General features: G+C 48.7%; 2 protein-coding genes and 2 long non-coding RNA genes across 4 annotated transcripts in view; 2 read left to right on the forward strand and 2 right to left on the reverse strand.

The window, feature by feature from the left end:
• LOC119374795 (N-terminal kinase-like protein) overlaps positions 1–4,218 on the reverse strand; it is a 24,252-nt gene extending 20,034 nt beyond the window's left edge. Inside the window, 8 exon segments of the mRNA XM_037644978.2 lie at positions 874–1,029; positions 1,415–1,505; positions 2,680–2,900; positions 3,004–3,123; positions 3,407–3,487; positions 3,598–3,635; positions 3,638–3,656; positions 3,829–4,218. Coding sequence (XP_037500906.2) covers positions 874–1,029; positions 1,415–1,505; positions 2,680–2,900; positions 3,004–3,123; positions 3,407–3,487; positions 3,598–3,635; positions 3,638–3,656; positions 3,829–3,942 — 840 coding nt within the window. The 5' untranslated portion in view covers positions 3,943–4,218.
• Positions 4,219–25,550: 21,332 nt separating this feature from the next.
• Positions 25,551–29,069, reverse strand: LOC125756326 (uncharacterized). The gene is made up of 3 exons (XR_007414375.1): positions 28,181–29,069; positions 26,905–26,982; positions 25,551–25,986 (listed from the first exon to the last, which is right to left on the reverse strand). It is a non-coding gene; the product is annotated as an uncharacterized LOC125756326 (long non-coding RNA).
• A 68,924-nt stretch (positions 29,070–97,993) lies between these two features.
• LOC125756327 (uncharacterized) lies at positions 97,994–100,698 on the forward strand. The gene is made up of 5 exons (XR_007414376.1): positions 97,994–98,029; positions 98,108–98,155; positions 98,249–98,368; positions 99,447–99,524; positions 100,669–100,698. It is a non-coding gene; the product is annotated as an uncharacterized LOC125756327 (long non-coding RNA).
• Positions 100,699–103,678: 2,980 nt separating this feature from the next.
• Positions 103,679–243,456, forward strand: LOC119374804 (uncharacterized). Its single transcript, XM_037644987.2, has 2 exons — positions 103,679–103,767; positions 242,793–243,456. The coding sequence occupies exons 1-2, from the start codon at positions 103,759–103,761 to the stop codon at positions 243,105–243,107; spliced, it is 324 nt and encodes a 107-aa protein (XP_037500915.1). The 5' UTR covers positions 103,679–103,758; the 3' UTR covers positions 243,108–243,456.
• The last annotated feature ends 23,996 nt before the right edge of the window (positions 243,457–267,452 follow it).

Here is a 267,452-nt window from a genome sequence, read left to right on the forward strand (position 1 = left end):
AATGCATAGGCAGATGAAAAGTCAAATTATTTTTAACAGATCGCTCGTGTTCCCGTGCTCGATCGTTGAGCAACGACCAGTTTGTCCGATATAAACCTTGCCACAAGTGAGTGGGATTTCGTACACGGCGCCTACGGCGCATGTGACGTAGGGCTGAACGTGCTTTTTTCCGCACGTCGGTTTTTTAAGTGGTCCCGAAATGCGAGGGCATAGCCCAGCCAGTTTATGCGGCGCTGAAAAAACTATAGGTACATTGTACCTATTTGCCACATTTTTTAATTGTGTGCCCCTTTGTGCACATATGGCAGCACTTCCGGCCTTTTTCTGCACGAGCAGAGCCAGGCCTCTTCTTCCCCCCTTCAGTTTCTGAAGGAAAGTTTCGGACACAGCAGTCAAGTTCGAGCAGGGGAACCCAGCCGCCTGTAGGCGCTCAATCTGGCTATTAAAACTATCCTGAGCCAAGTGAACGCAGGACTTTGCCAGCACCGATTCAAGGCATTGTGAGGCAATGGCTCATTTTACAACCTTACTATGAGCAGAATCAAAGGGTAAAAGCTCTTTTTGGGCTCGCGGAGAGGAAAGGAAGGACTGTTCTTAGATACTTGGTCATGATGCGGATATGTTTTGATATCCCGATCCTGATTAGCATTGTCGACTGTCATGTGCATTGCGCCTGCACGCGCCACTCGGCTGTGTATATATGTAGGAAGACGTTTCTGAATAAAGCTTAGTTGCGAGTAGCGCCTGTCCTGTACATCAGTGTTCCTTCTTAGTCCTTGTCGATTTTCGCGCTAGCCAATTTTGAAGATGCATGATATATTTTTGTGCGCCAGAGTCCCTGCAAGAATAGATGAAAATGCAGTTTAGACGCACCTGAATCTCTTCAATGAAGAGCATGGTGTCAACGAAGCTATTCTTGAAGAACCCACCGGTTGATCGACACCTCGTGAGGACATCTGCTGGACTGGGGCGGGAACTAGGGTTTGAATTTGATAACTGGTTGAAGGCAGGCGTGAGTGCTTTTGGGATCTGTTTGTAAAAGAAAAAAAGGAATCCATGCAGTTAAAGGGACTGAAAACCAGTTTTTATGGTACCTGTTTTCTTTAATGTAACGGAAACATTATCGATCAGAGTGTCTAATCACGGAATGGTAACGCAGAAAATGCCCTGAAACATTTATAATAAAAATTCTTTGAGCTGCAAGGACTATGAAGTCATATACACACAACAAATGCTGCAAACAGTGGGAGGTGAGCGCAAGAGCAGTTTGTGTTTGCTATGCATGCATGCATGCACTCTGCAGGCATGCATCATGTTAGTCTGAATAAGCTCCAAAGTTAGTGCAAGATAAAGTTCATTTAAACGTTGAGCACTCATTCGTGAAGGTAAACCACATAAGAAAAATGACACAAACCTTTCCAGAAGATTCGAGAGAAGCAGCCTTCAGCAAGGGTCCGTTGAAAACTTCCCACATCAGGCAGCCAAGGCCCCAGCTATCTCTTGACCTTTCAATTTGGTAAAATGACAAGAGAAAAGTATAAAGTTCTGTAGCGACACACCCACACTGTCCTAATGACTGATCACTGCCAGTGACGCTCCTACATTGAGGCACGCTAAGCTTTTATCTGCAATTTTTACATTTTATACGTCATATGTCACCTGCCAGAGAAAAGGGCACTGTCATCGTGTTATGAGAAAAGTCAAAGTTTCAACTCTGGTTTACAGTCAATCGCATCTCTTGTTTTCAAGTTGATCTGCAAAAAGTGTAGAAGGCAGCCTCACAAACAACTTTCTTTTTCAATGATTCTCCTATAATGTTGCCAGCTATTGCAAGAAACAGTTGTGTGTGTACAGCAGTACCTACTATTGATGTTAGCAGTGTGAAACTGCAAGAATGAAACCATTCTGGAAGCAATCCCTGAAGGTGTCTTAACATTACCAAAAGCCCCTGACGCTACATGGACTACAGTTTAAATGCAGGTTATATCAATGCAGAAAAGCCTGCATTGATATAACCTGCCAACAGGGTTGTGTTTAGTGCATGGTGCCCTGAAACAGTGTCACATTAGAGAGAAGGGAAAATGACTGTTTACTCAATTTCACATAGCCGGTGATTACTGAACTATGAATAACAGTGCTTATTACATGTTTCATATCCATTGGTTTATGTTATCATGTGTGTTACCTTTTCCACGTACTGTGCAGTTCCAAGCACTTGGTTTGGCACATTATGCTAAAGAACAAATATACTTAAATGGACAAAGTTAATGCTCACAGCTCCTAACTGAGAGCTTTAATAACAACCACAGGACAACCTGAAAGTTATCGCCCAATGATACTTCGGCCACTTACCAACACGTTGCCTACAAATCTTGATTCAAGCCTACCGGTATGTTTTAACTGCGTTGTTTTTAGCCATGCATTTGCTCCAACCTGTAATCTGCGCGTTGTTAACCAGAGCATCTACGTTTCCTTGCAGACAGCATCCAAATGTACGAAGTCAGTCCTTTCCTTGTGTTTCAGACTGTCTTACTTTGAGATTCTGCATGTGTTTTCCTATGAACTTATTACACAGCTCCGAGATTTCACATTTCTTTGCACTGTCTAGACACTGCAACAAGTACAGCTTTTGTAATGATATCACTTAACATTCGTTATGAAAATACACAGCAGCCTTACCACTTCGGCCCTTGCCTTCTGTGGGACGATGAATCTCTGAGGTCAGGCGGTGTGTAGACATTTAAGGCAGGAAGGCTTTTTCTTGGCGGAGACTCCGTCACAGGACACATGTATTCTACGCCTCCGATCTTCCACTCTCCAGCACGATTGACGAAGACGGCTGACATGCAAATGTTGTTATGACTGAGGCCACAGTCTCCTGTCAAGAAGCCGAGTCCTTTCTAAATGTTGGAAAACAAAGTTACGTGCTTGTCAAAGCTTTGCACTCAACACAACCATCACATCATGTTGAGTAAGGCATGCATATGGAGTCATTAAACTTACCGTAACCTGGTAAAGACCCCACGAGGCACCTAGTCTTTTTTCTTCATCTTTCTTTTGCCCTTCCAAATGCGTAACGAGGGGCTCCACATATTCGGTTACTAGGTACACAACTTTCTCAGTCTGAAAAGAAGTTCCGTAATTTTTAGTGGTTACAGTTACTATTGCTATCTCAACGGGGAGAACAGAGGTACAGTCGGCGCCAAAACTTTAGGCTGAGTATTCCCGCTGCTTCGGCAGGTGGCGTGGAATTTAGGTTTTCGGCCTGTTCTAAAACGTGCTGACATGTACTGCGCAGTTCGACAGCATACAGTCACGAATCGCTGGGAAACTCTAAACTTTCTCTAAACTTTCGCCGCCGACTGTACAAGGATGATTCACGCAACACTGCAGGAGAGGCGTTTACCTCGAGACTGTCAACGTACTGTAGAACGTTCGGATGCCTCAAAGTCTTGAGCCTTTTGACAGAAGCCTTGGCGGTGTCCAGCTACGGAAATAAATCGCAGGCAAGTCACGCGCGAGGCTAGAAAATCTCCGGCAGTAGCGCCTTACGCAACGTTAGCACGTCAACCTGCAAATATGAAAGAAACCACTCACCAAGCTTTCACTGCCTGTTCTCGCTTCGAATACAAAACGGACACATCTTGATCGCCTCCCTGAAAAGCAATGCGTCAGTTGTAAGTAACAATATTCTAAAAGAAAGGGAAGCGACGCAGAGGTTTACTTAAAACTCGTAAAGTTATAAACAGGCGCTCTCACGTCAGAGATGACTGGCTTTTAACAAGTGCCACGAAGCAGCCTATGGAAGGCTTTATAACAGGCAGTTACCTTTTTCTTTCCCTTGTGCAGCTGCCAGATCGATTTGTCTTCTAGTCCGGGCACAATCTCGCCAATTTCGTATCCGAAGTCCTTGGCGGGGTCTCTCGCAAAGAAAGACCACATTGTGAGTCGTGGGTGACAAACAGTACCGCCTCTTTCGACGAGGCGATCAGTCGCTCGCCGCTGTACAGTCGGTGGCTTCGGATTGTTGCGACGGGGTGTCAGCGTCGGAACGTAATCACAACCGCTAGAACAGAGCAGGGCCTCTTATCTGAGTCTGTCGACCGTACAGCTCCCGCATCCTATTTGCTAAACCACCTAATCAGGAGCACGTTGTAGGGACGGACCCAACGGGCCGATCAAAACCCTGTGATCGGGTGCTTGAGCCGAGCTTGGCCGAGCTGATGCCGCTGATGCTTCCTTACACGGAGGAAGGAAAGAGAGGAGAGGGCATGCCCAGCCGGCGCGCTGCGGGAAAAGTGTGGAGGAAATGACGTCATGGCGGCCATATTCACTGGGCACAATGGCGGCGGTTCAGCGGCGGTGTGCGCGTTTTCGTGGGCCTCGCACCTAACCGTGGCGTGCTGCAGTTGTACGGCAGCATCCATTCTTTGTGCCGCATTGTTAGCTACGCGGTGTTCTCCCGGTGGTGGCTGTGACCAGAATTCTGAACTAGAAAGCGTGGAACGAGCGCGCGTATACGTACTTACTTTGGATTTGCAGTGTCCAGCAAAATCATGCTGAAGAGCCATCATAGAAGATAGCAACTGTGCTCCAGAATCTGTTCAATGAATGCCTTGCAGGTCAGTGACAGTTATGCGGTGTTGGTAATTATGACAGCGGACGATGCATTTGCGGCCCGCAGGTCCTTATTCAAGACTGTAATTGAATCTTGTTTTTCATGTTCCTTTACAGTTACAGCATGCTTGTGCGTATTAAATTACCTGTTCTGCTTCGCTTAAGATGCTCGCTTTTCGCAGTATTGTCTGTATTAGAGCAAAACTCGTTAAAATGTCTACTCACACCTGCACAAGGTCACCAGGTGCACCTCGTTGAATGCGCGTCGGACAAAGCCGTTCGAACGATGGTGACCAAATTATTTTAGAACTCAAGACAGAAGGAGCAAAACACATTTTAATGACACTTATGACAAGTACAAGTACGGAGGAAAATTGTGAAGTACACATCGAGCAGTACATCTACAATTCAGTGACGTGCAAAAATATTTCACCACAAATATTTGTGACTATAGCAATCCGAAAAATCTGTCACGTTGTTAGTCTTTAAAAACGTTGTTAGTCTTCTATCCACTTTGTCCGACGAACGGCATCTTTGGGAAACCTGATAATGGATGGTTACACAACATATGTATTGCACAGTAATGTATACACGCAGCATAACATGTTATATTATAAATCTACAGAACGATTGCCACTATGCGAATTCGCTTGGCCTCTACTCTAACGCGTCCACCGAATAAGTAAATTTACTTACAAATGGTAGGAGGTGGCTGGTACTCCTTGTGAGCCGCGCGACTTGCATCCTGGCACACAACAGCTGGGCATTGCGGCTGTGACCGCGCACACAGCGACGTGCTCGCAGTGGAGCTTCGAGGGATAGTGCCAACGCAGTAAGACGTGCCGCTCGTACTATTCGAAATCCTCAGGTGTACACAATCATATCCTGCTTTCGTTAAGAAAGGAGGAATGCTGTGTTTGTTTACGGGCGCTGTTTGAACCGGGCGGGCATCCTTGAAGGCTGTGTCCGCGCGTGAACCACCCCTTCCCCACCACGCAAGGCGCTTAGCTGGGTCCCCGATAAGGGAAACAGAAACAAGCGCCTTCTCTTTTCTCTAATAAACAGGCAATTATCCCGGAGACCTTTTTCCCTCGCCTTCCGTCGGCTGGCTTTCTCTGCCATCCTTGGCGGCTGTGTCCGCGCGTGAACCACCACTTCACCACCAAGCAAGGCGCTTAGCTATGTTCCCGATAAGGGAGACAGAAAGAAGCGCCCTTCTCTCTCCTGTTCTCAAATAACTAGCCACTTATCCCGGAGACATCTTCCCTCGCATTCGGCTGGCTTTCCCCGCCGTCCTTGGCGGCTGTGTCCGCGCGTGATCCATCCGGGAGACCTTTTCCCACGCATTCCTTCGGCTGGCTTTCCAGCTTTCGTCCTAACGCGATCCTCGCCTTTAAGTTCTCCGTAGGTACCAGTGCGCGTGATCCACACCAGAGACATCTTCTCACGCACCTTCAGTTGGTGTTCGCTGCTTCGTCCTAATGAAATCCTGGCCTTTGGGATATCCGTTGAAAACAGTACGCTTCGGACATAAGGGAAGCGAAAACAAGGAGGCCGCCGCAACCTCAACGGGCTGTCACGTATACATGCTCCACCGACGCCGATTTTAGTGGCATAACTACGGGCCTCCGGGTATATTGCAGAGAAGACATGTTTTTGTATCGCCGTGCCTAGCTCACAGCCTGGCCGAAAGTTCCATAAAGCCCAAAGAGAAGCGTAAAAGAAAAGCGATCTGAAAGAAGCCGTACAAATTTCGGCGCCTGGTTCGTTGCGCGGCAATGAATTGGCTGGTCCGACATAACATCTTTATTTTCACAAGAAACTGTTCAAATAAAAAAAAACTTAACGTGCAACTAGCGGAGTTTATTGTAAACGGCGGCAGTGCAAGAGTACAATACCCAGACGGAGAGATTTCGTCAGCCGTATCGCGGCAGAACAGCGCGTTAAAATCCGTTCAATTGGTTTCGGATAGCACCGGCGCGCGCGCCGCGCAGCCCACGTGCTTTTCGAGCCGGAGAGAGAGTCGCGCCTTTCGCTTCACATTCGGATGTAAACAAGAGAGGAGAATTTGCCCAGTCAATAAGGCCGACTTCCGGCTTCACCACGGCTTCACAACGAGTGACGTCAGGGCCTCTCCTCAGTATATTCCTTCCTCCATGTTGCCCATCCTACAGATCTACGTCACTGTTGGCGCGCTAGCGATGGGTTTCGATCGGGAGAATGGGCATTTAGGTACACTTTGGAAGTGAATTAAAATATATTCTAAACGTTTGCTGTGTCCGACCCTTCGTGTGGAATGTCCTTGCATACATAGGAAACCCACAACAGGTTTGTTATAGCCTCGAAATTTGATGACTCCACCCCTTTAAACTAACACGTAACTGCATAACTAACACTTAAGGGGGGACGTGGCTTTCGGTACCAACTTTCTTATTTCTTCATGGATTTTGATGAAAATTGGCACACCTATTTGAAATGTTGTTTTAATGCTACTGTAGAAATTTCATGAATATATCTTTACAACTTTTTGATTTACAATATATTTCACCTTCTGCTCTTGTTCCGAGTCTGACTCGCTTAAAAAATGCGATGGGAAACTCGTTCAAAGTGCTATGCATTCTAAGATGTCTGATTGCGGGCGTGACATTCTTAGATTTTTTTATTTGCAACAAATTTTTTTTTAGTTTTCCTTTTTCATGAGGTGACTGCGCAACAGGCATCGAGGCTTTGTGCAACTCGTCAAATAGCTAATTATCAAAACGCCATACTGAAAAAGCAAGAATGTCACGCCCTGAACTGTGCTTCAAGGAATATAGAACAAAAAACGGAACTGAAATAGACCCAGCGGTCAGTGAGAAATCAGCGGAACAAGCGAAGCAGGAAGCAAGAAAAGTCGTTTTGAGAAAACGGCTTTTAAAGTTGTACCAACGATATTACTTCATCAAAAGGCACTGGGGTCGTAATCTTTTGAGTCCTTCGTAATGTGCACTTTCTTGAGTGCCCTGTCTTTAGTTTGAGGTGCCTTGCTTCTCTAAAACACAAGAAGATTGTGATCTTTAAGGTGTTTTATAAGGTTGGACCTCCTGCATATGTGGCATTTCATCGGTTGTGCCTTTGTTTTCTTTCTTTTTTCTTAAAATCCTTTTCTGATATACAAAGAACATGTAGCATGAATTTTAAACGAAGTTATGAAGTGGCGTAATAGACATGACAAAAAACAAGATATTGTAATTCAAGTAGGTCATGTACTATGATGATTTGCCAGCTTTCTTGTATTCATGCTCTGATTAACATAATTAACAGTCTTGATTGCAATTGATCATTGAATCATTTTTATAGGATACTAAAAGCGGCTCTCATCATGGCAACCTATCACTTCCTCCTAAATAACAGGCAGTTATGGCCAAGACATTGGTGGAATAGGAATTCCTTAGCAGTTTATTCAAGACGCGAACTGGGCAGATATGAATTCATCTCCCTGTTTCACTCGTCAAGCTAATTTGTAAACCTCGCCTGCGATGCGTTTCATCATTCACCCGGTCGCGGACACGGTTTTCTGCAAGGCTTTTATTTTTTCAGATGATTCATGAGCGCTTACGGCGATACCACGCACGGCTCCAAGCGCGCCTAAATTGCATCAACAGTGCTTTATTTCACTTCTAAGTGCTCGGCCGCATAGTCCGGGAAGTCAGCACGCGATGTGCTGGGTGGCGGCATTCGGTGACGATGCGCAATATGCCTAGGTGCGGCGACGAAAAATAGGCGCGCAACGTGTTTGGCCTCGCATTGCGGGACGCCGACGCGCGCCCGCTGCGCGACGAGCTTGGCCGTGGGGTCCGCTGCCGATGCGTAAGATGACCATCCGCTGTACCGAGAAGCCGGCGGGGGAAGCGCTTCGTTCCTTGCGAAGAAGCACACTGCCGCGAGTCCGCTAACGCGTTGCTCTTGCCCGCAAAGTTCGAGGTTCGTCTCGCGTGCCGACGCCGTGAGCGGAGTTAGGCCTAGTGACGACTCCGAGCAGTAGACGCGCCGGCCGCGGTGCCCGATGTTTCAAAGTTCGTAAGGCGTGGTCGCGAGTACAAAGAGTCGTCCTGCGATCATCTTCGTCACGACGTCCGAAGTGCGCATAAGCGGAACCTCCAACCACGGATCCGACGAGTCAACGCTAGAAAGTCGGTCCGAGACGCGCGTTTGCGATGTTCGCTACGAGTGCGGCGCGCCATCGTAATCCCACCGAGCTTCCGCTAGTAGCTCCAAACTAAAACGTAGTTCTTGTTCAAAGTTATCGTCGAGCCGTGAACACAGAGCGCTTGCGAACACGCAACGAAGTAGCGCGACTTTCGACAGCCGTGAGCTCGAGACGCACGAGCTGCAGACGACGATCTCCCGGAGCGAGCATCGGACCAATGGCGAGGCGCGCTGGGGCAACATGGCGGACGCGGCCAATCGGAGGGCTCGAAACGACCTTCGAACATTTGCTTTTTGTGCGCTTGTTTGCGAAGGGAGGAGCCAGCTGCGGCGCGGAATTTGAAGACGGAGAAATGCGCTTTTCGATGAGCCCAAGATATCGGCGCCCGGTGGCGTCGTTGCGGAGCTACGATTTTTTGAAAATCAGTGTTTTTTTTGCGATTTCCCCAATAATTTTCGCCACCTCGGTAGGCGCAACAATTTTTTTATAGCACTTCTACGCGGTTTTCGGTGAAGATATTTTGGAATCGGATATAAAAAGGGCTACAGAAACTGAAAATGTGATTTTCAAAAAATCGATTTTTTTTGCCATTTTTCGCGATACGAAAGCCGCGTCCCCCCTTAACTGCGTAACTGAGTGCGACAGATACGGAATGCGCAAGTTGGAAGCGACGGGATCTGAACAGGCGTTCACCCGACGTTAGACTTGTCTCTGAGATTTCTTATCATGGGAACAACGCGGTGCCAGCGATGTGGAAACACGCAAGAATAATGATGATCCCCAAACCAGGCAAGAAGTTGGCAATCGAAAAGCTCAGACCCATTTCGCTGACATCCTGCCTCGGCAAGGTGTACGAAAGGCCCCGCCACGGTGGTCTAGTGGTTATGGCGCTCGACTGCTGGCCCGAAGGTCGCGGGATCGAATCCCGGCCGCGGCGGCTGCATTTTCGATGGAGGCGAAAATGTTTGAGGCCCGTGTACTTAGCTTTAGGTGCACGTTAAAGAACCCCAGGTGGTCGAAATTTCCGGAGCCCTCCACTACGGCGTCTCTCATAATCATATCGTGGTTTTGGGACGTTAAACCCCAGATATTATTATTATTAAGGTGTATGAAAGAATCATAAACACAAGACTGCAGAAGCACTTGGAAGATAATAAGCACCTGCCCAACACCATGTTCGGTTTCCGTGCTGGCCTGTCGTCGCAGGACGTACTACTACAACTCAAGGAAGAGGTTCTCAGCAACGTTCCCCGCAACGGTGAATACGTCCTCTTAGCCATCGACATTAAAGGGGCTTTCGACAGCATCAGCCACCAAGGAATACTGGAGGGGCTCGTAAACACCAACTGTGGTGAAAGAACATACAAGTACATTCAGAGCTTCTTAAGCCAACGCACAGCGGAGTTGAAGATCGGAGAGCTCCAGACTCCTGCATACCAACCTCCCAACAAGGGCACGCCGCAAGGAGCAGTAATATCACCCACACTCTTTAACGTAGCCATGGTCGGCCTTGCCAGAAAACTGCAGGAGGTAGAAGGGCTCCGACACGCCTTCTATGCAGACGACATGACACTCTGGACCACAAAAGGATCACTCGCTGAAAATGAAAAGCAAGAGCGCCTGCAAACTGCAGCTCACATCATCCAAGAATATGTCAGCCAGCAGGGTCTACAGTGCTCCCCAGAGAAATCTGAAATCTTACGTGTATGGCGAAGCAGACGTAACCACGCAGCCTCCACAGACCCATCACAAAAACTTGAGGTATACCTCAATGGAAACCTCATACCAGAGAAACCATTGATCAGGATCCTGGGCATGTGGCTGCAGAGTAACCAACGAGCCACCCACACCCTTATGCTCCTCCAAACCAGCGTCAAGGCTATATCACGCATGATGTCTAGGGTGACATCTAAGAAAAGAGGGATGAAGGAAGGAGACACCCTTTGACTTGTTCGAAGCCTGGTGGTAAGCCGAATAACATATAGCCTACCTTATAATCTCACACAATCTGAGACCAGACGGGCCGACACCCTCTTGAGAATGGCATTCAAGACTGCTCTCCGTCTGCCGATGAGTACATCCACTGAGAAATTGATGGCACTGGGGCTTCATAACACCCTCGGCGAACTTGTTGAAGCCCTTCACGTCTCACAACAACAGAGACTGGAGCCTACTCGCACGGGCCAGCAGGTCCTAAAAACCCTAGGATTCCAAGCCTCGACAACGAGAGCCCAGGAAACCTGCGAGATACCTCGTCATGTCCGGGAGGGCTATCACGTTGCCCCAATTCCACGCAACATGGACCCCAACCTACACAGCGACAGAAGGAGAGCAAGGGCCCAATACTTCCAGAAAACCTATCGATTCCAAACTACAGCCCGTTTTACGGACGCTGCCATGAATGGGACAACGACTAAAGGAGCAGTGGCAGTGGTATGCGACCGCCGAGGCCACATAACCTCTGGAGCATCTGTCCGCCCTTGCAAGATCACAGAAGCCGAAGAGCTGGCCACCGCACTTGCCATCCGCGAAGGCCTGCATGCAAACAAGCCGCTGACAATACTTACAGACTCCCAGCAGGCCTGCAGGAACTTCCTGCAGGGCAGAATTGGTGTGCCTGCGGCACATGTCCTTGCACAAATACCAAGGGAAGGCAAGGACGACTCCTACATACAGACCGTCATATGGATACCAGGCCACTCTGGCATCACGGGTAACCTGCACGCCGACCGGGCAGCTCGAGGCTTCGTACACAACCGAGCGCTCCTTACGTCGACTGCAGCGGACCCGGAGCCAGTTGACCTCTAGAATGCCACAATACTGAATTACCACAGAAGGCGACGCCTACGGTATCCACCACCTCATCAAAAGCTTGCGACGAAGGAGGCCACTGCATGGCGTAGACTCCAAACCGGAACCTACAAAAACCTACACACACTACACCGCATGCACCCCACATCTTACAGGGATGAATGCCCATGGTGCGGGGCCACACCAACCCTGTACCACATTACGTGGGAGTGCACACTACACGACCTCGAACACCACAACATGAACACCTCATGTGAGCAATGGGAGGCACTGCTGTCCAGCCCGGCCCTCGACGACCAGATCAGGCTCGTTCAGAGAGCAGAGCAGATGGCAAGAGCCAGCGGAGCCCTGGACTAAGGGCCCCGACCATCAGCAAGGCCCCTACGGGGCAATCCACAGGAGCTCTGCCTGTACATAAATAAAGTTTGTCATCATCCTCATCAACCCGACGTTATTGCCCGAGTAGCTTAATTATGCTGTCGCCGATGATGACAATCAGTTTTCTAAGCAGTGTCTGCTTAGGTAGGTGCATACAAATGAAAAAGAAAATAAAATAGAAATTTTACTGCTAGGAGCATTGTCTAGATTAAATTCCCGACACCTAAATGTCTTTCTAAAAGTCAACATTGCCGCAACACAGTTGTGTCATGCGGTGAAGTGCATGGAGTGTATTGCGATAAAGCATGCATAGTACGCGCGCGCGTGTGTGTGCCTTAATTATACACGCGCCGTCCCCTGTCTCATTAGTGGTGATGCGGCGGACAGCATCGCCACCAACTTCAGCCTCTGTAACGAGCCCATATCAACTTACTCTGTAAAAAAAGAATGTGGCAAGCAATTCGCGTGGCAATAAGCTTGTAGTTTATTGCAGCATTAATTCAATATTGTTGCATGGCACCTCTAATGAAGTGCAATATGCCTGTGACAGATTCCAGTGGTACTCCAGATTCGTGTCATCACATATATATGCTCCAAATGAAAATGGTTATTAAGGAAATATGTACTCAGGCTAGGTATAGAAGATGATCATCCATACTTCAATAATTACTTTAAAATGTATAAGCTTATGGTTCACATTATCGAGTTCTTTCGCGTAATCAAGAAAAAATGCTATTGAAGAATGGTCTAAAATTATAGGTGCAGTTTGTCAAGGAAGCAAGTTCAGCTTTCCAAGAAAATGATTTATGAAAACCATGCTGTGCCAGAACTAACAGCAAGGTGGTTTCAGGAAACTTATGGTAACCCGCAATGATAGCATGTGTTGTAGCATCTTACAGGGGCTGCTTGTTGGAAAGATGGGGTGGTAATTAGGCAAGTGCCTGTCGTCAGATGGGGAGATGCATCATCAAGTCTTTAAAAAATGGCTATGAAGGGGATGCTAAAAATTTCTTGAAGGAATGTACACACCGCAGTACTTATTAAAGCCTCCAATTTAATGAAGTTAGCACTGGGCCTAGCAGGTATCTTAAATGAGCTGGTCACTTTAGTAATACCCTTCGTAGGTCAATAATTAGTAGATTCACAGCATGGTATGGATGAGATAGGATTATGCAAATGGGGCAATTAGAAGCAATGAAATTATTTAGTATACTTTGTTAATAATTCCTGGACAGTCTTAATGCAGAATGAGGTTTTTATCAGGGTGAATTTACTTTTGCTGATGCTTCTGGTGGCATCATTGCAGTTTATATTCACTGCCTTCATGCACTGCATATCAAGCACCACTGGTGACATTCTGGTTTTTGCAAGGTTAATTTACTGATTAAAAAAAATAACATCAAGAAACTACATGCTTTCTTACAGCTTAATCAAGCATATAATTTGGGACTCTTTAGTGAACTGTATAGGAGAAATCTGTGTACAGAATATCATGGTAATCTTTTAATGCTCTATCTTTGTTTGCGTATTGCTTGAACCCTCTTTTTCATTAAGAATTGCTATGGAGCAAGAAAAATCCAACACCAGGATTGGCGCTTGGGTAAAGCAGGTAGTAAGAGCAAGCTCCCACTGAAGGAGCACCCACTGCAGGAACTAATACCTATAGGGCAAAACGTCCACTGCACCAAGAAGGGAATGAGAGGAGGGTGCAGGTTAACAATTCAAGAGGGCATCCCCTGACCATCATCTTTCTCTACAGCCATGAACTTCTACTGCCAACATTTATCAGACTCCTACTAACACAAGACAGACTAGGATAAAAGTTGCTCCTTTTATGGCAAGATGACACATCAGTCCTTTTCAGAATTTCCTCACCGCAAACCGTTCAGTTTGCCTAAAAGCCTTTCCTTGTGCGGTGTCCCTTTTTGTTCCCACACAGTTGTTGCAAGCAGAAGTATACAGCTTGTCACAGTCTAGCTGGTGCCATACAGGGATTGCTCCAGCCATCCTGATGTGTACTCCACTGGAGCTGTGAGACACTGTAGAATCGTGGTTTGGTGTGCATGCTTAGGACTGTAATGTAATAGTATGGAGAGCTGGGCGAGATGGTTTGAAGACATTGTTTGAAACATTTCGGTGTGCACACAATAGACGAAAACAAAAGGCTAGTGTGTGCGTGCTGGAATATTTCCAATAATGCTTAGGACCTTAAAGATGAAAACAGTGACCACTTCTGCTTCCCCTGCACACTTGCACAAGATTCTGACAGAGACGTTAGTTCTGGCATTGCTGCCACAGTGGTGAGAAGGTGTACATCCACGGGAACACCATGGCAAAGCAAGCTGAAATTCAATATTATTCCACTTGAAATACAATGGTAATTAGGTACTCTTGCATTCATTTGTAGTGTCAGGCATCACATCATTCTGCCTAACCCTGATCTCTTTTACTTGTCTACATAGTTTTCCAGGTTGGTGACAGTACAGAAAGAAAACATTCTTTGTGGGAGCACCACATCTCAATCTCACGAGACTCCACTGAAGTGCTTACAAAATATGCCAACAGTGACATTTTAAATGTCAGCGCTTTTTGTCCTAACAAAGGTAAACTGGTTGTTATCGTCTGCCTGTGGTATATGAGCTTTAGCATATGCCCTGTTGTCATCTTGTGTCAACGATGCCACATGCAATGAATAATTAACAAAGCTTATAACTCGGCAAGATCTACATGCATAGCTTCAGGGAGGTAATAGAATGCAGAAGTGACACTCACATAAGACAAGAAACACAGGACATGTGTTAACTTTTATCTTTGTTTGTGGCTTTACCAACAAATATGTAAGGAAACAGACACATGTGCAGTATGGCAAGGTGAAACGTCACAGTCATTTAACATTAAGAAACATTACAAAACAATGCTCAAGAAACTTTTCTGCCTTTCCAAGTTTCAACAGATGGGTCACTAATACACGCATCACTCCTTCCCCATCATGAAATGCTTCCAACAGTTCACATGCCATTCTGTCACAATCCCTGCCTGGAATCTGTCGTGTTGCGGCCTAGCGAAAGGCCATGCGCATCCTGGCCGGCCGCAGGAGCAGAGAAAGGGACTGAGCCGCTTCCGATGCAGGCGAGATAACGTCAACCTTTATTCCATGCAACCAGCATACATATTGTCACGTGGTCGTGACTTCGACGAAGACAGCAGTCGGCCTTTGCAGGGTGCAACTGTTTATTTGGCCGAACTTGTGGCCGGAAAATGAGAACGAGAACTACAGCAATACACGCTGTACAATGATAGCGGCGAACAGGGCGTCGTCCGTCGATCTACTGACAAGCGGTCAAGCACGTCGGCTTTTATACAGGCGCTATCGAACTTTCCAGCGATATCGCTGGTGGTTGCGCAATCTCTAGAATGAGCTCGAGCGTTCGCGTCTTGCGCGCAATCTTAACAAAATCATCTACAACAATCGTGAAGCTTCTTGAAGAATGAGGCGCGGTTTGCGCTGAGCGTTGCCGACAGCCTTTGTGGGCGAATGCAGCAAAAGTGATAAGAAACGTACGTGGCAATGCCCCCCTCTGAAAAAGCATCGTCCCGATGCTTAAAAACAGAACATGAATACATGCAATACTAAAGAAAACTAAGCACACAAACATCAGAGTCCTCAGGTGCGTTAACGAGCATAGGACGGTTTAAGGCGCACCACATGCACGACCTCGGGTCGAGCTCGGCGCCTCTGAGAGTTCGTGATGCCGTCGGGGACAACCTCGTAGTCGAGTGCGCCGAGACGTCGAAGTACCCTGTACGGTCCGAAGTATCGTCGAAGAAGCTTCTCGCTCAGTCCGCGTCGTCGTATTGGCGTCCAGACCCAGACACGGTCGCCGGGCTGGTACTCCACGAAGCGTCGTCGAAGATTGTAGCGACGGCTGTCTGTCTGCTGCTGGGTCTTGATGCGCAGGCGGGCGAGCTGTCAAGCTTCTTCGGCACGTTGTAAGTAAGCGGCGGCGTCGAGGTTTTCTTCGTCGGTGACGTTCGGTAGCATGGCGTCGAGTGTCGTCGCCGGGCTCCTGACCAACTTGTACGGCGTCATCTGTGTCGTTTCTTGGACGGCCGTGTTGTAAGCGAAGGTCACGTACGGAAGGACGGCATCCCACGTCTTGTGCTCAACGTCGACGTACATGGCCAGCATGTCGGCGATTGTCTTATTTAGACGCTCGGTGAGGCCATTGGTCTGCGGGTGGTAGGCGGTGGTGCGGCGGTGGCTCGTCTCGCTGTATTTGAAAATCGCCTGAGATAGGTCCGCAGTAAAGGCGGTACCTCTGTCTGTGATGAGGACCTCTGGGGCGCCATGTCGCAAGACGATGTTCTCCACGAAGAATTTGGCTACCTCGGCGGCGCTGCCTTTGGGCAAGGCCTTTGTCTCGGCGTAGCGGGTGAGGTAGTCAGTTGCTACGACGATCCACTTATTGCCGGGATTCGACGTCGGGAACGGCCCCAGTAGGTCCATCCCGATTTGCTGGAACGGCCGGTGAGGTGGTTCGATTGGCTGCAGAAGTCCCGCTGGCCTAGTCGGCGGTGTCTTCCGTCGCTGGCAGTCTCGGCAAGTCTTAACGTAGTGGGCGACGTCGGCAGCAAGGCGTGGCCAGTAGTATTTTTCCTGTATTCTGGCGAGCGTGCGGGAAACACCAAGGTGTCCAGCCGTCGGGTCGTCGTGTAGGGCCTGGAGGACTTCTGGTCGCAATGATGAGGGCACGACAAGAAGGTAGTCGGTTCGAAGTGGCGAGAAGTTCTTCTTCAGGAGAACGCCGTTCCGTAAAAAAAACGACGGCAGTCCTCGCTTGGATACCTTCGGAACAACGGCGGTCTTGCACTCGAGGTACTCCATAAGGCCTCCCAGTTCCGCGTCGGCTCGTTGCCTTTCGGCGAAGTCATCGGTACTTATAGTTCCGAGGAAGCAGTCATCGTCGTCGTCTTGCGGCGGCGCGTCGACGGGGGCACGAGACAGGCAGTCGGCGTCGGAGTGTTTTCGTCCGGACTTGTACACGACGGTAATGTCGAATTCTTGAAGCCTCAAACTCCATCGTGCGAGACGACCTGAAGGGTCCTTCAAGTTAGCTAGCCAACATAAGGCGTGATGGTCACTGACAACTTTGAAGGGCCTGCCATAGAGGTAGGGGCGAAACTTTGACATAGCCCAGATGATGGCAAGGCATTCCTTTTCTGTTGTGGAATAGTTGGCTTCTGCCTTGGATAGTGACCGGCTAGCATAACTGATGACCCTTTCCTGCCCGTCAGTCTTCTGCACAAGGACGGCGCCGAGTCCTACGCTGCTTGCGTCGGTGTGGATTTCCGTATCGGCGCAATCGTCGAAATGCGCAAGTATGGGTGGCGTCTGCAGGCGTCGTTTAAGTTCTTGAAAGGCTTGCACTTGCGCCGTTTCCCACCTGAATTCCACGTTAGTCTTCGTGAGAAGCGTCAGTGGTTCGGCGATTCGTGAAAAGTTTTTGACGAAGCGTCTGTAATAGGCGCATAAGCCGAGAAATCGGCGCACGGCCTTCTTGTCGGTGGGTGGCGCGAAGTCGGCGATGGCAGCTGTTTTCCGCGGGTCTGGGCGCACTCCAGACTTGCCGATCACATGACCCAGAAACAAGAGCTCGTCATACGCGAATCGGCACTTTTCTGGCTTCAAGGTCAGTCCCGAGGTCTTGATTGCTTGAAGTACTGCCTCAAGCCGCCAGAGATGCTCGTCGAAGGTCGAGGAAAACACGACGACGTCGTCCAAATACACAAGGCACGACTGCCACTTCAATCCGGCCAGTACGGTGTCCATGACGCGCTGGAACGTCGCAGGTGCCGAGCGAAGACCGAAAGGCATGACCTTGAACTCAAAGAGGCCGTCGGGTGTTATAAAAGCGGTCTTTTCTCGGTCTCTTTCGTCTACTTCGATCTGCCAGTAGCCGGTCTTGAGGTCCATCGACGAAAAGTACGTCGCGTTGTGAAGTCGATCCAGGGTGTCGTCTATCCGTGGGAGGGGGTACACGTCCTTCTTCGTGATCTTGTTCAGGCGTCGGTAATCAACGGAGAAGCGCAGTGTCCCGTCCTTCTTCTTCACTAACACCACGGGTGACGCCCAGGGGCTCTTGGACGGCTGGATGATGTCGCGTAACATCTCGTCGACTTGTCTCTTTATCGCGTAGCGCTCTCGAGTCGAAACTCTGTAGGGGCTCTGACGGAGTGGTCGAGAATTTTCTTCTGTTATAATGCGATGCTTAGCAAGGGGCGTTTGTCGGACCCGCGATGACGACGAGAAACAGTCCTTGTATTGCAGGAGCAGCGTTTTGAGCTGGTCTTGCTTGACCTTCGGAAGGCTCGGGTTAACGTCGAAATATGGTTCGGGACCTCGACTCGTCGAAGCAGGTTCGGCAGCATCGAAGAGGGCGAAAGCATTGCTGGCGGCCACACATTCGTCGATGTAGGCAACCGTCGTACCAATGTTGAGGTGCCTATATTCGTGGCTAAAGTTCGTCAACACTACCTTTGCTTTGCCATCACGCAGCTCGGCTATGTCTCTTGCGACGCAAACCTGACGGTTCAGGAGTAAGTGCTGATCGCCCTCGATGACACCTTCAAGGTCTGCGGGTTCTTTGGTGCCGACGGAAATAATGACGCTGGAGCGCGGCGGAACGGTCACCTGCTCTTCTATCACATTCAGTGCATGGTTCCGTGGCGTCGCGTGGGGCGGTAGCGCTTTGTCTGAGGTTAGTGTTATCGACTCAGACCTCAGGTCGATGACGGCGCCGTGGTCACTTAGGAAGTCTATTCCAAGTATCACATCTCTGGAGCAGTTTTTTAGGATTACAAAGCTCGCAGGATAAGTCTGGTTATTGATGGTGACTCTCGCTGTGCAGACACCAATCGGCGTTATCAGATGACCTCCAGCGGTCCGGATCTCGGGGCCTTCCCAAGCAGTCTTAACTTTCTTCAACTTTGCTGCGAACGGCCCACTGATGACGGAATAGTCGGCTCCAGTATCGACGAGAGCGGTGACGTTGTGGCCGTCGATCAGAATGTCGAGGTCGCTAGTCCGCCGTCTTGCGTTGCGGTTATGTCGCGGCGTCGGGTCACGGCTACGTCGGTTTGCACCGCTGCTTCCGCGTTGCGTCGTCAGGTCTGCTTCCGGTCGGAAAGTTTCGTCTTCAGGACGTGGTTCGGCGTGCGGCGGGGGCTCAGAACATCGTCGTGGCGTCGTCGTCGACGGCGGAGGATCTTCAGCATTTCGTCGTTCAGCAACCGCACCTCCATCGGTTGCTGCCCTTAGTTTTCCGGATGCGGGCTAGGCGATCGGCTCCGGTTTGGGCCAGTGTACTGCCGGCGGTGCGGTGACATGTAATGGCCGGGCGACGGGGAGCGGGAAGGTCGTCGTTCTTGCCACTGTGTTCCGTTGAGGTAGTCGTCGATGTCGCGAGGCCGTTCGCCTGGCTGCGGGCGCGGCGCGTTGACGGCGAAACCGCGTAGCCCCATCTGTCGGTACTGGCAGCGGCGGTACGTGTGGCCGGCCTCCCCGCAGTGGTAGCAGAGCGGTCGGTTGTCAGGGGCACGCCAAACGTCGGTCTTTCGGGGTGTGTAGCGTTGGCCTGTAGGCGGGCGGGATGGCATCGGAGGTGGCGGCGGTGTCTGGCGGCGGAACTGCGGCGGCACGGGGCGTTGGTGATTGCGCGGATTGGCGACAGCATGGCGTGCAGCGGCAGCATAGCTCATCGCTTCCGGCTCAGGTGGCGACGGTGGAGCAACTCCTAGCGAATGCTGAAGTTCCTCGCGAACGACGTCGGCTATGGAATGGACCTGGGGTTGCGATGCAGGAAACATCCTTCGCAGCTCTTCGCGTACGACCGCCCTGATCGTCTCACGTAGGTCGTCGGAGCCCAGCGCATGTGCTTCCCCGTAGTTCGTCGTCGGCATGCGGCGGTTGTACTGCCTAGTGCGGATTGCTAGTGCCTTTTCGATTGTGGTGGCCTCCGAAACGAATTCCGAGACCGTCTTCGGTGGGTTGCGCACAAGTCCGGCGAAAAGTTCTTCCTTCACTCCCCGCATCAGGAATCGAACTTTCTTTTCTTCGGACATGGCGGGGTCGGCATGGCGAAAGAGGCGAGTCATTTCTTCGGTGTACAGTCCGATGTTCTCATTGGGGAGCTGTACACGGGTCTCGAGAAGGGTTTCAGCCCTTTCTTTCCGGATGACGCTCGTGAAGGTGTCGAGAAATCCGGTGCGAAAGAGGTCCCATGATGTTAGCGTGGACTCTCGATTCTCGAACCAGGTCCTTGCGCCATCTTCAAGGGCGAAGTAGACATGGCGTAGCTTCTCGTCGCAGTCCCAGTTGTTGAACGTGGAGACCCGGTCGTATGCCTCCAGCCAGCTTTCTGGATCCTCGCATGGTGATCCGCGGAATGTCGGCGGCTCCCTCGGTTGGTGCATGACGACCGTTGTAGGCGCCCCAGCGGTTGTCATTGTGGCTGTTGTCTTCTTCGCTGTGATCCATGGTCTTGTCCGGTAGGGGTTCGTATTCGGGGGGTAGTCCTTTCTGCCGGCGGCTGGTTCGAGGATCCGGGTTGTCCTTAGAGTCGTCTTCTTCGCGGCTTGGGCTTGGGTCAGCGCTCCGCCGTGGCGTCCGGATCATGAAGCAGCACCTCCACCAGATGTCACGTGGTCGTGACTTCGACGAAGACAGCAGTCGGCCTTTGCAGGGTGCAACTGTTTATTTGGCCGAACTTGTGGCCGGAAAATGAGAACGAGAACTACAGCAATACACGCTGTACAATGATAGCGGCGGACAGGGCGTCGTCCGTCGATCTACTGACAAGCGGTCAAGCGCGTCGGCTTTTATACAGGCGCTATCGAACTTTCCAGCGATATCGCTGGTGGTTGCGCAATCTCTAGAATGAGCTCGAGCGTTCGCGTCTTGCGCGCAATCTTAAAATCATCTACAACAATCGTGAAGCTTCTCGAAGAATGAGGCGCGGTTTGCGCTGAGCGTTGCCGACAGCCTTTGTGGGCGAATGCAGCAAAAGTGATAAGAAACGTACGTGGCAATATGTAGCAGACACTCATGTGACCAATGACGTCACGTACAAGCAACACTTTACAATTGTGGGCGACAGCGCCAGATAACGCGGACACTTGACGCGCATAGGCGCTATCACCACATCTCCCCTTCTTTAATAATACGCTGACAGTTGCAACCAACTTAGCAGCACTGCCAGCGAAAGAACATTTTGCAGAAACAAACAATGCGCAAGAAACAATACAGTCATTTGCTGTACCCGTAGCGGTCCGGCTGTCGAACAAGACGACCAGATCGCGTTCGGTATTCAGGAAGGTCAGTTCCCGGCAAGGAAGGGCTAGATAGATCGTCAGGTGCCATGCTGTCTGTAACGCGATTAAATTTCTGTTCCGTTTCTACCCGACTATCATTTGCCTGAGGAAAATCATAGCTACCTCCGTCATCCTCGCCTTCTTTTGGCTGTGAAACAAAGCGAACCAAGGATTTCCTGTTTCTTTCTAGAACTACACCAGTGGAAGTTCTAACCACATACGACCTCGGCCGCTCAGCAAGTCGCAAGACTCGCGCTTTTTCTTTGCAGTCCGTCACCCAGACTTCCGCGCCCGGTTCGAGTGCTCGCAACGAAGTAGCCCTATGACGACGGTTGAAGTTCCTACGCTGCCGCTGTCGGGCGGTCGTATGATGGCTTCTGAACTTCCTCAGGTTCACCGTCTGAGGCAGAAGGCTGGTGGGACGGACAGGCACCGTTGTGCGTAGCCGCCTGCCCATTAGAAGTTCTGCAGGGCTTTTCCCAAGTAGCCCCGGAGTGTCCCTGTACGCTAGGAGAGAAATATATGGGTCCTTCGCTTTTGCAATGAGACATTTAATTGTCTGGACCATCCTCTCTACTTCACCATTTGCCTGGGGGTACCTGGGGCTAGACGTCACAGCGCGAAAACCGTAGTTGCGAGCTAACAACTTGTATTCCTGCGACACAAATTGCGCTCCGTTATCAGACATAACAACTTCTGGTATGCCATGTCTTGCAGAGAAACTTTTAAGGTGCGTAATGACAGTGGCACACGTTGTAGATGATAACAAAGCAATCTCTGGGTACCTAGAAAAATAATCCACGACTACCAAATACCATTTTCCTTGAATATGGCAGAGATCAGCACCTAGTTTTTGCCAAGGACGCTGTGGAGTGGTTGTCGGGATCATTGGTTCTGACTTTTGGTGTCTGTGCTCGGCGCATACACGGCAATCGGTAACCAAAGCTTTCAGCTGACAACTCAACCCTGGCCACCATACCGACTCTTTGGCTCGAGCTCTGCATTTTTCGATTCCCAGGTGACTCTCGTGCAAGCGTATCAAGACCTCTGAGCGCAGTTTTTGAGGAATGACCAACCTCACACCTTTAAGTAGCACGCCTTCAGCAACTGTAAGCGTGGCTCTTTCCTGCCAATATGGACGCAAGACCATCGGAAGAGATGAGAATTTTGGCCACCCTTTCCGAATGAATTTTACGAGTGCTTGACAAACTTCGTCAGCGGCTTGTTCTGCTTTCACTCTCTCGAAGAGGCTGGCCTCGACCGCGTTTGACAAGCATCCTGAAACGTGCTTGCTGACGTCATTAACAGACAGTGCATTATCACTTTCTTTTCCCCGAATCGGGGCCCTCGACAACACATCTGCAGTAACTAGGCCAGGGGAGTGAAACTTCCTATACCCTCCATGGAACGCGATATTCGCTCGCAGCGCCGGACGAACGTCTGGTGTTTGGGGGCGGTACGAAAACATGGCGGCGCATTGCAGACATGCACTGGGGGACGCCATCTTGATGAGGACTGAGGATCCGAGTGGCGAGGGGGGGGGGGGATTTGGCGCCAAATTCAATTGGGATGCACCAGCAAGCCAAATTGAGCGAGTGGAAGGTATTCAGATGGCGAGCACGCGACCTTCTTCCTGTTGCGCAACCCGCCACATGATGAAAACGGCCATCATTGCGTTCTGATTGATGGTCTGCCCATCCACCTATTTGTGCACTACTTATTCTAAGTAAGACGTTGTTTTTGTTTACGTGTACACAAAAATTAGACAAAAATAAAGAGCAGAGTTTGTTTGAATGTTTTATTGCCTAAACGTACGGTTTATGCAGTAAAAATACAACTTGAATGTTTTACGTTTTTGGTCGCATACAAAAGTGGACCGCACATGCCAGCATGCTAATAACCTAGTATCAATCCAGTGCACATTGCCGCACATACGTCTATACAAAGACAAAAGAAAAACAGTAATAACTATACACAAGTTCACAGCACGTATCCCGATATAAAATCATCCCATGAGTGGGACAAGATAATACGGCACACCGCACACTTAGGATGCAAGAAGAAATGATACAAAAACCATAAGGTACCGGAGTTAGACATTGCTACATTTTCTATTCAGCATCAGGTTTCTTTATAAAAGCTTAAGCAAAAATTTCCAAAATGCTGAAGTCACTATAGAGTGTTCTGATAAAATAACACGAAGGGTTTATGCTTTCTTCAGCGTAACATACCTATATTGCTTAATGAAAAAAACAAAAACAAAATACAAGCAGATCAATAGTACACACACATGTCCGCTTCAGAGGCAGAAAATGGTGACCTCAGCTATAGAAGTAGCGGTGACACAAAAATATGGAAGTAGCGCCTACTTTTGCGCATATGTGTGTCTTTTTGTCGTCCGTGTTTTCTGAGCGCTCAGTTTTTTCAAGACCTCAAATATGCAAACAGAATCCTAAAAGTTACAAAAACTTCCGCATTTTTCGTGCTGCAGCAGATTTTCTGGTGCGTTGTTTAGCCAAGGAGATGTTCACGAAGCGAATATGCCACAACAGGCGAATCCTTGCAAAGAGGTGCACAAAGGCTTTCTCGCATTCTTCAGAGCAGAATTTTTGCCTTCCCATACAACTGTACAAAATGCCTGCCAAAACTCCACTCACATTAGGCAGGTGCGCCACAACACCGATATATTCCAAAAAGCAAGCTTCCATGGCCTTAATATCCTGAAAGCAATCGTCAGAAGGCATTGTTACATTGCCAAATAAATCTGAGGAGATGTTGCTTGCCTTAAACATAGCAAAATACTGGTGTGATGCACAAAGCTGGCGGTCGGCATTCTTCAAAAGGGTGTTGCACACACAGTGTGGAGGCCTGTGCAACAAAAATTGCCTTACGAGATATCCCCCAACATAGTAGAGAACGTTATCCTCTACTATATCATGGCTGGCGGGCTGTTCCTCATCAGGAAGCATATCGACTGTTGGTGCTGCATCACAAGTAGTAGGAAGCGAATGAGGTGGCTCTGACATTTGTGCCAACACAGTGCTGCGACCCTGTTCACAGTTTCCTTCTGAAAAAAGGTCAACCAGTTTGCCAACAGAAATGTGTTTCAGACCTGATGTGAACTGAAGCACATTTGGGTTGTTATTGCAGCCATGCTTTAACCTAAGCAGCCCGAAAAGGTTCTCCAGGGGGTCCTGCTGTAGCCAGCGAGTCAAGAGAACACGAAAATCAAAATCTTGGAAGAGGTCGTCCCAGAGGAGAAGGATAGCCTTTAAGGTGACCTTCCATGCCTTAACTGTGTGTGGTTGCCGAGGCCCGTCAAATTTCCAGCTTTCAACCCACGACAGGCACTCCCGCAAAAAGGCTAGGTGTTCGGTCCCATTGACTTTTTTTGACTGGGGGACCCTTCCGAAATTGCATAACGTAACTTGTCACTGGCTTTTTTTACAGAAGAGCTATTCAGACAGTCGAATAACTTATCTATCTTCTCGAGAAAATCAGCTGTTGGTTTGGCGGATGCCGGCAACACGCCAAGAGCAATGAATACATCAATGGCCACTGAGACCGATTCGCTCATCACCTGGCTGCCATATTTAACTTTCATGTTATTGAAAGGCTTCCGGTAAATGTGGTTGTCGGTTAGTTTCTTCGCCAATTTGAGTATGAGAGGATGCGAGCTTTCGTATAGTTGCGTAATGAAAGACCAATCCACAATTTCTTGCCCGATATGGAGCTTGTGAGGTGCGCGGAGATTATTCCTTGTGCATTTAAGTAAGTGTGGTGTGTCATATAGGAAATAAATCTTGCGGCCTTCAAGCACAAAAAACGGCTCTTCAGGCGTCACACGTAGCTTATTTGCCAAAGTGATGTTGCTTCCCCCCTGGTCGCAGATGAGCGCCTTCACAAACAACCGGGCTCCCTGCAGCTGCTTGATTAATGTTATGATCAGATGATGAAGAGTATCTGCGGCCGTTTTGGTCCTTGATACTGTGTAAGCAACAGGCTGAATCCACGTTTTTGAAATGCCTGCCACAAGTATCAGGAGCGCTGATTTGCCACGGCTGGTGTTCTTTGCCTACCGTCATCGGAGAATCCCATCACAATGTCATGCTTTGCATCATACTGCAGATGTTCCTTCAAGGACATTTCGTCAAATATTAATGTGCACGCACGATCTGTTAAATGCCAATTTCGGGTAGCTTTTTCGAGGGCTTCAATAGCGGTTGGAATAACTCCGGGAGTCATCGGAATATTTGATAACCACTGCTTTAGCGACCTCACAGTTGGCATGTCAAGCAGTCTTGACAGATGTCTGTACGCTTTCGGACCATGAAAGTATAAGTTTAAAGCGAACTGGCGGTGCTCGGGCGACCACCTCCGTCCTCCACGTTTCACACCATTAATTTTAACTTGAGTCTCAAGCAATCTAAAGAATGTCTTGCGGACGTAGGGCCTGATAGCATTCAACGCCTCGGACTGGGAAAGCTTTTTAACCTTTCTCTTGCCAGTTCTTGACAGTGCCTTCCGAAGCCTTGAATTTATCTTCTCCAGGGTCTTCATTTTTCTGGCTGTCCGGGGCGAGCACCTAGAAGGCTTGTGTTGTCGACCCGCTGGATTGGAACCTGAAAGATTTAGAAAAAAAGCTCATTTATACTGTGTTTTTGTGAAAGCTGACCATGATCTTTAAACCTAGTAAAAGTTCTAGCGGCTTTTAGAATTGAAGTGATTACTTCCATGAGTAATCAGTTGTTCATATTTAGTTCTCGATCATTCACTTATTCAAACTTGGCGCATTGGAAACAGGCCTCTGATAAGCACACTGCTGGGCATTGAGCCTACTAATGGCATGTATAAGCATCGTGGGAAACATGAAGCGTCAACTAATTTTTACTAATCATTAGCATACTCCTTGTTAACAAACATTATTGGTTATACGTTTAAAAGGGTATGTTTAGGAAAAAAACAACGAATTCATAGTTTTTTCTTTAAAAAACACTAATCCCTCTTATAATAATAATAATAATAATAATAATAATAATAATAATAATAATAATAATAATAATAATATCTGGGGTTTAACGTCCCAAAACCACGATATGATTATGAGGGACGCTGTAGTGGAGGGCTCCGGAAATTTCGACCACCTGGGGTTCTTTAACGTGCACCTAAATCTGAGCACACGGGCCTCAAACATTTTCGCCTCCATCGAAAATGCAGCCGCTGCGGCCGGGATTCGATCCCGAGACCTGCGGGTCAGCAGTCGAGCGCCATAACCACTAGATCACCGCGGCGGGGCACTAATCCCTCTTAGGAGGCAACAAACAAGCAAGAAAGGGATCGGACAAGCACTCGTCTCGTCCTGCCTTTCGGTATACATCGCTCTGGTTCTCGTCCCCTAGCAATGAACTAGCTCGCCCAGCTGACACCCTAGTGCACTTTAGGATCTGTTAAATGGTACGTGACATTAAAACGATAGCTGCAGGGCAATAATTTATCTGGAATAGTTTTAAAGAGCTTAGAGAGCAATACAATTTGCGTACATGAGGGCTCAGTCTGCTGAACTTCTTCATCGGCGCTGTGAGCGGGCATTGCAGTGGTATTCGCGGGCCGAGGAGAGCCTGTGAAGAGAGATTAACGTAGCACAGATTTCAGCGCGACATACATGCAGCTGGTATTAGGTGTCACATTAAATATTTACAATTACGGCATGAATTTATGTGGAATAGCTTAAAGAGCTTAGAAAGTAAAACAATTTGCGTACATGGGGGCTCATCCTGTTGAACTCCTTCATCGGCGCTGTGAGCGGGCATCGTAGTGGTATTCGCGGGCCGAGGAGAGCCTGTGAAGAGAAATTGACGTAGCACAGATTTCAGCGTGACATACATACAGCTGGTATTAGGCGTCACATTAAATATTTACAATTACAATCACTCAGGGCGTTTTCTCACTATTAATTGGTCTCCTCACGTATTATGTCTCAGTACGAGTAATAAAAAAAGTGTAAACACACAAAAAGAGAACGCTACGTGTCACTCACTAAATATATGGGTGTCCAACTATCCAAAACGAATATTTTAAAAATCTTAATGCGATGTACCTAGAACAGGTTAACATCGTGGTGCCCGTGATGACATAGCGCGTAACCGAATTCTTGCCAATTACACTTATTTGGCCCATTGAAAATAAAAGTAATTTTGTAATAATAAAGCTAATAAAAAATAAAGTACCTTTTGGATTCTTAATTTTAAAAGCGACTTTGAACTAGTGTGTCGTAGAATATATATATATATATATATATATATATATATTTCTAAAAGGCCAGTTCTGTTGCTCCCACTGTCAGAGCTATCGCGCAATTGTTTTAACAGCGACACCAAGTTGGCCGCTACTCACTCGCCATGTGCGAAATAGCTGATAACGCGCCACATGGAGTACTCTCTCCAGTTATGAGGTCATTTTCGCCTTGCTGTAAAACGCTACGCCACGGGTAAAATAGCAGAGACAACTGAATCAGAATCGAGGAGGTTACATGTAGAGCGTTCTGAGTGAGACGTTTGCTCTAAATTTAACGATTGTGAAGCCGGCAAATTTTTTACTTAGCTAGTCATATCTACCAGCAAAATCATGCCGGCGAATTCATGGATGCTGTGTACACCATGCGTTGGTATTGTTGGTGTAATCTGCGCGAGAATCTTAAAAATACTGAGTCATGATAACTCGGACAGGTACACATATTGAGTATTAAGACATTTCTGTAAATAGATGTAGAGGCATGAAAGTTTGTGCTGTTGTATGATCACTTTACAGTATTCCCACCTGGACTTTCGACGTGTGTCTGCCCATCGCCAAAGATGGAAACTGTTGGCACAGCACATCTTAGCAGCCTTGTCTGTCCAGGGTCTGCGTAGTCTCTGCTGGTGAAATGGGCAGAGCACAGGCGGTAGCTGCTGTAGATCTGACGAGGTGGTAAATGAGCCAGGTCCTGCCGTCTCGCATACTGAAGCCAAGCGCGAGATCTGGAAAATCAATGTGTGCGTGTGTAGTATTTGGGTTAGAATGGATTTATTTCTGTTTTCAGGCGTAGATGGATAGCTTTGAGTGAAAACCGTCATCTTTATTCGAAGTAAGCGTTATTTGATACATTTCTCATCTTCCTTTCTTAATTGAATTTTTGTAACCAAGACGACTTGTGATAGCAATCCTGAAAGCAAACTTTAAAATAAAATCTGTCTTTATTATTAAGAGACGCGGATACATGCTTCTACTTGCGCGATAGTAATGTTTGGTGGCAACGACCCCAGCTTTCCTCCTAATTCAAAATATATTTTTGCAGACAATAGCAATCATCCCACACCAAAATCTCTAAACAACTATTCGTACATATATACCCTCGCGCACTGTGTATTCCTCGGGTATTTCTCGCGCCCTGCTGCAAATCTTTCATAAAAACCTTATTAAAACCGGTAATAAATTAGTAGAACACGTAAGTTTACATTGCCCAATTATTTATGGGCTTTTAGCTGCAACTGCATTCTTGTAAATATATCGTAATTGTACTTAAGGCTGAAGCTGAAAACATGAAATTGAAGTATACATTATAAATTATTAGTTTATAAATTTATTGCTAAATTCCTCTGCAATATGCCGTGGATTTACGTGAGGCCAAAATGAAAACACACAATTGAAACGCAATAATGTAATAACACCCGTCTCAACTCGCAAGTGCAATAATTTATGTACTCAGTACTTAATTAACATAGTACTAACAACACATGCTATGAACGTATATGGACCCTCCCTTATAGCCAAAAGACTATGGGAATCGCCTTCCTCCAGCTATGGACATAAATAGGCTGATAATATTACTAATCGTATTATAATAATAACAACAATAATAATAACGCATGCAACGAGAACAGACTGAACGCAGGCAACCAAAAGGTAATAAAAAGAGTGCGGATAAGCTTACACTGTTCTATTAGTTACTGTATATGCTGCTACAAATACATTTGTGACATGCCTTGCATTGCCTTGAGCCAAAGTGCAACATCGAAATGCAATGCACGATCGAAACGCATTAAATTAAAAACGCAAGTATAAACAATCGTGTGTAGCAAATGTATTCGCTGGAATAATTTCCAGATGCTCTGCCGTGCATGTCATAATTGAAGCCGAAAAGCAGACAATCAGAATGTAATGAATAAATCATGTACGTGTATACTCAATCAAATTACACAGCTACTGCAGCAACCGCATCCTGATATGCCGTGCAAGCGTAGAAAGACAAAACGAGCAGCATCCCAAGCAACGCTGGCCGACTGCCGACGTTTGGCTGATCACTGGCAAATAGCCGGCAGCCGACTTCACTGGCCACCAGACATCCGAAAAGGGTCGGCCGGAGGTGCGCTGCCAGCTACGTCGGCACTAGATCGGCTGCACGATTCGCGCCACCGTCGGTGGGCGAGTGAACGCCGAGCGCGCCAAACGCTTGTCGGCACTTGGTCGGCTGCACGATTCGCACCACCGTTGGTGGCCGAGTGAACGCCGAGCGCGCCAAACGCTTGTCGGGGCGACAAGTCGGCAACACGTCGTGCCGGCCTTGGTTGCCGGCAGAGGATTCGAACAGCGTGTATTATTTTAGGGTAGCATAAAATACACTGCAGGAAGTGTAAACAACTCCTACAGTGTGATTTTTTAAACATTACAAAAATCACCTGTGACACACAACATACTTGTGGTCCTTGAGCTGATTACACCAAGTGGTAGAGATTATCTGTGCGAACAATCCAAATACATTATTGACTAAACAAAAATAATAGCGAGCCATTACATTCGTGCATGGTTTCTCCAGGCGTGCATATCTACTTTTAAAGATTTTTTCGAGACCATCATTCGCCAAGTGTGCGACAGTATTTATATACATGGGCGTTAAACTAGGCTTTTGTCGTTGTTCGATGCTTAAAACTGATTCTTACAAAAATAAACGTGACTGAAGCAACAGTGAACTTCTGCCTAAATTTTGATGGCATAAATATTAAATCGTAAGATTTCATTCCAATTATTGCAAACTCAGTGGCTACAGTTAGTCAGTTGCAGTAGGTAAGTCAGTGTAATTTTAAGGTCATTAATGAACTTTATTTAGATAGGCGATTATTTATTTTGCTTTTTCATGCAAGTAATTTCACCCGCTTGCATTAAACCGAGCTCACATAATACATTTATGTTATTTCTGAACTAAAACGGCCATTAAAAACCATTCTGTATAATCTAAAAGAAGCATAGACAACATGAAGCATGAAAATTTTTGCGTGCTGCCCGAGCAGCGCTGCACACCCAAACAGTCTGTGGATAGAGAGACGCAGTGTTTAGTTCTAACAGCTAGTCCTTTATTATGTAATTTGCGCAATGTAATGAGTAAAAGTTCTTATCTTTCGCTGACGGATAAGTCAGGCAAGCGGAAATACCATATATGCTATGTGAAAAAAACTCATCAAAAGGCGTGGCCGCAATGTAAGATTTTAGTACCAATACACGAACAAGAAATATTCTTTCAAGTTTGTTAGAACGAACACATAGCAATGGCAATCCACTGAAGACTCGTGCTGTGAAAAATAAAACGCAGGAGGCGGAAAAGTGCGGGAAAGAAGAGGGTCAGAAGGGACCGCGCTGCTCTACAGTATAGAGCGTGGAGTGAAAAGCACATTTAAAAAAAGAAGCAAAAAAACATGCGCTACGGCGGCCTGCGCCCCGGCAGGTCCCGGTGGGGAGAGGGAAACTTCTTTTTTTCCGCTGTTCTGCGGTTTTCTTTCTCAGCGTGGAGCCGCCTCCTCTTTCGAAGAAGCCGCACATCTGCAGGCCCGCCGTCAGTGCCCAGCAGTGCTTTTTGCCGCCAAGATAAGAAAATGGGACACGTCCGAAACAGCACCGCTAAAGACTTGCGTTTGTCAAAATTTACGCGTGTACGTCTAGGTAGCAACAAATTTTCAATTAAGTTAAAGCGAATTTATCTTTTTTTTTTTATTGTGCAATGTAGTTACACCTTTACCTCCCACAGATAATAAGCTCTGGCTGAAACCAGGGAACTATACAGTTACGATGGGTATATTCCCCGATATGCCTATTTGAAAAGTTTCTGTTATCCCATCACTTTGTCAGAGGTCGCCTTGTATATGTTTGTGACATTCATCTTTTTAGCACAGCATTTCAAATAAAAATGAACCCTTGTTTTTAAAGGGGCCCTGCGACACTTTTGCGACTGCCCTATTTAGCACCGCAAATGCGTGTAGTTATGAATGCCGAGACGAACGCAAAAAGAATTATGCAAATTGGTGCACGAAAAGTGAAGTTATTAGTCCTCAAAGTTCAAAACTCAAGCAGACGACGACGAGAAACGTTTTTTTCGGATTTCACTCTCCCGCTGACGTCAAAGACCGGCTCCAATCACCGCGCGCGTCTTATGAAGACATACCGGAAATGTCACCTCATGGTGGCCTTCACACAGTACATTGCTACACCTCTTTTTGACGGCGTTGTTACCATGCTTACGACAAACCACGTCCGTCAGCTAGCAGACGCTCCAATGATTTGTCGTGTAGGGCACAAAATGAGTCTGTAAGACCTAACAGACCTCGAGCGCGAGCTCTTGCGACGCAGTGATTGATTCCATGTCGTGCACGCCATTGCAAATTGAAAGCGCCGCAAATGCGCAGCTGTCAGTAGCGGGCCCGTCGCTGACGGCCCACAGTGAAGCGGCTACGCCATGTTACGCGTCCGCCCCTCGCTTTCAGGGGTCAATAGCTAACGGTTAAAAAAACTCAGTTTCGCTTAAGGGCGAAGCAATGAATGCGATATCAACAAATTGTATTGTTAAACGAAGTAAGGCTAGCAACTAACTCTTTTGGATCAGAACTCAACAAAACGCTGGTTTAAGGGAATATGGCCGCTCCAGGAACCGAAGCGTTTTCTTGCTCTGAGTTCTCTAAACGCGAAGTAAGCGTTGAGAGCACAGCAAGTTTACGAGCCGTCTCCTGATGCCTCGAGATGGCGCGCGCGCAAGCGACTGCGCCCTTCGAACGATGCGGTCCCCCCCTCCCCCCCCTCCGCTCCCCTGGCGTCCCTTCGTGCTCCTTACGAAAGACGGGCGGGGCGTTTCCTCTCTGTTTGATAAGCAATCGATGGCAGGCCCGCAAGCGGGAAGATGTTATCTCATGCGCTGTCCGTGCGACGGGGACAGAATCTCCGCTTCAGCCGCGTTCGTCGCCAGCGCTCGCGAGCTTTTACCAGCAGCTCGAATGCGCGTGGTGATGTTAATAATTTAGACTTTATACGGAAAATTACGGCAACGGCGACCGCAGAAGTCCACCGAGAGTGTCCATATAATTTCTATCACAATAAAAATTTTGAAAAAGTTGAGGAGCCATTTCACTCTGTGAAGTGGATGATAAGCGAAGCTGTTTCGCGCATGGCACAGAGGTGACATGGTGGAGGACAGTTTGGTATGTAAGGCCAGGCTGTTAAAGGGGCCCTGCAACACTTTTTGAGCAGGGTCAAAAAGCGCTGCCAATCGGTAGTCGAGGCTCCCGAGAACACACGAGCCAAATATTATAGCGAAGCGAGCGGCCTGGAATTTACAATAAATTCTCAAAGTCAGCTGAAAATCGCTCCCTCTTCTCTCGACAAATGATGTATTAGTCCGCAATATATGACGCGATTGTCGGCAGTTCCACCATTGGCTGATGTTATAATCACGGTAACACCCTGATTATTACCTAGCTTCGTTGTTGATTTTGAGTTCAATAAGTAGATAATATCTATGTTTATATTGTGTTATGCCGTTAAAAACAATGCTGGCGCGCCGGCTAGTTTAGGATACCTGTGTTCGCTGTATGGCGAGAGTCACGTTCGCTGTCTGTTCAGTATGTCATCGAGCCGTACCTCGGCGTATCCTCCCCGTAGTGTCACGTTCCCGAGAAACCGCGACACAGCAACCAAGCAGACTCGCATTTTCACGGTAGCTGCAGACAGCCGGGGGATGGGTCCGCGCCGGCCCGATGCCCCACGATCCAGTAGCGCACCCAGGATTTCTGTCAGAGGGGGGGGGGGGTTCAAATTTTGACGAAAGTCATGTGATTGCATATTTGGTGTGTATGTGGAGGGGAGGGGGGACCTTGCGTAACATGCCGTTTCCTTGCTTCCGCTGGAAAAATCGTAGAGCAAATAAAATGCCAAATAATAATAACAACAATGATGACGATAATTATTATTATTACTTGTTCGGCGTTTTCCAGACACATCCTAACTGTTAACTTGCAAGAGCCTGACAGGGCCATGAATCCATTAAGCGAAGCAGTTCACGGAGAAAAAAAACGGCAAATTTATTAAACCAACGCATAACAGTTCCCAACAAAAGTAGAGAAATGACGCCACACAGATTCAGACACCGAGAAACTTTTTATTCGGGTCTATCACAAAATTAGTTTTGCCGCTCCGTGCAGTGAGAAGGGGGGCGATATGTCGGCCGGTTGGCGGTCGCGCAATGCTGTTAAGAAAAACTCTGCAGGTCAGCATGTTCTAAATTATAAGAGCCGAACATCATATATTATGTTTCCTTTGAGCCTCGTGAAACTATATCTCAAAGTAAATTGTCAGCCTTAACTAGCTGCATTTGTACGAAAGGCATAGTCTGAATAAATACACTGACTCCATGACAACAGTTCATAAAGAGCTCATATAATATCAAGGGAATAAATCATTGCATAGAAACAATGTGACTGGGGTTAAAAAAGTAGAGAAATGACGCCACACAGATTCAGACACCGAGAAACTTTTTATTCGGGTCTACAAGAGGTCTATAAATTTAATTCTGTCAAGGTCGTCTCGTATGTTTGAAATGTGAAAGATTAACCTGACATCATGAAAAATACTTCCGAAATTCGTTTGGCTAGGGTAGGAAAATCAGTTGGCCGTTGACGCGTATTATCATAGCATCGTTGGCAAAATTAAAGTCGAATCAGGTAAGTGCCTCAGTCGTGTTTGCCAACATTGCGACAGAAGGATTTGCGTCTGTCAAGGCAGCTTCGTCATCACAGGCGTGTTTGGTGCAGTTGTGTGCTCGTTCTCTTGTCTTGCTGCTGATGTTGGCCACCCGAGGAACAAAACTCAGAGAGAAGTAAGCATTATACACTATTTCAGTCACCAGCATGGGCACAAGAAAAGCGCCTCGCTTCTGATGGTAGAAAGGGGGTTAGGATTAGGGAGAAAGTCTGATGAAAATTCATACTCAGGGAAAGCACGCAAGTCGCGCTGGCGACAGACACGATAGCGGCGTCGATGGTTACGTCACAGAAGACGGCAAGTTGTAGAGATATGGTCATCCGTTTAAGCTCTTACCTAGACAGCCGTGGCAGCGGTGAGTTTTGTAAGCATTTTAGAAAGTTATTAATGACTGGTGGAGTGGACTAACTCTAGAAATGCGCAAGCTATATCAGTTGGAACAACGAAGAGAATGTGCGAGCCAGACAGGTTGACCTATACAGTCCTATACTAACATTAGGAATGCGTTAATAATGAACTGGCGAAGTGAGTGAAGAGCAAGATAATATATAATGTGGACAGAGCCCGAAAGTTGTAATCTGTATGATTAAGCACAAGTGAAATAGCTAAACCAAGCGAAGAAAAATTTTAAACAAACAGTTACAGGCATACGCATGTTGTGGAAGCTAGTTTAAAACCACTCAATTCAGTAGGCAGCGTACATAGGTCTGTTCTCAAGCAGGCGTTTGTAGCAGTGGCGCGTTTGCGGATGAGACACTCTACAGCTTAAAGTCCAGCCGTCGTGGCTTCGTTGCCAATTCGTCCAAAATCTCCTCAGGTGATAGAGGAACTTCTCGGTGAATATTTAGCAAAGCTAGACCATTTAACCTTAGTGCTCCAGTCGTGTTACGAAGATAGGTTTTAAGACGTCTCAGAGTTGAGAAGGACCTCTCACTTGTAGAAGTCGTTACTGGGAGAGTAGCCATATTTTGAAGAAGTTTTAGGGGCGAAGCTCCTTATAGCGGCACCCGTTCGTCCCTCGTAGCGTAGTATGTAACCAGTCTTACGCTTTGACCTGCAAGGTGGTGCCGGTGGGAGATTTTTCCTGTGCGTTGTTGAACAATAAAAAATTCGCAGCGTTAGCTAAAAGCCGACTTCTGTCTCTCATTCCCATTAGCAGCCATTCTTTACCTCCAAGGTAGTGCCTGGTGAGATTTCTCCTGTGCGTGATTAAACAATAAAAATTTTGTTCAAAACGCCGTTGATTGATGAAATAAACCAACAAAAGACGCCAGATGTTTTGTAAAAGCAAAACGAAAGAACGCCAGATGTTTCTAAAGCAAAACGAAAAGACGCCAGCTGCTTAACGAAAGACGCCAGATGTTTTCTAAGCAATGGTTTTCTAAACAATGAAAATTCACAGCGTACATGTAAAATTAAAGTGCGCTGCAAGTCGTCATAACTCATCGAACCTTTAGTATAAACGCGCCCGATCTCACGTCGGTGATGATGTACTGGGCAGAATTCACGGAAGATTCACGGTTTACCGATGAACCTCCGCAGCTTCGCCCACTCATCATCATTCACTCCGTGGATATGCTGTGATTTTTTCGGATCACAGGAAAGATACCAGGCGGGCAGGACTGCAGGGCTTCCAAAGGACCCATTGGGCGTTTTTCAAGCCGCTGAAGCTCTCTGTACCAGAGATGTAGCTCCCCCACGGCAGACGACACGGAGTCCCCGACATCAGAATGGTAGCTCTCACAGAGAATGCGCATTGCATTCTCGTCGTCCTTGCTCGGTAACAGGTTTAATGAAGAAGGAAGAACTTTAAATTGAGTAAGAATGCTCTTGTGGTAAACTCGACTTGCTGCGCAACCAGCAGGAATGAAGGAGGGAGACAGGAAAGAGCGCAGTTTCCTGTCTGCGCTCTTTCCTGTCTCCCTCCTTCATTCCTGCTGGTTGCGCAGCAAGTCGAGTTTACAAGTACGAACCAACTAGTCTGCAAAGAAGTTTTGCTGCAACAATGCTCTTGTGCTTCACGAATCTCTCATCGATTTGTTCTGTGAAAGCTTCGAGAAATGGAAGGAACACACAACGACGGAAATACTTCTCCGGTGTCGACGAAGGCACATTTGAGCGCATCCTTTGCTGACCAACGATCCTTGGCATTTCAATAACCAAGCCAATCTCTTCACAAACTGACGTAATATGTTCAAAAAGTTCATGAAATACCTCGTGAGCTCGGGATCTAAGGTTACGTGCAGTAAACAAAACGTCATCAGCCAATGTGAGAGCGGATGAAAGATCCATGTTTACAGTTTGCAAGTATTTGCTTAAGGGCAAGCTTATGGAGAAAACTTTTTCCGCCACAAAGAGACAGACAAGAAACTCGCTTCTCTGCAAAGCGCACAGTAGGATTTGAGCGTTCGACGAAGGTTCCCGATTACTCCAGCTGTCGCTAATGTTTTGGAGAGTAGACAGAACGGGATGGAGAATATTTACAAATACATTGAGAGCATTGTGTCTCTGAACCCATCGTGTTGGACAGAGCGACTTCAAGCGCGTCACGCGAGCTGTTGGTACTAACTTTTCAATTTGGTCACCTAGAGCAGCTTGGCGTTTTGGACTCGCATGAAAAAACTCACAAACTTTCGCCACGGTTCCCATGCAATTTCTAATCTGAGGCACAGAGCACGCACTTGACAGACTTAAATTGAGGCTGTGAGAGGCACAGTGAACATAAATGGCGTTAGCACACTGCTGTCGGACGTGTGCTTGAACGCCGTTGTAAGCACCACTCATTGAGGCTGCACCGTCATACCCTTGAGCTCTGATATACTCGGTTGCAATGCCTATATCATGTAAGCTTTTTAAAATTGTATCGGCCAGGCCCCTTCCCGTTAGGTCAGTAACAGGAACAAACTGCAGAAATTCCTCCCGAATTTCGATTTTTTCCATATCCACGTAGCGTGCGCAAAGCGAAAGCTGCTCAACGCCGGCTATATCGGTTGTCTCATCAGCCAATACTGCAAAGCATTTAGCAGCATTCACTTTATAAACTAGCTCTCGCAGAATAATGCTATTACATGCTGAAATAATCTCATTTTGGGTTCTCCAACTCGTGTAAGTTGCATTAGCGCCGCATTCTTCTAGGTGACTCTTTAGAGAATCATCGCCGTTGCAGGCGCGCAACCTAAGCAGGGCCTTGAAATTTCCTTCGTTCTCTACAGGCTCACGCGACAAATATATTCGCCCACCATCACTATGACCTCGAAGAGCAACCCCCTGCCTTCCGCACCAGATTACCGTTGTATTAACAGGTGTCAGGTTTTTTCTGTTTTTGGCTATTTGCTCTCTTAGCCCGCGGTCAAGGTCCTGGTCAATAGGGTTCTTCTTGCCTTCTAAAATTTCTAGAAAATTGTCCGCACCAAGGACGCTGTTTCTGTGAAACGACTTTTTCTCATGCTCGTTAAAAGCCTCAATCGCATTTTTCCAGTTGTCGAACTTTGACATCACAAGTTTGCCAGAGGGAAAGCCTCGCGCACCGACCCCAGGTGGAGCGAAAAGGACGCAATACTTACAAAAGGCGCCGTTCTCCTTTTTTGAATAGACGAGCCAGTTCCATCGCTGCAGCCACCGGTACTGAAATTTCAAATTCCTTGTTCCCGTTGGCCTGAATGGAAAGGTTGCGGCAGGTGTCCATGCGCTCGTCAGTAGCTCCCTTTTCTTGACATCGGTGACCTACAAAAGATTTGTGTAATTAATGTACAGGGGCTAACCAGAAATGCTTGCAATGGCAGCGTCAAGGGTTGAATCCCTTATTCTGTGTTATCTTAGCAAAATATGTTTTTTAAAAAGAGGCTACGAAAAAAGATTGCTTTTATACATGCAGTTTTTGTCGCTTAGATTAGGAAGCAACAAGCACCACTATGATACGTGTACACATAAACATTAATTATTAGACAGAAATTATGCATATTGAAGGTTCTACTAAACTTTGTTCATTCCCTTCTAAACTAATAGTCTGAGAGCACTGGGGGGGGGGGGGTGCTCGGTCGGAAATAAAAAATCGACGCCTTCAGTTTGATCTCGAAAATTTAATAAACTCTGGGGTTTTACGTGCTAAACCACGATGTGATCATGAGGCACACCGTAGAGGAGGGCTCCAGAAATTTCGACCAGATATATGTGGCTCTAGTTTGTGTGTTTTTTGAACATTGCGCATGAATTATTTATTTATTTCGTGGGCGCTCCACAACATAAAAAAGCAGCTGCAGTCTTAAACTGCGTAGAAATGTGCAATCCTTCTTCTGTAACTTTTCTTTTCGATGTTCTTTAAGCGCTAGAAATGCACGAAAAGTCAGTTTACAACTAGCCGAGCCTTTAAGTAATGCCCCTTCAGCTACACTCATAAACAGTGAAATCCACTTGAGAATTTATAAGAGCATAAAACGGTACGGGCGTCACGAACATCCTCCGAATTTGCCAAGGTCTACAAGGGCTGCGAGGCAAATCTGACAACCCTCAGACTCCGCAGGAGTGGCTACAGCCATGCACATGTGACATAAGCAGAATAGGTCTTATGGCTTTCCCCGTTTCACTCGCCATTCTAGACTGTAGTTAACATATAGTTTAATGATTGATTCGATTTCAATTTGTACCTGGCGCGTTAGAAAGACGAAAGGAACAAAATACATGGCTGAACCCACGACACATTTCCTTGTATGGGAAGTGAGGAACAGAACGTGCTCACAACTGGGAAACATTCCAATTTCATAAACCCATTTTGAACAGAAACCAAGCAATGGCATCGGATCGAATAAAACAAGTGGCATTATGCAAAGAGCTAAAATCTAGCAACTAGAGTCAGCCTAATTTTTCAAATAGGCCCTCAGTGTAATTTGAACATATTGCGATAATAAAAAAATCCTGAACCTCACGAATTTATTTTTACGAGTTGGTAATTCGAACAAAAATATAGATTTCGGAATTGATGAGATTATTCTGCGTAAATCCACTAAATAAAGAGAAGTAATCAAGGAATGGAAAATGAGACAGCTGCCCAATCATTAGAGTGCCCCAAACAACTTGCGTACGCAAGCTGCTGCTTTCTCTTGTGCTCGCCTTGGGGGCAGCTGCAGGAGAACAGAAAAAAACGGGCAGAGTACAAAACAGTACATACCATATAGATTGCTTCGATGTCTCATTTTCCAATCTTTAATATTGGAAGCCGGGAGATTGCGCGTAATCAACCACCTGCCAAAGGGAAATTTTGTATTTCCGTTTAGCAGGTTGCTTTGTCATTAGGTACATACTGTAAGTTTTGCCATGTCGCAAATACCGAACTGTCTACATATTTTGCAGGATAAACTCAATACATACGAGTTACGCACGTAAAAGACTAATATTTAGCTGTTAAAGATTGCCGATAGCTATGATTGTTGTCGAGTTGTGCCGCTGTAAGAATGAATTTTCGAGATATCAAAACGGCGGTTGTTGCCATATACAGAAAAACCCGCAATAGTAATTAAGTGACCTATAGTAGATAGAACCATCTGTCTCATTGCACTTGAATGAATGCATATCGGGTACTACTGCGCCAGTTTGTACACTCTGTAAATATTGATTATATACAAACATTATGTACAGTGCTCGTCAAATGAAACCCGAACAGCGGCAAGCCCCATTGACAGGCGCGCGCATCCGATTTGACCGCACTGCGCATATGCGCGCCTGCCCTTGGTGATATAAGGCTTGCCGCTGTTCGGGTTTCATTTGACGAGCACTGTACAGTTCAATGCAGCACACGTACAATTCTCACATCTTGGGTAAACTGCATTATAGCCACACTTACCGACTTGCCGGCGTAGATCCCCAGGTCATTTGGGTGCGCAGGTTTGTCGAATGAAGCATCGTCGGTGAGGACTTGCTGACCGATGGACTCATCTGACGACGATATCTGATCAGTGCACCGGTTCCTCTACGACTGGAATTTGGCATTGCGGCGTTGTTGCTCCATCTCTTGAATCCGCACACGGACTCTTTTTGGGGAAGTAAGTGAGTAGCGTGTTCGGCTGGCGCTTCAGCGAGGAGGCTTTGGCTAAGTAGCTCATTGTCGACGCTGATTCGCGCAGCAGACACAAAAAGAAGTTCCAGCAAGCGAACTAAACGTAGGTATGGGTGCACACCAAACTTTATAGCTTCCGTCGGCTATAAAAAAAGAAATGGTAAAGAGAGAGAGAGATGTTTATTGAAAAAGGGAAACGTGGCGCCCGAAATACCTTTCGCACTTGCCCGAAATCCTTCCCTTTCCTTGCTAAACGTACCCAAAAACATTGACTCATTGTGCCACGGCTTCTTGCTCCGCCCACACACAGACGCGGTGCAAAAAAGCGCTCTGGGTAGGTGGGATGCTGACAGCGCGCACGCTACGGTTTTCCTAACTCTGAAGATACCGCACCGTCCGTGCTTTGACAGACGAAAAATGACACTCGTGCACTGAACCAGCGTACTAAAAGCAAGGCTTGCTCAGAAATGCAGGAACCAATATGAATGTGCTTAAAGTAATTTCGTCGTGTGGCCGTGCTATGCAGCCTCGGTGGGGTCGCAGTAGCTTCGACGAACGAGCCGTGTTTGAGGTCGCCTTTCTTCTCGCCGCACTAACGCGCCACGTTCAGAAAAAATGCACGATCACTCCGCTGCAGCCATTAAGGAACAGACGACACGACTCGTCTGCCTGCGCCACAGCAGCTGTACTATAACAGGCACACACAAGGGATGCCCTTGAAGCAGTGGCTCATTGTTTCCCTGGTGTACGAGCGGCGCAAGGCTGGTCTGTGGCAACACCCCCCCCCCCCTCCTCTTTGTCTTGCGTTTCTTCAGTGGCTGCAATGTCCGAATCGTGGTGGGTGGTTCCAGACGATGAGCTGGCAGTAAACAAGCTCCTAAGAAAATACAAAACATGTGTGTCGTCGGGTCGAAACTTGCTTCAAAATTGAAAACATGTGTCTAAAAGATCGGCGGATGGATCGGACGCCGCCGCCGGCGCGTACGCCGTCGACGCCTTATCTTTGGAAGTTTGGGTGGGCATTGTGCAGACGTTTGGGAAACGCTCCTTCTTCAAATTTTGAGGAAAGGAGACGCATGAATAGGGCTTTTTTTCTTGTTCGGCGTGCATGAAAGGGTGCGTCAGGCGGCGGTGGTGCACGTCCACAAGAACACAGCCGTGCGCCGAGTGCCCCTCATCGTACATCGGCGAGACCATAAACTCTCCCGAACGAATTAAGGGCGAGACAGACGGTACGATTTTTCATGCGATTCGACGTCCGACATGGCGGAGGGGAAACCGGTATGGTGACCTTTCATAGCATCGTACAGCCACCATTCCCTCTCCCCCACCGCCGCGTTTAAGGCCGAGACAGACGGTATGGTTTTCCATCCGATCCGGCGTCCGGCGCGGCGATGCGGCAGCCGGAATGATGACGTTTCATCGCATCGGATCGCCGCATCGCATGTCCGGCGTGTATCCAACCGGGCAGATATTTTCGCCGCCGCATCGGACCGCCGGAAGGCCGCAGCCAATGACAGCTCGGTAGACGTGTGTCGTCACGCCACTGGTGGCGCCCTCTCCATGTCGCCGGGAGAGCTGCGAGGGTTCTGCTAGAGGACGGACGTGTTTTTCGTGGGCTCCGGAATTACAGCGTCAGATAAGTTTTTTTTTTTTTGCATGATTCGAGCTTGTTTTTTTAGTTATATGAGTACATAAGCCACTAGATTGAAGCTTTGAAGCATAATAGGCCTTACAATTTTGTACTGTTTCCTGTGTGACAGTCGCCTGGGTTTTTTTTTTCCGTTCGGTCACCACGTGTCTGAAAGGCACACATGTGCTTTGGAGTATAGCATACTTGCTGAGATTTGTGATACCATTTGACTTTAAGTGTATCTAATCCGCCGTGTGAACGATCTAGCCATGGTCAAAAAGACCGTAAAGTGTTCAGGGTGCGGAATGGGATGGAAAATAGAGGTTTGTACGGATGAGAAGACAGAGGGAGCTGACGCCAAGTGTAAGCAATGCGAGTTAGAGGCGAAAATGGAAATAATGATGGCTGCCCAGAATAAGCTCATGGTAAGAATCGCCGAGCTGGAGATCGCGTTGGCGACAGAGCGGGAAAAAACGATGGCTATGGGGGAAAGGCTTAAGTCAGCCGAGGAGGGGTTAGCAAAGGTAGTCATGGTGAACAAAGAAGCAAGCGGCAGCGGGAACAGCGGGGCATCGACCCCCACAGTGGTAGACTCGAAGGGGGAAACAGGTTTGGAAAAGACAGGTAGCAAGACCACTAGCAAGGGCCACTAGCAAGGGTCACAGGACCCAGCTTCCGCGAAGTAGTTTTGGGAAGGGGAAGGGACAAAGCAGCAGTGGCACGCGCTAGTAACCGAGGCAGTGGCCAGGTGCGGGACGGTCCAGCAGAAGAGTCGGAGCACGTGATAACCGCCGGGGACTCGAATTTAGTTAGATGCGAAGAAGCAGTCAAGGAAAGGGTGACAGGCGACAAACGAGTTTTAATAGGGAAGTTCCTGGGACATAGGCTGGGATCAGTGATGAGACGAGCTAGCGCAAAACTCGCAACTAAGGCTAATGGACGTAACCTCGTGATAATCGCGGGAGGTCTACACGACGTCTTGAATGAAGAATCAGCCGAACTAGCGACCACATTGGCGAAAGGGGTCGAGGACATGCGCGCCATTTCCTCTCAGGTGCAGAGAGTGGTATGCACAATACCGGAAGTACCAGTGAGAGATATCAACTTGCAAAGAGCTGTTGTCGACGCAAACAAAGAGATATGGCGAATTAGTCGAGAGAAGGGCTTCGAGGTAGTGGATATAAACAGGGAGGTGCACAGGTGGGGCGGTTTCCAAAGAGACAGAATTCACTTCGATAAGAGGCTTGGTCATGAGGTGGGCTGGCGACTGGCAGGACGCGCAGTAGCTTTTTGGGGGGGCACGCGGGCCCTTCGGTGCCCACGGTAGCTTGTAATGAGGAAAACAACCAGGGGGACTCTTTGACAGGCAGTATAGCGAAAAACCAGAGAAAAGGTAAAATAAGGGAGAAGGCGCGTGTTGCAATTAGTTACATAAACATGCAGGGTGGCAGAAAAAAGGCAAAATGGTTAGAGATTGAGGAGCAGTTAAGCAAGGAACAGATAGGTATTTATGCGGTTACAGAAACACACCTTAGAGACTTGGAAGAGCCACCACATATTGACAATTATATTTGGGAAGGATGTAACAGGATCACCTCAGAAAGGAGAGGTGGGGGTGTTGGAATGCTAATTCATAGCAGAACAAAATTGGATAGAGTGAAACAAACGTGTTCAGAGCACATGTGGGTTTCGGGCACAGTAGGTGGAAAGAAAACGTGGCTAGGTGTAGCTTACTTGTGGACAGGCAATAACTGCAGAGAAAAGAATCTGGAGATAGTGAAATGCATAAGCACCGATATTAAAGAATTTGGTCATGATGCCGAAATAATCCTTCTAGGGGACATGAACGCTCACATTCATGACCTTGACGGATATTCAGACACCAATGGCAAGTTATTGCTAGATCTCTGCGAGCAACGTAGTCTTGGATAGTTAACGTGGGGCCTAAGTGTGAGGGGCAGATCACGTGGGAAGTCGGAAACCGGCAATCGAGCATTGATTATTGTCTCATGACAGAAGGAATATATGACAAACTTAGAGAGATGAGAATAGACGAGGAAGGCATTAACAGCTTGGGTAGTGATCATAAACGCATAATATTACAAATGGGATATAAAACTGAAACTAAGAACATAGAATCAGTTTGGCAGCTTGTATCTAAATGACAAACAAATAACAAATATAGCCGCAAGAGTCGAGGAAAAAGTAGACGAACTACCAGGCAAAGACTGGAAGTATAGTGAGCTGCTACATGTAATCACGAAAGAAATGGAAAAAGAGAAGAAAACTATTTGTTGGAAAGGAAAGAGAAAGCCAAAAAGTTGGTGGAACAAAGAAATCCGGGAGGCGATCGAGAAGCGACGTGAGGCATCACGGGAGCACAGACAAGCAAAAAAGGAGAAGCGGCCACAGGACGAAGTCAACCAAATATGGGAAATATATTTAGAGCAAAAATCCATTGTGCACAAATTAGTCGAGACAAAAATTAAAGGTGAAAGTGAACGCTGAATGACAGAGATTCGCGAAAAGAAGAAAGCCGCGCCTAGGATATTTTGGAGCCACCTAAAAGCGCGGGGTAGGAAGTCTGTCACAATGCAACTACATATGGTAGATGAAGGAGGAAATCAATTGGAAGGGTATGAAGCGCTAGGTTACATCCGAAAGATAACAGCTGATTCGTTTAAAAAGGTCGCCCCGGGGATTTCCCCAGTGAGTAAAAGTACGCAAAGGAGTGCAACCGACGAAGATGTAGTACTAGAGAATTTCAATTGGAAGAAGGCCGAAGGAAAAATTCCTAAGCGCACTACTCCGGGCTTAGATGGGGTTCCCGTCAGCCTCATTAACGAACTCGGACATAAAACTAAAGAAGCACTGCTGAAAGCCGTAGAAAAGTGCTTACAGAAGAGGGAAATACCAGACAGTTGGCGAAAAAGTAGAATGAACTTAATCTATAAAGGCAAGGGAGAAAAGGATAACATTCGCTCGTATAGACCGCTAACCATTACATCGGTGCTATACAGGTTGGCGATGCAGGCAGTAAAATTAAAAATAGAAGCGTGGGTAGAACAAAATGACATTTTGGGAGAACTTCAGAATGGATTTCGAATTGACAGGCGGTTAGACGATAATCTGTTTGTTCTTACCCAGTGTATAGAAATATCGAAGATAGAAAACAGGCCCTTATACGTAGCTTATCTAGATATTACCGGGGCGTATGACAACGTTAATCAGGAAATTTTGTGGGATATACTGAAAGAAGTGGGCATAGGTGACGACTGTATACAGCTTTTGAGGGAAATATACCGAGAAAATACAGTTTGTGTAGAATGGGAAGGAATAAGTAGCAAGGACAGCGTTGAAATTAGCAAGGGGCTGAGACAGGGATGTCCTTTGTCCCCGCTGTTATTCATGCTGTACATGGTGAGGATGGAAAAAGCGCTAGAAGGTAGCAACATTGGATTTCATTTGTCACACAAGCAGGTCGGCACGATGGTTGAGCAGAAGCTTCCAGGTCTATTTTATGCTGATGATATTGTCTTATTTGCGGACGGTCAAGATGATATGCAGCGACTGGCAGATATATGCGGAAGGGAATGTGAGGCTGTAGGACTAGGATTTAGTGCAACAAAATGTGGATTGATGGTATTCAATGATCACGAAGACCATGTGGTCTTTATACAGGGCCAAAAAATACCGAGGGTAAGCGAGCACAAGTACCTCGGAGTATGGGTAAATGAGGGGGATAGATATATGGAGGTACAAGAGAAAGCATCGGTAGGAAAGGGAAAGAGGAATGCTGCAATTATGAAGCACAGAGCTTTATGGGGATACAATAGGTACGAGGTGCTTCGAGGGCTGTGGAAGGGTGTGATGGTCCCGGGGCTTACATTTGGGAGCTCAGTAGTGTGCATGAAGTCAGAGGTACAATCAGGAATGGATGTAAATCAAAGGACGGTGGGCCGCCTCGCGTTGGGCGCTCACGGGAAGACGACTAATGAGGCTGTAAAGGGTGATATGGGATGGACAGGCTTTGAAGTGAGGGAAGCTCAGAGCAAAATGAGATTCGAAGAGAGGCTGAGGAAAATGAAGAACAGTAGATGGGCAGAGAAGGTTTTCAGGTATTTGTATAGAAAAAGCGTTGACACGCAGTGGAGAAAAAGAACTAGGAGGCTCACCAGTAAATATACGGCTAGCAGTGCGGGCGATATGGCAACAAGGAGCATTAAGCGGAAGGTCAGAGAGGCGGAGAGGACTTATTGGATGACAGCGATGGAAAAGAAGCCGGCTCTGAGTAACTACCGAAAGGGAAAAAAACGAAATAAGGAGGGAAAGGTTTTATGATAATTCAAGGGGAAGCGCTTTACTGTTTGAAGCAAGGTCGGGCTGCCTTAGAACGCGTGGTTATAAAGCGAGATTCAGTAACGAAGAAGAACAATGTACATGCTGCGGGGGAACTAAGGAAACGATGGAACATGTACTGATTGAATGTGGCGATATTCACCCAGGTATACGTGTGGTCACGAGTCTACATGAAGCCTTGGGTTTTAGGGACAACAATGGAAAGCTGCACACGTCCGCGATAGAAATAAGTAAGAGACGGTTAGAGTATTGGTGGCAGAAAAGTAGAGATAAAGAACAAAAATAAATAATGGGGGAAAAATAAGGTCATTCTGCCTTAAGAGGCATGGACCGTGAATTTATATTTTTTGGTATAATAACATAGATTTAATCAATGTAGATAAGGTATTAGGCCAACATGAAACAAGAAAGCTTTTTTTTTTCTTCGAGCCTGGTGGCAGACATGTCACCGCCCCGTTTTAAAGGGGACGCTCATAGCATCCATCCATCCATCCGCTCCGGTCGGCGCCAAGGCGCGTCGGTGGAGTCGAGTCTCGGAGCAGTTGCCGCGATCGCCGCTCGCGGCGGCGTGATAAACATCGGGTACATTTTGTTTGTGACGTGAAATAATTCCTGATTAATAAAGTGATGTTTGAAGTGTGCCATTTCTGCAAGCCAGTGCCCATTTCCAAACCACTAGCGAGATCGCGAGCAGCGATGCAAGGCCATTTCGCAGGTAAACACAGCGACACCGTCGTCTCGGCGAGCCGGCTCGCTTCGCTTCCACCTTTGCTCTTCACATCGATGACATCGAGAAAGTTAATAGCGTATGCTAACGCGTTACATGCGAGTACAAAGCTTAATCGTGTTGGCAAAAACAAGAGCTCTATAACGAGCTCGCGAACGGCGTAGGCGACGGCCGGCGCCCGCCATACTAGGCCTACCTCTCGGTGTCGTGAGTCACGGCGAGCTCTTGCGATGTGCTTGCCGTTCGCGTAGTTTTAGTGATTATTTTCAAATAGAACGAAGCGTGGCTGTGCAAAGTTGTTTGTTTTGTGCTTCATTACGAGGATACGAAGTCCTCCGAGTGTGCATGACGACACACCGTATGCGGGCGGAGCGTACGGCCGATCGCTCGTTCGCCCCGTGTGTGCTGAATCGTCCTACGCCGCATGCCGGACATCCGACGCCGCACGCCGGATCGGATGCAAAATCGTACCGTCTGTTTCGCGCTTTAGACAACACGTAAACGACGTCCGGAAATTCAACAAAGAGCGCAGCGCCGTCGCCGAACACGCCGAGACGTTTGACCACAAAAGAGACTTCAACAGAACGGCCGTCCTTGAAAGTGAAACCAAATGGAGGAGGAGATTAGTCGTGGCACATTCAGCGAACCACTCAAAACATCAACCGTTCCCTCGGAACCCTCTCCCCGGTGTATTCGCATGGGCTACGCTCCGGGCTAATGCGTGGGGTCATTGACCGCACCGAGAGTGCCTTCAAAACGCCGCTGCAAAGTCCCCCCCCCCCCCCCTGAGGATGGAACCAAGCCGGTTCCGAAACGTCGGGTTCTTCGGTGTTTATGCAAATTTTTTGGAGATTAAATAATATTTTTCTCAGTTTACTTACCCAACCAGACAGACTTCAGTCTAATGTTTACCTTCAAGAACACAGGAGTTTGAGGGCTTGACGGGTGTTGAAGTTGTAGAGGTGTATGTCTGTGTGCCTGTGTCGGTGAGATGGGGGCAGAGAAAGGGGATACTTGGAGTGCCGGGCTGTGCGAGGCTGCACGCCCACGTCTTTCTTTTTCTTATTTTTTTTTTGCACTGCGCAGAGAGGAGCGAAGGCCCAACGTGTACATAAGAGGCAGGTCGCCTTCAGTGAGGTTAGCGTTGTTTGAGGCCCTTTGGATATGCCAGGATTAATTTCAGGTAATTGGTTGCGAGGTCTCCAGTTTCAGTAAGATTAACTCAGTGGTATACGTCTTGGGATGTTCGGCTAGGGGGTTGCGATCTCTTGTAAAACTGGGGACGTCGTTTCCGTTTTTCTTTGAGGTTCTCGGTTTCGCTTATGCAGCTGGCGTCGCAGCCATATCAAGCAATTTTTTAGACAATGCCTTGGGTTCTCTCTTTCGGCGGCCAGTCTTTGGAAGCAGGCAGAGAACGCGCATAGCTGAAAGTGACGTATTTCTGTGGTGGTGTTGATTGGGAGGGCCTGTTGCTGGATTTCTCTGCTTCCGTGGCTGTGTTTGTGGAAGTGAATTGCTTTCTGAATAAAATATTTTAAGTAGCCGTTTTTGGTGATTGTCCTGAATATCGTGCCTTTTTCCTTTTTTTCTTTCTTTCAATTTGTGTGCAGTGGTATGTTTCTGCTCCTTGCGTTAATGTCTTTACGGCTGACGTATTGTAAATTTTTAAATGGCTAGAAGTGAACTGAACATATCGACTAGTGTAGGTGTGTTTCCATAGTTTTATTTTCAGGTTACGAGAACTTGCGAAAACGGCAGGGAGTCTGATATTTCAAGGGTGAACGAAATTCTAATCCGATGGAATTCAGATGAGAGAGGAAATTCATGACTTAGCATCTCTTGACGATCAAAAAACAGTCGTTGAGAGTATCTGAGAAAGATTTTCGGCTGCGGCTGGAATGAGTTGAGAGCTTGTTCCTCGGTGTGTTCCATAGTTATATTTGCATGATGACAGAGATAGACACATAATTCCAAATAGTCAAACATTTGTGTGGAAGCTTTTATATTTAGCAAACTTAATGTGATGCGATAAGCACGGAAAAGGAAGGTTCGCACTACATGTACCTGGAACGTCGCAAGTGCTTCAAATGATCTTTTTTTTCGTGGATCGATAGTTACTTTGATTTGGTCCTGCCAAATAGAACAATATTGTGCCTCGTTCGCACATTGAAAGCGGCGCTAATTGCTAAGACCTTTAATATAAAGCGGTGGCACGTGACTATAGAATTTAGGGCTTGATAACATGCATTTACAGCCAGATAAGCTCCCTCAACTCAAGTTGGCCGTCGGATGAGTGCCCTCGTCCTCAGTTCGTGTTTTGCAGAGCTGTGATGCAAAAAGAATGTATGTTGGCAAGGAGATCGCTTATCATTGACTATTTAAAAGAAAACAAGGATGCTGCTTGACGGACACAATTTACGTTCCCTATAATATCAAGGATTTTAAACGAAGTGCCGAAAATGCCGCTGGCAGCGACACCGGAAATGTGCATCACTAAGCGTGTTTCGTTTCCAGAGCGAGTAAAGCCATTGAATGCACATGACAACGCTAGTGACTGCTCTATAAAATGCGCTTTATGATGTCGAATTTGAAGAAACATGCACATTAAAGGCAAAACGACCATAGCATGTTTATTGCGCAACTATCGCTCTCGCGCCTTTATAGCCATTAAATCTTGCCGTGCGGCAATTTGATGGCATTTATTAGGTACCCGAGACCTTAAACACGTTAGGACCGTCCCAGTGAACCAGGTATTATTTGAATGCATGCAAGTCAGTGCATTAGATTTCTTCGTGTGAAACGGATTATATGTGATTCTGCGTACACAGCTGCGTGAGCGGCTACATCTAATATATTTTCATGTCACATACATTGTGCACCCAAGCCTGTGGCTAGGCAACGCATTACCATTGTACACCAACAATACTTTGTTTCAAATGTTCCGGGATATCTCCGTGCGCTGCGGCAGTAATCAAAAAGGGGCAAGAAAAGAAAAGGGGTCCGACTGACAGCCCGTGAAAGCATCTTTTTCGTCCAAAGCTGCGTCACTAGGATTCAACGTAGAGCCACAAACCATGCGGCTTGCACTCATTCAGTTTGTAAGCAGGTCAGTGAATACAGCGCATTTCTGGAGTCAATCAGGAAAAATCGACCTCAAGCCACATTCTGAATTAAAATTACAACGTCAGCGGGGCCCTTGAAGGTGTACGTTGGGCCCTCGGCGACGAGGACATTGGGCAGTTACGAAGGGGGGGGGGGGAGGGTTAGGTCGGCCTCAGGGGGGGGTTACAACCCCCTAAACCCCCCCCCCCCGTCGGTGCGCCACTGCCACGATCCTTTCTTCTAGTCTTTAGTTCTTTGTTGGCAGCCCGCACTCGCTGTGCGCCCGCATTCGAAGAGCAAACAGCATCGAAGTACCGCCACTGGGAGAAGGGTGCACGCAGCTTTGCCGTGTTGAACACGATTCAAGCGCGAGCAGCGCGACAAGGCAGTGTATCGGTGTGTGGGTCGAAACCCATCTCAACTGTCATTCGTTCCAAACGCGCACACAGGTTTGCGTCCATGGTTGGCAGAGCGATGAAAACACTACGGCAGTTCGAGGTGCACACCCAACATTACCAAACCGACTCGCAGTTTTCAAGCACGCGCGATACACGGTGCGATGGGCTTCGCTCGACGACATCGACGACGGCCACACAAGAAGACCGGAAGTGGCGCCACAGACCACGTGGTTACGCCGAGACCCCAGAGAGAAAAAAATGAAGAGAAAAAATGCCGCCGGCGCTGACGTAACTCTTCGGCGCCTCCTCGCGCCTCCGCCCTCCCTCCCTTCACGCCCCGCGCAGCTTTCCGCGCGCTCGCGGCGTTGAGTTGAGGGAGAAAGCTGCGGAACGTGATCTCTATAATTTGGTAACACCAACTAGACGGATTCGAAAAATTTTTGCGGCATATGACTCGTGAAGAGTCATACGTCAATAATGAGACTATTTCAATATAACTAAGAAAGGTGTTGCAGGGCCCTTTTAACGTTCAATACGCAATATTAATGCGAAAGCCTTAGATGCTTTATAAAACATGAAAATTGACCGTCGGCGGCGTCAATCGATTGATGCTAAAAATAATCATCATGTGATGGCGTCATCATCACGTCATAGATCGTCAAAACTTGTCACGTCATCATGGCGTCATATGTCGTGACGTCACGTGATGACGCCATCACATGAGATCGTCACTTTACACTGCTTCCGTGATCGGTGCGCCGATCATGGAGCTAGCGCAAAACCAGTTGAGGTGCAGAAAGCTTGCAGAGAGAGAGGGGGAGGATCTACCCGTCGATCGAGAAGAAAAAGAACCTGGCTTTCGCCTTGGGGTTGTCTTAGGGGAATGCATCAGGGACAGTGTGGCTCTTTGGCATTGAGGCACTGCTGTACATCACGGCGTTTGTCTACCATGTCTGCTGATAACCACATAGGTGTACTTAGAGTGTTATTTCATAAAGTAGAATTTTCTTGACCCGGTATTCTGTTTATTTGCTAGTGTCGAAAATAATCGCCGAAGAGGTTAATCCAGAACACTCAACTGCATGAACCCTTATTTTTTCATTAGCGAGTGAAATATGGAGTTCTCCTGAGCATAGGCGTGCGCAGGGTTCCCCATCAAGGGGGAGTGAAGGTTCATCGCAACGCCCCCCCCCCACCCTACTAAGTCAATGTATGGGGCAGATTTCGTGCCCCCCCCCCCTCTTAGGTGACTAGAAGGTTCAATGTACGGGACAGATTTTGCGCCCCCCCTCTTAGGTGTATGGGGGGGGCGCCCCCCCCCCCCCCTGTGCGCACGCCTATGCTCCTGAGATGATTTTTCCATGAGGTTTGCAATGAATCGAAGTATTTCTAGCCTTCATAAGAGCCCCATAATAATATTCGGGTGCTTGAATGTTAATGCAATATGCTTCTGTAGTGCACTCCAGGATGTAAAATTCGCTGCTCCAAAGTGCTCCAAGATGAAAATTTTGCTGCTCCAAAGTGCTCCAAAACGGAAATTTTGCTGCTCCAAAAATTGCTCCAAATCAGAAGTCCTCGGTAGCATCACTGCGTGGCAATTAAGTCATTATCAATAAATGTTAATTAACACGAACGCTAATTAGGATCGTGCTCATTAAGAGTATGCTAATTGCCTCTGTACTGTTCGGGACCTTGCGAAATAAGCCTGAGTAATTAATGGCGCGGTAATTAAAAGAATAATAATTAATGCTCATTAACACGACGCTAACTAGGAGAATAATTAAAGCATGATAATGAAGACCTTACTCACCGAGGTTGTGTTAATTAGGTCGTGCTAATTAGCATTATGGTAATTACCTCTGTGCTATTCATGACCTTGCAAATTAAACCTGGGTAATTAATGTGGTGGTAATTAAAACATTAACAATTAAGAAAGGGCCATTCATCATCATGTTAAGACCTTCCTAATTAATAGCACCAATATTGAGACCGAACTGACACGGTCATTACTCCGAAGCAGACCAAGCATACTGAGCAGACGAACCACGTAAAGGTATGAACACACTGGCGGCGCGGCACTCTCCTGCGCGCTAAAGTCCCTCAATAAATTCAAAAGTATCGAAAAGCTTTCATGAAGCCGACGGCGCCCGCGATAGGCTGATCTGTGACACGTGACCTTGCCCCGCCATGAAGGTTCCCGCGCCCCGGGAGGAGAGCGCTCGCTTCGCCTGTTCCGCTATGCACGTTGTGCGGTGATTTCGTTCTGGAAAGTCCGATATGCCTTGTTGCTGCGCGTTTGGGTGCCGAAACCGGACGGAAGACGGCAAGAAGTTATTTTGCATCCCGCGGGGCAAACAGAACCTAACCAGAAGAAAAGTGTGGTTGCACAGAATTGGACGGAAAGACTTCGAACCGTCGGCCACTGCACGACTATGCGAGGTAAGTAACGCGACACAAAGGCGCAAGAAAAAGCATACGCGTGCATGTGCCGAGCTGCAATAGCATTTTATTCGTGCGCGCTGGTTTTGATGGCCCACATTTGTCGAGATTATTCATTCTAGTGCTTTATGAACCCGCTGACGTAGGTCATGCAGTACGAACCTAGCATGCAAGTAAATAAAGCGAGGGAAGCGCACTAACTCGCCGACAGATATCCGCATTGTGTTGCACGCGATCAAAATTTGTCCGCCGCCGTGGTATGACAGTTACTGCGGTTACGGTGCTCGGCTGCTGACCGGAAAGACGCGGTTCGATCCCGGCCTCGGCGGTCGCATTTTCGATGGAGGCGAAAATGCTAGAGGCTCGTGTACGGCGCGTATTCAGTGCACGTAATAGAATCCCAGGTAGTCGCGAAATTACAGGAGCAGTCCACTACGGCGTGCCTCTTACTCATATCGTGGTTTTGGCACGTAAAACCCCAGCAATTATTATTATTGTTATAGCGATAAAAGTTCATAAATTTCGGCAGTGAGTTCTACTGTTAGACTTTTCTATCTCTGCGCGCGTTGTTAACTTCGTTTTACAACATGTTGAGAAAGTCGTTTCCAAATGCAATGTAATACGAGCGCGAATAAACGAGATGTAAACATGCCAAATGTAGGCGATGAAACATTTTTTCCGCTCTCTTTTTCAATGTTTATTTGAAATAAAGGCACAGCTTTAGCATTTTGGGGCCTTATTTCGGCCTTCATCACAGTCAGGCGTCAGTAGCTTTTATTTCCTAGCATGTGCAGATATTTTTCCACCAGCTGAATGCCGTGCTTTAACCTGGGCGTCGTCTGCTACAGGAACTTTCTAGGTGGCGCGCGCGGCAGATGTCGCTACCTTAAAAATTATGGAGGGACCTTACTGCGCGCCGCTCACCGCTCGCGAGACGCCGCTTTTCTCTCTTTCTCCCGCGGAGCGTCAACGCTTTTCTGCCGCCGACCCAATCGCTCTGGGACCTATTTTTGCCGCTGCCGACGGCTGCCGCGCAAGCAAACCACCAATCAGCGCCTGCTTTTTCTCCTCTTCCTTCTCACACAGGCTGTCGTCATAGCAACCAGACATCGTTCTCCTCACCCGCGCCGCCCCTCTCCGTCTTTCTGGGCGAAATCGCGAGCCGGCGGGCGCGCGCTCCTCGACATGTCCACTCTTGTCTCGTGACTTTCGTGCCTGCAATGTGGACAGCGTGCCGCCGCTTGCCACGCGGAAGTTCGGACAGGCGGGACGCCGCCGCGGCATGCTTTCCGCCAGTGTGTACGTACCTTAAAAAGCTGGTAGAAGCTAGGTAATCACAAGCACCTCCGATGGCACCAGTCTTGCACAAGTAGTGCAAGCTGAACAAATTATTTTATGTGCAAAGAAACTGCTGAGTAGCGTCCACCGCATGAAACACTTCAAAGGCACACCGGCACTATGGCAGTCACGAGTTGAACTGGGGCCTTTTCAGAATCAGCGAGTTTGTGCCCGAGTTCGCGCGTCAATCAATTTGATCGATTGACGCCCGCGGCGAAGATCGGGTCCACCTAAAGCCCCTTGATCTAGGAAAGTAACGACACTCTCCTCCGCGCGCGAGTTTCCTCCTCGATTCTCCTCGCACGCCGCCGGCGCGCGCTGCGCACGGCACCATTTTTCGCCGGCGCTCCCGCGGGCGCGCCGTAGAAATCAACGGAGGCGCGTAATGTCGGGCCACTTTCGCGCACCGGTGCTGTAGAAAACTTTGAAAAATGGTGATAAGAAGATCGAGAACACTGAAATGAACGTTCAATAAAATAATAGTTTCTTTCGAAAGCCGTGTAAATGGGCCATGCCAATTTAAAAAGAGCTTTATGCAGCGTTCCATCATGCAGACGTTTTTTTCTGCCACATGATAACATGCTTTACACTTACATCTGAAATAACTTAGCTTGCGTGATGTCCGCCTGTGTCTGGATTTTTTGTCTCTTTTCTGTGCGCGCATGTGCAACTCAGGTACTTACAGCGTCGCATCTTGAAATGACATCGTGGATAATACATTGTCCATCCATGTGTTATGTGACGTGAAATTAGACTTGCGCGGTGGTCTCCAAACTGAACAAGACGCTTGCGCAGTGTCAGCACGATCAAGCGGCGCCAACAGCAACTCATCTACCGCAGTACCAGAAGCGCCGGAGAAACATTTTTCAGAATAGTATTTTGGCGTTCGTGTCAAAGAAACTAGCACTCGGTTTAGCTGTGAGCGGAGACATTCCGCACGAATGTTAAAACACATCGGTGCGATGATTTTAGCTCGTGTTACATGAACAGAAAGAAGCTCTCCGAAAAACAGCAGAAGGGTGATTTTAAAGCATTTGCTATCAGAGCGAGAATTTTCGGCCTCTGCCTCGAAGCCGATATCGACAGCAAGCGAGCGCGATCACTAGAACACCCCCTGCACGTCGTCTCCGCGAGAAAACCAAATTATGATCGTCTCCCGGTTATGCGTGCGTGGCATCCAAATTCAAAAGCAAACTAACGAACTGAAAAAAAAAAGCAGTGTTAGCTAGCTGGCGCTGCTCATGTATACAATACCGTGGGCCTACATTCTCTCATTTCATTCTGTTATTCATTTCATTCTTTCAGGGCCTGCATTCGTTGCATTTGTGCGGCTGAAGCGCATATCAAAGTAAGCTGGAAGAATAACGCCTTTACAAAGCCGCTGTTCCAATTTTCAGTAAAACAGACAACGTATCCTGCAAGAACGTTACAGCGCGGAAAAAGAAACGAGCGCGCGAGTAGAGGCCACACGGATAAGCTCTGAATTGTACCTGAGGTTTATTTGGGAAAACACGCATATTAGTAATGTCACAAATGCAAATCCGAGCAAGGAAAATAGGAAAGCAGAAACACGGCTCGGAAAAAAGAAAACTGATCACTAAAGTGAGTCGTCATGTAGAAGACAACAAAGCGATACCGGTGTTACAGGGGCCCTTTTGATCGCGATCTGCTCATCGATATCTGGCTCCCAGATTGCAATTTGACTGACGTTTGCGCCAAACTTGATCCGGATAAGTTTGGACCGAATAGCAGCGATGATTGTTGATCGCGATCAAGAAATCCGATCCGGACTGATTCTGATCGCGATCAAAACTACCCGTGTGACACCGGTATAAGAGATAATCTCGTTTTTTATTAGTGAACGGAAGACGTGATAATGCAGGCGTGACCAAGACGAGCCATTTCGGTCGCCTGCTGCTAGATAACGGCTTACTTTCGCTATCAGAATGTTATTTGTTGTGCGTTGTGCTTGTGTGTTTCTTTTGTTCTTGTGACTGATCGCATTTGTGTCACAATTTCTGTGAGTGAATCCCCCCCCCCCCAAAAAAAAAACCTCATTTGGGAACCAGCGCCAGTAAGTGTCATCTCTATTCGTCCATTCGTTTGTGTTTTTACACCAAACATTCACAATAAACGGAATCTAACAATCACAACAAGCGCGATCGAGAAGCTGTATCATCGCGCGTAATCGTTCACAACGGAAAGCACATCCTATAGCTGTGCACTTTAGACTGAATGAGAGTTGCCGCCGTGAGAGGTGATGGACTCAGCTGAATATTCAGCATATTGAGGACAACCCCATTTTTAAACAACGCGCAAATAGCCTACGAAAAAAGGACGTTGATGAGCAGGCCGGAACGATATTTAAAATGTAGCATTCGGCGATGCTTTGATACGAGCAATAGGACAGGCGCCTTACCTCGCAAAGAACGCTGTTTTGTCGGAACAAAGTTTCTTTGGTCGATGTTTTGCAGCCACTGCTTCTTGCGCCAGCCATCACGCTTACCATGGGGAATGGTAAAAAGTGCATAATCGTTTGCACTCTCATTGTGGCAGTTATAGGCGCAACAGCACGGCATAGCGCCCACAGAAAGCACAGAAAACACAGCGCGCGCAACGTTTGCTACGCAGAGCCCCGGCGTAAAATGGCGCGAGCGAAAAAGAAAAATACCAGCAAAACGCAAGATCCACACGTCTCCAAGGGCAACGGCGAAGGAGACCAATCGTCGGCGCGGAAAAGCGGCGGAGAACGGGAGGACGCGAAAGGGGCGAGGAGGGAGAGAGGAGGACGAGCGCGCGGCGGCGAGTACACTGAATGGCGGTACTTTCCCAAGATCAAGGGACTTTAGTCCACACCTAAAGTCCCTTGATCTTGGGAAAGTACCGCCATTCAGTGTACTCGCCGCCGCGCGCTCGTCCTCCTCTCTCCCTCCTCGCCCCTTTCGCGTCCTCCCGTTCTCCGCCGCTTTTCCGCGCCGACGATTGGTCTCCTTCGCCGTTGCCCTTGGAGACGTGTGGATCTTGCGTTTTGCTGGTATTTTTCTTTTTCGCTCGCGCCATTTTACGCCGGGGCTCCGCGTAGCAAACGTTGCGCGCGCTTTGTTTTGTGTGCTTTGTGTGGGCGCTATGCCGTGCTGTTGTGCCTATAACTGCCACAATGAGAGTGCAAATGGTTATGCACTTTTTACGATTCCCCATGGTAAGCGTGATGGCTGGCGCAAGAAGCAGTTGCTGCATAACATCGGGCAAAGAAACTTTGTTCCGACAAAGAACAGCGTTCTTTGCGAGGTAAGGCGCCTGTCCTATTGCTCGTATCAAAGCATCGCCGAATGCTACATTTTAAATATCGATCCGGCCTGCTCATCAACGTCTTTTTTTCGCAAGCTATCTGCGCGTTGCTTAAAAATGGGGTTGTCCTCAATATGATGAATATTCAGCTGAGAGTCCATCGCCTCTCACGGCGGCAACTCTCATTCAGTCTAAAGTGCACTGCTATAGGACCTGCTTTCCGCTGCGAACGATTACGCGCGATCATACAGCTTCTCGACCGCACTTGTCATGATTGTTAGATTCCGTTTATTGTGAATGTTTGGTGTAAAAAAACAAACGAATGGACGAATAGAGATGACACTTACTGGCGCTGGTTCCCAAATGAGGGTTTTTTTTTTTTTGGGGGGGGGGGGGAGGTGGAGAATTCACGCATAAAAATTGTGACACAAATGCGATCAGTCGCAAGAACAAAAGAAGCACACAAGCACAACGCACAACAAATAACATTCTGATAGCGAAAGTAAGCCGTTATCTAGCAGGCCGCGACCGAAATGGCTCGTCTTGTCCACGCCTGCATTATCATGTCTTCCGTTCACTAATGAAAAACTGGATTATATCTTATACCGGTGTCACACGGGTAGTTTTGATCGCGATCAGAATCAGTCCGGATCGGATTTCTTGATCGCGATCAACAACCATCGCTGCTATTCGGTCCAAACTAATCCGGATCGAGTTTGGCGCAAACATCAGTCAAATTGCAATCTGGGAGCCAGATATCGATGAGCAGATCGCGTTGATCTTGATCCCGATCGGGCCTGATCGCGATTATAAGTGACAGCGTAGCAGCACCTGATCTGGAACGCCCCTGATCGCGATCAAAAGGGCCCCGTTACACCGGTATTGCTTTGTTGTCTTCTACATGCCGACTCACTTTAGTGATCAGTTTTGTTTCCGTGCCGTGTTTCAGCTTTCCTTTTTTTTTTTGCTCAGATTTGCATTTGTGACTCTACTAATATGCATGTTTTCCCAAATAAACCTCAGGTACAATTCAGCGCTTATCCGTGTGGCCTCTATATATACTCGCCCGTTCGTTTCTTTTTCCGCGCTGTAACGTTCTTGCAGGATACGTTGTCTGTTTTACTGAAAATTGGAACAGCGGCTTGTAAAGGCGTTATTCTTCCAGCTTACTCTGATATGCACTTCAGCCACACAAATGCAACGAATGCAGGCCCTGAAAGAATGAAATGAATGAAAGAATGAAATGAGAGAACGCAGGCCCGGTATTGTATCATGAGCAGCGCCAGCTAGCTAACATTGCTTTTTTTTTTTCAGTTCGTCAGTTTGCTTTTGAATTTGGATGCCACGCACGCATAACTGGGGGACGATCATAATTTGGTTTTCTCGCGGAGACGACGTGCAGGGGTGTTCTACTGATCGCGCTCGCTTGCTGTCGATATCGGCTTCGAGGCAGAGGCCGAAAATCCTCGCTCTGATAGCAAATGCTTTAAAATCACCCTTCTGCTGTTTTTCGGAGAGCTTCTTTCTGTTGATGTAACACGCGCTAAAATCATCGCACCGAAGTGTTTTGACATTCGTGCGGAATGTCTCCGCTCACAGGTAAACCGAGTGCTAGTTTCTTTGACACGAACGACGAAATATACTATTCTGAAAAATCTTTCTCCGGCGCTTCTGTTATTGCGGTAGATGAGTTGCTGCTGGCGCCGCTTGATCGTACTGACACTGCGCAGGCGTCTTGTTCAGTTTGGAGACCACCGCGCAAGTCTACTTTCACGTCAGATAACACATGGATGAACAATGTATTATCCACGATGTCATTTCAAGATGCGACGCTGTAAGTACCTGAGTTGCACATGCGCGCACAGGAAAGAGACAAAAAAACCAGACACAAGCGGACATGACGCAAGCTAAATTATTTCAGATGTAAGTGTAAAGCATGTTATCATGTGGCAGAAAAAAACGTCTGCATGATGGAACGCTGCATAAAGCTCTTTTTAAATTAGCATGCCCCATTTACACGGCTTTCGAAAGAAACTAATATTTTATTGAACGTTCATTTCAGTGTTCTCGATCTTGTTATCACCATTTTTCAAAGTTTTCTACAGCACCGGGGCGCGAAAGTGGCCCGACATCACGCGCCTCTGTTTATTTCTACGGCGCGCCCGCGGGAGCGCCGGCGAAAAATGGTGCCGTGCGCAGCGCGCGCCGGCGGCTTGCGAGGAGAATCGAGGAGGAAACTCGCGCGCGGAGGAGAGTGTCGTTACTTTCCTAGATCAAGGGGCTTTAGGTCCACCCACCGCGTTTCCTCTTGCCGAGGAGCAGTGCTCAGGCCGCAACGCCAGCGAGCGGCACAATTAATCTATGAGCTTAATCGCACAGACTATAGACACACGCACGAAGAACTAAAGGTTATATCATCACGTGGCTACGATGTCTCGCATTCAATTTCACCGCTCTCACGACGTACCACACACAGCTATGAAGCAAGCGCCCCTGGTGGGATTTGCGGCGAGAAATGTTACCATTTACTCGTTTGTGGAGACATTGTTTCTACCGATTCGCTACTACAGAAAAATCTTCAGACTTGTAATGTAAGTATAGCAGTAACCTGTCCATTTATTTATCTGTAATATTCCAGAGAAGGGAAACGAGCTGCACCAGAGTGCTGCGTGTGCACCCTTGTTGCCTTCGAGAGTGAAAATTTCCATGCTGCAGGTGGAATGAAAGAATTTTCCGAAAGAGGACAAATGCCCACGAACACGCCCGTGGGAGGCGCGATGATCAGTGGGCAAAAAGATAGCGCGACAATCACGCTGACGTCGCTGCACTGTCAAAATGTTGACTAAGTGGCGGCGCTGACGTGTTTGCACGCGGTGTTCCTTTGAAAACCGCCGCAAATACAACATGTGTTTGTGACGCCATTCTCGTTCTTGTAGCAGTTTTTATCAACGCTGCTATCGCGTGCTCCGCACTGTCCTCCTGTCATGACCGCCGTAACGCAAGTTCGGAGCAAACTCGTGTGCCCGAGAAGCTCGTGCCATCCTGCATAGCACCCCTGGGCTCAGAACAGTGCCAGCACAATCTGTGTCGCGAATCCACTCTCTCTCCCTCCTCCAGGGGCCGCAAATCTTGTGCAGCATGTCGACGGTCAAAATCTTGGCGCTGGCGACGTGGTTGGGCAGTGTCACGCCGGTAGGAGTCAGCAGCGTTAGGCGGTTCTGGAAGCAACGCGACCGTTGGGACCGGAAGGCGAGTCCTGAGGCTGCGCCCCATGAGCATCTGAGCAGGGCTATACCCGGTCACGCCAGGTGGATTGCGGTATGCCAAGAGGGCCAAAGGCCAGTCCGGAGACTTCTTGAAGAGTTCCTTAACCGTCTGCACCATACTGCCACGTGCGTTTCTTATTATCACTTTTGCTGTATTCGGTTTTCGCCCACAAAGTCTGTCAGCAACGCGCAGCGCAAAGCGCGCCTCATTGTTCGAGAAGCTTCGCGATTACTGTAGATCACTTTGTTAAGATTGCGCGCAAGACGCGAACACTCGAGCTTATTCTAGAGATTGCGCAACAACCAGCGATATCGCTGGAAAGTTCGACAGCGCCTGTATAAAAGGCGACGCGCTTGACCGCTTGTCAGTTGATCGACGGTCGACGCTCTGTTCGCCGCTATCAGTGTATTGCTGTAGTTGACTTTCAGTTTCCCGGCCACAAGTTCGGCCAAATAAAGAGTTTCATCCTGGACGTGCTGACTGCTGCTTTTGTCGACGTCACGACCACGTGGCATCTGGTGGAGGCGCTGCTTCTTTCATGTACCGCGTGAAAAAGTTTTTACTTCCAGCTGGATTATGGAACCGGAAATTTTGCCCAGCTCGACCTTTTTCTAGCTGGGAAAGGAGCTGGTAAAAAATCCAGCTGGATTACATTTCCAGTTCCATAATCTAGCTGGAAAGCGGAAAGGCTCTAGCTGGGAAATAATCTAGCTGGAAAAATTTCCAGGTTCCATCACCCAGCTGGGAATGGAAATATTTCCAGCAAATATTTCCCAACAGGAAATGGCAAAATTTCCAGTTGCAGTTCTTCATTCCCAGCTGGAAATGGAAGAATTTCCAGATTTCACCTCGCTGCTATCGCATGCGTCTTAGCATGGTTCCTACAGGACCTGTTCGTCCAGTGAACTGCACACAGTCAAAGAACATGGTGGTGAAATTTAACAGCATTTATTTAAACGCTTGTAGCAAGTGTTGGAACATATCTCGAGATGTGGAATGAGTCCTTGTACACCACCTGAAAATAATATGTATACATAGTGAGGGAACATCAAAACCACAATGACCCATAAAACGCAATTCTAGGAAAAGTATAGTTTTACCAAATCACATGAACAGCATCAATACCGCTTTCAAAAACAGTACCACAACACACAATCAATGCAGTGTAAAAAGAACAAGATCTGATGAGCACTGCGGTTTATACTCTAAGTGCTATGTAACGATTATTTATATTGACCTTCAACTACTCCGAATAGACGTCCAATGAATTCACTCGAACATATGTAATTATTGGCGTTTGTTGCATAGACGCATGCGCACCATTAGATACAAGCATTGCACGGCGCAGAGCCATTGGAGACAAAGGCTGCTTACGCAAACCGGCCTGTAGTGTACTTCGCGCATATATAAACATTACACACAGCCAGGTAACATGACACTGTGATAACGAAGCCCACAAACATTCGGGACAAATGTTCACTTACACATGAAATATATAAGGGCAACTTACCTCCAAATGGAACAATCAGAGCTGAGAAAATCGCTGTCCCTTGATCAACGCTGGTGTATCCAAGACATCGCACACAGTACGGCAATAAAAACCGCTCGAACATGCTGGTCATCACTCGTAACACTCTCCAGAAATAAACCTGACCAAAAATAACTATTCCATGTAACTGTCACAGAGATATTAATCAAGGAAACACCCTAGACTAGCGAACACCGAGCACACACACGTACAGTTATCACCACGACTGGCCGCCATGTGCTGTTCAAAACTGTGGCTGACTGCGGCGACATAATAATTTATGCGGTCTATTGGACCGCTGTCTTTAATGGTATTAACCTTAAAAAAGGAATACAATTTTTGTATGCCGTATTTATAATACAGAATAGGTTATTGTTTAGCATTAACCAGGGGCGTAGCCAGGGGGGGGGGTTGGGGAGTTCAACCCCCCCCCCCCCCGAAAATTTTCAGTTTTGCTTGCGTATATATACACGCGCACATACAAACGCACGCCCGAACATACATAGAGTATGGTTGAACCCCCCCCCCCCCCCGAAAAAAGTTTCTGGCTATGCCCCTGGCATTAACGTCATAAGTCACCGAGAAATGATACGAAAATAGAGCTACTGAGATGCCAACAAACATCGCGGCAATGCGGCGTTTTTCATGGGGTAGAGTTACTGTATAGCTACCTTTAGGTTAGCATATACAGTAACTCTATCATGGGGCAGTGTCTCCTGCCACCGGGTGGCAGGAGACGTTAGGTGGGCAAAGCGTTCGGTTCACCCATATAGCCGCTTAAAACCGGCTTGACTTGGCTTGAAGTGTATAAGTAGGTGGCGGCAGAGTAGCATTCAGGCCCGTTTGTGTGGCTTGCGTGGTGAGCGTGAACTGTGCATGTGCATTAACGAGAACTGTGTGTGTTGTAGAAGTCGTAGCAAGTCGTTGCCGCTTTTGTTGCGATGTCCTCCGGTTCAGTGGACCACTGCCAAATCTGTAAGCAATGATAACGAGCTGTACGAGCATGAGATAAAGGCCATGTGTTACGTGATTTGTGAAATGTGTCTGTTTGACGCACAGATTGTACTGTGGCGTACGTGTATGTGTGGTAAGTGCGTGCTCTGCGTGGCCCGTTTGTGTGGCTTGCGTGGTGGGTGCTGGCAGGGGAGGCACGGCACTACGCACTACTGTACTGGTGTTGATATTTAGCGTGAACTGTGCGCATTAACGAGAACCGCCTTTGACCGTACGTGATCGCGTTGTGTATGTTGTAGAAGTCGTAGCAAGTCGTTGCCGCTTTCGTTCCTGCGATGTCCCCCTGTTCAGTGGACCATTGCCAAATCTATAAGATATGAAACGAGCTGTACGAGCATGAGATAAAGGCCATGAATTACGTGATTTGTGAATGTCTGTCTGACGCACAGCTTGTACTGTGGCGGACGTGTATGTGTGGTAAGTGCGTGCTTTGCGTGGATCGATCGCTTACAGTTGGAAAGTCATTTGGGCGAAGTGTACTTGAACCATCACTTTTATTTAACGGTGCGGCTAGGGTTACGTCCAGACGTAACTGTAGCCGTCGCTATCGTTACGCTCAGACGTAACTATAGCCACCGCTAGCGTTACGTCCACGGGGTCCACGGTGCAATTCTTCCTCCGTGGTTACGCGTCCTATGCGCAGACTAAAACAACTCCAATTGCTGTTTGCAATCTACTGTCCCTGAGAATATTTGACGTAAGTTAGGGGTGGTCACCTTGTGGTCAGTGTTAAAGGTTAAACGTTTACCCTAGCCACTGTAACTGTAACGTTCAGCACGGCCGCTCGCTGAATTAAGCGGCCATACATTTGGTATCACTGTCGTATCACCGATTTACCAGCATCACTTGTGTATTGAGACGTGCGTGGTTTGTTTTGCCGGACTGTTTCGCGTATCAGCAGCTCTGTTGTCGCGACAGACCAGCTGACGCACTTTAGGAAGACGTTAATTTCGGCCTTCGCCGGAGCCACGCTGCCTTCAGCCATCGTCTCGGGTGCTGCCTTTTCCTTAGCTTCGTTGAGGCGGTCAACCTCAGTTTGGGGCAATCACGGTTAGTGAAATAACTGCAGGTCTCCATCGAACTTTATGTAAGTACAGTTTGCGTGCCCGTGTTGATGTATCACACGTCCACTAGGGTTACGTCCATACAATAACAATCGGTACAGCTACCCCGCGTGTGTACACATAAATGTCGTCTTTAGAAAGCCTCCTTCCGTCCAGTTATGTTGGTGCAACCTACTTGGCCTACTCGCAACACATTGTTGCGAGATTGGGCTCACCGTCGCGGCGTTACCAGTGTAGTATGGATGGGCGGTCGGCGGCACATATCCAATTAACTGTTGCACATATCCAAGAAAGCGCGTTGACTGCAGCCCAATGGTGGTATATACGCCCTCCATTGCCACATTAATGCACGAAGCCGTCCTAACGTTCCTATTACGTGTGTGAGAAGTGCAATCCGCCAATCAATGGGGTACTGGCCTTCGGCGACAGTCGTGTTTTCCACTGTGCTCGATGTTTTTTTTTGTCTTGCTTTATTTGTACGTGCTTAGGTTGTGTTCTGCCCATACTACAATATAAATGGCGTTGTGCGACTGAACCAATATACTTCTTGCTGTAGCGGCTACAAAAAAAAAGCCTGTATTTCTGTGTAATTATAGTTGAAGTGGAACTCTGTGCACTCTGCTTTTCTGTTTGCATGAATCCGTGTACCTCTCTAGAAGTGCGTGACTTGAGGTCGTTTTTACTGCTAACCGGCCTTTGCAGACTATAGTTCATGCTTGGTATCACAAGGATTTCTAAATCGCCAACACGTCACGAGATTGCGAACAGTCATTTACGAAAAGTCCTTAAAACACAGTTCTCTCCCGACTGATATTGAAAATGGCATCGGTTGCTCCTATACATAAATCTGGCCCGCGCAACGTTATCAATAACTACCGCCCCATTTCACTCACTTCTGTGTGCTGCAAAATTCTTGAACACGTTTTATATACCGCCATTGTTAAGCATATAGATAGTAATTCTTTATTGAACTCAAACCAGCACGGATTTAGACATGAACTATCGTACGTCACACAACTGGTAGAGTTCACACATGTTTTAGCAGCAGCACTGGACGATAACTCTTCGGTTGATTGTATTTTCCTCGACTTTCAGAAAGCGTTCGACACCGTTTCGCACTACTTATTACTGCAAAAACTGTCCAGCTTTGACATTAATCCCCAAGTTATTGCATGGGTTGTTGAATATTTACGTGAGAGGCGACAATGCGTAGTTGTAAACGGCGAACAGTCTGCAATAAATGATGTTACGTCAGGGGTGCCTCAGGGATCAGTTCTGGGACCCCTTCTTTTCTTACTTTATATCAATGAGATTAACGAAAACGTACAGTATCATATTAGGCTATTCGCAGACGACTGCATATTATACCGCAAAATTACCTCTGAAACTGACTGATCTGTGGTCCAAAACGACTTATGTGCGATACACGCATGGTATGAGCGATGGGAAATGAAACTGAAGCTTAAGAAAACGGTGTGCATGAGGTTCACCAGAAAAAAAAAAAGTCCAGGTGAATTTGAATACACAATAAACTGCTCACCGGTAAAAATGGTGTGCGAATACAAATACCTAGGCGTTTACTTTTGCCCCTCTTTATCATGGAGTCGGCATGTGGATTATATAGGTAAAGCTTGTCGGAGTTTGGGATTTTTGCGACGAAATACACGTGCATTTCCACAGCAAACCCGGGAGTTATTATATAAAACATACGTAAGATCAGTGCTGGAATACGCGTGCTGCGTGTGGGACCCTTCAACAGCATCAAACAAAGGAAGATTAGAAAAAGTTCAGTCCATGGCGGCAAGATATGTGCTTAATATACCCATGTATGACAGACAGTTTAGTGCAACGGAATCTAAGGCGATATTAAAATGGAAGTCTCTGCAGCATGCGAAGAGCGTCATTTCGACTGAAGCTATTACACAGCATATATTATTTTCATACTCGAATTCCCCGTGACGTATACATTAACCGGCCTCACTACACATCAGCACGCAAAGATCACGAACACAAGATAAGAGAATATAAATGCAATACATGCATGGTCCTTCAGCAACTCTTTTTTTCCCAGAACTATCAGTCAGTGGAATCGATTTTCTTCCACACATGTAGAAATTTCGTCTAATGACGCATTCTTTTCTGCAATAAAAATGATTGAATCGTTTGACCACTGAGCCTTAAAAGAAATCATGCGCACGCCTGGTAATCACCATGATCTATACTGTATCCCATTTGTAAACTGTGTTGTTTTCTTTTAATGCTTCCTTTGCATCTTGTGCTGCCGCGCTTTGTTGTAATTACTGTTCGCATTGCCATTAACTATTATCACTGTGCTTTCTGTTTATTGTAGATTGTTTTCCCAATGTATACGACATTTTTGATGTAGCAGTGTTCGACGCAGCTGTGTACGTTTGTGTCGGCGTAGAATAATCTACATTTTCATTTGCACCTGCAACTTTCATGTTTGTTCTTAATTCTTCTGTACAACCCCCCCCCCCCCCCCCCCACTGTAATGCCTGTATGGGCGCTATGGGTACTAAATAAATAAAATAAAATAATAATGGTGTCTCAAAAATTCTGCATTCACACCTCCATACCGACACGTGCATGCACTCAATTAAAAATATAAAACAGCGCTTTTTTAAACACAAGACGAAGGAAAGAAGAGACGTATGTGTCCCTCCATTCCTTCGTCTTGTGTTTAAAAAAGCGCTGCTTTATATTTTTACCGTGGAACCTCACCAACTCGCCCAATTTGCGTGTCTTCCTCACTTATTAGTCTGCATACAAGCCTTGGAAATTGAAATGCTTGTTTATATCGTGCAGACATACGTACAAGCATTTGAGGACGCGCGCAGGACGTTCGCACACTAGCGAACACGGTGTGGCTATCAGACGACGCAGGGAGCCGTAATCAGCTGCTAAAGTTACGTCCACCGTGTGATTCACAATGCGCACTTAAGTTTAATAATTATCTTGCCAGTCTCAGTGGTTGGCTCGTGTCACTGGGACGCTGTCGCTTCGCGGTGCGCCGTCGTCGCTCCACTATTTTGCACGAGTGGCTCGTGTCACTACAACAAGAGTACGGAGCGCCAACGACGTGGGCTGGGGCGTCCACCGCTGCCACCAAGGCGATTTCCTTAAACAAAAAATATTACGGCGCCCGTGGAGCACTTAATAAAAAAAAAGAGAGAAGGCCAACAGCGAGGTTCGAACCAACGTCCTTGCAGATCCGAGCACGACACGTACTAGCCCGCTGCGCCACTAGAGCCGATCGGTTCAGTGCGTCTAATCTCACGCTGGACGTAACTTTAAGACTTGTTATTCTTACGTCCAGACGTAACTGCAACGGCTCCTATAGTTACGTCTAGACGTAACGCTAGACACTCTGTTCTTCCTTTTCATCAAGAACCAATTATTACAGACATTCACAAATCGCATAACACATGGCCTTTATCTCACGCTCGTTATCGTTGCTTATAGATTTGGCGGCGGTCCACTGAACACGGGGACATCGCAGAAACAAAAGCGGCAACGACTTGCACATGAATAACTTTCTACAACACTCCACACAACGCGACCACGTCCCCACTATGTCCATATCCCCACGGTTACACCACGGCCAGAGGCGGTTCTGGCGCACACAAATTATATATATAAGTGGCTATTTATTAGACGTAGAAGAAATGAGGAAATAGAAGACGCTTCTTTCTGTCTCCCGTATCGGGGTCACGGCTAAGCGCCTTGCGGGGAGGGGGAGTGGGCTTAAAAGGGATAGAGAGAGAGAGATAGTGAGAGAGATAGTGAGAAGGAGAGTAGCTATAGGGTATTAGGAGAGGAGGTCTTCCACCCTGGCACGGGAGGGAGGCCAGCGCATCTCGATTAAATATCATGGAGATTAGCGGGTCCCGCAAACTCCAGGAAAGCCCGCAGGGCTGGCAGTGGTGACCGCGCAGGGAAGAGAATGTCCTCCACGGATGTCGCTGGTAGCCCAAGATGTTGGTAGCGGCTCACCAGTCTGCGTCGCTCGGCGGATAACGCTGGGCAGGAGCAGATGATGTGCTCGAGTGTTTCGGTCTCGCCGCATCTGCTGCATGCAGCTGATGTGCAGCGTCCCGTGAAATGCATTCGTGCCGCGGGCCAGGCACTACCAGTCCGCAGACGTAGAAGGAGCACCCGCTCGTTCCTCTCCAGGCCAGACTCCGGGAGAGGTGGTGGTGGCTTGCCGCTGGCCACTCGCTTGTCCGGGTGGATGGTGAGGAGCAGCTGCCGTAGGCGCTGTCGAGAGAAGTCTGCTGCCGCTACTGCCGAGGTGACCGGGGTGTCGCCGTGGTGTGCTGCCCTGGCGGCGGCATCTGCCTCCTCATTTCCAGCTATCCCAACGTGGGATGAAAGCCAGTGGAGGGACAGATGCACGCCGCTGGCTCGTAGGGCAGTGAGCTTAGCGTGCAGCAAAGCCACGGTGACCCCGGCTTGATCAGGCTGCAGCAGGGCTTGTAGGGCAGGCCGGGAGTCGATGATGATCGCCACGGGCAGCTCAGGCAGATTGGCAGCCAGGTGGTCGGCAGCCAGATGGAGACCAGCCAGTTCCGCAGCAGTGGAGCTAGAATGAAAGGGCAGCCGGCACCGGATGGTTGTTCCAGTCTCTGGGATCACGCAGGCAGCTGCAGCCGAGCGGGCGCTGTTCAGGACCGACCCATCCGTGAACAGCAGGAGATGGCCCCGCAGACTCTCGTGGATTTTCTCCATGGCTGCCTGCTGGAGTTCACACGCCGGAGTTCGCCTTTTGCTGAGCTTGTCCAGCTCTAAGTGCACGTCAAGGGGCTGTTGGAGAGGTGGAAGGGGCTGCACTCTGATAGGGGGCTGAGGTACCATCTCCTCGTAGAGCGCGCAGATTCTTCCCATGCGTGAGGCAGGCCGGTTCCGGAGTCTTTGAAGGAGGGCGGAACCCCCAGGGGCTCGATGGAGACGGTCTACATGATTGAGGGACTGTCGCAGCATAGTGAGTAACAGTGGCCAGCTACCAGCCTCAGCCAGTGACGCAGCCACCGGTGACTGGCGTGGGAGTCCGAGAAAGTGCCGGATTGCCTGGCGGTGCTGTAGCTCCAGCTGCTCTCTTCGACATGGCGCCAGCTGAACCAGGGGCAGTGCATATGTTTGCACCGCCGTTGCCGCTCCGTGGTACAGTCGCAGGGCCAGTCGTGGTGTGCAGCCTCGGCCACAGCACAGCAACTTTCCAACAGCCTTCTGCACTCTCACGGCCTTGGTGATAGCAGCTCTGGTAGCCAGCAGCCATGTGAGGCGGTGATCATTCTTCAGCCCCAGATATGTCACCTCCTTGTTCCATGGTATCAACCGTCCCTCGAGCACCAGCCTCTTGACGCGTTGCCTGGCTGCAGTCCTTGGGTGTACCAGCAGAGCCTCCGTCTTTGTTGGCGACAGGGTGAGCCCGATCGTCTTGAAGAAGGAGGCCACCGCGTTCAGGGAGCGTTGAAGAGATCAAAACCAATACCAGTAGTGCCTTCTCTGCCAACACCCACCACACCACGCAGAAATAAGCGGCGGCCTGAACGCTACACTGCCGCCACCTACTTATACACTTCAAGCCAAGTCAAGCCGGTTTTAAGCGGCTATATGGGTGAACCGAACGAGAGTATTTCGGCCGCGCGTTAAAAAAGTTACGTGGTACACAGAGCTGCTCCGCGCGGCGGTCGCGGTTGCCTAGGCGACAAAGACGCGGCTGCGGCGGCACTCCGACCGTCGTTGGGTTCTGTGGCAGTGCCATGTTTCCTTTGGTATTACAACGTATTCAGTGGGCATTGCGATGACGCAGTAACTGCATGAGCTGCACGTCACAGCGCACAAATGCAACATTCAAGGGTAAAATTTAGCACAGCTTCACTGACTTGGCGTCGCGAAGACTGATGAAACTGCGGAGCTGGTGCCTTTTCCTTGGCTTCGGGGTGCGTTTTTTACTAAGTACTATTTTAGCTGTCGATAGAGCGATGATAATATGACGCCGCTAAACGGTCCGTGAGCTCCTGCTTTGGCCACTCGCAAGCCAGGATCGGATTCCCTTCGTTGCTGGGCGGCCGACGTCTCTCTTCCCGATGAGTTTTGTCGTGCAGTTGCCGCGACACGCCTCTCTCACTCGAAACTCGGGGTCGGCCCGTCACGTTGGGCCCATGCTCTAGCAAATTCCCATCATATTTCCCGCCGCGCCGCTTCTCCCGAAAACAGAACCTTGTTCGTACTCGCCATAGTCGTCGCCGAACGTCGTAATGCTAGCTCTGCGCCGACAGTGCACGCTTTTGTACTGCTTTGTTCACGCAGAATTTATTCTTGCAGCAACAACGAAATGAATCAATGTTAGTGCTGTTAAATCAAGGTGTGCGGCCTAGAGGTAGGGGGCACTCTTGTAAGCTCAGTGCGAGCAGTCCGGCCGCATTAGAATACACAACACAATAAAAGCCCAGCTTTTTACTCTGCCGAAATAACATAACACTACCGCAGAAGGGGAGCGCATACTATCGATACGATGGCCGGAGCCACCGCGTCCACGCGTCTCGCCGGTCTCGCTCGCCTTGCAACGGCCAGAGCCCCGCCAACTCCGCGCGCGCAGGCAGAGGGCAGCACAGCCGACGTGTACCACGTGACTTTTTTAACGCGTGGCCGAAATACTCTCCCGAACCGAACGCTTTACCCCGCCTACCGTCTCCTGCCACCCGCGCGCAGGAGACGCGGCCCCATGGCCGCGGCGTCGGACAGAGCAAGTTAGCAAAGTTCACTGCTATTCGATCGTGACAGTCCATGGCGAATGTTGAAAATAAGGCTCCTTTTCACAAGGAAGTAACTATACTATTGTTTAAACACTAGCTATTGGCGCAACGGCTCAATGAGCAACTGAACAAGCACCTGGTTGTAATGCCGTGTCGACCGGGCGCACGACTACTGAAAAGTTCAAATAAAAGTTTATTTTTTAATTATTTTGCAACCCAGCCGTACGGGGCACGGAAGATCACGGTTGCAAAATGAGTCAGTGGGAGAGGGGGGGGGGGTTATACGCAATATGCAGCGTGTGAAATAGGTGCCTTTTATTTCTACGTGGCAAAGAATGTTTCAATAAGTTGTTTAGCCTGCAGCCACATTCAACCTCTTCATCGCGATGTTTGCTTTTCAAATATGCAAGCCTGGAAAAATCATGCTCGCATATGTCGCAGAAAACTGCAACAGGAACTTTACAGCCACTTTATGAGGAAGAATCATAAGTCAGCTACGTCGCAATGCAAACGTGTTATGCGGTGAAGCATACCAAAAACCAGAAGGGGCCGCTGTCACGGGACATAGTGTGCCCTCAAAAAACTTTTTTTTTTTGCAAGCTTGGGTTTTGCAGACCCCCATAATGACCTCGCGGACCCCCATTTGAGAACCACTGTTCTAAGTCATGTCTAAATGCACGGTCTGCATTATACATTTAATCTGCTGTCACTTGTATGAAGATCAATCTTTCGGCAGCTGGAATTCCTTTTGTCAACTATACCACTTCCTCGCTCAAACAGGAAAATTTCATGCTGAGCAAATTATTTCCCAACTGAAGCTGGAAAAATTTCCAGCTTGAAATATAACTTCCCAACTGGAACTGGAAACTTCAAGCTGGAAATGGCTTTCCAGTCGGGAATTATTTCCATATCCATGCTGGAAATACCATTTCCAGCCTGGAATGGGTTTCATTCCCTGCTGGAAATACCATTTCCAGCTGGGAATGGAAAATTCCCAGCCTGATGAGCCGTTTCCAGCTGAAAACCAGGCTGGAAACCCGATTTCCAGCTGGGAATTCACATCCCATTTTCATGTGGGGGACGCCCCCGTCAAACCGTGAACCCAGCCCAAGTCGCGAGGAGAGATCGACGGCAACCCTGAGCAGCGAGCAAGCCGAAGACAACAAGGTCTACGGCCAGAGTACGGGCCTTTACCTGAAAAGACCCGGCGGACCAAGACCCCGACCTCGACCGCATCGACGATGACAGCACCTGTGCAGCCTACACCACTCCTGCTTCAGCAGCCCATGAGGTCGCCGAAATTCCGTGGCTCATCGTGCGAGGACCCTGAAAGGGGTCATGAAGCACCCCTTGGGCTGATTGAAAAAACACATCCTGCGGAAAGCTGACACGGCTATGAACTGCTCTGCCAAATATTACAGTCGTGCGCGCCGCGTAATGGCCACAAGCGGAGCGCGAAGTTGCCGTTTCCCCAGGCACCCTCTTTTCAAACAGAGGCCGGTTCTCACTCTCGTCGGTGGGCGGGGCGTCTGCCCGCTGTACGTCGCAAGAGACATAGCATGCTTATTGGCCGATAGCCGACGTAAATCGAGAGCGGCGTTCGGATCAGATGCGCTTCTTGCCGCGGGGTGCCGCCACTTGCCGGCGCCGCACTCCTCAGTACACGGTAGCCGCACTCGCGCAAGCGAATCACAGCGGGAGAGCGATCGCGTTTCATGACGCGCGCTGGCGTAACTTCTTTCCCCCATGCCATCCCTCCCTGTCTAGCTTCCAGTGCGCTCGTCGGCACGAGAAAAGAGAGAAAGCGCTGGGAGCGTGCGCCAAACCCCCGTAACTCCGCTGATTCTTGACGGATTCGAGTAATTTTTGCGGCAATCGATTCGGGAGGCAGTACGCTCCGATACTGAGGCCATTAGATCATTGCTTGGAAAAGTGGTTCATGACCCCTTGAAAGCTGGCTGGAAACATGCGACCGGGTCGCAATCTTAAACCATTGGAGCAATGAAGACAAGCTGCGCCATGCCTACTTCGCCTTAGAAGACGCCACTAGGACGTGGTTCGAGAACCAAGAGGGCACTCTAACATCATGGGACATTTTCCGAACCAAGTTCTTGACTACATTCACTGACGTTGTCCGGAAAGAGAGGGCCGAAGCTCTGCTTGAAACTCGCGTCCAGCTCCCCAACGAAAACGTCACGCTCTTCACGGAAGAAATGACCCGTATTTTCCGTCACGCAGACCCCAGCATGTCTGAGGAGAAGAAAGTGCACTTCCTCGTGCGAGGAGTAAAGCAGGAGCTCTTTGCTGGGCTGATGAGAAACCCACCGAAGACCGTTCAGGAATTCCTCTCGGAAGCAACGACAATTCAAAAGACGCTGGAAATGCGCACACGGCAATTCAATCGCCGCTCGACGCCAGGCTACGCAGATATTAAATCACTCTGCTCCGAAGATATGCCCGAGACCATAAGGGCCGTAGTGCGCGAAGAAATTCGTCGAATGTTCCCGTCGTGCCAGCCTCAAGCTACCTCGATCACAGACATCGTCCCAGAGGAAATCCAGCAGTCGCTGGGCATCCCCGAGTCAGCGCAGCCGCAGCTGCAAGCAATGAGCTACGGTGCTGCAGCCCGATCGACGCAACGCCCCCGGTCCTCGTCCACGTCAAGACGCCGCGCCGCCGCAGCAGTTCCGCCGTCAGGCACCACCGCCGCCACCACCGACGTCATACCGCCCGCCAGCCGGCCAGCAATACACGCCGAAGAAAACCGACGTTTGGCGCGCCCCAGACAACCGCCCGCTCTGCTACCACTGCGGGGAAGCCGGCCACACGTACCTCCGCTGCCTGTACCGACAAATGGGGCTACGCTGATTCGCCGTCAACGCGCCGCGCCCGCAGCCAGGTGAACGGCCTCGCGACATCGACGACTACCTCACCGGAACACAGTGGCAAGAACGACGACCTTCCCGATCGCCGTCGCCCGGCCGCTACATGTTACCGCACCGCCGGCAGTACACTGGTCCAAACCGGGGCCAGTCGCCTAGCCCTTATCCGGAAAACTAAGGGCAGCAACCGATGGATGTGCGGTTGCTGTACGACGAACTACCGAAGATCCTCCGCCGCCGACGACGACGCCACGACGAAACCTCAAGAACACGACGCAAACTAGACGGAGAACTGACGACAAAACCGCGCTGCCGGAAGGAGACCTGACGACGCAACGGGGAAGCAGTGGAACAAACCGACGTAGCCGTGACCCGACGCCACGACCTAACTGCAACGCAAGACGACTCACTAGCGACCTCGACGTTGTTATACGACGGCCACAGCGTCACAGCTCTCGTCGACACCGGAGCCGACTATTCTGTTATCAGTGGACCGTTCGCCACGAAGTTGAAAGTCAAGACCGCCAGGGAAGCCCCGAAATTCGGACTGCTGGAGGACACCTGGCGACGCCGGCGGGAATCTGCACAGCGAGAGTCACCATAAACAACCGGATTTATCCGGCGAGCTTCGTTGTGTTACAGCTTTGCTCGAGAGACGTCATCCTTGGTATGGACTTCTTAAGCTTACATAATGCAGTCATCGACCCGAGATCCGAATCGATAAAGCTATCCACAGAAAAAGCATTACCACCGCACACACCTCCAGGAAAGCACGCCTTGAATGTGCTGGAAGACCATGTCACCCTCCCCCTTCGCATCAGCGTCATCATTTCCGTCGGCACTCAAAAATCAGCAAACCTGGGAGGCGTCATTTGAAGGAGACCAGCATTTGTTGATCAACCGCGAGATTTGCGTCGCAAGAGGAAGCGCCTGTGTACGTGTTCTCCCTTCTTGTCCCCTCTTGATAATTCTGCGCTAAACACTTCAAATAGCCGAGCTGCGTGGAGGGAAAGCAACAGTGGTGCTCACGATTTTCAGCAACGAGTACAAGCACGTGAGCAAAGACACGACGGTCGCCTACCTCGAAGAAATTGTGGAAGCCACGAATGTGTTCGCCCGCGCCGATTCTTCCGAGCTTACTCCGTCGAACCAAGCTCCCCAGCCAGCTTTCGACGTAAACCCGAGCCTTCCGAAGCATAAGCAAGAACAGCTCAATACTGCTCCTGCAATACCAGGACTGCTTTTCGTCGTCGTCAAGAATTCGGCAGACTCCAGTCGCAAAGCGCCGCATCATAACAGAGGAAAGTGCCAGGCCACTCCGCCAGAGCCCGCGTACAGAGTTTCGACGCGGGAACGTGAGGCCATAAAGAAACAAGTCGACGAAATGCTACGCTACGACATCATCCAGCCTTCCAAGAGTCCGTGGGTGTCACCAGTGGTGTTAGTGAAGAAGGACGGGACTCTACGCTTCTTCGTCGATTATCGCCGCCTGAACAAAATCACGAAGAAGGACGTCTACCCTCTCCCACGGATAGACATCCTTGATCGACTTTACAACGCGAGGTACTTTTCTTGAAGGACCTCAAGAACGGCTACTGGCAAATCGAAGTCGACGAGAGAGACCGAGAGAAGACCGCCTTTATAACACCAGACGCCCTCTTCGAGTTAAAGGTCATGCCCTTTGGCCTTTGCTCGGCACCTGCGACGTTCCAGTGTGTTATGGACACCGTCCTCGCAGGATTGAAGTGGCAGACGTGCCTTTTGTATACTTGAATGACGTTGTCGTGTTTGCCTATTGTACTTCAAGCAATCAAGACCTCCGGACTCACCCTGAAGCCAGAAAAGTGTCGCTTCGCGTACGACCAACTCTTGTTCTTGGTCCATATCATTAGTAGGTCTGGAGTTCGCCCGGACCCGTGGAAAACAGCTGCCATTGCTGCCCTCCCGCCGCCCACCGACAAGAAGGCCGTACGCCAATTTCTGGGCTTGTGCGCCTATTACAGACGTTTTGTCAACGAATTTTGTCAACGAACTCATTTCTTCCCCTCGATATCAGTTACGCCACCAAATGACAATGCCATCACTCATGCGAACTACGGGCGTCAGGACCTAGAATATCAAGTACCCCGGCTATTAAACATTGTTGAGAATCACATAGATTTTCATGCCCCTCGCTTTAAACAATTTGTAAAAAACTTCCTGTCACATTGCACGATAACTTATCAATGAAATATATCTCACTAATATTTTTTATCTACACCGCATACACGTGTTTTTTCCGGTTTGAATTGAAATTTGAAAGTTCACAATTTAATGCGTATATGTATATGTTCTTGAAGTGTTTGTATGATATGTTTGTTTTTCATGAAGTATCATGAAGTGTGTTCATGTATGATGTCTACCTGTATTGCTTTATTTGCAGTGATAATTATGCACATGCATTTTTGATTTCTCTGGTTGCTCCATTGTTTGTACTCGCTTTGAAAACGAGTACATGCATGCCGAATGCGCATAGGAGTAAGAACCTCTGTCAGGCAATATGGCCTTTAGCTCTTACTCCTCTTTCTGTATCAGAAAAAACGAAAATAAACTTGAGACTTCAAACTAAATTTTCACGGATCGCCGAGCCACTGACGCAACGTACGAAGACCGACGTCGAATTCAGGTGGGAAACGGCGCAAGTTGAAGCATTTCAAGAAATGAAACGACGCCTGCAGACGCCTCCGATACTTGCGCATTTCGACGAATACGCTGATACGGAAATCCACACCGACGCAAGCAGCGTAGGACACGGCGCCGTCCTTGTGCCAAGGACTGACGGACTGGAAAGGGTTATCAGTTATGCTAGCCGGTCGCTATCTAAGGCGGAAGCCAACTATTCCACGACAGAAAAGGAGTGCCTTGCCATCATCTGGGCTACATCCAAGTTTCGCCCCTACCTGTACGGAAGGCCCTTCAAAGTTGTGAGCCACCATCACGCCTTGGGTTGACTAGCTAACTTGAAGGACCCTTCAGGTCGCTTCGCACGGTGGAGCCTAAGACTTGAAGAATTCGACATTACCGTCGTTTACAAGTCCGAAAGAAAACACTCTGACGCCGACTGCCTATTTCGTGCCCCCGTGGACCCGCCACCGCAAGACGACCAGGATGATGACTGCTTCTTGGGAACCAAAGTGCCGATGACTTCGCTGAACGACAGCGATCCGACCCGGAACTCAGAGGCCTCATGGAATACCTCGAGGGCAAGACCGCCGTCGTTGCGAAAGTATTCAAGCGAGCACAGACGTCGGTGTTCTTACGCAACGGCGTTCTCCAAAAGAAGAACTTCTCACCACTTCGAGCCAAGTATCTTCTCGTGGTGCCTTCAGAATTGCGACTAGAAGTCGTCCAGGCCCTACACGACGACCCGACGGTTGGACACCTCGGTGTTTCCCGCACACTCGCGAGAATACAAGAAAAGTACTACTGGCCTCGCCTGACTGCAGACGTCATCCACTACGTAAAGACTTGCCGAGACTGTCAGCGACGGAAGCCGCCGCCGACGAGGCGAGCCGGACTTCTTCAGCCGATCGAGCCACCTCGGCGACCGTTCCAGCAGATCAGGATGGGGCCGTTCCCAACGTCGACTTGCGGTCGGGTGAAGCGTCATAGCTACCGACTACCTGACCCGCTACGCTGAAACATGTGCCCTGCCCAAAGGCAGTGCCGCCGAGGTAGCCAAGTTCTTCGTTGAGAACATCGTCCTACGTCATGGCGCCGCAGAGGTACCGTTTTTACTGCGCACCTAACTCAGGCAATCCTGAGATACAGCCAGACAAGTCACCGCCGCACAACCACCTAACTCCCACAGACAAATGGCCTCACTGAGCGTCTAAACAAGACAATCGCTGACATGCTGGCCATGTATGTACGTCGACGTAGAACACAAGACCTGGGATGCCATCCTTCTGTACGTGACCTTCGCATACAACACGGCCGTGCAAGCAAGGACTCAGATGACGCCCTACAAGCTGGTCTACGGAAGGAACCCCGCATCGACGCTCGACGCCATGTTACCCAACATCCCCGACGAGGGAAATCTAGACGTCACTGTTTACCTTCAGCGCGCGGAAGAAGCCCGACAGCTTGCCTGCCAACGCATCAAGAATCAGCAGATGACCGACAGCCGGCCTTACAATCTTCGACGACGCTTCGTGGAATATACCAGCCCAGCGACCGCGTTTGGGTCTGGACGCCGATACGCCGACATGGGCTCAGTGAAAAACTTCTTCGGCGATACTTCGGGCCATACAAGGTGCTTCGACGTTTCCGCGCTCTTGACTACGAGGTCTTCCCGGACGGCATTACGAACTCCCAGCGACGCCGCGCACGACCTGAACTCGTCCATGTCGTGCGCCTTAAGGCCGAACCATATAGAGCGCTTTTGCTGGCGTTTTCCCGGCGTTTCGTACGCCGGCGTCCCTCGACGTCGACGCTACCGGTGACGGTGGCCGAAACGTCCACCTCTGGACGGTCCAGACATCACGGGCGGCAGCGTCGACGCCGGAAGCAGTTCGATGTACGTAGGACCAATCAGCGTGCGGCTGGCAGCGACTTCCGCTACGTAACGGCGTCGTCGCTGCTGCCAAAATGGCTGCCGCCCGCCTCGGATCTAATAAGTCGTCGCCGTGCACTGTGTGGCCCTTAAGTTCTCAACTGATGCTTGTATTTGACTTAGCTTGTTCCCTAGAAGCTTCGACAGCAAAGCGATCGTGATATCTTTGAAGTCTTTCCGAGCGCCGTGCTCAAGTTCATCGGTAGGCTTAGCAGGAATGAGGGTATTGGCCGAATACGTGGCCTCAAAGATGTACGGCAGCTTCAAGCTCAGAGGCCATATATTACAAGTTTGTGCTTCTTTCTTAATGCCAATAGCTGGCGCTACAAGTCAAATAAAAAGAAAATATACTTTTCGGTGGCGTTGTGACTCGTTTTCTGCACCACAGAACTGCAGAACTGCTAATGAGACATAAAAGCTATAATCAGGAATACATCTTATTGGTCCATTGACGGAAACTGTACACTGCTTTACGAGGTGTCAGGTTCATTCCCTCTGGTCACACTGTGTGTGACGCTGAGCTAACGCTCTTCATATGGTTTGCCGCCCTCTCTGACGGCGTTGATGCGACGACGCCGAGGGACGCAACGCCAGGAAACGCCGGCAAAAACGCTCTATATGGTTCGGGCTTTAAGCCGTTTTTTGCGCGTTAGCGAGCCTGGGGACTTTACTTTTTCCTTTGTTATTGTAAACTATTTGTGTATGTACTTGTTTTTTTTTTCCCCTTCTGTGTTCTGTCACAATCATCGGGACGATGCTTTTTGAGGGGGGCAATGCCGCCAGGCGGAGTTCAAACCAGTGGTGTGCGCAAACCCTCTCTATACACTTCCACTTCCTCTCCCCCTCTCCACTTCCCCTCTCTACTCCCCCTCTCCCCTCCCACTCACCACTTCTCTTCTCTCCCTTCCCTCTCTACACTTCCCCTCTCCACCCCTCTCCACTCGTCCCCTCTCTTTCCCCTCTCCACTCCCCCTCTGAAACGCGGGCTCGACATGCCGAAACACTGCTTCGCATCACCTCATCGTCCCCTTTAGCGGGAGATGGTGTGATTTTTTTTATGTATTCGTGTTTGACCAGCAAGGACGGTTATCAACGCTTGACGCTGCCCGCGCCGCAGTGTTCGAGATGCTTCGTGATTGTAGCAGATCGCTTTGTTAAGATTGCACGCAGGACGCGAATAGTCTACATTATTCCAGAGCTTGCGCGACCACCAGTGATAAGACTGGAAAGTTCGACGCGTGATGGCGCGTACAGAGGGCGCGTCCCAGCCATGAGCAGTTTATTGACGGCCGACGCTCTGTTCGCCGCTATCTGTGTACAGTGTGTATTCCTGTAGTTTGACTTTCCGTTTACCGGCCACAAATTCGGCCAAACAAATAGTTTCATCTTCGACACGCCGACTGCTGCCTTCGTCGACGTCACGACCACGTGACAATAGATGGATGGATGCTATGAGCGTCCCCTTTAAAACGGGGCGGTGACATGTCTGCCACCAGGCTCGAAGAAAAAAAAAAAAGAAAAAAAAAAAAACTTCCTTGTTTCATGTTGGCCTAATACCTTATCTACATTGACTAAATCTATGTTATTATACCAAAAATATAAATTCACGGTACATCTCTCTGCCTCTTAAGGCAGAATGACCTTATTTTTATGCAAACAGACCTTATGCAAAATCGCTGCCATCTAGCGGCCGCCGTGCGCATTTCCGCCATGTTCAAGGCTAAGCGCGCTCCGCATGTGCACACACGGAGCGTGCGTATCACCGTGTGGCGGCTGATAGGAGCGGCAATGCCACCATATTTTCTTGTGCCGTGTTGCTCAGATTGAGAAAATTGCGATGCTGAAAAAAAGGTTTGCAGGAAACTGACCTTCATGTTGTTAGATTTCCTCACGGCCGACGAGAATCAGCAGGTCGTTTCGTTGCTCCAGCTACTGCTTATGACTAACGCCGTGTTTACGCTCGCCGTTCTTAATATATGCGGCATGTGACAGCGTCGGCACTCATCAGAGAACACTCTTTCATGTCATGCTGGAACGAGACAGTTTTCGCGCCGTGTGCTTACAGCTTACAGGCACAGACAAACGCGCTTCGTGTACGAGCTTCAAAGCTGCATCGCGGCTACTCGCGCATGCCTGCGCTGCTGCTGACATTACCTTGTTTACTGCATTGCGATAACAATTACATGTTAGACAGGTAGCTCGTGCGCGTCATTGATTCTCAGCGAACGGACCGATTGTGCTGCAGCGTGTTGTTGTTTGTAGTTTGTTTTCGATTGTGGAGCTTAACAAGGTAGCGTTTACTGGGATGCTTTGCGCGCGTATTGCTTCAATATGCGTATTTTTCAAGCATTTCATGCGGTATCACTGCCAGATTCAGACGGGTGGCCCGGATATCCTGACCGCCCCCCACCCCTTACTTTTTTTTGTTTAATTTATACCCCCAGAAGAGCACATCAGTTGCTCCCAAAAGCTGATCACGCTTCGGAAAAGTCCTGTATCCACCCCTGTGTGCTAGGAAATTTTAACAGGTGCTTCAAGTGCGTGGAACTTTTCTTATGAAACTAAAAAAAATGCTATTCCGGGAAATGTGCTGCATTCGACCGTGGGTGCGCTACCGCTGGTGGTTTCGCAGGCGACGCAAAACTGCCTTGCGGCTGCGGATTGATATTATAAGGCAGTAGGCCCCGAAAGCGACGATGTGCACGAGATTTTGGCGTATCGTGTTATATAGGAACACAGGTCGGAAGGATATTCAATAAAACACCAGCTGATCGGCATCTACTGCTTGGAGACACAACACTTTTCATGTTCACTTTTCACGTGCGTGAGATGCCCAAATAGCTTACATTTTAATCGTGCAGTAATTTCATACATAACACACGTCGGTGACTAAAGCTGCGAAATATCTTTTATTAAAAAAAAAACTAGGACAACGCCTTTAATTTAAAATTAGACGCACAATACATCAGCTCGACATAGGCTGTCCATTACGAAATACGTTTTAAATTGGGTCTACAGCACTTTCTTTCCGTCATCGCTGTGCCTAGCCGTGTCGCGCGTTAACGCTTCTTCCCATCCATTCTATACTACACGCATGATATTCAGATAGCTAACAACGCTTTATTCGCTACATTGAAAACAGACAGACCAAATTTGTAACCTAGCGCAAAGTTTCATTCTTGACGACTGCAGGCCTACATGTGACTCGCGGTGTCAAACTTGTATTTTCTTCTCGCTATGATGCAGCTCTTTACACGTAATAACCGTCAACGTAATAACTAGGAAATGCCGGTAACGTGTACAGGCCCTTACACACTCGTCTGACGTTTTTATGCCCCGATTGCCCACTATCGAAGCAGACACAAGCAAGAAGTTATAGCAGCGACAGCAATACGATTCGGCCACGAGCCTCCAACATGGCGCCGAATGGGAAGCTTCGTCACACCTCCGACAGATGGCAGCAATTTTGCATAAGGTCTATACGTACGACACTTGTGATTTGTCCAGGCATAGGCGTGCGCAGGGTTCCCCATGAGGGGGGGCGAAAGTTCATCGCAGCGCCCCCCCCCCCCCCCCTTGTGAGTCAATGTAAGAGGCAGATTTTGCGCCCCCCCTCCCCCTCTTAGGTGACTAGGGGGATCAGTGTATGGGGAAGATTTCGCGCCCCCCTCTTAGGTTATTACGGGGGGCGGCCGCCCCCCCTGTGCGCACGCCTATGTGTCCAGGAGTGCGGCGCGAAATACATCCCAGGTAGTCAGGGCGGCTTATCGGTTCTCGAACCATGTCTGAGCGGCATCTTCCAAGGCGAAAAAATTTGGCAGCTCCTACGCACCGAGGGAATCGATTTTATGGGAAGCATGCGCGGGATGGTGACTGTGGAGTAATTTTTGACATTGAGCGAAACGTTACGGAATGACGCTAGATAAATATGTAAGTGGTATATGCACACTCATGTTGAAGAGTCGCATATCTATTATATAACCAGTTGTTTATAGTTGCTAACGATGGCAACAGCAACAAGGGTGTTACCAACACCAGACGCGGTAAGCTGATATGTAGTGTTGATATTCTTGTATACTGGATTGCGCGAATCCGAACAGGACAAAGAAGGAACACAGATGCACAGGACGGGCATTACTCGCAATTGAGCTTCCTTCAGGGAAGTTTCCCTAGATAATTACACAGCCGAGTGGCACGCGCAGGCGCACTGCACGTACGTTACAGTCACAGTTACATGGCGGAGAACGCACGCACATTTCACGAACCCGTGTGTATGTGTAGAAGGGGTTCTTGACAGTTCATGAAAGAGGTCATCATCACCGTGATGAGTGAGCACCAGCAGCTGGACCGGACTTGTTAATCGGATCCGTTCGTGATCGCAGCTATGAAAAGTGTAGTGAAGTGCGAGGTATAGTGCAGATGGTGGAAATCCTGAATGCCTCTTACGATAAAATGATCTATGATGCCTCCTTCATGGACGTGGCAGCGAGGTCTTTTGATGCCTTCTCCACATCCAATCCGTCTTTCACGCAGTATAAGGACCAAGCGTTGTTGGGTCTTGATAAATCAATGTTCAAGCCACCGGTAATGATAAGCGGCCTGGTTCTCTCAGCAGATTAATTGTAGAAGTCATTGACGTTGTTAGTAGTACTAAGTATGTCAAGACAATGTGTTTTACGGCCGCAAAATGTCGCATAAAGCCTCCGCTATGAAGCTGCTTGTATTAGGGTGAAGAATACCGACATCCGAAAAGGATGAACCGATCCGCCGCATAAGACACACCAGTGTGACACTTCGAAGCATCGGTAAGGAATTCAGGAAAAATTGCGTATTTGTGCTGCAGTTCGAGGAAGTAGGTACAGTCTATGTGTAATAGGCGCCTGTTTCGTAACTTCTACAAAAGATACATCACAGTCAATAAGCCGCATGTGCCACAGCGGGAGACGTACACCGGGAACCACTAGACGGTGTTCATGGAGTGACCGACCCATTTTTCTGAGCTAGGCCCCTCACGCGAAGTGAGTACCCTATCGGAAAAAAAAAAAACAGTGTTTCCGGTTCCTCCCAGTGTCTCACCGCGCGCTGGGAGGCACTGGAACACACTTACAGCGTGGCCAGTGTATAGCGTGGATAGTGCCACCCAGTGCGCTGAAAGACACTGGGAATACTGTAGATTGTGGCGCAGTGTCTTCCAGAGTACTGGGAGGCGGTACTGTGGCGACTGTAGATGGTGTCTAACCACGCACTGGGAACACTGGCAGCATACTGAAAAAAAAAAAAACTGAGCGCATTGGGTAGACGTCGTATAAAATTTTATATTAGATCGCGAGATGTCGAGCATAAAATTAATCGAATATTTTCAAAATAATATTCTATTTCGTGTCCAAAACTTGTCTAGCTGTAGTTTTAGTTAGGCGACGGACTTACGTTTTCGCTAAAACAACCATTATTAGTTTCCAAGAACTTAATTAGAGCGCAACCACTCGACACATTCACGCACACACACACCCACACACCCAGGCTAGCCACCCTACCCAGGCATCAACCACAGCGCTCACTTCCAACTAATTTATTCATCGCACGAAGGCTTGAATATATATATGTGGCAAATTCGCGCATTAACATCAGATAAAGCCAACACACAAACTATCAAGCCATACATTTTCTTCCTGCTCCTTCCATCTCACAGTCTAGATCTGATGAAGTGAAATTCACTGGGAAACAAAGATAGCGACGGTGTGCTTACACAGCGGTCCTTGTATTTTTCTAAGCAAAAAGCCTTTAACACTTCACGTGCGGTTTTCCTTGTGCTTCTGCCCACAACCTTTGTCTCAGAGAATCCTCCGTCACAGCCACACATTATAGCATGCGCAACCAGGTGCACATACTTGTCTCGTTTTATTATTTTTGGGCGTGCTCCCTTAACCGGTAATTAACACATCTTTCGGTTGGACCGATGTATACCTTGCCACAGGATAAGGGTATCGAGTACATGACCCCCGTGGAACATTTCACAAAAGGCCTCTCATGCTTCTTCTCGCCGCCGCGCTTTTTGCTATCTGAAATACGTTGGCACAACTTCCCGATTTTCTCGGGCACCGAAAAGACCATCGGTACACCTTGCCTCCCCGCGACTTTCTTGAAATTGTGCGAGAGCTTATGGATATATGGCACAACTTGTGGCCTAACCTTGAGGGCTGGGTAGCAGTCGTCGCTTCCCTTGTTCCACGTTTAAACTTCTGCAGCAGTGACTCAGCAACGGCCGTGATGACCGATTGAGGGAAGCCAGCAGCCTCTAATCGGCTAACCTGATCGGCTAACTCTAATCGGCTAACCTGATTACGAAAACTACGTCCCGTGCTGTGTGGGCAGGACCTCCTCAGCGCTGATTCCAAGCAGAGAGAGGCTACGCCCCTCTTGACCATTTTTGAGTGGGCAGAGTCGTACGGCAACAGCTCCTTCTTAACACGGGGATGAAAAAACCAGCAAAAGTGCTGATCGTTCCACGTGAGGGTCAAATCTAAAATTGCAGACAAGCTTCTTGCGGTAATTCGACCGTGAAAGATAGGCCTCGTCCTAGTCTTTTAAAGACGTTTAAAATAGCTTCAGGGGATGCAAGGTCTCCCTGTAAAAGAATTAGAAAATCATCTAGGTATCTAAAAACCTTCAAGCCCCCCCCCCCCCTTAAAAGCATTATCCAAGTCCCCATCTACTTAAGCCAAACAGATATCACGACACACGAACCAAAGCAGATTCCCTGCTGCTGAAGGTAGGGCTTTTCGTCAAACTTTATAAAGGTTACATTGAGGTGAAATTCTAAAAGCGATATGAAATTGTCAACAGTAACACCTGCGTCGTTGATAAAAGGAACGTCGCCATTCATTTCGATGCATGATTTTACAGAGGCCAGAGGCTTGTCATGCAGTACATAATAATATAGATCTACCACATCCACTGAGAACAGGGGCGGATCCAGCCACTCATTTTAGGGGGGAGGGCGGTCGCTTGAAAAAAAAACTGGAGAGCGGGGGTGTCACTTTTGTTTTTAGTGTTACTATTATTAAAAGAACCCCATCACAACATAAATACTGTTAATTTGTACTTAAAGTGGTTCCACTCATTTGTCCTAATCAGTTTTCTAATGTTAATCAATTGGAAGAATTACTACAAATTACAGGCTACCACACTTCAGATATATGCCCATTTTGCTGCGCTAAGCCTTTGTTAGAAATCGGGTTGCGTGGCCGGTGCGAACACGGGTTGGTGTCTTGCCGGGCAGTCATCAGGATAAGTTGATGGAAGGAAGAAAACTATAGAAGTAATTTACATTATTCAGATCACAGGGAACAGGCACAGTGCTCTTCAGTGCACTAGCACCGGATTAAATGAGCAGATTGAGGTCCACCCCATTTTCCCTCTCTCCACGCTGTCACCACACCAGGATTACGCCAATCCTGGAACCTTTGTAGGGTCATAATGATGGGCACACACCTGCACTTCAAAATTTCAATGTCCCGTTGACCGCGCAAGATTTCACAGAGGTTGAGGACCGCCACTCTCACGATCCTTCTGGGGATTAGGAGGCTCGTTGACCTCGCGTTGTCAGCACTTGTACTCGGATTATACGTTTGGACAAAAATCATCCGTATGGCGCCGAACAGACGACAAAGACGACACGGCAGGTGCACGGTGCGCTATTAGTCTTTTATCAAGTTACGGAAACACGGTACACAAATAGGGTACGGGATAGACCTTTTTCAAGCTATCCCAGAACCCCCCGCGGGCGCGCGAAGCACTATGGGAAAAGTGTGTACGGCGAGCCCGCCGACTGTTCCGTCGCTCGCTGCTCGTTGGCGCCGTGGGAGCACCAAACGAAAAAAACGCGTCGCCGCTGGTTGACTATTATTAAATCCTAAATACTACACATGTCTGAACGCAGCTGCATGTATCTCTTCGCATGAAATGCGAAAGGAATGATGAAGGCAGTGTAGGTAGTACCGAGCGGATGTATGCCGGATGTAGCAGTTACGCGGCATGCGAGTTATCACGGGCCGATACATGCAGTCAAAACGTGCTATTGTGAGCAATGTGAGCTGGAACACCGAGTTCATATGTTATTCAATGATTACTTGTTCACAAGCCGCTATGGCATTTAATGCCATAGCGACTTGTGATCGGGTTTAACTAAACTGTAGAGAGGTATTACAGTGTTCAACTATACAGATGATTATTTGATTTTACTTGAAAAGTCACGCCTTGCTCTAATTTGCAGTTTTTTGATACATGCTTTTAAGTTTCACAGCGGAGCATGTTTGCAGGCAGTATAGCCCGCGTTCAGCGAAATCGGTGTTTAATTTTGCGTACGCGCATTCGAGTATTGTTAAACGAGGAATTGTCATGATTACGCACGGCATTGGGAAAAAAGAACTTGCGCACATAAGATGAGCAGTAGTTTCCAGCTGCAAAGTGATCAAAGAGGCGGGTTATGCCGCGTATCGTTGTATCGGTTTGCGAAAATCTGTTCTCAATGCAAAGAAAGGTTAACACGGACGTCCTCCATCCGTAAATAATGAAGAAACTAGAAATATTGCAGTTATTCCACATATGTATAAGAAGTCGCATGGCTTGAAGAACGTAGGGAAGCGATGTGGGGGTGAAGGTTGCGTTTGCCGCCTCAAATAAGCTTAGTCGGATTAAGGTCGCAGGGGTCTGCGGTGGACAATGAAAAATGCGGTCAGAGGCATGCCAATTGTTTTGTAAATTGTAGGAGTTAACCGCAAATTTCTCTTTCTTGTGTCCACATGTACATCGGCCAGACTGGTCGATGCATTATTACGCGCCTCAGCGAGCATCGAAATTTATTGAATGGAGCCGTCTCATCTCGCATCGCTATGTCAGTCATGAAAATGTAATCCCATCTTCGAAAGCACAGTAATTTTGTACCATCAACCTAATCAGACAACGCGAGAAATTTCGGAGGCATATCATGTCACAAATAACGCCACACTTTGTGTCAGTCAACCTTCTCAGTCGTTACAAGACAAGGAATTCATCTTTATTAATCGACTGTAAGCACGCGCCTTGGTTGTTAGACTTTTCGTGCGTATTTATGACACGCGCGACGCACTCCCATTTTTGTATATATGTATTTTTCACGCGTGCAATAAACTTTCAGTTGTGTGTGAGTGCTGGTTTGTGCATTCCCTTCCTTGTACTGCTCCTTTCTTTTTTTGCTCTAAGTATTATTCCAACCTGTAGTTATAGCACCAACGAAGGTTAGTAGGCACTTATCGTTCGTTGCATATATGGTGCGAGCGACGCAATGAATGTATCTCATTTCCCCAAATGCCGACTACCCCTTATATTTCGTGTACTCTTTAAAAATCAGAACCTCACACTGTACTAGCCGACAGTGTCGATGGACGTTGATTCCAAATGCATCCGCGCATCATACACCACTCCTGCACTTCATAAGCAACCGAGTCATTTATGCCGTAAGGCGCACTGGCGCAAAAAAAAAAATAATAAGGGGTGACGCTTCTGAGCCGCTAGCTCAACTGGTCGATCAGTGGGACAGATGGAAATCGTCGAGAAGCCGTCGCAGCTAAACACCGAAGTTCGAGATTGAATTGCCCAATAACATATTGCACCTTGCCAAATTCACTGTGTCTAAGAAGTCCTGGCACGGCGCAAGCGGAAAGCTTCAGCGCGATGCTTGCGCGCTCGTCGCGGCGGCTGCTGCGGTGTACACACTTTTCCCATGAGCGCTTGCGCGCCCGTTGGTGGCGCTTGTGTGCTTGAAAAAGGTCTATTACGGTAGCGCTCCTCCTCTCTGGCCCGTCCCCTCCCAGTTCCAGTGACACACTAGTGCGTCTCCCGAACGACAGGTGGATCGTTAAGAATGCATGGGCTGACAGGCAATAATGAGGCGTGACACCACACAGTAAATTTCGAAAAAGCTTTTGTGTTGGAGTGTCTTTACCGCAATTAGCAGCGGCGAAAGCACAACGAGCGAGAAAGGAAGAGCGGTACCGTAATACCGTTGTTGCTCTCCCTCAACCCACTCCAGGTCGTTTTCAGTCGTTGAGAAGCGAGGTCAAACATTTCAAGGCGACAAGGCACGAGTGGCGGCTCTTAGGCCCGTATTCACAAACCAACCTTATCCTTATCTTTTGCCCTGCTTACCTTTTCGGCACCCTAACGCGTTTCATAAACAAACCTTATGCATCAATCCAACCTCTCCTTAACCTTATCGCCGTCAAAAGGTGGCGTTCGATAAGGTAGCCCGGCAGGTACCTTAAGGCGCCACTTATATATGCGGCGCGCTATGGCTGATTACGCAAGAAGCTTTACAAAATCACTAAAGAAAAGGTGAGGTACGCGATCGGCGTCCATATGTGCAATTAACGCTGCGAGTGTTCGGCAAAGATCAAAATTTCATGGAAGAGTTCAGCGACGGTGTGTTGCTGGGCAGATTCCAGTTCTCCAAGCGAGCACTTCATGTCTTCGAGCTTGCCGCTGGAAATGGTCCCTACTACGTCGGTTTTCCCGTGCCACCGCTTCTTCAGCTGCTGGTGGCGTATTTTTACCCATTTTTGGTGGTATTTTTTACCCATTTTTGCACTCACGTAGCCGCCGCTCGGTGCGCAGCCGCCCGTCGCTCTTGCTGCTTTGAGCTGCTCCCACTTTCTCGTGTTGCACCTTCACTAACACCGCATGCTACCACAATGCGACGCTTTCAAGTCGATGAGTAGCGCTGGATCTTCAGTGAAATTCAATTTTTGCCTTTCTGTCGCACTCAATTACAAGCGTATGTATGACCCACGCAAACAGCCACACGCACACGCGCAGGCAGACGGAGAAAAACCGCTCGCAACTTCGCGCGCCTCTCGGTGCCCTCGTTGAAATCAGCTCTTCGTGGACCGGCGCGTCTGTCTCCGCATGCGGCGGCGCGTCAATGCGAGCCGCCGGTTGCTATGACAACGGTAAAAAACGTTAACAAAGATAAGGAGCAAACGGCACGGCCAGACTTTGGGCCAGACGAGGCGCGTTCTTACCGAAACTTGCATGGGTATGCGTTCCTGCATTTTTCTTATTGGTTTGAGGAGCATAGAGCTTTTTATTCTTGCTAATAAACCAACAATGAGCCAGTAAAAGTTCATAGCCTCGCTCCCGTGCTCGTTCCTTATGACGACAAGGCCGCCTTCCGTAAGGCTGCCTTAAAACCGAATAAGGCGAGTTTTTGAAACGCACTGTGACCTTTTCTTATCCTTACACTTTTCCCTTCCTTACGAAAGGTTGCCTTATAGCGTTAATATAAGGTTGGTTTGTGAATACGGGCCTTAGAAGCCTTCTTGATAAAGAAACAAGGAGAGAAATGCGTGAGTGAACCGTCACTAGTTTCAACCGATAAAGAAATAGCGTTTCTGACAGACGGACTAGGGGAGGCACGCGAGTGTAGGGAAGTGGTTTCGAAGCTGCGCATGTGCCGTTTGCAAATGAAACTATTTATTTTAGAGAGTGCTTCAAAATAAATAAAGCACTGCTCCACTTGCTCATCTCCACGCGTACGTCGCATCGTTTTAACAAGTAAAACGAAGACAGCAACGACAAAGCAGAAGGGCAGCAGCATCACAGACGACGAAAACTAGCAATTGGCACAGTGCTTACGCATATTTACGTAAGCCTTGTAAATTACTTTCTGTGGAAAACCTTGATCAAAATAGCTGCGCACTTTGTAACCGAAAGAATAAATCGGGCTGAGCATGAGCAAGAGATGCTGAATATATGACCGTGCGACATATCGCTTGTACTTAGAAAATTTATCTCAGTCAGTGTGGCATTGCTTCAGTACCTTTGAAACTTCCGAACACAAAATCGTGGGCAACGTTTATTTCATGCAAAAGAAAACAATTCATGTTCATATTCTTTCACATGTCATGGAAAACATACCTTGAAGTTTTTTAACATGTGGAAAAAAATATACTGAAGAAAAAAGTGCTTAATTCAACCATAGTGTTATAGCGGATTCTGTAGGATATTGGTACATTCCTCGTAATTGCATTAGAAGGGCTGCAGAAAGATACACTATAGTCAGTTTCCGGATTTCTTGGCTGCTCTGAACAGGTTAATAACGAAAAATTGCAGGATATACTTGGCTGACTGTTATCTCCAATACTGCAGCTAGCAATGATAGGCACGTTTGAAGTCTTCTTGAACTCAGAAACAAAAGAATCAAGGGGTGACGATATCAAACTGAAAGTTCTAAACGCAAGCTCTATATTTGTGCGTGACCTACGCTTACCTTGTGTCACCGGGACGGGTCAAGTGGCAACCGCAGTACCAGTTCCCAGATTCATACGACTCGGGTAGCAACGCGCGCGTCTAGACACTCGCAGGACGGTGGGACAGTTCGCCAGTCGCGTGTGCCTTGTCAATGCGCACCGCTGTTTCCCGTGGAAACTCTTGGCGTAAATCCCTGGCGTAAACAAAGGCGATGCGGCCACTTTCTTTTCACTCTTACGCTGTAAGAAGCGCAGTGCAACGTCAAACCTACAGCATTAGGACTGCAATCCGAAAAACCTGCAGCTGCCGTGGAAGCTCTCCCATGCTTTTCGCCGAAAGAATAAAGAGAGAAAGGAGTGAAAGGTGAGACCACGCGTGAGACTAAAACGTTTAGCAAGATGCGGCAGTTCTAGTAACTTCGGAAGGCTAAGACCTGCAGGTGCATCGTTTCAAGAACCTCTTACCTTTGAGTTCTTAGAGGGACAACTTCGTGCCAAGCGACAAGCTGCACTGGGAATGCCGGAAAAAAACGGTGACGTGAAGAACACTGTTTCCTCCCGTCGACTGCAACAATCCAAAGGTTCCTACAGGCTTTGTTTCGTTATCATAACCTTTTCTGGTTCAGATATGTCAGCGATATGTGCAATTCAGCGTCTTGCCTTACGCCGCGAAGAGACTTTGTTAGAGGAGTACTGACACAAAATTTTGAAGGCGAGATAAATTGTGGGATAGATTTGTGTGGACACACACGCATCACCTACGAAATATCGATGGATAATATCGCCTAGAACATATTTAAAATCGATTTTAAAGTGCGTTTAGCGCCACTGCACGCGAAGCTCGCCTTTGGTTTTCGTGTAACCAACCAACCACCACCTGCACCACGAGTTTGTGCTGGCTGTCACGATTCTTGGGAGCACTCTCTCCTAAAAGACTTTTTGAACGGGAAGACGGGGCACACTTGCACGGGAGTGCATTTTTGGGGGGTCACGCAAAGCCTTCGTTGAAAAGAGTTGACGACACGGTGCGCATGTGCACGCGGTCTTGTGTACTCATGTAGTCAACTATGTTTTAGGAAGTTGAAAGCACTCCATCCACAGTTTGAAGAGAGCCCAACGTTTCGGGATCGATTCGGTCCCTTGGGGGGGTGACTGCGTTGGTCATGGAAGCATTTTAAGTGGTTCAGAGGAAAGAAAAAAGGCACCTAATTTCTGCAGCCCAACAGGGAGCACGGCGCAGTGCCTATAGGGGAGGGGGGATGAGGGAAAGACAGAAAAAGAAAAGAGAAAAAAGAAGGGATAGAGTTAGGTGTAGCACACACCCGCACGACACGCAAGCGATGCAGTGAAGCCGCAGCAGTCCGTTGCTGCAGGCAATGTTTGCGAGAGTTCCAGGCGGGCGTCTCGAAGTAAGGGGGCAGGTAGCCCCTGCTGCACGTCACTTAATCCTTCTTGGGGGCACCGGGTTGCACGCCAGCTGCTTGGAGGCAGACAGCACGCATGGGGTGGTCTTCGGGGATGTAGTTTCCCACCTCCCGATGTGCGGCAAGACGGCTAGTGATGAGGGCATCCCGGGGGTCCTCGGAGGGCTCAGCGGGTGGTGCGGCAGGCGGGCTCGAGATCGGGGAGCTCGCCGGTAGCAGGAGGGATCGGCGCGGCGCAGGAGAAGGGCGCTGCAGGCCGAGATCCCTGGTGTTGCTCTCGGGAAGGTTGGTTTTCACCGCAGCAGCATAGGAGCGCACCTCGCGGGACTCCTCGCGTACTGCGGCTTTGACCGCCCGTCTCGAGAGTGGCGTAGGAGAGGCAGCCGTCAGCGTGGCCACTCTCCTTTCCTCCTGCCAGCGAGGGCAGGTGGGGTTGTCGGCTGCGTGTCTCCTTCTGCAGTTGACGCAGCGAGGACGGCAGACGGCGGTGGCCTGATGATGTTGGCCGCATGTGAGGCAGTTGCCGACACGCTGGCATGCCTCGGTGACGTGCCCGAGGCGCCCGCATTGTCGGCACTGGATGGGACGCGGTCTGGCATGCCGTACTCGAAGCCAAATCCCGCAGAGAGAGACGCACTCGGGTGGTTGGCTGCCGGCAAACTGCAGCCGCACCGTGCTGCCCTGCCTGGTCGCCGCAACCACCGGGACCGTCGATGTGATGCCCTCGAGCAGCTGCTTGTCCGAGGGCTCGCCGTCAACGCCGTGCAAGAAGCCGACGCTCGTGCGCCTATCCGCAGGCACCCTGGCGGTGACGGGAACGCCGTTGAGCTCCTTGATGGTTAGGAGCTCTGACAAACACAGCTGCGTCGATGCGTCTGCAGCCACGATGTTGCGGCGGTGGTTGATGCGCACCGCCACGACATCAGGCCGCGTAGCAAACGCCGCCGCGAGAGTCAGGCGTGGCGATCCCTTGAAGGTATCGCCAGGGGCTGAGGGACGGTACATAACAGTCCCCACGACTGCCGGATCAGTTGCAATTGCAGCGGCCGCCAGCGCCTTCGCCCTCCGCTGCGCTGCCTTGGAGACGACCGTCACGAAGTCTTCCTCGGCAGGCGGTGGGTGCGGCGCGGTGACCGTGGTGTTTGCGGGCCTCGGAGCTGCCGGGGCCACTGCTGTTGATGGCTCGAACTCGCGCTGCTTCCGCCGGCGCTTGGAGCGTGTTTTCCGCTGTCCTCTGCGCCTTTTCCCGCCGGCGATCCTGAAGGGGGCCGCAGGGGTAGCAGCCACGCTATCGCCGGTGGTCTCAGACGGAAGGGGAGCAGTGGGGGTGCAGCAACGCACGCCTCGTCGTCCCGCGTCGAGGGAGAACCGTCGGGTGTGTCTGCTGCTGTTGCGTCTTTGGTTGGCTGCTTGCGCGGGCATTCCAAAGGGTCGTCGTCGCGTCCCCGCTTTCGCGAGGCCGCTGTAGTGTCCATCTCCCCAGCTTCCGCAGTCGAGGAGTCGACCGTGCTGGCCGTGGTTGAAGCGGCCGGCTCGGGAAGGTCAGGGGAGGCTGGAGGTGCCTCTAGCAGCTGCTGCTGCTGCTGTTGTTGTGCTAGCTGCTGCTGTTGTTGTTGCGCTTGCTGCTGTAGTTGGCGCGCTTTAAGCTCGCGCTCTCAATTTAGTAGGGCCTTTGCGCGTTGGCATTCCGTCATGCCAGAGTAGTCGGGTTCTGATTCAACCATCGCAGATTAGCGTGGGGGGTTCTGAACGGCCGGGTGGCTGTTCACGAGAGACAGGAGCTCTCGTTCGAGGCGGCCAAGCGGTGGGACATGTCGCGCGCACGTCTGTTCGCCTCGGCTGCCCAAACGGAACTCCCGGAAGCATCGCCGCGTCTTGTTCTCTCACCACGGCTCCCGCTTTCCCTTTCTCTCACGTTTCGGAGGCCGTGAACGTATACTGGAGGCATTGTTCCTAGCGAGCGGTTCACATTTGCAGGTGTGCGCTGAATGTGCGGAGACTCGAGCAAGAGCCTCCTTCGCAGATTCCTTTCTGTTTCTAGAACAGAAGCGCCGTCAAAGACGATTTTATGGTCGTGCTTCTCACAGTGCTCAGCAAGAGCGCTGCGCTGCACTTCCATCTTCCTGACGTCGTTCTTGTCACTCAGAGCACGACACCTTGTAGGCTACGCCTTGGTGATGGTCGGTCTTTCGGCCTCGGTAGCAAGCGGGTGAGCGTCGATTCCGGTTTGTGAATTACCGTGACCCCCGCTTTTCCGAAGACCGTGGAGAGCTGTTCACTGATGCCCGGCACATATGGAATGACGACGCGTTGGGCCGGCTTCTTCGATTCTATTGTAGCCGTTGGGGTGGCCAGGGAGGGAGGGTGGTCGCGTAGCGTGTCTCTGCGGTACGGTGGCTGAACTCTCGATACACATCACCATGATAACTATTCTGTGTTCACTCCGCGCTCTCTGAAACCGAAACTGCGGCTGGCCGCTCGAGGAAACGAGCTTTCCATCCGTAATAAGTGAGTCGTAGGAAAAAACAAGATCCAAACTTTTTGTGTCAATGCTCCTTTAAGGTGCCCCCCCTTTTGCTGAGGAAGCAAGGGGGTTGAGGAGGATAAAGAAGAAGAGAAAAAAACAGGATAGTAACCGCCTCTTGTCGAGAAGAACATCTCAACCCTCCTGTCCAGGGGAAGGGGATTAAAATAGCTGAACAGAGGCTCATCGTCGTTGGAAAAGATGAAAAGGGGGTGAAAGAAGTTGGAGGAAAGACGAGGGCACCAGCTCGAGTGCCCAGAGCACAGACTGCCAGGCTGGGGCAACTCTTTAGAAAAACCGGCGGTGTCCGGCGGCACTGGGAATCGAACCCGGTCGCTTCCGCATTGGAAACGGACGTAGCCATTCGGCTTCCTCTGCGGTTTAGGCAGTGGTAGCCGGGGCAACCTGACAAAGGAGGTGGACGCAGGCACTAGAGGGAAAGGGTGGGGGGGGGGGCATGTCACACAGTCTTTGGGGGGGGGGCGATCGCCCCTTCCGCCCCCCCCCCCACTGGATCCGCCACTGACTGAGAAAGCGTTGCAAGTACCATTACGAGACCGCAAAAAATCGCACACATCTCTCGACCCCTTAGTTCGAAAAGGTACACCGCAAGCTTCTTAAGCTTGCCCTGAAGAAATCTACTAACATTAATTTGCCAGGATCCCGCTTCACTAAAAATAGTACGAAAGGGTATATCAGGTTTGTGTGTCTCAGCCGAGAAAAAAACGTTAAGGTTGCCTAACGTTTTTTCAGGTTAAGGTTAACGTTTTTTCATCCCCGTGTTAGGAAGGAGCTGTTGCCATACGACTCTGCCCACTCAAGGATTGTCAAGAGGGGCGTAGCCTCTCTTTGCTGGGAATCAGCGCTGAGGAGGTCCAGCACACACAGCATGGGACTTTAAAGCTGAACATTTTGACAGATTTGCCTGTTTGGTTGGGTTAATTAATTAAGACTTTCAAAGTGCTCCAACCAAAAAAATGGGTTTATTTCCCGACGTTTCGGAATCAACTCGATTCCTTCTTCTGGGGGAGTGACAGATGATGTGACGAGGTGCAACTCTTAACTTCTCTTTCGAAGCAGCTGGGAAGAAGGAGGGAAGGCGCGTCTTCTTTGGTCGTGAGAGTGTTGAGGGGTTTGTGGTTGCCGCGGTTGCTGCGGTTGCGTGGCATTGACGGCCTGGGGCTGGCCGGGGACGGTTTTGCTCACTCGCGACTTTGCATTGGTTTTCTTGCTGTGGTTAGTCCGCGAATGTATACTGACGGCAGGTTTCCCTTGCACCGGTTCAAGTTGCCTTCGGTGTTTTGGATGAACCATGACTCCAGTAACAGCCCTTTTCGTTGGTTAGTTTCTGTTGTTAGGATTTCAGTTTTTTTCATCGTCAATCTTATGGTCGGCATCTTTCGAGTGTTCTGCAAGGGGGTTCCGTTGTCTTGAGAATGTCCTGACGTCGTTTTTGTGCTGCTTAATTCTTTCGGTCAAGTTTTTTGTTTCGCCAATGTATGCGGCCTGGCAGTCGGAACATTTGATGGCGTCGTCTACAAAATCGTACATGGTTAATGCCTGTGTGTCTGTGTGTGTGTGCGCGTGTGTGTGTGTGTGTGTGCGTGTGTGTGCGTGCGTGCGTGTGTGTGTGGTTGCGCTCTAATTAAGTTTTCGGAAATGATCTACCAACTAGCCCAACAATTTCTTTTAACCATCTTTAGAGCGTGCGCACGCGCTTTCTCTAAAGTGTGTGATCTTAGGTGAATGCATTTGTGTTGCCGAAAAAGAAAATATGACCTCGATTGAGTCAGTTATGATCGAAACTACATTCGAACAGTTATTACATTTGTCGTTATTTAATTTCAGTTATTATATTCGACGCTCTTCACAGCAATCGTGGCGCATGAAGTGCAGCGTTAAGCCTGAAGCATGAAGCATGAAGTACAGCGCTCCCATTAGAATGGTAGAAAATATGGCCAAGCGAGTGACGAAAACTGAAGTGTTCAGTGTGCATTTGAGATGTACGAGGTTTTCTACATAGATGTGAGTAACCGCTTATCGATTCAGTGCAAATGCCGCACATATCTGCTGTTACCCAGACAACACACTACATCCCAGGGACTTCCCAAAAAAGTCCAAACGTCCCACATCCCAACAAGGTGGTTTTTAGGATGTCCTTTAGACATGTGCATAGGGATCATTCCTAAAACATCCCTTGTAGGATCTGATTGGGACTTTAAGTTAGCGGTGCAATAAGCTACCGTGTTGAAAATTGGCGATCCTAAACAATCGGAAACAGCAACTCCGCCGGAGAGCATGGATGGCGCGCGTGCACAATCGCATATCTACATGCACATGAAAAACAATATATCCGCGTTTTTTGTGAAAGTGTTCGTTTGTTTTTTTTTTGTTTCTTTATAAATGTCGCGCGTTATGAGGACGAGGGATCGATTGCTGTCTGCGTGTGCGAGTGTTGCACTTGGTAAAGGCGGTACAGCGGTACGGCGCACGTACTCGCGCCACGCATGCCGTGCTTTTCGTGAAAGATCAGAGAACGGCGGCCGCACCGCACGAGCGGTGGTGTGGTGGTGTCGTATTTATAAAAACACCGACATATTAACTTTAGAAGAATTGAACGAAATATTGTTATTTTATTGTTTTCTTTATAGGTTTAATACGCAATTGTTCTTTAATTGCGCTTACTGCGAGCCAACACCTGCTCAAATAGTGGACGATTTGCTGCGAGCACTGCGCAGACATTGCCATCGCCATCATGGCGCCCGGCGTGTTTGGAGTTCGGATAGATCAGACTCTTCGTTGGCCCCGTTTTTAGGTGTTTGATCCGTGACGTTTCGTCGAAAAATCACGAGCGCGCATGCCGTAAGTGTTTGCCTGGTTGCAAGATCTTGCCGATTTCAACGTTTTTCCACCTCTTCGGTAAGTACTTGACATGCCTGGATTACTGAAATCAGCACGTTCTTAGCACTTTCTTCTTTGGCTCCCCACCGCGCGCAGGTTGGCGTACGCTGAACTGGACCCTCGCAGCAAGAATGGCACGTGGGAGTAAGTTCTATTTGTGACGCGATTTGGTTTATCTTCCGCAGAAACTGTTAAGCTCACAATGCTGATATGTTGTTGTTGTCGGCCACTGTGTAGATTGACACCGCGATCGTGGAACACATGGCTGATCTGCCTCGAATAACTGCAAGCCGGCGCGTGCGTAGTGCCGTGGAGAACAATCAGAAGTCCTGGACGACAAAGAAAAAAACTTCAAAGGTTTGTTGTACATGTTTTCCACGGCAACTGACATAAACGTAAAAAAAATATTGGAATGGTCAAATGCATGTGTCAAGTTTAACCATTTGTAGTGGGCTGTGGGCATGAATTAAGCATGGCTGCACACAAGACTGGCGTGCCCTCAGTTTATGCCCAGTACCAAATTTTTTGCTCTCATTATGACACCATTTGTAAGAAAAGCCAGAACTTATGTTCAAAACAGCGCATATTCTTGCTATTCTTTTATTCAGTTGCACGTGTAAGTCCTGCTGCTGGCCATCAGTTAGCCGGTTATCAGAAGAAAAGGGCACAGCCCAGTTTTGTACTGGTATATACCGTATCGTTTGTGATTATGATCATGATTTTTGTCTTACTGAAACAAGAAACTGAAAAATGTATGTTGGTGTTTCTGCTACATCTCTATGAAGCAGCAGAACCTGTTGCTCAGTCACTTGGTGCATATTAGCAACTGGCACCTTGTCTGGCTTCCCGATACCTCCGCCTTTTTTCAGTGCATGTTGTTTTCATCCTTTACCAGCAGTCAAGTAGTTTCACACAACCGAAATGACCAACTAGCCCACTCTGTTTGTCAAGTAGGTTTTACTTCCAAACAAATGTAGCACATTTGTGATATGCACTGTTGCTCAATGATATTCTTTTTGCATGTGCTAGCTGTGTACACATATTACATGATCTTTTTTCTTTTTTTCAGCTGCTTATAGTAGTGGTGCCCCTGGTGTGCACCTTTACCCCAAATGTCTGCACCTTTGCCTACCGGTAATGACATAGAATGTGCTCAGCTTCCTGGACATAGGCATGCAGGTTACGAGACGGAAAACGTGCAGCTTAGACTTCATGCTTGTAAATGCGAAAGTTGTAACCGACATAATTAGAGTAAGCTAAAAGGAGAAATTTCTGCTTATGAGCAAGTTATTATGAAGCAGGTTTTACTCCTCTTAAACTAGCAGACATGCAACAACACAGTTGTGCTATGTTTGTTTTGTGCGCCACGTTCATGCATATTTGTGCTTGCAGTGGATATGCATATACATGAAGGATTTGTTTTTGTTTTCCTCAGCTGCCTCTGCGAACCCCGCTCCTGGACAACAGCTGGGAGGCTCTGTGTTTAAACGCGTGCACCTTGGACGTCATGCTCGTAAATACTAATTCCTTTGTCATTCCTGGCATGAATTTCGTTGGTAAAGCAATAAGTAAAATTGTGCATTGTTGTTTACAAGCACTTCAGTATGAACCAGGCTTAAAGGAGAAGGGACCGACAACTGGCCAGAACTTGCGATTAGATCCTGTCAGAAATGAAAAGACCGCGCTATATACTGACATATTCCAGCATCCTTTTTGCGCTGTGAGTAGGATTTATATCTCTAAATTGTGTTTAAAAGTAACAAAAAAAAGGCATGTTGTGCAACCTATTGCAAGAGCCTTGAAGCTAGATTGCGGAGTTGATCACTTTGCTGTACAAAGTCACGTAGTCTGATACCGTCATGTGTGCCATTATTGGTCCTAAAAATATTAGTATGTATATTACTATCCATCCCCGCTCTATTCTGTGCTGCTTATGAGGTAAAAGGAGTTGCATGGTGACAAGTAACGGCGCTACCTTCGCGGTAGCCAGTGGACCATGTCGAGCCGCAGCGCATGCGTGCGAGTACACACACACGCAGTAAACCGCCGCGCTCGAACACGAACCGCTGTCACGCTCACTGTTTGCAACATGTCTTGTCACGTGTGTATACGACTTCATATCCGTCGCAGATAGAAAAATTCGAATTACAAATGTTTCACGGCATTTTCCACGCCACCATTCCTTGATTATACACTCTGACTGGTAAGCTTTCTGTCGCCTTAAAGAAAATAGGTACCATAAAAGTTGGTTGTCGGTCCCTTTAACCTCTTAACACACACACAGGACAAAATAGGCATGCTATATCCCCGTTGTGCACCATCTTTGTGCGTTTGTGTGTGCAGTATGGACATGTACATTAAGGCTTTGTTTTTGTTCTCAGCTGCCTCTGCGAGCCCTGCTGTTGGACGCCAGCTGGAATGCTCTGCGTTTGAAAGCGTGCACCCCAGATGTCATGCTCATAAATACAGAGTTCTCATGATTCTAGTGTTGACAAAGCAATAAGTAAAAGCAGGCACTTGTGCATCTGGAATGAGGTTTAACCCTGTCTCAGGAGACATAAGACAATGTAGTCATGCTATGTTCCTGTTCACCATTTTCATGCATGTTGTGTGCAGTACGTATACATACATGCAGGCTTTGTTTTTGTTGTCCTCAGCTGCCTCTGCAAGCCCTTTTGCTGGACGCCATAGAAGGCCCTCCACTCGAAAGTGTGCACCTTAGACTACACGCTCATCAATACCAAGTTCTCTGTCCTTCTCGGCATGATTGTAGTGCCATATAATAGTGAGGCAATAAATCATTTTTGCTGGTCACTTGATGTTCCATGCATGTTGCTTGGTTTCTGAACACTTGACTTGGGTTTAGTTATCTATGTGAAAAAAAGTGGGTTGGTTGGACGAGGAATATGCTTTCCTGGAGAGGCAACTGGCTCTCAGGTAGGGGGTGGTCGAGCGCGATGAAGCAAGTTAACATGTTATGGGAGCAGATGTCCCACCCTTTTGAAATAATCCTGCAGTAAAAAGTCGCCACATGTCCCAATAACATCCCACACGCATGCAGTTTTGGGACATCCCAAAAAGGTCTTTTTTTGTATCACTTGGGATGTTTTTCCACCTTGTGTGGGACGTCTTTTGGATATCCCGAACTCCCAAAAGGGATGTCATTTGGATGTCCCTAGGATGCCTTTGCGTTGTCTGGGTACGCTATTATCTTTGGCGGCAAAAACTTGCCAAGTGGACGTTGTGGTCCTGGGCAGCACATGAGAAATTAATTTTGTTCTGTTAGATTGTCGCGAGCGCGGAGAGACTGACATCTGTGTTTCTAAACCATAAAACGAAAAGGCGGGCGACCGGAAGTAATTATGAAGAAAAAAAGGGAGTTTACACAAGTCGTGTGAATCTATCTATCTATCTATCTATCTATCTATCTATCTATCTATCTATCTATCTATCTATCTATCTATCTATCTATCTATCTATCTATCTATCTATCTATCTATCTATCTATCTATCTATCTATCTATCTATCTATCTATCTATCTATCTATCTATCTATCTATCTATCTATCTATCTATCTATCTATCTATCTATCTATCTATCTATCTATCTATCTATCTATCTATCTATCTCGCATTTTCATGCAACTACAAACCGCGCAAAAATACATCATAAATATCTGCGTGCTTCGCTGCAAATGTCTAAAGACGATAGAAGAGGCGCTGCGTGTGATATGGACGCCATCTGGCAATACGTCGGGAAACATGAGTGCTGTGTTGCGGGCTGGTAGTCCCGGCGCAGCAGCAGGCGAAGACCGGCGGTGACCAACACGACCGGCGGGGACGCCAGCCAGCCCGAACACGCGGTTTGGCGCGAAGCGCTGAAGCTGAAGAAACGTCCGCACTCAACGAGTACTCTCCACACACTCTTTTATGTACACGTCGCCTGGGTAAAACAGGAATGCCAGAGCGGCGCCCCATGGCATTCGTACAGTGCAATACAGAACCGAAACCGAAACACAACAATGAGCTCGTGCAGAGGGCACGGAGGAAGGCAAGTTTCAGCGCAGTCGCATTTTCAGCGCAGCTTAAGAAACTAGGGTCTCTAGAATTACGTATGTATGCATTTTCTAATAAAGGAACGCATCATCTAATACTTACCAAGTGATGTTGCGCCTCAGATATGCGTAATATTTACTTTTTGATCGACAACGTTCACAAGTATGAACAGCCGTACCAGTTCAAGCTGGGCGGGCGGTAAGCAAGTGGTTCAACTTTGGCCGGGTGGTTGAATGGAGTGACGTGCCGACAAACAGAAAGACAGACAGACAGACAGACCAAAATTTCTCTTTTTAAGTATCCCAAGAAAGACTATCGTCTTTAAAAATCATCGCATCTCCACGAAGTGAATGATGTGTAACAAGCGTCGAAGGCTGGGCGAGTTGGTAAGGTTCGTTGCTTCTTTGTGTCCCGTCTGCTGCGCAGTTTGCTAGAAGAAGAAAGTGAGTGATGATGAGTGGGCGAAGCACCTGGGGATCGTTCGGTGTTACCGAAAATCACCCTTGACTCTCGTGTATTTTTCACTGCAGCGTGCATAGTGCTGTCACATGCTTGATTGATGGGCGCTTAATGTCGGTGTTTTTACGGTGTTTTGTCATTTTATATTTGTGCTTGTTCACATTTTGTTACTCTTTAGATATTTTGTTCTTACGGTGTTTTGTCATTTTATTTTTGTGCTTGTTCACCTTTTGTTAACCTTTTTTATCAGATGTTTTCGGTTTCGACTGTACACGGTGCTGTCGGTGCGCTTTCGGTTTCGTCTACTGTGACGGCCGGACGCGGATGGACGGACAAGCCTCGGCCAACAAGAGGAAGAAGACTTCTCCTTGGTCCGAGCGCGCGCCCACTTATCATCATCAAGGCGCTCGAAGAACAAGAGCAAGAAGACTTCTCCTTGGCGCGAGCGCGTACTCACTTATCATCATCAAGGCGCTTGAAGAACAAGAAGTCTTCTCCTGGGCGCTAGCGCTGTCGGTTTCGGTTTCGTGACGGCCGGACGCGGCTAGACGGACACACCTCGGTGCTTCGCCTCTAAAAAAGCCTGCGTATTGCTGTGAAGGCGTCTTTCTTATATTATAGTGAGCAGTGCCATGAAGCCATCTCGTGCACCAAAAGTCGCATTGAAAACACAATAATTTCATTGAAAAGTTGTATACCGAATCCTATGTATAAAACTGATTCCCGTTTTATTTTTCACATGCTCGATATATGGGGGTTCGACTGTACCCATGTCGAGTATTCGCTAGGCAACATCCGATTCCAGGGTGCTGCTAGATAGCCGCACTCAGCCAAGCTTGCAGGATGTGTGACATATGTAGCGCGACTACAACACAGAAAAGATAACGGAAGCTGTCGCTGCTCACCCTGAGCGAGTGTAATATGAGGTTTGTTCCTTTACTCGACGCAGCAGGATTTCGAGAGGCTTTCAGCCACTCTGCTTCTGCGGCTGTTTTTAACGCTCTCGTGGCACCGCATGGCCTGCGTCACCGGGACGCGCTAATGGAAGTGGGTGCCATGGGGTGGCGTCGCGCACAAGCCGGAAGCTCGGACACTTGACCGCCACTCGGCGGCACCTTTTCGTGGATCGATTGTGGCCGCCGAAGTGGTTAAAAGGGGTCGTCCGGCGCGGACACGCCGAGACGCGCACTAAGCACGAAGCCGGCACGCCGCGACAGCGTCCGCCCATCACCATGTCACAGGTGAGGCGATGAGTGAGAGCAACGCGGGGTTTTCAGTTTCCTCTACCAGAGGCCAACTGGTAACTTGATTCATGGCTGCGCTAAAAACACGGACAACAGAAGAGACGTACACACGACGGGCGCAAACACATAAAAGAGCCCAGGGGACTAGAAATTTGATGCAGCAATGCTTTCATTTGGGCCAGTTGGTGCAAACTTGTAACTTGATTCATGGCTACTTTTATGTGTTTGCGCCCGTCGTGTGTCTCTTTTGTTGTCCGTGTTTTTAGCGCAGCCATGAATCAAGTTACAAGTTCGCACCAACTGGCCCAAATGAAAGCATTACTGCATCAAATTTCTAGTCCCCTTGGCTCTTTTATGTGTTTGCACCCCTCGTGTGTACGTCTCTTCTGTTGTCCGTGTTTTTAGCGCAGCCATGAATGAAGTTACAAGTTTGCACCAACTGGCCCAAATGAGAGCATTACTGCAGAGGCCAACAAAAGAGGCTTCTACGTTGCCCTATGAAAAAGTTCTTCGGCGCTCATGTTGACCGCGTTGTGACAACGGTAGGGTGGCTAGCCACCCTAACAACGGGATCGTCAGTGAGAAAGATTTGCATCTTTCTGACTAAAGACGCGCATGTTTTTGGGCTGCTTGAGGCATGAATTCAGTTGGGTGACGTCCTATGCCTGGGCCCTGTATGATACTTTCCCTCTAATGACTGCGAGAATTTTCCTCACGCCTTGAACACGTCATGCGCTTGCTGCTGTGGCTATGATGTTTTCGGCAAAAAGTCATTCCTTTGATAGATAGATAGCAATACAAAACTCCGTTCCATATAAGGTGATTTGTTTTGATATTAAGAAGTTCTCACAAGTTCCCCACACTTTCATCCCGCAACTTTGCGAGGATGAATCGCACAAAATAATTTTAAAGGGACCGACAATTAACTGGTCACAACGTGTGATTAGATCCTGAAAAAATGATACGACACTGAAATATAGTGACATTACAGCATCATTTTCGCCTGGTGAGTAGGATTTATATGTTTAAATCGTGTTTAAAAGTAACAAGAACCGGTACGTGGCGCAGCCTAACGGAAAAGCCTTGAAGCTGGTATGGAGTCGATCACTTTTTGCTGTACGTAGTCTGATGTTGTCATGCGTGCCATAATTAGTCCTGAAAATTAGAGTATGTATATTAATATCTATCCCCGCTCTATTTTGTGCTGCTTACGAGGTAAAAGGAGTTGTACGGTGAGAAGCGGCGCTGTCTTCGCAATGACCAGTGCAACATGTCGTGCTGCGGCGCATGCGCGCGGAGTGCACGCATGCGCGGCAAACCGCCACGCTCGAACACGAACCACTCTCGCTCTCACTGTTTGCAGCATGGGTTGGCACTTGTGTTTACGACTTCATATTCGCCGCAGATTGAAAAATTTTTATTACGAATGTTTCACAGCGTTTTCCACGTTACCGTTCCGTAATTAGACAACCTCACCGGTAAGCTTTCCGTTGCGCTAAAGGAAATGGGCACCATAAAAATTGGTTGTCGGTTTCTTTAAGGCGCACTTTCGCTTACATTATTCTTGTACATTTTGTCTATTATTTCGCATTGGATATTTCTCCTTTCACTAACCATTTTCGATCGTAATAACGTTTGTCTTGATTTTATTGCAGCCTTTCCTGCCGCACCATACCTCTTTGAGCTGTTAAATTTGTAAGAATACACTCCACAAACCACATATCTCCTCGAAATGTCCCAGAAAGGTTCCGGTTGGGTGCATTCGACTTCCTTAGAAGAAGCCCACTACAAAAAGAAGCGTCGCAGGAACTTTCTAGCAATACGCACTTCCCTAAAAAATTGTTTTCCCAGGGACCTCTCCATAAGGTTTCTCGTTAATTTCTCGGCTGCTGCTCAGAATACCGAAGTGGTTTTTTTTCTGTGCAGCATTTGCATATCGAAACGCACAAGCGAGCCAAACTTCATTCTCTTGAATCCAAGGATGTAGCCAGCGCCAGGAGCGGCATCATCAGTGAATACAATTCACCGATGTGCCACTCCCGCTCCTGGCCACAACCCTAGATTTAGGTGCACAAAATTGGGCTGCCATGGGCATATACACATCTAAATGTTACACACAAGAATCCGGTTCGTTGTACTGATACACGTTTGTTAAAAGTGTGCAAACAAAACAAGATTTACTTTAAAAACTGATCACACACATTCTGATAATATACTTTTAAAGACGCCTAGGCGCTGGAGGGTTGACGTAAATGACTGTGTAAATAATAAAACAGTTCATTTGCAGCACATCTTATACGTTCTCGCTCAAATTGAAAAATCTGTGTTGTAAGACTTACATTTCTGTCCCGATTTTCGAACATCTGGAAGAAAGCAGAACCAAAGAAAACTGAATGAATTAAGGCATATCTGCCAGATCGTTAACACTCCGCGCAACCTTCTGCTGCATTCTGCCCACAAAACTCGAAGGCCGCTTGCCACATAAAAAAACAATATGTACCAGTGTGATGATGTGGATTGTGTGGCCCGTGACGGGGCGAAGAGGGAACGACAGTTCTGCTCTGCGTTACCCATTGGAAGAGAAGACGAGGAAAAGGAAGCGCGAGCGGGGCGTGCGGCTCGAGCAGTTGGAGCGCGACACGGTTGGAACGGCAGCCGCTGGTCGGCGGTTCGGGTCGCGACATCGCGCAACCAGGCGTCCGGCAGCCTTGCGGACCTGGTGAGCCTGGCTTCTTGCTTCGGGCTGCGTCACTCAACCAGGCGTCCGGCAGCCATGTGGACCTGGTGAGCCTGATTCCCGCTCTGTGCCCGGTGCTGACACGGAGGCCGGCAGCCTAGCCTGTTCCTGGCCTGAGGTCTTGGGGCCCGAGTGGTGTCACGAGGTGGCCGCGGCTCATGTTGGCGACGGGCAGTTAACCTGCACTGCAGTGGCCTGGTGATCTACCGGCCTGCAGTGCCACCATCACCACCACCACCACCTCGCCACGGTCAAGGCAGCGTACCGGTGACGACCGACCTCGCCGCAGCGGCAACAGGCATAACGGCGAGTAGGACAGTTTGCGTGCCGAGGCGCGTAGGACGTTTAGAATGTACATAAGGAATGATGTAGTGTGTTGTGTGTAAATCGTCAGTTATCGGTTGTGTTAAAGTCTGTGTTGTGTGTACAAAATCACCTGACTGCCGGTGGAATTATTTCGGATCCTGGGCCCACATTACACCATCACAACCAGCATGATCACAACTTACGTAATTTCAGCCTGAGTACAGTAAAAACAACAGTAAAAACATGGCTGATCCCTCCATCATAGCAATCGGCAAAACACGAAAGTGAAACTTGTCTTCACAGAAGCAGTGTAGTGATATATGAGAGCATGTACAATGTCTATTGGTGTTTGGCAGCTATAGCACCGTTTGACGTGGATGCACCTACGTTGACGCCTAGTGTCACACCTCCATCGCAACGGCTAATGCCCATGATCATGATTTAACCGTTGTGGTAGCTCGTCGTCGATTAAGGAGAGAAACGGCATGGTGTGCACTCCCGAGTAATACGGTAGCCTACGCCTGTGCAGACTGCAGTCATGCATACAATATCACACTGCGCTTCAGCAACACGGGGGGGGGGGGGGGCAGAGGTTCGTAGCTTGAGCCACGAACGCGCGCAGGCGTTCCATGTCTCGCTGGTCTAGCAGCACCAACGCACGAAATTCGTCCGTCGACATCGTTGCCTTTCTGCAGCGCTCACTGCGGCAGTTTTATTAGTCGGTGCTATGCGAAACACCGTTGGCGCATGTCGAAGCGCACTACTACGACGAGGCGTCCCACGCTAACACGAAGCGAAAGGTAAAGAATGTAACAGCGTCTAGGGCGATGCCAGCGCGGCCGGTGTTTTTCGCTGGTATCGAGACGCTTTAACCAGGCCTCCTGGATTCCGCGCCGGCGCGCCATCTCGGAGGTCATGCTTTAACTGCGTTATTACCGAATCATTCTCTATCGGCGCTATACTCGACGACAACTTATCTTGGCATTGGAGCGAAGCGTACGGAGGCGGGGCATCCGCACATTAGTGTTACTACGCAATAGTTCGGCATCTTGCAGCCAACTTCAGTTCCAATTTCGGTTTCTCTTGCTCGCATCGCTAGAGCGTTTAGCACTATACGTATACATGCAGAACAGAAACAAAGTGAAATTGTGATCAGTGTGCGCAGATGCATCTACCTAATGTACTGTATATTGTCACGGGGTTGTTACGTTGACGAAGGCAGCAGTGGGCATGTCGAAGATCAAACTCTTCATTTGGCCGAACTTGTGGCCGGGAAACGAGTCAGTCAGAACGTCAACTGTCAATAATTCTGACAAGTGGTAAAGCGTGTCGGCTTTTATACATGTTCTATAGAATGTTCCAGCGTTATCGCTGGTGGCCACGTAATCTCTAGACTATTCGCGTACCGCGTGCAATCTTAACGGAAAGATCTAAAACAATCGTGACGCTTCGCGGTCTGCGCGGAGCATTCCAAACAGTCTTTGCGGGTGAAGCCCGAAGACAACAAAATAAGACACATGGCAATATGATGAACGCCGCCAAGGACACACCGCAGCCTGAATACGGTGTTTGCTCGATTGTAACGCGATCACGATTGTGGCCGAAGGGCGACTTTTGTAGCAAAAATTTGGAGAAGAAGCTCGCATTGTATTCCAATAAATACGGAATGCAAGTACCTGAATTGGGTTTAGATTTAAAGAGAGCTCACGCTTAATTAAAAAGAGACTGACGCAGATTATTTTATCAAGCTTCGCTGGCCACATTTTCACAGGGCGTAACAGCCACCGATGTTTTTCCATCTGTACCTGCAGTATGTAACAGGTATTTCCCATAATACCGATTGTCACTGGTAGAAAAAAATCAAGCATAAAAAACCGTTCATATATTTTATTGCATTACATCCAGGCATGATTTGAAAGAGCACGAAAGCAAAAGGCAAGTAACTATATTTTATAGCATAAGAAGGCACATTGCGAACAAAAAGGCCAAACGTTCTTGCCGCTCTTAATCAGGATTTTCCAGACGCTTCGTTAATAAATCAGTCTTGTCTAATTCACAAATTACATTTTTTCAAATTATTCATGATGTCCGACAACAAAAGCATTTCCACCTAGGCTTTCAAGCGCAAATAAGAAAGCTTTTCCGCAGTGGGGAATACAATATTTTTGGGCACTCTGTGTCAACATATTGACATGCACTTATGGCACAGAGCGTGATAACCATAACAACTTTTTGCTGACACTCAAAACATTATTGCACTTGTGACATAGAACATAACCATTACAACCTTTTGCTGGCACTCGATGTCAACATGACATTTTACACGTGTGAGTCATGACACAGAACATAACCGTAAGAACGTTCAGCTGGAAATCAATGGCAACTGAGATTTCGCACTTGTGACCATAGGTCGGCAAAAAAAAAATTTGCAGAGGCTTAGCTCGGCTATGCCAGGATATACGTAGCGTTAGCAAAGGTTCAGCTGATTATTCTTAGCTTTCCAGATTGTCTAGGATTATTACCTTTCTTCTGTTCATTCTTCGTACGCAGAACCGCTAATTGCCAGGCAACTACTTCGGGATCCGATGAGATAAGCTTCTCGGCTCTTCTGCGCCGTCGAGCAGCCTTTGCGCTCTCCTTCTCCATGGCGTTACCCACCTGCAAACGCCAGTCAGAGGGGCTATCAAGCGGCTCCAGCGCAGTGTCAGACGGCGACTGCGCAGCGAAGGCGAACAGCTGCGCGCGCGCGCCGGCGCCACTGTGTGTATGACTACGACGTCACTCCTCTCGAATGCGGCGCAGACCAGCAGCGGCGAGCCGCGCGCGGCGGTGGCGGAGTCAGCGCGCGCGCCGGCGCCAGCCTGCAGTGTCTGCCGCGCCTACGACGCCGCTCCTCCCGAACGCGCAGACCAGCAGCGGCGGTGTCGGAGAGCGCGTGAGAGGCCAGCTCCGGTGACCCAGCTGTGTGACATCACTGATCCTCGCGCATGCGCAGCACGGCTCATGATGCTCCACGCGAAATCGGCTGCGGCTAGGCAAGTGTAGCTAACGCTATAAAAATTACACCATCTCCCGCTAAAGGGGACCATGAAGCGATGCGAAGCCGGAGCACAGTCAGAGGCGCTATCAAGCGGCTCCAGCGCAGTGTCAGACGGCGACTGCGCAGCGAAGGCGAACAGCTGCGCGCGCGCCTGCGCCACTGTGTGTATGGCTACGACGTCACTCCTCTCGAATGCGGCGCAGACCAGCACCGGCGAGCCGCGCGCGGCGGTGGTGGAGTCTGCGCGCGCGCCGGCGCTAGCCTGCAGTGTCTGCCGCGCCTACGACGCCACTCCTCGCGAACGCGCAGACCAGCAGCGGCGAGCCGCGCGCAGCGGTGTCGGAGAGCGCGTGAGATGCCAGCTCCGGTGACCTAGCTGTGTGACATCACTGATCCTCGCGCATGCGCAGCGCGGCTCATGATGCTCCACGCGAAATCGGCTGCGGCTAGGCAAGTGTAGCTGACGCTACAAAAATTACACCATCTCCCGCTAAAGGGGACCACGAAGCGATGCGAAGCCGGAGCACTTGCACGATCGCGTTCCGGTGGCGTTCGTTCGGCATGCTACCGACCTCGGGCATGCTACTGACCTCGCGTCGTGGAACGTGAAGAGGAACACTACGTGCGTCGTATCTTGCCAGTAGCCTGGCCGTTAATTCTCACAGGGCGAGCGGGGAACGCGATCGACAAGTGCGCGAGAGGGGAGCAGCGTAGGAGAGGAGAGAGAGGGGGAGGGGACGCGCGTGCGCTGGCGCTCGTCGTGGCGCTGCGCAGGAGAGAATTTCGGCCTGTCGAGCCCGCATTTCAGATGAGTCAACGGAAGCAAGCGCTCTACCACTTGAAGGAGAGGAGACTGGAGGAGAGTAGCGCATGCGCCGCGAGAGCAGAAGCGAGAGCGCAGGAGAAGCGCAAGCAGGTGCTAGTAGAGAAATGGAGAGAGTAACGCGCAGCTGTTGGAGAGAGGAAGGAGGAGAGCTGCGCATGCGTAGTGTGAGTGTGGACTACCAGGCCGACGCCGAGGGACATACCCCCGAGCAAGAGATGCCTTCGCACCTAAAAAAAAAAACTGGAGCTCACTTACTCAAGAAAAAAATCACAGCATATCCACGGGGTGAATGATGATGAGTGGGGCGACGCTCCGGAGGAAATCATCGGTAAACCGTGAAACCCTGCCGTGGAATTCGCCCAATACATCATATAAAGAGTGTCAAACACCGTGTATATATTAAACATCAAAATTTTATTGTACTGTTGGTGTACGTGGTCCCTTCATTATCACCGCATTGTGATCGTCGAAATGCAGGGAAAGTGTCCGCTCCCGAGCGAAAGAGAGAGCGCGCCAAGAGCGAGCACCTTGTCTGCCTCCATCCGGCGACGAGCGAAAGAGAAAGCGCGCCAAGAGCGAGCGCCTTGTCTGCCTCCATCCGGCGACTCCGAGCGAAAGAGAAAGCCCGCCAAGAGCGGGCGCCTTGTCTGCCTCCATCCGGCGACTCCGAGTGAAACAGAAAGTGCGCCAAGCGCTAGCGCTTTTTACGATCGCAGGCATCCAATGACATACGCCATTCGCTTTATACAAGCGCCATCTGTCATTTTTAAACAGCAATTCTAAGAAATACATGAAACGCCATCTAGTGAGCAATTCATTAAACTAAAGCTCTAAGAAATACATGAAACGCCATCCAGTGAGCAATTCATTAAACTAGAGCTGGCTACATACATACACTACTACAGAGGAGGGAACGACCCACACCCTAAGGAGCTTCGCCCCTAAAATATTTTGCTCCGAGAGCTCACTGTGACTCAGACTCACCAAATTTCCCTCATCCGGACTACCTAAACCTTTTCTCGACCAGACTCACTCGAGCTCAAAATTTTGTTTTTTTATATAGAAAAAAAATAACATGAGAAGGTAGGCTACATTACAGCCGACTATCTCACCAACAAGAAGAAAGAGGCCATAACAAGAAAAATGGAAACAAAAAATACAAAAAGAAAAACAGTGAGTTGAACTATGCACATATGCAACATGCGTCGTACAACTTAGCACTTGCAGAGTCCAAGGGCAGAGTCTAGCACATAGAGGGCTGTGTCACAAAACACCTCGGATGCAGTCCACAGAGCCAGTCTCCCATACATGATTAGAAAGTATTCTGAATAATACAATGCTATGAAAGTAAATAACAAGGAAGGCCAGGGTACAATAACTCAGTAAATGAGCAAATAAAACACAAAAATGACAAGTGGTATCACAAGCTCAGGTCCCATTGCGACAGAAATGAAACAAGGCAGCAAGCGCCATTGCCCACGAAACACAAGAAAAGCTAGAAAACTTCTACTAAACATCTAGAAAGGAAACTCCAAAAGTATATTAGAAGTTTATTTGAGATGTTATTTAGACGTAAGCAGCTTGAAAACTTCCTGTAGCTGTGCTAACGCCACGTTATTAGAAGTCTAGAAAACTGCTTGCAAGAATTCTAAAAAACTTCTTGCTAGATCTTTTTAAGAGCTTTTTTAGACATTTATTTTTCATGCAAACCAGCTTGTTGAGGAGCTTGCCCTAGTCAATTCGTTGCATCATGCAGCCTTTTGCAATCACGTTTTAGCTGTTCACTGTCAAGCGTAATAGGTAAAGGGATGCCTGCGTAATATGGCGTCACATTAATTTCTGGAGCTACTCTAGCGAGCAGGATTGATAATTCAAAAAAAAGCAGATGTTCAGGGGAAGATGGAAGCTTGACGAGATGAGAAATTCTTGGACACGGGGTGTCGCTGGAGCGATTTCGACAAGCGGACTTGTCAATTCACAGCTTTGAAGAAGACAAGTTTGCTTGTCGAAGCGCTGACTCCAGCGACACCCCGTGTCCAAGAATTTCTCATCTCTTCAAGCTTCCATCTTCCCCTGAACTTCTGCCTCTTTTGACTTATCAATTTTGCTCGCTAGAGTAGCTCGAGAAATTAATGTGACGCCATATTACGCAGGCTATTACGCTTGACAGTGAACAGCTAAAACGTGATAGCAAAACACTGGCATGATACAACGAATTGACTAGCGTGTTGCTGGAGCCAACATTTTGACAAACTAACTTGTCTTCAAGTTCCAGCCTTGAAGAAAAGTCCGCTTGTCGAAACGGCTCCGGCGACACCCTGTGTTCAAGAATTTTTTATCTCAGCAAAATACCGGTGTTCTTCTGGCCAAAGAATTAGTTAGCCCTATTTATTCAGACATGACATTGCCTTAATTCATTGTTCTCAACACATCTAAGCATTTTGATGTCGGGCCATTTTCATTACTTGTGTTTTATGGAATGCGTTATACCACGCTTCCAAAAGTAAATGCGAAATTCCAACAAATGTTGTTATCATGCATAACCTTTATTGTAGCAATTCCAAACAATATGTTGGCCACTTGACATAGGCTGGAGCAATGGAATTGATGATTTTGTTCAAGAACCTGCACGCAAAAGGCACAGTAAAGTACAACGTGTCTCAATCAATCAGGCATGTATCAGCACAACAAAAATCGGAAGGCTGTCTTGGTAAACACACGAGCACAGCAGCAATACTTTGCTAAATCATCGAACATTTGTAAACGTCAATAGGAGCAGTTCAATGGCTTATTTTGTCTTAATGAAGTAAATTTAGATATGTTAAAGAATCTTGGGTAGGCAAAATTTAGAGTTCCTCTACAATGGTGTGTGTCAATAATATCGTGGTTTTGGGAATACCTGGAATTCTAATTTCAGCCTGCACACAAAAGGCACGATGAGCCAAGAAAATGTTTCAGTCAAGCATGCACCTACACCAGCATAACAAAGAAACAAATAAAACGAAACAAGAGACTAGTTTGGTTAAACGACAACAAACACCGTAGCACAGGGCGACACTGGTTTAGGGAAAAATTCGCCCTAGTTGGTAGCACCCCCCCCCCCCCCATGCAAAGAATTTTTTCGCGTAACCAACACAAGAACAAAAATGGAGACACAACATGTGCACTAACTTTCAGTAGAATGGTTTATTGCACACGAGGCAAACAGTTGCACAATGCCGGTGCACTCACACTGCACCAAGAAGCAATGCACCGAGATTTGCCTTTTTCCATTTCATTTTTAGATATACATAATACTCATAAACTCACAGACTACTGCACATTCCAGAAAGTCTATTCTTTATCTGACAAGGACAGGGACAGAGTACTAAGACAAGTGGTACGGATATTTGCGATTTTGGCAGCTTATAGTATTATCAATCTCGTTAGTTAAGCTCTTTTGGTTGATAAAACCTTTGAGTTCTGCTAGTAAGGTTCACACCCACACGTTCTACAGGACAATGCAAGCCACCCATCAATGCCTTTCTTTACAAGATTACAATGCTCTCTTAACCTATCATTCATGCAGCTGCTTGTTTACACGACATACTGCTTACTGCAGGAAAGAGGTATCTGATAAGCGACAGTTTCTCCACATTCCACAAACCACATTCTATGTCGTTTCTGGCAAGCAGTTGTCTTCTTCGATGCTTGGCTCCTAATTCTGCAAATCGATTTCAGCTTTCATGGAGCGGAAAAACTATTTGTACATTAGCAAGTGACATCAACCTTATTATGTAGTGCAAAATTTCGTGCAAGTGTGGCACAACAGCTATTCCTTCTTGAGCAACATCACTGTTGGAATGGCAGACCAGAGCAATGGAGCGGTACTTCCTAATCGGGACCTCTGCGACTAACACCTTTGTTTGAGTGACGTGTTGTGTGTGAATCTTTCCAATGTGCTATGTGTTCCGTTGAGTTGTTGCGCTATTCAAGTACAGAATAAAAAGGTTGGCATCACGTGCTAATGTGCAAGTAGTTTTTTTCAGCTCGGTGCAAGCTGAAATTGATTTGCAGAATCAGCACTCAAGCACCAAAGACGACGACTGCCTGCAAGAAACAACATAGGACACATTTTCTGGAATGCAGAGAAGCTGTCATTTATCAGATACCTCTTTCATGCGGTAAGCAGTATGCCGGGAAATGGGCCACTGCAGGAATGATAGGTTAAGAGAGCATTTTTAAAAGAGGCGAGCGAATGTTGGGTGAGTTAGTGTCTCGACATAGTAAATACCATCGTAAGTAGCACAACTAGACAGGACAACAGTGTTCGTCTGTTCCTTTCTGTTGTCCTGCCTAGTTGCGGTACATACAATGGCATTTATAAGACAGCATTGTAATCTTGTAAACACGATGGATGTCTGGCGTTACAGTGTAGAGCGTGTGAGTGGGAACCTTTCTTTCAGAACACAAAGGTTTTATTAGCTAATAGAGTTGAACTAACGAAGTTGATAATAGAAGCTGCAAAAATTGCAATAGGGGGTATCAATTTTGTTAGCACTCCTCGACTGTCCTTCTCGAATGAAGCACTGACTTTCTTGAACATGGAGTAGTTCGCGAGGTGATCAGTATGCCGTATATTTTGCTAAAATAAAGAGGAAGAAGACACATCTCTCTCCATGGCACCTTGGTTAAGCTTGAGGGCACCACCCCATTGTCTACAAGTGCCTCGTGTGCAATAAACCATTTTTTAGTGCACAGATTGTCCCTCTTTTTTCGGCTTTGTGTTGCTTATGTGCTAAAAATTTTTACCAAGTGTGTTGAGGTCACTTATGAGTACAGAAAACAAGATATACTTAGAAATTTCAACCACAAATACACACAAGCACAACAGCAAAACCTAGTTAACAGTAGAAAACTTGTAACAGCCAAAGGAAAGTGCAGCTGAACAGTTGATATTGCCCACACAATGCGCTTAAATTTAGGTATGTTTCAGAATCCCGGGTAAGCAAAATCAACGAGTTCCTCCACAACGGTGGCCATCACAATCGTGTCGTGGTTTCGACAATACTCAGAACTTTATTTTCATCCTGCACGCAAATGGCACAATGAAGTCAGCCAAGCATGTGCGTGCAACAGCTTACCCTATGTCTTTCAAAAATTATGACAAATCGGAACATTTTCGAAGCATATGTTTTGACGCCTTCTGCACATCCTTCTAAGGCCTCACAACAAAGTTACTTGAACACGGGCATGAGCTGGCGCTCTCATGTATAATTCGTTCAAGTGACCTGTCGGCGGGTTCAGGTGACGCACTTTCACATTCATCACCCTCAACACAGATTGTAGCCAGGCAGGCATTTTCTACGCTTTCAGTAGTTGAGTTTTGTGCTGAAAGGTTACTTTCATTATTTTGCATCGAGGCTGTCTGGCGAAAAAGCGGCTCAACTGCAGCATGAAGTCGGCGATGTTTTTGCCGACGCGATAGGGAGCCGATAGCTTTATTTTTTCTTTCCATGGCAGACCCTTTCGCGCGGAAAACTAAAAATAACACTTACGTCTGTTGGATGTCTGGAAGACAATGAGGTCCTGGAGTTTTGTCACGAAAAAATAGCAGGACGAACAAGAAAGAAGCACATTCCGAAAAGACGGAGAAAGGATATTCAACTTCAAACGCTTCAAAATAACTGCGCAGTTATCGTCGGCGGCTTCGGTGGAGAGGGAGCGAGAGCGCCAGAGCGGCGTCACGGGCGCCCAATGAGAGCGCACGACACGATGACGTAGAATGACGAAGTGTGTGGCGACCAATGGCGACCATAGGTGGCGACATGTCTCGACCATGGCCTCCGAGATGGCGGACGCGCCCGCCGTCTCGGAGGCCATGTCTTGCCTCCCTCCCGACGGCAGCAGGATGAAGCGAGGTTGTGGAGAGGAAAAGGCGCTTTTCTTCCGCCCTCGCTAGGAGCGCGTCTCAGCAAGCATGGTCTGCGCGCGAACGAACTAACTGGAGATGACGCTCGAAGGGTCCGGGGGCACTCTCGGTCCCCATACTGCCCATACATTGTATCACGTTTTATTTCATCAATTAAGCAATTGTGATCGATGTTCGGCGAATGATTTTGTATCCTTCACGTGCATGGTGGGCTAAAAGATGGGAAAATTTGGTTTACCGATCTTGACATGTTAAAATGGGGAGAAATATAAACGCGCTACCCTTTCTTTTTATTGCGCATGCGGTTCAGGCGACCAATATTTGCGATTACGAACGTATACAAGCGACCGAAGTTCATATGTGCGTATTTTAATGGCAGAAGCTCTAGAAAAAAAGGTTCACTAAACGTTTTAAAAAGACTTCTTGTAAAAAACGTTTTTTCAACGTCTTCTAAAAAACTTCTTGTGAAAAACGTTTATTCAACGTTGCATAATATACCTAAATGTCTGCATACCTTTTTAGTCGTTTCAAGAAGTTTTTTAGAGGTTTTGTGTTTCGTGGGTGACATGAGATCAAAAATAAAAGGGAACCTTATTTAGAACATTTCAAATATCAACTAAGCAATGTGGTTCTCGCTGATGCAGCATATAACGTTAACATTCACGACCAACATAATCACATACTAGCCACCGTGACGGTACAGTGCTTACAGTACCTGGCTGCTGACACAACAGGCTCATGTTTGAGCGTGTTGCATTTCTGTGAACGGGAAATGCCAGATGCCTGAGTACTTTATATTTGGGTGCACATTAACCGTCCTGTTCATTAACCCACACTGTGCAATTTGCACTGTGCAAATGTGCAATTTTGACCCCAGAGGTCAAAATCTGCAGAACCTTAAGCGCAGCATGCCTCATAATCACAACGTGGTTTTGGCACACAAAATACCAGCAGTCATTATCACATCGCGATAACGTAACCAGAACATTCACTAAGTGCAACAAAAGAGATCAGCAGATAAAATCACAATGAATTGAATAAGCGATAAAAAATGTAAAGAAACAGCAGTGACTGGTAGTCCTCAGAAACAATAGCGAGTTTTAGTATAGCGGGAAACGCTTACGTTAGCGTTAGCGTGCGTCTCAACGCTAACGCTAAAACGGAACGCGCTGCGTGCCAACTGGTGGTCTTTTAGTACAGCTGAAGGCATTCCCGCTAACGATAACGCAAGCGCATACGGCGCCATCTAGACATAAAAACGCTAAATGCGCTGTGGAATCCACAAAAGCGCCACTAAGTCGAGCTGATCCAAAGTCACCGTTGTTGCGTCTCCACGTCGTTATGGTAGGGTGGCTAGAATGGGGAGGTGTGAAAAGCGAGCCGTGTTTCCCTTGTCCGAAGGTGCCGCGTTGCGCGATCCCTCCGCTAGGACGAGATATAGCGCGACAGTCGGAGGCGCTGCCTGCTCGCATGGGGGGATGGGGGAGACGGCAGTGTAAGCCGCTTGCGGCCGAAGCTTGTCAGCTTCGTTGGCGTGCACCTGCTTTCACCAGTTCCCTGTCTTTGTGTTCCTTTAGAGGAATGACGTGTACAAAAAAAAAGAAGAAACTCAGCGACCATCTTAACGGATTCGTGCAAACGCACGGAGACTAAAGAAGATATACACAAAGACCGTGTTTTGTGCCAGGCGCTGCAATTCGGTGCAGTGGCGGATCCAAAGGGGGGGCGGTAGGGGCGATCGCCCCCCCCCAAAGCCTCTGCGACATGTCCCCCCCCCCGTTCCCTCCAGTGCCTGCGTCCACCTCCTTTGTCAGGTTGCCCCGGCTACCACTGCCCAAACCGCAGAGGAAGCCGACTCGCTAGAGCGTCCGTTTCCAATGCGGGAGCTACCGGATTCGATTCCCAGTGACGCCTGACACCCGCCGGTTTTTCTAATAGGTAAAAGTGCTGCTCCAGCCTAGCAGTTTGTGTTCTGGGCACTCGACATCATAGGCGTGCGCAGGGTTCCCCATTAGGGGGGGGGGGCGAAGTTTCATCGCGGCGTTACCCCACCCTACTAAGTCAATATATGGGGCAGATTTCGCCCCCCCCCCTTGGTGACCAGAAGGATCAATGTACGGGGCAGATTTCGCACCCCCCTCTTAGGTAATTAGGGGGGGGCGCCCCCCTGCTCCCCCCCCCCCTGTGCGCAGGCCTATGCTCGAGATGGTGCCCTCGTCTTTCCTCCAACTTCTTTCACCCCCTTGTCATCTTTTCCAACGATGACGAGCCTCTGTTCTGCTATTTTAATCCCCCTGCCCTGAACAGGAGGGTTGAGATGTCCCTCCTGCGGTATTTACACGAGGGACAAATCCTCGGGGGGATAAAGGCGGAACCTAGTGACCGCTCGCTAGGAACAATGCCCCCAGTATATGTTCACGGCCTTCGAAGCGTGAGGGAAAGGGAAAACCGGAGCCGTGGTGAGAGAACAGGACGCGTCGATGCTTCCATGGCCAACGCAGCCACCCCCTGAGGAAGGTACCGAATCGATCCCGAAACGTTGGGCTCTTTTCAAACTGTGACTGGAGCCATTTCAACTTCCTAAAACATAGTTGACTACGTGAGCACACAAAACCGCGTGCACATGCGCACCGTGTCGTCAACTCTTTTCAACGAAGGCTTTCTGGGTGCGACTATAATCCCCTCTGAGGCGTTGTAAGTATGCGTGACCCCCCTAAAATGCACTGCCGAGGCAAGCACATCAGCCTTTGCACTCCCGTGCAAGTGTGCCCTCTCTCTCAGTTGAAAAGGTCTGCTTGGAAAGAGCGCTTGCAAGAACCGTGACAGCCAGCACAAACTCGTGGCGCAGGTGGTGGTTGGTTGGTTACACGACAACCACAGGCGAGCTTTGCGTACAATGGCGCGACACGCACTTTAAACTCGATTTTATATTTTTATATATGTTCTAGGTGATATTATACATTGATGTTTCGTAGGTGATATGTGTGTGTCCACCCAAATCTATCCCACAAGTTATCTCGCCTTCAAAATTTTGTGTCAGTACTCCTCTAACAAAGTCTCTTCGCGGCGTAAGGCAAGACGCTGGAATGCACAGATCGCTGACATATCTGAACCAGCCTGTAGGAACCTCTGGATTGTTGCCGTCGACGGGATGAAACAGTGTTCTTCCCGCCACCGTTTTTTTTTTCGGCATTCCCAGTGCAGCTTGTCGCTTGGCACGAAGTTGTCCCTCTGAGAACTCATAGGCAAGAGGTTCTTGAAACGATGCACCTGCAGGTATTAGGCTGCCGAAGTTTCTAGAACGTAGAGAGAGAGAGAGAGAATTTTATTTGAAGGCAGAGAGGTCGGCCTGAGCTAGTGCGCTCTAGCCTGCTACTCTGCACAGGGGAAAAGGGAAAGGGGAAAAAAGGAGTGATGAGGGGTGATGATGGGGAGAGGAAAGAGATATGCGTATATACAATAATACAATAACCACGTGACGTAGTGGTTTCGCTATAGTCTTGTGTCCAGTTCTGTGCTCCTAAGAAAATCTATCACATCCTTGATAGCAGTTGGTGACTTTGTCTGGTCGCACATAGCTGACAAAATACCCGTCTCACTTAGTGTTGCCACACCGATTCCTGACAACGTTAAAGCAAGTGCATTACGTTGTGACACGTAAAGCGGGCAGTCACAAAATATATGTGCTGTTGTTTCATGTACTTGGCATCGTTAACAGTTCGGGCTGTCCGCACGGCGGATGAGGTGTGCATAGCGGCGAGTGAATGCAACTCCCAGACGAATCCGGTGCAGCAAACTGGCGTTGCCTCGGTTCATTCTAGCCGGGAGGCGAAAAGTCATTTCCTGATCTATTTCCCGCAGGCGCCTGTATCGATGGTCTGGCTGAGACCAATAAGTTGTTATGCACTTTCGCATGAGCAATCTCAATAAAGAGTTCACGTCACCTCTTGTGTACGGTACTTTCACGTCGGTGGGGGCGTTAGAGACAGCGGTTCTTGCTTCAGAATCAGCAAGCTCGTTGCCTGCCAATCCACAGTGTCCAGGAATCCATTGCAGTGTAACTGAATGACCAATCTTCTGCGTAAGGTCGAATGCGTGAATGATTTCTAAAGCTAGTGCATAATATTGTCCCCTTCTTGAGCAAGAGTCAATAGCTTGTAATGCGGATTTTGCGTCTGAGAGTATCGTCCATTTACGTGGTGATTGTCCGCACACGAACTGGATAGCTTCCCGTATCGCAACAAGTTCTGCAGCTGTTGAAGACGACCTGTGATCTAATTTGTACTTCCGGGAGGTACCCAGATGAGGAATCACAAAGGCTGCAGTCGAAGCGCACGGAGTCACAGATCCATCGGTGTATATAGGGTATTACCGTCACTGCCATATCTTGCTAAAACGTTTTAGTCTCACGCATGGTCTCACCTTTCACTTCTTACTCTCTTTATTCTTTCGGCGAAAAGCATGGGAGAGCTTCCGCGGTAGCTGCAGGTTTTCCTGACTGCAGTCCTAATGCTGTAGGTTTCACGTTGCACTGCGCTTTTTACAGCGTAGTAGTGAAAGGAAAGTGTCTGCATCGCCTTTGTTTACCCCAAGGATTTGCACTCTCAAATTGGGCGGGAAACAGCAGTGCGCATTGACAGGGCACAGGCGGCTGGCGACTGTCCCACCGTCCTGCGAGTGTCTAGACGCGCGCGTTGCTACCCGAGTCGTATGAGATGGCGCTGAGCCGTGTCCCCAACTGGGAGACAGAAAGAAGTGCCTCTTTTCAAACAACCACTATATAGTCGTATTAGTCTGAAGACTGGTGCTGTGGTTGCCACTTGACCCGTCCCGGCGACACAAGGTAAGCGTAGGTCACGCACAAATATAGCTCGCGTTTAGAACTTAAGGTTTCATATAGTCACCCCTTGGTTGTTTTGTTTTTGAGTTCAAGAAGACTTGAAACGTGCATATCATTGCTAGCTGCAGTATTGGAGATACCAGTCACGCCAGTATTCAGCCAAGTATATCCTGCAATTTGTCGTTATTAAGCTGTTGAGAGCAGCCAAGAAATCCGCAAACTGACTATAGTGTATCTTTCTGAAGCCCTTCTAATGCAGTTACGAGGAATGTACTAATAACCCAGAGAATCCGCTATAACATTATGATTGAATTAAGTACTTTTTGCTTCAGTATATTTTTTCCATATGTTAAAAAACTTCAAGGTATGTTTTGCAAGACATGTGAAAGAATATGAACATGAGTTGTTTTCTTTTGCATGAAATGAACGCTGCCCACGATTTTGTGCTCGGAAGTTTCAAAGGTACTGAAGCAATGCCACACTGACTGAGATAATTTTGCTAAACTACAAGCGATATGTCGCACGCTCATATATTCAGCATGTCTCCCTGATGCTCAGCCCGATTTTTTTTATATACGCACACTGCGATTTATTCTTTCGGTTACAAAAAGTGCGCAGCTATTTTTTTAAAGGTATTCCGCAGAAAGTAATTTGCACGGCTTACGTAAATATGCGTAAGCACTGTGCCATTTGCTAATTTTGTCGTCTCTGATGCTGCTGCCGTTCTGCTTTGTCGTTTCTGTCTTCGTTTTAAGCGCGAGACAGACGGTACAATTTTCCATGCGATGCGACGGCCGACGCGGTGGTGGCGGAGAGGGAATGGTGGCTGTCCGATGCTATGAAAGGTCACCATTCCACTTACCCCACCGCCGTGTCGGACGTCGCATCGCATGGAAAATCGTACCGTCTGTCTCGACCTTTACTTGTTAAAACGATGCGACGTACGCGTGGAGATGAGCAGGTGGAGCAGTGCTTTATTTATTTTGAAGCACTCTCTTAAATAAATAGTTTCATTTGCAAACGGCACATGCGCAGCTCCGAAATCACCTCCCTACACTCGTGTGTCTCCCCTGGTCCGGCAGTCAGATACGCTATTTCTTTATCGGTTAAAACCAGTGACGGTTCACTCACGCATTTCTCTTGTATCTTTATCAAGAATGCTTCTAGGAGCCCCCGCTCGTGCCTTGTCGCCTTGAAAGGTTTGACCTCGCTTCTGAGTGACTGAAAACGACCTGGAGTGGGTTGAGGTTTCTCGCTCGTTGTGCTATCGCCGCTGCTCATTGCGGTAAAGGCACCCCAACACCACAAAAGCTTTTTCGAAATTTACTGTGTGTTGTCACGCCTCATTATTGCCTGTCAGCCCATGCATTCTTAACGATGCACCTGTCGTTCGGGGGACGCACTAGTGCGTCACTGGAACTGGGAGCGGACGAGCGAGAGAGGAGATGCGCCACCGTAATCCCATACCCTATTTACGTACCGTGTTTCCGTAACTTGCTCAAAGACTAATATCGCACCGTGCACCTGCCGTGTCTTCTCTTCGGTACCATATGGATGATTTTTGTCTAAACGTATAATCCGCGTGCAAGTGCTGACAACGCGAGGTCAACGAGCTTCCTAATCCCCTAAAGGATCGTTAGAGGTGGAGGTCCTCAACCTCTGAAGTCCTGCCCTGTCAACGGGACATTGAATATTGAAGTGCAGGTGTGTGCTCATCATTATGACCCTACCAAGGCTCCAGGATTGGTGGAATCCTGGTGACTGCGTGGAGAGAGGGAAAATGGGTTGGACCTCAATCTGCTCATTTAATCCGGTGCTGGTGCACCAGAGAGCACCATGCCTGTTCCATGTGATCTGAATAATCTAAATACTTGTATAGTTTTCTTCCTTCCATTGTCTTATCCTGATGACTGCCCAACAAGACACCACTCCGTGTTCGCAGCGGCCACGCAACCCGATTTCTAACAAAGGCTTAGCGCAGCAAAATGGGCATATATCTGAAGTCTGGTAGCCCGTAATTTGTAGTAATTATTCCATTTTCTTAAGATTAGAAAACTGATTAGGACAATTGAGCGGAGCCACTTTAAGCACAAATTAACAGCATTTATGCTGTTATGGGGCTTTTTTAATAATAGTAACTACTAAAGACAAAAGGGGCCTCCCTCCCATCTCCAGTTTTCTTCAAGCGACCGCCCCCCCTAAAATGAGTGGCTGGATCCGCCCCTGATTCGGTGTGCAGAACATGTGCGGAAAAAGTGTCACTTTCCCGTGCGCCGGCATGCAGACAGATTAGCAGTTTGGAAGCGGGCAATCCCAAAGGCCGACAGAGCGATACAGCGAGAATTCGGCCATCTGTGAAAAAAACATTTTGACACAAGGTAAATATACTGAACCCGTTCAAGTGCTGCAAAGGTTTTTGCGTGCGTCTGTGACAAGCACGGGCAAGTGATGAATGAAATAACCTGAACGTTTTATTTTCTTCTTCTGTTTTATTTTATTTATTATACTTTCATCGACTATAAAGAGCAGCGATGCTCACCTTGTGTATTTAATAGCGGGCTACGCAGTTACAAAGCGCATTTTGCTATCGGGCTGCACACACAGCAAAAATGCGTGCATCGTGCTAATAGAAAGCACTGCATGACAGCTGCAAAGTCAGATAACTAGCAAATGGGATATTTGAGGGCTGCTGTATCCATCAAAGTTACTGTACAACTTGACACAGATATTATATGTAAAGCAGGCTGACACTTGTGTTCAGCACAGTGCGCTTGCATTCAAAGATAGTAGGCAGCTTTTTGCAGCTCTGTAAGGAGCGTGTTGCAGAAATTGGCTACGTCGAACATGTGAGGAATGGACAATATCAGTGGTAAAATTCTTTTGCATCACTATCGAGGGTTCATTTGCCTTTGAAGGGGCTCAACCAGGGATAAAGCGAGGACAAATTAAAAAAAAATTGAATACATGCGCATCACCTACAAGAGTATTGCTCACAAAATGATGCTAATTAAATTTTGTTGAAGCGATGAAACTAATTGCTGTCTCAATTTCTATTCAACTTTGAGCATACTGGCTCCGTGACGGCGCGACCTCGAGTGTAATGCAAATTCAGCATTGAGTAAATGGCAAGGAACACATGGACAAGGCAAGGCGCACTCTCGAGGTATATTTAGTAGTACGAGTAACTACAATGTATCAAAGGTTATCGCGTGATAATGTTAGAAAACGTCGTCAAAGATATAACGCTCCTGCAGGAAGAAGCTTTCTCTTTTACTCCGTAAATGTCTAGATAAATCTTATGAAGGTGAAGATAATTCTGCCATCATCAAACATGTAAACATTGGTTCATTCGAAATAACACTTCATCGAAGAATGGTTTGATTATGTAGGCTCGAATTATGCCTGGTTGTTGGCGGCCGAAAGCTTCGCACTAATGCCGTGATCCTTGAGTGAGTAAAAATGTTTATGTTGATAAAGCTCTTTCACTGGCGAAAATCTAGCACCGACGCGAGTGCATGGTCGTTGGCAGGGGGCATTTCCCCCGCCTCCCTGGAGCCACACCAGCGTTCCCCCGCTTCACCATACGCGATGCAGCACGGGTTTGCACCCCGAAGACAAAATCCTGCCGACGCCCATGCGCGAGTGCATTACCACAGCGCAAGCTGGCAGCGCCTCCGACTACAGCGCCACCGCTGCGAATGGGGGCCAACTTAGAGCGGCCGGTTTTCACACCTCCCAATTCTAGCCACCCATAACGTCGTGTTTGCAGAAGCGTTGTGTGCTGACGACCACACACAGTTTTCTGTCGGCATGCCGCGTTCGAGGGTAAGGTCGTCCTCGCTTGTGAAACGCACACGCATCGAGCATCAGATTTGTGGACTGCCGCGATAAACTTGAGGGGAAACGAACCTTAACATGTCTCGGCGTGACTTGTGGCCGTACCTTGGAAAAAGGCGACTGAAGACAGCGTCGCCATCTCTGCGCGGCTGCAGAAAACATGAGCGGACCTTGTAAACAAATTTTGTTAAACCTTCTGCACCGTAAATCCACTTTGTATCTCAAAAACGGAGCTATTTTATCGGCGGTACACGGTTGGCGAAGCCTCATCACTCAAATCTAAATCAAATACGAACATTATTTGGGAATGAATGAGTTCAATAACACCACAACCACAGCCACTATAGTCCTTCATAAAGAAAGCGACAGAATTCCAATAAAAAAGGGCGTACGGCAGGGAGACACGATCTCTCCAATGCTATTCACCGCGTGTTTACAGGAGGTCTTCAGGGCCCTAGATTGGGAAGAATTAGGGATACGAGTTAATGGAGAGTATCTCAGTAACCTGCGATTCGCTGATGACATTGCATTGATGAGTAACGCGGGAGACGAATTACAGCTCATGATTACTGAACTGGATACGGAAAGTAGAAGAGTAGGTCTGAAAATTAATATGCATAAAACGAAAGTAATGTGGAACAATCTTGGCAGAGAACAGCGCTTTGCGATAGGTGGCGAGACACTGGAAGTTGTAAAGGAGTACGTCTACCTAGGACAGGTAGTAACCGCGGAGCCGAACCATGAGCGTGAAATAACTAGAAGAATAAGGATGGGATGGGGCTCATTCGGCAAGCATTACCAAATCATGAATGGTAGTCTACCACTATCTCTCAAGAGGAAGATATATAACAGCTGCATCTTACCGGTACTTACCTACGGAGCAGAAACCTGGAGACTTACAAAGAGGGTTCAACTTGAGGATGACGCAGCGAGCGATGGAAAGGAAAATGATAGGTGTAACCTTAAGAGACAGGAAGAGTGCAGAGTGGGTCAGGGAACAAACGGGGGTTAAGGATATCATAGTTGAAATCAAGAAGAAGAAATGGATATGGCCGGGCACGTAGCACGGCGGCAGGATAACCGGTGGTCATTAAGGGTAACTGAGTGGATTCCAAGAGATGGCAAACGCGTGAGGGGGAGACAGAAAATTAGGTGGGTTGATGAGATTAAGAAGTTTGTAGGTATAACGTGGCAGCAGAAAGCACAGAACCGGGTTGATTGGCGGAACATGGGAGAGGCCTTTGCCTTGCAGTGGGCGTAGACAGGCTGATGATGATGATGATGATGAGTTCAATAATGCAGGACGACGACTAGAAAGATTCGAAGTGGATGGCTCTCGCTTCAACAGGCATGGCCATCTTGCCCTACGTACGCGATCTCTTGCGTGCGTTAGCGTTGAACGCTATATTCCAGAAATAGCGTTCGTACGTAAGAGCTCGGGCTACGTTTACGTTCTGCTCATGCGCAGTTAGGAGCACGCAATGCTAACGCTAACGCTAAATCCTTGCGTTTGCTGTTTTCCGATATACTAAAACTCGCTAATATCGCAGTTTCTCGTTAGGTACATATGCAATCACTTGCTCGAAGCATTGGCAAGGCACACATGGAGATGTCACGGCAGTTCATCAATTCCACTCAAGTCGGAGCTGCTCGACTCATCGGAAGAACTTGAGTATGTGCACTAAGAAATGATAAGATTGTCTGTTTGGCTGTCTAAATGCCATCCCGCTCCCATGCCTCATCCTCAAGCCTCATCACGTGAGTGCAGTCATGGAGCCAGTTCTGTTGGGTCACACTTGCGATTCCTTCCTGCAGCAGCTTCATGACAGATTCAATCTTGAAGTCTGTGTTCCTTGAAGCAACATAGCCTTTGACTTGGCTCCATACAAGCTCTATAAAATTTAGCTCGCACAGGGGCTCCGGAAGTATACATGACGTGTGGGGGCGACGTCCGTGGGTTATATATATATATATATATATATATATATATATATATATATATATATATATATATATATATATATATATATATATATATATATATATATTGGGGCCATTCCACGCGAAACGTCCCAAACATTGCGCTCGACCCTCTCCAATTGTATTGTAAAAAATTGTGGACGTTCGTATCAGTGCACTATTTGCCATCGGAAAGTATTTTTTGGGGAAAAAAATTTTTCTTGTCTGTTACAGTGATTTGAATTTTGCCGTAGTGTGTGAACCATAGGTTGCGAAAAAATACAATACTTTACGGAACGGCTTAAATAGCTGCTGTTTACTTGAAAAGGAATGGCACTATCTTATTATTGCCCATTGACGACCACTACTCTGTATCACGATGTGCTTTGTGGTGAAGCAATGCTGCAATTCTGCGCCCATTTTGATTATTTTTTAAAAATTCTACAAATATCACAGACAAAATAGGACTATGTCACATGGCTGGATAGTTGGCAGTAAGCGTGTGAAAAAGTATTGAAGTCGATGACCGAGTAGTTTCGAAGTGGAAGGGGCGCAAACATTGAAACATGTGTGGAATGCCCCAGGTTCAGGCACATGTAGAGTGGTGATGCGGTCGAAGTAAAAATGCACGCTTTGTCTCGTTGGGAAGAGTAAACAAAGGAGATTTATTTGTGAAAGTTTAATTGGAGTGTTTTCTGTTTTAGGCGAGAAACAAAAATTTACGTTGAGCGTTCGCGGCGTGCTTGGGCGCGGGCCCGTAAGTCCGCTTCACTGCGCCGCCACTGTTCCTTGGGGCAACGGAAGTATGCAGCGCCCACGCGGGTGGCAAGATCGTGTGCTGCTTTGAGTTTTCACGTTGCTGAAAACTTGCAAACAGTGTATATGGCTGGCAGAATGTTTCGGAAGGGCACTAAAGGCTGCCGGTTAGTAGTCGGAGCAGAGCACGACTTCATTGCCACCAGGGGCGTAGCCATAAATTTTTTCGGGGGGGGGGGGGGGTTCAACCATGCTTTATGTATGTTCGTGAGTGCGTTTGTATGTGTGCGTGTATATATACGCAAGCAAAACTGAAAATTTGCGGGGGGGGGGTTCCCCTCCCCCCCTGGCTACGCCCCTGATTGCCACGTCACTGCATGCACACGTACGACAGGCGCAGAGCTTGAGTTGTGTTTTCGATCTCTGCGGATGTTGCAGTTCTTACTTTCGCTGCCGACGTATGGTCTTCGTTACTTGAAATGCCTGTGTTGCTGAGTAGGTGGTGAGCCCGGCATTAAAGGGACACTAAAGAGCAAAACGATTTTTCTCGCATTAGTAAAGTAGTCTTCCACGATATCAAAAACACCACGCTTGCTGCGAGAAGACGCTTAATAAGCGAGAAAACGCGTAAAAAGAAAACACAGGTGGCGACGCCACCTTGGAATTCCCGCACCATTTGCCGTGACGTCACATATTTTTGACGGCGCTTGCTTGGACCTACGTAGTTCCTAATTGGTTAAATCAAAGTACATTGTCCTCTGAGGAGGCCAGAGAATTGACATAACGAGTTTGTGGAAATTTCGTCGAGCCAGGGGCGCCAAAATACGTTAAATGCTCTTTGAAATCTTTTACGTCACGAATTACAACGTTCGGCGCCAAATTTAAAAATGAAGCTTTGAACTTGGTTTTCTCCTCTAATAATAAACCTATGGTGGTGAAATAAACTACACAAGAGTTCCCCGAGCACACTTTATCAATCTAAACCAATTCATTGTTCCTCTTTAGTGTCCCTTTAAGAGTGGTCAGTGATGGCACGATATGGTGAAACGTACGCGTACCTTTGAGGGAGATTGTAGACTCAAACCTTGCTGAGAACTCAACTTTTTTCGGCGCTGCATGCGATGCCTTCATCTTAGTAATCGCCTTGCGATTACTAAGCGAAGGCGATAGACATTCAAAAGAGGCGGCTTCGTCCTTTTGTATATTTATCGTTTTCGGTTTCCGTTGTACAGGCTCTCCGTCTAAAATATGACACGATAGCAGTATAGTCACCGTTCGCAATGTTTATCTTACGCGCTGCCAAGGGATGCGGCCGAAAGACGAACCTTCGAGTGCCGCGTGCTCGCTCGGTGACGCGATCACAGGAGCAAAGTTCATCTCTGCCGAAGATCCGAGCGTAGCACCATTCGGCTCCGAGGCACGAATGGCGCGAGTAACGTTCAAGCGAGCTGCCCATAAAACAGAATTATAAGTGTATTCTCGGTGCCTGTTAGCCACTTTTATTATATAATAATATATTTTAAACGAACCATCGCTCGTTTTCCCTGACACTTCGTCAGCGGCACTGCGGAAAGCCGAAGAATGCGTGTCGAAACGAGAAAACTCACAGCAGCACATGATCGTGCCACCCGCGTGGGCGCTGCATACTTCCGTTGCCCCAAGGAACAGTGGCGGCGCAGTGAAGCGGACTTATTGGCCCGCACCCAGGTACACCGCGAACGCTCAACATAAATTTTTGTTTCTCGCCTAAAACAAAAAAAGCACTCCGATTAAACTTTCACAAATAAATTTCCTTTGTTTACTCTTCCCAACGAGACCAAACGTGAATTTTTACTTGGACCGCATCACCAGTGTGCATGTGCCTGAACCTTTTTCAGCCACACATTTTTCAATTTTTGCGCCCCTTCCACTTCGAAACTACTCGGTCATCGACTTCAATACTTTTTTGACACGCTTACTGCCAACTATCCAGCCATGTGATATAGTCCTATTTTGTCTGTAATATTCGTACAATTTTTAAAAAATAGTCAAAATGGGCGCAGAAGTGCAGCATTGCTTCACCACAAAGCACACCGTGAGACAAAGTAGTGGTCGTCAATGGGCAATAATAAGATAGTGCCATTCCTTTTCAAGTAGAAAGCAGATATTTAAGCCGTTCCGTAAAGTATTATATTTTTTAGAGTATTTTTTCGCAACCTAAGTTTCACCCACTACGGCAAAATTCAAATCACTGTAACAGAGAAGAAATTTTTTTTTTCAAAAAATACTTTCCAAGGGCGAATAGTGCCCTGATACGAACGTCCACAATTTTTTACAATACAATTGGAGAGGGTTGAGCGCAATGTTTGGGACGTTTGGCGTGGAATGCCCATATATATATACATATATATAATATATATAGTCAAGTAGATCCTCCGTGAGAAGTCACAAAGTTGTTTATTTCGACGTTTCAGCCACAGTCTGGCCTTCATCCTGATGAAGGCCAGACTCTGGCTGCAACGTCGAAATAAACAACGTTGTGACTTCTCACGGAGGATCTACGTGACTACTTGCAACGCTACGGCCACTCCACCACCATGTCTGCCTCTCTCTCTCTCTCTCTCTCTCTCTCTCTCTCTCTATATATATATATATATATATATATATATATATATATTATATATATATATATATACTGGCGGCGCTGACTGACGCTCGCACGTTTAAATGCACACATATACCCTATAAAGTGGACGGGGGGATGGCCGCCGCGGTAGCTCAGTTGGTAGAGCATCGGACGCGTTATTCGAAGGTCGCAGGTTCGGTCCCTCCCCGCGGCAAGCTATCTTTTCGTCCACTTTTCTTTCTTCACAATTACCTTACATTTATTACTAAAAACATCCCCTATACTTTCCTTGGCATTATTGTCTGTTAGTTCTCATTAATATTGTGTATAACAAAGAAAACGAGCCCTTGAAATTAACACTTCTTTCCTTCATTCATAGCGAGGGTCTCGTTCTGGCAGACTTGATGCTTTCAGGTAATATGCGAGGGATTATTGGTCAGCTGCCAGCTCGTAATAAGTTCACGTGCTACGTGACGCCAACAGGCAGAAAAAGAGTGTTCCACACTCGCCGTCATGGGTACTGGCGGCGCTGACTGACGCTCCCACGTTTAAATGCACACATATACCCTATAAAGTGGACGGGGGGATGGCCGCCGCGGTAGCTCAGTTGGTAGAGCATCGGACGCGTTATTCGAAGGTCGCAGGTTCGGTCCCTGCCCGCGGCAAGCTATCTTTTCGTCCACTTTTCTTTCTTCACAATTACCTTACATTTATTACTAAAAACATCCCCTATACTTTCCTTGGCATTATTGTCTGTTAGTTCTCATTAATATTGTGTATAACAAAGAAAACGAGCCCTTGAAATTAACACTTCTTTCCTTCATTCATAGCGAGGGTCTCGTTCTGGCAGACTTGATGCTTTCAGGTAGTATGCGAGGGATTATTGGTCAGCTGCCAGCTCGTAATAAGTTCACGTGCTACGTGACGCCAACAGGCAGAAAAAGAGTGTTCCACACTCGCCGTCATGGCTACTGGCGGCGCTGACTGACGCTCCCACGTTTAAATGCACACATATACCCTATAAAGTGGACGGGGGGATGGCCGCCGCGGTAGCTCAGTTGGTAGAGCATCGGACGCGTTATTTGAAGGTCGCAGGTTCGGTCCCTGCCCGCGGCAAGCTATCTTTTCGTCCACTTTTCTTTCTTCACAATTACCTTACATTTATTACTAAAAACATCCCCTATACTTTCCTTGGCATTATTGTCTGTTAGTTCTCATTAATATTGTGTATAACAAAGAAAACGAGCCCTTGAAATTAACACTTCTTTCCTTCATATATATATATATATATATATATATATATATATATATATATATATCAGCCTATTGTTTGTTGCCTAACCAAAAGTCTACATCGACCAGATGACGCTGATACTATCTTATGTAGCGACAATGACACGTTTAGGCGAAACTCTAAACACGAAATCTAGAGCTGTATAAGCAGAAAAGGAAGTCTGGTTGTAGCTTACCGCCTTATTGAAGCCGACAGTGACGTCGATGTTCTTGATCATTCTCTACCTGCTTGGGCGTCTGATACGCACGGCCAGTAAGGAAAAGCGAATATTAACGTGAAATATGAGGTTCAGCTGGAATGAACAGGGGTACTGAAAAATGCGTGCAGTTTCATTTGGGTGTGAAAAGATGACTCATTTGTGGTGATATTTGCAAGCAAAGGCCGAATATCTCTTGCTCAATTTCTCTCTCACCAGACTCGGTGCTGAAGAAATGTCTTCACGAATCTCGTTGCTCTCAGCCAGTTAAAAGGCGCAATGATACGTCGCCACGTGGATAAACGGCCGCTGCATGGTAGCAGCTTTCGTGATTGCCGCTATGGATGTACTTGCAGACTTTGAACATCGCAGGAAAGATCTCGCAGTGGAAGCAGGATTGCATTTCAGTGAGTCTGCAATGATCCCCCATCGCGGTGGCGGCAGCTCTTTCTGCGTACGAAACCTGGCTCCAACAGACGGAAAGCGAAGCCTCGTTTTCGTCGACGGCATGTGAGGCGTCCAACTGCCAAATACTGTTTGTGTACACGCGTATTTGATTTTGCGTTTTTATTTATGGCGAATTTCCTTTTTGGAGAACTCGAGCAGAGGCGCCATGCAGTGAAGAGAGGAGCCATGCAGTGGAATATGTGGCACGCATCTGAAGAGCAGGAGGGAGGGTGCCAGTGAGGAGAAATGTACTATGTGATCAAAACCATCGAGGCACCATAGTTCTCTGCGGGAAAGCGGCAGCACACGTGTGTGAAATCGTGTGTGAACAACGTGTGTGTGACACGTGTGTGAACAACGAGAAGCATGAAGGGGCGTTAGTACATATTCTTAAGTTTTTCGATATTTTCTCATTTGTTAAAGCTCACAAGGGTTGAAAGTTGGTCGAGTTGGTACGGGAACATCTTAAGAAAAAACTGCGCAGCAGGACGAGACACCAAGAAAGAACTGACGAAAACGAGCGCAGACTCACAACTAGTTTATTGAAAACCGTGTCAACCTTAAAAAGCCGCAGCAAAGGTGATGTGTCGCAAACAACGAAAAACACGTCAATCCGCGTAACCAATAAACAACACCGTTCAAAGATTTCAATTTGACGATCACTGCCGCTTAGTTAATGATAGCACGTGGACCGCAGATAATCGAACTCCTTGTCGGACAAACTGATAGAGGGAATGCTGACACATCTTTCACCCTTTCCTCTGATGTGGAAGGCCTCTATTACCTTGCGGCCCATGTATCTACTATTCCTGGACACTACTTTTGCGTCATTAAAAACGGGTTCACACCCACACTCTCCGCAATGCGCGGACAAATGCAAGCCCGGGGTACAGGAAAGTGACCGCTCGTGCTCTCTTAGTCTGACGTTGATACATCTACCGCTTTCTCCGATGTACGATTTGCCGCACATTAAGGGGACCTGATAAACAATGCCTACCCTGCATGGTACATATTTATTCTTATGTCGTACATGACATTCATTGCTCTGCTTCCTGCTATCGCGTTCCATCCTATGGTTAACTAAACTGCAGACCTTCGAAAGCTTAGCTGGTGCTGAGAAGGCAATACGTGCGCCATACTTTGAGCCTATTTTCTTTAACCCGTGGGAGAGGCCATGGATGTACGGGATCACCGCGAACTTAGTCTTGTCAGTGGCCGTCTTTCCCTCTCCTTGTGCATTTCCTTCCCTTTGTTTGACTACGCGAACCAGTTTATTACAGACAGTGGCAGTCACATGGTCTGGATAACCAGCGGCGTTTAGCCTTTCTGTCTGTTTAATAAAACTATTCTGCATTTCGTGAGTACACGATTTGTCTAACGCTGCTTGCAAGGCCGTAAAAGCTATGCCTATCTTAATAACCTTCGAGTAACTCGAACCATAATTAAGCAGCGGTTTTTTGGCCCTGGGATTATATGCCCAGCACACATGGTCCGTCTTAAATTGAAGTTCTAAATCCAAAAACTGTAGGCTAAGACCATTCCAATATTCTAAGGTGAACTTGAGACCTAGACCTTGCGCGCTAAATTGTCCAAGAACACGATCGGCCGTTTCCTTATATTTCTCTCTTCCAAAAACACCAGGTAGTCATCAACGTACCTAAATATCTTGACCGAGTCACTTAAACAGTCCTGGTGGCTCTATCAACACCGCTCAGAAAAATGTCACTGAGACTCTGCAGCCCTACCGCTACCTGAATCGTCTGAAAGCAGCTTCAGCCTCGGAGTGGACAGTAGTATTGAGCTCTCGCCTAGCCTAGACGAATGTGATGTGGAGATGCCTGCCCCGCGAGAAGTTAAGCGTGCGCATACGAGTGGCACCAGCTCGGACGGCGCCCAGGATAGCCGCTCCGAGTCTCAGCAGCCGAAGAAACCTCGACCCTCTTTTAGAGGGCCGAAGTGTGTTGTGTAGCGTGAACACTGCATGCCGCCGGACCCCGAGGTGCCGAATTGAAGAACATGACCAGGTCAATAAGGTCACTCATTAGTATTTCAATATGGCTGATACCCTAAAAAAATTCTTTAAACGTTCAAGGGTTCCGTAATCCTGTAAAACAAGCCAAGGTTATCAGCGTGGCTCGCGCAGAAAATTGTGATGTTCTTTGTTTACAAGAAACAAATTTTTTTACCATTGGCCACGTTCGCGCGTTCAAGCGCTCATTCAACTTGGACTGTTACTTTTCTTTCGCGACATCTCGCTTCAGTGGAGTTGGAATCATTATCTTTAACCGAACTCTTCTGCGAGATCACCACGTTTTCTATGATGGGCTAGGTAGGGTACAGGCTTTCGACTGCGTCCTATCGTCGTTCAGGCTACGCATTCTGTCTATTTATGGGCCAGCCCAAGCAGCCAAGTCTAATGATTTTTTCCGTGACCTGGACGTGTATTTTCTTGATGGTCGGCATGTAATACTCACCGGAGATTTTAACTGTGTCTTAGATACGCGAGCTGATGTCCAGGGCCCGGGATGGGGTCGACCTGACTGGAACGCGCGCGAGCTGCGTCGCCTTGTCCAGCACTTCTCTTTGATAGATACGTACAGACTAGTACATGGATCCCAATATGCCTGGACTTGGCGGCGTGGCTCATCGTCTAGTAGGTTGGATCGCTTCTACGTGTCAAGTGCGCTAGCTTCTTACGTGTCGCGATCCGATGTGATACCATTACCGTCATCCCCTGTTTATGTCTCCGATCATCAATCAGTAGCGCTCGAGGCTTGCTTTCCTTTTACTTCGTCAGTGAGACCATGGCGCCTTGACATTCGCGTTCGGCATGACACGCGTTCGCACTCCAGTTTATCTAGAGTGTTGCGGGCCTCCCTTTTTGGATCCGGTCCAGACTCGTGGGACGCGCTCAAGGTACAGTGGCGTCTACACTGCTCAGTTGAAGGCCGTGCTTTGAGACGGCGTATCTCGGAGGAACTAGCAGACACTGGCACAAAGCTACGCAATGCTCTTCGGGTCGACCGACTAACTCCTTTGATGCGCGCATGGCAGCGAGAGCTAAGGGGGCGTTTCCAACGCCTTATTGCAGCATCGTCGTTGTCGGCGGCTGCCTGGCGTTGCAGACGCAATCCATGTGCTCACCCCGAAGTACTGCGCTTTGCGAGAAGCTCGCTCCTCAGACAGTCAAGTCCGCTGATTACCCAAGCCGCCAGAGCCCTTCCCGCTGCGTTGCCACCTGCGCGTGATCGATCACTTTCTTAACTCATTTCGAAAACATGGCTCGAACGGCTATGTCAACGCATCATGGTACCGCTGAGACATTGTGTTGATACCTAAACATGACCAATCCTCAGTTCGCCCGGAGGATTGGAGAACAATTACGCTTCTCAACGTCGAATACAAAACTTTTGCAGCAGTTGTCAGTCGGCGCTTGAGAAGCCTGATGCCTTCCTTAATAGGGAACCCAAGCTCAAGCTTGCGGCGCGACGACAGCGCCGCGCCAGCCGCGCTGCGGCTCTGTCGGAAAGTTCTGAACCTTCTGCGCGGCCGACTCAGCCCCTTTCACGGTAGCGGTAGCGCACGTGCGCACGCGTTCTTCTCTCGGTGCGGGTAACTGGGGGCCCGTCAGCTGGGTACGTTGAACCGAGAGGCTTGCTGTGCGAAGCTGCGCATTTCAGCGATGGCAGAAGCGACCCCGCGGAAGCGCAAGCGTGGTCCGAAGTATTGCGGTTTAGCGGCCAGCCACAACAGTGCAGACAACACCAAGGCACGCGATTCACGTGTTAAACTGTATCGTTTCCCGGGCGTGTCGTGCGAGAAATAAAGGCGGCAAGCGTGGACAGCTGACAGCGCTGTCTCGCCTTCTATTTTTGTTGTCTGAGTTCATCGCTTTCGTTCGTTCCGACTACCTGAATCGATAAGTAACGCGGCGCATGCACGCAGCGACTACATTAATGATTACTCGCTGTCTTCTCGTATTGTTAAAGTCCAGTTACGCTTGTAGGTGAAGCAACTTTGTGTTTTGATTCCCCGTGTTCGTGAGACCTACCCGTCGTTGTTGAACGTTCACATTCGCGTTATACCGTTAGCGTTGCGCGGTTGGTTGAATTCAACTGAACTCGGCACATTGTCAGAAGTTCGGCGCCTGCATTTCACGCGTCGGGAAGGCTACTTTATCACGCCGGAACGGACGTCTGTGCATTTGCAGCAAGCTTTGACATCGTTCTGCAGGTTTGCTTTGTTTTTGTCACTTTATTAGGGTGATATATATTTAAGCCGCTAAATATAACTGGCACTTAATACATGCTTTGCAATTGCAACCTTGAAGTAACCACCTTCTGACTTTGTGCGATTTTCTAGCCGCGTTCACGCATCAGGTTTTATACGCCCGTCAAGTCGATATCATAAAAAGAGACTGCAAGCATGACGCGAGAGCCGAAAAAACGAGGCGAGCAGTTCATCTTGCTTCACAGTGGTTCAGCTAGCTGCCTCGCGTCTTAATCGGCGGGTGATTCTCCAGCGGCACGGAGGACTTGACTCTAACCTTCTCAGGAAACAGTGCCATGGCCGTATAATCTTTTTTTCGCACGCCGCAAACGTTTGTTCACGAAAGTACACGGCTGCTACTGTAAACATGCCATATCAAAACAACAATCATATGATTCGTAGTCCACGCCGCAGAACATCGATAGCGTGTACGGCTTCATTTCGGAGCGCATGTGGACCATTATTCATCTTTAACATGACAGAATGAGACTTACCTCGAGGTGTACCGTATACGTCCTACACGGTGTAATCGCGACTTGGGAAACGCATTTCGCTTTGAGTTGGGCGTCTTTGTTGTCGATCGTCTGCTCTTCACCGTTAACGTGATTGACGAGCCTTTCTCATTTTATCAAGTTCGCTTTTCGGAAGTGCCAGTCAAGCTTGAAAATCCTTTTGAAGCCGCACTGCAAGCGGTACATTGTGAGGCGGCGCAAGTGCACCGCGAGAGCTCTGCACGTGCGAAGCGAGCGGCAACGCGGTGGAGAGAAGGGAAAACGCGCGCTGCTAACACCCCAGTTTCTCTTTTTCTGCCAGAGATGGCGCTGCCTGTCAAGAGCAGCAGCGCCGCTAAGCGTTGCTTGGGAAGCCTATAGGACATCATCAGGCGTGCTCGATCCCTGGACGAGAAATTCATAGTCTCTCCTTTGTTACGCGTGACATCATCGCGTATACGATAACGAGATCAGCACGTGGGCTCTTGGTTTCACTCGATCAAGAAAAGGCATTCGATCGCCTTGAACATAGCTACATATTTAGCGTTATGGAGGCGTTTGGCTTCTCGAAAAACTTTGTTGAGCGTCTCAGAAACGCATACAGAAACATACACAGCACGTGTTTTCTTGATGGTTATGAAAGTGCGCCATTTGCTGTTACCCGCGGAGTTCGCCAAGGCTGTCCTCTATCTCCAGTACTTTTTGTGCTTAGTCTCGAACCGTTCCTGCGCTCACTACTTAACGATCCATACATTCGAGGCCTCCCACTACCTGGAAGTGATACTGTGAAGGTGACAGCTTTCGCCGATGACATCACACTGTATTTGAAGAACGAGGACAGCCTATCCCGTAGCCTACGGCTTTTCGCTGAATATGGGAGTATTTCCGGTGCTGCGTTAAATTTTTCAAAATGTCGATATTTGTTTATTGGTTCCCCAGACATCTGCCTAAGTCCCTTCTTCCGCCTTCAAAAAAGTGGCTGTCTACGTATTTTGGGGCTTGATTATACCTACTACGGCATATCATCCTCCGTGTGGGTTTCAGTACTCGAAGATGTAAAACGACGCGTCCGGGAAGCGCAAGAGTACGATTTAGAGACGGATTTAGAGTTGGAGAGACGGTACTTAGCACAGACAGTATTTTGCGGCCGTGCATGGTACATTTCTCATGTTGTGCAGCCCCCCCTTGCGAATAACTAGGTCGTTGCAATCCCTTTTTGGCTCGTTTTTCTGGTCAGGTGGAACTGAGCTGGTTTGCCGCGCTGCGCTTGGACAACCACGCAACAGAGGTGGATTCGCGTTCCCATCTGTCTGTCCGCTGCCGGCTGCTTGCTCTGCGATTCTTGCTTCGCTTGCTAAACGGTGACCAGTGTCCAGCGCGTGATCTCGCCTGCTATTTCTTAGGCACGAAGTTACGCTATTTCTTACCGGGAGCACGGCTTAACTCCGCGCCACAAGTACTTAACGTGCCTGCATTTTACTCCACGGCAGTAGCATTTTATCGGCATGCACAGCAGGTTTGCCCTCATGTGGACATTCTAGAAAACCGGGTTGTAGGTACAACGGCAGCCCTGCTGCTCCCTCTGGTTCCTCCAGCCCGTCTAGCACGTTCGAGTCGTGTCTCGTGGAGCGCGATAACGGCATCCTTTCTACCTGGTCATCTCCGTGACTTCATGTGGCGTCTGGGATGGAGAGTACTCCCAACACGAGACAGGCTGGAGATGTGGGGCATGATCCCATCTTCCACTTGTCCTAACTGTCCCCTACAGGAGTCCAACCAGCATGTGCTGCAGCAGTGTGTAATTGCAAGGGTATTTTGGCGAGCCGTTAACACTGGTTTCCGTGGCCTAGGAGTTAATCGTTTCGTCACATCCGGCCGCTGCTCGCGTAGTCGCTTTGCACGCCGTCTAATTGCTGCGGGGGCTTTTTGTTTGTGGCGTAACAGGTGTGAGGCTATTGCAGCGGGTCACCGTCGCCGAACTCTGTTCCCGATTCTGGAACGGTTGTACTCCGAACTTATGTCCTTTTTGTCGGAGGAATTGTTCTTCCTTGGGGAAGAGGAATTAGAGCTGTGCACGGGCCGTATTTCCGAGCCCGAGCCCGGCCCGGGCCCGCCGACTTTGTCGAAGGCCCGCCCGAGCCCGACGGCAAAGGGCTGCGAGCCCGCCCGACCCGGCCCGACGTACGAAAACACAATCCCGGGCCCGGCCCGACCCGGCCCGGCTTCTTGAATGACATTTGAACGAGCAGGTAATGCATTTCTATATCGAGCGATTTTTTCACAGAATTAAGGGAATTTTTTTATTGTCCTTTTTACCGGGTTTGGCTGGCGGAGGAAAAACGGAACGCGAGACAGCCGGCGAGTCACATCCACTCTTCTTGCGTGCTGACAGAGTTCGCGTAGAGTAGTTACGAGTAAAGGCCAAACCCCATATGCGCCAAAATGCACGCGACAGCGACAAGCGACGAAACGGGCCGGTCGCGCGATGTATCGCGTAGTTGAAATCGCGCCATCGCTCAGTTTTTTCACATCTGGAAACCGTCGCTCATCACCCGGAAGTCACAAAACACCCGAACCGGATGTAGATCAGCGACGTACTAAGCACATCAGCTGTACACCAACAAATAACGTAATAATTACGCACGTGCATATAAAAAATACTACGAGACAATGGTAAACGTTTTACGTACCAACATGCAACAAATATTTTATTTGCATTGAATACCTGCGACAGCGCGGTACTTTTGCTATACAAGTAGACGGCCTCATGCCAGCTACAATGGAGTTCGCTCGCCAAAGCCGTCACGTGTATGGGGTATGCCCATGCAAGCGTCAGCTTGCACGAAGGCGATCGTCGGGTCGCTCGTCGCTGTCGCGTGTATTTTCACTCATGAGATTTGGCCTTAAATCTAACGCGAACAGTTGCATGGTGCCGTCACTAGCTCAGGTGGTGTTACTTCTCTGTTTGTCGGAGTGCAACAGAGGCAGTGCTTTACCTGCTCCCCTTTTGTTTAAAGTAGCGAATGGAAAGGAAAAGCGGTAAAGGGCGGTCGCGGAAAAGGCGCTGTATGCGTGCTGGAGAACAATTCCCGCTCATTCTCTATATTTCGGGCTTGAGTCGGGCTTTGCGCCGGGCCCGAGCCCGGGCCGATAAAACTCCAGGTAGCCGGAGCCCGGCCCGGGCCCGACGTGAAAAAACGTCGGCCCGCCCGAGCCCGGCCCGCGGGCCGGGCTCGGGCGGAGCCCGTGCCCGTGCTACCCGGAGCCCGTGCACACCTCTAAGAGGAATTCCTACGGCAGTGGTCACGCCGTTTCCTGTCGGTGGTTGATGGGCGTGTGCGGCTGGTTTTCCATCTAGCCTGGTTCTTGTAGCCAGGCCATCAGACAGAGCTTGATGAATGTATATAATATGTATGTATTTATTAATTCTGTGTGTGCATGTTCCCGTATCCGCGTGGGTTCTTGTATATATACATTTCATGCTAACATTATTCAATCTGTACATTGCCTACACCATAACATCTGTTGTACATATGTGCTTGTATGCTCCCAAAGTCATGTATATTATGTGAAAATAGAATTGTTGTAAGTGTTTGTTAGCCCACAGTAGCATGTGTTGAAGACGTCCTGTGGCCTGGGATTTCTGTGTAAAAATGTTTCATGTATATAGTGTTTAGACATTTGTATATGTTACTGTCCTTGATTACGACACTGTACCCAACTGTTAGTAGCGTGCTGTGATGAAATAAACTTTTTCTAAACACACCAAAATTTCTCCGTTTAAGTTCCCCAAGAAAGACTATCGTCTTTAAAAAAGCGAAGGGAGGGGGGAGGAGCAGCTTTGAGTGCTCCCACTGGTTTTGAACCTGTGGGGGCAATGGCCCCAAACTCATGCGGACAACCGCATGCCCGGCAGCACTGGCAAGTTTGTCAACCTGGTGAGCAAGGAAAAGATGCTTATTCTGCTTAACGAGTTGCAGCAGTTCACTTTTCAGTTGGTCATCCGAAAAGGAAAATTTTTCGATATCAACCATGACTGGATTTCCGCTTTTCTGGATGATGGGCTTGGTAGCTTCTCAACCTGAGCACTGGGATATGACGCATTATCCATCGCAATCACACTGCGTGGCTTGATGTTCGGTACCAGCTATTCAACAAACCATTTCTGGAAACGCGAAACATCCATTTCTGTGTGGTAATCACGAGCGCCCTTCTTGGCACGGAAAGCTAGGGCGGCTCCATCAAGAAAGCCTTCTGCACTTCCAGCATGCAAAACAATTAGGCGTCCTCCTTTGCCGCTCGGTGCACGGAGGCCAGTTGAGAGCCCTTGACGAAATGCGTCTTGCCGAGTCATCACGCTGGTGTCTGTCCAAACTCTCCCCTTTGTATGGCCGGCGTTTACCTAGGTCTCATCAAGGTAGTAGATGGTCCTGTAAAAGAGAAAGCAGTCTTATTATTAACAGCGCACTTTCACTGGCAAGACCCCATTAGCAAAGCAGACAGCCTTCATCCGAGGTTATGCCTCTGTTTAAGGGCAAAAAAAGTGCACTGACAAAACCTACGCGAACACATATAACATAGATAAGCTGGCAAAACTCTCTCTGTGAAAGACAGAAACCAATGATTACGAAACTTGTTTCAGGCTGCCAGAAGCATAGCCAGAGAGCGGTACTCCGCCCCCCCCCCCCCCGAAATTTTTACAGGGAAAGCTGTTATGAGATCATTTCAACGGCCGTTTTTGGCGCCGTAGTTGTCCGCCGCCGCCTGCGGTGTCCGTAACCGCTATCGCACAAATTAGAAAAAAAGGAACTAAGAAATAATTTCCAGCATGGAGCGAGATTCGAACCTGGGCCCTCTGCCTGGGAGCCCAGTGTTCAACCTCAGAGCAATGCCGGTGCTTTAAACTGCGTTGCAAAAAGACCCTATACAGGCTTTATGTCAGGAAGGAACCACATTAACATATGTAATGTAGTGTGATAGAAGAGTAAACTAACCACCAGGCGTCACACAAACGCGAATTCTGTAACCGGGCGTCACATAATGCGAATTGCGCAACGAGTGGCTTGTTGAATGCTTTCAACCCATTACAAAGGCCTCTGCGATATTTCTTCATCGTCATCAGCCACAGCATCAACAAAGTGCACATAATGCCTTACAGGTGTTTAGCGAGTACCGCGGTTCTCCGCAGAATGACGAAAAATTGCATAGTGGCTGCTTCCATACTTCACAAAAATTATGATTAATAGCGTAGTGGGTTCCTCGCAAGTGAACTTCTATTGGTTTCCAAGGAAACCCGTAAGGCTCTTATGATCCATTTCCTCAGGCTCTCAATAAAGTTAATTCCCCCTCTCTCTCTCTCTCTCTCTCTCTCTTTTGCTCTCCGTTTCTCCGGTTAACGTATGTTATGAAGCGTGGTGGGTCAGTTAAATAACGACGGGCGTCACACAATATGAATTACGTAACTAGTGGGTAGTTTAAAGCTTCCAACCCATTACAAAGGGCTCAGACATAATTCTTCATTGTCATCAACCGTCGCATGAAAAAAATGCACATAATGCCTTACAGATGGTACCTCGCTTCTCCGCAGAATAACGAATAATGTCGTGGTGGGTGCTTCCAAACTTCCCAAAAATTATTATTTGTGGCGTAGTGGGTACGTTGCTAATTTACTTGTATTAGTAGCCACAAGAGAGTTTATAACGGGCTTTAGAAATGCCGCTCTTCCAGCTTTCGCTGTGACTGTGCTGCGCTTTCTGCGCAGGCCTGGCGTTTTTTCTCTTCCACGGAATACAGAGCAAAAAATGACACTCGACCACACAGTCCGACCCGGCCCCCACTCAGACGAAAGTGGTGCCTCCCCGCCCCCCCCCCCCCGTAAAAAATTTCTGCCTACGCCCCTTCAGGCTGTATATCAAAGCTGATGCAACCACGGCCCCAATCCCCAATTACGAGGGCAGAGTATTCGCTCAATAAAATCTACAATTCAGAGGGCCATCACTAGCTATTCCTTTCTCCAAGCCAATGAGATTTCTTGCTCCTACGCGGAAAAACGGCAGTAAGTCTTCTCAAGGGATGCTACGGGAAATGCTGCAATACACAACGCTGAGTTAAACCTGTGCACCACATGCAACGGAATCCTCGGCGAATACTATTATTTACCGTACAAGCGCAAGCATGAACATCCACCCTATCTTAATGGGGAATTTCGCTGTGACTTAAGCCAGGATTATGTAAGGCTTTCGATCACTCACGTCAATAGCACACGTCTGGCAATCACAAATGCAAAGCACACCTATCGCTTTCGCTAACAAGTAGGTACACACGCATGCTCACCATTCGCGTCAACTATTTTACCAACAATCACGCGCAGTGAACAGAAAGTTTGCAGAAATAAAAAGAACTTAAGAACTTAGCGCCGCTGTCTCCGCATTTCTCGGATGGTCCGGAGGTACTTTCGACAAGCAACGATGTCGTCTCTCTCGAGCAACGCGGAATTCCTTGTTCTTTTTCGGAAGGCGAACCCCAAGTCGTTCAGCATTCTTTGGATCGTATGAGTGCTGATGGTCGGCATGTCCACGTCAGGGTCGCTGATCACGTCGTTGCGTATCTTCTCGGCCGTAGGTATTTCATTGCGCATGAAGTGGCTGTGCATTTCGCGCCGCAGTGCTGCCAACGCAAACGTGTCATAACGCAGTGGCCGCGTCTTGCCGGTGATGCGCTTCTCAGTTTGGCCTGAGAAATTCAATTTCTTGGGCTTTGGGGAAGCAAGTGGGGCCCGCAGCGCTTCAGCCTTGATACGCTTTCACTCCGGTGGGCTCGACGACAGTCCAGCACACTGCATTTGCAGACAAGTCACGCTGACGGCGCCTCACTCCAGCGTAGACGTTGCAGATAGCTTGCTTGGTCTGTTTTGATAGCCACTTTCTGTCACATTTAGTGTACAGCTTCTTCGGAAAACGAGACGGCGAGTTTGCGGCCGCACACGGTTCAGGCGGCACCGCGGACGCCATGTTTACTGAGAGAGCAGACGTGAGGAAAACGTGGTGCTGTCCAAGAAATAAAAAAGACAGAAACAAAATTGAAGTTTACAATAACTTTTTTCACAAACGGCTTCCCATACTCGTTCTCTTTTTATAATGCCGCATTAGTTGTCTTCACCGCTCACAGAAAGCGGCACCGTCCCGCCGCACCTAGCGTCGCCAACAGAGAGCACCGTGCGAGAGAGAATGTGTGAGACATATAAATCGCATTTGTGGGGGGTCGTGTATCTGCCTTGGTGGCTTAATCAGTGGAGCGCCAGGCGCTTATTGCCGTGGACCAAGAGGTCGTAAGTTCGATTACCGGCGGAGGAACTTTTTCTTTCTCACCCGTTAGCGTCAATTTTATCAAAGCCACATTCGTGACGGAAATACGTCATTAAAGCCTTGGTGAACCCAGCATAAAACATTTTCGTGTTAAAACAATGTTCCTGAATGGAAAACATCGCACGAAACACCTCACTTAATTGTGTAACAGAGCCTGTCAAGATAGAAAAATAAATGGAGAAGCACAAGAAAAAAAATGGCTGATCCCTCCGTCATAGGAATTGGTACAACACGAAAGTGAAGCGTATCGTCGCAGAAGTAGTTGTATGCTTATAGTGCACTGATATATGAGGCTCGTACAATGTCTATCGTTCGGCAGATATAGCACCGCTTGATGTGGACGCACCCACATTGACGCCTAGTGGCACATCTCCGTCCCAACGACTAACGCCCACGATCATAATTTAACCCTTGCGGTAGCTGAAGTTGTTAACATATGCCTGGACACCGCATATGATGAATCCCGTGCAAAGATGGCATCAGCAAGCACACAGCTTTCGTCTTGTCACCGATATTCGATATGCACTCATTCAAAGCGTCGTGAAACGCGAAGCGACGCGTGTCATATTTTCCGTCTAGTCTGGCCGTTAATTCTCCCAATGTGTGCGGAGAACGCGGGGCGACAGCCAGGCAAGCGTCGGGAAGCTATTTTTGAATATGGATGGATGGATGCTTTGAGCGAGGCTTGGGCCAAAGCCGCCACCTCGCGGTGTGTTAAAGCGTTGACGGAATTACACTTCTCCTATTGGAAACGCGCAAAGTGGAGCGGTCGTAGCAACGGCGCGTTGCCGCATCTAATCGCAAAGGCCACGTATTACTTCAGTCTACCGCGTCCAGACAGCGACACCGCCCCGTGAACAAAGAGCACTGTGCGAGGAAAGTGTGAGAGATAAAAGGCGCGTTTTTTTAGCCTCCTTCATGCATTGGGCGGTACACAGTGGGCTGAACGCCCGCCAGCCATCGTCGCTGACCGAGAGGTCGTGGGTTCGACTCCTGTCAACGGATGTTTTTCTTGTAGCTTTTTCTTTGCCATCTCATGACGTTCATATTGCTGACGCATTTCCGTGACGGAAATGCGTCATGAAAGTCTTTGTGGGTGTGTAACACTTTCGTGTTAAAAATGTGTGCAGTTGCACTCAACGTGAAAGCCATAGGAACTGAGGAGCAGTGATTCGCCTGCCCCTCAGCGACGCTCGCGTTCACGGGCATTTGCGTGCTGGCAGAGTGTACCAGAACAGGGGAGCGTCCGGAACGAGCTTAGAAAAGTGAAGCCCAAGCAGGGTCGATCCGCTCGTGGCGCTGCGATCGGTAGTCTGCAATGTGTCGTCGTTTAAATGTTGCGCGCGGCTCCACCGAAGTGGTGCAGGGGTAGAATGCCCGTTTCCCACTCAAAAGGCCCGGATTCGAATCGCAGCTATAGATACTGGGTTTTTATTCTTGGTGTCACCTCTTATAGCTGTATTGCTTTACCTTTTTTTCCTAGAACTAGCTTCAGTTGCTACGTGTTGCTTAAAAAAGTAACGCAAAAGGTGAAGTAAAGTAGAAGAAATTTAACAGTGAGTTATTTGCAGCGCCACCGCCCGGGATTCAGCAAAAAGGTAATGTTTGGCCTCCGAGATTTTTGCGAATACGTGACTCGAAACGAGATTTCACATTTTACGTTACTTTTTGTAGCAATACGTAGCAACAGAAGCTAGTTTTAAGAAACGAAGGAAAACCAGTACAGCTATAAAAGGTGACACTAAGAATAAAAGCCCACCATCTACAGCTGTGATTCGAACCCGGGTCTTTTGAGTGGGAAGCGGGACCCCTGGACCACTTTGGCGGAGCCGCGCGCAACTCTTAATTGACGACACATTGCAGACTACCGATCACAGCGACGTAAGCGGATTGACCCCGTTTGGGCTTCACTTTCTGTACATTGGTGCTGCGGCTGTTCCGAGCGCTCCCCTGTTCTAGTACACTCTAGTGCTTGTGTTCCAAACGTGCAGCCTACTCGGTGTCCAGGGCGGGAAAGCAGACCTTCCTTTGTGATGCAGAGGCGCTCTCTCCCCTCATTTCCCTTTTCAACTTCCTTGCTGTTCTGTACTATACATGACTGTACAATACACCCTCGCATCCCCTCACTTCCCCTTCCCACCCACTTGCCACCACGGCTATACCATCCCCATCGTTCTTTCCCTCACCCCCACATCCCTTTCCCCGCGTGATCTACTGCACATTTCTCCGCTATCTTTTACCCTCCTCCTCACCCTCACCTCCCTCAAGAACCTTGAGCGTCTCTATCTGGTTACAGCGACAAAGTTTTCTAAACGTGAGACGAGATTGGGAATCATGAAATATTTATTTATTTATTTATTTATTTATTTATTTATTTATTTATTTATTTATTTATTTATTTATTTAAATACTCTCAATGCCATTTGCGGCGTTACAGAGTGGAGTGGTTACAAGTTAGAGATGGCAGTCTTGAATGATGCATGATCAGGGTTGGTGGCGATGGAGGCAGGAAGGTGGTTCCATTCGGATGAAGTCTTCGGCATGTAGGAGTAGAAGTATATGTTGGTATGGCAGAATGGCACACGGACTTTGAAGTTATGGTCGATGCGAGATGAAACGTAAGAAGGTGGCGAGAACAATGTGCGTTTTGTTTCAGCATTCATGAAACAATTTTGTGGAAGAGACATAGGCGGGCCTGCTTCCTCCTGTTAGAAAGGGTAGGAAGGTCTAGAGAAGTTTTAATTGATGAGATGCTAGCAGTACGGGAGTAATTAGCGACAATGAAGCTAGGCACTAGAAGCGATTCTGGATGGCTTCTAGTGCATTAACAAGTAAACAAGATTGAGGATCCCAGATTGATGAGGCGCACTCGAGTTTAGATCTGACTAGTGTTTTGTAAAGAAGAAGTTTTAATGAAACAGGTGCTAATGAAAAGTTACGGCGCAAGAAGCCGAGAGTGCGGTTAGCATTGTTAATCACATAACTGATATGATTACTCCATGTTAAATTGTTATCTATGTGAACACCTAGATATTTGTAAGTATTGACAGATGACAACTGAAAATTAGTAATTGAATAAAGAGGGCTAGTGCAGTCAGTACTTCCTCGAGAGATCCTCATTATTTTACATTTGTTAATATTCAGTTTCATTGACCAGAGTGAGCACCAAGATGTAATGTTGTCAAGATCAGATTGAAGTAGTGATGAATCATGAGAGTTTGTTATTATGCGGTAGATGACGGTAGATGCGGTAGATGAAATCCGCATGATTATCTGCGTTTTTTCGCGTTTAGATACATGTCAACTGCGCCACTTGTTTACTTACACGGCGGTCAGTCTGCCTGTCGAAAGATAATGGTAGGTGTGTTACGTATCCCGTTTCTGCGGGGCAGTGTAGGGAGACATTGCACCCTCCCGTGTCTCATACACTTCTGGGAATGGACAAGTGAGCGTTTGACCACAGCTCGTTATCAATCGAGTTGATTTTTATTAGACATTAGATATCTCGTTCTCATGCACAGTAGCAATCTTCTTTAGTTGCAAAAGAAAAAGCTCTTATCAATGTGCGTGTACAAGACCAATCCGGGAAATAAAATTTCGTTGTTGAAAGCTAGCGCTTGTGTTCGTCTGTTACTTCATCTATGTCATCTTTGTTTCCACGCTATAGGCACCCGGGCAATGCAGTTTGCTTGTACACGTCGCGCCACCTCGCAGCAGCGAGTCGGCCCTTCGCGCCATTTCACCGTTGTGCGCATTGCGAACAGCACCACAGCGCGCTGTTTTTCAGTGGATTCACCGCAGCCTATTGACAGCTCCTTTGTGAGAGGTGTGAAAAAAAAAGAACAAGCGCAGATATTGCTGCGTTAAGGATCGTCACAACAGAGAAGGGGATGTCGGCATCATGATGTATCGCCTCCCGCCAAGACCGTGGGAAGCAACTCGAGGGTAGAAGTGGATCGCCTGTGTTCGGCGCGTCAAGTAAGTGTCGCCCTTCCGAATTTTTGTTAAGCAGAATCAGAACAACAACGGGAAGCATTCGTGAAACGCACGGTAACGTTACAACTGCTCAACAGCGCATGTGGAACATGTCTCGCTCTATAACACGGACAGTGGTTTTCACTTGTGTAATCTGTAACATCGTAAATGCTCCGCACTGACGCTTTGGACGCACTTAGTATTTTTCCACGCATTAATTAGTCAACGTGCCGTGCCTCTCCTTTATGCGCCAGGACGATAACTCGACTGCTGGAGCGGGCAGATTAATGCCGATGCTTTCTCGCGCTTAGTACAACAGAAATAAGGCTAAGAGTGCACCGCGTAACACGTCGAGTATCCGCAAATTAGCGTTTCGCTCGCGCACGCTAGCACGCACTTGTGCTGTCTTCGCGTGGTTGTCAGCTGATTGCTCCAGCACACATCCAGTATTCGCAAATGAGCGTTTGTCTCGCGCGCACTAGCACACACTTGTTCTGTATTCGCGTTGTTGTCAGGTGCATAGGCGTGCGCAGGGTTCCCCTTCAGGAGGGAGCGAAGGTTCGTCGCAGCGCCCTCCCTCCCAATTATGTCAATGTATGGTGCTGACATGGCGCCCCCCCCCCCCCCCCGAGTCGCAGCGCCCCCCCTTCCTATTATGTCAATGTGTGGGGCTGACTGCGCCCCCCTCTTAGGTGAATAGGGAGCGGCCGCCCCCTCTGCCCCCCTCCCTCCCCGTGCGCACGCCTGGTCAGCTGATTGCTTCAGCACACGTCTAGTATTCGCAAATTAGCGTTTCTCTCGCGCGCACAAGCACACACTTGTTCTGTCTTCGCGTTGTTGTCAGCTTATTGCTCAAGCACACGTCTATTATTCGCATATTAGCGCTATCTTCGCGCACACTTGCACACGTTTTGTCTTCGCGTTGTTGAGTGTCAGCTGATTGCTCTCAATTGTTTCAGCGCCGATGACCTGTCGTCTTGGAGACCGAACGAGAATACCAGAATATGCTCGAGGGATTTCGTCAACAGTGAAAAAAATCACAGCATATCCACGGGGTGAATGATGATGAGTGGGGCGAAGCTACGGAGGGAATCATCTGTAAACCGTGAAACTCTTCCGTGAAATGCGCCCAGTACATAATATAAAGAGTGTGAAACATCGTGTATATATTAAACATCAAACTTTTATTGTACTGTTGGTTTACGTGGTCCCTTCATTATCACTTGTGATCGGTGAAATGCAAGGAAGAAGTCCGCTCCCGAGCGAAAGAGCGACCGCATTCCCCGCTCGCCCTGTGCGAATTAAAGGCAAGGCTAGAGGGAAGACAGGACGCGCGTTCCACTACGCGAGGTCGGTAGCATGCCCAACGAAAGCCAACGGAACGCGATCGTGCAAGTGCTCCGGCTTCGCATCGCCTCATGGTTCCATTTAGCGTCCCAAAACCAAATATATTGCTCAAGGTGTGCCTTGCGTTTTTCGTAGAAATAATTTCTTTATCATGTACATTAAGACGAAAAGTTGAAAGCTCACTAAAGTGTATCGCCCGCAAAGTATGTCTTTTAGTGTGATTTAACTCTCGTACGGCAGGGTCCTCGCGCCGTTGCCGGTCCACCTCGCCCGTTGACGATCGGGCGAGGTGGCTACATAGAACTGCTACTACTACACTTTAAGAAAAACATCTGGCGTTCTTTCGTTCTGCTTTTACAAAACATCTGGCGTCTTTCGTTGGTTTATTTCATCAATCAACGGCGTTTTGAACAAAATTTTTATTGTTTAATCACGCACAGGAGAAATCTCACCAGGCACTACCTTGGAGGTAAACAATGGCTGCTAATGGCAATGAGAGACAGAAGAAGTCGGCTTTTAGCTAACACTTACACTTCTACTTCTACTAACGTTTCCTACTGGAACATGCCAATGGCTGCTAATGGGGAATGAGAGACAGAAGAATTCGGCTTTTAGTTAACGCGCACGCTGCGAATTTTTTATTGTTCAACAACGCACAGGAGAAATCTCCCACCGGCACCACCTTGGAGGTCAAAGCGTAAGACTTGTTACTCACTACTACGACCACGACGATTACGAGGGACGAACGGGTGCCGCCTTAAGGAGCTTCGCCCCTAAAAAGCACCATCGAGCATCATCCGCGTTACCTGCTGACAATATTTCCTCCTGTCTACAAGAGGCGGTCGACAGCTACAAATTTCTACAGTTGCGACGTGCAAGGCATGCTCTTAGTAATAAAACTACAAGTGACGGATGAGAAACGTATACGGTCGTATTTGTGTGCTTAAGTGGAATAAAATAACTATTTTTTAACTTGTAGTTCGACGTCGTATAAGCATGCTTGCTTTGTTGAGACGATCACTTCGCTGCGATGTCGGTGTTGTTCACTTCTAACACAATACACATGATCGTTGTCGTAGAATGCGCGTCTTTTCTCAAGCGTCGGTGGCCGCAAGTGGACATCGATGTTTTCAATCGCCTTAAAACCGCAGTACAGAACCACCGACGTGCTTTAAAAGACCGCCACAAACTCACGCCATGCACTATAGAAATGGTTACCAGCCAGGGAACGTTGGCGCGTTGGCCGCCTCGACGTCTCGCGGAATCAACACGGTGGCGCTGACGGCTGAGCCGATCGCTGCGCCACCTAACCATTGACGGTTGCCTATGCTACAAGCTAATTTAAGTTTCAGACACGAGATCTTGGAAGAAATCTGGGATCATAACGCAGTGTTGTGCACAGTAACTGTGCACAAAACGTGTTTGGGACATACCACATAGGAGACATAGGAGACAAGTTTGAGACAGACCACATAGGATTTCACTGAGGCAGATGATACGTCTATCACTTATATTCTGGCAGAACATTAATGCGAAGTAACAGACAATGTTATCATGGTCTGTTATCAATGTCACGTGGCAGATAGCTTCGATCATTTTGTGGCGCTCAGTACCAAATGTCATGTTGACAGCCTCGTTGATTACTTAGCGTCATTAGTGAAGTCCTGCATCAGGCGTTGCTTTACAGTGAAAACCAAGAAGATCAATCGTAAAGTTTCTTGGAACGACCGAGATATCTTGCACCTAACGCGCCGTGTTAGCAGACTGCGTAAATCTAAACAACATAACCCCGAGGCTCGTGCCTCTTTTTAACAAGCTATGGAAGGACTTCGTAGAAGTAGTAAAAATGCCAAAGATTTCTATTTTTCAGGGCAACTTCCTGTGCTACTCAAATCAAATCCTCGCACGTTCTGGACATCAGTCTTACCTACTACGACTAGCAGTACCTCATTTAAGACTAACGACACTATATTAAACGACCCCGTTGTTGTTTAGAATACGTTTAACACATATTCCTAATCTGTTTTCACCCTCAATAACCAGATAGTTCCGAAGTTTAGTTATGTTGCTTAAGGGCACAGGGTAAGGCAAAAGTTGAAAAAAAAAAAACTGTTTTTCTTATCTTTGCGATTTGGGAAGTGTGTGCCTTTGTGCATATTTTCCACATTTGTGCTTTTCTTAAAAAGTATTGTTTGTGGCTGAAAATCGGGTTTTCGGAAGCAAGTGGCGAGTGAACACACATCCCAGGACAAGCTCCCCGTATGCGCTCCGTGCTTACGGTCCATTTTTCTTAAAAAGAAAAGACTTCGCGTACGAAAGCCAAAATTCTTGTTTGGAGTCAGCTGCGTATAAGCAATTTTCAGGTAACTTCTAAGGCAGTCGTAAGACGCTGTGCGCCTTTTTATTCGCACTTGTTATTCGGAGCGCGTCTATACGAACACTTTCAGCTCCTAGTTTCATTACACCTTGTGTCTGTCGTGCCTGTCAATAAGTTGAGATGCTGAGGGTGAAGAAGGTGTTCAGCAAGTGTAAATTTCGTGCCAACCCATACAGCTCTCTTGTAAGTGCGAATAAATGCCGGCGACGTACTGAGGTGCTGAACGCTCAACCAACAAGCTCTTCGTCGTTGAACCTCTCAGCCTTTTCAGCGTCCTTCGAGGCGAATCGCGTGCAAGGTGACAACGGGTAGGATCCAATGGACATGAATATTGTTTGTGATGCAATTAGTCCGAATTGCGCGTTCAAACTGCGCGCTGCAAGTGTTGAGCTAATGGGAATTGCCCAACACTTGCAGTATTTAGGAGTCAATCTATAAGAACACCTTTGTTGGACTAACCACACTCAGCGCGTAAACGGTAAAGCTCTTAAATGATCAGGTTATTTGCGCCGCGCCCTACCTAAGGCACCCCGCGATACAAAACCGCTGTTATATTAATCACCCATTCGCCCTATTCTCGAGTATGGAGCCGGGGTCTGATTCCCCTACAAACACTGTGAAATAAGCTCGCTCGAGGATAATAATCGAAAATGAATCCTTCCTTATACAACCGCAACTACTCACCGACCCAAGCGCTTCAATCATTAAACACTACTCCTACTTAAACACTAAAGCCTACTCTCGCGATATCAAATGGAAGCTTTCAACTTTTATATGCAAATTATTCACCCCTTCTCCGGCCTTCCTGCCGGTAACATCATCACATTTACTAACGAATATTGTACCCGTAGTTCCCACGCTTTGAAGCTAACACCTTTCTTCGCTCGTAATAATATATTTAAATACTGTTTTTTTTTCAATGTGCAAGTGAGCTTTAGGATTCCCTCCTTGATAACATTCGCTCCTTACCACTAAAGGATTTGACAGTCGCAATTGAAGAACATCTCACTGACCTGTAAACTAGAAGCAGCAGAAGCTATCATCAACCGGCAAGCGCTCTCCTCCTCATCTTCCCTCCCGAAACACGTGCGCCGACTTTTCCGGCGCGGGATGGAATAACTCTCACGGTCGAGAGAACGAGTAAAGAGAAAAAAAAGTTGTTGGCGAGGCGGGATTCGAACCCGCGTACTCACGATCCGAAGGCGGGCGCGTCCTAACCACTCGGATACCCAGGCACGCTAGCATAGCATAGCAGATAGTGAGTATATGTCAGGGATGACTAAACAAGTGGAAGAAGAAGAGGAAAGCCAGAGAACATGTATGCTGACGATATCGCGTTCTTTGCAATGGCAGATAATATCCAGACATTATATGAACGGATGCAGAATTACCTTAATACCCTGGAGAAATGGTTCGATCACAATCACTTTTTGCTTAATCCGAGTAAATGTGCCCTTCTTGTTTTTCCACTGCAATTCCCTATGCACATCTCACCGAGTTATCATTATGAGGACATACCACAGGTGGAGTCTATTAAGTACCTTGGTGTAATTTATGATCCATTCCTTAACTGGCGACCCCACATCGAATATACTGCTGGAAAAGGTGCGCGTGCTGTTGGCATGTTGCGTAGGCTAAGCAACTACCGCACAGGTATGAGAAGAGACGCACTAATAATGATCTATCGCATGTACGTTCGCCCTATTTTGGAATTTCGTTGCGTACTATTCTCTGGTGCTCCAGCCTACAAGGTACGGCTGCTAATATTTTTGGTAAGAGAAGCGCTGCGCTTATGCCTCTGTCTCCCTAAAACGGTTTCTAACCATGTTTTGTATTTAGAATCAAGGGTTCCTTCCCTTCCATGCCGGTTTCGCCTTCTGATTGTTCAAACATTCTTAAGAATTTACGAGTCACCACTACGACAATCAGAAACAGCTTTTATTTCCGATCCGGAATTATTTTTTGGGGCTAGATGGCCGCGATTTCACACACCACAAATTATATTTGTACAACGTGGGAACCATCGTTAAAGGCGCAACAACACACAACACAAGAGAAGACCAGACGAGCACAGGCGCAAACTGTGCGCCTGTGCTCGTCTGGTCTTCTCTTGTGTTGTGTGTTGTTGCGCCTTTAACGATGGTTCCCATGTCTGAACACCAACTAGCCCAACAGTCAACTCTCTTAAAGTATATTTGTACAACGTTTACTGGACCCTTTGAATGTACGTATCTGCGATATAACCCCGACTCGTGATAATTCGGACCCTGTTGATATTCAATTTGATGATATTTTTCCTAATAATGCAAAATTACTCCCCCATCACACTTTAGACGGTTTACTGCAAGAACACCTGCAGAGCATTAGAACTAACGTTAATATTGCTACAGATGCATCACAGTGTGACGAAAAGTCAGGTGTCGGTATATTCAGCCCGAATTTGGATTGGTCGTATTCCCTTCGACTACCCGATTTCATACCCGTTTTTGTGGCTGAATTTCTGGCAGTTGTGCTCGCATTGCGCAAGTTAAACTCGGCAATTACATCTGCCGTTATAAAAACAGATTCTCTATCTCTCTGTGCTGCACTTTCTGCTGGGGCTGACTCCTACGCAATAAAGGCGTTTCGTGCATTGGTACCCGCGCATTTGAGGAAAGTTCGCTTAGTTTGGGTTCCTGGACACAAAGGTTTGTTCCTAAATGAAATTGCCGATTCTTTAGCGAAGTCGTCGATCAGTGTACCGATTTTACCTTATTTTCCAACATCCGCTTATGTGACGGCTGCGCGATTTCGTAGGCGTAGCATTATGGACGTCTTTGCAGACACAGCACTGACAAGTTCCACACAATATCGGCACTTATTATATCCTTGGCGGCGGTCATTTTGTCAAACCCGTAAACTGGAAGTGTCAATTACGAGACTGCGCTGCCGTGTACCGAAGCTAAATTTCTATCAACACAGGTCTGCTCAGGCACCCGGCTTCTCCACTGTGCGCTTTCTGTGGTGAGCTAGAAACTATTGATCATTTCTTTCTGACCTGCAGGCGATATACTACTGCACGAAAAACCCTTTTGGAAACACCTTTACGTGCTATAGGATTGAATTTATCTGTGCCTGTGATTTTGTCTTTTGGAGCCTCTATTTCTGGGTTCTCCGATGCGAAGGTTTGCGTGGCTGTGCGGAATTACCTCAGTGAAACCAATCGGTTAACTAGATAATCTATGCTATTATCCTTCTGTGTCGAGACATGGATATATTTTTAAAGATTTGGCCATTGATTTATTTTATTTTAATATTACTATATATATATTGTCACGTGGTCGTGACGTCGACGAAGACAGCAGTCAGCACGTCCGTGATGAAACTGTTTATTTGGCCGAACTTGTGGCCGGGAAACTGAAAGACAAACTACAGCAATACACTGATAGCGGTGAACAGAGCGCCGACCGTCGATCAACTGACAAGCAGTCAAACGCGTCGGCTTTTATACAGGCGCTATCGAACTTTCCAGCAATATCGCTGGTGGCGGCGTTATCTCTCGACAAAGCTGGAACATACGCGTGCGGGGCGCAATCTTAACAAAACGATCTACTACAATCGGGAAGCTTCTGGAACACTGCTTCGCGGACAGCGTCGAGCGCTGATAACCGTCCCTGCCGGTCAAACCCGAATACATCAAAACAAGACAAGAAGTGGGTGTGGCATTGTCCCCCTCTGAAAAAGCATCGTCCCGATGCTTGTGAAAGAACATAAAAGAGAGAAAAAAAAACAAGTGCATACACAAATAAATTACAATAACAAAGGAAAAAAAATAGAGTCCCCAGGTTCGCTAACGCGCAAAAAAAACGGCTTAAGGCGCACGACATGGATGACTTCAGGTAGTGCGCGGCGTCGCTGGGAGTTCGTAATGCCGTCCGGGATGACCTCGTAGTCAAGAGCGCCGAGGCGTCGAAGAACCTTGTATGGCCCGAAGTATCGCCGAAGGAGTTTTTCGCTAAGCCCACGTCGGCGTATCGGCGTCCAGGCCCAAACACGGTCGCCGGGCTGGTATTCCACGAAGCGTCCTCGAAGATTGTAGCGACGGCTGTCGGTGTGCTGCTGGGTCTTGATGCGCAGGCGGGCGAGCTGTCGAGCTTTTCCGGCACGTTGTAAGTAAGCGGCGGCGTCGAGATTTTCTTCGTCGGTGACGTTTGGTAGCATGGCGTCGAGCGTCGTCGCCGGGCTCCTTCCGTAGACCAACTTGTACGGCGTCATCTGCGTCGTTTCTTGGACGGCCGTGTTGTAAGCGAAGGTCACGTACGGAAGGACGCCGTCCCACGTCTTGTGCTCAATGTCGACGTACGTGGCCAGCATGTCGGCGATGGTCTTATTTAGACGTTCCGTGAGGCCATTGGTCTGCGGGTGGTAGGCGGTGGTGCGGCGGTGGCTCGTCTCGCTGTACGCTGTACTGTAAGTCGACGTCGGGAACGGCCCCAGTAGGTCCATCCCAATTTGCTGGAACGGCCGGTGAGGTGGTTCGATTGGCTGCAGAAGTCCCGCTGGCCTAGTCGGCGGTGTCTTCCGTCGCTGGCAATCTCGGCAAGTCTTAACGTAGTGGGCGACGTCGGCAGGAAGGCGTGGCCAGTAGTATTTTTCCTGTATCCTCGCGAGCGTGCGGGAAAAGCCGAGGTGGCCAGCCGTCGGGTCGTCGTGCAGGGCCTGCAGAACTGGTCGCAGTGCCGAAGGTACGACGATAAGGTAGTTGGCCCGGGACGGAGAGACGTTCTTCTTTACGAGGATGTCGTTTTTCAAGAAAAATGACGCCAATCCCCGCCTGAATACTTTCGGAACAACGGCGGTCCTGCGCTTGAGGTATTCCACAAGGCCCCTGAGTTCCGGGTCGGCTTGCTGTCGTTCAGCGAAGTCGTCGGCACTTACGGTTCCCAAGAAGCAGTCATCATCGTGGTCGTCCTGCGGCGGTGCGTCGACGGGGGCACGAGACAGGCAGTCGGCGTCGGAGTGTTTTCTTCCGGACTTGTAAATGACGGTAATGTCGAATTCTTGAAGTCTTAGGCTCCACCGTGCGAGGCGACCTGAAAGGTCCTTCAATTTGACTAGCCAACACAAGGCGTGATGGTCGCTCACAACATTGAAGGGCCTGTCGTACAGGTAGGGGCGAAACTTGGACGTAGCCCAGATGATGGCACGACACTCCTTTTCCGTTGTGGAATAGTTACCTTCTGCTTTGTATAGGGACCGGCTAGCATAACCGATGACCCTTTCCAGTCCGTCGGTCTTCTGCACAAGGACGGCGCCGAGTCATGTGCTGCTTGCGTCCGTGTGGATTTCCGTATCGGCGTATTGGTCAAAATGCGCAAGTATCGGAGGCGTCTGCAGGCGAAGTTGCAGTTCTTGAAATGCCTCGACTTCCGCCGTTCCCCACTTGAACTCCACGTCGTTCTTCGTGAGGTGAGTTAGTGGCTCGGCGATCCGTAAAAATTCCTTGACGAAGCGTCTGTAATAGGCAAACAAGCCGAGAAATTGGCGCACGGCCTTCTTGTCGGTGGGTCGCAAGAAAGCGGCGATGGCAGCTGTTTTCTGCGGGTCTCGGAGCAGTCCAGTCTTGCTGATCACGTGACCCAAAAACAAGAGCTCCTCGTACGCGAAGCGGCACTTTTCTGGCTTCAGGGTGAGCCCTGAGTTCTTGATTGCTTGAAGTGCGGATTGAAGTCTCTGGAGGTGTTCGTCGAAGTTTGAGGAAAACACAACGACGTCGTCCAAGTAAAAAAGGCAAGTCTGCCACTTCAAGCCAGCTAATACAGTATCCATGACTCGTTGGAAAGTCGCAGGTGCCGAGCAAAGACCGAAGGGCATGACCTTGAACTCGAACAGGCCGTCCGGTTTTATGAAGGCAGTCTTTTCTCGGTCTCTCTCGTCGACTTCAATTTGCCAGTAGCCGGTCTTGAGGTCCATCGAAGAAAAGTACTTCGCGTTGTGGAGTCGATCCAGGGCGTCGTCTATCCGTGGGAGAGGGTACACGTAATTCTTTTTGATTTTGTTTATGCGACGATAATCGACGCAGAAACGTAGGGTCCCATCCTTCTTCTTCACTAACACCACGGGAGACGCCCATGGGCTGTTGGACGGCTGGATGATGTCGTCGCGTAGCATTTCGTCGACTTGTTTCTTAACGGCCTCCCGTTCCCTCGTCGAAACCCGGTAGGGACTCTGACGGAGTGGTCGTGCATTTTCTTCCGTTATGATACGGTGTTTAGCAAGGGGCGTTTGCCGGACCCGTGATGACGACGAGAAACAGTCCTTGTATTCCTTCAGAAGGCATCGGAGCTGTTGCTGTTTGCGAGCGGGAAGGCTTGGGTTTACGTCGAAGGATGGCTCACGCATTGGGGTCGTCGTTGTACATTCGTGAGAATCTAAAAAGGCAAACGCACCGCCAAGATTTCTTCGATGTATGCAATCATGGTGCCCTGCTCAGGTGTCTGTATTCTTAGCTGAAGTTCGTTAGCATCATGCTTCCTTTTGCTTCATGTAGCCGAGCAATGCCTCTGGCGACGCAAATGTGACGGTCTAGCAGCAAACGCTGATCGCTCTCGATGACACCTTCGATGTCTACAGCGTTTTCGGTGCTGACGGGAATTCTGACGCTGGAGTGAGGCGGGATGGTAACTTGATCCTCGAGCACGTTCAGGTCATGTTGACTGGATTCGTATCCGGCGGTGTCGTTTGGTCCGCGATAGGGTTATGGACTTGGTTCTTAAGTCGATGACGGCGCCGTGATGGCTTAAGAAGTCCACGCCAAGTATGACGCCCCTGGAGCACAATTGCAAGATTACGAAACTCGCGGGATACGTGCGATTCTTGATTGTGACTCTTGCTGTGCAGACTCCAGATGGCGTTATTAGATGGCCTCCAGCGGTACGGATTTCAGGGCCTTCCCAAGCAGTCTTAACTTCCTTCAACGTCGTGGCGAAAGGCCCACTGATGACGCAATAGTCGGCTCCAGTATCGACGAGAGCGGTGACGTTGTGGCCGTCGATGAGAACGTCGAGGTCGCTAGTTCTTCGTCTTGCGTGGCGGCTGGGACGCGGCGTCGGGTCACGGCTGCGTCGGTTTGTTCCGCTGCTTCGACGTTGCGTCGTCAGGTCTTCTTCGGGCCGTGAAGTTTGCACGTCAGGGCTTCGTTCGGCTTGCGGCGTGTTCTTTAGATTTCGTTGCGGCGTTGACGTCGGCGGCGGAGGATCTTCGGTAGTTCGTCGTACAGCAACCGCACCTCCATCGGTTGCTGCCCTTAGTTTTCCGGATACGGGCTAGGCGACCGGCCCCGGTTTGGGCCAGTGTACTGCCGTCGGTGCGGTCACATGTAGCGGCCGGGTGACGGCGAGCGGGAAGGTCGTCGTTCTTGCCACTGTGTTCCGGTGAGGTAGTCACCGATGTCGCGAGGCCGTTCGCCTGGCTGCGGGCGCGGCGCGTTGATGGCGAATCCACGTAGCCCCATCTGTCGGTACTGGCAGCGGTGGTACGTGTGGCCGTCCTCCCCGCAGTGGTAGCAGAGCAGACGGTTGTCAGGGGCGAGCCAAACGTCGGTCTTCCTCGGCGTGTATCGCTGACCGGCTGGCGGGCGGTATGACGTCGCCGCTGGCGGCGGTGGTGCCTAGCGACGGAACTGCTGTGGCGGTGCGGTGTCTTGACGTGGGCGAGGAGGCGAGGCGTTGCGTCGGGCTGCAGCAGCATAACTGATTGCTTGTAGCTGCGGCGGTGCCGGCTGAGGAACACCTAGTGACTGTTGGATCTCCTCGCGTATAACGTCAGCAATCGACGTCACTTCGGGCGGTGCCAAAGGTCCGAGCTTTCGCAGCTCCTCTCGCACGATGGCTCGGATGGTTTCACGCAGGTCGTCGGAGCAGAGTGGTTGAACGTCTGCGTACGCTGGCGTCGAGCAGCGATTGAATTGTCGGGTGCGCATCTCCAGCGTCTTTTTTTCAATTATCGTCGCTTCGGAGATGAATTCCTGGACAGTACTCGGTGGGTTCCGCATCAGACCCGCGAACAGCTCCTGCTTTACTCCTCGCATGAGGAAGCGAACTTTCTTGCCCTCGGGCATGGCTGGGTCAGCGTGTCGGAACAGTCTGCTCATCTCTTCCACGCACAGCATCACGTTCTCGTTTGGAAGCTGCACACGGGTTTCCAGCAGAGCTTCGGCCCTCTCCTTGCGGACGACACTCGTGAATGTGGCAAGGAATCTTGTGCGAAAAGTGTCCCACGTCGTGAGGCTTCGCTCTTGGTTCTCGAACCAAGTTCGGGCAGAGTCCTCCAAGGCGAAGTAGACGTGTCTTAATTTGTCTTCATCGGTCCATTCGTTAAAAATGGCGACGCGGTCGTACTTCTCCAGCCAACTTTCCGGGTCTTCAGCAGATGATCCGTGAAAGGTCGGTGGTTCCTTTGGGCGCTTTAGCAGCACGGGTGCAGGCGGCATGGTTGCTGTCATTGTGGCTGTTGTGGTGGTCATGGTCGGGGTCTTCCTGGTCTTGTCGGGTAAAGGCTGGTATTCTGGAGGTAGTCCTTGTTTCCTGCGGCTTGCTCGCTGCTCGGTGTAGGCCTCGATGTCTTCGTTGCGGCCCGGACTGGGTTCACGGCCTGAAGGGGGCGACCGGAACATGAGCGAAGCAGCACCTCCATCAGATGTCACGTGGTCGTGACGTCGACGAAGACCGCAGGCGAGGTGTCCAAGATGAAACACTTTATTTGGCTGAACTTGTGGCCGAGAAACGAAAAGTTAATTTACAGCAATTCACACGGTATGCACTGATGGCGGCCAACAGAGCGTCAACCGTCGATCAACTGACAAGCGGTGAAGCGCGTCGTCATTTATGCATGTGCCGTCGAATATTCCAGCGTTATCGCTGGTTTTCGCGCAAGTTCTAGAATAAGCTCGAGTGTTCGTGTCTTGCGCGCAATCTTGACTAAACGATCTACATTGATCGCGAAGCATATCGAACTATTGTTCGATATGCTTCGCGATCAATGAGGCGCGGTTTGCGCTGAGCGTTGCTGACAGTCTTTGTGGGCGAAAAACGAATACAGCGAAAGTGATAATAAGAAACGCACGTGGCAATATACCATGCTTCAATCATCAGACGCGTTTCTTCAGTTCTATGCCGGTACAACACTGCGCATTCATCGAATTTTGGCGTGTACTTACAATCTCTACAATGTAAAGATAGATTAGAAGGTGAGACTCCAGTAAGCGATCCCTTATGTTCCAGAGATTGTGGGAACACAAGAGATCGCTAACAGGAGGCTCACCTTCTAATCTCTCTTTACATTGTAGAGATTGTAAGTGCACGCCAAAATTTCATGAATGCGCAGTGTTGTACCGGCACAGATATGAAGAAACGCGCCTGATGATTAAAGCATGGCATATCGAGAATAGTGGTATATATATATATATATATATATATATATATATATATATATATATATATATATATATATATATATATATATATATATATATATATATATATATATATATATATATATATATCGCATGCCTGAGCCAACTGTCCATTAACTTGCATAAAGATGAAATCAGATGCCTTAACAGTTATCTTCCACGTAGACCGCCACGCGTGCCGGATTGATAGGTTCGCCTGTTGCATGGGCCTGCGCAGATAAGTTTTCGTGCCTTCTTTCTTTTCCGCCGTTGTGCGTCTCTTCAGTTGTTAGTCGACGTTTGTGGTGTCCTGACTTCTTTCTCGTGACCGTGTTTGCGCGCCCTTCTTTTAGAATGGATTTAATAAATTGTTACAAGGCTGCCTTCCGCTTTGGGAAGCTGATGCAATTCCATTGCCAAATTACAAGATTGGTTGTGGGAGCCATTATTGCTGCATGGGAGAAGGCGTGATTTGCGGCGCCGAGATCTGTCTTCCTGTTTCTATAGCATTTGTAGCCGAGCGCTATGCTCGGTTAGCTGCAGTTTAAAGGGGGTGACTTGTGCGATTATAGCTGCGCGAAATTGCTCGAGTATTTCGGTCAAGTTCGCTATATTGAGCGGTTCTTCCTCTATGCTTTCAGCTGCCCTGCATTTCGCGGCGCAACTCGCGGCTGCTGCGTTCGAAGGAGCTGAATCTGCAGCGGGTACGGCGGGTGCGGGTTCGCCGACTGCGCGTTCTCGCGCTCGAGCGTCTGTATTTTATCTGTTACATGCTGTGGCAATTGTCTCGACTGCTCGGGGCCGCGGGTCTCACCTTTATTGGTGTCTCGGTCAGCCCAGGTGGTTTGCGTCATGCTTTTCGAAGTGGATGGTTGGGTCTGGGCCGGCTGCGTGGGCGTCGGCTTCGTCTGCATCGTGTTTGGTGGTAACTGGGTTACCTTGAATGGGTTGACTGTTGTTGCGTCGGCGGCGTCGGCGGCGGACGACGTATGACACTTGATAACGGTTTGGGCATGTGCGGTCGCCCGTAACGTGGGCTTGTCCGCACAGTGCGCATTTTGGCTGAACGCACTTATGATCACTCCCGGTGAGTTGAGTACCACAATGCTCACACACTTTCTCGGTCGGAGTTGGGCACAGGTCCCGGCGGTCGCAGACGCGGCCGCAGACGCGGCAGGTGTCTATTTGTCTCTTGTATAGTGTGCAACGTAGCAGTAACATACCACAGCGAACGTAGTTCGGTACTTTCAGTCCGTTGAACAGGAGAATCACAGTAGTCGTATCATTGATGCGGCGCACGCCGAGAAGCATCGGGTTGTGCGGCGGCACAAAGAGGCGTTGTAGTTCAGAGTCCGGTAGGTCGGCATCGACCCCTCGCACGACTCCTCAGCTGGGGTTGCCGGGTGCGGCGACGTAGGCAGAAACGGGGTGGCGGTGCTCCATCAGGGCAATCTCACGCACGTTAGCGTACGCTTCAGCGTTAACGTTACTCGGGGTACTTATAACGAAAATGTTTTGCGTTTCGTTGGTACACACAATGTCTTCGTCGGCAGCTATTGGCGGGAGCCGTGCCGCGCGTAGTAGTGATTGCAATAATTTGAGTTTGTTGGACTTACGTACGTCGAGTCCCCCGCCCGGGCGGACGACGACACGGCAGTGATCAGCGGGTAGAGTCGGGAGGCGGCTGGCTGCTGCAACCTTCTTCAGTGCTCCGGCATACTTGGCGCTGGCGGGGGCGCACTGTTGCTTGCCGGTAGCTTGTAGCGGGCTTACGGGGCGTTTCTTGCGCGCATTATTCCAGCCAGGTGAATGGGCTTCTTCTTGGTTGAGCACTTCTCCTTCTACCATGGCTTCAGGCATGGTGGCCGCTGCGCTCAGCACCTCAGCAAATACGCCGGGGCTCCCGCCCCGGCGTAGTTGCTGAGGTGCATAGTCGAGCTAGGCCTACGTGAGGCCTAGCGTGTGAGGTTGGAACTGTGTTCCAAAAGAGATGAAAATTAGAAGTACCGGGCCAAATGTGGTATCCTGTTGTAAATTTGAAGAAGATGTTTACGAGGTTATCCACGTTTAGAAGATTATCCACGTTTACCGGTGAAATCAAAGCCGAAAGGCGGAGACGATGCGGAGGCGTCCGCTGGTCTCGCCGCCCTCCAGAAGTCCATCTTTCAGATGCGAAAGTATCTTATGCTCGTGGCAGTGTCCGTTCCGCGGCGTCCGCACCCATACAGCGCATGCGCCAACTCTCCCCCCTCTCCTCGCGTGAGCGCGAAGAGGTGGGAGGAGGTGGCGTGAGCGCTGCCTCCGCTTCGTTTGTCCTCACCCGTTTCTCTCTCTCTGCCACAGCTGTGCGCTCGTATATAATGCGGCGCGTGCTCGCTCCCGTTGCACTCTCCTCCGCAACGGTGCTATGCACGCTCGCAAAACTGAACGTAAACGGCAACGCCGGCAAGCGTGCCACTCTCCTTCGCAACGGCGCTATGGACGCTCGTAAACGGCAACGCCGGCATTCTCTCTCCAAAGGAGAGGGAGGCAATTAAGCGTCAAGTGCAGGAAATGTTGAATGATGACGTCATTCAGCCGTGGACAAGTCCGTGGGGGTCGCCTGTGGTACTAGTAAAGAAAAAAGACAACACACTTCGCTTCTGCGTTGCCTACCGACGAGTTAACAGAGTCACCAAACGCAATGTTTATCCCCTGCCGCGGATTGATGACGCCTTGGACCGTCTACGCCATGCCCAGTTCTTTACATCATTAGACCTCAAGCCCGGGTACTGGCAAATTGAGGTTGACGAGGACGACCATGAGAAAACCGCGTTCGTGACTCCCGACGGGCTGTACGAATTTAAAGTACTGCCTTTCGGTCTCTGTTGCGCTCCAGCCACATTTCAAAGAATGATGGACACTGCTCGCTGGTCTAAGTGGCAGACGTGTCTTGTATACCTGGAAGACGTCGTTGTGTTTTCAAGCACATTCGACGAACATCTCAGACGGCTAAAAAGCATACTCACAGCAATACGGAAGGCAAACCTCACTGTCAAGCCCGAAAAGTGCTACTTCGGCTAACAGGAACTCAAGTTTCTAGGCAACGTGGTGAGCCCTGACGGTGTTCGACCAGACCCAGACAAGCTGACTGCCGTTGCTGAGTTTCCTTGTCCCGAAGACCAGAAGGTTGTTCAGCGGTTCCTTGGCCTCTGCGCCTACTACCGTCGTTTCGTTGAAGGATGCTCCAAAATTGAGGAACCTCTTACGAGACTAACGCGAAGCTGTACCCTTCGTGTGGACGGAAGAGCAACAACAGGCCTTCGTACAGCTACGCAAGCGACTTCAAGCAGTTCCAGTGCTGGTTTGGCGACACTGCGGAAACTGAGGTTCACACTGACGCCAGTAACGTAGGACTGGACGCCATTCTAGTTCAATGGCAGAACGGCGCAGAACGTGTGATCGCTTACGCGAGCCGCAGTCTCACAAAAGCAGAGGCTAACTACTTTACCACCGAAAAAGAGTGCTTAGCAGTCGTTTGGGCCATCAGCAAGTTTCGACCCTTTCTGTGCGGTCGGCCATTTCGAGCAGTCAGTGATCACCATTCGCTTTGTTGGCATCCGTCATTCTCTCTCTGTGCAATGGTGCGCGAAACGCCATGAACAACGTCAACGTCGGCGCTAGTTGCAGCGGCAGCGCCACCACCGCGGAGCAGAGGAAAGCTCGGGAAGGCGAACGCAAACGTCAGCGTCGGCAAGCGGTAATTCAAACGCCTCGACAACCACCCTCTCATAAGTCACATAAGAGAAATGGAAACTCGATGCGCACCCCCCGCGATGCTTTCGCAGCCCACCATGGTTGCTCGTAGGGGGAGATGATGTGCAATTTTTTTGCTCGCTCTACTTCTTTCTCTCTCTCTCTCTCGTTGGTGTTCGCTCTGTTTCGCTTTCTTTCTATTTCTCTCTCCTTCCTTCTGTGCTACGCTTTACCCTCTCCCTTCCACCTTGCCTTCCTCCTCACCACCACATCTCTCCTCTTCACGCTTATTTCCCTTTCCCACCTCCTTGCTACACTGTACTCTACAAGGCTAGCGTGCCTGGATAGCCGAGTGGTTAGGACGCTCGTCTTTGGATCGAGGATACGCGGGTTCGAATGCCGCCTCGTGAAGAATTTTTCTCTTTTTTATATCTTTCTATCTGTCTCCCTGTTTGTTTTTCTCTCTATTTCTCTCTCTCTGTGTCCTCGTTCTCAGGTAGCCGCACAGTGACATACCCGTCAAGATGATAGTTTTCCGCGATCGACTTCTGAGGAACGATTTGCTAAACAGCTTCGTTGTTCAAGGAAGGATATCCCGGGGCTCGTGGTGGCGCGAACTAGTGGGAACGCTTTGGCTCTTGTGGACATATGCCACAGAAGAGCAGAAACGAGATGACTGAACCAGAATGACAGTATGGCAGCCCAATAAGCTCGTATCATCAGCGTATAATATATATTATACGCTGATGATACGAGCTTATTCGTTTTTCCAGGCAAGTATAGCAGCGAACTAGGTAGTCGAGCGAATAACGCGCTGTCTGAAATGAATGCATGGGCTCAGGTAAACTCCTTAAAACTAAACATAAATAAAACTAAGGCTGTTTTATTTCACCCCGCCCCACGCAAGTCCAGTTTCTCATCATTTCATTAAATAACTCAGAATTTGAAGTTGTCAAAAGTTTCAAATCATTAAGCGTGTATTTTTCACAAAACATGACATGGGATGATCACGTGAACCATATTATCAGTAAACTATCTAGGACAATCGGCGTTATGCGCCGCCATTGCTACAACTTTCCTGATTCTGTTAACATGCTCACATATAATTCGTTGTTTTCTTCTTCATTGAATTATGCCTTTCTTGTATGGTCAAGAAAACAATCGTAAACATTAGCAAACTTACCGTCTTGCAAAAGAAAGCTTTGCGTCTAGCCTGTAAAGTTCCATATCGCTGCCACACAGCAGACTTATGTACAAAGCGCCGCATCATTCAGGTTGCACCAATACACGATTACAAACTATGTCGTCTATATAAGTTCAGTTTATTGAATAATATTTATACCATTGCTAGAATAACAACGTTAAAGAAAAGCTTCCCTGCTTATAAAGTACGTCAACCTGAAGCCTGGTACATATCGAAATGCAGAACAAATTACGGAAATGTGAAAATTTCAACTGCCTACACTTCTTAACCGCATAACAAAGGCACACAACATTAACATATCTAGCATATCACCAAAACAACTGCGATTACTGTTTGTGTATTAATGTGATGTGACAAATGCCGCTTTTTTCTATGCCTCCATTGTAATCTTATTTTTTTTAACCACGTTATGACATATATTTCTCTCTGTAGGTTGACTTACTTAGCCGCACGCTTCTTTGCTATCCTGTGTACTTTGGGGGTCAGGGCTCCTCAAGCTGTTTGGATAGCTTTTACCTGCCCTCCTCGTAACATGTTCTTGTTGCGGAATAAAATTTCAATTTCAGTATGTCTTACACCGTGACCAGAATCCCGAGGCTAAAATTACAGCGCAAGCGCACAAGACACCTACGAAGAAAAGAAACGTAGGACACAAGCGCTGACTAACTGCTCTATTCTTTCATACGTCAGTGCCCAAGGCAACCATACCACACATGCGCACATAGCGATAGCTCTAAATCAAAACGTGTAACACGGTAGATAGCGTATTAGATACGCAAAGGCATGAAACCATATTCCGATGGGTGCAGGGATAAAGAAATAAACAAGAATGACAAAAAAGTGCGTTTGCGCTGTAATTTTAGCCTCAGGATTGTGGGCACAGTGTAAGATATTGTGTTAATGGCATCGCCTCATCGTTCATTGACTGTGCGCGCGTGACATTTCACCATTCTTGTATTTTTGGGTTACCTATGGTAATTCTGAACAGTAGCGCAAAGAAGCACACGCACGGCGACAGAACAAGACGGGACACCCGTCGCCGTCCGTGTGCTTCTTTGCGCTGCTGTTCAGGATTGTGCAGTACCAACTAGCCCAAAAGTCCGTCATTTTTTCTAAGTTACTTCATTTCAGTTTTCTTTCCTTTACACCTACCCTGCAGCATCGAGGCGATGCCCTTTTTCGCGGAGGGGGGGAATAATGACACCTTTAGTAGTGGGTGAAATGCATAGGCGCAGGCACAGGTCACGAAAGAAATAAGTGCACGCGCTATCCCTCTGAAGAGCGAGCTTAACCGACGCGTTTACCTGCTGCTCTACGACCAATGAACCTCGTCTGAAGCAGTATTGCCACGCGCGCTTCTTTTTGTGATTTTTATGCAACTAGTCTGTGCACGCATTGCCGCCACCTTGCGCAAGCCGCGCCCTTATGTCTGGGAACCTTCCAGATTATCTTAGAATCTTCTTATGGATTGAGCGCACAAACGCGAACAGTTGAGATTATTCTCGAACTAACGCGGCCACCAGCGATAAGGCTCGAATGTTCGATGCTGCATGTATAAGTGCCGACGCGCCTTACCACAGATCAGTTTTTATCGACGGTCGGCGCTCTGTTCGCCGCTATCAGTGTACAGTGTGTATTGCTGTGGTATGACTTTCCTTGTCCCGGCCTCAAGTTCGGCCAAATAAGAGTTTCATCTTCGACAGGCCGACTGCTGCCTTCGTCGACGTCACGACCCCGTGACAATGTATACTGTGATTTATCGTAGTGACTAGAATAGACGCCAGCAGGGAACGCGAGCCGTGGCTTCACGTGCCACTGCCAAGCGCCACTTTTTTTTGAAATTATTATTCTCACAAAATTAACTTGTAAAAAATCTTTCTGTTACACAAAATAGGAAATTATTCTCATTACTAGTTTTTAAATAATTTTTTCTAAGCTACCCGATTCTTGGCCAATCCCCCTGAGTGGGTGTGAGCCAGATGTACAGGATCTACATCTACATCTACATCTACTTTCATTTTCTTCTCTTGAAGTCGCGCGCTCTCCGGTTTGTTCGCCGACCGAAGGAGGGCGCTACAGGGTCTTAGGACAACGCGAGCGCAAGAGTCCGAGAGTTGCTTGCGTTCTGCACATGCACCATTATGGCTTGCAAATTTCTTGGGTCCTCAATACTAAAGTTCTCTAGTGTTTCGTCGGAGTTAGGATGTGTGACTCCGACTTGGACTTCGTGAAGCTATAGACCGCACGAAAGTGACTGCTCGCTGCAGCGGCCACGTTTACCTTGAGTCGACAGCCATCAGCTCTTACTCCTCTTTCTGTAGCAGAAAGAAAGAAAATAAACTTCACACTTCAAAACTTCAAACATACATGGCGTGGTCGACCGTGCTCTCGTCTTGTACTTTCACCGAAAAGCTTCCATTGAAGCTATAGACCGCACGAAAGTGACTGCTCGCTGCAGCGGCCACGTTTGCGAAAGACGTGAGCTGCTAGATAAAAGAGCCAAGTAGGGGCTAGTTTAAGTAACAACTGTGACAGTTCGCACTCGTCCTGTGTATAGCTGTGCGTTCTTTTCGTGCGTCCTTCTTTGTGTTTGAGCAGCGCGCTGCAAGTGTCGAGCTGTGATAGTTGTTAGTTCGCACTCGCACTGTGTATTTTCTTTTCCTGCGTCCTTTGTGCATGATCAGCGCGGAGCAAGTTTCTAGCTGCTTGCAGTTATTCCTGTGACATTCACTTTTCTTGCTATCACATTCATTGCTTCGCCCTTGAGGCTAAACTGTAACTTTTCTTTTTAAAATATTGCGCTCTTTGCTTTCGCATGCCACGGAGGCGCGCATAACCGCGCGCTATTGAGAACACTATGAGAGCGAAACATGTGTTTGGGCAACTTGGTTCATACTTGATGCGAAACGTACGAGGGCTAAGAAACGGGGACATAAACCAATGGTACACAGGACAGGCGCTCAACTTTGAACTGAGGTTTATTGAAAAACATGAAAATTTATAACGGCAACCAGCAAGGACGATAACATTGGTGATGCATTCACCCGATAACAAAAGTGTCAAGATCTCACCATAGACACCACATCATGGGCACGCACTTGCCTAGCGCCCAAAGCGATAGAAATCTTCCAAGAATATGCAATTGCAATTCACGAGTTTTACCTTGAGTCGATAGCCATCAGCTTTAATGAACGACACTATGTGCAAAAATCGGTTCGTCAGTTGCACCGGTTTTGTGTGACATTCTTCTATCCTGTGTAACCAAGCGCATTGCACCCAAACTTGCTGAATTTCACGTTTCCAGAGCATTTAGGTAAGTCGATGATTATCTGCTGATCTTTACCGATAGAAGGACCGGTCCCAGATAATATCACTGCAGGCATTTTGAACTTATTTGAAAGCTCTGCAGAGTTTTTGGATTTACAACTTATCTTTAAGCCCGATAATGTATGCCATATGTACAATCTTAGGACTAAGAAAAGCTTGTTGCCGTTTGACAGTGCTGTGTCTAAGCTCATCAAAAGAGGGATCGCCACGACTTGTGTAAAGGCGGCCCTCGATAAATCTTGTCTACGTGCGATGCACAATGGGCTTGAAATCCAGGTTGAACTCTTTAAAGCAGCCAAGTAACCGCCTTCGTTGGTCCACAGCGTGTGCGAGTCCCTTTTCTAGAAGCTGAAGTGCACTCGTGAATGTAGCGATAGTGAAAGCGAAAGACAGCCAACACTAACTGTCCCTCATATCAACACAAAAGGGATAACTGCGCTACCTGGCACACACGTGCAAACCAGGCTCACGCACAGGCGCAGACTTGCAACTAACCTTTATTTCACACAGCCGACATATAAGTACACTTCGCAAAAACCATCACCAAGCATGCGCTTTTCAGAAGGGTATCATCACAAAAATCTTAGCACCCATAAGACGTTATCGTAACAACGCTCATCGATAAATATCATATCTGTGCTATGCAAAAACACTGATGACTCACTGACGCATTCCATTCCCTTCTTCCTAATGTGGTATGCTTCGCAAATTTCCCTTGGTCTATTATATTAATAATAATAATATCTGGGGTTTAACGTCCCAAAACCACGATATGATTATGAGAGACGCCGTAGTGGAGGGCTCCGGAAATTTCGACCACCTGGGGTTCTTTAACGTGCACCTAAATCTAAGTACACGGGCCTCAAACATTTTCGCCTCCATCGAAAATGCAGCCGCCGCGGCCGGGATTCGATCCCGCGACCTTCGGGTCAGCAGTCGAGCGCCATAACCACTAGACCACCGCGGCGGGGCTTGGTCTATTATATTATGCCCATCGCATTTCTCATCACCTGAAAAAAGTTATATCGAAGTTAATCTTTTATGCCCCATGGAAACTTTCAAAAATTTCCTGTCTCGCTTACTCTCCTGGTACACTGCGTACAGCAGCCATACCAGGCGGCATGCCACTCAGTTTACGGTATGCGCGACCAACGTTGTGTACCGCATGCCTTTGAGTTGGTATACAGTGTACATTGGGCAAACAGCTGGACGTTTTAATGAAAGGGCGAGAGAACATTGTTTGTCAATTAAGAATAACGCTGGTGGCCACCTTTCAGAGCATTGTAAGAGGCGCGGATGCATTCCGGAATTCGCGCGCACTGCTTTCCTCAAGCGTTCGTATGACACAACAGGAAGAGAAGCTGTAAAAGCTTTTCATATTGTTGGAAGTTTGTAGAGGAGGCTCATCCGCAATTGCGCTGGTTTCCACGCGTCCAGGCAGGCGGTCGCAAAACTCGTCCTCGAGAAGAGCTGCTGTTGGAGGGAACCGTACTGAGGAGCAGAAGAAGCGTATAAGAGGTTTATTTACATTTTTACATTTAGACAGCTCGTTCCAGAATGTCCTTCGCATGCATCCGTTCGCGTCTTTTAACCCCTCGGCGGTCCCTAGATGCCAGACCTAGGGAAACAGGGGAAGACGTTTCCATCCAATCGGGCGGCGAATCCTGCAGGTCACTTTGCTGGCACCGCCCCAAGCACACGCACACACAACCCGAACACGCGCATTGTTCTCGCAACGATGTCGCGTCGGGGGAAGCCTGCCGCCAGCATGCGGGTTGTGATGAGTCCCTCATGTCGCTGCTCGAGCCGACCACCCATGCGGTCGAACGGCGGCTGCAGGCCCGGCAGATCCACTGCTATTCGTGTGGGCAGCTGGCGCTGATTTGAGCGTAGACGACCTACCAGCCGGAGACGCACACCGCGGTGGTCCGAGATCCGTCTTCGGCGGAAACTCGGCGTCGCGGCCTTTCGTGGGGCACAAAGGCGCCATGTGTCGCATTTCCGCTCCGGCGCCGGCGACAATGGTGCTGTCTCGAGCAAATTGAAACCATGCACCTCCTGGCGCATGAGAATCAGCCGGGCGTCTTCGCGCTCTTCCTTATCGCCGCACAGTGAAGCGGCTGCCTTTTTTCCGTCCCGGCGCCCCGCGGCAAAGGATGGCTCGCCGATCGCAACAATATCCTCAAGTTCGGTGATAAATGTGTCAGTGTGCCTTCTATAGCAGTCTGTGAGAAAGAACTCACCATATTAGATGGTTATCTGCAAGCTTCAATTATTGGCTTGACAATTTCGCGCTTCCAGTTTTGTTTTTCATAGCGGCACGGTTTTTGCTTATACCACGCTTGTTATTGTTTACTGACGCGGCTCCTTGTTGTTTTTGCATGGTTAATGCATTGTTAATGGCTTGTTTTGTTGTTGCTTTTTTCTGTTTATTTCTGTTTGCAGACGCGGTGCTTTGGTTGTGAAGCGTTGTTTTTGGTTTTTCGTGCTGTCTTTTGGTAACTGGTATTTACTTACGCGGCTTCGTGGTTAGTATGTCATTTGTGTTCCGTTCAGTACCTTTACAGATGTCCTAGCCAAATATTCTTGGCTGGCGGGTTTGTTTGTTTTCTACGTCAGTCGGCTGTTTTCTTTGATGGTTGTTTGGGCTTGGTGGCGCTTGCTTCATTTTGGGTTATCCATGTTTCGACTGCAGTGAGTTTGGGCTTGTGTCACTCCAAGCATGTTTATTGCAAGAGTCAGGTGGTGCGATATTCTTGGAAGATTTCTACCGCTTTGGGTGCGTGGCCTTGGTGTCGTGTTTATGGTGAGGTGTTGACACTATTGTTATCGGGTTGACGCATCACGAACGGTATCACCTTGCTGGTGGCCGATATGAATTATGTTTTTTCACTAAAGCTTAGTTCATAGTTGAGCGCCTGTCCATTGTGCCTCTCGTTTATATCCCCGTTTCTTAGCGCTCGTTTGTTTCGGATCAAGCATGCGAGCGCGATGATAGACGTAGGGTGCCTCGATGCCAGCGCCTGCAATCTCGGCAATACATTTTACCAAGTGCGTCCAGCAAACATTGCAACTCAGGGCATTTTGATGCTCCCTTAGGCACGTGACATTAATGGTACATGACACAAATAAACTAGTATGCTTAGCAGAACCTGGAGTTTTTACCGTTCGGCCCTTTTCTACACGTTTTCGCACCGCTGCGCAGACATTCCCTACTTTTCCTGGCTGAAGAAAGCACATGAACGCCATGACGCAATCCTACCTTCATTAGGCTATGCGATAGTTGATTAACTTACTGCCATGGTAAAACGGCAGTTTATTCCCTCTACTTTTACCTGGCTAGTGCCGTGTCTTTACCCATCAAGGTTCACTTCAACTCTCGCATAAGCTTCTCACAGGCCAGCATGCCGCATTGTCCGAATATCTGGCTTCTTTGAGCCTCAAAATCTGTGATTTAACGCTGTCTGTCATCTTACGGTCACGTGATTTGGTTAATGCAGACCTGAGGCTTGAAAAGACAATGCCATTTTTTATGAATTTAAAAGGGCTGGAATCGAAAGAAAGCAGGGGTTCTGAAGTACAAGGGTGGTATTTCCAACACTTGTTTATCACAAAAGGTCAAGCTCAAATCTAAATTCTGTAACACTCTTTGCTACGACATTTCGCAGGGGAATTTCCAGCCAAGGCCTTTCTCCTTAAAGACTTTTACAATATTAATCGCAGTGTTGGTAAAATTTCTCCTATCTACGAAAATAATGTAATCGTCGAAGTACCTAAAGAGGCTCTTCGCAAGCGCGTTCAGATTACTTTCAATTGCCCTGTCGAACTTGCCCAAGAAAATATTGCTGGTGCCATGTGCTACCACTACCAAATTCAGAGGGGCGGCCCGGATGGCCTGACAGCCCCCCCCCCCCTCCAACCCCCCTTAACTTTTTTTTTAATTTATACCCCAAGAAGAGCACGTATCAGGCTCTCCCAGAAGCTGATGCCCCTTCGAAAAAACCCCTGTGTGTTATGACATTTAACAGATGCTTGTGTGGCACTTTTCGTATGAAATTGAAAAAAATGCTGTTCCGGCAAATGTGTTACACTTACACTCGACCGTGGGTGCGCTATCGTTGGTTACGCTGTGAGGTTGTTTCGCAAGCGTTCAGTCGGCGACACAAAACGCCTTGCGGAAACGGGCTGAAATTGCAAGGCGCCAGTAGGCCCCGAAAGTGACGATGTGAAAGCGAATATTCTTGGCGTATTGTGTTATTTATGAGCACATGTCCGCTTCGAAATGGGTGAACAGCACTTTCTTACCTTTATCGCTGTGCCTAGCCGTGTCGCGCGCCAGAGCCTCCTCCCAAACATCCTACGCTACACTCATTGCATTCAGATAGCTAACAACGCTTTATTCGTTACACTGAAAACAGACAGACAAAATTTATAACCTAGAGCAAAGCTTCATTCTCAACGACGGCACACCTCATGTGACTCGGTGACAAACTTGTACCTTCTTCTCCTTGCGAGGCAGTTCTTTAAACGTAATAACCGCCAACACAATAACTAGGAAATGCCAGTAACCTGTACATGCCGTTACTCACTCGTCTGACGTTTTAAATGCAAAGCACTTCTTAGCGAACCTTTGGCACTTTGAGCGTTTCTATCTATCTATCTATCTATCTATCTATCTATCTATCTATCTATCTATCTATCTATCTATCTATCTATCTATCTATCTATCTATCTATCTATCTATCTATCTATCTATCTATCTATCTATCTATCTATCTATCTATCTATCTATCTATCTATCTATCTATCTATCTATCTATCTATCTATCTATCTATCTATCTATCTATCTATCTATCTATCTATCTATCTATCTATCTATCTATCTATCTATCTATCTATCTATCTATCTATCTATCTATCTATCTATCTATCTAGCCCCCTACGTCTGGGTGTTCTCTCATGATCGCCTCCTTAACTTGGTGTAGACCAAAGTTGGCATGGGAGGGTAAGAGGATTGACGAATATGACTGTCGGGTGATGACATGAATAACGTGAAAATCATGTCGCGTACGTCGTCAAACGCTTTTCTCCAGACACGTGTGGCACATACCCGTTTACCACGCGCCGCGGTGTACGGGTATGCGCCACAGATGATTGACAGTTTATATCTGCCCAGGAACAGCGTAAACAGACGTTGGTAATTTAATGCGAGAGCGTTAAGAAAAACCGACGTCGGCCGCGTTGACCCGAGGAGTGCAAAGAATAAAAATTAGGATCCAGCAGGAATCAAACCCAAGCATTCTGCGTGGGCCCCAGTGCTGGGCAGTATCGAAGATACATGTATCTTAGAACTATCTTAGATACTCTATGGGTATCTTGTATCTGTATCGCGATACTCCTCGAAAGACGAGTATCTGTATCTGTATTTCCGATACATTCGATAATGTATCGTGCATCTTAAGATACAAAATACTTCTATCGCAACACAACCGTGCGAAACAATAATCGCTGGCCAAGCTCCGCTTCTCAAGCTGGTACTGGTCTCACTAAGCCATCTGAATAAGTCTTAGGGCAGTGAGGCAATTTTATTTTTCCGCCAGAGTACCCCAGTGAGGGCAGAAGATGAGGAAGACAAGCGCGCGGACGTGTACACCCAGCCCACGTACCTTTTGTTTGCTCGATTTCTTTTCTTTTTAGTTGCGCCAATGCCGCGACACTTGCTCTTAGCCACTGTCCTGCGCCGCGTCTATCGCGCAAATTCTGATGCTGCTACAGTGCCGTTATTGAAGATTCTCTTGCGTCTTGCTCCGTAACGAAATGTGATGCGTGCAAGAATGGGGTTCCTTTGCGTCGCGTGGATTTTACACATCAGCGATTTGAAGGATCTCGTGCATGTAAGTTTGACTTGCATGCCATGAATTAACTTATATGCAAATAAGAATCTAACAACGTTAGCACCACTGGTACTGATGCTAGATCTAAAAGAGCAAGCGTTTACCTAACAGAAAATATCTTGGCGTACCGTATCTTTCACTTCTTGCTACATTTATTCAAACAATTTATAAAATCATAATTTGATTATTAGCACTAGTGCTTTCTTAGCTGTCATTTTCATCCCTTACATTACCTAAGTCTCTGCACTGTTTTTCCGGTCTGGTCACTGCAGTATGTCTTTGTAACGCGCTCCCAAAATAAGATCTCTGCTTTATTCTTCTGTCTACTTTATTTCCACTACTGTGTACACGTTTACACGTTGCCAAGGCGATTTTGAACACAAATATATAATTATGCGGGCGTACCTTGAGTAAACAGTACAAAACATTCTGCTTACCGCTTAGGAAAATAGCGAAATTGAGTTTGCGTTATAATAATGGAAATTATTAGGAGCCATCTTAAAGATGTTAGGAAGGGGATTCGACAAACTTTTACTGAATGCTCTGTTTTGCTCATGAGCGTCCCAACGAGCCGTTTCAGGCAATTTTCCATAGGCACTGAATTTTCTATTGTCTCAACAAGTAAGTTGACAATACTTCATGCTCATAGCTTTTAAGGGCGCCGTCTGTATTGTGTTTCTGTACTCATTCAATGTGAATGTTTGATACACAACCACCTCTCCATTTTACTTATATTTGTTTTCCTGTTTCAGGCTTTCTTATATTTTTCGCATTACTAATCGCCACGTAATGGGAGCTATAAGTGGCAATAGCGCGAATAGCGGGGGTGTCCTGCGACACTTTATGGAACTATACAATACGTCTGAGACGTTTCTGTGTTGCACATGTTCTCTCGTTGAAGAATAATTCCAAAAAAGGTTGCACGTTAGTGAGTATATCAACAAAGAATCCTTTACTCCAGCATATAAGTAGAATATGACAATTCATTGCAGTTTTACGTCATCTACGTATACACCAGGGGTCTCAAACGGAGCTTATAGCCAGCGGGCCGCAGTCGCGAATTCTAGTTGCAAGGGCCGGGACAGAGTGAAGGTGGTGGGAGAGAGTTTGAACAAAATGACGTTTGAAATGAAGCCTTTCCCATATCTCATATATAGGTCATTTCTGAAGGCGATTTGCAGTCAGGATTCGAGAAACATCGATAACGATGTTCAGAATGACTGATATCTGGGCGCGGATTCTGAAATATAGAGTTTTTGTTCCACGGTTATGTTTTAGCACATGGTGACCACATGTTCCTCACGAAAGGAATGCTTGAGACCACTCATGTCTCTGCAGCTCACGAACATCTTATTTAGAAAATAAAAACAAATGAGACGAAGACGTCCATGTGTGCGGGCCGGGCCGCTAGCGAAATGGCTCAAACCCATAGTATACACCATGCGTCCCCCCCCCCCCCCACAAAAAAAACTAAGAATAAAAATGTCGCTACCAGCGTTGTTGCTGCTGTACACCTGTCCGGGTATACGGTATTGTGCAAGCTCTCTTTTACGGACAAGGTAAAAGTCCACACCGATATGTGCGCCGTCGTAAGAAGGCTTCTTATTGAAGTTATTGTGATTATATGGCAACCTACTAGATGGTCGGCAAGCTGTGCAAAGCAAGTACCGCTGTCAGTGAAGTGTACAAAGAGTTGACCTGTGAAGAAACTAAAACAAACCCCAATAAGTTATTTTGGAAGGAAACTAATGTACTTTGAGCAAGAAGGGCAAAACTTTTGAGATGCTGACAGACATTTCATTCAAGTGAAACAAAATAGGTCACAGTTAGGAAATTTTGAAGAAGACAGTTTCGTGCATAGGCGCTTGCTGCTACATTATATGGATTTATAATAACAAATTTGAGAATGTATCGAAGTATCTTAAGATACAATTGGCAAGTATCGTATCGAATACAATTTTTGCGGCAGTATCTTGTATCTGTATCTCCAATACTTTTTGCCCGAGTATCTTGTATCGTATCGCGATACAATTTCAAAGTATCTTTGCTGCCCAGCCCTGTCAGCAGCAGCAGCAGCAGCAGCAGTGTGGCATTCAGCTATACTACCACAGAGCCACGCCATATCTGGAAACTGGTTTGGAAGAACAGCCTATGGAGGCGTAATGTGGGTGCAATGTCAATTGTGGTTGTGGTGCTGGCTATCTAATTTTACAAGAAAGCAATAAATGCCACATATGTACTCCTACGATACAGGCAATTAACGTCTGTGGTTCCAGTGTTCGCTCCGCTTTTATAGCAGACTATTCCTGTGATTCAGCAAGTTATACTGAAGCCGTGCTCGATACCGGAGGCATACATTAACGAACTTTACGTAGGATATTCACATGATCGCACCACAAAGTGCATTTAGTTTCGACAATACTGGCGAATGTGCTCTAAGGTGAATGCTCACGTTACGTCACACCATAAGTTAATCTTTACATGCCAGTGTTGTCGACGTGCCTGGTAAACGCACGATGTGCACAGAACTACTTACTCGTTGATCCACCTCGTAAAGCTTGGCTCAGAGCCATAAAATACAGCATAGTACTCGATGACTGCTTCGCATAAAACCGATTCGCACAACGCGTGCGATCTGCCGAATTTTTTATGCCCCGGTTGCCCACTGCAGAAGCAGATACAAGCAAGAAGCTATAGCAGCGACAGCAATGTGATTCGGACATAAGCCTCGAACATGGTACCAAATCGGTAGCTTCGTGAAACCTCCGACAGATGGCAGCAATTTTCCATAGGGTTTATACTACTTGAAGCCTGGTGCCTCGCTCGGAAATTATACCTCGTTATGGCATGTTAATATTGTTTGTCTTGGCTGTGTAGATTATGTCCAGTAAAAGTCCTCTTGTCTATTTACGTCCCCAGCGACGCCTTTCAAGTTCAGGTCGTTGAGTTATTCAAGGGGACATTGCTTTATCTTGACTAGCTTCTCTTTTACTAAAACAAAATTGTTCGCTATGGCACATATTGCTTTATCCAGAAATGGTCCTTCAGGAATCGGACAAAAAATCCTCCCTTGTCTGACACTAAGCGCCGAGGTTCCCTTGGGACCAAGAACTCAACCGTTGGCCCGACTGACCAGTCCTTTTTTCCTTTGCTTCTGTCATGACCTGGAAATTATTACTGTGAACTGAGAGCGCGGGAAGAGACAAAGGATGACGAAGAACTACACAGCTAGCACAAGCGTTCACTAACAACTAGTTTATTCACACGTCAGAAGAACACATTGTCACACTCGACGATAGGCAACCATGTTCACCACAGAACCCTTTATTGCCCACGCCTAATGTCCGACTCCTTGCGTCTCTCTCCGTCTCGCTTCTTCCGTTTTCCCGCGCGCACACGTGCGCCCTCTCAGTGTTCACTTGACGCTCGCGCCATCTAGTCCTCTCCCGGCAACTACACACAGCCTCCGAGACGCGCACTCTTTACTCCCTTTCATATCTCACAATTCTCCCCGCTCGAATCGTGATTCCGGGGTGGGTGGGAGAAGTAATGGTTTTGGTACAGCACCAACTGATCGCCATGGGCAATGGTACACAGCCGCACGAAGCACAATGGGACGCCAGGTGTGAACCCACACCACTCTTAAGTGATAATATATGCTCCCTAAGGCGATCATTAACACAGCGGCCTGTTTGGCCTATGTACGACTTGCCACAGCTCAACAGAATTTCATAAACAACGCCCACCATGCAACGCAGAACTGGCCGGCGTGCTTCTTTTCGCATGAAAGCTAGGCTTTTTGTGAAGAAATGCGGGCACAAAGCTTCGAGAGCTTGTTGGCTGCCGAGAAGACCACTGGAACGTCATGCCTGTTTGCAACTTTTTTCAAATTGTGGGCAATCATGTGCATGTAAGGCAGAACCAGTGGTTTCTTTTTCTGCACAGCCTCGGGCAGCCTGCTGCATCCTTTAAGCTTCCGGAGCAGAGATTCGGACACATTCGGCGTCATCATCCGATTCTTCCAGATCCACGATCGACTGACCGCACAACATCATAAACACGTATTCTTTGGCTGGCGGAGCCACACTCAACGTAACTTCACCATCTCCGGACCGACTTGCTCCGTCGTCGGTGCACGCTTTTATCTCCTCTCCCCCGGGTTCCAGAAGCGTCGGGAGTGCTCTCCGGCGTTGAGTGCAACTAACGCTAGGGAAAGGGCGAGACCTTTCTGGACTGATCCAATCGCGGCGGCGTCACTCGGCAAAGCATCGTGCTTTCCTTCGCGATCTTTCGAGACCTTGGGAGTTCCGTTTGGGCCGCTGAAGTGAAAGGTTGTTTCCTTCGCGCTCCGCGACTTAGAACGCGATCTCTACGCCTCCCTCAGCGGCCGCCCGGCCGCTTGGCCCCACGATTCTTGAGTTGGACGAGCGAGGCCATGCCTCGGAAGCCCTCTGGAAAGACCATGAAGAAGGCCGGCAAGGCTTAGAGAGCCCTCCAACAACAGGAGGAGCTTTCCGAGCGCCAGACCGTTTCTGCCATTGGTGACCGGCTACTGGAGAAGGCCAAGGAGGCGCTACCACCCTCCCAGGTCACTTCGGAGCCTCCCGCCACCACTGCGGCACCCCCTAAGCCTGCCTGCAACACCGCGGCACCTGCTGCCCCTGCTGCTGCTGCTGCCACCGCACCCGCCGCTCCTCGCGATGCCGCGAAGCCTCAGCAGCGCTCACGCTCGGGCACTCGAGCGGCACGCGAGCCCTTCCGGCTTTACATTCATCCATGGACACAATACGCCACAGTCCTACGGAAAAAACAGGACGAAGAAGATTACCAGAACTTCGTAGCCTGGCTAGCTCAAAAGCGTGCCACACAGCGTGCTGCAGCCCACGCGGCACACGCAAATACAAACACGTGTCCGGCACAAGCACCGACTGCGAGCCCCAACCAGTTGGAACAGCAGGCAGTGACAACCATTGGAGATTGGCTGCTCAACAAGGCCAAGGAGGCAGCGCCAATTGCCACCGACCTTTCCGAGCCAGCAGCTACCGCGCCAGTCAGCACAGACGACGCTACGTCTAGTCCACATTCTGCGATGACGGAAGACGAAGCCATGGACGCCACGGCGACCTCGCGTAAGCGGGGACGCGAGGAAGACGCAGCGAAGTGCCCGCGGAAGCAGGCGAACACACAAGCAACAGCTGGTACCACAACTACAACAGCTGCAGCAGCACCCGCCGGTTCCCCTTCCGTGCGGGACGATACAGCGAGTTCAACCACAACTCCTGCAGCCCTCCTCGCACAGGCGGCCTCCGCCGACAGCGTGGCTGCGCCCCCTGCGACTTCCGCAGGAAAGAGGAAGAAAAACAAGCGGAAGACACGCTCCAAGCAACGGTGGCGGCCGCGCGAGTTCGTGCCTTCTGCAGCTGAGCCCCGGCCAGCTCCGAGGCCACTCAACACCATGGTCGCCGCGCCGCGCCCGTGCCCAAGCCCCCCGCCAGCCGAGGACGACTTCGTCACCGTCGTCTCCAAGGCAGCGCAGCGGAGAGCAAGGGCACTCGAGACCGCAGTTGTCGCGACCGATCCTGCTGTTGTAGGGACAGTCTTGTACCGTCCCTCGGCCCCTGGCGGTTCGTTCATCAGATCGCCGCGCCTGACACTCGCGTCGGCGCTCGCCAAGCGGCCCGGTGTGTTGGCGGTGCGTGTCAACCACCGTCGAAACATCGTGGCCGCGGATGCGTCGACACCGGCGTGTTCGTCGGAGCTCCTTACCATCAAGGAGCTCGGCGGCGTTCCCGTCAATGCCAGGGAGCCTGTGGATCGTCGCGCCAGCACCGGCTACGTGTGCGGCGTGGACGGCGACATTACGGACGCTGAGCTGCTCGCGGGCATCACCTCGGCTGTTCCTGTGCTCTCGGCGACGAGGGAGGGAGCGACGGTGAAGTTACACATCGCCGAGCCGCTCCCACCGGAACTGGTCGTGCTTCATGACCTGCGGTTGCGCGTGCGGCACGTTCGACCGCGACCAAGCCAGTGCCAGAAGTGCGGCCGTTTCGGACACCTTGCTGAGGCATGCATGCGCCACGGAGATTGCCTTCGCTGCGGCCGCCGCCACCCGGAGGCCGGGAGCTGCAAGCCTCGCTGCATCAACTGCGGTGGAGCGCATACAGCTACCAATCCCACCTGCCGCCGCTGGCAGGAGGAGAGACGAGTGGCCACGCTGCTGGCTACCTCATCTGCGCCACTCTCGAGACGGGCGGTAACGGCGTCAGTACGCGAGGAGACCCGAGAGGTACGCTCTTACGCTGCTGCCGTCAAAACCTCCCTGCTCGAGAACAACACCACGGACCGCGGCCTGCAGCACCCCGAGGAGCACCCACTGGGAGCCACCCGCCTTCAGGCGATCGGCGCGCGGCCCGGTGCTCAACAAAATGCGTTGGCGGGCTAGTTGGTGAGAATCCATATTGCTTTTTTAGCGCAAAAAACGACACCACAAGAAAGAAGACCCCGGTGCTCTCAGGGGCGAGTAGAGTCGCCCCCCCCCCCTCGGGACGGCCCCCTGAGGACCCCCGACCACCTCGGCTGCGGCGAACACCTGCTACAGCCTCGGCAACGTCGCTACACCTACCGCGCCTGCTGCGCACTGATGACTTCGTAGATGTAGATGTAGATGTAGATCCTGTATGCTGGCTCACACCCACTCAGGGGGATTGGCCAAGAATCGGGTAGCTTAGAAAAAATTATTTGAAAACTAGTAATGAGAATAATTTCGTCTTTCTCCTACTCTACTCTTTTTTTTTCTCCTACTTCTACTCTTTCTCCTACTTCTAATCTATCTATCTGTCTGTATGTCTGTCTGTCTGTCTAGCCGCCTACGTCTGGGTGCACTGGTGATCGATTCTCTAATTTGGCATAGACCAAAATTGGCCTGGTAGGGTTGGGTATGAGGGTTTGACGAATATGACTGTCTGGTCACGACATGAATAACGTGAAAATCCTGTCGCGTACGTCGTCAAACCCTTTCCACCAGACACGAGTGGCATATACACATGTACCACGGCCCGTTGTATAAGGAATGCGAAGTGAAACGATGCACAGCATAGATGAACTGAGACGAATGACACCAGAATTGAAGTGGACAAGGAGCTTGCGCACTAACAAATTTTATACAAAGAGCAATAGATCAACACGAAAGTGTGACGCAACAGCTTCAGTGAGCACGTGCCTTCAAGACATCAAGCAATTCATCGAAGTGTGCCAAACCAGCGGTTTACCAGTGATTTAAAAACTTAACGGTGTCTGAACCTAGCGCAACCGATGGAGCGCTTACACAATCGCGGCCCGTTATCTCATTCATGAAGATCGCTTCAATCACTTCTCTCTTTTTTCTGTTATTTCAAAGGTGGTCAAGAGAGGGATAGTAAACTTGTGTGTAGGGCAAGCAATCAAAATATCTTGTGAGCACAAGAATGATAGCGCACTTGCTATGCAAGTCGGAAACTTCTGAAGTGTGGATGCCCAAAGACGCTAATTATCCCGGTCTGCGAAAAAGTGTTTTCGGATATTTGTGGCAACAAAAAGCTGGACAAAGAAGACAGCATAAAATACAAAAAGATGGCTGTCATTCCGTACATACATGGCGTATCACATGGGCTCAAAAAAACAGGGGAAAGGAACGGGGTGAAAGTAATTTTTTCAGCTCCGTACAAACTGCGCGGACTGTGCAATAAAGCAAATGATGAGCAGGTGTCGCGGAAAGAGAGAGAGAAGCAACTTTGTTAAAGTGAAAATATTTTCACAGAGGGATGGCGGTCAGGCCGTGCCTGGCGGCCACCTCCTCGGCTCGTTGTATGGCCCGGAGCTGTATTTCGAGGCTCGTACTGCGGAGTACACTTTCCCACGCCTCGGGCGAGGGAGTGGTCAGGAGATCAGGCGGGGGTGGATCCTCGCTGCAGTCCCATAATATGTGAGAGAGGGAGGCGACGGAGCCACACTGCGAGCAGTGTGGACTGAACAGATCGGGGTAAATGTGTGTGTACACCTGTGGGCACGGGAAGGAGTTCGTTTGGAGGCGACGCCACGCGATCTCTTGTGGTTTCGTGAGTTTGGGATGCGGCGGTGGTTTCGTTCGACGCCCGAGGCGATAGTGCTGGGCTATTTCGTGATAGGAGGTCAGGGGCTCGCCGAGGTCCTCGGGGTTCGTGGCGCGGCCCACCACTCGGTTGTCGAATTCTCGAGCTTGTCGGTGGGCGGCCTCGTTCCCCGGGTTTCCCGCGTGCGCAGGGACCCAGATGAGAGATATGGGAGGTGGATCCTCGTCTTCGAAGTGGGCGAGGGACTGAAGGAGCCTTAAGGTACCGGGAGCAACGGTACCGCGAGCGAAATGGGAGATCGCGGTTTTCGAGTCACTGAGAATCGTGGTGAACCCGGAGGTCACCGCGAGAGCTATGGCCGCTTCCTCGGCTTCGGCAGGGTGGAGGGCACGGACGGAGCCGGCTACTCGTAAGACTGCGTTGGTGTCGAGGGGGGTGCGAGTAGCCATTACGCTGAGTGCGTACGCGCTTGGTTGAGAGGGGTAGCGTGCCGCGTCCACGTAGGCCGCATCGGGCCGCGAGGCGTAGGCGTCGTTTAAGGCTTGGGCTCGTGCTCGCCGTCTACCGTCGTGATGCCCAGCAAGCATATTTTTCGGCAGTGGCTTGATGAAAAAACGTCGACGTAAAGGCGACGGTATTGAGGCCGGGTCTGCGCCCGATGGCGAGGCGGTGAGGCCGATGCGAGCGAGTATCCAGCGGCCGGTCTTGCTGCCGCGAAGTCGCTGGATTTGTGCTGTACGGTGTGCTTCGATGAGTTCGTCGACGGTGTTGTGGATGCCAAGGCTGAGGACATTCGATGTAGAAGTCGTACGGACGAGGCCAAGAGCCGTCTTGCACACTTTGCGGATGAGTCGGTCGACTCTGTCCCTCTCGGATCCCAGTAGGCGAAGGTAGGGCAGCGCGTACGTGAGACGAGAGATGACGAAGGCGTGGATAAGCTGGAGCAGCTCTTTTTCTTTCATTCCTTGCTTTCGAGCCGACACGCGAGCGATGAGGCGGGTCGTTTGAGTAACGGTGACGGTGAGGCGTTCTAGCGCGATGGTGTTGCGTTGATTCGATTGAACGAATAGGCCTAAAATGCGGATGTGGTCAACGTGTGGTACGGCTACACCGTTGACATAGACGTGGATGGCCGGTAGGGGAGGAGACTTATTCCTACGGCGGTCGGGAGGGCGAAGCAGTAAGAGCTCCGACTTGCTCTCCGAGCACGTGAGGCCCGCCTGCGTCGCGTGGCTAACGACGGCGTCGGCCGCACGTTGGAGGGTCTCCTCGATCTGTCCGTCTGAGCCCGTAGTCGTCCACAGCGTGACGTCGTCGGCGTAGATGGTATGACGGAGACCCGGGATCCGATCGAGTGAAGAAGGGAGCGTGCGCATGGCAAGGTTAAATAGGAATGGAGACAAAACTGCTCCTTGAGGGGTGCCTCTGTCTCCGAGTGTGAGGCGTTTAGAAGTGCAGCCGCCGGCCAACGAAAATTCGATGGTGCGGTTAGAGAGGAAGTCGCATACATAGTTGTACGTCCGCTCGCCCGGGTCAATGGCGGCAAGGTTGGAGGCGATGGCCGTGTGTCGCACCGAGTCGAAGGCCTTGTGAAGATCAAGACCGAGCACGGCGCGAGTGCCGGCTTTCGGCGGGGTCCGAAGGAGGTCGTGGTGTATCTGCACGAGCGCGTCTTGCGTAGATAGGTGGGCGCGGATGCCGAGCATCGTGGGAGGGAAGAGGTCATTTTCTTCAGCGTAGGTCTGTAATCTGGCTAGGACAACGTGTTCTATCAGCTTGCCAAGACAAGAGGTGAGCGATATGGGGCGCAAGTTGGTGATGTCCACCTTCTTGCCTGGCTTGGGGATAAATACGAGCTTCGCGTGCCTCCACTCTTGCGGTATGTGGCCCGAGCGCCAGCACTCGTTCGCGTACTGCGTGAGCGCAGCCACCGATTTGGCGTCCAGGTTTCGAAGGGACTTGTTGCTTACGCCGTCAGGTCCAGGCGCCGAGGTTGTGCGTAGCTTCAGCATGGCCGCGTAGATTTCCGCCTCCGTAATATCTTCGTCCAGTTGGGGGTTCGGTTTGCCGCTGTACGGGGGCAATTTCTCCGGCGGCGCGTCTGGCGAGGCGAGGCTCACGTAACGAAGAGCTAGCTCGTCGAGCAGCTCGGCGTCCGTGCCAGGGTAGCGATGTAGGAGCCGTTGCAGCTGTTTTTGTGCAGACAATTTTGACGAGCAGGGATCGAGCAATTGCCGCAGTAGGTGCCACGTTCTCTTGGAGCTCATCTGCCCATTGAGGCCGTCACACAGCTGGCCCCATTGCTGTTGCGCGAGGGCGAGGCTGTGGTTCTCGATTTCGCGCGCTAGAGTCTCGAGGCGGCGGCGTAGCTTCTTGTTGTGACGCTGCCGTCGCCACCTGCGCAAGAGGCCAGCGTGTGCGTCCCACATATGGAGGAGGCGAGAGTCGGTTGTGTGCAAGTCGGCGGTGGTCTCCACCTCGCGGGTTGTGGCTTGCACGTGCTCTTGTAATGAGGTGATCCATTCGTTGATGTCGGTAATGGTGTCGGAGGCTCTTTCTTCACGCAACTTGCGGAATTTCGGCCACTCGGTAATGCGAGCCGTGGGTTTCGGCTTCTTACTTAGGCGCGTCTCGATTGTGATCGCGAGGATGTTGTGGTCGCTGCCTGCCAAGAGTCCCGTATTGTCCCAAGTAGCGCGCGTCACGTTCTTGCATAACGTGAGGTCTGGCGAGGTGTCACGGCACACACTGTTGCCTATGCGTGTAGGCGGCTGCTGCGGGTCGTTAAGCAGGGTGAGGCGAAGGTCTTGTACTAGCGACCAGAGCTTTCTGCCTTTCGGGTCCGTGTGCACGTAACCCCAGTCTGGATGACGTGCGTTAAAGTCGCCGAGCAAGAGCAGCTGCGCGTCACCGACGAGAGCGATCGTCTCACTGAAGAGGTGGGAGAAGTCTGCCGCTTTCTCACGTGGGGAACTGTACACATTCAGGACGAACAGCGACCTGTCTGTGCGCTTGCGAGGGAGAATCTCAACGAGCGCGTGCTGAATGCCCGTGGCTTCTATATCGTGCTGCACGGCCGTGAGGCCGTTGTGAACGAGCGTAGATGTGCAGGGGGAAGCGTGCGAACCGAGCTGATGGTAGGCCGCGTAACCGGGGAGAGTGGAGGGGGTGGATGTCTCTTGCAGGGCGATAACATCCGGGGCCGGTTCCGTCGCCTGTGGATCAGCTTGCAGTTTCTGTACGAGCTGCTGCAGGTGGCTCCGTTTCTTACGGTACCCCCTGCAGTTCCACTGCCACACGGTCAGTGTAGGACGCGCCATGATTAAGCCGTTCCGGGTTTGGGGCCCGCCTGCAGCGTGGCAGGTTAGCCGAACGTGGTCGAACGCTGGCGGCGCTCGAGGCGCGCGTTGATTTCGGCTGTGGTGGCCTCCGTGTAATTTTTGAGGGTGTTTAGTGAAGTATTGGTGGCCTCCGTATAACTCTTGAGGGCGTTCAATGAGCTGTTCGTGTCCGCAATGGCCTGTTGCAGAGTGTTGAAACGGGCTTCGAATTTGGCGTCTAGGGTCGTGAGAGCTGCGGATACTGCCTTCGAGACCGCCGCGGCGATATCTATTTCCGCATGAAGCGACGCGGTAGACGTGTTTGCTTTACGCTTACCGGCGGGCTGCGATTGCGGCTGGGACGGTGGAGAGGTAGCTTCCATCGGTTGCGGCGCGGTTACGGGTGGTTGCGCAATGGTTCTGTCTAGCTTTGCATCTAATGATTGGATGTATTGTGTAAGGTTTCCTATTTGGGACATTAATTGAGAGATCTGAGACTGCTGCGAGGACAGTTGTGCCTTAAGAGAGGAGTTCTCCCTGACCAGCTCCCTCACCTGTGCGTCTGGCGACGACGTCGGCGACGCTTTGAGCGACTCCGGGGGTCCTTGGGCCCAGGCGAGCTTCTTGGGACCGGGCGTGGACGAAGACGGTGACGATCCCTGGGATGAATTCGGCGAGCAGGGGAGGGGCGACGAGGACTAGTTGAAGCGGCTGGTCGAACGGGACCGTGATCGGGACTGCGTTCGGGACCTCGATCGGTACCGGCGACGGGTGTGGGATCTGGAGCGGCTGGTCTGTTCCTGCTGCTGCGGCTGGCCGGGAGGCGGGAGCGACCGCTCTTGTGACGGTGAGCGACTGTTGCGGAGGATCGACGGCTGCTGCTGTGGTGGCTCCTGGTTGTGTGCTTGCTTCGGCGCGTTGTCGGATGGGATGGGCTTCTTAATAAAACGATATTTGCAGTTCGAACTGTTCGTTGCGTGACCGCCATTACAAACGATACAGCGGGCAAGGCACGTCGGTTGGGTACCCTGTGGGGTCGACGGGTGGTCCTGGCCACAACGGGAGCAGCGGTTGCGTTTTGGATGGGGGCAAACGTCAGTTCGGTGGCCGACCTTGCGACAGTTGAAACAAGCTTCTACTCTTGGGTAGAAGGGGTAGAGGCGGATGTAGACGCCGTGATAGAGTATCCATCGGGGCAAACAGTCTCCAAGCATGGTGACGAGTACGTGGTTGCTCCTTCCCATGCGGCGGCCGCCCACGACAGGCATGCTTGGGTTGCTCTCTTGCAAGTCCTTCAGGATTTCGTCATCAGTGAAGCTGTCGTAGGCATTGAACATGATGCCACGAAAGGCATCGTCGGGCGGTGGGGCGTAAACGTGAAATTCGATGGTCCGGTCTCCTATCTGCAAGGATGTGATGCGAAGGTAGGCTTGTGCTCGGACGGAGTCTGGCACACTGATGGTGAAGGTGTTGTTTGTGGGGTGAACACGTAGCTTATCGCGGGATGCTGGTGGCTGGTCCGGTAACGACGCGGCCTTCAGCAGGGCTTCGTACAGTTGCCATGGCGGCAGCTTGGTAAGGTCGACGGGAGTCTTTGGCCGTCCCACGATGTGTATGGTGTCAGCTGGCATCCTAGGTAGTGGTCCGCGTTTTCGCTGGGGCGGCGGGCGCGGTTTCATGTCGTTTCGTGTAGCCGTCGCTTGCTGGGCGGCGTTCTGGTGCGGCGTGGCCTGGCGGAGCTCGAGCCGTCGCTTCTCCTGGGCGCGAAAACCGGGCGACGGCTGCCAGGAGCCGTCCGACCATTCTTCTGCCGAAATCGTGTGTCCTTCAACCACGCACTCCATGCCGGTGGCGACCGGCCGCGGCAGGGGCGCGGGGTGGATCGCTAAAGCACTTGCAAGAGGCCGCGAAATGGCCTAAAAAAATCTGTCGCGGAAAAAGTGCGAGGTAAAGCATAAGTATGTAGAGTGCTCAACTGGAGTAGTTTATGAAATCACTCTTACATTAGTAAAACTTGTTGAAGGCACGTGCTCACGTGCCCTCTTACATCTATCTGGCAAGACATACCTCGGCCAAACCAGCCAATGCCTTAACAAAAGGCTGCGTCAGCATGAAAATTTGATAGGTAAGCTGACGATTTCTGCCAATTTAGCAGCACACTGTTCTAACTGTAAATGCACACCATGTTTTCAGAAGACAAAGAAGCTAGCACATGTGGGAAATAACAGAAAAAAGAGAGAAGTGATTGAAGCGTTATTCATGAATGAGATAACGGGCCGCGATTGTGTAAGCGCACCATCAGTTGCGCTACATTCAGATATCGTTAAGTTTTAGATGCGTAGCAGCTCTTTGACTAACCTGTGTAACGCTGTCCGTCCGCACAAACGCGAGGCAACGCGCTTCCCTCGGCGCAGGTGTTGGAGCGGTGCCAAGTAGGTCACGCCGCAGCTGGGCGTTGACGTCACGCACCCCTCACACGCTTCCCTCGCAGGTGCGCGCGTACGCAACGCCACCTAGACAAACTTCGTCGAAGTTTGTCTAGGTGGCGTTGGCGTACGTCACTCTCTCCCTCACCCGCCGAAGCGCCGCAGCTGCCGGCTTCTACGCCCGCTCGCCTCCCGTGTCTGCGTTTCAAACAAACGTTTACACCAGTAAACGCTACACCGAGTTTCGCTTCAAACGAATCTTCCAGCGCTCACCGCAGCACCCGCGTTAGGGCCGTTCAACCCGTGACGCCACCCGTGCGCAACGCTGCTGCTTCGCATCCCATCAGCGTTCCCTTCGGAGAGATGGTCCAATTTTTTAAACCACTGGTTTGGCACACTTCAATGAATTGCTTGATGTCTTGAAGGCACGTGCTCACTGGAGCTGTTGCGTCACACTTTCATGTTGATTCTTTGATCTTTCTTGTATCATTGCACACATCACCTTTCATTATCTGTGTCATATTTGGCGAGCGAAAGCGATTGAATAAAACTTGTTAGTGCGCAAGGTCCTTGTCCGTTTTGTGTTCTTGTGTCATTCGTCTCAGTTCATTTATGCAGCGCAGCGTTTCACTTCGCAATGCCATACCAACTAGCTACAGTGGAAGCACTACTACACGTTGTATACGGGTATGCGCCACAGGTGATTGAAAATTTATATCTACCTAATGACGGCGAGAACAGACATTGTTAATTTAAATGCTAGAGCGTTAACAAAAGCCGAAACCGGCAGCGTTAACCCGACATATGTAGGGCCAATTTTTCTTGCTTTTGCACGGACTGGGCTAGTGCATCTAGATGCACTAGCCCAGCTCTGACTCGGCGTTAAACACAGCGTCAATATCAGCTTCAGCTTTGCAAATGAACGATGCGTTACGAGCAACAAGAAACCCACCTACTTTGTCTGAGGCCAAGAGGCAAAGGTTGTTTCTGGGAAGGGAAAACACAACTTTTCCTGCAGGAACACATGCGTCACGCAGGGAATACCGACGAAGCACGTCAACACCTTCTGACACACAGCGTTCATTTTCACAATCCGGAGTCCGCTTAGACACGTCATGCACCATGGAAAGATGTTCCGCCGGAGAGTTCTGGCTTTCGAAGGCAAACCTTGGGTCCGAGAGTCTGTTGTGCAAAGTATGGTACAGAGACGCCTTCCACGGTGTGGACCTGTCCTGACGACTGTGTGTCAATGGGCTGTTTGTGCAGCCGAAGAACAAACAGTTCCTGTCGCCACTTGTTTTCCAAGGCGTGCTCTATGAGAGAAGCATGCTGGCGACGTTTCTTCGCTTTCGCTGAACGGCTACCAGGGCCGCGGTCGATTTGAAGGTGGAGTGCAAAAGCAAGAAAAATTGGCCCTACATATGCTCTTCGCTACAAAAAAATCACAGCATATCCACGGAGTGAATGATGATGAGTGGGCGAAGCTGCGGAGGCTCATCGGTAAACCGTGAATCTTCCGTGAATTCTGCCCAGTACATCATCACCGACGTGAGATCGGGCGCGTTTATACTAAAGGTTCGATGAGTTGTGACGACTTGCAGCGCACTTTAATTTTACATGTACGCTGTGAATTTTCATTGTTTAGAAAACCATTGCTTAGAAAACATCTGGCGTCTTTCGTTAAGCAGCTGGCGTCTTTTCGTTTTGCTTTAGAAACATCTGGCGTTCTTTCGTTTTGCTTTTACAAAACATCTGGCGTCTTTTGTTGGTTTATTTCATCAATCAACGGCGTTTTGAACAAAATTTTTATTGTTTAATCACGCACAGGAGAAATCTCACCTTGGAGGTAAAGAATGGCTGCTAATGGGAATGAGAGACAGAAGAAGTCTGCTTTTAGCTAAAGCTGCGAATTTTTTATTGTTCAACAACGCACAGGAAAAATCTCCCACCGGCACCACCTTGCAGGTCAAAGCGTAAGACTGGTTACATACTACGCTACGAGGGACGAACGGGTGCCGCTATAAGGAGCTTCGCCCCTAAAACTCATAAGAGTGGTATGCCTTTGCGAGTAATTATTTCTGAAAAGGGAACGTGGCAAAAGTGTATTGCAAGTCGGTTACAGTATCGCCCAAAAATGTTACAGGTCAGTGATCGTTTCTTAGTTAATAATTCTTCTGATGTCATCCAGTACCTTAGTGAGCGTAACACTGTATCGTACAAAGGTATGTCTACCGACGTTAAGGATCTTTAATATTCTATTTCCCATCGCGCTCTCATGAGTGTCATTGAACAAGCAATAATTGATTTTGGCGCCGTTGCTTTCCAAATGAAGTGCTGTGTTACGATAGCAGGCTTTCTTGATATACTCAAAGTGTACTTCACCTCTACCTTCGCTCAGTGGAATGGGCGTGTTTATTTGCAGAAAAGCGGTATATGTATCGGTTCGTGCATCGTTTTCATACTTAGTGACTTGTTTCTAGCCCATGTGGATCAGAAGATTGAAGCGAAATTGGACGGAATCAATGTGACAAAATGCTGCCGGCTGGACGATTATCTCGTTTTGTTTGAATGCAACGATGCCACTTTTGGGTCCTTGTGTTAGGGCACTTTGTCAATTTTGGAGTAATACCTTGACCTGCTCGACATCACACATCAGTTCGCTGAAGACGGGGTGCTCAAATATCTCGACTTAAAACTGTCCTTTTTTAACTGGCATATGTTGGAGGTACGAGCCCCGTGCGAGAAAAAACCTCTCCTGCCTTACACTTCGGCACACAGTAAATTAGCCAAGCGGGGAATCATTCAAGCATGCTTGCACAATACGCCCCTCACCAAGTTTGGCAATAGAGAGTTTGTGAATTGGGGCCCCAAGGAGCTTGGGCACCCAAGAAGCTTGCGAGCCACCAGGGCGCATGCGCAGAACCCAAGCCACTCTTGGGTTCTTGCGCTCGCGTTGACTCAAGACGCAAGAATCGAAAACTAGCGTGGGTCCCCAAGGCGTCTTGGGTCACCAGCGAGACGACAAAGACGCAGCGCGCGCCACGGCGCAGTATGAAACGCGTCTCGTATGATTTCAATCATACGAGACGCGTTGGCGCTCCGTGCGCTTGACCCATTCCTTTGGAATGGGAATGGGTCAAGGCGACGACTGTATACAGCTTTTGAGGGAGATATACCGAGAAAATACAGTTTGCATAGAATGGGAAGGAATGAGTAGCAAAGAGAACGTTGAGATTAGCAAGGGGCTGAGACAGGGTTGTCCTTTGTCCCCGCTGTTATTCATGCTGTACATGGTGAATATGGAAAAAGCGCTAGAAGGTAGCAACTTTGGTTTTAATCTGTGACACAAACAGGGCGGCGTGATGATTGAGTAGAAGATTCCAGGATTACTTTATGCTGACGATATTGTCTTATTTGCTGACAGTCGAGAGGATATACAGCAGCTGGCGGATATATGCGGAAGGGAAGCGGAAGCTCTAGGACTAGGATTTAGTGTAACAAAATGTGGATTGATGGTATTCAATGACCCTTGTGATCAGGCGGTGTCAATACAGGGCCAAGAAATACCGAGGGTGAGCGAATACAAGTACCTCGGAGTATGGATAAATGAGGGTGACAGGTACATGGAGGTACAGGAAAAAGCCTCAGCAGCAAAAGAAAAGAGGAATGCTGCAATAATGAAACACAGAGCATTGTGGGGATACAATAGGTACGAGGTGCTTCGAGGTCTGTGGAAAGGTGTAATGGTTCCGGGGCTTACTTTTGGGAACTCAGTGGTGTGCATGAGGGCAGAGGTGCAATCGGGAATGGATATAAATCAAAGGACTGTGGGACGCCTCGCGTTGGGTGCTCACGGGAAGACGACAAATGAGGCTGTAAAGGGCGATATGGGATGGGCAGGTTTTGAGGCGAGGGAGGCTCAGAGCAAAATAAGGTTCGAAGAAAGGCTAAGGAATATGAAGGAGAGTAGATGGGCAGAGAAGGTGTTCCGTTACTTGTATAGGAAGAGCGTGGACACACAGTGGAGAAAAAGAACTAGGAGGCTCACTAGTAAATATACGGCTGGTAGTGTAAGCAGTATGTCAACAAAGAGCGTTAAGCGAAAAGTCAGAGAGGCGGAGAGGATTTACTGGATGGCAGCTATGGAGAAAAAACCGGCTTTGAGTAACTACCGAAAGGGCAAAATGAAATAAGGAGGGAGGCATTTTACGACAATTCAATGGGAAGCGCTTTACTGTTTGAAGCGAGATCGGGTTGCCTTAGAACGGGTAGTTATAAAGCGAGATTCAGTAAAGAAGAAGAACAATGCACGTGCTGCGGGGAAGATCAGGAAACGGCGGAGCATGTTCTGATTGAATGTGGAGACATCCACCCAGGTGTGCTTTTGGGCACGAGCCTACATGACGCCTTGGGTTTTAGAGACAATGGAAAGCTGAACACACCCGCGATTGAAATAAGTAAGAGACGGTTAGAGTATTGGTGGCAGAAAACTAGAGAGAAAGGACAGAAATAAATATTGGGAAAAAAAATAAGGACATTCTGCCGTAAAGGGCACAGAACGGAGCTGAAAACTTAAGGTTTTTTTTCTTCTTCTGGAGTAAAATAGTTTTAATTGAAGTAAAGACACTCGGCCAACGCTAAAAAAAAAGAGTGAAGGCTTTTTTTTTCGAGCCTGGTGGCACACTTGTCACCGCCCCGTTATAAAGGGGACGCTCGTAGCATCCATCCATCCATCCATCCATCCAACGCAGGCTGCGTTCGGCCCAATTCTCAAACTCTGCTGATCATCCGAACGCAAGAGCAGGCTGCCCAACGCAGCTTGCGGGCCCAGCGTCTTGGGTCCCCAATTCTCAAACTCTCTAATTTTGAGCTGACGAGCGCAATGCATGCACTGGGCGTTCACGATTACGTTTGCCAACATATGCAACGCTACTAAGTGGGTCAAATTTCAAGCTGAACGCTGCTTGCCCTTCTTCTCGCGGCCGCGCGCCCAGAGAATGAGGGGATGACGTACATGGTGGAATGGCCCTACGTAGATGGTAGTGCTGTGACGTCGCTCCTCTACGTAGACGACTGTACTCTGACGTCGCCAACAGTAGCACGTGACAGTGCGATAATTATTTGACACGATGTCTAGTGTACAGTGTACTAGAATATTGTTCTAGTACACTATAGTCTAGTGTGTGTAATTTGTTGCTTGTATGAATGAATAAAACTTGAGAGCAATAATAAAACACACAGACGGAATGTGTGCGTTTTCTTTTTTTAATTTTTTACTGCGAATCGCAGCGCGACTAATCTACCTCCGTTTCGCACGCGTTCGTTTTCTCGCGCTTTGCGCATCGTGCAGACGCCATCCTTTACAACAATTTCTACCGCGTTCCAGCGCTCATTAGGCTCATTTATCCTCCCGCGTCTAACTAAGATGTTCATGCGGCACACCGCTAGTCTCGCGTCCGTACAAGTGTCGCAGCTTTCGTGTTCAGTAATAGGTTAAAACCCAAGTGATCGGCGAGGGCGCATTCGGCATAACTTGCAGAGATGAAGCGCAAAGAACGCCGCCACAACACCGCTCGCGTCTCGGGGGCTCGGGCTGGTTCGGGCACTTCATGCGCTCGTGATATTGTGTGCGCATGACGTGTTCATGCGTATGAGTTATGTGAGCCTCCTGCTCGCGTGCCGAAGAGGGCGGGGAAGGGATTTGGCTTGCGAAGGCTACACGGGGCGAGCGGCAAGGGTTTGCAGCTCGCCTCCTCGCACCATGGCTTCGCGCCTCTACAAATTATTGTTTTTCTCAGCTTCTAACGGATCGATTAGAAAAATTCTTGTGGCATAACGCTGTTTATTGGGCTCACAACAACTTCCAATGTCTAAGTAAAATTCGCTATGTCACCTGGTGAGGGGCCCTTAAAGTCCTGCCATCACTCTATTCACAATAGCTTCTTCTCGGAGATAGCTAGATTAAGGGCCGCCGGCTATCCCCGTACCTTCTCGTCTTTGTTGCTAACAAGCTGCGCGAAAAGTTGATGCAATCATAGAGTTTCCTACAATACTTACTAGAGGGAACTCTGGCGCTAGTGTCTATGGGAGCTGCAATGCATCGCGCTTCAGCCAGCATGGGAATCGTGGGTAGTACACGGATTTGTCTAAACTTCGTTCTTTTGGCTCCGTTTGGCTGCGCGTCGCCTGCATCCGCTTTGTCGCAAAACGAAGTTCAGCAAAAGTCAGCAGTTCCACTTCACCACTTTAACTTCTTTAGCCTCACCGATTCAAATCTGGTCACGAAGTTCACAACGATCCATTCTTTTATCCGAAAGAAAACCAAAACATAGCAATAAACAAAGCCACAAGTGCGTTCGAAGCCCACAAGCACGAAGACTAGGCAAATCCGTGTACTACCCATCATTCCCATGGTGGCTGAACGATCGCAGCGCCAGAGTTTCCTCTAGGTCATTTTAGGAAACTCTATGGATGCAATCGAGTAGCTCCCTTGATTTTCAGGCATCAGCGAGAAATAAGGTGGCGGTTATCCCGTATGAAAATGCCGTTTCTCACAAGCGCAAAAAGATAGGTGAGAAGCAGGGGCGTAGCCAAGGGGGGGGGGGTGGGTTGGGGGGTTCAACCCCCCCCCCCCGAAATTTTTCAGTTTTGCTTGCGTATATATACACGCACACATACAAACGCACGCACGAACATACAAAAAGTATGGTTGAACCCCCCCGAAAAAAATTTCTGGCTACGCCCCTGGTGAGAAGGCGGGCATCTCAGTAGTATTTTCCGCACCGCACAAGCTCTCTGAGCTGAGCGTCAGGACCAATCCTATAAAACTGGATGAAAGCTCATGCAAAATTAACCACAACAAGAAATTCGTTGACTGCTTCATGTGGACAGACTTATATCGGCCAGACGGGCAGGTGCCTTAATGTACGTTGCAGGAGCATAACCTAAAGGTATGAAGAGGGAGAAAAGGTTTTCAATGCGGCTGTGCTCCAGCATTTCATAACGCACATACTTTATCTAGGCATCGTCACGATAGCTCGCGCATCATGATTGAAGCTGCAGCTATCATCAAAGGCAGTTGCACCAGAAAACCTTCAATCGCTCTTACTGACAAAGAAATGGATTACCTTAGTTCATCCGGTCAGATAACCTAGAGGTACTCCGGTTGCTTTTCCTGACACCTTTTCGCGGTTTTTTTGTGGTTTTTGCTATGTTACTTCTTTGTGTCTCTCGGTTCCCTTTGCATGTCTGCCTTCGTGCGCACTTGAATGAGCGGTGGTCACGTGTGCCATCTTCTCGTTTTTCATGTTCGTGTTAATAAATCTCAGTTGGAAGTCAGCGCTAGTTCTCGTCGGTTACTCGTCCTTGTGTGTTTCACGCGCTGTTCACGTCGCCATGGAATACCAACTAGCCCGGTCACACACCTTGCTTAAGGGTAGGGTAGCCGTCCCGACGGAGGGAGAATCGCTGTTGCGGGACCACGTTTTTTTTTTGCTCCGGCCAGCAGAAATCTTCATGAAGTGTCGGTGTGTGGACATGTGTGGCGGAAAGTCAATATCGTGCGGGAGATGGATACGCGGCAGGATTGTGGCACTGTTTTCAGCAGAAATCCACGCAGTGAGCAACCAGTGGCCCCGTGCTTCCATATTGGACTCGCTCGCCTCATTAAGTCCACGTGTTGACTGCGCTTACAGTCAACACGTGGCCTTAATGTTGTTGTCTTCTTGTCGCGCATTTGTTATTGACCATCCCTTTCCGTGTATTCTGCTACTACGGTGCGCTCCCATTTTTTCTTTCGCCCGATCCAACGGCACACATGTGAGGTTTTCATGCACGAGTCCTTTACGTTACAATCGTACCTGCGTTTTTGCGTGCGTTTCTACCTTAGTTGCATGTAGAGTTCATGGGATCTTGTGGTACCACTCGCAATGTCATTCAGGTCACCTGCAGTAGTTTATTTATTTATTTATTTATTTATTTATTTATTTATTTATTTATTTATTTATTTATTTATTTATTTATTTATTTATCAAATATTGCCGGCTGCCTTTTGGGAGCCATAGCAAGAGTAGGTACATTACATTACAATATTACACATTGGATCGTTTCAGTGGACAAACGGAAAAAAATACACATCAGAACAAAAGCACATATGACCAACGATAAAAAAACATGGGGCCGAATGTGAACTCAAGACGCGGACATGAAAAAACAAGTCCAACAGCATTTGCAATAATACACTGAAGTAGGACACAGGAACAATAACACGTACAGGAGCGAGTGATTGAACACCCGAAAAACGTATACAAAATATTGAAAACGAGTTCCGAACTTGAGTGAAACGGTCAATGAAACAAAATCAAAGGATGTGAGCCAAATGACAGCTTCCGCCCAGCCGCATACATTTCTAGCTGTAAAATAAAAAAGAATGAAAATAGTTGCGCAAAACATCGCAGATAATCTTGCACGGCATTTGTGAAAGCATGAACTGATGTTTCTGGCCCGTAAGTTATCACAGAAAAAATTGTAATTTCCGCTTAAAGGATCGCCGTAATTTAATTGCCAGTCAAATGTTGCGAATGCCCAACCTTTGCAAACCAATCCAACCTTACTTTTTTTGGTGAATTTGATAAACATTGAGGGTGGGGGGAGGGGTGCGCTAATCAGCTAGTAATTAGCTCACGCGTATACATACTATTACTAAAAAGACACGGGGTGCAAACACAAGAAAGAAGTCAAGACGGAATAACAATTGAAGAGACGCACAACGGCCGCCGTTGTCTTCAGTTGTTAGTCGGCGTTTGTGGGGTCCAGACTTCTTTCTTGTGTCCGTGCTTGCACGCCCTGTCTTTTTAGAATGAATACGTACCAAGTAGCTCAGCTCTCTGTTATTCTAAGATACATAGTCTTCTAGTCTGGTTGCGACTCTTAATCTCACTTTCTCGCTGGGCCGCCTAAAAATATCTTTTCTTCGGGTTCATCTTTAACGCTTCTTTCGGTGACATCTGCAGTATTCTTTTCGTGATTCGTCACCATCACTGCTGAAAGGCGCGATATCATCCGCAAAACTCAAGTACATGAGATGTTTCTATCTACTTATCTATCTATCTAGCCGCCTACGTCTGGTTGCTCTCGTGATCGCCTCCTTAACTTTGTGTAGACCAAAATTAGCACGGGGGGGGGGGTAAGAGGACTTGACGAATATGACTGTGTGGTCATGACATGAATAACGTGAAAATCCTGTCGCTTGCGTCGTCAAACCCTTTCCTCCAGACACGTGTGGCAGATACCCGTTTACCACCGGCCGCGGTGTACGGGTATGCGCCATAGGTCATTGACAGTTTATATCTACCGAGGAACGGCGAGAACAGACATTAGTAATTTAAATGCGAGAGCGTTAAGAAAAACCGACCTCGGCAGCATTGACTCGACGAATGGAAAGAATAAAAATCAGGATCCAAGCAGGAATCGAACCCAAGCATTCTGCGTGGCAATCAGGTATTCTACCACGAAGCCACGCCAGGTTTACAAACTGGTTTGGAAAAACAGCCTATGCCGGCGTAATGTCGGTGCAACGTCAGTTGTGGTTGCGGTGCTGGGTATCTAATTTTACAAGAAAGCAATAAACACTACATATGTAGTCCTACAATACAGGCGTCATATCAGATTAACATCCGTGATTCCAGTGTTGGCTCCGCTTTTATAGCAGTCTAATAAGCATTACATTTGTATTCCTATGATTCAGCAAGCTATATTGAAGCATTGCTCGACCCCGGAGGAATACATTAATGAAAGTTACGTATGATATTAACATCATCGCAGCGTAAAGTGCACTTAGTCCGCCAGAACGACGCAGTGTCCTCTTCATTTCTTACGAGGCTGGGCGATGGCCCCATGCTGACCGAGGATGAAGACAGATTGATTGGCAGCCGCTTTGTAGACTAGGCTACGTAGGTCACATACGCCCAGATAGCCTACGAATACGACAAGCGCCATCCACTGATATTGGTCTACGTAGCCCTATCCAGGCCTACCAGCCTCAACGGCCTGGCCCTCACCAACGCCATGGGTGACTTCCGATTCCGACATGTCGCCGGCTCTATATACAGACAATTTGTCGACGAAATGACCGAGGCATCCACGATTTCTAACAGCTGTACTATAACTCATACTTCACTTCACATGAACCCCTCGCCACCGCGATCGCGACCGGATCCGATAACAAGTCATGACCAGCGTCTAGTGCTCACTGATCACGGTGATGATGACCTTGTTCAAGAACTGTTAGGAACCCCTTCCACACATGCACACGGTTTCGTAAAACGTGCGTGCGTTGTCCATCATAAGGGACAAGTATAAGCACTACATATCAGCTTACCGCTTCTGGCGTTGGTACTACCCACGTCGCCGTTGGCAGCTTTACCCAACTGTAAACAACTGGTTTATAACACATATGCGGCTCTTCAGCATATATGTGTGCGTATAAAATTTATACAAATCTTTAGCATCATTTCGTAACGTCTCGCTCAGTAAAAAAAAAAAAATTACACCATAGTCACCTTCCCGCCGCATGCTTCGCACATCGACTTCCACAGTACGTGGGATGTGCCAAATTTTTTTTCCCGTTATAGTCCTTTAAATATTTATTGTGAACGTGCCGTGATAACATTGAATATATTGTAACTCTTCGCCTGACCTCATACTCGATCAGGATTTTCCTGCCTTTCTTGAGAAATACGGTGGCTGTGCGATCGTTTTATTTATTTATTTATTTATTTATTTAAAGATTCCTTGCAGGCCTCGTTAGAGGCATTGGGTAAGGGGGGCATCACAAAAAATAAATGATCACATATAATGAATACATATCATACAGGATGAGATGGTTCAAAGCACACATGTCCTTTTTTAAACACATTGAAATAATGGCTAACAATAATTGTAGAGGCGAAAAGAGAAAATGAGTATTTCAACGGTATAAATAATTAATACAATTTATAGAAACGTCAACTGACACATTTCGTACACGCGCAGGTAATGCACAGTAAAAAAAAACAAAAAAACATACGAGTACAATGAATGAGCAAGAAGAAATAACGAAGTCATACATAAGAGAGCTAATAAAACACATACAACGAGAAAAAAAAAGGCGTTATACATTTTGTCGAGGTTATGCGGAGGAATGTGAAATGATGAGTTGACGAAATTTATCGGGATTTTTTTCGGACACAATGGAATCGGGAAGCGCATTCCACAGCCGAATGGCACGAGGAAGTGCCGACGAATTGAATGCATGAGTGCTTCCGTACATGCGAGTGAAACTGAGGTGATTATGTAATCTGCGAGATGTGCAAGATGAAACTTCAAGCCGCAAGAAAGATTTTTTACCAGCATAGACGTATTTGTGAAACAATGACAAGAGTGCAAAGTCCCGACGAGTACTGAGGAGTGGAAGTGAACTATCATGTTTTATTCGTGAGATGCTGGATTTGTAACTATAGTTATTAGAGATAAACCTAGCTGCCCTATTTTGTACTGATTCTAATAAACTGATTAAGTTGTTATGATGGGGTGACCATATTGGAGAGGCATATTCCAACTGCGGGCGAACAAATGTCTGAAAAGCTAGCTTGCGAATATTGGAGGGAGAATTTCTCAAGGTTCGACGTACGTACCCCAGTGTTTAGGTGTTTAGGTATTCTTTATGGTATAATTATTCCAGAACTGCTGGTGTGTGTCCACATGTGAGAATAAATTTGTGTTTATCACCTTGCAAATGTGTTGCTTCTTCAATACACAGACTCGTGCGTAGTTGGTGCAGCAAGCCTTTCATACTTTTAGTTGTGTTGGAGACAATATTGACTTTCCTTGTCGGCCTTGTACGGCTCCCCATAATTCTGGGTCTCATCATCATCAGCCTGTCTACGGCCACTGCAGGGCAAAGGCCTCTCCCATGTTCCGCCAATCAACCCGATCCTGTGCTTTCTGCTGCCCCGTTATAGCTAGAAACTTCTTAATCTCATCTACCCACCTAATTTTCTGCCTCCTGGTACTGGGTCTCAGTGGCACGCTAAGGCCGAAGTGGAGCTGTCGTCGTAATTACGAAGTATTTTCCGAATATGACGCCAATGGTAGTCGATGAATGCCGCTCGTTCAGTTCAGATCAGTTTATTACCTTAAAGACCCCCAGGGGGGTATTACATAAGGGGTGGTTACATGAACAAATACAGAGGTGTCCTTTAAAGAAGTGAATACAATGCGATAAATTTGTTATTCTGAAGTGTTGTTAGTACATCACTGCAACCTTTATTACGCATTGTTAGTTTCAATATATTCCGTCAAACGTTTTAGAAACAGAGACGGGCAGGTGGTAGCAACGATTTTCTCGGGAAGGCCGTTCCATTCTGAGGCAGTTCGAAAAAAGAATGAGGATCAGAAAGTAGTGGTTCGTGCACGTGGACGCGAGACTTGGTGCGAATGAGCTAGGCGGCTAGATGTGCGCTGCGGGTGAAATGTAAGGTGGTTTATTAAGAGAGCTGAAAAAGAATTTGTGGTAGAGCGATAGGCTGGCGAGACGGCGACGATGGGCGAGAGGTGAAAGACCACATTGCGATTTTAGTAACGGAATGAATAAATCTGGCCGCCCGATTTTGAACCGCCTCTAATGCTTCGTTGAGACATGCCTGATGCGTATGCCAGGCAGATGACGCGTATTCGAGTTTTGGTAAAACGAGTGATTGATAAGCGATTAGTTTTACGTCCTGTGAAGTATGGCGGAGGTTACGTTATAGGAAACCTAATGTTTTGTTAGAGGCTGATATGATATTAGTGATGTGGGTGCGCCAGGATAAGCCACTGCATACAGTGACACCCAGGTATTTATATGATATTAAGTGGAGTGGTATGCTGCCTATTGGCCTCGAGGCCCACCACTGGAAACGCTGGCGCCACCGTCGGCGTGACGTGCTTGGCAGGATCACGTGGTCTCAAGGCCGCGTCGGCTGCTTGCGGAGCACTGCTGCGTGCTTTGAAAACGAGTTTCAAGTCCCACATGCGCTGCGGTCTGCTCAAATTCGGAAGTTTTCTTTCATTTTCTACTCAACTGAAACCATTCTAATAGAGTGGCTGCCTCCGAAGGCGACGAACATGGGGCTCTACCGCTCGGTGTCGAAGTGCCGCGCTTACGCAACGGAGCCCAGTGTCAGCCTGCACCGGTAACCGCGGGACAAGAAACTGCGTGAACCATGGGTTGTAAAGCTAAGAACCGGAAACTAGCCATCGGCTACGAGTCTTGTGTGCAACAAGCACTTCCGCGACGAAGACTTTCGTTCCTGCGCCAGGCCTGCGTTTTTCGATGAGTAGCAGACAGCGTGCACTGAGACGATGGCTCGCGTGCGCTTCCCGCCGGCAAATGATGCTTATCTGCCACAGGATGGAAAAGGCGCTACCTTTTACCATGTGCGATACCATTTCAGGACCCTCCCGTGCGACCTCTTGATCGTCGGCCCCGTGCTCAGGGTCCACAAAATCGGCTGCAGATTCGCAAGTCATTGTTTAGATACGTTGAATTAAAAACGCACAGGGTCCCTTATGCATTCGCCAAACTTTGCTGGGAGACGAAAGCCATCTTCTTCTTGTCAGCAGTTGTACTGATTCTCCCGCGCCCCCCTGCAAAAGCGTTCTGCCCCTGACGCGGTTTTGCACGGCCTCCGTGACCGATCACGGAAGCAATGCAAAGCAACCATGACGTGTGAATACATCATGTGACGTCATAATGACGCTACCTATTTTGGCGATCTGTGACGTCATGATGACGTCATATGGTGACACCCTCACGTGACGGTTATTTTTTGCATCAACCATGTTGACGCCGCCGACGCGGGACGCCGACGGGCAATCTTCCCATTTGATGAGGCATCTAGGGCTTTCGCCTTCATAAGCTACATATGTTTTGCATTGCTTCATAAGCTACATAAGTTTCGCATTGCCTCCGTGATCGAAGCAATGCAAAGGGACCATGTCGTGTGAATACGTCATCATGTGACATCACGTTATGTCACGTCATGGTGATGTCATAATGAAGTTACAAATTTAGATCTGTGACCTCATGATGACGTCATATGGTGACGTCATCACGTGACGATTATATTTTGCGTCACTCGTCTTGACGCCGCCGACGGTCAATCTTCCCTCCGGTTTGAAGAGACATCTAAGGCTTTCGCCTTCATAAGCTACGCGACGTTTGCTGGTGGACTAGCGAGAGTCAAATGCTGCGGCTGTGTGCTGCATTTATGTTGGCAATTACATTTTCCCGGTCGAGCTTGCGTTCCCCTGACGCAAACACAATGTGCTAAAAGCCCAAGTTTAATTGTGCCACTCTCAAACTCACGTTGGGCCTCTCCAACCCATGTATTTTCTTGGAGCCTCATTTATTTACGCGGGAAAGATGCCACCCTGTTGGCGTTAGACACGACACCGCTGCCAAAATTGCTGGGGTACTCGCCAAATAATTACTATCCTGTTTTGCGGCTGCTGGTTGCTGCAATCACTTCTGTATTATTCCCTGCTATTTCAAGTTCATGTGGGTCCTAGTTCACAGCCGACGTTTGCAGAACAAGTGCGACAAACGTTTCTGTATTTTCTTTCTGTTCCAAGCGCATGCTACTACATGCTCTGTCTCGTAGACTGCTTCTCCTTCTACCAGCAATCTCGAAGTGGTGAAGCTTTAGTCTATGACTTTGTTGATGACAGAGAGCGGTAATTGGAAGGGTAGCGCTAGTAGACACGGACTAGAGGAAGGCACACGGACACACAGACGGAAGCGCTCTAGCAACTAGTTTTTTATTGAAAATCTGCCCTAATATATACATCGCTTTTATGGCCACGTGACAATTTCAGCGCACTGACGAATTGAGGAACATAATTTCTTTTTCTGATAACACTATCGACGGTGTGCTGACACATTTCGCCCCTTCTTTGATTATGGTCTTTGCTTCGATGATTTCTCGAGTGCACTTATCATTGTGGCGGCTGATTATGAGACAATTTGAATAAACAGGTGAACAACCACAATCATTGCAATGTGTGGACAGGTGCCCATCCCTGTATCGAGCAACGTTTTGTTTGTGCTCCCGTAGCCTGTGGTTGTTCACCTGTTTATTCAAATTGTCTCATAATCAGCCGCCACAATGATAAGTGCACTCGAGAAATCATCGAAGCAAAGACCATAATCAAAGAAGGGGCGAAATGTGTCAGCACACCGTCATAGAGGCAGTCTACTCTAACGAGATATTTCACATAGTTTGCACTCAGCGAGTGACTACCTTTCACGCAAGAAGCCCGTTCAGGGGTCTCCAACGCGGTGACCGCGTGAAGCGGGTGCTCGGTTTTCTGCAAAGAGACAGCGACTGTGGACTATCTTGTGCTTTCAGTTCGTCGAAGATAGAGAGAGAGAGAGAGAGAAAACTTTTATTTGTGAAGGCCTCAAGGATTATCCTCGTTGGGTGGAGCCCTTAGTTCAGGGCCCCATTGGCTCGCGCCACACAACGTGCCCGCTGGATCAGCCGACGCTGCTCCTGCGGCTCTGAGCTGGTCAGCGCAGTCTCCCAAGAGGATTGTGAGGGTGAAGGAATAGGGCGGCAGCCCGGTGGTTGTGGACATTCCCAGGTGCAGTGATACACCGTGGGCTTCGCTCCACAATAGGGACAGTATGAGGGATATTGTGTGGGATGGAAGAGATGAAGGATGTAAAGGCAGGGGAATGAATTAGTCTGAAGCTGCCGCCAGGCAACAGCGTCTTCTCGGTTGAGTGATTTGTGTGGTGGTGGGAAGTACATGCGGCTTTGTCGGTAGTGTTGTAGCGTTTCAGTGTAGTTGAGTGGTGCTGTTGGTGCATCGTCTGGGTTGGACAGCTCTTCCGATGGCGCCCGGTTTGTGAGCTCTCGAGCTACCGCATTAGCGCGTTCATTGCCATGGAGAGAGGCGTGTCCAGGTGTCCAGACGATACGCACCCTGTGTAACAAAGTGGGGTGTATTGATGTCAGGATACGGTGTGTGTAGGGTGTGACCATTCCTTTCGCTATGTTCCGACAGGCAGTTTGTGAATCGGTAACCACGGTAATTGGTTCGTCCGGTGCTGGTAATTGTGAAGCGTGTAGAATAGCCAGGGCGATAGCAGCCTCCTCTGCCGTGCCGCTGTCCAGGGTTTTAAGTGTAGCCGACACCGTTACAGAATCGGTGTTGTCCACTACGACCAGACACATGGCCCGTTTTTGTGGATATCGGGCCACATCAGTGTAAAGGACTGGTGCGTTAGATGTGCCGTCACCTACGATTCGCATTAGAGCTTTTACTCTTGCTCGTCTCCGGCCTTTATGTCGATCAGGGTGCATATTGCGGGGTATGGGGGCTACTTGAATTTTCCTCCTGATATCTAGTGAAAGATGTTTGGGCTCTTGTTGCGGTTTGTTTGGCACGCTGTATCCCAACCGAGAGAGAATGAGACAACCCTGTCTTGTCCGCTGCAGACGTTCAATTTGGCTGTTAAAATGCGCTTCAATTAGTTCACGTATGGTGTTGTGAACCCCAAGTCGTAGAAGGAGCTGCGTGGACGCGTGATTGGGCAGTCCCAGAGCAGCCTTTAGTGCCGTGCGGAGAAGGGCGTCCATCCGGCTTGTCTCGGTTTGAGTAAGGTTGTGGTAGGGGAGGTGGTAGGTCAATCTGCTTATGATGAGGGCTTGCACCAATCGGAGAGTATCTTTTTCGAGAAGTCCATGTCGGTGGTTGGTAATGCGCTTAATCATATGAGTCACTTGGGCGATTTGTTTGCGCAGTAGTTGGAGGGTATATGTGGCCTTGCCGTTGTGTTGTATATGAAGTCCTAATATGCGGAGTCTATCTACCCTTGGAATAAGGTTTCCATTCAGATACACGATAACGTCTGGTGATATGTTGGTTTTTTTCCGGCGTTTAAACACCAGCAGTAGTTCCGACTTCTCAGCTGCGCAAGTGAGTCCTCCGGCTAAGGCATACCCTTGAACCACATTGACAGCGTCCTGCAGTGCGTCTTGAATGGCGCCGTCTGACCCTTTGCTTACCCAGATTGTGACGTCATCGGCGTAGAGCGCATGCTGCACATTTGGAATTTTGTCTAGGAGTGGTGGTAGTTTTGCCATGGCCACGTTGAACAGGGTAGGTGATAAAACTGAACCTTGCGGAGTGCCTCTGCCGGAAAGCCTTATAGTGCCCGACCGAAGTTCCCCAAGGCCAATGGTTGCCGTGCGGTCAGATAAAAACGCTCGTACATAATCGTAGGTGCGTTTGCCCACATCGGGAGGAGGCAAGGTTGTTTAAAATGAGGTCATGTGAGACATTATCAAATGCCCCCTTAAGGTCCAAGGCCAAAATTGCTCTAGTTTGAGCCACACTAGGGCCATCCACGACATCTTCCTTAAGTTGTAGCAGTACGTCCTGTGTCGACAAATTAGCACGGTAACCGAATAGGGTGGTAGGAAAGAAGTTGGTCGCCTCGAGGTAATCTTGCAGGCGCAGTAGAACAACGTGTTCGAAGAGTTTTCCGACACACGATGTCAGGGATATGGGTCTCAGATTTTGAAGGGACAAAGGTTTGCCAGGTTTTGGAATTAATGTGATATCGGCGTGCCGCCATTCCTGAGGAAGTGTTCCGTCTTTCCAATGTTTATTGTAGAAGTCAGTGAGTTGATGGATGGCCTTATCATCGAGGTTGCGTAGTAGTGCATAATGAATGCCGTCTGCTCCCGGTGTCGTGTTTCGTCTTATGCCTAGCAGGGCTGCCCTCACTTCTGCCTCTGTGATGTCTGCATCCAGGTCCGTTTCTTCCTTGTGTGGATAGTCTTTGTACTCGGGCCGAGGACCTGTAGATATGTATCGCTGTTGCAGCGTTCGCAGGAGGTTGTCGTCATCCATCTGTTCTTTGTGAAGAATAGTACGGATGGTGTTATTAGTGTGAGTTCTCGTATGTGTTGGGTTGAGTAATGCTCGGAGGATTGACCATGTTTTAGATGTACTCAGCGTGCCATTCAGGCGGTCGCAGAAGTTGTGCCAGCTGTTCTTAGTGAGGGTTTCGGCGTATTTTTCCGCTTCTGCCGTAATCCGTGCGATCCTTTGTTTAAGCTTGCGGTTGTGCCGCTGCCTCTTCCATCGCTTCGTAAGACCTCTTCTAGCCTCCCAGAGGTGAAGTAAATGTTTATCCACCTCTGGGACCTCCGTTGTCGTAGTTAGCTGTTTGGTGACGGCTTTGAAATCTGCCTGAAGAGTTCGAATCCAATCACATAGGGACGGTGCATCGCTTTGTTCGGAGTTCGTTCTCTTGCGCCGAAATGCCTCCCAATCGGTTATTTTGATCTTACGATAGGGAATACGTGTCGGCGCTACTTCGACCTCTGTGGCTAGAATGTTGTGGTCACTGCCCAAGTTCTCCATCAGATTAATCCATGAGCATTTATTCAACCCTTTGACCATTGTTAGGTCGGGACACGAATCCCTGCTCACGCTGTTGCCTGTTCTCGTAGGCGTGTCAGGTTCTGTTAAAAGGGTTAATTGATGAAGGGTCATAGCGTGAGCTAGCCTGCGGCCTTTGGGAGTTTCTGTTTGGTATCCCCACGCTGGATGGTGCGCAGTGAAATCTCCGAGAATTATCAACTTTTTGGCTTGCTTGCAAGCAGCAGTAAAAAGGTGTCCAAATTCGTCCCGTCGAGATTTAGGTGCACTGTAGATGTTTAGTACGAACAAGCTGGTTTGCGATCGAGATGTGGGTAAGATCTCTATAAGAACGTGTGGAATATTTGAGTTGTCGAGTGTGTGATCGACCACTGTGATGTGTTTAGATACGAGGGTGGCTGCTAAATGCGGATTGGTGGTGTCGTGTTTATCTGTGTATGTGTTGTAACCAGGAAGTGTAGGAGTGCAGTGCACTTCTTGGAGTGCTATCACATCTGGTTGGTGTGGCTTTGTAGATAGGAATTGTGTGAGTGCCCCGCGCTTCTTGCGGTAACCTCTACAATTCCATTGCCACACTCGGAAGGGTGTCGTAACAAGTTTCTTATGTTTGCTGGCCATGATTACTCGGTGTGTCGGTGATGAGGGAAACTGTGCTTGAACGACCCGGACGGGTATAGGGGTGTGACCTTCGTGGATCTCGAGCGGAGTTTGTGTCATGTGGAAGGGAGTCAGCTGGCTGGGTGAGGGAGGTGCTAATGAATTGCTTCATGTCACTCATGGCCTGTTTAATTACCTCTTCCACCATGTACTTGACATCGGCCATTATATCTTCCTTGATTTTCTGCATTTCTGCTCTTAGAATACTCCCCATCTCAGCTATCATTTCTCGCACCTCTTGTTTTGCACAGTAGTCGTCATTCCGTTTGTCAGGCGTAAGTGGAGGCGTATCAGTGGGTGTGTTAGCCTGTCCGGGAACTGTTTGGTTTTGTGACTGTTGTGTGGAGGCGGGTGAAGGATGGGAAGATGAAAGAGGAGGAAACTGCGCTGACCCACTCACCGACGTTGTTTTGCCACCAGTGCCTGCGGGCCCCAGTGCCCCATTCTTTCCTTGCTGCTGCAGCCTTGTCGCCCATACACCCTGAGGTTGGTTGCCCTCTTGCTGCTGGTTGTGGATATGGCTGGCAGAATGGCTCCGGCCTCGCGAGCGCTTGTGATCCTTGGAATGGCTACGGCTGCGGGACCTGTCGAGACCTTGAGAATGGCTGCGGCTCCTGGACTGCCTCTTTGACCGAGACCGGGTGCAGGAGCGGTGATGTGGTGCAGTGGTGGTCTTTGTTTCCTCAAGGTTGAACGATGTCGCTTTGCTGGGCTTTCTCTGCTCCTCACTTTGTTGTGCCGCCATTTTCTTCTGCTGTCGGTGTATGTGGCTCTTGTTAAAGGGCTTCCTTTGCCGTGCTGGACACCGGGAGTCGGTGGCGGGGTGCTCTCCACCACAGTTGAAGCATTTCGGCGCGCATACATGGTTGTCCGTAGGGCTTGGAATACCACATACGGTACATCTGGGTTTGTCGGGGGTGGGACAAACATCTGCTCTATGAGTCGTGGAGAGGCACACGCCACACAGCTGTTGTCGGGGCTTATGAATGTAGCAACGGTACTCCGCTCCGTAATAGTAGATATACCGCGGTAGCCGAGTGCCAGAGAACGTTATAATGGCCGTGGCTGAAGTGCCCATCATTCTTGCATGGAGGATCGGTGCCGTCGGGGATCTGAGGTTCGTCATTAGTGTTGTGGGCGTAGTGTTCTTCTCTATGCCTGAAATTACTCCTTTGCAGGAAGCATCCGGAGCTGCCACGTATGCCTGAACTTCGTACTGCTTGTTTGACAGACATAGAACCTTGATCTTCTGTAGTCGTGCAGCTATTTCCTCGTCCGGTGTGCTGACCACTGCAACGTTCTGGTCTTGGCGTATACGTATGGTCAGCTGGTGGAGGGTGATGTCGGGTAATTGAGCTGCCATACCAATGGCCCGTGATATGAAATCTTGCGGCCACTCACTCAGGTTAAGGCCATCTCTCGGTCGGAAAACCACTGTCAAGTCGTCGATCGGGAGTGGCGGTAGCATAAAGCTTTTGCGCGATGTAACCTGCTCCTGGCTGTGCTGCGTCAGCTCAGTGTTGCACGGCAAGTTCGACATGGCCTGGGCTTGTCTCTTGCGCTTCTGGGCCACGAGAAACCAAGTGCCATCTTCGTTGTCTTCGCTCGGTTCTTCGTCCATTGCGGCAGGTGGGGTTGTTTCATTCGTTGCTGCGGCTTGTACGGTGTGTCCGGCACTCATCTTCGGAGTAGTGGCTCGTCAGGCGTGATAGGCGAGAGATGCCTTCGCACCGAAACCGTGGCGCCTGTGTTAGGCCTAGCGAAGCGGCCTGCCCGTCTCGTAATTTTCAGCGTCGGTGAAATGCCAAGAACTCACCGGATGTCTCAATAGATGCCGGGCGTTGAGACGCGTTGATTGAGAGTGATCACAGCGTTGCGGAAGCACGAGATGGGCTGTTCATTAATCGAAAAGCCAGAGCTCATTCGGAGTGCGTCCTGCATGCGCCACGTCTTCGTCTTCCTCCACGAACTGGAAGCCCGTCGAAGATAATTATTTTGACAGTAAAGAACACAGTTCCTTTCGAAAGTACTTACATAAATGCCCTGGAGGGCTTCCGCGAGGTGTTTTTGTAGAGCGCCGACAGCAAAACCTATGGGGAGCGCGCCGGCGGTATCCTACCTAGCACGGAATCGAGGCGCGTCCGATAGAGGGCGACTCGGTAACTCCTCGCGGTCAATTTCGTAAGGAAAGACCAGGGGGTTAAGGCTTCGAGAAAATGACAATATTTTACATTTTTTCGCATTAGGAGAAATTACCCAGGTGACACACCATTTTAACACGCTATAGAGGTCTTCCTGCAGAGCTTTTTGATCGGTTATCGTTCGTACACTACGATAAATAAAGCAATCATCTGCAAACATTCTAATATTGCTAGTAACATGCAGCGGGAGGTCATTAATATACATGAGGAATAAAAGTGGTGCAAGGACGGAAGGGACGCCTGATGTTACAGGGACAGGGCTTGACAGGTTGTTATTTATAGTGACAGACTCTGACTGGTTGTTCAGAAATTCTATTATCCATTTTACGACAGCAAGTTGCAGGTTAAGTCTCGAAACTTTAAGTAGCATTCGCTTGTGAGGTGCCTTGTCAAAAGCTTTAGCATAGTCTCGGAAAACTGTGTCAGTTTGTGTGTTCATGTCGAGGTTAAGATCTATAGCATGCAGGATTATTGGCAGTTGTGTGTCGCATGAGAGGCCATTTCGAAAGCCATGCTGTGAACGATGAAGAAACTATTAGAATCGAGGAAATTCATGATGTGGGAGTAGATGACGTGTTCCATGATTTTACAAGGAATGCTGGTTAGCGATATGGGACGATAGTTTAATGGAGAGTTTTTATTGCCGGATTTGTCGACTGTATAATAAAGAGCTGAGACACGGCGTCGACAAGAGAAACTAATATGACAGAATATAGAATCGTAAGCCTAGCCAGCCCAAACAGCAACAACGTTCAGCACGAGCCGCTCCTGCGTAGCGCTGACGATACGACTGTGTAGCTCTTCAGGGTGCACTTCTTCATCACATTTTCCCCCTCGCTGAAGATTACGCGTTCTGAGGTGTCGTAAGAACAAGGGGTTCATGGCTTGGTTTGAGACGAGAAACATGAACAGTTTCGCGGCGTAGGCGACGCAGGTCCGTAGTTGGCGTGAGGGATTCGATGAGGTAGTTAACGGGAGGTTTGCTGTAGCACGCGGTAGGGTCCATTGTACCTGCCGACAAAATTGGAGGAGTTACCTGGCGCATAAGTGGGAGGCACCCAGAGCCAAACAAGAGAGTTGGGCGAAAATTGATTGTGGGGCCGTCCGTCGTCGTATCAAAATTTCTGTAGCCCCTGTTCTTGAGTTGTAAGGGAGCGTGCTAGTTGCCGACACTCTTCTGCATATCGAGCAGCTTCGGAAAATTGTGTGCCCTCTGATGAGTCGGGTCGGTAGGGAAGAATAGTGTCGATCGGAGACGATGGTTCTCGGCCATAGAGTAAAAAGAAGGGAAAAGCCTGTCGTCGTCTGGGGTGCTGTATTGTAGGTGTACGTTACGTAGGGAAGAACAAGGTCCCAGTTGGTGTGGTTAGAGGCTATATACATAGAAAGCATGTCGCCAAGAGCGCGGTTGAAGCGCTCGGTCGAGTCGTTTGTTTGCGGGTGATATGCGGTAGTACAGCGGTGAATCACATGACACTGAGCGAAGAATAACAGAGAGCTGAGCTAGTTGGTAAGTATTCATTCTAAAAGGACAGGGCGTGCAAACACGGACACAAGAAGTCTGGACACCACAAACGCCGACTAACAACTGAAGAGAAGCACAACGGCTGAAAAGAAAGAAGGCACGAAAACTTCTCTGCGCATGCCCATGCAGCAGGCGAACCTATCAATCCGGCACGCGTGTTGATCTACGTGGAAGATAACTGTTAAGGCATTTGATTTCATCTTTATGTAAGTTAATCGACGGTTGGCTCACGCATGCGCTACCACTATTCTCGATATGCCACGCTTCAATCATCAGGCGCGTTTCTTCATTTCTATGACGGTACAACACTGCGCATTCATCGAATTTTGGCGTGCACTTACAATCTCGACAATGTAAAGATAGGTTAGAAGGTGAGCCTCCTGTTAGCGATCTCTTATGTTCCAACAATATCTGGTTAATGCATCGGCCCGTTTGTCCTACGTAGAAGCGACCGCAGCTGAAAGGGACCTTATACACCACACTCGTACGGCAATCAGTGAATTTGTTGGTGTGTTTTACGAAACAAATATCGGTCCGCTTCTTGTCTTTTATGCGCTCATTCTTCCTCTGCACAGCGGCACAAATCTTACCTAGCTTATTGGCCGCCGTGAAAACAACATTAACGCCGTATCTACTTCCTACGTTCTTTAGCCTGTGAGATACGCAATGAATGTACGGTATACCTACGACACGTTTCTTCCTATCGCTTTCTGCAACCATGCTTGGACTTAACACAATAGACTTCTTTAAACGTTCAGCAACCGTGGCCACTGCATCACGAGGATACCCTACATCTAAAAGACGCGTAACCTGTGCGTTGTAATGTCAAGAAGGCTAAATCACTTGCTTTAGAATTGTTTTTTTCAGCCAAAACACTAAGAACGAGATCCCATTTCGAGCAATCGTTTCAGAGCAAGGCACCTGGCAAGTCGCTGTATGTAGTTATTTGCAGGACTGCTTAACCTCTGAGTTTTTCAGACCCTTTTCTTATGCGTAATTCTCAGGCGCTAGTTCAGTTCCTCTCAGAGGAGAACCCCGGCTGTTGTAAAGATTTTAGTATGGATATTGAAGACCTGTATTATTCTTTGCCGCATGGGGACTTGTTAAATCGTGTTAATGAATGTATTAACCAACAAGCGCACCAGACGGTTTCACCGATAAATGTGGTGTTTCTACCGGGGCATTTCTAGAAATCCTTTCCATGTATTTAAAGTCGACGCTTGTAGGTTGGAAGGAAGGCGTTTATGTGCAGAAATCAGGGATATGTATTGGTTCTAAGGTTGCTCCGGTTCTTAGTGATTTACACCTTAGCAAGATTGACAATCTTTTGGAAGGCGCCTTAGGTAATTCGGTTATTAAGGTTTTTCGTTATGTGGACGATTACTTGATCTTTTGTAGTGGTGAGGACTTTGAAAAGGTGGTAACTTCCGTGAGCGAAAAATTTGAATTAAATGGAGGTGGGCTGAGCTTTACTAAAGAGGTGCCTCAGAATAATAGAACACAATTTCTAGATATTTCCTTAACGTTAAAGAAGAACCACGTGTGCTGGCAGTATTCTCCTAGATCTTCAAAACCGCTGTTAAATTTTTCGTCGAAGCACTCGAAGGTTGTAAAAAACGGCATCGCCATGTCTTGCCTTAAATCATCCCTCACCAAGTCATGTGAGCACAAAATCAGTGATAGCTTTAGCGCACAGGTTACGCGTCTTTTAGATGTAGGGTATCCTCGTGATGCAGTGGCCACGGTTGCTGAACGTTTAAAGAAGTTTATTGTGTTAAGTCCAAGCATGGTTGCAGAAAGCGATAGGAAGAAACGTGTCGTAGGTATACCGTATATTCATTGCGTATCTCACAGGCTAAAGAAAGTAGGAAGTAGATACGGCGTTAATGTTGTTTTCACGGCGGCGAATAAGCTAGTAAGATTTGTGCCGCTGTGCAGAGGAAGAATGAGCGAGTAAAAGACAAGAAGCGGACGGATATTTGTTTCGTAAAACACACCAACAAATTCACTGATTGCCGTACAAGTGTGGTGTATAAGGTCCCTTTTGAGCTGCGGTCGCTTCTACGTAGGACAAACGGGCCAATGCATTAACCAGAGATTGTTGGAACATGAGAGATCGCTAACAGGAGGCTCACCTTCTAATCTATCTTTACATTGTCGAGATTGTAAGTGCACGCCAAAATTCGATGAATGCGCAGTGTTGTACCGTCATAGAAATGAAGAAACGCGCCTGATGATCGAAGCATGGCATACGAGAATAGTGGTAGCGCATGCGTGAGCCAACCGTCGATTAACTTACATAAAGATGAAATGAAATGCCTTAACAGTTATCTTCCACGTAGACCGCCACGCGTGCCGGATTGATAGGTTCGCCTGCTGCATGGGCATGCGCAGAGAAGTTTTCGTGCCTTCTTTCTTTTCAGCCGTTGTGCTTTTCTTCAGTTGTTAGTCGGCGTTTGTGGTGTCCAGACTTCTTTCTTGTGTCCGTGTTTGCACGCCCTGTCTTTTAGAATGAACACTGAGCGAGAAGTTCTTGAATAACATCTGCGAAAAAGACGCGGCCTCGGTCGCTCAGGAGTTCACGAGGAGCGGCATGACGTAGAACAAAGCGTTGAAGCAGGAAAGACGCAACGTCACGTGCCGTCGCGGCTGGCAGAGCGGCTGTTTCTGCATATCTCGTGAGGTGGTCTATCGGCACAATATACCCAGCGATTTCCGGCGGATGTGTATGGTAGAGGACCGTAAAGGTCTATTCCAACCCGGTCAAATGGCCGCATTGGGCACGGCAACGGCTGCACTGGTCCAGAAGAGCGGCAAGGATTGGACTTTACGCGTTGACATTCTGTGCAAGATCGATTGTATTTTTGCACGAATGTGTACATGCCGCGCCAATAAAACCGAAGACGTAGTCTGGCATAAGTTTTAAACAGACTAGCGTGTGCGCACTGTGGATCGGCATGGAAAGCAGCACATATGCTGGCGCGGAGTTGCCTGGGTATGATAAGTAGCCATTTGCGGCCGTCCGATTGGTAGTTGCGGCGATAAAGGATTCCATCACGGATGGCGAAGTGAAAGGCTTATCGGCGTAGTGCTGGAGATGGCGGGCGTGCGATCGCATCAGATAGGTAATTCATCAAAGACGCAATCCCCGAATCTTTGCGTTGCTCCAAAGCCATGTCAATGGATCCTAATGGCTAACATAAGTTGTCCAGAATGGAGACACTCGCAACGTCAGTGGAAACAGGTGAACGCGAAAGTGCTTCGGCATCGGCATGCTTCTGGCCTGAGCGGTAGATAACCCGGATGTCGTACTCCTGGAGCAGCAAAGCCCATCTTGCCAAGCGGCCGGAGGGATATTTGAGGGAGGACAACCAGCAAAGTGCGTGATGATCGGTAACGACATCGAAGGGTCGACCTGCAGATAAGGCCGAAATTTTATAATGGCCCAAATGATCGCTAGGCATTCTTTTTCAGTTACTGAATAATTTGCTTCAGCTCTTGTTAGTGTGCGACTCGCGTACGCAACAACATGGTCTTGATAGCCGGGCTTTCGTTGGGCGAGGACTGCGCCAAGAGCGACACCGCTAGCACCCATGTGGATTTCTGTGGGTGCACTTGGATCGAAATGACGCAGTATGGGTGGTGTGGTGAGTAGGTGACGTAGCGTCGCAAACGCATGATCGCAAGCCAGGGACCACGCAGATAGATGGGGGTCTCCTTGAAGCAGGTCTGTCAAAGGTGCCATGTGTTCGAATTGAGGCCTCGTAGAATAGTGCCCATCGTGCGCTGAAATGTCGCGGGCGCATTGCAAAGGCCGAATGGCATAAATGCGGTTTTTGGCCTATCATCTGTATCCATAGGTGCTTGCTAATAACCAGAGGGGAGATCGAGAGAGGAAAAGAACTCTGCACCTTGTAAACAGTCTAGCCCTTTCAGCCCTGGATTTTTTATTTTGGTCGGGGAATTTTTTCGTGCGTGCTTTCTTAACAGTCATGACCTCAGAAGACTAAAAACGAAAAATTGAGCCAGTGGTGGAAGTATTAATGGATTTACAGACATGACGTCAAATTAGGTCATCAGGGCTCAGCGGTTGCGAAATGAGAAAAATTGCATCTTTTTTCCTGCTGTTCACTAGAGTACACAAAATGTGAACCACGTCTCATTTTTCAGTGTGATACTCATTGAAACAGCTTCGGTACGTTGATCCGAAAACGGCGCTTCCCTGCCTCAGCTGACCCGCCTCGGCGTCACCCATGACTTCGGTCAAGCTTCTTCTTTGCGGCTCCCAGCTCCGCAAGCATGTCACCATTTTGGTGTCAATCGCAGTGGGGTTGATTGAAGAAGTATTCCCCCAAGAATAGGCAGTTTTGGTTTCATTTCCAAGGTGCCAGGGCAAGTTTTGTGTGATGGTGTCAATTGACACCGCCAGGGCCGAAAGGGCTAGGGCGTCGTCTAACCAGGGCAAAGGATAAACATCCTTTCGTGTTATGTTGTTTAGACGACTATAATCTACGCAAAATCTTATCGTGCCATCCTTATTTTTAACTAAAGCAACTGGTTTTGCCCACGGACTGTCTGACGGTTGAACGACGCCATGCTTTAGCATGTCACCTACTTATTCATCAATGACGCGGCGTTCAGTCGACGACACACGGTATGGTCGCTGTCGTAGTGATGGGTGATTACCTGTGTCGATCCGGTGGCATACAGTTGATGTTCGGCCTAGACAAGTGCTGTGTCTGTCGAAAGCTGGGCGAAATTTGTCAAGGAGGCATAAAAGGTCACGGCGCTGCTGCGGGTCTAGATCGTCGTCGATGACATGGTTGAAAACGTCGCCAGCCGATGTGCCAGTCAGGGGACTACAGAAGACGGCGTTGACCTCTGATGAACTGAAGGCTTCGCAAGGCTCCATTGTGCCGATACATTCACCTCGAAGCAACGTAATCGGGAATGGGAATGGATTGCTCACGGGTACGTCGGTCGCACCACATTGAAGGATAAGCAGAGCGGTTGGGAGCGGTGAGGGGTGGCGATGAACGAAAGCATCGGAAAGCGTGAAGAGCGCGATAGCGTCGGAGGCAGCCGAACATGATACAGGTGCCAAGATGGTCGCGTGCGGAGGGATCTGGGTGTCGTCGGTGATGACCAAATTCGCGCAGGAAAGGTGACCGTCGGCAGTTAGAGCATCGTCAAGAGAGGAGAAGGCGACTTGTGCACGGGCGCAATTGATGACGCCTTGGTGACGGGACAGGAAATCACAACCTAAAATAATATCGTGAGAACAGTGCGGAAGTACGACGAACTCGACTGTGTAGGGCACTCCTTGTATGCGGAGTCTGGCAGTGCACGCCGCAACAGGCTGGACGGGCTGTGCTGTGGCAGTGTGAAGAAACGGACCGCAGAAGGGGGTCGTTACTTTTCGAATTGAGCGGCACAGTTTTTCGGCGATGACAGATATTGCGGCACCCGTATCGATGAGAGCAAGAACAGATACACGCTGAAGCAGGATCGCGAGTTGGGCTAGTTGGTGGATGTTCATCGTAATATAATCGACAGCGCAACGGGTTAAACACGGACAGAAAGAAGAGAAGGACACAGCGCCGAACTCACAACTAAATTTATTTTCGAAAAAGAAAGAACATATATGCAGATCAATGAGTCACAAAGACCAAGCACGGGTGTAACAACACAGACAAATTAATCATGTCTTGTCTAACAGATACTTGTATTCCTCATCTAGAAGAATGATTGATGGATGACTTATGCACTTGTAGTTGCATCTAATAAAAAAAGGCTTCAGCTATTTCACGCGTGCGTTGATCGACATGTCTATATTTGATAGTGGTTTTCTGCATGTGGGGGACACATCTACATGATCTACAATGGGCTGCCAAATGCGACGTCATAGCAGCACCTGAAAGTGTCAACTCATGCTCACGTAGGCGTACGTTTAGGCAGCGCCCCGTCTGGCCTACGTATTCACTGCCGCAAGAGAGAGGAATGGCGTACACCACGCCAGTAGCACAAGGCATATACTTGCGAACATGATTAGTAACACACTTGTTTCCTTTCCCTGGCCTCTGACACAACGCTCTATCTACACAAGCGCACACATTACCTACTTTATTACGCGCTGAAAACAGCACGTTTACGCCATACCGCGCACCAACGTTTTTCAAACCATGCGCGGTTCTGTGTAGGTAAGGGATGACAGCATGCCTCTTTTTCTTGCTAACTTCCGGGGCACTAGGATCACGGTGACCAGGCTTCTTCAACTTACTTATCAGTTTTTCCGAAACGGAACAAATCACGTCACTCGGTAAGCCAGAGTTTTTAAGACGAGCGACCTGGATATCAAACGCACGCGCCATGAGGTGCTTGCATGACTTCTGAAAAGCGGCACCCAGTACAGATGACGCAATTCCTCTTTTTACAGTTTTTGAGTGGCCTGAGTTGAAATTTAAAATTGGCTTAATGGATCTCGGTTGGTATTGCCAACAAACGTGATCCCTGACAAAGGCCAGTCTCAAATCGAGGAACTGTAGCTCGTCGTTTTTTTGGCACCTCCAAAGTGAAACGCAAACCCATGCCGTTTTCCCTGAAAACCTTCATAATATTAACAACCAGTACAGAGCAAAGGTTAGTGTCAAGTAGAACCAAGAAGTCATCGACGTACCGGAAAACATGGGACGCTAACTCATTCAAATGCTTTTGCAGCTGCCTATCCACAAACCCGAGAAAAATATCGCTAATTACAGGAGCTACACATGCAGACGCAGATGCCAGATTTCTGAACAAAATTAATTCCCTCCCAAGACACAATGGTTGAATTCAGGTACGCCTGGACGAGCTCTAGAAACGATTCAACGGAAATGCCGCACTGGCTCTGAAACAGCACCTCACCGTTATCCTCTCTTATACACTGTTTTATGCACTTTAACACTTCACTATGGGGCATAGAATAACACAAATCTTCCACATCTATACTTATGGCATAGCGGTACAAAGAAGGCTGTTCTTTTAGTGAAGTGATTACAGATTCCGAGTTAGAAATTCTTAGCGGATCACAAATCTTCAAACGCTCCAAATTTTACTGTAGATACCGGCAAACATTTACTTGCCAGGTGTCTTTTTCTGAGACAATCGTTCTTAGTGGCATCCCAATCTTGTGCGTCTTTACTGAAAAGAAAACAGATAGTTCTTGCTTTTTTGCCTTCTTCACACTTGCCGCTAGGCGTTCCAGATTGTGCGTTAGTAACATGGATCGAACATGTTCCTTAGTCGCCCACTTTTTACATCAACGCGCTTAAAGCTTTTCTCTAATGCAGCAGCTAACTTATCCTTATACATAGAACCATCCATAGTTACAAAAAGACCTTCCTTGTCAGCAACCAACACACGCAACTTAGCTTCACAAAGAAAGTCTACTAGCTTTTTCAGCTTGCCTTTGTTATGGGTAGTGTGTTCAGTCATGACAACGGTGTTCATGCAGTCCGAGACGCACCTGGAGCGATGATCCTCGTCGACGGCACCCGAAACACACCTCGCTGTCGCCACCTTCTCAAAGTGGTTTAATGACGGTTCAAAGCAAAACTTGGGCCCGAGGGCCAGCACCCGCTCATGTTCCTGGGGAAGTGGCCTTTGGTTCAGGTTGAGTACCCGCGCATCGGCAACCTTGGTTTTCTTTTTAACCGGGAGCTTGGAAAGCACACTGCGCCACAAAAACTCGGCAGAACAGTCCGACGTGTTGCACCACTCACTGTACAGGCGTTGTTGGTGCTGGCTACCACCTAATCGTGCACAAGCGACTCTGAGGCAATCCTTCAATGTCCTTACTTGGAACCACCACTCAGACTTTAGGATTTTGCAGATTCTCCTTGAGTGTCCCACAGACGGTTGAAACCACCCGCACATCCACTGCAGGTCCGGCGGGCACACGCCGAAAGTTCCTCGATTTAAGACTGGCCTTTGTCAGGGATCACGTTTGTTGGCAATACCAACCGAGATCCATTAAGCCAATTTTAAATTTCAACTCAGGCCACTCAAAAACTGTAAAAAGAGGAATTGCGTCATCTGTACTGGGTGCCGCTCTTCAGAAGTCATGCAAGCACTTCATGGCGTGTGCGTTTGATATCCAGGTCGCTCGTCTTAAAAACTCTGGCTTTCCGAGTGACGTGATTTGTTCCGTCTCGGAAAAACTGATAAGTAAGTTGAAGAAGCCTGGTCACCGTGATCCTAGTGCCCCGGAAGTTAGCAAGAAAAAGAGGCATGCTGTCATCCCTTAAGGCTCATTCACACCGAAGGCGGGGCGGCCAAAGCGGCAAAGCGGTGAGGCGGAAAGCGGCAAAACCTCCTCTCCAGGCGGCGAAAGCGAGGCGGAAAACGAGGCGGCAGGTCCGATCGCTCTCGGACCAATTTTTTTGCCGCTCGCCGCTACTCGCCGCTTTGCCGCAGCCAATCAGAACGCGCTGCGGCGATGGCGCGGCGGTGGTGCAGGTGTCTCTTTGGGAGAAGCCGTACCACGTGATAGCGACACGTGTGCTAAAGCGCGAGAGGCCCCGCCTCCTCGGCCGCGCGGGCAGCCAAGAGAGCCATGCGGTCTGAACAGGTACGCGCGCTCATCGCCTCGCCGCCTTGAAAAGCCCGCTTCGCCGCTTTGCCGCCCCGCCTTCGGTGTGAATGTACCTTTACTTACACAGAACCGCGCATGGTTTGAAAAACGTTGGTGCGCGGTATGGCGTAAACGTGCTGTTTTCAGCGCGTAATAAAGTAGGTAATGTGTGCGCTTGGGTAGATAGAGCGTTGTGTCAGAGGCCAGGGAAAGGAAACAAGTGTGTTACTAATCATGTTCGCAAGTATGTGCCTTGTGCTACTGGCGTGGTGTACGCCATTCCTCTCTCTTGCGGCAGTGAATACGTAGGCCAAACGGGGCGCTGCCTAAACGTACGCCTACGTGAGCATGAGTTGACACTTTCAGGTGCCGCTGTGACGTCGCATTTGACATCCCATTGTAGATCATGTAGATGTGTCCCCCACATGCAGAAAACCACTATCAAATATAGACATGTCGATCAACGCACGCGTGAAATAGCTGAAGCCTTTTTTATTAGATGCAACAAGTGCATAAGTCATCCGTCAATCATCCTTCTAGATGAGGAATACAAGTATCTGTTAGACAAGACATGATTAATTTGTTTGTGTTGTTACACCCGTGCTTGGTCTTTGTGACTCATTGATCTGTATATATGTTCTTTCTTTTCCGAAAATAAATTTAGTTGTGAATTCAGCGCTGTGTCCTTCTCTTCTTTCTGTCCGTGTTTAACCCGTTGCGCTGTCGATTATATTACGATGAACAGATACACCTTCGAGAACGGCATTAATAACATTCGGCGGCGGAATAAGAGGGCTTGTACTTTGCGACCATGACGCAGTTCTTGCCTCGGGAATTGCGCCAATTAGTTTTCCGTGTCGGTTGCAGATGGACGTCGACGCATCGGGGAGAGCGAGCGACGACGAGGATAATGAGAACGGCTTGGTCGCGGAAGTTGCAACTCGCGGTCTGAAGCGTAGGAGAACGTGTGGCTGTAATCAGGTGCGCGTGGGTCGTCACGTGAATGTAGTGGTCGGCGCGGCACAGGCGTGCAACGTGTCCGGGTAGACCGCATGAAAAGCAGATTGGCCGGTTGTCGGCTGTGCGCCAAGGATTGGCGCCTTGATGGTCCGGAAGTCGTGGCGGCATAGTGGCGTAAGCAGGAGTAGGCAACGGAGGCGGCACGCGGGACGTCTGTGGTCGTGGTCGTGCTGCTGCTTCGGCGTACGTCAACGGTGTGGTGACTGGTGGCGGCAGCTCTGGTGAAAGGACCTCAGACACTTGGTCTTGTATGATGTGTTGCAGTGCGGGACTCAGCGGCGTACTTCGCTCCGGCAGGTTGTGGATGAGTGAGAGCTGGCGAGCAACTTCTTCGCGCACGAAAGCTTTAATCTGGGAGAGAAGTACGGGATCTTGCGAGGGAGTTAAGCCGGACAAGGATTCCTGATGTGGGACAGTGCGGCGGGTGACGAGGCATTGCTGGCGGATCTCGTCATAGCTTTGGCACAGGTCAATGACTTGGGCGACAGTACCTGGGCCCTTCCAAATCAGCATCTGGAATGCGTCCTCGTCTATGCCCTTCAAGATGTGCTTGATTCTGTCCGCCTCTGCCATAGTCGCATCGACGCGTTTGCACAGGTCGATGACGTCCTCAATACAGCTGGTAAAGTTCTCGCCAGGTTGTTGAGAGCGCGATTGCAGGTGCAGTTCCGCGCGAAGTTTTCGGACAGCAGGACTGCCAACGACTTCGCTGAACTTAGTCTTGAACGCTGCCCAGGTTGGAACGTCGGATTGGTGGTTCCGAAGCCACAAGTGAGCAATGCCGGTTAGGTAAATACCGACAGTGGCCAGTTTCATGGCGTCGTCCCATTTGTTGAGGACGCTCACGAGTTCATAGGTAGAGAGCCAGTCTTCGACGTCGTGGTCATCAGTACAGCTGAATATTGGAGGGTCCCGCTGACGGACCGCGCCGGAGCATGCGGTGGCCTGCGGAGCAGGTGTGGTACGTCCAGCTCTGATGTGAAAGCGGCAGCAAACGCAGAGTTCAACATTTCAGCACATTCGGCATCAGACAACGTTTTACCCGAATCACTGGAAATGACAAGATCCCGAGCGTCATTAGTGTTCACCACCCTCCAGAATTGCTTCGAATTATTGATAAGCATATTAAGTAGATCAACCCGGTAAAAAGTACGTTTAGCATGGCGTAGTGCAATAATATAGGCGTTTTCAGAAGCATAATACTGCCACGTACGTTTCTGATCACTTTTGCTGCATTCGCCCACAAAGGCTGTCGGCAACGCTCAGCGCAAACCGCGCCTCATTCTTCGAGAAGCTTCACGATTGTTGTAGATGATTTTGTTAAGATTGCGCGCAAGACGCGAACGCTCGAGCTCATTCTAGAGATTGCGCAACCACCAGCGATATCGCTGGAAAGTTCGATAGCGCCTGTATAAAAGCCGACGCGCTTGACCGCTTGTCAGTTGATCGACGGACGACGCCCTGTTCGCCGCTATCATTGTACAGCGTGTATTGCTGTAGTGCTAGTTCTCATTTTCTGGCCACAAGTTCGGCCAAATAAACAGTTTCATCCTGCAAACGCCGACTGCTGTCTTCGTCGACGTCACGACCACGTGACATCTGGTGGAGGTGCTGCTTCTTCCATGATCCGGACGCCCCCGCGAAGCGCTGACCCAAGCCCAAGCCGCGAGGAGGACGACAGCAAAGAAAACCCGGATCGTCGAACAAGCCGCAGGCAGAAGGGACTGCAGCCAGAGCACGGGCTCCATCCCGAACAAACGAGGCAGCCCCAGGTCAAAACACCCACCGCAGCGACAATGACCGACCCCGTGCAGCCTGCGCCGATCCTGCTCCGGCAGCCCAAGGAGCCGCCAACCTTCCGCGGGTCGTCATTCGAAGACCCGGACACCTGGATCGAGACTTTCGAGAGGGTCTCAACATTCAACAACTGGGACTCCGAGGACAAGCTGCGTCACGTTTACTTTTACCTTGAAGACGCAGCAAGGACCTGGTTCGAAAATCGGGAGTCCACTCTTCAAACTTGGGACGCCTTTCGAAGCGCTTTCCTGCAGACGTTTGCAAGCGTCGTTCGAAAGGAAAGGGCCGCAACCTTGCTGGAGACACGGGTTCAGCTCCCGAACGAAAGCGTGACCATCTTCACGGAAGAAATGACCCGGCTGTTCCGCCACGCTGACCCCAATATGCCTGAAGAGAAGAAGGTTCGTTTCCTCATGCGAGGAGTAAAGGTACAGCTCTTCGCTGGACTTATGAGGAATCCACCGAATACCGTCCAGGAATTCGTCTCAGAAGCCACGACCATCGAGAAGACGCTAGAAATGCGCACCCGGCAATATAATCGCCGATCAATCCAAGACAGCCCCGCTGTTCATGCGCTCGGCTCCGACGACCTGCGCGTAACAATCCGAGCGATTGTGCGAGAGGAACTGCGCAAGCTGTTGCCCTCACCCCAGCCTCAAGTGGACTCCATCGCAGACGTCGTTCGAGAAGAAATCCAGCAATCGCTGGGCACCCTTGAAACGCCACAGCCTCAGCCGCAAGCCTTGAGCTACGCCGCTGCCGCCCGACGCTACGCTCCCCCGCCGCGCCCGCGTCAAGACACCGCATCGACGCAGTTCCGTCGCCAGACACCGCCGCAATCATCGACGCCCTACCGCCCACCTGGCGGCCAGCACTACACCCCGAGGAAGACCGACGTTTGGCGCGCCCCTGACAACCGCCCGCTCTGCTACCACTGCGGGGAGGCCGGCCACACGTACCGCCGCTGCCAGTACCGACAGATGGGGCTACGCGGATTCGCCGTGAACGCGCCGCGCCCGCAGCCAGGCGAACGGCCTCGCGACATCGACGACTACCTCACCGGAACACAGTGGCAACAACGACGACCTTCACGCTCGCCGTCGCCCGGCCGCTACATGTCACCGCACCGCCGGCAGTACACTGCCCCAAACCGGGGTCGGTCGCCTAGCCCGTATCCGGAAAACTAAGGGCAGCAACCGATGGAGGTGCGGTTGCTGAACGACGAAACGTTGAAGATCCTCCGCCGTCGACGACGACGCCGCGACGAAGTTCCGAGCCCCCGCCGCACGCCGAACGACGTCCTGACGACGAAACTTTGCGACCCGTGGAAGCAGACCTGACGACGCAACGCGGAAGCAGCGGTGCAAACCGACGTAGCCGTGACCCGACGCCGCGACGTACACGCAACGCAAGACGGCGGACTAGCGACCTCGACGTACTATTCGACGGACACAACGTTACCGCTCTCGTCGACACTGGGGCCGACTATTCCGTCGTCAGTGGGTCATTCGCCGCGAAGTTGAACAAAGTTAGGACTGCTTGGGAAGGTCCTGAAATCCGCACCGCTGGAGGTCATTTGATAACGCCGGCTGGAGTCTGCACAGCAAGAGTCAGCATCAGTGACCGAACCTATCCTGCGAGCTTTCTTATCCTGCAGCACTGTTCCAGGGACGTGATACTTGGGATGGACTTCCTAAGTGAACACGGTGCCATAATAGACCTGAGATCTGAGTCAATAACACTAACCTCAGAAAAGCGCTGCCGCCACACACGACGCCAGGAAAGCCCGTATTGAATGTGATAGAAGAGCACGTCACCATTCCGCCTCTCTCCAGCGTCATTATTTCCGTCGGCACCGAAGAACACGCAGACCTTGAAGGTGTCATCGAGGGCGATCAGCACCTACTTCTCAACCGTCAGATTTGCGTCGCAAGAGGCATAGCCGAGCTGCGTGATGGCAAAGCAAAGGTAGTGCTGACAAATTTCAGCCACGAATATAGGCACCTCAACATTGGTACGACGGTCGCCTACATCCACGAATTCGTGGAATCCAGCAATGCTCTCGCCCTCTTCGATGCCACCGAACCTGCTTCGACGAATCGACGAAACCAACCAGATTTCGACGTCAACCCGAGCCTCCCGAAGCACGAGCAAGACCAGCTAAAAACCCTGCTCCTACAATTCAAGGACTGCTTCTCGTCGTCGTCAAGAATTCGACAGACCCCAGTCGCGAAAAATCGCATCATAAAGAAGAAAGTGCCCGACCAATCCGTCAGAGCCCGTACCGAGTTTCGACACGAGAACGCGAGACCGTCAAGAAACAGGTCGACGAAATGCTACGCGACGACATCATCCAGCCGTCCAAGAGTCCGTGGGCGTCACCTGTGGTGTTAGTGAGGAAGAAGGATGGAACCCTACGTTTTTGCGTCGACTATCGTCGCCTGAACAAGGTCACGAAGAAGGACGTGTACCCTCTCCCACGAATAGACGACGCCCTAGATCGACTCCACAACGCCAAGTACTTTTCGTCGATGGACCTCAAGACCGGCTACTGGCAAATCGAAGTCGACGAGAGAGACCGAGAAAAGACTGCCTTCATAACACCAGACGGCCTGTTCGAGTTCAAGGTCATGCCCTTTGGTCTTTGCTCGGCGCCCGCGACTTTCCAACGCGTTATGGATACAGTACTGGCCGGCTTGAAGTGGCAGACGTGCCTTGTGTACTTGGACGACGTCGTTGTGTTTTCCTCAAATTTCGACGAACACCTTCGACGCCTTGAAGCTGTACTTCAAGCAATCAAGACCTCCGGACTCACCCTGAAGCCGGAAAAGTGCCGCTTCGCGTACGAGGAGCTCTTGTTTTTGGGTCACGTGATCAGCAAGAATGGTGTTCGCCCGGACCCGCGGAAAACAGCTGCCATCGCTGCTTTCCCGCCACCCACGGATAAGAAGGCCGTACGCCGTTTTCTCGGCTTGTGCGCCTACTACAGACGCTTCGTCAAGGAATTTTCACGAATAGCCCAGCCACTAACGCACCTGACGAAGACCGACGTGCCATTCAAGTGGGAAACGGCGCAAATCAAGGCATTTCAAGAACTTAAACGACGCCTTCAGATGCCTCCAATACTAGCGCATTTCGACGAAGACGCCGATACGGAAATCCACACCGACGCAAGCAGCCTAGGGCTCGGCGCCGTCCTCGTGCAGAAGACTGACGGGCTGGAGAGGGTCATCAGTTATGCTAGCCGGTCGCTATCAAAGGCAGAAATCAACTATTCCACAACGGAAAAGGAGTGCCTGGCCATCATCTGGGCTACATCGAAGTTTCGCCCCTACCTCTACGGCCGGCCCTTCAAAGTTGTGAGCGACCACCACGCCTTGTGTTGGCTAGCTAACTTGAAGGACCCTTCCGGTCGCGTCGCACGGTGGAGCCTACGACTGCAAGAATTCGACATTCACGTCGTTTACAAGTCCGGAAGAAAACACTCTGACGCCGACTGCCTGTCTCGTGCCCCCGTGGACCCGCCGCCGCAAGACGACCAGGATGATGACTGCTTCTTGGGAACCATAAGTGCCGACGACTTCGCTGAACAACAGCGATCCGACCCGGAACTCAGAGGCCTTATGGAATACCTCGAGGGCAAGAACGCCGTCGTTCCGAAAGTGTTCAAGCGAGCACTGGCGTCGTTTTTCTTACGCAACGGCGTTCTCCAAAAGAAGAACTTCTCGCCACATCGAGCCAAGTACCTTCTCGTGGTGCCTCAAGAATTGCGACCAGAAGTCCTCGAGGCCCTGCACGACGACACGACAGCAGGACACCTCGGTGTTTCCCGAACGCTGGGAAGAGTACAGGAAAAGTACTACTGGCCGCGCCTCGCCGCCGACGTCACTCGCTACGTAAGGACATGCCGAGACTGTCAGCGACGCAAGACACCGCCAACAAGACCAGCGGGCTTTCTTCAGCCGATCGAGCCACCTCGGCGACCGTTCCAGCAGATCGGGATGGACCTCCTGGGGCCGTTCCCAACGTCGACTAGCGGTAATAAGTGGATCGTCGTAGCTACCGACTACCTGACCCGCTACGCCGAAACAAGGGCCCTACCTAGAGGCAGTGCTGCCGAGGTAGCGAAGTTCTTTGTTGAAGACATCGTTCTGCGTCATGGCGCCCCAGAGGTCCTCATCACCGACAGAGGTACGGCGTTTACAGCGGAGCTAACTCGGGCGATCTTGAGGTACAGCCAGACAAGCCACCGCCGGACCACTGCCTACCACCCTCAAACCAATGGCCTCACCGAGCGGCTAAATAAGACCATCGCCGACATGCTGGCCATGTACGTTGACGTCGAGCACAGACGTGGGATGCCATCCTTCCGTACGTGACCTTCGCATACAACACGGCCGTCCAAGAAACGACGCAGATGACGCCGTACAAGTTGGTCTACGGAAGGAGCCCGGCGACGACACTCGACGCCATGCTACCGAACGTCACCGACGAAGAAAACCTCGACGCCGCCGCTTACTTACAACGTGCCGAAGAAGCTCGACAGCTCGCCCGCCTGCGCATCAAGACCCAGCAGCACACCGACAGCCGTCGCTACAATCTTCGACGACGCTTCGTGGAGTACCAGCCCGGCGACCGTGTCTGGGTCTGGACGCCAATACGACGACGTGGACTGAGCGAGAAGCTTCTTCGACGATACTTCGGACCGTACAAGGTACTTCGACGTCTCGGTGCACTCGACTACGAGGTTGTCCCCGACGGCATCACGAACTCTCAGAGGCGCCGAGCTCGACCCGAGGTCGTGCATGTGGTGCGCCTTAAACCGTACTATGCTCGTTAACGCACCTGAGGATTCTAATGTTTGTCTGCTTAGTTTTCGTTAGTATTGCATGTATTCATGTTCTGTTTTTTAAGCATCGGGACGATGCTTTTTCAGAGGGGGGGCATTGCCACGTACGTTTCTGATCACTTTTGCTGCATTCGCCCACAAAGGCTGTCGGCAACGCTCAGCGCAAACCGCGCCTCATTCTTCGAGAAGCTTCACGATTGTTGTAGATGATTTTGTTAAGATTGCGCGCAAGACGCGAACGCTCGAGCTCATTCTAGAGATTGCGCAACCACCAGCGATATCGCTGGAAAGTTCGATAGCGCCTGTATAAAAGCCGACGCGCTTGACCGCTTGTCAGTTGATCGACGGACGACGCCCTGTTCGCCGCTATCATTGTACAGCGTGTATTGCTGTAGTGCTAGTTCTCATTTTCTGGCCACAAGTTCGGCCAAATAAACAGTTTCATCCTGCAAACGCCGACTGCTGTCTTCGTCGACGTCACGACCACGTGACAATACTTATTCCAGGCTCCCTGGTCTTCCCCGTATCTGGCAGTACGGTAAAGGCGCTTTTTTTATTTTCTAGACGCTTTAGAGTATTTGTAAATCAGGGCTTGCTTCTGTTGGCGCTAAAACAAGCCCTAGGAATAAATTTATCTGTCAGCACCCTTAGCTTGTCTTTTAAGCATGTCCAGTTTTCTTTATCTGAGTGATCGTAAAAAGTTGCCTCAAATACGGGGAAGAAATTGTGAAGTTCTTCTTTTATTTTTTCATAGTCGCCCTTATCGTAGTCTTAAAATTTTCTTGTCTCGCGTTTTCGCAGGGTGTCTGTACAAATGGCGAGGATAAGGTTATGGTCACTAATTTCTGGAAGGTAATGAATAAAGGATAAGATCTCTGGTTTAGTCGCGAGTATCAAATCAAGAATGCTGGAAGAGTGCGGTATTACGCGAGTTGGCTCAGTTACCAGGAGGGTTAAATTGATGTTAAGGCTGGGTCCGAGCTAGTTGGTACACTGACATTATGAAACCGTTAAGCGCACAAAGACGGGAACAAGAAGACGACACACAGAGCGCTTTGTGTGTCGTCTTCTTGTTCCCGTCTTTGTGCGCTTAACGGTTTCATGATGTCAAGGCGCAAATCAGCAAATTTACGCGCTTCTTTCTGTCCTGAAAGTTCAGCAGAGGTCACGTAATTCTAATCTATTTGGGGAAAGTTAAAGTCCGCGAAGAGAAGTATCTCAGCCTTTGGGTGGACCACTAGCAGATTATTGATGGCAGTACTAAGTTCAAGGTAGAAATCATAGTTAGCATGGGGAGATCTGTAACAGACACCAAGAAGAATTTTGTGTTGGGTTGCATAAACGACTAGCCATAACATATCCAGAACGGACGGGATGTCAATTACTGAGCATGGCAGTTGCCTATCAATTGCGAGAAGCACACCACCACCACGTGTATCAACACGGTCTTTCCGATAAACATTAAAGTTTGGTAAATCGGCAATGACTTCCGCATCACTAATCTGAGAGGTAAGCCATGTTTCAGTTACTGCCAATATATTGCAGCCAATACAACACAAGGTTCGATATTATGTCGCGTTTTGGAAGATAACTGCGTATGTTAGTGTAAAGAACCGACATCATGGTTTTATTTTGAGACGTAATAAGGGGCGTTTCATTTGGTTTGCCACGGCGAGATGGGTGCTATAAAATTTCCCTCACGATACTTGAGGATTTATCGAATATGTATCGATTTGAACCAACAGTGTCTTAAACCGGAGGGAGTAAGGCACTTTATTCTTTTTCGTGAATGCAAGAAAATGCTTCCTAGCGTTACGAACCAGATGAGAGAAGTCTTCCCCAATACTGTAACTAGTGTCTAAGTTTTCGACCATTCCAAATAATCTTGCTCTTAGTTTTGTGAGACGAAAATTTTACAATTCTAGGGCGACAGCTTTGCTGGTTATAACGGCCAAGACGATGGGCATGGTCCACTTCTCCTGCGTCAACGTTTATATGTAGTTTCTCGCGGCAGAGTTCAATGACCAATGATTGGGCCGCGAATAGGATATTTTAGCACTACTGACTTGCAGTACAGTAACTACAGTAATACCAAAATACCGTGGTCGGCACGCAGCCGTTATATGAAACACATCTATCAGCCTCTCAGTCAAGTTACTGTACGCTTCGAGCAACTACAGCCGGTGTCCCCACCTAAACTAGCTACGTGTGGTCCACGACGGTACAGTATTACCGCACTTACCGTACGGTAAACCACCATAATAACGGGTGCAAACGGTCACACCGGCGGCTTCCCGACGTCGGCGGGGCCGACACCACGGCAGCATCGGCTAGCATGCATAGGCCCAATGACGGCTTGCCATCATCGGCTGAATAACGGCAGGCCCATCTTGGACCTGCGCTGGCTATCCCATCTCGGCCCAATGCCGGCTAGCCGACATCGGGCCCACGTGAGTGAAAGTAGCGCGAGAGTGATTTGCCGAAGTTGGGCCGAGATCAGTTCAATGGCGGTGTGCTGCCAGGGTTGAGTTCCTTATTCTTTCGAGGCAATCCACACCATCCGCTATGATTCTTGGCGCACTCTCATCCCTGACTCTGCTTGCGATCATTCTAACAAGGGAAACTCTATCAGCGGCTGTTAGCTTTGGTTGGCTGGCGAACTTTGGACCCAGTTCTAAAGCTTGAGACGCTCGGGACGACAGGTTGACGTTTCCAAGTGTTCGCAGCGGTGTCTTTTTGGAGCAGTTCTTATCACGACTGCGAAGTTGTTTCAGGACAGGTAGGAAGGTTTTGGGTCCCCATTTGCTCCATCGCGTAGCTCGTGAACTTCATCTGTTCAAGGAATGTGCTGGCTGTCGGGCACTTTACGCGTAAAAATTCTTTAAAAAGGCGTATTTATCTCCAGATTTCAGACTTGATTTTCAATACCCTTTTGGCGTGTCCTTCTGAGGGTAGCACTGTGCCAAAAATTTTTAATATTTCTTCCGTGATCATGTTCTTGATACTTCGGGATAACATTCATGCGCTACACTGAGGCCTCGCAATGGTGAGGCTTAATGCATTGGCGTCAAATTGGCGGTAGCGAGTGAGAAACACAAAGAAGGGCTCAGAGAACTAGAAAGGTAACTTAGAATGGTGCTTGCCTGAGTTCGGTGATTGCACATAGCGAGGGGTTCCAGCCAGCTAGCCACTAGCGCAAAACATCGCAAGCGATGTTTTGCGCTAGTGTCTATAAGAGCTGCAACGCATGGCACTTCAGACAGAATGGGAATGATGAGCAGTACATGGATTCTTCTGAGCTTCGCTCTTTCGGCTCCGTTTGGCACCGTGTGGCCTGCAGCCGCTTTGTCGCAACACGAAGTTCAGGAAACGTTCAGCAGCTCCACTTCACCGCCTTAACATTTTTAGCCTCACCAATTCAAATTAACTCACGAAGTTCACAAGGATCCATTCTTTTATCCGAAACAAAAGCCGAACACAACAATAAACAAAGCCACAAGAGCGTTCTAAGCCGCAAACAGGAAGATTAGGCAAATCCATGTACTACCCATCATTCCCATGGTTGCGGATTGATTGCCAGAGATCTCTCTAGTAACATTATAGGAAACTATGCCTACGGTGACGTGTGTGTGTGCCACCACAAAGACTAGTTCTTTTCTTCTAAATTCCTGGACCTTGTCATCACCCTTATTTCTCACCCGGTGTCACACTGTGTTTATTGGTCTCCTGCTTGTTTGGGGTGGGACTTCTAATACCAATATGAAACCCTATTAAGAATGCAGAAAGTGTATTCGTGTTATCCATAACCTCTTGATGTGTGAACACACTTCTAAGCACTTTCGCAGGATCGTATTTTCCATATCAGGAATATGTATGACAAAAATTATCCGAAAAAGTATTTTAGAATTTAAAATTCGTCAGATCCCACGCCTTGTGGGAAACGGTTTCATGGGAAGCAACGAGCGAGTAGTTGTCTATGGTGCATTTTTCGGCTGCGGTTTTTCGGCTGCCAAAGGTGCGAGCTTGCGCAGCTCCTCTCGCACGATGGCTCGGATCGTTTCGCGCAAGTCGTCGGAGCCGATGGCATGAACAGCAGCGCTGTCTTGAAATGTGCGGCGATTGTACTGCCGGGTGCGCATCTCGAGCGTCTTCACGATCGTGGTCGCTTCTGAGACGAATTCCTGGACGGTCTTGGGTGGGTTCCGCATCAGCCCAGCGAAGAGTTCCTGCTTGATTACTTGGGCTCCTTGGGCTGACGAAGAAGGATCGGCGCAGGCTGCACGGGGTCGGTCATCGTCGCTGTGGTCGATGTTGGGATCTGCTGCTGCTGCTTTTTGGGAAGGAGCCCGTGCTCTGGCTGTAGTCCCTTCTGCCTGCGGCTTGTTCGACGATCCGGGCTTTCCTTGCCGTCGTCCTCGTCGCGGCTTGGGCTTGGGTCCGCACCCCGCGGTGGCGTCCAGATCATGAAGCAGCACGTCCACCAGATGTCACGTGGTCGTGACGTCGACGAAGGCAGCAGTCAGCACGTCGGAGATGAAACTCTTTATTTGGCCGAACTTGTGGCCGGGAAACTGAAAGTCAGCAATACACTGATAGCGGCGAACAGAGCGTCGACCGTCGATCAACTGACAAGTGCTGAAGTGCGTCGGCATTTATACATGTGTGACGTCGAATATTGCAGTCTTATCACTGGTGGTCGCGCTAGCTCTAGAATAATCTAGGCTGTTCGCGGTCTGCGCGCAATCTTAACAAAACGATCTAAAACAATCGCGAAGCTTCTCGAAGAATGAGGCGTGGCTTGCGCTGAGCGTTTCTGACAGTCTTTTTGGGTGAAAACCGAAAAAGTGATAATAAGAAACGCAAGTGGCAATATCTGGAAGGCTTCCCAAATTTCGAGTGTTGTATTCTTTGATTTGACCAAAAGTTTTTTGTAACATTGGACGGTACACACACTCTCTTCAATGCATGGAAAGGTTGCCTGTATTCGCCGTCTGGTGGCATGCATAGCGATTCTCTTTGAGCCGTTTATTGAGGCATCTTCCTGATTGTCCAATATATGCCTTGCCACATGTTAGTGGGATAGTATATACGATTCCTATTTCACATTCAACGTATCTATTAGCATGACGTGTTCGGCATTCTTCTTTCTTCGCTTCGGGGTGGTTTGCTTTTTGGCACATTCCTTTTAACTTGACTGGAGCTGAGAATACGACATTCAGCTCGTATTACTATCCCACTAACATGTGGCAGCTTTTTGTCTTTTCTGTCATCAAGCATAAACACAAATTCATAGATTGTAAGGCATTCGTAATCTACCGTATCCCGCTGTCATGTGGGTAATGCTACTCGGATAGACTGGAAGACAAAAAAGCTGGCGCCTGACAGTTTCCTCGCTATATATGCACCCTCAGGCGTGCGGGTGCCAGCCAAACTTTGACCGGACCACCATTTTGGGTCGTCACAAGGATGAAATCAACAACCTCGTCGTAGAAGCCGAGCACATCGACGCTCTTGGTGATGGCTGCGTAAGCAAGCCATCAGTATCATTATCTTCAAAAGAGTTAAGGTTCCTGCGGAAATGCTGACGTCCTGCTACTATGCGGTTATACCCTGTTATGTTGTTGTTAGATAGGTGATTCTCTCGCACTTGTCGGTAGTTATCACCACGTGACCCGTGGTTGCTTAGGGCGGTGCGGGTCTAGAAAAATAAACGTTGTTTCTAGTAGCGCTGCGTGTGTCGCCTTCCTTCTCGTGTCCTTGTGCCAAGTTTGCGCTCCAACCAAAATTCGCCATGACTTACCAACAAGCCCACTTCGCAACTTTTGCTGCTTTTACAGTAGCTTTACAAGATTTTTATTTGTACATTGTAAAGCTGATCGTCCTTGCTGTTTTAAACGTAATCGTTTTTCGGACGTCCTACGAATATTTCATGCTGTAAACGAGATCTTCCTTCCTTCTTTTACTATGATTTAATTTTACGAGAGCATGTATTAAAACTTGTCGAGCGCTTGTTTTATCATATAACTTCGGCATTCTTTGCAAAGTGTCAGAGACGTCAGTCTGTGAAATTGCGATAGCCTCCCTATGCACGTGTCGCACCGAAAAACGCTGTATTGCTGTAGGTTTGCGTGGCTTTTATGTACTGTTCGAAGACTGCTGAATCGAAGACTGCTAAATCTGCACCACCAGTGTGCAACCTTGTTCATCTTTATACCTTTGCTAGTGCCTTTGTCCTCTCCTCATTGAATACTATTCGCATAACTTCTCAGCCTATTGTGTCAATTGCGATGCGCTGGCGCTCATCACATGCGTGTCCCTTCCCCCTCTCTCTCCTCTCCTACGCTGCCCCCCTCTCGCACGCCTGTCGACCGCGTTCCCAGCTCGCCCTGTGAGAATTAACGGCCAGGCTAGAGGGAAGACAAGACGCGCGTAGCGTTCCTCTTCGCGTTCCACGACGCGAGGTCGGTAGCATGCCCAACGAACGCCAACTGAACGCGATCGCGCAAGTGCTCCGGCTTCGCATCGCCTCATGGTCCCATTTAGAGGGAAATGGTGTAATTTTTTTCTGGACCTTGCATGCTCATAACTTTTGTTGAAGCATGTCTTCCAAATTACACATTCCCTTAGGATGACGTCACTGTAGTGGGGCTTCTTCGTCGAGAAACTGCGAACTTGGTTTCTAACGAACTCGGCCGTCTTGTCACCTTGCGCAGCACCATTGAGCACCTTCATAAAACAGGCAATGTCCGTGTTATTTTCATAAAACTGCGCGCGCTCCTCAGCCTCATCCACTTATTTTGAAGGGCCTGCAGTGCTCCTTTTATACGAGCGATCTTCGCTTGGAAGGAGCGCGCTTTTTTAACACGAAAGTGTTCTATGCCGGGGTCCACCAAGACTTCAGTGACGTATTTCCGTCACGCAAATGACGTCGAAAAAATATACACGATCAGATGGCAAAGAAAAAAAGCTACCGTGAACGGGCATCGAACCCACGACCGCTCGGTCCGCAACAACAGATGCCGGGCACGCTATCCACTGCGCCACGGTCACAGGCTCTGGAGGCTTTACCAACGCCCCTTTTATATCTACCACTCTCCCGGTCGGCGGAGTGGTGTTGACCTCTGGGAGTGGTAAGGTAAAGTAATTCGTCATTGTTGTGGCCTCCGCGACTAGCACCTGCAACGCGTTTACGCGTCGGTCCCATTAGGCACGTTTTCAATAGAAGTTTAATTTTGTCAATGCCTAAACACACCGCGAGGTGGCGATCTTTGCCCAACCGTCGTAAGAGCGTCAGCGTCGGCGTCGCTCATTACAACACGCTAATCCACACCAAACATAGCTCTGCGACGCGCGCCTGCCTCACCATTGCTGTAACACTGCGTTCCCCGCTCACGCGCTCACCCCGAGAAAAATCGCGACCGGGCTACCGGGGCGGCGCGACGCGCTTTGCGTTTCCCTCTAGTGCGGCCGTTGTGTTCAATCACATTTTAACATGCTGCGGGATGGCGACCAAGTTCTGCGTCCAATATGCGACGCTCTTCTGGCTATCACACCTTGTTCTTTGATTACGCTTTCACCATTAACTACTATAGCTACCACAAGGGTTTGTTTAATCATTTAACATGGGCGTTAGTCATCGGGATGGAGATGTACCACCAATCATCAAAGTGGGTGCATCCACGTTAAACGGTGCTATAGCTGCGGTGCATACATCAATACATTGTGCAAACTCTCTCATATAAATGTACAGTAAACATTCAGTTACTTCTGTAAGGGCACACTTTATGAATATCTTGGGTACAGCGCAACATCAGAAGGAAAAAAAACGACACACAGGAAAGAGCGCTGACTTTCAACTAGACTTTATTGAAGGTGCTTCGGCCGCTTTTATACATGGTGCAGGTACCGTGCGCATGCTCTATAACACGTGTGATAGTATGTATGATTACGCTAACTAAGAAAAGAATATTCTATATCGGATAAGTGAAGAGAAGGTGTACTAATGCACTGATCCGAGGCCTTCCTGATAAAAAACGCTTCTATAATTTCTCTTTCATGCTTCGTTCTTGCTTTTTTCAGAAACCTTGTCTTATGGAATACAGGACTGCACTTGCATTCCTTGCAATGTATGGCCATATGGCTACCATACCCATTCTTGACGTTGTACGCATGCTGCCTAGCTCGATCATTAAAACATTGCCCTGTTTGACCTATATATAATTTTCCACAGGTTAACGGTATCTCATAGACAACATTTGATTGGCATTCTGTGAAGCTGTGCTCATGACGTATATTACATGCTCGATCATTCTTCTTGCAATTCAGGACACACACTTTTGAAAGCTTGCACGGGGCGGAAAACAACAAATTGATATCATATCTGGTTGCTATTTTCTTTAAGCTGTGAGACACCTTATGTACATAGGGTATGACATGCAATGGTCTTTGATCCTTTTGTTTTCCCTTTGGTCCCGTGTTTTGGCGCTTTACTTTCTGTAGGAGGCTTTCGCAAACGGGTACGACGACGCTGTTGGGGTAGCCAGCAGCTTTTAGTTTATCAATCTGCGTAGTGAGACTAGCCTCAGCCTTGTGCTCACACGACTTATGAAGGGCGGCCTGAATACACGTGGTGGCAATGCCTCTTTTGATTACCTTTGAATGGCCACTGTCAAAAGGGAGGACATTCTTAGCGCTCCTAGGTTGATAGCACCAGCAAGTATGCCTATTGTCAGAGAATGAAATGAGAACGTCTAAATATTGTATGCACTTGTCTTTTGGCAATTCAAATGTGAAATTGAGCCCCCATGAGTGCTCTTTGAAGACATTGAGCACGGCCGTAACTTTATCATTAAAACTCATTTGTCCGCTCTCTTCAACAAGCACAAGGTAGTCGTCAACATAACGATACACTCGGCGTACAGGCACACATGCAAGGCTCGCAGAAATGCGGTTGTCTATTACGGATAAAAAGATGTCACAAGAAGTGGGGCTAGTGATGAACCTATACATATGCCGTTGCGTTGGATTAAGAATTGCCCATCGTGGTTGATGGTTGTCGAACTAAGATAAAATTCTAGGAGCGTGATAAAATTGTCAGAGTTCAAGCCTATAGCGTTCTGAAACTGCGGCTCCTGTTCTTCAAAACACTTCCGCACTGCACAAAGAAGGCCATCACGTGGAACTGAGTAATAAAGGTCCTCAATGTCTATTGAAAATCCCACGACGTTGGAATGGTACCCCATCTGTAGTTCCTGGACCAGTTCAGTGGAGCTTCTTATTAGGAACGGATCTTCAAAAGTCAGCTTTTTCAATTTGTCCTGAAGAAACTGTCCTACATGTTTCTGCCATGACGATCTCTCCGAAACTATCACTCTGAAAGAATGCTCCGGCTTGTGCGTTTTGCAAGAGAAAAGGCCTCCAAGTAGCCTCTTTCAAACTTGCCTACTAGCTTTCTTAGTGCCTCCAAATTCATGTCCTTGGTCAGCTTCAGCGCTTTTCTTTTCTGCTGTTTGGGGTCAAATTTTATGGGCTCGAAATGTTTGCTAATAGCCGTGGCTGCTTTTGCCTGAAATAATTCTTGCGGAAGCACCACGAATCCGCCTTCTTTATCGGCCTGTATCACTTCCAAATTGTTATCTTTCATATAGGTGGCAATCTTCTTCAGCGGCAGTCGTGGGGATTTCTTGTAGTTAGTTATGGCACATTCAACACTCTCCGCTATGAGATGACTTCTTGCATCATCGCTAGCTCTTTGTCCCAAGCTGCGTGCCATGGCTAGCTGCTGGTAAGGTTCCAGTCTTGGTTGAAAACTGTACTTCGGCCCTTTTTCTAACACCTTTTCAACTTCGTTTGGTAACGTTGCTCCACCCAACTTCGTTACTTTGCTCATCGACATGTTTTTGTTTCTATTTTTTGGCAAAAATAGCAGGGTACGTCTCCAAAGGAATTCGGCAGTATTACTTGCTAGGCTTTTGAAGTGACGCAGTCTTGCCTTCTCGTACGGAGGATCCTTTCCTTCAAGAACTAGGACATTAAGCCAATCGTAGTACATCCGAATTTGTCGCCACTTTTCCGATTTTATCACTTTGCAAACTCGCCCAAATCAAGCTCTTGTTGCTGCAAATTTCTTCTACATTGGGCTCTGTTCTGTCTTCTTCGGCTGCCGCAGACCCGGTGCTCACCTGCGTAGACCTGATAGCCGTCACGACATGCCAGTCACGCACCCTGGCCTACTACATGAAGAGGGGGATCGCACCTCCTGAGGTTGGTGCTTTTTTCGGTCTCGTTGAACCTTCTTGGGGTCACGCCAAAAGGATTTGCAAAGTGATAAAATCAGAAAAGTGGCGACAAATTCGGATGTACTACGATTGGCTTAATGTCCTAGTTCTTGAAGGAAAGGATCCTCCGTACGAGAAGGCAAGACTGCGTCACTTCAAAGGCCTAGCAAGTAATACTGCCGAATACCTTTGGAGACGTACCCTGCTATTTTTGCCAAAAAATAGAAACAAAAACATGTCGATGAGCAAAGTAACGAAGTTGGGTGGAGCAACGTTACCAAACGAAGTTGAAAAGGTGTTAGAAAAAGGGCCGAAGTACAGTTTTCAACCAAGACTGGAACCTTACCAGCAGCTAGCCATGGCACGCAGCTTGGGACAAAGAGCTAGCGATGATGCAAGAAGTCATCTCATAGCGGAGAGTGTTGAATGTGCCATAACTAACTACAAGAAATCCCCACGACTGCCGCTGAAGAAGATTGCCACCTATATGAAAGATAACAATTTGGAAGTGATACAGGCCGATAAAGAAGGCGGATTCGTGGTGCTTCCGCAAGAATTATTTCAGGCAAAAGCAGCCACGGCTATTAGCAAACATTTCGAGCCCATAAAATTTGACCCCAAACAGCAGAAAAGAAAAGCGCTGAAGCTGACCAAGGACATGAATTTGGAGGCACTAAGAAAGCTAGTAGGCAAGTCTGAAAGAGGCTACTTGGAGGCCTTTTTCTCTTGCAAAACGCACAAGCCGGAGCATTCTTTCAGAGTGATAGTTTCGGAGAGATCGTCATGGCAGAAACATGTAGGACAGTTTCTTCAGGACAAATTGAAAAAGCTGACTTTTGAAGATCCGTTCCTAATAAGAAGCTCCACTGAACTGGTCCAGGAACTACAGATGGGGTACCATTCCAACGTCGTGGGATTTTCAATAGACATTGAGGACCTTTATTACTCAGTTCCACGTGATGGCCTTCTTAGTGCAGTGCGGAAGTGTTTTGAAGAACAGGAGCCGCAGTTTCAGAACGCTATAGGCTTGAACGCTGACAATTTTATCACGCTCCTAGAATTTTATCTCAGTTCGACAACCATCAACCACGATGGGCAATTCTTAATCCAACGCAACGGCATATGTATAGGTTCATCACTAGCCCCACTTCTTTGTGACATCTTTTTATCCGTAATAGACAACCGCATTTCTGCGAGCCTTGCATGTGTGCCTGTACGCCGAGTGTATCGTTATGTTGACGACTACCTTGTGCTTGTTGAAGAGAGCGGACAAATGAGTTTTAATGATAAAGTTACGGCCGTGCTCAATGTCTTCAAAGAGCACTCATGGGGGCTCAATTTCACATTTGAATTGCCAAAAGACAAGTGCATACAATATTTAGACGTTCTCATTTCATTCTCTGACAATAGGCATACTTGCTGGTGCTATCAACCTAGGAGCGCTAAGAATGTCCTCCCTTTTGACAGTGGCCATTCAAAGGTAATCGAAAGAGGCATTGCCACCACGTGTATTCAGGCCGCCCTTCATAAGTCGTGTGAGCACAAGGCTGAGGCTAGTCTCACTACGCAGATTGATAAACTAAAAGCTGCTGGCTACCCCAACAGCGTCGTCGTACCCGTTTGCGAAAGCCTCCTACAGAAAGTAAAGCGCCAAAACACGGACCAAAGGGAAAACAAAAGGATCAAAGACCATTGCATGTCATACCCTATGTACATAAGGTGTCTCACAGCTTAAAGAAAATAGCAACCAGATATGATATCAATTTGTTGTTTTCCGCCCCGTGCAAGCTTTCAAAAGTGTGTGTCCTGAATTGCAAGAAGAATGATCGAGCATGTAATATACGTCATGAGCACAGCTTCACAGAATGCCAATCAAATGTTGTCTATGAGATACCGTTAACCTGTGGAAAATTATATATAGGTCAAACAGGGCAATGTTTTAATGATCGAGCTAGGCAGCATGCGTACAACGTCAAGAATGGGTATGGTAGCCATATGGCCATACATTGCAAGGAATGCAAGTGCAGTCCTGTATTCCATAAGACAAGGTTTCTGAAAAAAGCAAGAACGAAGCATGAAAGAGAAATTATAGAAGCGTTTTTTATCAGGAAGGCCTCGGATCAGTGCATTAGTACACCTTCTCTTCACTTATCCGATATAGAATATTCTTTTCTTAGCGTAATCATACATACTATCACACGTGTTATAGAGCATGCGCACGGTACCTGCACCATGTATAAAAGCGGCCGAAGCACCTTCAATAAAGTCTAGTTGAAAGTCAGCGCTCTTTCCTGTGTGTCGTTTTTTTTCCTTCTGATGTTGCGCTGTACCCAAGATATTCAGCATGAACCAACTCGCCCAAATCAAGCTCTTGTTGTGGCACACTTTACTTTCGTGTTATTCCGATTCCTATGACGGAGGGATCAGCCATCTTTTTAGCTCCTTCTGTCAGTTTAACCAGGTCGAATGTAGTTTGACATGATGCATCTGAAAATGATGCTATTCCACACACGTTTCATTCCCTAGTTCAAAGTTGTTGGGCGTCGTGGCTTCAGTGCTGTCACTTCACGAGCCGTTTTGGCTAATGACAAAACGGGTATTTTGAAGCAGCATTGCCCGAGCACTCGGCACGCGACTGCGCATTATCGGCTTCTATTTCGGAGCGTGGCCGCTTCTTCCTCGGAGGAGCCGTGCTCCTCGTGCTCATGTAGCTTGGATAACCGGGGAACACTGTCGGCACAGCCGTTGGCAAAAGTATCCTCAACTTCTCGGTCTTCTTGTAGTCCTGCTCCGTAAAATGCAAGGCGCACACCAGGGACCTGTCATGAGGATGCCATACTGTTCCCTTCCCGCCGGGTTCTTCACGGGAAATGTTTCGCAGCCATGCTGCCCTGCGTTGTGCGTTACTGGGAAACTCGTGGTAGCGTATTTTCGGGTCCTTCGATGCATTCGTGGAACACAACGGCACACAACAGTTACGCGGCATTTTGCCTAACGTATAAAATATCACAAATGCGCAAACTGTCTTGAGTGACACTCAGTGCGAGCGATTCATGTGGAGAAAAACAACCACTACCTCGACCTACTCGCTGAAGGCGCGCTCCTTCCCGCCCGCGCGTCGCGTGGAGCTCTCCCAACTACTGGCGCCCTCCTAGCGAAATGCGGCGACAACTGTCAATTCCGCTTCCCCGCTCTCGCCCATCGCCTGCGCCGCGACGCGGCAGGCTGCACCATGTGTTTTTCATCGAGCGGCCGTGCCTGTACTTTGTATTAAGTAAATTTCGCAATCGCCCCCCCCCCCGTAATGCCTCTGAAGGCGCTGTGGGTATTTGATAAATAAATAAATAAATAAATAAATATTGGTCAGTCTCTTTGTCTTACAATTCGTACTGTCACTTTCTAAATTTTACATATATTTCAACAGGTAAAGCTGAGTTGGCCACGACTTTCCCCTTAAGACAATGCCATATACGGCGAAGCGGCATAAGTGACTTTATTTCAGCGGCTGATTTCAGTAGCGGCATATTGATCATGTAACCTGCAGCAACTTGTTAATGCACTGCCCCTTTTCATGGTATCTTAATACCATCCACCAATACTCTTGCAGTCATCACTGTCCCTCACGCTGCTCATGGCTTCCATCGGTCTTCTGGCAGCGTCGGTAGTCCCCTGGTGGTCAGAACAGGCATTGCTCGTGGTACCACCCGTGCAGCGCCGTTCACCGCCGGCGTTGGACCTGCAGACAGCGCTTCTCGCCGCTATGCCTCCCGGTGACCTGTGCCCGTCCCACGCCGGTGTTCGCGACCTCTGCCAGCAGTGCGCCAAGGTCACCAAGGACCCCAAGGCGTTCCGCATGTGCTGCAGTAACACGCGTGAAGCACGTACCTGGTGTGCTAGCTTTCTCGACTTCGGTCTTAACTGAGCATGCGCCTCCTGCATCTAGTGCTGACGATCCTCACCGACCGTGATGCCAAGTAATAGCGCGCTGCTGCCATTGCGTTGTTTATTTACGATGCTTCGATGAATCGTACAAAACATTCGCTATTTTATCAGCTTTTCTTCGCTTCATTACCTGGCTGTTTTGTATACTGCAAGTATCAAGATCAACCTTCTATCTATCTTCATGTGTATCTTGTTTTTGTGCCCTTCACGCCACCATGATTTCCTGATATTACTACTCTCTTTCCTAAGGAAGCCTTCTGCGGCCTTAACTATTTTCCTACTCCCCCTGCTTTATGGAACATAATAAAAAGCCTCTCAACAGGTTCATCTCCTCGCCTTTCTCTAGTGTGTCTTTCTCATTGCCGCAGGCAGCACCAAATGATAATATGTATATTGACTGATATCCCTACTTAAAGGGACCGACAACTGCCCAGAACACGAAATGAGATGACTGCACTGATGGAAAGATTGTCCGTCGCATTGACTCAAACCAACCCTGTTTATCTCGTGAGAGGTGGATTTATATTTTTATTTCTTCGTTGAAAGTCGCGAAAAATGACCTTTGGCGCCTCTGGCGGCGAAATCATACACGGTCCGATGAAGCCGGTCACGTGACCATTGATTGGTGTATGCGTTCGATGACTCTTCTGTTAGTACTGAAATATTGTTCATTTCTTTATATTAAAAGATATTACTCCATAAAAATCACAGCATATCCACGGGGTGAATGATGATGAGTGGGGCGAAGCTACGGAGGGAATCATCTGTAAACCGTGAAACTCTTCCGTGAAATGCGCCCAGTACATAATATAAAGCGTGTGAAACATCGTGTATATATTAAACATCAAACTTTTATTGTACTGTTGGTTTACGTGGTCCCTTCATTATCACTTGTGATCGGTGAAATGCAAGGAAAAAGTCCGCTCCCGAGCGAAAGAGCGCCAAGAGCGACTGCATTCCCCGCTCGCCCTGTGCGAATTAAAGGCAAGGCTAGAGGGAAGACAGGACGCGCGTTCCACGACGCGAGGTCGGTAGCATGCCCAACGAAAGCCAACGGAACGCGATCGTGCAAGTGCTCCGGCTTCGCATCGCCTCATGGTTCCATTTAGCGTCCCAAAACCAAACATATTGCTCAAAGTGTGCCTTGCGTTTTTCGTAGAAATAATTTCTTTATCATGTACATTAAGACGAAAAGTTGAAAGCTCACTAGAGTGTATCGCCCGCAAAGTATGTCTTTTAGTGTGATTTAACTCTCGTACGGCAGGGTCCTCGCGCCGTTGCCGGTCCACCTCGCCCGTTGACGATCGGGCGAGGTGGCTACATAGAACTGCTACTACTACACTTTAAGAAAAACATCTGGCGTTCTTTCGTTCTGCTTTTACAAAACATCTGGCGTCTTTCGTTGGTTTATTTCATCAATCAACGGCGTTTTGAACAAAATTTTTATTGTTTAATCACGCACAGGAGAAATCTCACCAGGCACTACTTTGGAGGTAAACAATGGCTGCTAATGGCAATGAGAGACAGAAGAAGTCGGCTTTTAGCTAACACTTACACTTCTACTTCTACTAACGTTTCCTACTGGAACATGCCAATGGCTGCTAATGGGGAATGAGAGACAGAAGAATTGGGCTTTTAGTTAACGCGCACGCTGCGAATTTTTTATTGTTCAACAACGCACAGGAGAAATCTCCCACCGGCACCACCTTGGAGGTCAAAGCGTAAGACTTGTTACTCACTACTACGACCACGACGACTACGAGGGACGAACGGGTGCCGCCTTAAGGAGCTTCGCCCCTAATACATATAGGCCTGCGTTAGTTGTATGCAACAAAGTGGCGCTGCCTTCGCTTGGCGTAATGATCCCATGCCGCGACAAGCCATCCATGACACAGGCGCAGGCAACCTTGGTCGCAGGCGCACACAACGCTGTACAAATATCGAGAAGGTGTATAAAGCCACATCATATCATTGTAACAGCTTGCTATTTTCAAAAATGGTTGGAAAGCTCAAAATAAAGGTGGTTAAGCATAGCTACAGTAACTCCTGCGAAAGCAGAACAACGACAGCTTTCACAAGGGCTAGCGGCATTGCTATCAATTCTCAGCGTTGCTGGAGCAAGCCTTCGTGCGTGTTTGAAGCCTTTCAGATCGAAAAATACTGCTTATAAAATAACTACGTGCTTTTAGGATAAACCACTGCAGCTACAACCGCTACGAAGAGTAAGCTTCCTGTCGCACCGTAAAAAACTGGGTCGAGAAAAATCAGTTGTCGGTCCCTTTAAACTGCGCGAAAAAGCAAGAAAACACAGAGAACAACACGCTTGCTTGTGTCTTGGTCTTTTGGCGCAGTTTAAGTACGTATAACAGCAATTAACCAACTAGCCCACCACAGCATATTACTGGACTGATATCCGTGTGTTTCATTTATAGAGCAACAGTAACGAAAGGTGGGCCAGTTGGTAATTCATACTTTTTCAGCTTACTGGGAGCGCGAATACACACAACAGACGAAGGAAGAACCACAGAACAGGAGCGCTCGCGTTCTGGGGTTCTTCCTTCGTCTGTAGTGTGTATCCGCGCTCCCAGTAAGCTGAAAAAGTATCATTTATTAGAGCTCCGAAACACGTTATTGTCCACATAAACGCTTTTCCTACTAGTTTTCACGTGATTCCTACAGCTAATAATAGTTATGAAGGTGAATAGCTTCATAGGTGAATAGCTTCAGCCTTTATAAAACCTCACGGATAACTTTCGCCCGAGGTATAATACATCCTTGCAATACTTCAAATGCTCCCGTTGAATATCATGTCTATTCGATAAATTCGACGAGGCGTAGTAAGAGCCACTGCGGCATTCACATGCAACAATTCATTGCTTTGAGGCTGAGCGTGATGGCTGAGGCGTCAGGAAAAGTATAGTAAGGTAGCATCGTGGAGCGCGCCGATAACCTGACTGTCCACGGCGGAGTCCCGGAAGCGAGAGAGAGCGTCCCGGCTCTCGCTTGGGCTTGGCATTGCGTTGGCGTAACGGCGCCGGGGGTGGCGCTAGTGATCAGCTGGGCACATGCGGGCGCTCACATTGCCGGCAAGGGACGTCCTTACATGCTGTCGGTGTTTGGTGCAACGAGACAATGCGTCTTCACAGCCGTAAAATGGCCTTTCCCATCCGTCCTCCTCCTGTCATTCTAAAAACACAGGGCGTGCAAACACGGACACAAGAAAGAAGTCACGACACCACAAGAAGTCATGCCTTGTCTTTTTAGAATGAATACTTACTAACTAGGTCAGCTCTCAGTTATTCTAGCTCTTTCGGTCATTTCACTAACAACTTGCTCGACTGTATGTTCTGAAGATATTTCTGATATGGTCCTGTTCCTAGAAGCACTTGTCCTTCAAGAACTGCGTTTCAATTGTTTGCTCACTTACAAATGAAGCGCTTTACAGGAAAACCAGAAAAATCAGCGCTAATGAAACGAGCATTTTGCATATTGAATAGACGTTTAACTATTTAAACAGCTTTGAACCATAGCTAATATCTGCCTGCTCCGATACTAAACTACACGCGCAGACACTTCATGTCATGTGGACACGAGGTGCGCATTATATTCTGACCAGAGTGGACCGATCACGAAGAACGTGCAATACTGAATAGGGAAAAAGAAACATTGTGGCTTGCACAGATGCGGACGCTACTAAAGGGAACGACACCGACAAGAGCTGTCTTTGAAATAAAAAAATTCTTGCACACGAATAAGAAGAGGAAGACACTTTATTTCAGGGAAGGGGGTAAAAGAGAATTCAAGAGCTAATAGGGTGGTGCCGTAGGTCCAGGGCTCCAGTTGCTTTCGCCGCCCGGCAGACCTTATCTATTAGCGCGAATTGTGCGAACATGCTGGGGAAAAACTATCAAAAGAAACGTTAAAACCTGTTATAACTTCCTGGCATTGTTGCACGTGCATGGAATGACCTTTTTGTTCTGCGACAGGCGCATACAAACGAGCCTTCAGGGCGGCTTCAGTGATTTAGCGAGTGCGTTGGTCTAGATGTCTGCCGATGATGGTGGTTTCTTAGAACAGAGCGGTGTACCCACTGGTTCGAAGAAATCACGATCGTCGGCAGACACCAAGAACAACGCACTCGCGAAATCATTGAAGATGTAGAATTTCCTAATAATACATAAAATGGAAAGCTGGCACTAGTGTATACGGGAGCTTCAACGCATAGCGCTTCCGCCAGCATGGGAATGATGGTCTAATAAATATTTTTGCTAGCTAGTTGGTGCATAGTTAAATATAGCAAAGCAGCGCAACACAGGACAAACACGCAGACCAGCGATGGCGCTTGTACTTTTTCCCTCGTATGCGTGTCTATTCCGTGTTGCGCCGCTTTCCTATTGGCCGCGAAGAGTTAGGGAGTCGCCCTCTATCGGACGCGCCTCGATTGTGTGCTAGCAGGATACCGCCGGCCCGCTCCCCATAGGTTTTGCTTTCGGCGCTCTACAAAAACACCCCGCGGAAGCCCTCCAGGGCATTTGCGTAAGTACTTTCGAAAGGAACTGTGTTCTTTACTGTCAAAATGATCATTTTCGACGAACTGAAAGCACAAGATAGTCTACAGTCGCTGTCTCTTTACAGAAAACCGAGCACCCGCTTCACGCGGTCGCCGCGTTGGGGTAAACGTTGGGGTAAACGTTGGGGAACCCTGAACCGACCTCTTGCGTGAAACGTAGTCACTCGCTGAGTGCAAACGATGTGAAATATCTCGTTAGGGTAGACTGCCTGTATAACCAACGGAGCATAGCAGAAAGAAGCCTCAAGCCAGCGATCGCACGGGTTTGCGACTACTGACGGTGCCTCTGCATGTATGAGCGTCTGCTTGTATGTTCGATATTGATGGTTTAGGTTTTGCTACCAGCGCGTTTTGGCACCGCGCTGTGAACTTTAGGCCGCAAAATATGAGAATTTGTGAGTACACAAACAACTACTGTTGCGCGGACGCTATCAGAGCAGTTCAAAAACAATTTCATTACAACTACGCCTTCGGTGCGCATGGCAACTTTGTGATGTGCCGTCCCGACGATTCAGTGCTTTTCTTTTGCCGTCTAAATTCGTGTACGTTTCAATGTCATTTGACAAGTTGTCCCGTACTGCGTATTGATCGGTCTTCTCAGCGGGCAAATGACGCTGTCATTTGCCCGCTGAGAAGACCGTTTGTTTCTTTATCCAGTGCATTCGTTTCGTGTCAAAACATGAGCAAATGCGACGCCTTTTTTAATGCTCCTTAATTATAGATCCCTTTGCATTCAAGTGAACTTGCCGCTCTCTGTCATCAACAAATTCATAGACCAAAGCTTCACCACTTCGAGATTGCTGGTGGAAGGAGAAGCAGTCTACGTGACCGAGCATGTAGTAGCTTGCAACGCCAAGGAAAAGAAAGAAAATACAGTAACGTTTGCCGGACTTGTTCTGCAAACGTCGGCTATTAACTAGGACCCACATGAAGTTGATATAGTGGTGAGTAAAATAGAAGTTATTGCAGCAACCAGCAGCCGCAAAACATGATAGTAATTATTTGGCGAGTACCCCAGCAATTTTGGCAGCAGTGTCGTGTCTAACGCCAACAGGGTGGCATCTTTCCCACGTAAATAAGTGAGGCTCCAAGAAAATACATGGGGTTGGAGAGGCCCAACGTGAGTTTGACAGTGGCACAAATAAATTTGGGTTTTTAGCACATTGTGTTTGCGTCAGGGGAATGCAAGCTCGACTTTTAAAAAAAAGTTTGCAGTGGCTTAGCTCGGCTATGCCAGGATATACGTAGCGTTAGCAAAGGTTCAGCTGATTATTCTTAGCTTGTCTAGGATTGTTAGCCTTCTTCTGTTCATTCTTCGTACACTGAACTGCTAATTGCCAGGCAACTACTTCGGGATCCGATGAGATAAGCTTCTCGGCTCTTCTGCGCCGTCGAGCGGCATGTGCGCTCTCCTTCTCCATGGCGTTACCCACCTGCAAACGCCAGTCAGAGGCGCTATGAAGCGGCCCCAGTGCAGTGTCAGACGGCGACTGCACAGCGAAGGCGAACAGCTGCGCGCGCGCCGGCGCCACTGTGCGTACGACTACGACGTCACTCCTCTCGAATGCGGCGAGCCGCGCGCGGCGGTGTCGGAGAGCGCGTGAGATACCAGCTCCGGTGACCCACCTGTGTTACATCACTGATCCTCGCGCATACGCAGCACGGCTCATGACCATCCACGCGAAATCGGCTCCGGCTAGGCAAGTGTAGCTAACGCTAAAAAATGTTATTGCCAACATAAAGGCAGCACACAGCCGCAGCATTTGACTCTCGCTAGTCCACCAGCAAACGTCGCGTAGCTTACGAAGGCGAAAGCCTTAGGTGCCTCTGCAAACGATAAGATTGACCGTCGGCGGCGTCAGGACGAGTGACGCAAAAAATAATCGTCACGTGATGGTGCCACCACATGACGTCATCATGACGTCACAGATGGCAAAATATGTAGCGTCAATATGACGTCACATGATGACGTATTCACACGTCATGGTCGCTTTGCATTGCCTCCGTGATCGGTCACGGATGCCGTGCAAAACCACGTTAGGTGCAGAACGCTTTTGGAGGGGGGCGCGGGAGAATCAGCACAACTACTGACAAGAAGAAGAAGATGGCTTTCGCCTTCTAGTCATCTTTAGCGAATACATAAGGGACCCTGTGCGTTTTTTTAATTCAACGTATCTAAACTATGACTTGAGCATCTGCAGCCGATTTTGTGGACGCTGAGCACGGGGCCGACGATCAAGAGGTCGCACGGTACGGTTCTGAGATGGCATCGCGCGTGGTAAAAGGCAGCGCCTTTTCCATCCTGTGGTAGATAAGCATCATTTGCCGGCGTGAAGCGCGCGCGAGTCATCGTCTCAGTGCGCGCTGTCTGCTACTCACCGAACATCGCATGCCCGACGCAGTAACGAAAGTCTTCGTCGCGGAAGTGCTTGTTGCACACAAGACTCGTAGCCGATAGCTACGTGCCGGTTCCTTGCTTTACAACCCACGCCTCACGAAGTTTCTTGTCCCACGGTTACCGGTGCAGGCTGACACTGGGCTCCGTTGCGTAAGCGCGGCATTGCTGCACCGAGCGTTAGAGCGCCATGTTCGTCGCCTTCGGAGGCCGCCACTCTGTTACAATGGTTTCAATTGAGTAGAAAATGAGAGAAAACTTCCGAATTTGAACAGACCGCAGCGCATGTGGGTCTTGAAACTCGTTTTCAAAGCATGCGGCAGTGCTCCGCAAGCAGCCGACGCAGCCGCTGAGACCACGTGATCCTGCCAGGCCCGTCACGCCGACGGTGGCGCCGGCGTTTCCAGTGGTGGGCCTCGAGGCCAATATTGAGTGATGGGCATTACATGGATTCGCCTAAGCTTCGTTCTTTCGGCACCCCGCGAGTTTTGGCCTTTAAACCTGCTAATTATTAAATTAGAAATAAAACATATTATAATAATTAGAATAAATGCAGAGACCCTCTATTTCTACACATTAAAAAACATACGATCGCCCAGAAATATAGGATAACATTGCTTTTTCTGCTGACGCAAGATTGAAAGTTGGGTGAGTTGGTTATACCAACGTTTCTAGAACCAGGTCAGTTTCGCAGCTCCCCATAGACGCTTGCTCTCTGAAGTAGACGCGAGGGCCGACGAAAGAACTAGCGGCGCTGCAGTTCCATCTTGCATCATGCCTCACGCGTTCGCAAATCACGCACGGAGTACGGAGAAAGCGAGCACGCAGAAACGCGCAACGCGTCGCAAGCGGCTACTCCTCGCGCGTCTCAGCTGACTGCGGCATGTGCGTCGCCTCCACGATTAGCATCGGCAACGCGCCATTGAAAGCAACGGTGCGCGGCCGTATCCGATCCCGGGGGCCCCGACAAGTGAAGCAAAATGGAACAGCAGCGCCGTAAGTTCACGCGTCAGCCGCGTGTGCCGGCTCGAGAGCAGAGCTGCGAAACTGTACTGGTTCTAAAAACGTTGGGTTGTACATCACAGAAAAAATAAAGCGCGCGAATGGACGGGATGAAGAAAGGTAACACAACAGAAGCACTGACTCTCAACTGTCAATTCATTAAATGTGAAGCATTTCTTAGCGAACCTTTGCCCCTTTGAGCGTTAATATTTACGCATCTATATATCTATCTAGCCGTTTACGTCTGGGTGCTCTCATAATCGCCTCCTTAAGTTGGTGTAGACCAAAATTGGCATGGGAGGGTAGGAGGACTTGACGAATATGACTGTCTGGTCATGACATGAATAACGTGAAAATGCTTACGGCGAGAGCAAACAGCGCTAAACACGGGACGGAGAAGAAGAACGACAGACACAAGCGCTGAACTAACAACCACTGGTTTATTGCTTGGATATGCAATATATACGGAAGCACTGCGCAGGATAACAACAAAAACACAGTTACAGCGCAATGCGCACAGAGGGGTGTGAAGTCATCATATTAGAACCGTCGGCAAAACAGGCTGGTTAAGTTTTGGACAAATAATTAAGTTCACACTTATGCAGATAAATGGAAGGAACGCTGACGCACGCATTTTCGTGTGCATGGATCTGGTGCGCTTCACTAATCTCACGTGTTCTTTGTTGTTTGTACCCTTCCAAAACGGCGCACCGCTCAAGAATTGGCTGACAGCCACACGCTTTGCAGTGCTGGGCTAAATGACTGGGCACTGAGCCGTTAAGCGAGTATGCGTGCTCTCGTAACCGGTCATTTAAACATCGGCCGGTTTGGCCGATGTAGCAACTTGAGCACGTAAATGGAATACTGTATACTACAGCCTTCCTACATTCGACAAAGTGCTTTCTGTGCTTCTTCTCACACATATCTTTCTTGCAGCATTTGTTCACTTTTCAAGAAAGATATGTGTGAGAAGAAGCACAGAAAGCACTTTGTCGAATGCAGGAAGGCTGTAGTATACAGTATTCCATTTACGTGCGGAAGTTGCTACATCGGCCAAACCGGCCGATGTTTAAATGACCGGTTACGAGAGCACGCATACTCGCTTAACGGCTCAGTGCCCAGTCATTTAGCCCAGCACTGCAAAGCGTGTGGCTGTCAGCCAATTCTTGAGCGGTGCGCCGTTTTGGAAGGGTACAAACAACAAAGAACACGTGAGATTAGTGAAGCGCACCATATCCATGCACACGGAAATGCGTGCGTCAGCGTTCCTTCCATTTATTTGCATAAGTGTGAACTTAATTATTTGTCCAAAACTTAACCAGCCTGTTTTGCCGACGGTTCTAATATGATGACTTCACACCCCTCTGTGCGCATTGCGCTGTAACTGTGTTTTTGTTGTTATCCTGCGCAGTGCTTCCGTATATATTGCATATCCAAGCAATAAACCAGTGGTTGTTAGTTCAGCGCTTGTGTCTGCCGTTCTTCTTCTCCGTCCCGTGTTTAGCGCTGTTTGCTCTCGCCGTAATCATGTACCAACCAGCCCAGTTAAACACACTCCTGCAGTGAAAATGCTGTCGCGTACGTCGTCAAACCTTTTCCTCCAGACACGTGTGGCACCCGTTTACTACGGGCCGCGGTGTCGGTATTCGAGTATGCGCCACAGGTGATTGACAGTTTATATCTACCCAGGCGCGGCGGGAATAGACATTGGCAATTTAAATGAGAGAGCGTTAAGAAAAGCTGACATCGGCAGTGTTGACCCTTACAAGAACAGACATCTGGGTGAGCTTGTGAAAATGCATATTACAGAAGGTACCCGACGAATGCATAGAATAAATATCACGATCCCAGCAGGAGTCAAACCCAAGCATTCTGCGTGGCAGTCAGGTATTCTACCGCAGAGCGACGCGAGGTCTCTAAACTGGTATGGAACATTAAGAGCCTATGCAGGCGCAATGTCGGTGCAGCGTCAGTTGTGGTTGTGGTGCTGGCTAATTTCACCCACTACTACAGGTGACATTATTCACCACTCCGCGAAAAAAAAAAGGGGTAGGTGTAAAGAAAAAAAAAACAAATGAAGTTGCTTAGACAACGCGAAGGTACAAGAATGGTGAAATGTCACGCGCACAGAATCAATGAACGATGAGGGGATGTCATTGAAACAAATAAAAAAAAAAACAAAGCAGCGGCAGGAGGAAATATGAACGCGCAAAATATGGCTTCATGCGTACGACATGCACTATTTCGGAGCTCGTTTGTCCTCGTTGTGTTCGTGTTGACGACGCAGTGCCCGGAACCACTTCATAGTTTACGTCACTCACGCGGCGTAGCACCTTATAGGGACCGAAGTAGCGACTTAGCAACTTTTCGGAGAGGCCGCGGCGACGAACAGAGGTCCACACCCATACTTGGTCTCCTGGTCTAGGACATGTCTATGTGGCGGATGTTATTGCGCCGTGCATCTGCCTGTTGCTGCAGAGCAATGTGCCGCGGCGCGAGCTGGCGAGCTTCCTCGGCACGCTCTGCAAGTTCTTCGGCGTCAGTCGTTAACTGATCGGCGTCTTCACAATGAAGCATAGCGTCTAACATCGTCTGAACTTCGCGGCCGTAGAGAAGCCGAAATGGTGTGAATCGCGTTGTCTCTTGAACGGCGGTGTTATAGGCGAACGTCACGTAAGGCAGGATCCGATCTAATGTTTTATGTTGGACGTCGATGTACATGGAGATCATGTCTGTGACGGTCTTATTAGCTTGGTACGTCCGTTAGTCTGCGGATGGTGCGCAGTCGTCTTTCGATGCCTGGTGTCGCTTGGTCGAAAAACTTCATCCATCAGCTGCGCAGTCAATGCTGTCCATCTGTCTGTTATTACTGTAGAGGGAGCACCGTGACGCAGTACGATGTGGGACATGAAGAACTGCGTAACCTCGGAAGCTGTGGCTCGTGGCATCGCCTCCGTCTCGGCGTAGCGTGTCAAATAGTCTGTTGCGACAATCACCTATTTGTTGCCGTCGGCAGACAGAGGAAAAAGGCCAACAATGTCCATGCCGACTTGGTCAAATGGCTTGAGAGGTGGGTCAATTGGTTGAAGAAACCCAGCCGGCTTACGCGATGGTGTCTTCTTGCGCTGGCATTCACGACAGCTTGACGTACTGCTTGACGCTTGCCGAAAGTCAGGGCCAATAGTAGGTCTCGCCTACTCTGGCGAGAGTTCGGGAGAAGCCTAGGTGGCCAGATGTGGGCTCGTCATGGCAAGCGAAGAGGACGTCGTACCGCATGTCCCTCGGAATCACAAGGAGGTAAGCGCGGCTCGTAGAACGGGTGTTTTTCTTATAGAGAACGTTGTCTCGAAGGCAGAACGATGCCAACACGCGGGACAGATGGCGCGGTAAAACCACGCTGCGACATTCTAAGCGCTCGATGATCGGGCGAATTTCTACGTACAGTCGAAACCCGCGATAACGAAATCCCGTTGGAATGAAATTCTCACCGCAACGAAATATTTTCGGAGCACCGGCGAACGCCCATAGAAGTAAATGCATTTCGTAACTCGCGACTATACACTCTAAAAAGTTTTCGGGAGCAACTGCGCAGTTCATCCGAAAAAGGGCGCTTTACTCCCTCGAAGGACGAACTGCAGAAGCATGCGTGCCGTGCGCAAAGTTCGGAGGGTAACTGCTTGGTCCTTCGTCAAAATGAGAGGAACGGGAGGACGAATGGCAACACTTACTCCCGCATGCCTCGAGAAGGAGAGGGAGGGACGCGAGGGTGAGGGGGTGAGCGGGTAGATCTCCTTTCACTACTGAGCATATTTTCACGTTAAGTGCATTGCGAAGTGTCAGTTCCTGGAAAATGTATATTAGTGGCCGTAACAATGCTCGTTCGTTTCTTGTAAGCAATAAGTGGATGAATAAATATCTAAAATAAAATTGTTAAGAGAGATGACAGGATGACCTTTATTGAACGGTAAAGGTAGGCCCTGTGCTGTGGGGCGCGTTGTGCATTCACATTTCTGTCTCACGACTTGCTGGTATTTGCTCATAACATAGAGCTTCCTGTATTACTCTATGAAACTCTATGGTGTCTATGGCTCGTCAGTCAAAAGTAGTGCTGCGTTTGAGAACATCGCAAAGAAGGAAATTTCTTGTTTGTCTGGTGATATCACAATAATGTAAACTTTACTAAAAAAAAAACGTAGAGGTTCCTCTCATTTTTGTAAAAAGACCAAAAAGCAGTAGATTCCGTCGCCTTTTCACTGAATCAGCAGAAATTACAAACATCAGTAGAGCTACTGATAAATCAGCGGTCATGGCAGCGAGGACCGCACGTGGATACGTGCCGTGTGGCGCGGACAGTTTGTTTCGGAGTGCTGGGAAGCCACGCGTCTAGCATACGGCCCCCGCGACCGTGGCCTTGGAACATTGAAAGCGCGCCTGACTGAAACCGCTACTGTTCTCCCCTCCGAAGTGGGCCATAAAACGGGGGACACGTGCACCAGTGTTCCATGGGCGTAGGCAGGGGGGTGCGAAAGGGGCACTTGCCCCCCTCAAGCCACACCGGCACTTGCCCCCCCATCCCAAGCTATGCCAGCTCTCTCTCTCTCTCTCTCCCCTCCTCCCCCAGACGCGATGTAACACGGGTTTGCACCCCCCAAGGCAAAATCCTGTTGACGCCCATGCCAGTGTCGGTGGTTGTTTTTGTGTGCGTGTGTTTGTGGTGCAAGGAGGAGAATCCAGGCCCAGCGGACCGGGAAAACATCAGTCGCCAGCGAACCTTTTGAGCTGCGTGGACGTTTCCTATTTTGGTGTATCAGTAAATAAGTTCCTTTTGTTTTAATCACTGGCTTCGTTTCACTTTTGGGTGTTTCAGGACTAGAGCAATCGAGTCGTAGAGACACTACACCGTGTATGTGTGAGCGAATGCATGTACCGCGGCAGGCTTGAGAACTGTTCTTTGTCTTGCGCCGTTGTCGCCCAATGTCATCGAAGTGCCTCGTTACATACGGCGACAGAAATGCCGTCGTCACTTTCGACGAGCCGTGGACGGGGCGGGATTCAATGGAACATATAAAGGAGTTGGACATGTTCTCTGAAGTTGACGTCTCCACCATCGGTTTAACGGTGAGTGCTTGATCTTCATGTTGTAGCGGTTGCAGCAGCGTTTGTCATCGATTACTGCAGCGTTGGGTTACATTTTTGAGCTTCGTCCATACTCTATAAAAATCCGGCAGCGCTAAATTTTACGTTATTGCCAAATTTGGTCCCATCTAAGCCTTGATGACAACACTGTTGCACCGAATTTAGCCTTCACTTCTTTCATCATAGAAAACGTGGAAGGTATTGCTGTTTTTTTTTGTTGTTGTTGCTTGTTCATCCTTGTTAGGAACTGGTTTGTTCATTTTATCTGAGTGTGGAAGATGCATGCGCACGGTGTAATTCATGTACATGTGATAGCTTTCAGTGACAATGTAGTTTGCATACCTGATGATTTTGATTGGCGGTTTGATTGGAATGGCGTGCTCGGCTTGATGCGCTGTAAAAACGAGCGGTTGGTGCAATAAAGATGTCAGTTGTAAGTTGAGCGCTCGTACAGTGTATTGTGTTCCTGCGTCCTCGTCCTTTTTTGCGCTGTTTTTCCCCAGCTAAGCATGTACCAACTCGCCCAAATCGAAGTCTTGCTCGTAGTCAGTTTCTTTATAAAACAGGCCTCTCAAATGGATAAGCCTCTTTGCTCAGTTGCTAGTTGCAACTTCAATGGATAAGCCCCGCCACGGTGGTATAGTGGTTATGGATGGCACTCAACTGCTGACCCTGTCATTCGATCTCGCGACCTTCGGGTCGCGGGATAGAATCTCGACTGCAGCGGCTGCATTTTCGATGGAGGCGAAAATGTTTGAGGCCCGTGCACTTAGATTTAGGTGCACGTTAAACCCCAGGTGGTCGAAATTTCCGGAGCCCTCCACTACGGTGTCTCTCATAATCATATCGTGGTTTTGGGACGTCAAACCACAGATATTAATATTGGGTCATTCCATGCCAAGTGTCCCAGACGTGGCGCTCGCACATCGCAGATTTTGCTGATAAAATTTGTGCCTTTTTCCTGTGCCACATAGAGTATTGTGGCAAAACATTTTTGCTCGATAAAAATTTTGACGATCATGGCGCCCCCTCGAAGTTCGCTTGTATTTGTTAAACCGCGCCTAATAGAAAAATGTATATAAAATCTATTTTTCTGTGTTCAGCTTTGAAACCACGCTGGCGCTATCGCAGAGGTTCTGTTTAGATGTCCTATTCACTAATTCCGAAATTTTTGTGTTTCACTACCAGCTACGTATCTTCAAAAACTACAAAACTCTTCAATGTTCGTGATTTTTTCTTGTGCTATCTCGAACTCCCTCTAACCAATCTTAATAGTAGTATGATTTTCAGGAAAGTGTGTTATAGTACAAAAATGTTTAGGGGGTAAAAGAGACTTCAAATCTTCCCAAAAAAAATTGTGAACTTATGCGATTTGTCGCATGTTTGACCGTATTTTTCATACTGATGCGGTCCAAGTAAAAATACTCGTCATGCGGCGTTTGATAGAAGACTTGTCGTTAAGTAATGAAGAAAGTCTAATCAAATCATTTTTTGTTTTAAGGAAGAAAATAATTTTTGAATTTGGCGCTCCATAAGTGCCCGGCATTCTTTTTGTTGCCACTTCGCCGCAAAGCACGTGGTCGCCCTTGCAGCTAAAACTCGTCACAGTCAGCGGTAAGATGCGACATGTATGTCAGTGGCTCGTGAGTGCTCGGAAGTCTTGTCGCGTTGATCTCAGGGCGACGAGTAATCAATTCGCGTTACAATGTGAGCTTGGCGGGCCCAATGGGAAGTATGGACTCCCGAGAGCAGCCTATGGCGTCGTTGGCACAATGTGCTAGAGGCCGTCTGCACAACACGTATACCCCGAAAAAACGTGTATACAATGTGCATTATTTCTTTCAGTATGTGTATGCTAGTTGTGCAGACGGCCTCTAGCACATTGCGCCAACGACGCCATAGGCTGCTCTCGGGCGTCCATACTTCCCATTGGGCCCGCCAAGCAAGCTCACATTGTAACGCGAATTGATTACTCGTCGCCCTGAGATCAACGCGACAAGACTTTCGAGCACTCACGAGCCACTGACATACATCTCGCATCTTGCCGCTGCCTGTGACGAGTGTCAGCTGGAAGGGCGACCACGTGCTTTGCGGCGAAGTGGCAACAAAATGAAATGCAGGCCGCGTTCGGAGGGCCAAATTAAAAAATTATTTTCTTCCTTAAAACAAAAAAATTATTTCATTAGACTTTCCTCATTACTTAACGACGAAGTCTTCTATCAAACGCCGCATGACGAGGATTTTTACTTGGACCGCATCAGTATGAAAAATACGGTCAAACATGCGACAAATCGCTTATTTTCTCTAACTTCACAATTTTTTTCGGGAATATTTGAAGTCTATTTTACCCCTAAACATTTATTCAATCATCAATTATTCAATCATCTTTTGCAATTTACAGCCATCTGTAAGGTAACATAGTTCTAAAATGTTTTTTGTGCGAGGTGGTGGCAAAATTAAGGCCACCAAGACCAGAGACGGCATGGTCTTCTCGCACTCTGTTTACTTGCAAGTCATTGCTCTAGTCATGCTAGCATGCTGTGCATGCTCGGCTCTTTTATGCCTCCAATGGAATCGCTTACAATAATGTTTTCGTCGATAATGCAGCTCTTAACTCCACAATTCTGTCGATTGATGAGATCATGGCCGAGTGTGCCAATGCGTGCAGTGGTGGTGAAGTTTGGGAGAAAGGGCTGTGTTTTTGGTCTTTCACTGTTGCGAGACATGCGGCCATTTACAAGCCACACCAACCTGGCACTATGCCGAAAATGCTGAGCAAGTGAGCTGAGAACGTCATTGCTCGTTGCATTACCGCCGGTGCATCCAGCGATAATCTTGTTTATGGATGTGAGGATCACGACGGAAGGTCGCTTCAAGATACCGTTTTAGGTGCTGGCCACCCAAAGACACTGGGTTTATTCGGAAAAAAATGTACACTCAAGTTATCATGGTAGGAGCCACGTGGTACAATGGGTATCTAATTAGTGCAGGAAAGTAAGTCTCTCAAGTCGATAATTCATTCTAACAGCTCAACTCCCACCTACCACAACGAATTTGCTCGCATTGTGCTGATCAGATGGAAAAAAGGTACAGGAGCCAACGCTGCACTTTTTTTTTGTTTTTCATCAATAACCACTGAGATATGATTGTCGATTTCACTACGACTCTCACTTTTACTTTTTTCCCCATTTCCTGGCTCCTACATTCTTTTTGCACATGGCCTTGAAAAATGTATCAGCAGGGTTCTACTTTATAAAGTATGCTAGCATGACGTGCTGCCTGCAAACAGCAAATGCCGCTGTTTTTTTTTTTTTCAGAACCAATTAATTGGCTTCCGTGTAAACGAGACCAGTCTCTAACCTGTGGATAAACCTGTAGCCTTACTGCAAGTGCTTTGACTTATTAAGAATGTTCTTACCAGTGTCGAACCATGTTTTGCAAATAAGTTGCAATTTCATTTATTTGTCAGTGTGTCGTAAAGCATTAGGTTTTATCTGTTGCTACATGAAGCAGCTGCTGTAATAATGAAGCAACAAGCCTTGTGTTAAAATGTGCCTTTTGTTTTGTAGGACCACACCAAGACGCATCATGTGCCGACAGTGACATACAATGGAAGCTTGCTGACCTCAAGGGAATTTATTGTGCGCCTGGAAGGCCTTGCTATTAAGGACACTAGCCTTTTGGCAGCCATTGCCACACAAATCGCGCTATACTGGGCGCTGAACATTGTTTTCAGCAAGAAAGCTCAGCGGACCTTCGATCTCCTGTGTCAAGTTCTGAAAGTTCAGAGCGTCTTGCGGCCGACGTCACTCGTCCGTGTGGCTCTAACCATCTTGAGCCAGTGAACAGCCAGACTGATTTCAATAAAGTATTTTTCTCACAAATAGATCTGGATTTCTGCCCTCTCCTGGAGCATTTGTGTCAGACTTGGCGCAACCCGATGAAAATCATGTTCCTCAAAACTTTTTTTCATTTGCCGATGGGAGAGCTGGACTGCTGGTTTCTTGAGGAGCACTCAATACAAGCAAACGGTACTCCATCGAGAGGCATTGAGGATGATTAACTGCATGCTGCTCCGATGAGGAATGTTGTGAAAGAGTAACTGTCGCTCCCATGAGGGTATTGAGAGATAATGTCCATTTCTCCCTGCGGGACTAATGGGAAAGAGTAATTGTTACTCCATTTAGGTGTCCAGAAAGAGCAAGCATTGCTCCCATGGGAGTATTGACAGAGAGCATCCATTCCTCCTTGTAAGGAGAAACCGTCGCTCCCCTGGGAGTATTGAAAAAGACTATCTCTTCCTCCCTCGGGAGTATTTGTAAGGAGCAAGTGTCACTCCCATAGGAGTATTGACCAAGAGCATCCGTTCCTCCCTTTAGGAGTTTAGGAAAGGAGCAACGGCTGCTCTTTCGAGGAGTAATTGAAAAGAGTAACTGTCGCTCCCTTGGGGGTATTGAAGAAGACTATCTGTTCCTCCCTTCAGGAGTATTGGGAAAGAGTAACCGTCCCTCCCGTGGGAGTATCGAAAAAGACTATCCGTTCCTCCTTTGAGGAGTATCGAGAAAGAGTAACCGTTGCTCCCGTGGGAGTTTTCACAAAGAGCATCCGTGGCTCCAGTCAGTTACTCCCTGAAGGAGCAAGTTCTACGGGGAGTAACGGTTCGTCCCGTCGCAGTTACCCCCAAAAAGGAGTAATGGGTGTGGCAGGTTACTTACTCCCCTAAAGGAGTAACCTCGATCCCCCATTCCCTCCTTTACTTTTTAGAGTGTACGAAAGATATTCATACCGCAGTCCCTCATTAACGAAATTCTTGAAACACTAGTGCGCAAATAATCTACTCTCGCAACATTAACTACATTAGAAAACTGCTGAAATGCATTCATGCTACACTTAAATTGTGCAAAACTATCGCTACAGCGCACTTGAGAAGCAGCCGCCGTCATTGTTTTACAAAAACCGGGGGACAATGATGATGATGATGGCCTGCCGAAACACCTGCTCGTTATCGCGGGCTACGTAGCCAAATCCACATTCCTCATGGAGTTTCGTTTGTTGGTTTGACTCTGTGCTTGGCTTTGTCGGCTTATTTTTGCGCGCAGATGGTCGCGTGTGTGGAGCCATTTGAGGAGTGTTTGCTTGGTCGCTTGGTGCGATGTGAACTGTGTGTTGCGATTGCTTCGTCCGATTTCGCTGCCTGCGAAGATGCCGCCTCCAACGAAAAAGCAAAAGTTCATCACGCTGGAAGATAAGGCTGTAATCATCAGTGAGGTGGAAAAGGGCAGGAAAAAATGGACATCGCCGAAGAATTCGGCGTTGCGTGCAGCTCGCTGTCCACGATTCTGCGCTGATCCGCGCTGATCCAGTGGAGCCGGAAGAAGGTTCGCCTGTAGGCGCACTTGATGCCGGTTCTGGTGCGAGCGCAGTGCCGCCGTCACTGACCAGTGCATGGGGCGAAGTTTGTGCCTTGGCAAACGAGATTCCCGATCGAGAGGCATGAACTTGCTGCATGGTAAGGCCCGCCAAAGCAAACTCACAGACTTTTGGAAATAAAATGTTGTTTTTTGTAAATTCCATGTCTTTTCTGCCGCATTCTCGCGCCAACGAAATTCCCGCAAGAGCGAAATTTTGTGCTTTCCCCGCCAATTTCGCTATCGCGGGTTTTAACTGTATTCACGCTGTCGTCTGATCAAGTCAGATGCACTAATGGCGCCCAAAGAGCTGTCATCATCTTCTCCTTCCTGACTTCCAGTTTCGGTGGCCACGCGAGACAGTGTATCCGCGTCTTCGTGCTTCCGGCCAGACTTATGGACAATGGTTACATCATGTTTCTGTAGGCGCAAGCTCCACCGCGCCAGTCATCCTGAGGGGTCGCGTATGTTTGCCAACCAACAAAGGGCATGGTGGTCCGTCACCACTTTGAAGGGACGACCATAGAGGTAAGGGCGAAACTTTGTGAGCGCCCATATGACTGCGAGACACTCTTTGTCTGTGGTCGACTAATTCGCCTCGGCACGGGAGAGTGAGCGGCTGGCATAGGCTAATACTCGTTCCTCTCACGTTGTTGCTGGACGAGGACGGCGCCGAGGCCAATGTTACTGGCGTCAGTATGCATCTCTGTGTCAGCACCATCATAAAAATGTGCAAGAACGGATGCTGGCTGCATGCGCTGTCGTAGTTCGGCAAAGGCAGTCTGTTGCTCATTAGCCCAGACAAATGGCGTGTCTTCTCTTGTAAGGCGAGTCAAGGGTTCCACTATCTTCGAAAAGATTTCAATAAATCGTCGATAATAGGCGCACAAACCCAGGAAACGCCGGACGGCCTTCTTGTCGGTGGGAGCCAGTGTTGCGGAGTGGCCACTCCGGAATTCGAATGGCTCCGCAATCATTCGACATTTTCGCGACCCCGGAATGGAATGGGAATGGAATGGAGACAACGCTTGGACGAATAACCAACACTGGAACCACAGACGTGAACCTGACACGACGCCTACATCGTAGGATTACATATTTAGCGTTTACATATGTAATTACATATGTAGATTACATGTGTAGCACTCGTCCTGTGGTTTTAGGGGCGAAGCTCCTTAAAGCGGCACCCGTTCGTCCCTCGTTGTGCGTAACCAGTCGTAACGCTATAGTACCAGATCTTGACCTCCAAGGTGGTGCCGGTGGGAGATTTCTCCTGTGCGTTGTTGAACAATAAAAAATTCGCAGCGTGCGCGTTAACTAAAAGCCGAATTCTTCTGTCTCTCATTCCCCATTAGCAGCCATTGGCATGTTCCAGTAGGAAACGTTAGTAGAAGTAGAAGTGTAAGTGTTAGCTAAAAGCCGACTTCTTCTGTCTCTCATTCCCATTAGCAGCCATTGTTTACCTCCAAGGTAGTGCCTGGTGAGATTTCTCCTGTGCGTGATTAAACAATAAAAATTTTGTTCAAAACGCCGTTGATTGATGAAATAAACCAACGAAAGACGCCAGATGTTTTCTAAAAGCAAAACGAAAAGACGCCAGATGTTTCTAAAGCGAAACGAAAAGACGCCAGCTGCTTAACGAAAGACGCCAGATGTTTTCTAAAGCAATGGTTTTCTAAACAATGAAAATTCACAGCGTACATGTAAAATTAAAGTGAGCTGCAAGTCGTGATAACTCTCATCGAACCTTTAGTATAAACGCGCCCGATCTCACGTCGGTGATGATGTACTGGGCAGAATTCACGGAAGATTCACGGAGTTTACCGATGAACCTCCGCAGCTCGCCCACTCATCATCATTCACTCCGTGGAATATGCTGTGAATTTTTTATTTGTGTCTTCAGACCCGTCCTTCGTGCTGTTATATTTTGCAAATGTCGCACCAACTTGCCCAGACAAAGTCTCCGCTAAGCCCCTCCAATCGTCTCCAAACCACCGCAAAACGTCGTCAATCGCAGAACACAGGGTTCTGAAGGCTAGAATCTTACAGGCTCTATTAGAAATTCAACTGCCTCCTCCTCTCCAAACACACAAATCCTGAAATTGCAGAATAGATCGTTTCTGACTGCTAGAAGCTGATATCTCTGATCAGAAATATAACCGCTTCCAATCGTCTCCAACACTAAAAAACGTCGTCAAATCGCAGAATACAATGTTTCTGGAGGCTAGAAGCTTATCTTCTATCAAAATTCACCGCCCCCAAGCATGATGTCGGTGCAACGTCACTTGTGGTCCTGGTGCTCGATATCTAATTTTTAACAAAGCAACAAACGCTACATATGTAATCCTACACGATGCAGGCGTCATGTCAGTTAACGTCTGTGGTTCCAGTGTTGGTTCCACGTTTATAGCAATCTTATAAACATTACATTTACTCCTACGATTCAACAAGCTATTCAAGCGTTGGTCGACCCCGGAGAAATATGGTGATGAAATTTGCGTATGACATTCACATAATCGCATTCTACTGTTCACTTCGTTTTGATAATACTCACGAATGTGCTATAACGTGAGTGCTGACGTTACGTCAGACCATAAGTTATCCTTTAAACGTGAATGTTGTCGACGTGCCGGTACAACCCGCGATGAGCACTAATATACTACACTTGCAAACTACTTTTAAAAACACGTCCATCCACCTCGTAACGCTTGGCTCACAGCCAAAAATGAAGCATACAACTACGCGCTGGCTGCTTCGCATGAAAAGTATTGCCAGAAGGAGTGCGATCTGCCGAATTGTTAGTTTACTGTGTTGTTTACGTATTCCATTCCTTGTAGTTCACCTGCTATACTATGACGTACGTATACTCAGCCCCGCTTGCGTAGGGAAAGTATTTTTCGGGGGGGGGGGGGGGGGGGGGGGGGGGGGGCTGTCCAACTACTCTTTATGTACGTTCGTGCGTACATTTGTATGTGTGCATGCAAATGTACCACATGCAAAAGTGAAGAATTTAGGGGGCGAGGGGGGGTGGGTTTAACCACCTATCCCCCACCCGGGCTTACTCCGGTGCTTGCCATATTGCACTTTGTCGTTGTATTAGGCGACAACTAGGAAGCGGAATAATAACTGCTGGTTGCATGCATTTCATATAATATTGTTACGTAAGACACGAGGCGTGACTATTTCAAGTGTATTTCAGTGATGCGTACAGCAGCATCGATCAATGGATGACAGCATGTACAGCGGACAGGTCAGTCGTCTTCTGTATGCAGAATGTCTGACCTTTGATGTGCTAGCTACGTAACATTACCCCCGGCGGTAGAAGCGGCGTCTCGGTACACAAGGTCTTCGGAAGGCGGGTGGTATGGTTTTAGCCTACTGACGTGCACTACGTCCACTGGCGTGGGTTGCAGGCAGGTTCTGTCTTAGACGAGAACGATCTCATAGCTGACGTCCGTTACTTGGCGGATGATACGGTAAAGGCCCATGTACCATTAGCATTCAGTCAGGGCCATTGGTGATGGAGCATACTTGCTGAAAATTAAGCGCAAGGACGGGACAAAAGAAAGAGCACACAGACGAAGCGCCTTCGTCCTGTGTGCTCCTTCTTTTGTCCCGTCCATTGCGCTTAATTTCACAAGTATGCCCATGTACAACACGACGAACTGGGCACACGGGAGAACTAGGAACCGGGTGAGAAGCGAACGTCGACATGCCGGCTCTCGTAGAGGGTCTTCCGGTTTACTTGTGAAGCCGACAGCCTAGAGCCGGGCGATCTGACGTCGTGGTCGGCAAGAGGATAGCGTCACGTGCGTCTCGCTAGGCAGCGATAATGTAGCCGGAAGTAGGGCAGGGGCAGGGGAGGGGAAGGGGAAGTAGGGCAGAAGCGGGGCAGGGGCTTAGGAAGCAAGGTAGAGACAACAAAGAAAGAGGGGTTTTAGCCCTTGCGCAGTAATTACAATTGTTGGTGCCGTGAACCCAGGAGTGGCCATCGTGAACTACGATGACTTCGGCCGAGCGCCTTCGGAAGGTGCGTGAACTCTCAGGTCAGCGTCTCTCGAATTTTACGCTCCTGACAGAACTGCTGCGAATCTCGATGCCGTAGCGCGCCGTGTCATGAAGCACGTCATTTTTTGAAGAGCAAAGAAGCCGAGCTCCGCCAGTTGGACAGCAAGATCCTCGACGTTATTAAACCAGGCAGCCTACAAAAACTCGAGGATTCTGTAGAATACCATGAGAAGGTCCTGTATGCAATCGCTGATGGGCAGTATTTCCTTTCTGAAGGCGACAGGCTGTTCACCTACGTGACACGTGCTATCGGCCTTTTGCTTACGCCAGACATGGCAGCGAGACATTTCGAACGAGTGTAGCGAATAACAAGAAATCGGTGGCATGCCACGCAGAACATGGAGCCACCGAACCAGGATCCTACGGTTGTGGTCCCTTTTTGGAGATGGTCAGCGGTGATGACGTTGCGTTAACATGAGCTTCTCGAAATCACTTAAATCGGTTATTCCGCTGACTGGTAACTACGGACAGGCATGTACGAAGAACATGAACATTTTGGGCAGCACTTGAGGTGCATTGTAGAACCAAAAATGAAATAAACCGATGACTAATGTTGAAGGTCAAGCCAGTGGTAGATCAAAGAAATGCTGGAAGCACTGTGAAGGTTAATGACGAAATAGACGTTTTTTTAAGCAACGAACTGAGGAAGCATGCAAAGGAAGGCCCTGTCAACTGCCTTCCCACCCAACGATGACTTCTTCGATCTCCTTGCCGTTGCAGCTAGCAGTCCCTACTGTGTTTCCTGTGGTCGTCGTCAATGGATGCACAGCCTGGGACGTCCAGGAATTTTGTTCCGCTCAACTTCAAGGAAATAAACGAGTTGCGACCGAGCAAGGGATGTTCGCCAAAAAAAAGTGAAAGCGCTGCTTCTGCCTCCGGAAGCGAAGTGCGGTGCCCTGTGGACGTCGCCGAAGCAAGCCCTTCACCGCGCGAGCCAATCGCGAAAGCACTCATCGAGGTGTTGCTAGGGAGATGAAGGAGACCAGGCACAAACTCGCCCACTGATGATGAGCCTATCGGAGGAAATCGTCCATGTCGCCATCCGCCTCCGAATTCGGGATGTCGCACAGTTCGTAACCGCAGAAACAATAGCCGCAGGTTCCAGCTCTTCGTGGAGGCAACGCTGTGGCATACCTTTCTTCTTCTTCTGGCACGACACTTGGACATGAACTGGTAGTGGTAGTCTACCTGAGGAAAAGGAAGAAGTCGTTCTAGGAGAGAGCAATCATCACTGTGAAAGAAAGGGCATTTGTTATGCAGGACTTGCTTCTAAACATAATACTGTCTCAGAACCATCCCTCACTTCATTATTGAAGCAGGCTGTGCAGAAGCAGTAGCGAAGGCTATGGACCACCCAAGCAACCACAGATATCCCGCAGGAATCCAGTATATAATCCGTTTTCGGATATAATGGATATCCAGTGGAGATCCGTAAATCTCCGCTGGAGCTCAGTCGGAGGTCCGACAGTTTGAAAAAAACATTTTGCAGATTCACAGGATATCCAGAACGGATCCTGTCGTGGACATATTTATTGGCCCTTATACGTATGTTGTGCCTGAATGTACAGTGCTCACAGATTGAACAACAAACCTCAAATAAGGAAAGAGACACGTACACAGGAGGGCGTCTACGTGTCTGTTCCATACTCGAGCACTCCTTACATTTCTTCAGATGCCCAGTTAAGTTATCACCAACTAGCCCAAGTGTCTGCGTCAGAATAACGACTGTACGCACAATTGCTCGAG

The sequence above is a fragment of the Rhipicephalus sanguineus genome, chromosome 11 (assembly GCF_013339695.2).
Source record: "Rhipicephalus sanguineus isolate Rsan-2018 chromosome 11, BIME_Rsan_1.4, whole genome shotgun sequence".
NCBI classification, from domain to species: domain Eukaryota; kingdom Metazoa; phylum Arthropoda; class Arachnida; order Ixodida; family Ixodidae; genus Rhipicephalus; species Rhipicephalus sanguineus.